The sequence below is a fragment of the Lates calcarifer genome, linkage group LG10 (genome assembly GCF_001640805.2).
Source record: "Lates calcarifer isolate ASB-BC8 linkage group LG10, TLL_Latcal_v3, whole genome shotgun sequence".
NCBI classification, from domain to species: domain Eukaryota; kingdom Metazoa; phylum Chordata; class Actinopteri; family Centropomidae; genus Lates; species Lates calcarifer.
Window position 1 is genome coordinate 24,565,046 of NC_066842.1, and position 288,358 is coordinate 24,853,403.

Consider the following 288,358-nt stretch of genomic DNA (forward strand, 5'->3'; position numbering starts at 1 on the left):
TCCTCGGATTTTCTTCCTGTCCTAACGGCTCAATCAGAATATTATCAGGATGTACATTAGTAGGAAAAGTATCTTTCAACACTCTCCACACTCGACCTCTACTTGCCGCAAACAGCTCCAGATCATTCACAGCAGTACCTATATATCGGTCAAGTCCAGCTTTCTGTAGAATCTCTTCCATAGCTGGAACCCCTAGGAGACTAGCCAAAAGTCTCTTAATATCTCCCATGGCAGCTTGTGTTCCCACCATAATCTCTTCCAGCTTTGAAATCCAGGGATGTGCTCCATCTTGAAGAGTAGGTAACTTCTCAAGTATATCTGACATATCTGTATTCTGCCAAGGCTTCTGTCCTCGAACAACCACTGGACACATTTTCCCTTTTCTTGGGCGCAGTGGATATCTCTTACCTAATTTTTGGGAAATCTTTTTCTGCAAACTTTTCTTCTGTGTCTTTAACCACTTTAATTGATTCTCCCATACTTTCTGATCCTCCGGTCTAGACGACTCATAGAGATGCGAAAGGCATTGATTTATACTTTTCTCAACCTCTTGTAAGGCCTCTTCCATTCCAGTGCTAGTTGCTGCAGGGAAAAAACCTCTTGAAGGCAAAGGAACTTGCTCCTCCCAATCACTGCCTCCATTCTCACTTTCACTAGAGCTATCATCTTCTGAGTCCTCTGTCGTCCATGTTTCTCCTCTTCTTTCCGCTCCAGCCAACATCCTCCTGACTTCAGAATCATATCTACCCACAATGTCTTCCAAATCACTCTGATCATCCTTAGCTCCCACACTTACTGTCTTCCTCTTACTGTCAGAACTTGGATACATCATTATAGTCGTTTCCGCTTGTCCCACTTCTATTACTCTATCATTCTCATCTTTAATCTGATAATCACCCCCCTCAGTGATCACTGGGAGCTGGGGATAAACTTCCTCAAACTTCACCTTCTTCTCATAAGGTGGGGGTTTCTTCGTTGAATCCACATGTGAGAAGGGTGTATCAATCTCTGCCATTAATTTTTCTGTTTCCTTTGCATTCTTTCTTATTTCCTCTACACCTCTATCTCTCTTTTCTTTTGCAGCTTTTATCAATTTCTGTCCCTCATTTTCAAACAACTGAAGAACACCAAGCTCCACTTGTCTCTTTTCTTTACGTTTTCCTCCTTTCTTGCCTTTCCTTTGTTCCGCCTTATATGTGGACACAAGCACATGCATTATTTTAATTACATCTGGGTTAAGAGTCCCTACCACTGGCCATGGTTGGTTAATTTCAGGCCAACGCTTATGCCATTTCTCCGATATCTTCGCAATATCTTTGACTAAAGGATTATTCTTCTGTACTACATCAACAGGGGTAATTACTCTCTGAATTTTAATATCCTTCTCTGACATTGTAGTAGCTCCCTTCATTGTAAATTTAAACTGATTACTAAAACTACTTTAAGTACTTAACCTACTTCTCCCTATTTTATTTATCTATTTTATTTTATTTTAAATCACTATTTTACCACAATCAATAAATTTACCAACTCCAAAGGAACCAAAAACTTATCAATATAACAGTGAATGTACAACACTAAGTCGACATATGATATCAACTAAACACACAATTAATCTTCCAAATTATGTGTAAAGTTCCCTCAAATATTTCTTCAACAAAAGTCCAATCCTATATGAGGCTCAAAAGATCACACGCTCCTACAAAAACCAACTATTACCAAGTGTGTTCAATCCTCAACACCACTCAAATCACCACAGACAATAAAACTCACATTTGCCACTCTGCACTTAACAGCATTTGACCCAAATAATTCTATTCTATTGATTAAATGCATTAACAGATCAGTCCATTGCCAAACTTCTCCTTTAAACAACTACAACATATGATATGTTATACCTTTATAACACATATGTTTAAAATGCAGGTATTTGTAGAAAAGAGTTTGTGGATAAAACTACACTGGCCTTGAGCAGACTGGATTCAGGAGCTGCACACAATATTGTCAGCAAACCTCAATCCACATGACACCTTGGCCAGCTACCATCCTTCTGCATCCTGGAGCACTCCACCTCCTTTTTTCCTTCTCCCCAACTCTCACACATTAGACACATTACCTACCAACACACAGGTCACTCTAACATCTTAATTCCTTCATTAATACATTATCATCCATGAACTGTATCTCCTACTATTCTTTTATTTCTCTTTAAGTTTTTTATACCCACACAAAACATTCTCACACTAATCTTTCTATGTCCTTTTTGGGGGCTCATAAGTTCTCCTCTCTCTCTTTTCTTTTTTCCCAAAAACGTCCTTAAAAAAGGCTCATAGTTTTTATTCAAACTGTCCCCCCAAAAAGGCTCATACACTTTTAACAATATCAAAAGTCCCTCGAAAGAGGCTCATATATTTTAACAATAGCAAAAACGTCTTTTTGAAAGAGGCTCATACACTTTTAACAATATCAAAAGTCCCTCGAAAGAGGCTCATATATTTTAACAATAGCAAAAACGTCTTTTTGAAAGAGGCTCATACACTTTATCAATAAAAGAACATCTTCTTAAAAAGAAGCTCATAGGTTTTAAACATAAAAACGTCCTCTCTCAAAAAACTCATAAATCTTATCCATATCAGACAAAATATCTTTCCTTATACATTACTATATCTCCTATTTTCAACCACAACCTATATGTGTCTGTTCAATATAAAGTCTGTCACCTTAACATAAACCCCATAAACCATCCCATGCTGCAGCCTTTCACACACAGCTGAGACACAGCTCCACACACACGCACACACACACACAGACACTACTCACTCAACAGGGGCACAAAAAGGATTCTCAAAACAAATAGCAGAGTCAACTTCATCCCAAAACACAAACAACATCCAATCCTAAATTCTCAAAAATCTACTCATTCGTACTTTATCCTATAGCATGCTTTTCTGTCGCTCCTTTTTCTCTTATTTTCCTTCTAAATTTATGCTACCTTATGAAGTGTAGATATTCAATGAGAGGCTGCTTCAGACACTGTTCGTCAACTAGTGTTCGAGTGGGAACTTACAATTGAATTTTACTCTCTACACCCCCAGTTCCTTGAACTGACCTGAAATTCACCTAGTGATGTTCCAGGATTTTTGGCCCGTCTAAAACTGCCTCCCAGAGGGCTTGGACCAAATCTGCTGCTTTTTCTCTTTACCTTTTATTCCTCTATCTCTTCCTTATTCCTATTTCTCTTTATTCCTTTTTCCTATATCTCTTTTTCTTCCCAACCGTCCAATTTGCCCTGGGCCCAGGATTGTTCCTTCTCTTTTTTTTCTTTTTCTAATCCGACTATCTCTCAAAGCCAACTTTCACGCAGTGACTGATGTACACATGTCTTACCGTTAAGAAGATAAGGGCCCAGTCTTCATTAATCTTGCATGGTGTTATTTAGCTCACCTTATCGTTACTAATTAGGCTATTCTACACTTTTTTCTTTACTTCTCTGTCACTCTCTATAGTATTATTATTATCTCCCCACTTGAACAACAGGGTAAACTTAGTGCTGCTAATGTCATCAAAATGGTTCCAGGTCCCACCAGATACGCTGTCAGCCATGTCCAAGAAATAAAGTCAGCATTTGAGCTCTTCATAATGCCATCAATTGAAAAGAATATACTTGACATGACAAATTTAGAGGGGAGGCACGTGTATCAGGACAGTTGGAAAGACTTGGATGTAATCCACTTGCAAGCCTATATTGGGTTGTCCAAAGAAAGGTTTAATCGAAAGCAACTGGACTTAGTTATAGTCTAGAAGACGTTTCACCTCTCATCCAAGAGGCTTCATCAGTTCGTGTTCGCAGCTGACCAGGCTGGGACTGGTCCAACTGATTTTTGGTGTGGAGACCCAAGTATTTAACCTCTGTGGGGGGCTTTCACCAGACCGATGATGTCATGGCTCTTTTGTGTTCCATGTGTCAACGACAGTTGTTAGGTTGACAGTCGTTGGTAGAAACCTTTAGTTTCAACTTCGTTAGTGTCCCATTGTGTTATAACGACAGTCGTTGGAGTCACATGAGGCGAGTCACATGTGAAAGGTTGTTTTTCCTAGAGGCCAAATTGTTAAGTCTCCTGGGAAGGGATGAAAGGGCGGCATTGTATATTGGAGATAGGTGGTGTCTTAGACCTCCTCCTCGGTTTAGAGATGGTTTCTCTACTTTAACATAGATGGCTTCTTTTACTCCTCTTTCAAACCATCTGTCCTCTCTGTCCAGGATGTGGACCTTGTTGTCCTTAAATGTAGATAGACAGCAGAGTCCAAACCTGAAGAGTTCGCTCTCCTGTGTTGGGCCATGCGTTTGTGTAATGGTTGCTTTGTTTCGCCAATGTAGAGATCATTGCATTCTTCATTACATTGGACTGCATACACCAGATTGCTCTTGTGAGTGTGTGGTGTTCTGTCCTTTGGATGTACCAGTCTCTGTTTGAGTGTGTTGCCGGGTTTGAAATACACAGGGATACTGTGTTTGTTGAAAATCCTCCTGGGTTTTTCCGATAACCCGGACACATATGGAATAACTATGTTGTTTCTTTTGTTTTGTTTTTCTTTCCCTACCACATCAATGGTTTTCTTTTTGGAACCAGCTGCCGTTTTCAAAAAGGTCCAGGTGGGGTAACCACAAGTTTTGAGGGCATCTCTCAGATGGCTGTGTTCCTCCCCTTGGGCCTGTGAGCTTGTGGGTACGTTATCAGCTCTGTGTTGCAGGGTTCTGATAACCCCGATCTTGTGTTCCAAAGGGTGGTGTGAGTCGAAAAGAAGATATTGGTCTGTGTGTGTGGGTTTTCTGTATACCCCAATGTGGAGGCTTCTGTCCTTTTCTATATGGACTTGACAATCCAAGAAAGGCAAACTATTATTCTTGGCATCTTCCCTGGTGAACTTGATGTTACTGTCCACAGAGTTGATGTGTTTGGAAAAGGCTTGCACCTCTTTGGTTTTGATTTTAACCCAAGTGTCATCCACATACCTGAACCAATGGCTTGGTGTTTTTCCCTCAAAGAAGTTTAAAGCCTTTCCTTCTACCTCCTCCATATATAGGTTTGCAACAATGGGGGATACTGGTGAACCCATAGCTCAGCCGTGTTTCTGTCTGTAGAATTTGCCGTTGAACTGGAAGTATGTGGTGTTCAGGCACATTTCCAGAAGTTGGCAAATGTGTTCTGGTTCAAGGTTTGTTCGTGTTTGGAGGGAGTTGTCCTGTGTAAGTCTCTCTCTTACTGTGGACAACGCCTCACTGGTTGGGATGCACGTGAAAAGGGAAGTCACGTCATAGGATACCATGGTTTCATCTGTATCCATTTTTAAATCCCTGACTTTGTTCACAAAGTCTCTCGAGTTGTGGATGTGATGTGATCTCACACCTCTCACCTGATAGCCACAAAAAGGTTCAGCAGTTCTTGGGATTTGCTAACTTTTACAGACGGTTTATCAGAAACTTCAGCGCCATAGCTGCACCTCTGATCTCACGTCTCCACAGACCCCGTTCCAGTGGTCCATTCAAGCTGAAGAGGCCTTCCAGCAGCCCAAAGCCAGATTCACCACCGCCCCCATCCTCACTGTTCCCGATCCCAGCCGCCAATTTGTGGTGGAGGTGGACGCCTCCAATAATGGGGTGGGTGCGGTCCTCTCCCAGCGCCGGAAGGACAACAAGCTCCACCCCTGCTCCTTCCTGTCACGGAAGCTTTCACCAGCTGAAAGGAACTACGACGTTGGGAACCGTGAGTTGTTGGCGGTCAAAATTGCCCTAGAAGAATGGAGACATTGGTTGGAGGGAGCACCCTTTCATCGTGTGGACTGACCACAAGAACCTTGAGTACATTTTCACTGCTAAAAAACTGAACTCACGTCAAGCCCGGTGGACTTTGTTTTTTAATTGTTTTGACTTTGTGTTGTCTTACAGGCTGGGGTCCCAGAACACTAAGCCTGATGCCTTGTCCCGTCTGTTTGACCCCAAGCCTGCTGCCAAGGAGCCTGAGCCCATCCTACCACTTCACCGTGTGGTAGGAGCGGTGACTTGGCAGATAGAGAGGGAGGTGAAACAGGCTAATGGTGAGACCCCAGCACGTAGTGGTTGCCCAGAGAATCACTTGTTTGTCCCTGTTACCATGTGTCCATAGGTGATCCACTGGGCCCATACCTCGTTGCTCACCTGCCATCCGGGCGTCAAAAGAACCATCCACGCCATTTCCCAGAGGTTCTGGTGGCCCTCCATGGAGCAGGAGGTTCGGGAGTACGTGGAGGCATGTTCCGTCTGCGCCCGCAACAAGACCTCCTCCAGAGCTCAGATGGGGCTGCTCCAACCACTTCCGGTACCCACACGTCCATGGGCCAAGATTTCTGTGGACTTCGTCACGGGGCTCCCGGTCTCTGAAGGTAACACCACCATTCTCACGGTGGTGGACCGTTTTTGTAAGATGGCTCATTTCATTGCTTTGCCCAAGTTGCCTTCAGCCAAAGAGACTGCAGAAGTTATGATGACGCAGGTATTTCGCATCCATGGTTTTCCCAAAGACATTGTTTCAGACCGGGGGCGCCAGTTCGTCTCCAGATTCTGGAAGGAGTTCTGCAAGCTGATCGGCGCCTCCGTCAGCCTTACCTCTGGGTATGATCCGGAGTCGAACGGCCAGACAGAACGCCTCAACCAGGAGCTGGAGACCTGTCTTCATTGTCTGGTGTCGCAGAACCCGGCTTCCTGGAGCAAGCACCTGGTGTGGGCGGAATACGCCCACAATTCACTTCCCACCTCAGCCATGGGCATGTCCCCATTTCAATGTGTCTTTGGCTACCAGCCCCCTGTCTTTTCAGAGACGGAGAGAGAGATCATGGTCCCATCAGCTCACGCCATGGTTCGGCGTTGCCGCCGCATCTGGGCAGCCGCCTAGAAGGTCCTCCTGTGCAGCGTGGATCGCATGAAGATGGCTGCGGACCGAAGGCGCCGACCTGCTCCAGTGTACGTGCCTGGCCAGAAGGTCTGGCTCTCTACTAAAGACTTACCCCTCCATGTCTCCTCCAGAAAGCTGGCTTCCCGGTTCGTGGGTCCCTATCCGGTGTCCAAAGTCATCGGTCCCTCCTCTGTGCGTCTGCGCCTGCAGAGTCCACCCCTGAGAGTCCACCCCACCTTCCATGTCAGCTGAGTGAAACCAGTCAAAGACAGTCCCATGGTCCCTGTGCTCCCCCCCGGACGGTCGAAGGTGGTCCGGTCTACGCCGTTAAGGCCCTTCTAGCTGTGCGCAACAGGGGCCAGGGCAGACAGTTCCTGGTAGACTGGGAGGGTTACGGCCCAGAGGAGCGTTCTTGGGTTCCCGCCAGCTTTATTATGGACCCTGCCCTCATCTCTGACTTTTATGCTCGTCAGTCGGGGGGGGGGGGTACTGTCATGTCCAGGAAATGTTAAGTCACTGTTGTGTTGTCCCATCTTCATGTTGTCTTGTGACTTCCTGTTTTATTATGAAATCTTACTCTCCTCTCGTTTCAAGCCACTTGCCTCTTCCCCTCATGTGTTTCCCGCCTGTCTGATTGCTTGCCCCGCCCTGATTGTCTCCACCTGTTTCCCCTTACCTTGTGTCTATTTAGAGTCTGTGTCTCCCTTTGTCCTGTGCTAGTTCGTCTTGTTCAGTTAGAAAGCCAAGCTAGTCTACACCTTGAGTCCTAGTCACGTCAGGTTTTTGATCCTTTGTGTTTGCCTTATTCTGCCTTGTTTGTTGAGTAGGTTTTGCCTCCATTTGAGTGATTTTTTTTGTTGATACTTTGCCTAGTGGTTTTGCCTCCTCATGAGCGATTTTAGTTTGATACTTTGTTACCTTTTGGATTCCTCACCTTGAGTGATTTTGTGTTGTTACTTTGTTTATAAAGATTGTTTATTTTTGGTACTTTGAATCTGAGTTGTGCATTTGGGTAATGACAAGCAATGACTGTCACATCATGGTTGTGTGAGAGAAAACAATTAAATGGATCTGCACAGTTGGTTTTAAAAGAAAAGAAAGATGGGAGTTTGTGTGAATGTTTAATCACCTTTGACACCTTGACACCAGATAAAGCTGAGGAAGGAGTCCAGTGAAGACGTACAGAAGTGAGGTAAGAATAACATGAAAAATGAGACACCTTACTCACCTTACTCCACTCAATTTTGTCACAGCACCAAGAACAAGTTTAATATGCAGGAATATATTCACTTATACAGATGACAGCAATATTAGGTGAAGTGGACTGCTGTCATATTGTGAATGCAGTATGTTGATGGATAGCAGCACATCATAGCTAAAATGCTCATAAATGCAAGCTGCAGATTGAGGTAAAACTCAGGAGATGGAGGAAAAAAGCAACAGAGAAAAGAGAGGGAGCTACGAAGGAGACAAAACATTATCACCTTTTATACCGTCTGACACTGAATCAAGGCTGATTTTTATCACATCACAGTCAGTTAGTTCCTCTTAATGTGATCTGTAATCTGACTGTTTTAATGGTGACAGAAAGGGGGGGGGGGGGGACAGCTCTGGGTAAATGTACAGGAATTCTGGCTACATAGTCACATTGCACAGAATTTCAGCAGCTGCTACATTTTGTGTTTGTAGTCCGAATCACCAACAGCAGCAGAACCTTCCTGCTCTGGCTGTGGAGCTCTGTCAGGACGGGCCCTTGCACATAAGAGCTGGGATGGATTCTTTGGCTTAGAGGAACCATTGGAGCAGGAGATGGTATTAGCTGTACATAATGGCATGCAAGCCTAATATTAAATTGAAGTAACACTGGCCACATGAAACACACTGTGGCACTAGCGCGCGCGCACACACACACACACACACACACACAAAGCAGTCCATGTGTCCATATGTTGCATTTGCACATTGTGCTGGTACTCTGGAATGGTGTGGCTTTTTAATGTGTTTTAATAGGTTTTGGATGACAATGGAGTGTAATTAACCCTCCCGTTGCCCTTTGTATTCCGTCGGCCACCGGGGCACTTTGACTCAGAGGACAACCCTGCATTTCCTTTCATATGGGTTGGTCTTGGCAGCTTGTTGACAGCACCTACCTTGTCAGAGTCGATTCTCAGCTGTCAGCTGTGCTGTCAGCAGGCGTCCAATGCTCGGCACTTCTGACACAGTGTGAACCCGTCAGCTCTCAGCTTGATGTTCTTTCCCTGCATGTGTTCAGGAAGTGTTTCTCATCATCCCTGCTAGACTACCTCAATGTTTCATCATAATCTGGAATCAACACGTCACCTGCAATTACACATGTATGCGTCAGGTAAGCCCTCTGGCACCTGAGTCAACTTTCTTTGATAAATTTCAGGTGCAAAGCTGAGTCCCAGAAGGAAGGTTAGGAGAACATGATTAGATTACTTATCTCTTTGCTAATTTAACATACCGGAAAACAATATTTAACATCACAGACTCTCTGTATCTCTGCGGTGAGTGAAGATGATGCAGATCATTAGGGGTGACTGTGGCTCAGGAGGTAGAGTGGCCGCCCATCAGTCGGAAGGTCGGTGGTTCGAGTTTTACTAGCTGTTAACCAAACTGTCAACTAACTGCATTTTAGCACAGAACTGCCATGGGTTTGGATGTTTTCAGTCACAGTAAACAGATGGGCTATATGCACGACAAGGGATATCACAACAGTAAAATGAAAAGTAAAGATTTTCCCCTCTCTTGAGGACATGCTTCCTTTCTTATGTCAAAGTCTGTTCTCCTTCTAATTGTGTTTCCCTCCCAGTAGAGTAGTGCAGTACCTGTTATCACTCATATATTAACAGAATTAAATTTTCCAGCCTCCTCTAATAACCATGTGTTGCAGCAGAAGTTGCTGCTGCTCATCAAGTTATTTAATGTTGTAAGAGATCCCTTCCAAACATGCTTCCAATGGGAGTGATGGAGGACAGAGCAGTCCTTACAGCTTCAGTAAACCAAATCTAGAACCAAATTCCTCCCTTGTGTTTCTCAGGACAGTGTCTCTATGCAGTGGTGGAGTGTTTGTAACACAGAGATGAATCTACTCTAAAAGACTGTAATTTTGAAGACATTCTTTTGATGTGCATGCCTGAGTCTTGTGTTCGGGGTGTTAGTCAATGAAATCAGCTGTTGTAGTTCAGCTGGAGAAGACTGGTCTTGCTGCTCAAAGGTGAGAAATATTGTTCAACAGTGTTGAGCCTCTGCCTCCTAGTGGCTACTGTAGAGGAAAGCAGTCAGGCAGTGGATACAAAGCAATTTAGAATGAGCAAATAAGGGCAAAAATAATTACAGTGTCCTTGTTGTTACGTGGCTCACATAAAACTTAAAAAAAAGAACATGACACCATTTAGATGCAGGGGCAGATGATGCTGCTCAGACCAGATGAAGCAACTGAGTTTACATGTAATACTGAGCAAGTGATGAGATAAAAGGAAAATTCTCCACCCTTCAGGTCACTTCATGTAAACTGCTCAAGTTCAGAAGATGGGAAAGCTCTTTGTAATGCATGCTACTGGCGATAGATCCACAAAGACACCACTGCTGCAATGCTGCATCTTTCTGTTCTACTAAGGTTGTTATAGATGTGAAAGCTGATATATCTCTGTATTTTGATGGATTTTTCACTGTACAACAGTTAAATGATAAATAGTGTATTCAGAAGAAAGCATTTGTTCTATGGTTCTCTGTGATTCTCACATTAATGCAGAAGGATGTATACAAGTACAGCAGCCAAAGGTTTGTAAAGACCCCATTAATAATACACCCATCCAAGTAACAATAATAATAAAACATGAGAAATACAGACATGCAAAACATAACAGAAATGATTCTATGCACCAGTGATTGTAATAGTTTTTAAATGCCACTTAATCACCCAATAAATGTCACATTTGGGAATCCATGAGCTTTTCAACCTAAATCTAAATAGAGTAATGGTGTTGGTGTGTATAATGGAGGGTGTGACACACATACACAGGGTCGTCAGGTTGCTTACAAGATGCTTTAGAGCTTGAATTACCTCTTGTCATTATCCTGATTGAGCCATAAGATCAAAATTTTGTTAGTGGGATGAGGTATGCAGACATACTTTAAAGGCTCTATACATCCACACAGGGGTTTTAAGCAGATAAGTGCAATGCTGGGAAGTGTGTGATCAACCTCAGTTTGTATATGCCCCTGCTGTCCTGAGAGGGTCTATTCAAATAGCTTAGAAGTGAATCAGTGGAGGAACAGGCAAAACATATAAACCCTATAATGTATTGACAACAGTTAGCAACAGTGCTAACCACCATGCTATTGTGCTGCTCCTACAACCCCACTCAACACCTGCTGCTATAATTAGAGATGACTTGTACTGCTACTGGTTTTAGTGCTACTTTTGCAATTACTATTTTAATTATCACAACTATCATTACTACTACTGTATTACTGGTATCACTTTACATTTTTTATACAGAATCCGTGTAATGCTATGTTCTTCTGTCACTGTTCTCTACCCCCTCTCCCCCCTCTCCCCCTCTCTCTGTCTTTCTCAACCCAACCGGTCGAGGCAGATGGCCGTCCACCCTGAGTCCGGTTCTGCTCAAGGTTTCTGCCTCTTAAAGGAAGTTTTTCCTTGCTACTGTCGCCTAGTGCTGCTCATGGTGGGAACTGTTGGGTTTCTCTCTGTAAATACCTGCTTTAAAGAGTACAGTCTAGACCTGCTCTATATGAAAAGTGCCTTGAGATGACTGTTGTTGTGATTTAGCGCTATATAAATAAAATTGAATTGAATAGAATTGATTTGCTTAATCAGGACTGTATGGGTGTAAAATATGATTGACAGTGACCAAACAACCTGCCAGCTGTGATCAAATTCTGATTCAAATACTGTCAAAATGACATAATCTTTGTCCAGCAATAACAGCTCTGTGATGCTCTTAAAATGGGGATTGCAATTATTTCTCATGAAAAGGAATTCCCAGCATGGCGCAGGTCATACAGTTGGGTTAATTAAGTCACTGCCCTTTTTACACACCACTACTGATTAGATGGTTTAGTGAGGTTGTCGGATCAGCTCCATTGGGATTGGTCATGGCCCTGGAGCACCGAGAAGGCCTTGGTGTGCAACTACTGCTTTGCCTCTGGAAGCTTGGGATGATGTGGGGGGCTAATTGGCTCTCACACTTCTCCCTCTCATCTCACACTCATAAAGTATGCAAATAAAACAAAATGTTTAAATCAAATTTCAATATCAATTTTATTTATATAGTGCCAAATCACAACAAAAGTTATCTCAAGGCACTTTTTTATATAGAGCAGGTCTAGACCATACTCATATAATAGTTGTTTACAGAGAGAGACCCAACAGTTCCCACCATGAGCAGCACTAGGCGACAGTTGCAAGGAAAAACTTCCTTAAATGTTGGCAACATTAAGGCATTTCACTTTCCAGTCAATCTAGGTGGCTGATTGCCGTTTGGTCTGGGTTGTCCACTTTACAGATTCTCAGTTACTCCACCTTATAATTCTAGAACACACACCTTTTTGTGCTGCATAAAATCTAATCATTTTTAAGTCCCCCTTCCTCAGACAGATGTCCCATACCATATTACTATCCCCATGTTTGGGGGCGGGGGGGAGTTGCCTTCCCAGCCCAGAGGATACTTGACATGAAAAAGTTTGAGAAGCCAGTAATTCTGCAGCTTTCCAATTCACACCACACTGACCTGATTACCCATTCAGTGTGAAATGACATTCTGAAAAAACCTGAGCTCTGACAGGTGGCTCTTTGTCATCATTATTCCGGCGTAACACCTACTCAGTCCCACTTGCTGTTCTGTGCTACTCATTCATGACAGCTCTGCACATAAAGGCATAAGTACTCAAGCACACAGAAGCGCATACGAGAACACACACATGCACACAAATACACTGAGCAGGATGGTCCAAGTGTGAAGATGAGGTGGAGCAATTAACAAGAGAGTCAAAAAGCGCCCTCCCTAAAAAGTACATAAACAAATATAAACAGAGATCACACAAAAATACTCATTCACACACATAGCACGAGGCACCTGAAAATGAACCAAAATGAGTTATTGACTGGTTGTTGGAGAGGCATCATTCATCCAAAGCAGGATCACACAAAGCACAAAGGAATCAATCACAAGGAGAGGAAGGGAAGGGAAGGAAGGAAGGGAAATATATACAGGTAGAGCAAAGGCCAAAGAAATGACTGTGAGATAAAGTTAACAACATAAAGAGCATTAGATTCAGCTGCATTACATTCTCTCACACATGCTTCAGCTTTAAGGGGACCACACCAATTTAACACATAGAAGCCTATTTAGATATCTCATGGAGTATTACTGCATAAGTGAAAAAAAAATGTATAGAGCCCTCTGTGGCTCCAGAGGAAGCTGCACACAATCAGATAATTTCCCCCAAATGATTAAACTTGAGTCTGTGTCACTGAAGACTAGAGGTTTGACAGTGAAAGAGATTTTGGGGTGTAGCGTTAGAAAGTAATGAGAGTGAGCTTCTCTAGCCTGCTCCTCATCTCTCCTAGAAGCTGACGACACACACTTGAATCTCATACCAAACTGTTGGTGGTCAAGTTGCATTGGGGATATTACAGGTTTTGGTATTCTCTTCATCCCATCACAACCACCACCACCAGTGACTAGAACCCAAGGGGCTTCCTATATCACACACAGCCTCGTCCCTTTTCAAACATGATGATATCATGATGGGGCTCTAATTCCAAGAGATTCTCTGAAAGAATGAAAGTCTCTCAAGTCAAGTCAATTTTATTTATATAGCGCCACTTCAGGACAGAAGTTATCTTGAGGCTCTGTACATATAGAGCAGGTCTAGACCGTACTCTTTATCTTATAACATTTACAGAGAGAGACCCAACAGATCCACCATGAGCAGCACTAGGTGACTGTAGCAAGGAAAAACTTACTTTTAAGAGGCAGAAACCTCGAGCAGAACCGGACTCAGGGTGGGCGGCCATCTGCCTCGACCGGTTGGGTTAAGAAGGAGAGAGAGAGAGGGGGGTGGGGGGTGGGAGAGAGAGAGAGAGAGAGAGAGAGAGAAGCACAGCCTGGGAACTAATGTGTTTGAGGGAGGAAACGTGTGATGCAGAGTAATGCAGCAATATTAAGACGGTTTATTGTAATCTCGTTGGCAGGACATCATAGACAATATTTACTAACTACTAAGCTTAATTGATGCATTAGCCTGACCCAACCGCAAAAAAATGGTAACCTGAAACAAGAATCAGAATAAAATGCTAACCAAAAGTTAAGGCATAAAGAGTTTTTAGTTGACTGAACTAGCAAATCTTGAAACCCCTGTTTATTGTTTGATACGAGGACTGTTTAAAGCTCCTATAATCGTTCACTCTACAAACTTAGCAGCATTTAGCAACTAAAGGTGATTAGCTAGTTTGATGCTCCCTATCTGTTGTACATGTGAATAAGTCATAGTTTGCTAAGAAGTTCATATACAGCTCAAATACTGGCTGCTCACAGGTAATGAAAAAATTCAGCTAGTCATGTCTAACAATATACATTGTCTAAGTCTGAAATCTTTCATTTGCATAAATTTGGGAGGAGTGGTACTGTGGTATGCTAGCAGCAGTGGCACCAGGTACCATAGTTACCATGTTGTATACATTGGCTACTTCACTTTCATTTTCTGCGGTGCTCCCCACCTATCAGCATTTCAACTTGGTGTTTACCATCAAATCCAGAGCACGAATCACACCAACCTACCCCAGCCTCCACCACAGAGAAACAATCCACTGCCCAAACCCAGAAGCTCAGCATAAAGGTTCCATTTGCCAGCTTCTAGACCAGAGCAAAGAAACCAGTCCACCTATCTCCCCATAATATCACTCACAGTATTTCAAACTTCAGTCAGGTTTTAGTGAAATCCTTTCCACATTTTTTAAATTTTTATCAGCAACGATGAATCAAAAAAGAATATATTCATTTGGATTGAGGTAAATAAGTTGTCACACCTGTGAAAACTTGCTTGTAATGTACATGAGATTACAATCATGTCACAGCGTACAGCATAACTTGGCAGGAACTTGCAGTGAGGCGCCTGTTCAAAAGAACCGGTGATCAAAGGAGCTCCAGCTGTAATAGGCGGTCTCATGAGAGAGGTGCGATCACTTCAAAGAATTCAACTATATGCCGGTTGGATTGCTGCCATTACTTGTTTGTTGAAGGTACCTTCTGCAATGTCACTGCTGCGCTCATAAACAACAGTCTGGCAGCTAGTTTTCTTTTTGATAGATATTTACATGAAACATGAAGTCAACCCTTGGTGCAACATTATTTAACACCTGCTCAGGCCCTCCTCAGCCTCAGTGCCAAATTGGTAACTGAACAGAGTTTCTTGAAGACTAGCTTATAATATTTAAGATTTTTTGCAATATAAAGGCACAAACAACTGTACTGGTTTTGGTAGTAGTTAATTAGTATCTCAGAGATGCTCCATGGAGGGCTGTAAATATGTTAAAGGCTAAAAAGTCCTATTCTATGGCCAAAAGGCATACAAAGAAGTATTATCATAAGTCGTTGACTATAGTGACCCTTTCCCTGGGCCTCTTATTTGTCAAATCAATTACATTCCATAAACATTTAACTTGTGTGGCTGACAGTAACCAGTATGTCAAAGGAGTCTTACCATTTCAAGATTTGAAAAACTCAAAATGCATGATATTCATATTTTAGGAGTGAAAACATAACCTGTAAATTCACCTGTAATGTGAAAATGTAAATAGTGGTGCAAGAAGGAGCGCTACCGCAGGTCATTCATTCCAACAGCCATCAGACTATACAACACCAGACTGACCTAACAATAAACCAGAAAATTTTGGACTTTGGACTTTTCTGGTCACTTTATTTTTGCACAAATTTTCATCTACCTCAATAATTATCACCTTTTCTTCTATATTTATGACTGTACATTTCACAACTGCTCATTTTCTATTTATTACAGAGACTTTTTCTAATGCTGATTGCTGCACTTTAACCTGTCTGTGGCTTTTGCATAAGGAGGACAGTGAAGGAAGCAAAGTGGCTTATTTGACAAGTGGGGTTTTTCAGTGGTGTGAGCTTTAATTATACTTTGGTGGTGGCAAATAGCATTCGTATAACCTCAGCAACAATCTAGAATATGCAATGTAGTTCAGCGGAATTCAGGGGGTGGGGGGCTGGAGCCAATCCCAGCTGACACTGGGCAAGAGGTGAGAGACAACCATTCACACTCCCCTCCACATCTGTAGGCACTGTGGATTCACCAAGTGTCGATGTTTGAATTATATTAAAGTCTATGTGGTAATGGTTTATGGAATGCATTGATATAGCGCTTTTCTTGTCATATCAACCATTCCAAGTGCTTTACAGCACAGGACACATTTGCCCATTCCCACACACATTCATACAGTGCTTATTCTATATAACACTTACACACACAATGCATGCATTCACATACTGATGGTATCATTGGGACAAGCTGGGTAATGATAAGGTATTCATTTTACTTACTTTGTTAATTATTTCTGTTTTCTGTGTATTTTCTATTTTACTGGTGCTCTTACTATTGTACCAACCCCCTTGCTGCTGTAACACTGAAGATTTCCCCATTGTGGAACTAATTAAGGATCATCTCATCTCATCTCATCTCATCTCATCTCATCTCATCTCATCTCACCTTGTCTCATTTCTGATGAATAGGTGGTTCTGGCATTTCAGATAGCTTTTTAAATGTAATCAAATTAAAATTACATTGGTGGGATTCAACTTCCTGTCCAACTTTCATAATATCTGCTTAAAAGCATGCATTTGTGAATTGTATCATGGAGCTAGACTCCTCTGGTTCACCTCAGGGTCGGCAGTGTTGAGTTTAGTTTGCAGTGAGGCTGCAGCACTATCAACATGATCATCAACTTGTGTGGGAGAAAAGTTGTGATAGCTGACCTCCAGTTCTTTCCATTCCTATTCTTATGACCTTCACAGTTCCAAGATCTCAACCCTTCTGAAACCTATGGAGATTTTGGAGCAATATTATTCAGTTCTCTCCACCTCCATTATCATAACAATAAATGAGGGAATAACCTTTAGAAGAATGTTGTCCATTCCTTGCCCTCTAAGTGTTTTCTGATCTGAAGCTCCTATCAGCTGGACAAAATCAGTTGTCCAAGCTTCCCAAAGCTGTTTATGGAAAAAAAAAAGTACAATGCATCTGCAGGGGAGAATATGATATTTTCCAACACACAGTAACTAAAGAGATGAACAGTGACCTTGGGCTTTCCCTGTACATTCTCTGAAACTTGGTGTTTGTCTGTGTTTGTGTGGGTGTGCGGTTATGTGCACGCCCTTGCCTGGAAGCTGTGGCTTTGTATCCTGTGCTCTGGTGAAATACACAATACTATGTGTTTGTGTGTTGATTAAGCATTGTTGTAAGTGACAATGTAAACTAAACTCTTGCACAGTTAAGCAGCTTGCATTGCTTCAAGCAAAGTGTGAGCCATCATTACATTTTAGCTAAACATGAAAGAACAGCAGTGATCTTAGATTTGCATAAAAGGTAACAGTAAAAAAACAACCACAGAAAGAGTTATGGAAAATAAAGATTATACGTGAGCAGCTGTTGAAACAACCATGTTTGTGGACCTGGTTTTGTTTTCAGGCTACTTGAGATTCAGTTGTTTAATCTTAAACCTAACGGCTTACACAGCTGCAGAAGCAATTGACCAGTTTAATCATTTAACCAATATTGGAAAACTGAGGTGGAAGTTCAAAGTAATGAGCCTACACCTCTGTTTTGTCTCATACTGTTAAGTGTAGTTCAACAGTAGCCAGGGCAGTGAGCTTGGTCAAAGTTTGTGAACATCAAATAAACTGATTGTTTAAAGCGGCACTCCTGTGATTTTACACGTAAAGGTCAGTTTTCTCTTCACAAGGAGTACTATGAAAACAGTCATAAAATGTCTTCTGACGAAACTATATCAAGGAGAAAATAAACCTGGTAATGTCACAGTGATGTCATTAGGTTTATCTTCACTTTGAAACTTAACATTTTTAACAGGAAGATTGTATAACAAACTGTGGGTGTTGGATTTGAAAGCTGGCACTCCAAAAATAGTTGGGGTCTAATAAAATATGCTACTTAGATGCATAATGGGACATGGGACGAGATTGTCCTTCTTAAAAAAAAATAACTGTAAAAACATGTTTATGAGGAAGTAACAAAGCCCAGTAAGGGCTATAGCAATTGTATTTGGAGGAAAGGAGGAATGTAAAGTCTCGGGGAGTAGGTCAGGGTGAATGAATGAGTCGTCAAAACCACAATTATCACACAAACAACAACAACAACCAAACAGCCCTAGCCTTAACAACGTAGTAAATTTAGAAAAAAAACAAAGTTTCCCAAATCTTAACCAAGTATTTTTGCTCTCATTTATAACATATCTTAAAATGTATTTATTTTTAGCCATTCTATTGGCATGGCTTTAGGGCAATGTCAGAATTCCACCCGGTGTGCGCCTTTACTTGACAGCAAAATATTTCAACAACTATGTGATGGATTGCCATGGAAGAGACAATATCCACTGTGTCCAGAGAATGAATCTTTATGACTTTACCAGCAGATCATATTTTTACATTTTTACAATTTTCAAGATTCCTGGTTCCCAAATGATAAATGTTTCTGACTTTAATGACCCTCTGACCAATACGAAGACATTAACATTTGTGTTTTTGAGTGAAATATATCAACAGTTATTGAATGCATTACCATGAAATTTGCTACAAACATTCAAGGCCCACCAGGATAAACTGACTTTTCATCCATCATCAGGTCAAAATTTCACTTTTTGTCCAATACTTTGGTTTATAAGCAAATGCCTGCCAAACTAATGACATTCCCTCTCAGCTGTACTATGACTATAGTGCAAAATAGCAAATGTTAGCATGCTACTTGCTAAAGATGGTGAACATTTTAAATATACTGTATATAATAATAACATAATGAGATTTAAATTCAGCTGGAATCCTCAAGAAGCATACACTGCTGCCCTTGTGTTGTCCCAGTCAAGGTTATCTTACAGGTCAATCTGTGTGTGTAATGATGCTGTAAAAAATTACATTATAACCAAAACCTCCTACAGAGATCAATTATTAATAATTGTGATAATATAACCAGAAACAAAATGTACCCTTCATGCAAATTAAACCAAGACACACACCAGGCATAACATAAAGTGAAAATAACAAAACAATATTTGTGGCTATGCTACCTTTTTTCTGGTAAATCTGCATGATTTGAGTTATTGGGAAATGAAAGTGTTGAAACTTTATGAGGACATTTTATAAATGATTCCTCAGTAAATGACACAGTGCAATTCTTTGAACTGCACAGTCCAAAATGATTTGACCTTACAATGTGAAATTGCCCATGACAGGTTTAATAGTTCTTGTAATAAGTCTTGTTTGGCTGCTCACTGAACCAGCCTTCTTACATGGCCTTGGGCTCTTCCTGTTTGGCTAAGGTCAAATATAAAACCAACCCTCACAGTAAAGCTGGGTTCATTCACCTTAAACTACAGAATGGCTCCATCACCCTGAGACTCCAACTGACTGACTTGTGTGAGATAAATCAGCTGCTGAAGGAAAAGATTTTTTATAAAAACTGTATCGTTCAGCTTACTTTCTTGACCATCTTTGAGGTCACATTCTTAAAACACTGTAAAGGCCATTCTGCCATTCTGAATGGAGTTGCCAGTTGCCAGCGATGGTGTTGATCTGGCTGCATACAGACCCAGAGTTCCTCTGTCAGTACCAAATGGGAAGGAGACACCTGTACGGTTTAATGAGTCTGGTTACTATCATTGTTATGGTGACAGAAACAGTGTAGCATCCCATGGATCTGTTGCTCAAACTGGCTACGAAACTCTGGACACCCCACCACACTATGACTTCTACGCCAACTCAGAGGCATGGGGCCGTCGGAGACGCTTCAGACCATCTCTGTACCAGCTATATGCCAACCCTGGGGTGAGGATTCTCTGCTTTTTATCAGCTTGTATGCTTCTTAACTCATTCAGATTAATGAATTGCTGGATGAGGAGTTGTTTAACAAATTAAGTGCATCTGTCCGTAATTTCCACTGAATATGCATCTAAATGTCTGAAATAAATCTTGACCTCATGATACAACAGTATCAAAGTATCACTCTTGTTACTGTTGCAAAAGTCTGTTGATGTTGATTATGCTAATATCTCAGCATATTCTAAAGGCACAATAGAGTTCATTTCACAATAATTTTTTTGTATGTGGATCACAAAAAGAATCATACGCAGTTTGATTTATTGTTTAACAAATATAATTGTTTCTATCTCTGGAAAAGGTATTACTCTTACTTTTTTTTCTCCTTGAACTAATAGTCTAGGGATAAAGGGTGTCATAGTCTGTAGAAACTGTAAAACCTATTTAGGCAAATTTGTGCTTTAGAATTTTGGGCAATATAAATAAAGCTGACCAAACTCAACTTGACTAGGATGACTCCAGACCTCCCATGTATGAAGAGACAACAGGTGAACAGATGGAAGGAGGGGACAGCTCTGAGGAAGATGAGGATAGGCAAAAGGATCCACCACCTGAGCCTACTCGCTTTGGCTGGGTACAGGGAGTCATGGTAAGTAGGATTAGACCACTGTGAGTTTTGGCAGGTACAAAGCTTTAAAAGCAGCAGCTTAAATGTTGATATTCTATAAATAAGTATTTTTGAGAGGCCCAGTTAAATGGTAAGTCCGATAGACCATGTTCTGCTGCTGATTAAAACTTTTTTCATGGCTGACAAAAACCTTTTAGGAGCCAAAATAATTTGAAATATTGAAAATTTCTGTCAGGGTTTAATCAGGTCTGATATATTTGGTAAATTCAGCTAATAACTGTCTGTCTTGTAGATCCGCTGCATGTTAAATATCTGGGGGGTAATCTTATACTTAAGGCTGCCTTGGATTACAGCTCAAGCTGGTATAGGTACGTCCAACAAAAAGATGATTAAGTTAGTTTATTGCACACAAGCCACTATCTGGCTCACACTCATTTTCTCTCCATGTCAGGTCTGACCTGGGTGATTATCCTGCTATCTTCTCTCATAACTGGGATCACTGGTCTCTCTACTTCAGCTATTGCCACCAACGGCAAAGTCAAAGGAGGTCTGTTCACCCAGTAAACATGCAACAAGTTGCTTGCATGCAAATAAACACTTCTACAGACAACTAAAGATCAGAAAAAGCATAAATAAAGGAAATATTAATTCATACGTACAGTATTTTGAATGTGCATACATACATACACCATATAGTAAACAATACTGCCATTCTAAAGTGTTGTTATACACATATAATATGTGACATCATTAATTAAAAAAAATAAATAAAGGCACCGTGTAAAGAATTTTCATGTATTAACCATTGTCAAACAATTTCTGATGCCTTTGAATGATTACAAGAAAAGGATTAGCTACTACCAAGTAAACCCCTAGATTTTTATTGCCATTGATTCTCACTACTTCCTCACCCTTTTGTCTTCAGGTGGGACCTACTTTCTGATCAGTCGTAGCCTGGGTCCAGAGCTGGGTGGATCCATTGGTCTGATCTTTGCCTTTGCCAATGCTGTGGCTGTGGCCATGCACACCGTAGGCTTTGCTGAGACTGTTACAGATCTTATGCGTGTGAGTAGTATGTAATCAGTGGTACCAGCGTTCATAGTGATACCATACAATAAACGGTGCCTCTTTAGTCTCTTTCTTCTTAATCTTTCTTCCTCAGGAAAATGGAGCTGTAATGGTGGATCGCACCAATGACATTCGTATCATTGGCATCATCACTGTCACATGTCTGCTAGGCATCTCAATGGCTGGCATGGCATGGGAATCCAAGGTTAGCTCAACCAAACATATGAGACAATGGTGGTCAGTGGAGAGAAGTTATCTGAAACCAGGACAATCCCAAACAAACCAGAATGTCTGGCCACAGCATTTACCATGATTTATTGCCATATGATGTATACCATCAGACCGCTCATTGTTAGTTCAAGGTCCATGTAACTGTAAACACGAAGTCATAGTCTCAGGGGATATGTTGTCCTGCATTGTTTTTTAGCTTGTCTTTGAGTTACCAAAGTGACTGGCATGACAGTATATGTCAGTCATAAAACTGTATTAGTTTGTGTCAGTAATTCTCAAGGCCAACAGAGGTAATAGATTGGGTTCTTTTTTAAGCAATACAGTCCTTAGCCAGAACCCTAACACAACACGCAAATGTTTACTCATTTAGCTCTATCATTGGTTGCCTGTTTTAGTTAACTATTTGGAAGCTACCCTAAAATTCTTCTTATACCACCTGCCATGCTAAAGAATTACAGAGAGACATGTGCTTGAGAATGTTAAAGTATGTTTGTTTTAAACATGCTAGTTGCTAGCACACCCACCTCAGCTAGCAAGATAAAACATCCACTTATAACTGTGGTCTAGCTCATTCTTGCATATAAATGTCTGCATGCATATGTTTACTGTGTATTCTGCATTCCACAGGCCCAGATTCTGTTCTTCCTAGTCATCATGGTGTCATTTGCCAGCTACATTGTCGGAACAATCATCCCTGCTTCACCACAGAAACAAGCCAAAGGTTTTTTTAGCTACAAAGGTGACTATTCAGTCCCCACCCAGAATATCAATACCCATGCAAGTTACCCCTGTTTATTTGGAAGGTGAAGCTATATTGTGTGCTGTAGTTTTTACACAAATCTGAGATCACCAATCTTTGGAACAAATTATAAAAATAAACAATTTCCATATCATTGCAGTGGAATATCAACTGTTTATTCAAATAATACCTTTTCAAGGCTAGTGTGTCTCTTCCTGTAAGAGCTCTTGAGTAAACTGATTATTTTACCTTCAACAGCAGATATCTTTGCTGCAAATTTTGTGCCCTGTTGGCGGGGGCCAGAGGGGAGCTTTTTTGGCATGTTCTCCATTTTTTTCCCATCAGCCACGGGAATCTTGGCAGGAGCTAACATCTCTGGAGATCTGAAGGTATGTCAGTTTCTTTCTCTCTGCCTAATGCACTCCATTATGTTGAAAAGCCGCTATGTTGATGTCTTATGCCCTCTTCTTCCCAGAATCCAACAGTGGCCATCCCCCGAGGAACACTGATGGCTATATTCTGGACCACCATTTCCTACCTCATCATCTCTGCTACTATTGGTACTGTATAAGCATGCCACATGGCAAATCTGTATTGAGACTGCCCTTTGCCCTTGCAGCTGCAAATGCTAGACTCTACAAGTCTCTCAGAAATACAGTGACACACACAAAATGTTTGCCTACCTAGCCCTCTGTGTTCCTCACTGACAACCAGTCCAACTCCAAGACAATGAATTATTAAGTTAACTTTAAACAACAATGAATACAAGTTAATGTCCCATTGTATATGCCCATCCTCCTGGCAAACCTGCCAATGACCTGCCAAACAGCAATATTTGCGAGAAAAGCTTCTCTGCCTTAACACCAGACCTTTATTTCCTTCCATTTTTGCTGTAATTTATCCCTTGCAGACTATAATAGAGTGGAACCACCAATTTAAAGAAAAAAAAAAAAAAAAAAAAAGATTCTGCCAGCTCTAACTTAAAACAGGACACAGATCTACACCTAATGTGTTTTGCAACTTGACTCACTTATATCAGACTAAAATGATTGTAAAATCTTTTCTCTCAGAGTTTAAAAGATTATTTTTAAAGACTGAACCACCAAAACAACAAAACAAAAAGATGATCAGGAGTTCCTTCAAGGGGTACCAGACAGACAACACTGTCAGAACAACACAATGCCACCAGGATGGAGAGATGCAGGATAACAGCAGTTGCATAGTCCACTGCATGATATTAAATCATTTTTATATGTATTTTCTGCTTTACAGAATGCAGTAAAGCAATAAAAATAGTAACATTAAATTTATGATTGAAAAAAAGGAAAGTAGCACATGACATGGACACTTTTATGGGGGCCTTTCATGAGTGTGGGCCCTACACTCATCATCTGACATGACATATCATATGACATAAAATGACCAATTATTAATTACAGGACTGGATATGCAAAAAAATCTTGATTTAGTGTGTGTGCTGGGTTGTATCCACATGAAGTAAAAATCCAATAAATCCAGGAGTAATGGTACTCAAGATCCATCAAAGATGCAATGTTCCAAACCAGAGCAGATGAAAGAAAATTGCTTCACCTTAAACTTCAGCGCTGCATCTATGTCAATATTTACAGTGTATGAAACAATGCATACTTAAAGTAACCTTGCAGAGCTTTGCACATTACTTAATTACTTTTTATATACTTTAATACAAATGTATTTAGCAAACAAGACTGTCTTTCATTATACACAAGTATAATAACAATGACAGAATTTGGATATGGATATTAACAAGGGCCAAAAACAATTATCTATTTATTTTATTTATATAATCCTGTGTGCATGCAAATTTATTTGTATGTATTTGTTTATGCTTGTATCCATGTGTGTTTGTTTCCTCCCAGGATCCTGTGTGGTACGGGATGCGTCTGGAATACTAAATGATACCCTGTCTTCCTCCTCATCCAGCGAGACTTGTGTTGGTACAGCTTGTCAATATGGATGGGACTTCAGCGAGTGTATCAAGAACAGCACATGCACCTATGGCATCAGTAACTTTTATCAGGTCAACACAAGCACACACACACACACACATACACACACACACACACTTCAAGACACAAGAATGCTACACATTGTCTTTCTGTCTAATACACAATACAGGCTACAAAGGAGAAGGTTGTTACATGAATTCTGGGTAATGCAGTCCTGTAGTATTTGAAAAATCCAAACAGATTCTTCCTATTTCCTCTGGAAAGCACCAAAGCATGACCCTGCTTCAATTTGCTGTCAGTTCAGTGACATGCTGTTTTATCATTGCCAGAGGCAGAAAATACAAATAAAAAACTGTGACAGCTACAAGCCAACTGTAATGTAATTCTGCATAAATGCTTCAGTCTTACTGTACAATTTTATTACATTAACAATAGGTCACCTTGTACACAAACAAACAGTTTCTCTCCTGGTGAAAGAGATTAGCTTAATAAGTAAACAGAACATTTCGGTCTGTAGTCGATGGGCATGGTGTCAGCCTTTGCCCCCCTCATCACTGCTGGTATATTTGGAGCAACTCTATCCTCTGCTTTGGCCTGCCTGGTGTCTGCTCCCAAAGTCTTTCAGGTATGTGCACACATATGCTATATCACTACATCTCTACAGGTTTCAATGCAACCTTGTCCATCTCACTGTACCTGTGTAAACACAAGCTTTTCTTCTTATTCTCTTATCTTTCTCCTTTTGTTGGTAGTGTCTGTGTAAGGACAAACTCTACCCTCTCATTGGCTTCTTTGGTAAAGGTTACGGCAAGAATGATGAACCACTCAGAGCCTACCTCCTGACGTACATCATTGCTGCCTGCTTCATTCTCATTGGTGAGGCTTTAAAGAGAAACTCTGACCCCTGTAAATGCCCAGTCGGAATTTAACTTAAGTCCAGTCTTAAGCAAGATATGTCATACATGGAATGGCATGGTGTTACTATTACTGTTTTCCAAAAACTGTAGCAAAACAAGACACATACATATAATTGTTTTTGTTTTAAACTGCATTGAAGTTACCTATAATCCTGAAGATTTCAGTACTGGTTGGACAATGGTAACACTAATTGTGGTTTAAGACAACAAATACTTGGAACAATTACTTTGTCAGTAGAGTGCAGCTAAACAAAACCATTAAAAAAATCAGTCAGAAATAATTATATGTAATCTGATTTAATGCTGCACATGCAACAAAGAGTTTTCCACAGCAGGACATAGTGACATGCTCATTGGCTTTCTTGGGAGTTGGCAACTCACCGTGGCTGCTGCTTCTTGTAGTTCCATTCTCCCTTGCAAAAAATAAAAATGATCTGCTGAAAAAAGTAGCGCCTAAAAGCACCACGTCTTGTTTAATTGTCCATTTTTGATGGACAGTTGCTCAGTGCTAACCTCAGTGACAAACACATTGCGTTTTCTGTGTCTGCTTCACGGTGCAATCCACCCTATATTTTGCAGCTCGACACCTCTATTGTGAAGCAGCAGTAAAAGGAAGTGTTCGGTTTGCATTATCAGCAACTCACCAAAATCTGTCCCATGACAGGAGAGAGAACAGTAAAGAGTAAGGCCAATATCAATCAGATAAAATTACAGAAATGCTGAACTAGATGCTGCATCATCTCTTATCAGTCCCTTGTTTGTAGCCTGGGGATAGGCTCCACCACTAAAGATAGAGATGGAATTACAGACTTTCGATAAACCATTATTTGTGTCCAAAACTAGGTTCTAGACTTCAAGAAAATCTTGGCATTGTAACTTAAAAGACAAATGGGAACCACGATTCTCTTATACTCTCTGTCTTCTGCCCTCTGTCTTTCCATCAGCTGAGTTGAACACCATCGCTCCCATCATCTCCAACTTCTTTCTGTGCTCCTACTCTCTCATCAACTTCAGTTGCTTCCATGCGTCAATCACCAACTCACCAGGTAGAAAGCTCAGAGATTATACATGGATAGATAGATGGATAAATGTATGAACAGATGAGTATCCTAACAAGACGGATGAATACCTTTTGATTAAATGAGAATAATCAATGAAACACAGAAGAATTTTATTACAAGAAAACATAATTAATTAATGACAGAGACTGTGTGTGTGTGTGTGTGTGTGTGTGTGTGTGTGTGTGTATGTGTGAGTAGGTTGGCGTCCATCCTTCCGGTTCTACAGTAAGTGGCTGTCGTTGCTGGGTGCTGTGTGTTGTGTGGTGATCATGTTCCTGCTGACTTGGTGGGCAGCCCTCATTGCCTTTGGAGTTGTCTTCTTCCTTTTGGGGTACACATTGTACAAGAAAGCCTGGTAAACTCACACGCACTCACACAGTCTCACAGTGTCGCACAACAAAGAGCTGTTCCCCCTTACTGCATCCTTTTAACTTTGCTGATCTGCTCTGTGTTAAGCTGTGAACTGGGGCTCATCAGTGCAAGCAGGCGCTTACTCCATCGCTCTGAACCAGTTGGTAGGCCTCAACAATGTAGAGGACCATGTCAAGAACTACAGGTCAGTGAAGGTGGAATCACGCTTGTAGTTTGTCTGCTTTGGTCTTTACCAGTTTTTGTATTTGGAAGTTTGATTAGATGCAAAAAACAAATATGGCTGTTATCATGAGCATGTTTTAATGAGCATAAATCTAGGCTGTGGTTTCTCAGGTATCAACTTTCATATCTTTATATTGATACTTTTTAACTTGGAATGTGTATTATTGTAGTTGTAATAATGACACTACCTCCTAGTATGTCATATAAAACAGAGAATCAAATATCAAGGACTAAAAGTTAACTACTGAAGGGCAGGATCCAAACATATGACAAATATGGTTATATACATATTATATCGAGGACATAAAGGACTCACAGACCCAGAGCTAACTTATCATTAGAATTGTAAAATTTTAAGAATTTTTTAAACTGTCTACAGAGGCTGTTAACTGCTTAACATCCCCCTGATTATGCTCCTCTTTCAGACCACAGTGTTTGGTACTGACAGGTCCTCCCAGCAGTCGTCCAGCTCTGGTGGATCTAGTCAGCTGTTTCACCAAGAGTCTTAGTCTCATGATGTGTGGCAATGTGATCATTGTGAGTACAACTCAACTTTTTGATATAGTAAAAACACAAAACCAAATATATTAGATTTTTTTTTTAATTGTCATGTTCCAGCTGTCAGAGCCTTCTCTGTAGAGCAATGAACACATTTTTTATTTGACCCTGTATTTTTCAGGCTAGTCCCTCCCCAACAGCAGTGGAGAAAGTGAGCAGTGACAGTCATGTCACCTGGTTGAACCAGCGGAAGGTCAAGTCATTCTACAGAGGAGTGGTGGCTACAGAGCTCCGATCAGGAGTTAGCATGCTGCTACAGGTGACAATACCTCATCTATTATACTTTAATGTCACGACTGTCTGAACCTTCTCTGTCACACAGTCACTCTGTCACATTAAAGTGATCAGAACAACACAGTAGAAAACCAGTAGAAAGACTTGCATGTCAATCTGCTACGCTGTAAGTGAATGTTCACAGTCCTCAGTTTCCTACTATAGTTATGACACATAACCTCTATAGCAGGTAGATGGTTTGAAGTAGCATCAGTGTTAAATAAATCTACAATTGTATGTTCTGGGGCAACTTTTTGAAGACAAATTCAAGTACAGTACCAGGTTCCCTGATAGCAGGCAGAGGTCAGCCTTTTACTTTAAAAAGGAAGAACATCTGCTCCCTACAAATAACCTCCCAATGATTTCTCCAAACATTTTGTTCACATAATACTTAATCAAACCTTTTATCAAAGATTTTTTTCTTTCGCTTTTGCCTTTATTTGACAGTGTAGATAGTGAGGAAATATGTGGAGAAAGCAGGGCTTAAGCAGAATGCAGCAAGGGTCCCATGGCCAGGAATCAAACTGTGGACATTGCAGTTATCTGGTATGCACCTTAACCATGAGGCCAGTGGGACTACATACTCAAATTTAACACATTTTCACAGTCTGCTGTACTCTGCCCTACATCGACAACACAGTATGACTGTTAATAGTTCAGTGTTGTGATTACTTGTTACATTACATGGAAAAAAACATTTCAACATCTCTATTCTAGCTACATAAAAATGCCCTGTGGAGTTTTCTTGCAAACAAACAAAAGTTGTTTTTATATTCAGTGTTACTCACACTGTGTATTTCTGTGAGGTCTAAGTGAATGAATTAAAGTATTTTATAGGCAACACAGGAGCAACAGTGTGTGTCACATTAAAATGACGACACTATAAAAACTGTGATGGAATTAGAGACGTGTTGGAAACTGAGGACACAGAGACACCGGAAAGTGTGAGTCAGAGCAGCGCAACTCATTTCTGTTGGTCGTTCTGATGCTCTCAGCTCTGGTGTTGAAATTACACAACTCTGCAGAGGGATTTTCATTTGAATGGACAGTGGACACAAAATACTGAATACATTAAATACTATAACAAATTCTTACAAATATATAAAATACTGCTACAAGTATTTGGTGACTGTATTATTTCTGCCAGCTTCTATTACTTTCTTTTTATTGTCTATTGCTGTGCTTTGGTTTTGTAACTTTTATCGTCATTAATCATTATCTTTTGCAAAGCTGTAATAATTCCTGCAGGAACCCTTTATTTTGTCTTGTCTTATTAAATATACTGCTCTTGATTTGTTGATATTGTTACATTTCCATGGGTATCATCATTTCATCTCATATGAAATACAGTGCTCCTGATCTGAGGGTATTGCATCAGAGGCTATGTGGATTGCTCATGTTATATTTGGTGAATATGACCCCTTCTTGTGCTTCATCCAACAGGGGGCAGGTTTGGGTCGTATCAAGCCAAATGTTCTGCTGATGGGTTTCAAGACAGACTGGTGCAGTGACACACCACAGGCTGCACATAACTACATAGGAATACTGAAGTGAGTACAGAGGGAGTTAAGACTTTATATCATGTATATACTTATATCACTTACGATCATATTCTAGCAATAAAGTTATCAATGTCCAAAATTCAGTGTTAAAAACAATGACAAAACAAATGCCACCCCACCCAGCAAAAAGAAGTGTGTCTGTGTGTTTCAGTGATGCATTTGACCTGCAGTATGGTGTGTGCATGCTGAGAATAAGGGAGGGACTGGATATCTCTCAGCCATCTCAAGCACACGGTGAGAGCCTTAATTTAAACAAGAGCCCTGAGAGTAAATTCATTTTACTCCAACTGTAACTGCTGCTACAATATCTACATCACTTTGGGAAATGCAATCCACATTCATCCAGCATTGTTAAAATTGACAAGTAAATTCCTCTGTTTTTACTCAGTCAATCAAGGCTTTGATGGAGCACCAGACAGTATAAACACGACCTCTGCCCCTGCCTGCATTCAAACAAGTATCACATGTATGTATATGCAAAATCTTGAGTAAACGTGGCCCAGTGTGTGTAAAGTGTAAAACAAATGTTTTCTGTGTGTACAAAATTGTTTTGCAGCTTCTGTCTCTATTGATCCAGCGCCTCAGCCAAGTACAGTGTTTCAGAAAAAACAAGGAAAGAAGACCATTGACATATACTGGCTGTCTGATGATGGAGGTATGATTATCTCTCAATTCATTTATCTGTCAAGAATATCACTATAGGTTTCCTCATCACTGTGTGTGTGTACTAGGTCTGACCCTGCTGCTGCCCTACCTACTGACTCGCAGGAAGCGCTGGGCCAGGTGTAAGGTCCGAGTGTTTGTGGGAGGAGATACAGACAAGAAGGAGGAGCAGAAAGAGGAGTAAGCATTTGAATAACATCCCAATATTTCATTTTACTACAGTTTTTTAACACCTTGATTTCTTCTGTGCCGCTACTAAAAAAGAGTCAGAATTAAATTAAGAGAACTGCCGATAGAGATCAATAATATATCCAGTCATCACAGACCTTTTACACAGTAGGAGCATAGCAGCACACAATTGGTGCAACTAAAAACATTATCGATGAATTCAGTTCAAGTAAACCTGAAATTACTACATTCAGCCACTTGGGGGGAGCAGAGATAATCTGTTAACACAACACTGATATACTGTATCACTTGAAAAAGTTTTTATGCCTAAAACTCAGACTACAGGAGTTCAAATCCCAACCTATATTGAAATTGGATTGCATGACGCATACAAGGAGACACTTCTCATATGTTCTTCTCTCTAATCTCAAACATGCACATACTACAAGATTTGAAAATAATGGTGCATCACAAACTACAGGATATTGTAAAGATCTTGCCAGAGGGAGCAGTCAGGGAGCAATGCACAGGTTGTCTGTTCTTTAGAGAGAACTGTGGGTGAGATTTTAACTGGCAGTTTTAATATCTGTCAACAGTCGTATGTTAGCTAACACTATACTGAAGTAATCACAATCATCCCAATTTTAATTCCTAAATATCAAACATGTTTGATATTATCTGGGTGGACCTGATGAGTCTGCTACCAGTTTGGGAGGACTGGGTCGGTAAACCCCTAACCTTACCAAATAATCTGGGCTGTGACTAGATTTGGAGTGGTGTTTTGAGCATATACTGTACCATAGCTTTTTTTCTGAATTTTCTTTAGGTTTGTCATTATAAGAGATACATTTCACATCATCATTCTTACACTGGATTTTTACTCTTTTTGCAGGGTATTGGCACTGATCAAGAAGTTCCGTCTTGGTTTCCATGATGTTGAAGTGCTTCCTGACATCTACCAGAATCCCCAGCCTGGGAAGTAAGGATGCCAAAGCTTGTATAATAGAATGAAGCTGGGCAAAACCCCATCATGTCATAGGCCCTCCGAGCCCTACTGTCTGTCAGCTGGCACTGCACTGTTTTAATTGAACATTTATTTGGGAATATGCACCACTAAAGCACAATTATCCACTGACATCATAAAGTCCTTCAGGTGTTCTGTTTTATTACCTGATCTTTGAGGCATGTCATTAAAAGTGGCCTGCCTCAGATCTAGATTTAAAACCTCCTGTGATGGTAACTAAATCCTATAAGTCACTGTCACACCCAAAGAATTCTACCATGACTAAAACTGATTTTCCAAAAATCCTAAAAATATTGCCTCAGCATTTTAAATTAACCCTCCATGTCTGTCTCACCAGTGTTCATCAGTTTGAGAACATGGTGGGTCGCTTCAGGCTGGATACAAACCCCAAGCTGGACTCTGATTCTGGGCCACCAAGACAGCAGGAGGAGCCCTGGATGATTACTGACCAAGATTTAGAGAGGAACAAGGCCAAGGTCTGACACACCCACACCCACAGAGAAATTCACAGAAACACACATTACACAAATACAGCATATAAAATCACCTGTTCAAAACTTGTCTTTGTCTCTATCGTCCTCTCTTAAAATGGTAAACCTCTCTGTGGAATTCAGACTCACCGTCAGATCCGTCTAAATGAGGTTCTGCAAGACTACTCCAGAGAAGCTGCCCTGATTGTTATGTGAGTAGAGTAATTGTTCTTTTCAGGCCATGGGAGTGCTACTTTCTTAAAGGGTAGACAATGCAGAGTAAAAGGAGTGGCCATGTAATTAAATGGCATGCCAACTGCACCACTCCACTCTAAGTGAATAGCTCTTGACTATTGCCTTGTCTGTCATTTTTTAGGTAAAATCAAGTACAAGTTACGGAAAGTACAGTCTCTTTGCCTTTGCAAGTTATCACCTGTGGATGTTTTGGACGCATTCTTAATTAAGCACAAACTGTTCATTAAATCTCCTTTGCTGTCTCCTGATAGCACCATGCCAGTGGGGAGGCGAGGAGTGTGTCCCAGTACTCTCTTCCTGGCATGGCTGGACTTCTTGTCACGTGATCTGAGACCCCCAGTCCTATTGGTCAGAGGAAACCAGGAAAATGTTCTCACCTTCTACTGCCAGTGAAATGTGTCCATGAGTCTGCACATATCATGGAGCAAATTATTTCCATTAGTGATTGCAAAGACAATTATTTATCTAAATGATTTGTAATTTTATCCAATTATGTGCACAAAAAAATTTTTTTTTTCCTTTCCTGAAATTTATTACACAAATTAAGACAATATGATTGTTGTTACTAACAGGTTTGAAATAATGTAAGAGCAAAGGAAGTTGTGAAGGATACCATTTGTGTACATATTTACCAGTTTTAAACAGCAGGGGGAGTCCACCTGTCTCAGCTTTACCTTTAATCAATAACTGCATGCAAATTCTGAGCAGTGCCACATATTCATCTGGTTCGTTTTATAAACACATTCTTTGTCTATATATAAGTCTATCTAGTTGTTAATTTACATTTTCAGAAAACACAGAATCAAAATGTAGCTGATTCTATTTGTTGTATTTTTGACACATAGTGTAGGACAGCAGGCCATAGTGTGGGATAGCACCTGGCCTGCAACCTTGAGACCCTGAATTCTTATCTTATCAGCACCACAGGTGTTCTCTTCTAACAGACTTTTAACCTCTCTTAAAGGGAGCTTAAAGGGAACTCCAGCAGACACTGGCAGTTCATGTTGACCATCAGCCAAAGCTGATCTCAAACACAGCTAATAAAAGGACTGTAGTCAAGTCAGACACATTGAGCTCATGACAAAGGCTGATCTCACAGCATTTGCCTTTTACCAGTTGTCCACACAATTCATCAATGACTCACTGTGGAAAAACTACACAACTGCACAAATATGATCCCCCTCAGTATGTCAGACTGTTTTGTAAACCTATACACACTGTTAACTCACCCAAAGATATGTTGTTCCTAAACATTTTAGGCCAGACAGAAATTTAAATTAGTCTTTTGACAGACATAAAATTACATCTAAATTATTTACAAAAGTATGAAAACATCTAGGGCGATGTGTGAAAGCAACACTTTCAGAGAGAAAACTTTTTTTTTTATTTCTGTTTTATTGAGAGTCATAGAATGGAGAATAAAAAGAGCCACCTAATGACAATATGAAAAATAACAAATCTGACCTGTAATGGCATTACTTCTTCTGCAATAAGAAGGTCCTGAATAAAACTGATTAACATCCTTCAGGCTGGAAATTATGATGGTGCACATATGTTAAAAATGAGCTACAAGAAGGAGGGGGTCAATTACATTTCATCAGCCAGACGCACCTACTAATTATTAATTGCGCATGCTCACAGGGCGAGCGAGCGTCCCAGAGCCTCCACGTCTGAGCACGAGCGGACTTAACCAATCAGGAGCGGCCACAGTGTGTTTGGAAACAACATTCCTCCTCGCTTAAGTCCCGCATGACGGCTTAGGTACATCTAGAGTAAACTGGGCTCCACATAGATAGAGTGTATTCTCCTACAAGGTTCTCTTTAGTCGAGATTATTTGCGTCGCTTTTCTTCGTCTTCGTCTCCATCGCAAGGACTCTTCTTATTTTGACGAGTGTAGTTTTTGAGAGTAAATAAATAGAATCATACTAGCGCGAGACTACGGCGAGTGAAAGTAAAAAATGGATGTAGGAGATTCTCAACAAAAGACGATTACTCTTCTCATAAAAACGCCTAACCGGGATCAGGAGGACCAAATTATCGAAGGCATCCATCTGAACTGGAGTGTAAAGGACCTAAAAACGCATTTGTGGAATGTGTACCCCACAAAACCGGTGAGTCATTATGAAAACGGACAAGTTAGCTGGCTACTATTAGCGGAACTAGTGAGCTAGTGTGACAAGCAGTTGCAGTGTTCTAGCCTGTCATGACATGAGCCAGCTAACTGGAGTGGAGGAGGCTGCTGAGAGTTAACAGCTGTCAGCCATTTCCGTGTTTTTGTCTGGCTTTCTCTGTGAGAGCTTACACAAAACCTGAACACGTATGAGGGGTTTTCGGGAGGCTTCAGTGGGTAGGGAAAAGTCAGTGCACAGCCATGTCCGTAACTATCGTGTGTCTTTGGCATCAAAATAGTTTGGATAGTCTGTTTAAGTATTGGATTACATTATAAACTAGAGACGAAGTGGGGCCGCGCAGTAGACCGTGAATTATCCTGGTCCAAGCGACAAGACACGTTTTAAAGTACTAATGAAATTAGTAATGATTGATGATAAGAATAATGATAATCATGATCATGATGAAGTGTGTACCACTCACAATAACAAACAATGGCTTCAAGAGGAAAAGAGAAGAGAGGATACACATACAAAGGTACACTTCTTAGATGAGTAAACAGAAGTTTTATTTCTTAAAAACACATGCTACATCTGTATTATATGAAATAATCCTTGATTAGTCCCACAGCGGGCAGCTTGTATGCACTTACGTATATCAACCTGCATACACATAAATACACACAATTGCCCAAAACAGGTTTTAAATTTCAACATTATATATAAAGTTAATCTTTTTCTGACTTTATCTTCATGTACAAGAAGGACCCTGTCAGGTTGTTTTTTGTCAATGAGACTGACACTTAGTGGATGAAGGCCAGTGATGACAAAGTTTGAGAGCAAATGTTATCAATTCATTTAAATCTCAAATCAGTTTGTTATAAATGTAAATAATTTATTACAGAATGTACATTTACTTAAATATTTTAGTAATCCCAACCTCCACAAAAACCTCCCTCAGTCAGAATTTTCTACTCAGAAGCTAGGGTGGTGCAGCTGTCACTGGCACTGTGAAAAAATCCTCAAGGTTGTTTCCCATCCAGAAACGCCACCCAAATCAAACAGCTGTAAAGATAATAGATAACAATTTTTGTTACTTTATCCCAAAAAGTCTACTCTACAGAACCTAATTGTTTACTTTTTCTTCAGGCTGTGAGTGACCAGAGACTGATCCATGCTGGTAAACTGCTGCCTGACCATCTCCACATCAAAGATATCTTCAGACAGGTATGTGCACTAATGTTAACTGATAGCCTGTATGTGATGCATTCAGGGAACATTGGTAAATTGTAGGGTCTGCTGATAGTTTGCATGTGAGGTATTTAGGGGACATCTCTAAATTGTTAATTGTTGTTAACTCTTAAGAGAGACTGTATGCATATCAGCCACCCACCACCATAAGTTAATTCTCATCATGTGGGAAACACTGAAGAACTGGTTTGTAAAGAGAAACACAATGGTTCAGTTATTTGGAGATGGTTCAGATTTAAAAGATCAGACGTTTTTACAGTTATTTTCACAGCTGTGTGTTTTGTCAAGCAGGATAGGAAATCCTGTAATTGTACTTTGTTTTATTCAGTTTATCATTGTTGAAAACAAATGATTCTTCAAGATAGACCTATTAGTCTTTAATATAAGGTATTTATTTTATATAATTTTTCACGTTCATGTTTTGCTGCCATGTATTTTCACACAGTAAAAGAAACCCTGTCTTTGCATTTTATTTTGATCACAATCAAAGTTTTAAGAAATGTGCTTGTGACATCTCACATGTGGCAACTGAGAATTTAGTCTACCTCGTAGAAAATACAAAGATATATTTTTTTATTATCTCTCAGCTTAGAAATACTCAGGTATGATTTTTGTTCCATATTGCCTAGCCCTAGGGAGAATGTGTTTGTCAGATGGAAAGATTTTACAGATTTTCTTACAATCTCATGTCAGTTAAGTTTCAACGTAATTGCCAAACCTGAAATCATTGAGCATAACAAGATGATTTCAGTTATTAGGTACACCTAAAGAAAGCTTAATAAATCAGTGTAGACTAAATATTGGAAACACCCCTTAGAATAATGAAATGCAATGCAGTTCAGTAACACAGTAAAATGCAGCCTCTGAAATGATAATAAATTAAATGAAAACCTCCTTAAATCAGTACAAATAAAAATTGAGCCATACTAGACTATGTGAGAGTGAGATGTGTTACAGACTGTTGTATTAGACTGCATTAGTTTTAGGTATAGGTGTACCTAATAAACTGACCGTTGAGTGTATATGCCTTAAAGCTGCTGTAATATTGGTCATAAAATTGTTGACCTTTGTCTCATAAAATGGTCACAAGGATTCTGTGCTGTAAGTTGTTGTACTTTATGAAACCAGTACAGCATAATGTTTCATGTGTGAATCCCAGTAGAGATTCATATTGCTGGAGATGACTTCAGCACTGAAAAATATTCAACGTCCATGAAATGGATCAGCCATACCAATATGATACTGATACTTTGCACAAAAGCTTAATGTGTTCAGAAAAAAAGTAGGTTATACACATTCCAAATTACAGTCACTGTATCTGGATAATGCCTGCCACTACCAAAGTCTCAGTGACCAAAATCTGTTTCGCCTAAGCAGAACTCTTCTTCTCTTCCACACATATTACATAAAGCATCATTGCTCAATCATTCTGAACACTGAAAAAGTTTCATACATGACTGTCAAGTCAAGTCAAGTCAAATTTTATTTATATAGCGCCAATTCACAACAGAAGTTATCTCGAGACGCTGCAGAGACTGCATTTGTGTTCAACCAGTGTCAACACATGGTTCAGTGGCTTTTGCATTTATACAGCCATAGTTCACTATAGAACCATGACAGGCAGAAGGAGAAGCAGTTCCTGTCAACCAGGTTAGACATGAGTGGGGTGATAGCATGGTTACTTTTTTACTGTGTCCCTGCTGATGATAAAATATACTTTAACCCCAAGTTTCAGTGTCAGTCTTTTAACATGAAATCAATCATAGAACAGAAGCAACTGAGGCCATAATTATTGATATTTCAGTATCAATCTGCACACCACTGGTATGGACCAGAATGAGTACCCAGAACCAAACCATTTGATCTGATTCTGTTCTGTTTTCCACTATTTTGTGGATGGAAACAAAGATAAAGAGGAGTTTATGGAACTGTGCTGTAATCAGATTGAGATAAATTACCAAAAACATTCTGGTGTCAGCCTGACCTGTAATTTGTTGACACACTACCCCTCTTTTCCTGTGAGCTGTTATCCATATCAGGCTCATGTTCACTTTCACTGGACTAGTTCCACAAAGTCTTTGTGTTGTTGTTTTTAGTGCTGGTAGAGACTGTTTCATGAGTGTGTTTTACCATATAGGTTTTCTAATCAGATATTTATCTCTCTCTCTTTTTTTTTTTTTTTTTTTTAGAGAGACTGCATTCCAACACTGCATTTAGTGTGTGCTTTTAGGAATCCACCCCAAGGACAACTGGGAGCTAGACCTAAGGTGAGAAATCACATGATTTAAAGTTGTTCATGTTTGTCCTGTTCTTTCCCCCTCTGAAGAGTTAGGAGGTCTTATTCTTTTCCCTCAGATACCAGTTTACAGTGAAATCATGCTGCTTATTTCCTTCTCACCCAGTTTAATGGAAAAATAAGTTTTGGTTTGATTAGACATTTTTTAATAATAATTTAGAGCCGCTTTCCTCTGAAAATTGCCCCAGACCAGTTTTAATGTCAAAATAATTGTTAACTATTTTATTCATGTCTGTGCATTTTATTAGTAGGTCCTTAGAAAGCAGAAGTTCATTTAGAATTAATTAAAATATTTTAGAGTCATAAGACCTTGTTTGTTCAGTATATAATGATGGAATGATACTTGTTGCTCCATTTCACTTATAGATTAGTAAGCACACTATCTACTGTAAACTGTAAACTGTAAACATTTAATGTCACTTGAGCTTTTGTTTTAGAAATTCTACAGATTATTTCCAGTCAGAAATAAACAGGTTTTGGCTCTTCATCAAATGACAATGAACAAATTGATCTTGTAGGACAATGTGATTTTTAAAAATTTAAATCTAAAGAAATTTTTTGTGTGTGTGAGAGAGACAGAGACAGAGACAGAGACAGAGAGAGCAGGGAAAAGTAGAGAACTTCCTGGCAGCAGGTTTAGTTTGAAGACTCACAGGTGCATTACCACTCTACCGTGGAATGGAAATGTTTCACTACAGCTGTCATCCTTCAGAACTCAGCTACAGTTTCGAGATCAAAAGTACAGCTAAAGATAACTCCCTTTAGTTTCACAACACTTTCAAACAGTGAATTTGTTGTAGTATTGCGCAAATTTTAAACCATTTCTTACCTTTTCAGACGATGGAGACAGAACAGCCACATCCTTCCAGCCCAAGGCCTATGGCAGCCTCTGCTTCACCCAGTCCCAGCAGGTCCTCTACAGTCCAAACTCCTAGCACACCAGATCTGAGGCAGAGGAGATGGACCTCTTCGACTTCAGCTGCTCCATCTCACTCACAGACCCCAGCATCTCCACCATGGACTCCTGCATGGTCTGTTGTTGCAATGTAAGGCATAAAGGAAGAACGTGTAGCTTCAGTAACACAACCAGAAATCTATCCAAGCGGTGTTACTGTGTTGAGGACATTTTTTTCGACACTTGAAAGAAATTACAAACTTTAGACAGCAACATGGAATCACCAGATCTGAGGATCTGATTACTTCTGTTTTGAACAGATACTTTTATACTTCTACTTGTGATAGGATATCAAATGATACACAGTATGCTTCCGATGAAAGCATTTTTTTATAATTATCAATTATTGGTGATCTCTCACTGTGCATGTAGCACATTACCAAGTGCATAGGGGAAGAGAAAGCAGACATGTTAAACAGTCAGTATTGAAACACATCCTTGATTGTCACTTAAAGTAATGTCTCAGCTCAAACAGTTTTGTAGTTTGTCTGCACTTCATATTGTAATTCAACAAGGTTGAAGATAAGTGTTGAACATACATTAATGGTCTCTCTGTAATCTTTCCACTGCAGGCCTGGAGCACCACAGATGACCCAACCAACCTTTCCCACCTACTCTCTGTACAGCCCTCAACAGCTACTGTGGCTCCAGCATATCTATGCTAGACAATATTACATGCAATAGTGAGTTTTTACATGTATACACTTTTAATGCCTTTTAATTCATACTACTTTTCATGACTGTGAGTCCCTCACTGTGCAGTCTCATTATGTTCTGACATGGACATGGGTAACTGTCTTACTTTCTAATGGCATTTATCTCATTTCCTACCAACAGCCACACAGCTTTGGCAGCAGCAGGCACCGTGCCCTCTGCACCAACTTCAGCCATTGGGCAGTATCCTCCTGTTCCTGCCCATCAAGTACCTGTAACAGCCCCCTTAGCCAATCAGAACCACATGGACAACCTGCCAGTGAATCAGAACCCAGCACAGGATGGCCCTTTCATCAATCCGGGAGAGGCCAACCAGAACATGCGGATGAATGCGCAGGGTGGGCCCGTAATGGAGGATGAGGAAGCTATAGAACGTGACTGGCTGGACTGGTTATACTCTGCTGCAAGATTCTGCGTTCTGCTCATGATCGTGTACTTTAATTCCAACCTGAGTCGCTTTCTGCTGGTGATGAGCACCCTCCTCCTAATGTACCTGTAAGTATAGCTCGTTTGCATTAGATTTGATAACTGGCTCTGATCAGCTGCTTGTGTTGATATCCAGTGCTTCTCTTGAAAGCAAGGGAAACCCTCAGTGAACGTCATTAATAATTTAAAGCAATGCTAGCGTCTAGAAGGAGGGATAGTTGAAGTCCACTACAGCCTGTCCGAGTGTTATTGTAAACAGCAGTTCACCATTTATGTGTTTTATTTTGAAATTTAACCAGGAAATCACTGGGAAAAGGAGCATGGTAGCACACCTAGTAAATGCAATTAACTTTAGTCTTTTGGTCAATAAAATAGCTTATGACTGTGTGTGTGTACAGCCAAGCCATCAGGATTTGTACCCTTGAAACCTGTTATACCCGAGCTTCATATTAGAACTAATAGCTGGTACCTAATAGCTTAGGTATTTGCTTCTAAATGGCAGACACATGCCTGACATCAAGTTAGTGTCATGCAGCATCATGTTAAGTCAAATGCACCTCATGTTAATGTTAAGTCTGTCAATAACTTGATGACAGGCCTAAATTAAACTTGGCTGTTGTGGGTGTGTGTGCTTTCTTCATGCCATTGTTCATGCCTATTGAATTGTGTCCTGTCACTGTCAAGGGTTGCATTCTCTCAACTGAACTTTGATGTTTTGAGTGCCACCGTGGCACACAGTCCACTCAGGAAAGAAAATCATTTAATTGAGGTAGTGTAAGCATAGGCATTAGGGCGGGAAAGTTAGGAAAGACTGGGTGAGTAAGTGAGGATAGGTTGTGAATGAGCTCGATCGGACAAAATAACAAAGGTCCCCCAGCTGGGAGTCTAACTGTGGATATAGAATAGAATAGAATGCCCTTTATTGTCATTATACTAAAGTACAACGATATTACAGTTATGTAGTATGTGTTTAACCATTAGGCTACCAAAGCACACAATAAACTATTTCTTCTTTTTTTCCTGTCCACAGGCACACTGCTGGTTGGTTTCCCTTTAGAAGGGTGCAGGTTCAAAGACCCAACCACTTGCAGCCCCCTGAGGTCCAGCACAACCAGCAGAATGAGAATAGGATCCCGAACCCTAATCCAGTAAGAAACCGTTTCCCAGATTATTACCTCTTATCCACTTTAATTTCTCCTTTGGGTATCCTCATCTTCATATCTCAGGGGTTTAAGGCCTCTGCCTTCTTTGTCTCTGGCCTATAACCTGCATTTAGTCATGAATGTTCCCTATAAATGTACCAGAATATCACTGTGAAATCTAATGTATTCAAAATATTATTCTAGGTTTAGGCTGCTCCCTAAAAAATTGACAAAAAGTTAGGTGCATCTGTTGTGTAGATCCTGATTCGACTCACAAAATGTCATCCGACGACTTGTTAGAATAAGGGGAAAAGAGAGAGAAAAGAGAGAAAGGTAGATTTACCTAGCTAACATAAAATTAGATTTTTTACTATTGATATTCACTCTACCAATCTGGACAAATTCCAATGAGCAGCTGTGGACCATCAAAAATCCATCCAGTTTTTATAGGCCGTGTCTCTCTCTTTGTGCCTGTCATTAAGCCCACACCCCTTACCCCCCAGATCTTCAGCACTCAAATCTGAGTTGAATGACAAAATTTGTTCACTACTACAGTAGACCTACTGTAGATTGATCTGTGTTTTCATGCTGAAAAACCATTTCAAAATCTTTATGACAATATTGTGTCCTGTCTCTTCAGGCTGTTGAACTTGCTGACAGACAACGGGAGGAATCTGCTGAAGCAGATGGATCTGACGGACAAGGACCAATGACCGCAGTTTTAGTTCCTCCTCACAGGGTGTCAGTCATGTGGACGGCCTGGGTCTTCTTTAAAACTTTCTTCTCCTCCCTCATACCTGAGGTTCCTCAGGGTATAGACAACTGACCACCAGAAACAGATGACTATATAAAAAAGGGACCGTTTATTCTTCAGTGGGGAACAATAATCTCTGGAGATGACGTTTGAAACATGAGTGGAAGGACAAGGACAATACTGTCAACTCAAGAGGAGAGAAGAACAAGGGCATTGTATCTAAATCAACAATGACAGGGACCTCCCAACAGAATCCTGGACAGTAGTGCTAAGTAGTGCTCTTGTGTGACATTGGTGCAAATTAAACACCAGCAATACAAAGTAGTGCCAAACCCTTGAATTTGCCAAAAATGTGGACTGGAAGCAAAGGACACAATACATTAGAGACATCAGACATCATGTAAATATTAACAAAAACAATAATAGTTTTCCACCTGACCCAACATCTACTGTCTACTGGTTTTTAGCTTAAGAGGTTTTTTTTCCTTTGTTACGAGGCCTTATAAGAGAGCTTTAGATACCTGGATAGAACAGTAGGTGGCACCTGAGAGTAAAAAGTAAACCTCTTATCTGACTCTGTTGTATTATTTCTCCTAAATTATTCTTCCTGTGAGGAGGTTGTACAGACAAAATCCAACTCATGAGCAAAAAATGTTAATTTAAAACATTTGTATCATAATTCACTAAATTAAAACAGATTGTGCCTGTCATATAACTTTTTCTTAAGTTCTGTTTGGGGGTGATTTTTACATTATTGAGCGTTAGATTGTTTAAGATTTCAAATCATTGGGTACATATTCTATAAATACTGATGTTGGCACAGTAAAAAAATCACTTATTCACTCTTGTAAATATGTGTACACAAAGCACTTTACAATATGTATCTTATGCAAGCTTATTTACTTATAGAGGGGTTATGGTTTATCATTCCTCACATGAAGATTATAAATATAATGCCCTAAAAGGGTCAGAGTTTTTTTCCAAGATGGGACTAAGTTCAAATTTCAGGTCAAGCCTAAAATCTCACTAAAACAAATATGGTTAAAGGTAAGATGAGTGCTGCTGTAATCTGTAGAATATCTGTGGAATCAAGGGAAATTTAGTTCTCAGATGGCTTGTGGGGCTTCTCCATGGTTTCCTCTTTGTACTCACTTTGCCACCTTTAATTATTTTGTCGTCATGGGTTTTCATTCAGTTAACATTCCAAATTACTTTGAACTAAATTAACAATATCACCATGAAGGGGATATAGTACATCTTTAAGTAAGCAGGTGAAGTCCCTTCCCTTTTTTCCTGTAATTATTTCATTTTATGTGCTGCATTAGCCTCTGCTGTAAAGTTAGCACTCTGATTCCCTTTGGGAAATGATAGTAGTTTGTGACATTAGTCACCATGTATGAGTGGAAATTTTAATGTTAAGACTTGAAGATTTTCTTTTGTGAGAATTTCAGTGCAAACTTCATTGACGGATCCTGCAGAATGAATTGTGTGCAATGTCTTGCAATAACGGATGCAATAAATGTTCTTAACTTCAATGGCTCCTTTTTGTGTTGATTTGTTCCAGATGTGGTTTATTACAACAGCATCTTTACAGATTACAGTACAAAGAGTACAACTAGAGTTTGTTGACCTCCATGTTTAAATGCAGGAACTTTCGAGGGGTCATATTACTATAGGTCACGTGCTAATATAATGACCTCGAGTACACTCAATAGGTGCACAGGCCTCAATACAAATACAAAGTTTGCTACTTAGAGTACATCCACATGGTCATGCAGGACTCCTCAGTCTGTGTTTTCTCTACCCACACTATATAATCACCTTATATTAATAATAATAATACTACTACCTTATAATAATAATCTATATAATCACCTAAAGATATGGCCAAAATGAGCAACATTTTCATTCATTTGGAGTTGTGTTGGTGTCCACATGATCAAAGGATCACTTTTCACTTTCCTTACACATTTGTTTATGTCTCCATCTCCAAAGAGGAATAGCTGTGTTTTTAGCTGCTTAATTTTCAACCATGTTTACCAGCTAGTCACTAACTTTGTCTGTGTTGTAAGTAGTGGGTTTATGATTGACTTCTGGGCTGAAAACAGCTGCCTGCTACTGGATGACAAGACAGGTTTACGATTATGGAAACCAAAACTGTGAGCAGCAAAAGAAATCTGTAGAGCTGATGGGAGCTGAAGACTGTCTCTACCAGCAACTCTTTTCACATTAAACTGACCTGAAACATTGTTAATATAACAATATCTGAGTAGCTTTAAATGATGTCATGTGATGATACAGTTTGAGTAGCCTAAGCACTTCAGGCAGGTTTATGTGCAGTCTGTTAAAAGAACCGTGACTATTCTAACCAAAAGTTGGCTGAATTTCCTTTCCACACATACTGTTACATTTCCCCAGGGCATGTGGGTGTAACTGACAAAATGTGTCAATTTGTGTTGCTCGCTAGGCTCTAGTTCTTCCTCCTGCTCTGTTGCCTAAATCTTGCAGCCAACCACAATGTGTATGAGGGTATTAAAAGGCTGAGGAGTCCTCTTCTGAATCTCTTGGCCACTTTTGTTGCATACTTATACCCAGAGTATTTGTATTTCGTGGTGAGGTTAGGGGGAAAAGAAGTTGTGACTTTTGTTGTTTTTGGCCAGCCTTAGATAAAAACGCAAATGATACATTAATGAAATGTTAGCTGATGAAGAAGTTACACCGTTGGTCAGCTGGATGAGTGTTGCAATTTCTCCACTAACTGTTGCTCTTTCAAAATGAACTGGTGCAGTCTACACATCAGGGAGGCGTTTACAGTGTTCCCAACTTAGCCGGCTGTTTAAAATAGTGTATATGTGAGCACAAGGGGTATGGGAGAAACAAGTGTATTACCAAACATATCATCATTTCAAGCAGGCTTTAGCTACTTTCCATTGAAAGAACTATCTTTACTTACAGTTATTCCACAGTGGTTCCACAACAGTTGTTAACGGCGTCCTCAATCTCACACATTGACTATACGGGACCCTCAGGGGGCTGCAGCACCCCGTAGTGGCAGGAGGCTGTAATTGCAGGGCAAAAAAGTTAGTAAACATATCAATAAAAATCTTTTTGAATGTGAGCAGTCAATAAAACATGGTTGTTCATTAAATGGTTGCAATCCACCCTTTGTTATTTTTTATGTTATTTGGTTTCATTTTCTAATATTCTATGTATTTTCTGTTTACCTGATGTGTAAATGCAAGCAAGGATCATGGATATTGGTGACCAGTAGTGGTGGGTAGTATTACTACCACACTTTTCCATGACAGTGCAAACTGTAAAATGTATTTATTATGCCAAGTGTAACTAAAAAGTATTACAAAATTTAGCTTAAGTAGGCCCTTTTTTCCCAACAAAAATAATGATGTGATCACTCTGCTGAACCAGTGTTGTGTATTGAAAAAAATCATGTGATCATGATGCTGGGCTCAATGTTCTGAGGACTGTCAACCATTGATTATGGATAGCACTGTCCATTCTATAAATAATTACACAGCTATCAAATAAACTCAGTTTGAAGGAGCAATAATTGAAAACTTAGTGCATTTTTTGCATTCAAATAAATTAGTCAGTTTGCATGCAGCTGGCTCCTCATATCCCTTATTAAGGAAAAACACATTCTTTAATAAACTCTCAATGCGACCTTGAAATTCTTTATTTTTCTACTTAAGAGAAAGTTGCAGCTAACGGCTAAATTCCCAGTGGTGCTGAGTCCATTGGTGAAGAGCCTCTCCAGCCAAAGGAATTTGTAACGCACGAAAACTTTACCCAGTCCTTCAAGTCAGGTTGGTTCTTACAGTGGACATGGCATCACTATAGGGGAAAATGATACAGCTGTATGCTTCTTTTGTTGTTCTGCTGTTCAAATGAAACTTGTCAATATAACTATAATAATATAAATGTTATATTGTTATAATGTGATAAGTTTGTATCTCATGATAATGTGAAAATATCTTGTTATAAAAAATAAGATAATGTGTTAGCGAACCATTTTCCTTTTTTGGGTGTGGCAGCAATACGCTTCCATTAATGTGATACCCTTTGTCCTTGGTGTTATATAATATAATGTTAGCTTACTGCTGTGGGCAATACATTCATTACCAAGGTATGGTAATATTAGGTGCTCCAGGTTTCTGTAAACACACAACTTTATTTGGTGTTTGTTCTGTGTACTTATTTGGTCAAAAGTGTACAAAGCAGGAAACTGAGTGTGCAGATGCTGCTGATAATTCAGCTGGTGTTGCACTAAAAGTAGCATATGGTCAGTTCTAACTTCTACTTTCCCAGTGAAATACAAACTTAATAGTACAGTGGGTTTTCCCAAATGTTTAATGTTATAAAGTTTTAGATGTCTTCATTCAGTAATGGTACACAACCAGCTTCATGTAGGCATGTTGAAAAAGGTTTGACAAAAAGTGACAGCGCATCTCCTATACAATGACAAAGACATGACATCATGTTGAGGCTATTGTGGGAATTTGTGTCATTGTAACTTTGTTTCATTCATGTCCTTTTCAATAACTTTTTTTAAATTAGTGATGACTAAATAATTTCTCAGAAGACACCTGGCTTGGACAACAGAAGTCTTGGATGTCCGTGATCTCAACTGGCTTGACTTGACAAGGACTGTAGTGCACATGCTCTATGAGGATGAGGAAGCCTGCAGAAACTTGGCAAACAAGCACCCAGTGAGCAACTTTCACAGGAATGAATGAATCCAGTTCCTCCTCATACATCTATGATGGACTCACTCTTTTTCAATAAAGGCCTCTCAAAACATACACACTGAATGTTCAAATCCCTCTGTCCTTATATATGAAGTAAGTATGCAACATACTGTTAAAGGCTCTGTTCCAAGGCTGGATTTTTACTTACTAGCCTAGTTACAAATGTCAGTTGAGGTTTTCTTATTTCTGGAAAAGAGCGCTCAAGTTAAGATTTCACTCTGCATTTCTAAAGCCTTCTTTGAAAAAGGGTCTGTACTCAGTATCTGAAAAGTTAAAGGTTTGTGTACTTGCCAGAGATTTTTTAGTGCTCACGTGATAGAAAAGCTTGTACTTTGACCAGTTTACTTAATGGGGACCTTGTGGGAGAGACAAATGTTTGTCATTTCATCAAGTGTCGCACAAGTTGTCTGTTTTTGATTGGATGGAGGACAGAGTATCTCACTAAATAGTTGTTATACATAGAGCACTCCCCAACAGAGAAAAAAAACAAGGTTTGTAGACTATAGGGTTCTCTCATCAAGAACAGACAAAGCTCACAAGAATTTGAGTCCTAAAGAGACCACAAAAAAGTAATTTTAAAGCCTGGAACTGGAGGAAGATCAGATAAGATACTGCTCCAGAAAAGTCAGAAGTCAACTGATCAAACTTGTGTAACAGCACTCTACTGTGTAGTGAGTCATTTGCATCAGAGGGAAATTTACATTTACAGATTGACTCAGTGAACTGCAAACAGTCCACAGGGTTGAAAACCTCAACCTCAGTCCTAGAGAGATGAAATATCCAGGTGTACAATGACTCGTGATGGTTTCCCTCTGCTGCTGCTCTTGCTGGTGTTCCTATCCGTGTTTGAGGCATCCCATGGCTGCCTGCAGGATTCCGTTTCAGCCTACAGATTCACCGGAGCTGTCTGCCGGCTCACCTACCCTGCTGCAGTTGTGTGTGAGTGAGATTTTGACTCAGTTTTGGTATTTATATCTGAGGACTACATTCATTCATCTACTTAATCAGTTTGACAATTCATCCTTAATAATCTGCCAAAATTGATGTGAAAAGGATTTCATACACATATGGATTTCACAGCAGTGGTAACGGTTGTGCCACTGACTCTCAAAATCAAAACCACATTTCCCACATTTGCTAATGCTTGTCCCTAAAACAGTGTCTTCTTCCTCTGTCAAAACCTGTAGTCATGCATTTTTTTGTTCTTCGGGCTCCATGGACACTACATTAAAGTGCCAAGTTGCAGCCTCAGTTTAAGCTTTACATCATTGTTGAAATAACTGTGTGTAATATATATATAGTGTTAAAAGTGTTAAAAAGTAATTGAACACCTGGATATGAAATGTCTCTTGGGCAGCTTTGTGTCAAATTAATGTTAGTTAATGCATAAGAGTTGACTGAGAGTTGCAGAGTTGCCAGTGGATCTGGCACACAAGTATTTGTTGTTGATTTCTCAGCTGACTGAGGCAACATGATAAATGCAGGTACACAGGAGTATTCTGTGTGCTCACATTCAGCAAAATGTATCAAAACTACTTGGGCAACAGCATCATCCAGCAGGTCAACAATCCCAAAAGGAACCAAATCTGGCCAAAGCAACCAAAGAACTCTTCAGGATGAAGATCACCTGATCTCAATCCAATTGAGCACACTTGCTGAAGACCAGACTTAAGACAGAGGGATCTCACAACCAGCAAGAGCTGAAGGTGACTGCAGAGAAAGCCTGGAGGAGCATTACCAGTGAAGAAGATGATCTGGGATTTGTATGGGTCAAAGACTTCAGGCAGCTATTGACTCTTGGATTTTTTGTTTGACTTCATGTGTATCTGTCCAGTCACTTTTCAACCCCTACACTTTGGTATGTGTATATGTGGAAGGATTATATCTTCCACATATTTTTTTCTGTATATTCACATAAACCTACTCAAATTAAAGCTGAGGCTCTTCACTTTTTATTATTTCAAATACAAAGTGCTTTTTTTTTAAAAAAAAAAAAAGAGTTTTAAATTCCAGTGGATTACCTTGTTTTCTTAACAAACTTTTTTACTTGGATAATGGAAGTGTCAGTGAATACCCAGTTGCTTGAGGTTGTTTTTCCCAACTTGAATGTCAAGTACCTGTGTTTAAGTGTCTGTTGACATGTATTTGTTTCTGCATTTTTTGCAGTGAATGAGAAAACCACCAAAGTGATTGAGGCAGCATTCCAGCATGCAAGATACCCAAGTGTGAAAAGAGAGAAATCCCTGCTCTTTATAGGCAGAGTCGTATATGGCCTGGACAAGTGAGTGGACACATACACATGTATACACGCATGCACAGATGGACACAAAACATTGAATCATGAACTGTTTCTCCATTGACCCATGCAGTTTGGAAATTCACAATCTGTCGATTGGTCGAAGTGTGTTTGAGCTGCGTGCTGGTGAAGGCATCGCCATGGAAATAAGCAATGTGTCTGCAGTCTTCAAAGGGACCATCCAGTATGGATATGGCAGCTGGCTGTGAGTCTGAGTGTGTGTGACCACAAAATAATCACAGAAATAGGACTTTTTACGTAGAACCAAATAAAGTGTGGGAGAATGTGGGGTAGTGGCTTGTAATATATAGCAGTTATATTAATTAATTTTGACAGATGGTCCCTCATGAAAGTTTCATACCATACAACAGTGATCCATGAAAAAGTGTTTATCAAGGCTATGGTGTTTCCTCAGTAGGAACCATTCAAAACACAAGGTGAGACTATGTAATATTTGAAACAACTAACACAGTAACAAAGTCTCTGTCCCCCAAATGAAAAGTTGAATTCATACCTAATGAACAAAACATGTACTCAGTTCACTTCATTTAGGTGTTTTGCTGTTACACTCAGCCTATGTTGGTTGATATGACCTAATGTTAAATAAATAATAAATAACTGACATTATTCAGCAGCTTGCTAACTTTATGACTCCTCTATGATTGGACTACTGTTACATTATGTTTTAGAAGTTAACTTGATTTTGCAAAACTCAGTTGCTCTTCAGAAAAACGTATATAGTCTCACTTTTCAATTTTCAGTTGTATTTTACAAATGTCTCAGTTGGAGCTAAAAATGCTTGGAGCTTATTGCTGTTGTGTTCATTGTGTTTGTTACAGATTACATGTCAGTCTAACAGTGAAAGCAACACCAAACCACTTGCTATAGATTTCCTGTTGACTAAGTTTCTGTGGGTGACAATGGTAAATTGCTTTGTATATATTTGCAATTAGTTTTTTGTTTTTTTCTTTTTCCTCAAGTGTCAACGTTGCACATTCAATTGACTTTGAGATAGAGTCTGAGATTGATCTTGGAATCAACCCCAAACTTTGTAAGTATCTTATTTTGTATGTGTACATAGAAACTGAGCATTGATAGAAACTGCAGTAAAAAGCAATGCTTGAACTGGGTGGCTAGTCACTAATCTAATTTTTGCTGACATGTTCCTGTAGTTTATATTACATAACATCATTTCCTGATAAACACTGGCAAAGACATACATAGAGCTCACTGAAGTTCAAAAGGATGAGAAATAAGAGCTGACTCCATATTTGTTGCTTTTGTACTTGTAAAGCAGTTGCAAAAGTCTCTGAAAAGCCATATATACAAATGCTTTTTATATGATTTTGTGTCCAGCATGGACAACCATGCATTGCAACTGCTGGAGTTCTTAAATCTTTCATCTCACCTTCTATTTTCTCCCATTTGTTCTTTGTCAGACTGCGGTGAGGAGAAGGTAGCAGCAGACACATCAGACTGTTACCTGAACTTTCACAAGCTCCATCTGCATCTTCAGGGAGACAGAGAGTAAGTTGTGGAACTGAACCCTGATGGAGCAGCAGAAAAGACGCACCTGCATTACATAAAACCACAGTGTCTGACCTTCTTAATGTGTGTTTGCTGTTGTTGGTCAGACCAAACTGGCTGAAGAAGCTCTTCACTGACTTCATTACCTTCACTGTCAAACTGGTCATCAAGGGGCAGGTGAGGGAAAGAGAGGCAGATCTAACCTTTGACTCATCACTTTTGGTTTGGTGGGAAGAGTAAATGTTACACTATATCACAACAGACACACAGCGTGGTCATGGAGTTTTAGTCGAGACTAACGGCTGTCTGTTCTCACCTGCAGATTTGCAAGGAGATCAACAAAGTGGCAAATATATTGGCTGACTTCATACAAGACACAGCAGGTGAGTGCATGTGTGTGTGTGTGTGTGTGTGTGTGTGTGTGAGTGTGTGTGTGTTGAGAGAGCCTGGTCACATCTTTTAACGTATTCAAAATTTATCTGGAATGTCTCTGAAAAGTTTGAATTTGGTTTAAAATTATCGTTGTGAAGATATTTGTATGTATGTGTGTGTGTGTGTTTCCAGAGGAGTTCCTCAGTGATGGAGACATCACTGTGGATATTGGTGTAACTGCAGCCCCTGTCATTACTGCTAACTACATAGAATCATACCACAAGGTAAATACAGTCATATTGTCTTCTGTTTCTAAGTGAGTAACTTGCACCATTCCAGGAGATAGTGTGCTTGTGAGATCTTCAGTTGTGGCAACTCTATGATCCTCATCAGTCCTAACATCTCTTGGGACTGCTTTTGGATCAATCCTTACCATTGTCTCATTAAGAGAGCATGTCGTCTGAGCTGGCTTCGTCATTTTCAAGTTCTGCTTTTAATTTAACACCATTCAGTAGCCTTACCTTAATATCCAGGCTGCTGTCATCAATATCAGAGGAAATACTGCTCTGTGCTATAGACACCCAGGTGTTGCACCATCATATCACTATGACTATGATAAGCTATTATGATAAGCTATTGTGTCTTTATTTATTCATAGTAACAGTGAGACAACAGTGTCATCATTAGGTCAAACTGGAATCACTTGCATCCAACATAGAGAGAAAAAGAGAAGTTACACTCTCACATACACTTTTTATATATGTAGACACCTTTAAGAGAAAACAAAACAAAACAAAAGAATGTTTTTTATTAGTTTTGATACTTTGACACTAAAATATTATTAAAGTGTGAATGATTAATTGAATAAAATGAAGCATTTAAGGGTTGAATACAGAAATTGACATCACACTTTGTTCATGTGAGACTAGGCTGTAATACTGTACATCATATCCAATAAAAAATAAAATAAAAATAGAATTTTAACATTGAAAGTTATGACCTCATCTTTGGTGTGTGTATGTAAAAAACAAACAAAAACGTCTTTTAATTCATCCCTTGACTTTTTTTCTTATAAATCTTCCAGGGGGTGACCAAATACAACAATACCTCTGCTGTCATCAGTGACTCTGTTTTCCACCCCCGTCAGCTGACTGAAAACAAAATGCTCTATTTTTGGGTGTCAGGTCAGCAATTGTATTTTCTTTTGAAATTTGGAGGTGCAAGTACTTTGGAAATGAATGAAAAGTCAATTAAAGGAAGAATGTTATGATGTGGCAGGTTACAACAGTCTTGTTGGTTTTAGGACTTAAATTCTGAGTGAGATATTTATAACAATGAAAAAAAGATTCATGTTAGTCATTAAACTTCTCTAGACTAGAATCATCTTTAATTAAAATAAATAAACTCCAGTTTGGTATCCTAGAAATTACATCCATAGTGGACAATTCTGCACTTCATGATTTATGCCCTGTGCCAGTGCAGGAAGTAGTGTATTATTTCTGTAATGAGGTGGAAAGGCCAAGATGGTGGATGGATGTGTAGTGCACTGAGGTTATGTGTCATGTAACAGATTTACCTAATGTTTGTGCTGATATTAACTATTAGTATAATCTTTCAATAACTCTAATTTGTGTCTTTGTTGCATTATCCATGGTGTATAACCACAGTCTTTACCCATACTGTAGTTGACATGCAGATACATTTAGAAAGTAAGAACTTTGATTGATGTAGTTAATAATATTGTTTAGACAGCAACATTGGGGTTAGCATTCCATGAGAATTAGTGTAGTAAAAATATGTAAAAACTTGATTTTTCACTATCCACCATGATGTTTCAGAAGATTATACAAATGCAGATATTTTTGTCTGTCTTTGAATTTCTGCACATTATAACACCCATTAAACCTAGAATATAAAATCACTAAGAAAAAAGTAACTTCACTCTACTCCAGCATGTTAACCAAAAAACAGCAGCTACGTTAGCATTCCCTGAGAATTAGTGTAGTAAGGGGTATTTGTACATGAAATATTGGTTTGGCAATACCTTATGTTTTAACCCCAGACCAGGTCTTTAACCCCATGATTGCTGCTGCTCACCAAGATGGCCACTTCCAACTGAACATCTCTGGAGCAGAGCTGACTGTAAGTACATCACCTTCGTTCCAGAAAAGTGGGAGATGGTCTCATATGTTTAAAGTTAAATTGTTGCTGTTTAACCTCTTGTAGGGCCTTACATTATTTGATGAATGTGATTTCAGGAACTTTTCAAGACGAGTCTCTCCAGTGCCACGCCTGAATTTATTAGAGAGGTAATAATGAAAATTTCCTTTTCTTTGGACATGCACACAAATACAAACATATACACCTTTGTCAGGTGAGACATATTATCCTGTGTGTGTGTGTGTGTGTGTGTGTGTGTGTGTGTGTTCAGTGTCTGTTGGAATCAGGTTCTCCAGAGCTGAGAGTTTGGAGTTCATCTGTTCCCTTCCTGAACACTTCCACCTGGGGTACCACTGTGTGGGCGCAGGCCTCCGGGCAGCTCAACTGTGGAAGTCAAGGCACACCAACACTCTTGTTTCAAATGGTAATTTTGTCACTCAGTGATAAGTGTGATAAGTTTTGTCACTCAGTGACTCAGTGATAAGTGTGCTGTATCTAGTAATGGGGGAGACAATTTTCCTGTTCAAAAGCATTTCATTCTGTTGAAATTGGAACATCTGCAGGACAATCCTTGGTATTATATTTCTGAACTGAGACTGAGACAGAATATACGAGGTCCCAGTTACACATACACACATTCCTCAGCTCTGTTTTTAAATCCTACAGCAGAGAAGCAGACCCTGTACTGAAAACCAGTGTAAAAACTTTCTGCTTTGAAAGGTAGATGTTAAGTAGTCTGCTTCAAACTTACCATCACCAGCTTTACCCCATGATCCAGCTGGTGAGGTGATTGATTGTTGGTGAGTTGGTTAAAAAAAAAGAAAATACATGTGACTACAGTGTCTATATCATACTGTACAGTGTTTGTTGGTTTTTTATTTGTAGGATGTGGTCATGGATGTTACAGCTTCCTATGCTGACAAGAAACTCTCCCTGAAGGGTAACCCATCAGAGTAAGACCTTTCCTGTTGATTTTTACAAGACTTTCTGAGCTTTGATCTCTCTGCAGAGATCCAGCTGCTACTTGTGTATGATTTTTTTTTTTTTTTTTTTTTTTTTTGAGTCCATACTTGATGGTGGGGTGACCCCGCAGTAACATGGAGGGGCAAAATGTTCAAATGGACATATGAAAAAAAAAAAAAAAAAACTGTTTGCATTTGTGGATAATACTATTTCCACAAAAGACATTTAGTGTTGATTTGGATGTACACTTATATCTAAACTTCATGTAATCAGGTTGTTTTATTGAGATCAAGATTTCTTTTGCAAGACAGACTTGAGTAAAGAAACACACATTTCCAGACACAGCAAAGGACACATACATGACCAGCTGCTACTCTCTGCACTCCGGGGTCAGTCTCTTTGTGAAGTGCTTTGAAAAATTACAAATATTGTCAGACGCAGCCCTCCCAGTTCCAACATAGGAAAGGTAGGTGGAGAGAGGATTTTAGATGCTGTTCGACTGTTCAATGAGCAGTTCACCTGAAGCATAATGACACTTGAACAGTTGGACAGCAGCCTGCTGCATAGCACAAAATGAATGAATGACCCTGTCTCTGTCTCTACTGTTCTTTTCAGTGGTTGAGCAGTTTAAAAACTCTGCACTGTAGAGCATCACTGAATGTGAGGTTTCCTATATTTGGTGCAATTCTTAGTCCATGTGTTTGGTGTGATGTGATGGTGATCCTTTTTCCTCTCTAGGATCTTCGTATTGCAAGCTAAGCTGCTCTTACAAAATCAACCGGTAAGACAGTTTTTTTTTTTTCATTTGATCTTACTGATAATGTTCTTGTTGTGGAAAATCCTGTAGTTACTGTGAGTAACAGTATTCAGACCCCCTCACTTTTTCATATTTTGTTATGTTGCAGCCTTGCTAAAATTGTTTAAATTCATTTTTCCCCTCATCGGTCTACAATCAATACCCCATAATGACAAAATGAAAACAGAATTTTGAAAAAATTTCCAAATTCATTAAAAAGTAAATATTTAAATATTATATTGACATAATTAATCATTCAGACTCTTGCAGTCATCTGCCTAACATGGATTTGAACTCTTCCAATGTCCACCCTATTCACCTGATTTGGCGCCCTCAGACAATTCCTCTTCCCCAAGATGAAGACAGATGCTCAGTGGTCGCCACTGATGATGACAACATCATCACTGCTTTCCACATAATCACTTACAGAGTTGCACATAACAGGAGCTGTAACTCATCCCCTTAGGCCAGAAACTTAGGAACACCTGTGCACCCACTTATTCATACAATTATCCAGTCAGCAGCAGTGCAGTGCGTACAGTCATGGAGATACAGGTCAGGAGCTTCAGTTAATGTCCACATCAAACATCAGAACGGGGGAAAATGTCATCTTAGACTCTGACTGTGGCGTGATTGCAGAAATGTCGGCGTCATGGTAACCCAGATAACCACACTTTACAATTGTGGTGAACAGAAGACATCTCAGAATACACAACTTATCAAGCCTTGACAGCAGCAAATGCACAAGATCACGTGGGGTTTCCACTCCTGTCAGCCAAGAACAGAAACCTGAGGCTGCAGTGCACACAGGCAGCTGAAGACAGGAAAAACCTAGTGTGGTTTAATGAATCTGGGTTTCTGCTGAGGCACGCAGGTGCTAGGGTCAGAATTTAGCATTAACATGCATGATGATGATGATAGTGAAAACACACATGAACAGTGTTTGATTAGACTTGCTCATTCACCCCTCTCTCTATTTCTAGCTGGTAGATGAGGAGCAACTGGGGTTCATAAGAGAGGCTGTGGAGAAGATAGGTATTCCCAAGGTGTTGTCTGGTAAGAGACAGGGAAATGTCTTATTTATTACTTATTTCAGTGGTAAAATTGTGTTGTTTTTGCAGATGTTCAGTTCAGATGTTGTGTAACTAGCATGACACTGCTATAAGTGGAACTTTAAATGGCTGCGTGTTGCATTTGTTGCATTCTGTTTCATTCAATTCTTGCTGTGAAAAAAAGAAGTAAAACTAATGTGTATTTAATGTGGTTCATTTATGATGTGTTTTCTAGTTCTTGAGATTGAGCTAACCAGACTGTTGGACAAACAAGGAACCAACTTATTTGACATCTTTAACCCTGAAGTGCTTCCTCAGGACGTGAGTGTTCTCTTTGACTTATCTCTTTTTGTAATGTTCCCCCTGTTGTATTCCTATAGTCACAATGAATCTGTCTTTCCTCCCTCCATGCTGCAGGGCTTTGTGGTGATTCAGATGGATTTTGGTTTCCCTCATCACCTCCTGGTTGAGTTCCTAAAGAAGACACTACAGTAATTGTGCAATCCTTTATGCATCTTGGGCCAGGAATGATGACTTCCCTAGAAACTTCACTTCACTTCACAGTGATTATCATCATGTATACAGTGTAGAAAAGAGGCCCCTTAATGGCACATTTACATGTTTGTTTTGACAAATATTTTATTTGGATAAAACAATTTCCCACAAAAAACTATTTTTGTAAAAATCTAGATGTCTAGATAACAGAGGTGACAACAGACAAACTTGTCAATGATCTCCTCATTTCCACTGGTGACTGACTGTGATAAGTGTATTACACAACATTTGGAAAGCATGATTCTGTATATTTGAATGTGCTCACTTTAAAATGTGTAAAATCTGTTATTCCCACACTTCAGTTAGCTTCTTTTTGGTATGTTACAGTTGGTGCAGTGGCACAGTAGTTATCACTCTCAGCTCACAGCAAGAAGGTTTGCCGGGTGGAGGTTTCTCTCTGGGGACTCTGGCTTCTTCTTGCCATCTAAAGACATGCCACTTAGGTTAATTGGTGACTCTAAATTACCTGTAGGTGTAAATGTAAGTTTGAATGGTTGTTTGTTTATATATGTTGGCCCTGTGATGGACTGGCAATTTGTCCAGGTTGTACCCTGCCTCTCGCCCAATGTCGGCTGGGATAGGCTCCAGCCCCCCCATGACCCTCCAAAAATAAGTGGTATAGATCATGGGTGGATGGTATATGTTAAGACAGAATGAGCTAAGCAGTTTTACTCACCTTGTTCAATACACAGTAGTCACTAGATCAGATCACCAGAGCATGATGGGTTTTTTTTTCTTTTGAAGGCCAGGGAGTGGGTGTTAAATAGTGAGTAAAAGTCCCAGTCTCATTCTCCCATATGATGAAAGCTATGTATGCAGTATGTGGAAATTCCTCATTTGTGGAGAATATGCTCCAGAATGCTCCAAAATGAAATCCTGCAATAAGTAGTTCAAAGATGATCTGGAACATTGCTACATAAAGCTTTCTCTAATCATGATTAAAATTGTGCAGATTGTCTGTATGGACTTTTTATGGGCTCAAGAATTTGCTAACTGCAGCTAGACTGTGAAACCAGTTTAATTTATTTACACATGTACCAAGATAATGCATGGAAGAGTGAAACGCTCTCCTTTTTAAATAATAAAATAATTTCAACAGCTTCCATTCAAGTGCTTGTGGTAAATTTGAAAGGATTAAGACATAGTGGCTGCAGAAAGTGTTCAGGATCCTTCACTTTCTGAACACTGGTTGTCTTCTTTTAAAGAACAGTTCTCCTGTTGATTTTGTCTCAGTGCTTTTTGTTCTTTCACTTGCCACATGTTTTTGAGTGAGTTTTTGTGAATATGCATCACCTGTAACTCTTTTATTGTGCAAGCCAAGTTCACAACAAGTTAAGACTTTTTGTATACCTTTTTCCTTTTAGTCATTACTACAACCGGCAAGAGCCTTTGGCATTGACACGCCTGCTAAACTGCTGTCAGAGAAACCAACAGCAGGGCCAACTTTCCAAATGGATCAAAAAAGTGTACAAAGGTCATATAGTTTTTACCATGCTAAGAAGAGGTGTATTGTGTGTAAAATCATAACAAACCAACATTGTGTCATGTTACCAAGTCCTTGGTATTCTGCATAGGATTGAAAATTTGTGGTGGGATGTCAAGACATGTATGACATCAAAATATTACAACACGAACACAGCCTGGAGATGGGTCACCTTCTCGATATGTCTTCCAGAGGTAACAGTTAGTCTCATGACTTGGGGAAACAAGGAAAACACTGGCCTTCTGATGACTGGTCAGTTTCGATGTGACTAGACAGGTTAACAAATGTCTTGGGTGCTTTGATAAACATTAATGACTGGTTGTATATCACTATAAAGAATTTATAAAATGGTTAAAAAATACTGAAAAAAATGAATTAATGAAATGTTTTCAATCAAAGAGAATTCAGTATTTAATGTTTAATTGTAGAGTATGGAGCTAATTCCTTTTTTGTGTATTTGATTGTTTGCAATCACAGAACACCATCAACAAACTAATGGTACCTATCAAACAAATACACAACATGTTTCTAATACATAATGATTCAAATACAGCATTTCTTAAAAGCACAAAAATATGTCCTATAAAGACAAAGAAATTGTGTGACTTTTGTCACAATCTTTCCATTATAGTTGTGCTTAGGATTTTCTGAACGGCCTGAGTAATTCTCCCTCCACAACAGAAGGTGGCGCTAAGAGTCAGTTTAATTGTGCCAGGGGACTGAGCAGAGCAGTCCGGGTACATTTTGCATTTGTAAACTGCATTAGTTTGTTAAAGGTGTTTTGTATTTGCAAACCTCAGTGTGTTCGTTACTGAATCATATAACATTTGTAAGACACATATAGTTTGTTTGTTAAGTTTTGTCAGGAAATTAGATCCATTGTATTAAGGTTAACTGTGAACACAGAAATTTACTCCTACCCTGTCCTGTACATGAGATGGAGGGTTGGAATAAACATCCTCTCAGAGCAGGAGGGAATCAGCCTCCTGAGCAGATGTGGCACTCAGGAATGATGCTTTGAGATAGCGACCAGCTGGGGAATCTTGGTTGTTAATGTGGCCTTGAAATAGCTCAGTGAACTCTAGACAGTGTAACACAAATCTTCAACCACGGAAACAATTGGAATTGGTGATGTACTCAGTAACCACTTTATTAGGTACACCTGTACTAAAGGATACCAAATATATGCAATACAATGCAAATGGTCACAAACTACAAGAAGAAGACCCCCCACCCTGTAAACAGTTCTAGCCAAAGAGATGAACAGCAACAGTCAGACAGGGGTGCATGCCCTGCCAGTGGAAGAGAGGACACCACTGACATTTAGCCCACATGAGGTGAGACGTTCCCTGCGTACTAGCAGCTCAGGCAATGCAGCTGGACAGATGGTGTACTGGGACATGTCTTGAGTGACAGTGCTGATCAGCTGACTCAGGCTCTCACTGACATCTGTAACCTCTCCTTGTCCTCTACCGTTGTCCATGCTGCATGCTTTAAATCATTAACTGTTCTACCTATCCCCAAACAGTCTGTTGTTAATTGTGCTAATGATTACAGGCTAGTGGCACTCCAATCCATAGCAGCCAAATGCCTGGAGAGGCTGATTTTGTCTCACATTAAAAGCTCCATTCCTGTGACGATGGTATTTCCACTGCTCTCCATTCAGCTCTGGATTACCTGAAACAACCTGACAGCTGTGCTAGGATGCTCTTCATCAACTGTAGCTCAGCCTTTAATACTATACTTCCTGATAAGCTGATCATACTATACACAATACTACACTTCCTACACCTCATGCACTCTGACCCTGAATACAGGAGGACAGCAGGATTGTGTTCTGAGGCCATTCCTCTACACCTTCTTCGCGCAGGACTGTGTCCCTGCTTACCTCTCCAATTCCATTATAAAGTTGGCAGATGTCACTGCAGTGATTGGGCTGATACAAAGAATGATGAACACTATACAAAGAAGACTGTATACATGGTGCAGTAATCACAACCTGTCACTCTGTATAAAAAACAACAAAGTGATCACTGACTAAAGAAAAGTAAAACAGACAGAACATGCCCTGCTCCTCATAAATGGAGACGAGATTTTCAGTTTTCATGGATGTGCATTACAGAGGAGTCCAGTTGGACCATAAACACCTTTGTCATGATAAAGAAAGTCCAGCATCCAATCAAAATACTAAAAAGAATTGGTCTACCCAAAAACTACTTGGGATTTGTACCGTAGCATATGATTGGGACCCATCTACTGGACCTGGGCTCTATCTACAAATCATGATGGCTGTGGTGGGCTCACAGTATCATAACCTGAGCCACCACATGTTTAACCTCTCTCCATCTGGAAGAGAATACAGAAACATTGCAACTTGGATTTACAGGATAAAAACTGTTTCTGTATTTATTTTGTTATATGAACTATGTACTGTTATATGAGATATGTATCCAGGAGTATGTTGGACAACTCCCAGGTGGCACCAGACAGATAGGACCTGAACTCCACTATGGAGACCTGGATAGATAGCAGACTACATTATGCACACAAGAGGCAGAAGGGAGAAGAAACAAGGAAACCACACACACAGACAGAGACAGAGACATCAGTAGAGCATATCATCAGGGGGAGAAAAACAATAGGTGAGGCTGAATCTCCAGGAGAATGAGACACCAACAGCCATAGGAAAGAGGGAGGGCCCAGGACTGCACATAGCGTCATGTGCTTGAGGGACAACAGGTCAATGTGGACTACTTTACTTGTAAAAGCAGGAAGAAGTTATCAGGAAGTGACCTCTGTTCCCACATGTTGCTATAGAAACAGCATGTACTCTCTTGAAAAGTATCTGCATATTGACAACAGTGTAGTGACAACAAAACAAGGTTTAATAACAAGGGATACAAGAGTGCACAATACATTTTGTCCATTATTAACAATAAGCAAAATAAACACTGAAAAACAAAATAACAAAATAATAAGGAAGGCTAACACACACAAATGCTCTTTTCAGAAATCATGGTTACTGTAGTAAACACACAGCAAATATTGTATATTACGTATTGCAAATAACATATGTAATATCTCCGTAAGAGGTTATTGAAATAGGTTTCTTTTAGTCCTATCTGTTTTGTATCTTAGGTCTGATGAACTTAGGAGCCAATACAACAAAGGACAACACTATCATGTGTGATGCAGACCTTGCATGAAAGCATCAGGCACACTCAGAGTTATAACTCTGAATGCTGGCCATCTCTTGTTTTTGAAATGTGAAAACCTTTCAGATGGCAGTCTCATTCAGAGGTTTGTTGTTGAGCAGGACCAAACAGAAAAAGATTTTTTGATGCCTTGATCCCTTGTGATGCATCTTCCCTCAGCAATCCAATGCCCCTGGGCTTTCCAAGATTCAAGGGCTAACAAGGTATGACAGAAGATGTATTTTCTTTCACACAATTCTTTGATAAATAAAAACAAACGACTCATTCTAAAATAAGCATTTCATTTCACTAATCCAGGTTCTGAACTGTTCAGGGTGTACCCCACCTCTCACCCAGTGACAGCTGGGATAAGCAATATAGATAATGGATGGATGGATGGATAAGCCAAGGTCTCGTGAACCACAGTGACCCACAAACTGGTGAAAACCTGTGTTACTGTGATAGCAAAATGACAAAAATATGCACATGAGCTTGGTTAAAGCAAGTTCATTTGAAGTGCAAAACTGCACAGTAGACCATAACCTCTGCTGCTTTTGGCATGGCTATTTACAGTGTAAAATTTATATTGCACCATTCTTTTTTCAGAAGAATGATGCACCAGATACTGGGCAGAAACAATATGTGAAGATATAAAAATGCAAAATTGTATTTAATTGCCTGAGTGCATCAGTATGTTGCCATGAAATTGTAAGAATTGAAAGTTGTCACAGTTTTAAGTCTTTACATACACAAATAACTGGAGTCCATCAGCATAATTGACACAACCCCAACATGTTTTAACAAGATATCCATTTTCAAAGAGCTGTTTTCCTACAGCCTACCTGAGTGCACTGTGCACACTCTAGTTGACCTTTCTCTCTTCTCCTGTTCTGATAAACCTGTCTGAATGCTGTGCCTGTGTGTATATTTGTGGATCCATGTGGTGGAATTCTGCTTGCTGTGAAAAACACAAAAACACACAAAGTAAGTTTTTCCCTCACAGTCTGTATATTATTTACCAAAAACACAACTGCAGGCAAGTCACATAGATGTAAACAAGCAACTTGCCTGGGCAACAGCCCCAGCTGACCATACCAACCCTTTAGCCTCCCACTACTCTTTGTCTCTCTGTTAACATTCCTCTACACTGCATTCTTGCCACCCAGTCTGTCTCTGTGTCAGCACTGGACACCAAGGCCTCAGTATAACTGTGTGTGAAACTCTTCCTTTTTGGTTTACAAGATGTTTAACTTTTTCAAACAATGATCTGTATCATCAGTCAAGGATTTCATGGTTATTCTTCAGGAGGTCAAATCCAATGCAAATTCAACCAGTATCATACAACTGTCCTTGTGTGGTTCACAACACAACCATTGCCCACTTATGTCTCTCATATGGGTTTGCTAACAAAGGTGTTCATACTATACACAGAAAGAAAGAAAGAAAGAAAGAAAGAAAGAAAGAAAGAAAGGAACAATTCCAGCCTCCAGGGCAGTCAGCAGTGACCTCTGTCCCTTCCCCCAGTCTCTGCTTGCTGTGAGTCTGCATTCCTTTCCATATCAAACACAACCATAAACACACACAAGCAGTTACAACACTCCTTCGCCTTTTACCTATCACCTTTACTTCTTCTTTGCCCTTCATTTCTCTCTACTTCTATCTCTCAGTGTCAAGAATCTTTAGAAAGGGAGTTTACTACCGCAACTTCATCTCTCCACACATTTTACAAAAAAAGTTTTTCATTTCACAGCCATTGGTCCAGTGAAAACCAAGGAGTGCTTTACACTGGAATGTGTCTATGTAGACCGGGAATGTGGTAGCAGTTTTAATGTTGTAGCATCATTAGTGATCGATTTTGTTGTGTCACAAACATAAAAAAAAAAAAAAAAACACATTGAACCAAGCTGACAGACAAATAGTCACCACTATATAACTAGCTTATTAAGTTGTCATAGGTAGTGTTTTAGCAGTAGCTTACTTAAATTCACTTTCTTGTCAAGTTAGATGAGAAGATTGATACCATTCCCATATCTGCCAGTAAATATAAAGCTACAGCTAGCAGCTGCTTAGCTTAGCTTAGAAACATGGAAACATGGGGAAAAGCTGGCTCTGTCAAAGGGTAAAAAATCCTTTTTCTGTTTAATCCATACCAGGGCCAAAGTTGTTGTTTTTTTGTTTGTTTGTTTGTTTTGTTTTTTGTTTTTTTTTGTGAGCATTCCACGTATATTTGTGTAAATCTGCATTGACTGCCCTGCTGTGTATGTCACTGCTGTCCTTAATGCAAACTCTCAGCTACAATTAAACAGGAAGATTATCCTCGTCTGGGGACCTCAGTCCTTGAAAAGTAGATTATAGCTTTTTTAGGGTTAAAACACACTGGTCTAGGCATCACCAAAGTTATTACAAATCCATCCTCTGGGAAGAATGAGTGTTGCGTCCAAAATGTGGCACTACTCCATCTGGTAAGATTATTTTGATGGACAAGTAAAAATATTGTTGATGGCTCTATGTGAAAACTCAGGGGGCTGACAACGCCTGAATGCTTCATCCTCTGAGGAAAATGTCTACGAAAATCTCATGACAATCCATCCAGCTGTTGAGATATTTATATTGGACCAAAACGCTGGCTCAACAGATTAATGCCATGTCCAGAGCCAGACTGCTGGCATAACTAAAAACTCTCTGCCACTTATGGTTACCAGAGTTGTCAAGTGAAGCCTAAACAATAGGTAATTAACGTCTGCGCTGTGTAAGAGCTTGACGAAATGGAGTTTTTATGTATCGATCCATGAAGTATGGAAATGTCCAAACAAAAGAAACCACTGGTAAATTTCTTCCTCTTTAATTTTTATTTGTGCAGAAAAATAAATATACAGCCAAGGTCATTTCTATGCAATTAATCTGAAACATTTTTAATTAAAAAGTAGGTTTTTATGAGTACCTACTGTATGCATTCAGTAAAGCTGCATAAATAGCAAAGGTTATCACTGTGAGTCACATGATAGTGTACTTAAGGTTGCCATCACAGAGCAGAATCTGCAAAAAATAAGCATATCACATGTGTATTACAACATGTACATTCTCAAGTTTATATTTGGATTATTTTTAATATTACATTATATTAGTGAATATTACATTACATTAATATTACATACTTTGCATTAAAAGTTTAAAGAGAAGTGAGTGTGTTTGTTCCCTGGGGACAAATTCAAATTTTATTGTAATTTAAAAATTTAGTCTGGAGTTTGGTTTGAAGTGTATGCAATACAGAAAATTAAGTAGCAAGTATGGAATGTACTGTAACTACAGATAAAGGTGTTCAATTTTATATAACAAATATTTTCAAAAATGTGAAGAAAAAGGACAACAATATTGAGACAGAAATAGCACACAATTAAAGGTCAGGGCAAATAATTTTCAAAATAAAAGACAACTTCTGAATAAGAAAACTACTAATTCAGGTTATGTAGAAGAAAGGATCACTGAATCGTACTTAAAAAAACTACTAAAACTAAAGTAGAGATTATTGCCTCATGAAGGCTGTACCAGTAACACTTTCAACAAGAATTTTAACAGCTGTATCATACAGTATAAGTATCTCAAAATAAAGATAAGACTATACATTTGCCATATTCCAAAAGAAATTTGTAAGAAAATACATTTGGATGTAGAATAAAACTAACATTTCAGCAACGTAAAAGCCATAGTTCTGCAACCCTCTAAATGTTTAAACATTGAAATACTCAAGATACATAGAGCATTTTTTGTTGTTGTTGTTGTTTGTTTTTTTTAATACTTTTTGCAGTCCTCCGATTCAAAAGTGCCACAGTAGACATTCAAACACTTCTGGGTGGTTCAGTTTAGTGTCATGATCCAGCTCAGTTCCCTTGGTTCTGTGTCCACTGGAAACTGTATAGCCATTCTCAATATGAGGTAAAGCCTACTGTACACTTCACAAGAGTCACATATTTATTTTGTTAGCTTTCATGCTAAAACAGAGTGACTCCCAAGTCAACAGGGAGCATACCCTGATATCCCTATAAATCTGCTACAATTAAACTGAAATGAATACAGATATGTATGCCAGCCTTTGCAGTGGTTATACAGCTTTCATTTGTAGCAGTGCAGTCACATGGCGTATTGCAGTGTTTTTCAGGTGCAGCTTTTCATGTATCTTTTCACAACAGTTTGACTATGGTGAACAACAGTAAAATAAGGTGTTTCAATATGGTTTTGTGAAATATTACACAGAGCAAGTGTTCAGCAATATCCTTGGTCATGGAGACACTGACTTTTTGAATTGGCTTTTGCTGTGACCCTACCCCAAACAGCTATTATCCAATCATGGTTTGGCAACTGCAACTAGGCTTAGCAGGCCTGTTAAGCTTTGGATTTTTCACATGTTGTGCATGAAGTTGTAGCAGGAGAAATACTCAACATTTTAAGACTTTGGAGAATGTTATTTGTTTTTAGTCTTTTTCAAAACCACAAGCACAACACAAGAACAAGTGTTTGAAAGGCACTGAAAAGTGTATGCCATTTTTTCACATATTGGGAGCTTTTAGCCTCAGTCTTTTAGCATATCATGTATGTAGCCATCAAGTGCACATTTAAAACTCTTTTTACAGGGTTCTCACATTAAACAGAGTTAGCTAAAAACATTAACAAGTCAGGTGGAGACAACATGTTTAACAAACTTATGGTGCGAACATTACCTAGCTAATTAGCTAGCTAACCACTGCTGATAAAAACTGCCAGTGACAGCAGTCATTACCATCTGCAAAATCAATGATCTCTGGTAAGAAATAACAAGCCTGCTTGTCCATCATTTTCTGATATCTAGGACCCATGTTTTTTATTGTTTTTTTTTTCCAGCACTTTCCACCTTTACTTAGACAGCAATAGCAGAGATAGTGGAGATAATGGAGAGACAGGAAAGGCAGGTGAGAGAGCTGTTTTAAGGATTCAACTATAATAGTACGCATCTAACCAGGTGAGCCACCAGCGTTCCCCAAGTTTAAAAAAAAAGACATAATTTTGAGTGATGACTTTGCTCTGTTTCCATTGTAAAGTGCGTATATTGAGAGGCGGAAGGCACGGGAGTGAAATGTCAATTTTAGGCTATGTTTGAAATCACCCCCTTGCTCACTTGTTCACAACTTCCTATATGTTGGACACTCAATCGTTTACTCGTGAAATCATTTTGTGTCATCACTGACAGCTGAAGAGATGCACAGTAGTTTTCACATCTAGAAAATATGGAGCAATGCATAAGGATTGCTTTGCAGAAAGTAGTATGCATGTCATGAACAGTAAATATCAATCAGTATACAGGGAGCAATTTCGGAGCTTTAGTCTTTTTGTTCATCAACATCGTCAATACGACCCTCCAACATGGGAAATGTGTGACAGTTGATTTCTATTATGGAAAAGCATTTGCTGTAATGTTTGACAGACTGCTATTATGGTGGCAAGCTGAGAAGCTGCTGTAGCTCATGGTCCCTGGTGTCAATTACAGTGTAAAGTGGAATCCTAAAAGGAAAACCTGTTTTTCACCACATGTGAGAAGTGCCAAACAAAGAAAATAAACTGAAAGTCCATATATCAAGGTCTCATTTGAAGGCAAAGTGAAGCTTGTGTTAGCAGCAGATGAAGAATACGTGTATCTTTGTATAATAGTGTTCTGTAGTTCTTGAATGTTTGGTGCACTTATAATGACTTGATGGGGTGAGGTAGAAATAGTCACAGTTTTTACTCATATCTCTTAACAGTTTGGGTTTGACAATGTAATTGACACCACTTACTTACAGTAAAAGCTGCACTTTACTAAATTCCCCTTTATCTTAGTATCCATACAGCTGTTAAGCTATAACTTATATTAATAAATGATCTGCAGCTGTGCTATATGTCACTGCTTTCTGGATTATGGGTCTGATGATGAGGCAAGCTGGCAGGAGACATTTGCGTTAAAAAACAGTGATGTCACCAAATAATCTATTACCACAAAAAGGAACTATTATCATGAGGTTTTCCTCAATGTAGTGATAAAATATAATTTTGAGCTTCCTAGTTTCCTAGAGAGCTTAGCAACAATTTCCTCTTTAAGCCATACAGAGGTGTGGATATACTTGTCCCATTCCATTATAAAAGCATACATCCAACAAACGTCTGTTAGCAAAAAAATAACAGGTTGAGTCACAGTTGATCATTTTAATGGCATTACTACTAAGGAAGCCACACAGAACCAGACCTAATTGTGATGGAAATACCTGAAGTTTGATGTCTTTGATTTTGATTTAGTGGAGTTTAACCAGCTGGAAATACAACAAAACTCAAACATAAATCAAACAAACAAGTGTGTACTATCTGGAAACGTAGACATCAGCCTGGCCTGCTGAACTAGTAATGATTCCTCCAGCCAGAAAATCAGTAACAGGTAGGGCCAGGTTACTGGCACACTGAAGTGTCAATTAAATCCACATCCTGCTCAAACCCCTGCGTTAATGATATCTTTCAAACGAGACAGAAGCTGAGAGTAGTTCTGACCAGTGATCTAGGTTAGTACAAGTCAATGTTTTTTTCTTTTTTTGGCTCTCAGGGAGTGTAAACTTTGAGCCACAATGGATTGTGGGGCACACTTTAAGCATCCTAGCCGCATGATCAAGTTTTGGCTTTGGTAAACAAAACACCAACAGTAGCCAGCAAATCCTCTCAAGGCAGCGAGTGGGAGTAAAGTGTGAATCTTCATCAACCTGTATGTCCTCCTTCTGCTGTTTGGCTGAACATGTTGTCAATCCATCCAATCATCTCTCTCCATTAGACAGCCCAGATCTTCTTCTGTTGGAAGTAGGCATCAAATCTGGCCAGGGCATACTCCTACAACAAAGTCCAGTATACATTAATATATATGCACAAGTGCAATTCTGACTAACATAAAATTCTTAAATAAAACATTTAGGGGAATGAAATTCCCTGTAGTAATTCACATGGTAAATTTAGTAATGTACATTTCCATACTACTAATTTCCATGTCAAATGGTAAAGTCAGAGGAGACCCTGGTACGACTCACAAAGTGTACGTTGACAGCTTAGAGCAATACAGGAGCAACAGTGTGGATGTGATGGAAATAGAGACAGGATGGAAATGAAGGGCTGAATAACACCAGACAGTGTGAGGCAGAACAGTGCCACTTGTGTCTGTTGGCCACTCCCATACTCTAGTGTCAGATAAACTCTGCCTACCTGCCTACAGCTGCATGCCTGTTGCAGTAATGTGTACAGCTAAAGGGGAATGACTGGTGTTATGGTGAGTTAATACAGGCTTGACAACACTGTCAGCAGCCCGGCAGGAGAGACACTCTGTGGTGCAGTCTGATTTCATAAGAAGCAATGACATATGCCAACTTTGTATATATGATTGAAAGACTGAAGTTTATTGTATTGAACAGCCAAATCTGATTCATCTGACAAAATTTAAATGCTATGAAAATATAGATTATCCTAGACTGAGTTTTAAACATTGAGGAATTGTTGCGTATGTGTTAATGGCAAACACACAACAACAAATTTCAATGGCAGAAGTTCAAGGAGGATTCGTACATAAATCTACACACATATTTTTTTAAATTGTGGAAATTATAAAAATCTCTGACTCTAATATATGCCTTTTTTAAAGCAAAGGCCTCAGGGAAATAAAAGTCCCAGCCAATAGATAATTTATAGTAGGTATAACACAGACAGTGAACTGGTGTTTTGTCATGGTTTTTATCCCTTTTTTTAATGTGCTTGTTTTGTGATTTTTAAACTTGGCAAAGTGGTAATTTTATGTATTTAACATTAAATCTATAACACAATGTGTGCAAAAAGTGAAGGGGTCTGAACTGTGTCACACAGAATGCTCTGACAGCTGAGACGACCATCCTGTCTGTGATGTCTGTCTGCTATTCTGTCAGACTCACATGGCAGTCTGACCTGACCTGCTCTGACATGTTCTTAACACAGTAAATATTGACACTGCATCACTCTCCTGGACAATATTGCATATGTTTTCACACAAACACATACTCACAAAAAGTAACAAAAATTTTACTCACCAGGTATCCGAACTTGATGGTGGAGAGCCGGGCCTGGATGATAGACCACAAACCCCAAAAGAAGTGGGATGCCAGGGCAAATCTACATTCAAAAATATACAAACACTTTGTTTTGTACTTGTTTTACCTTTCTATTGTCTTAACTCGTATTGAGAATGTCATGTCAACATATACCGTGTCCTATATCTGAGCTCACCTGTTAACTTCTATATACAGTTCCTGCTTCTGTTTCGTTTGGTCCTCTTCACTCAGATTGTCAAACCCTCTGTCAGACTCACGCAGGTAGCGTTCAATGAAGTGGAGCTGCATAGAGACATAAGTTCAAACCAGTCAGCTGGTCCATAAGTAAAACCAAATAAATCTTACGTATGTATTAAGATATCATACACACCTGCTGGGCCTTTGAAGGGTAGGTCTGAGGATTGACTTTGAAGAAAGGAAACTCATCACAGTTGTAGTCATACATCCATTCACAGAAATGGTTGCCAATATCAAATCCCCTGTAACGTTAACAGAGGGAGAGAGACAGAAAAACAATTAGAGACAATGACCTATGATGCCTTTACATGAATCAGTACTGACTGCTTGACATCTCATGATGTCTATCACGGTTTTGTGTTACATAACTCAATGTGTGTGTTGTGTAATTTTGAATTGTATTGTTTTCATGACAATGCAGGGATGTTATTAAGCAGTCACTGTAGTTACGTGCGTAAAAGAGAGAAAAATTGTCTTACACAAGCGCAATTCTATAGCCTGTGTACACCTGGACTGATTGAAATAGGAGCGTATGTGTTCCATCATATGCAAGTGAGAAATGATCTGAAAAACACGGCTGAAATGCTTTCTGTGTAGACCTACCGTTCACAACCATGCCTGCAAGTTTGAGACTGTACATAGACACAGTGGTGCTTTGAGCTAAATGTGCTAATGTCAGCATTGCTTATCATGCTCACAATGAAAATATTAACACACTGATGTTCACCAGATGTAATTTTTGGTCATAGTCACCATTTTAGTTAAGCATGGATGCCACTGATGGAAATGTCATTAGTTCACCTATCAATGTAGACAGTAGGCTGATTTTCTGATCTGTTCCAAGTCTGATGGCAATCACTCTGACAGGTGTTGAAACATTTCAGTCTAGACCACAGTGATTGGTTGGACCAAAGTGGTGGACTGTCCAACCTGGTAATATTGCTATTATATTGCTATCCCGCTAGTGTGGCTAAAAATATCCATCCATTATCTATACCGCTTATCCTTTAAGGGTCATGGGAGAGCTGGGACCAATCCCAGCTGACACTGGGTGAGAGGCAGTCTATTTGGACAGATCGCCAGTCTATCGCAGCGCTGACATATAGAGACAACAGCCATTCATACTCACATTGACACCTCTGGGTAAGTTACAAGTTAAACAGGGTTCAAACCCAGAATCTTCTTGCTGTGAGACAACAGTGTTAACCACTGCACTACCATGCTGCCCTATTGACTAAAGATATGATGAAATATATTCATTACAATGAGTGGCACACACATCTGTCTTTAACACAAGCTTTGTTTCTATTCTGGTAAATAAAGGCCTTTATTTGAGACTTTCCAGAACACACGGACACTGCCTTAAATTTACACTTGCATGTTTATTTCCACACTGCAGGTAGGATAAAGTCTATGACCTGGACTCATTCCCTTCAGTTTCCACTTCTAACTAATGTCATGTTAATGACAAAAAAAAGAAAGAAATCCATACTATGTGTGTCTGTTTGTGGGCGTGTTGTTCCTGTCCATATATGTTGGCACATGTGCTCACGTGTTTGGTCTGTGTGTGCAGTCACTCATTTGTGTTTAGAAGGTCACATGGTCGCTCTGCAGCATATGAGAAGTCTTAAAGGGGCCATGCTGAGGGGAGTTGCAAGGGAGTGGGAATGTGTGGGAGACAGAAAGAGAAAGAGAGAGACTTTTGTCCGAGATCCACTGTGAGCTGAGGCCAGTGTGATCTAAGCAGTTCCCCATAAATGCGCCATTCAAGAATTCACACATCCTAACACATTTGATGTCATTCAAAGGTGCAGAAAATACATTTTTCTTCAGATGTGCAATCACAGTATTCCACTCCATTCTGTTAATGAGTCTATTCCCAGTCCTTTATGCATGTCATTACAGGAAATCCACCGCACCATATCCATTAGTGACAATGACAGGCCTACTTAAGGCCTTTCCTTTTCCTCCATCCTGTGCCTCCCCATTGGCCTGCCAAATTCTGGTTACATAACAGCTGCAGTGAATATTTCAACAGAGGGAGGTGGCCATGAATTATAACTGCTAATGGAACACAGTTACAAGGCAGGCTGCATTCTTTTTCCTCTTGCTATATATATATAATATTATTTCGTAATGTATTCTTGTTATTTCATGCTGACACTTTTACTTTATGCCACTTCACTGCTATAATCCAAGATACAACCCAACCTCGCCATTTAGCAGGCTAGGTTGAATAAATTAGGTTGTAGGTTTCATGGGATTTGTTAACAATGGAAATATATCACACTACTTATCCTTTGTGAAAAATTTGCTCCTCTTGAAATTTACCACAGCTGCCAACTTACCTGTAGTTGTAGCTGCTGTACTCAAAGTCAATGAGCATCAGCTTCTGTTTATCTGAGGTCTGGCGGTCCTTCAGCAGCAGGATGTTCCCTGAAAGCAGTACACACATTTTTTAATGAAAGAGAAAAGCAAAGGTATAGCATAAAGGGGCCACTGATGTCTACATGTTTTACCTTCTTGACAGTCATTGTGGCAAAACACTACAGGAGAGTGGGTGGACTCCAGCAGAGACCTGAACATACACAGAAAGGTCAAAAATCAAAGGATCAGTAATCAGCAGAGTTTAAGGAGATCTTTGTGCATCTTCCTACTGTAAACTGACCACTGTGGTCAATATTAATATTAATCTCTGCTTCAATTTATGATAAAGCTATTTAAAACCTTAATCTCAAATAATCTCAGAGCAGGTATTTCCAGGTAGAAACTCTGCAAAAGTTCTACAGAGACAACAAATGCTGGTCTCTTAAAAGGTCATACGCAGTGGGTAATCTGAGATTTTTCTGAGGTATACACCCTCAAGGGACCTACACATTTTGTACATTCTGTTGCAGAACAGGGGATTGTGTGAGTGAGTGAGAATGTGTGTGTGTGTGTCTGTGCAGGTCCATACTTGAGCAGATCCATTTCCTGTGGCAGGTTGTAGCTGAGCAGACGGTTAAAGCGATGCAGCTGGGATTCTCTGGTAAAATTCAGCCTCATCACTTGGCTCAGGTACCTGGTGAGAGCATTACACACACATACAGTGACTCTGCCTTTCTCTCAAAGACATTGTATCTCATATATGATGAGGAACAGTGTGAGTGTTCTCAAATTACATTTAATGTCAACCTGACTCATCTTTACAATCAGTGAATGAGAGTCAGAAGTGATGATGACCTCACTGGGACTAAAGACAAGATATTTGTGTGTGGATGTTCATTCATTCTTCTACAAATACAATAACAATAAATTATTTAGAACAATTATGTATTCATTTGTGATTGTAAAAATAACAATGTTTATTTGAACCAAATATTAGTTTTACAAATAATAACAGTTTATATAATAATAATAGTAGTAGCAGTAGTGACAATAACGTAGTAACTGTAGTATTAGCACCAGAAATAGCCTTAATATTAAAAATACAAGTAGATGGCAAACAAAAAGTGGGAATAGTAGTAGTCGCGCTTGAGCTAGCTGTTGCAGTAGACACTCTTTCAACAGTGTGCGTGTGCAAACAATGTGTGTGTGTGTGTGTGTGTGTGTGTGTGTGTGTGTGTGTGTGTAGGAAACAGAAAGCACACAAAAGATGTATGGTTTATCCAGTGAATTGGAGGGACAGAAAGGTTATTCTGATCTGCTCTCTTTTTCTCAAGAGCTCCTATTTTTGAAGAACTATTTTGTCAGTTACTTTCCTTCTCAAATAAAAACTAATCTTTTCAGTCATAAAATGATAATCCCTCTGGGTCTGGGTCCACTTGCTGTTGACCTACCAAATTTCAAGGCCAAAACAGTATATGGAGATAGAGGACTCTAGCTGATCAGCTGAGGAATTTAACCCACCCACATACCAATTCCTGAGCAGATTTTGCTGTGGCTACAAGGATTGGGCTTCTCTAAAAAAATCAATTCCACCTTTATTAAACAGTTAAAACAGTTTTACTAGACATAATATTACACAGCCCAGATTATGTCGAGTCCTACTTTCATCTTATGATCTTCAGCTGAAAAAAAAAATCAACAATAAATTTGAGTAAAATTCCAGATAAACCAATGCTACATATCATGTTTTGGAATCCTCATTCTTTTCTGACATGGAAATTTACCAAATTAGTCATGTGGCAATACAAATGAGCAGTGTTTGTATTACGTAATCTGGGAAGTGATAAACCAGTTCTTAAGTATGTTCAAAGAAAAGTGGACCAGGACAATGAACTTTTACCACCACTCACTGACAAACATTGCACAATGTAAACCATGTTAACTAACAAATAAACTTGAAAGTAATTCAGACGGAGGTGCATTATGATAAGCCAATTATCACCTCATTCTCGTCGATAACTAATCAGTGGTGTAACATGATATCTTGGGATAAAAAAACTTGACTGAAGACCTTTTTCGAAGCTGCTCAGTTAATTATATAGTGAATAGGTAGAATCCATGACACAGACAGAATGGGCTTCCCAATGTACTTGAAGGTGAGACAGTATAGAACATAAGGCAGGGCAGTGCAGGACAAGCCTTAGTTGACTTACTTGTCCATGGTTCCAAACAGCCACTTCGGTTCCTTATTGAAGGGCATTCTCATTCCATGAAACTTAGCCATTTTCTCTGCAACCTCTGATGAGATGCTGGGGTCACTTAACTCACAGGTGTCCAGTTTACGGCTCTGTCAACAGAATATTGTAAGTGTTTATTTTATTTGTAATCATGATTTTTAGTAATCAGTATTTTAGTATTTAGTATTTTGTGTGCATAGGGTGTTCTTGTTATTTTGGCCACAGTGTTGAAAATTATCATTCAGTTATACAAGTCAACAACATACAAAAACCTGTGCATATGAACAAATAGTTGACTTACAGGGACGTACTGCTCCAGTCGACCCTGAGGAAAAATACCATAGAGTTTAGGGCCCAACTCCCTCTCGGCCAGGATCGCAAACATCACACTCTCCAGCACCATGGCCTCGGCACCCTGAAAAAATACAACAGAAAGAAACTAAACGGCTCAGAATTTAGTTTGTAAGCAGTCTACACCACCAGTACCCACCCATCAGTGCTGTAAAATGCAATAAGAGCAGAATGAGAAATGAGAAAGTGCTTCCTCTGGTCACCGAGTCTGGAAACATCAAAGTTAGAGTGATGTTTGGATCGAGAGTTAGGAATGACACAATTCTCCTGTTAGCCCCTTTCAGACACTAAATCTGTAACAGTGCCTGGTTTCTGTTAAAGTAACGAATTTTAGATTTTTGAGCATGGGTCTCCAAAAGACTGAAGCAGAATTTGAAAAAGGGCAACTGTCAAGAGATATGGAAGATCTACAGACCCGTGTGTGTCTGAAAGGAGCTTAAGTGGAAATCCTGGGGTGATGAGAAGGAGAAGGATGGAAGACTTCGAAAGAGGAGAAAATGCTGTGGTTAGGGTTATTTGAGTTCAACTGTCAGTGGTGAAGAGAACATAAGAGGTAGATTAAAGCTTCCAGGAAGAGTTGGCACACTGTATGTACCGGTCATTGTTGAAATTGCTGAAGCAGAGAGGACAGCCTTGTCTTTCTCCCTTTATCTTAAAGACACACAAAATTCACACACCAAGACATGTAGTCTGGAGCCCAACAGGGGCTCAAGGTTAACTGGGGAATCTCTCTAGCCAACACAAACATGTGTCCTGGAGCCTGAAAGACTAAAACTGTGAGCTGACTTCTTGCCGACTTGATTCTGCCTCACTCTTTTGTGTGTGCGGAGAAGACAGAAAACCGGGCTTCTCATCAGATAGACAGGAGGTCATTAGCAGAAGAGAAGGATGACTGACTAATTAACAGAAACCAGACAAAGTGAGCAGGCTTTTTTATTCTCTGGGACACTGAAACTCAGATTAGGAAAGCTATATTTCTACTAGTATATCTCAGACTGTGACTTGACATGAAGACACAAATAGGTTCACTGTTTTTTTTTTTTGTTTTTTTTAGCTAAGCACTGGTAAAGAGAGCAGAAAGTTAAGAATAAACTACATCTAGAGTTCTTGATCAGCTCCACCTACCCTAAATGTAACTATTCTGTAAACAATCATTTTAATTGCTTGATGTGGTAGTGATGAACCTTTCGGGCCCAAAGAAAACGTCTCTGCTGAGCTAACTTTAATGTATTGTGGGAATGTGGCACAAAATGAGTCCAGTGTGGACGTGGTTAGAGTGCCTCTGTAATATGAATAATCTGAGTTAATTCAGATGATGTCATGTAATGTTAATCCATGAACAAGAAGTCTTCACCATGTCATCATCACAAATGCTTTATGCGGTGTTTGACCCATTTTTAATCATTTCTTAATTGACTGCACTCTGTCATGGTAAGAGATTCTGTCTGCTGAAAATAAATGAATGCTGTTAAAACAAATATTTAGACCAAAGCTACATACACTTGCTTCCAGGATGTCATTTCCCCACTGTCATTAGGATGTTAGGTTTTCTTAATCATACTACAGTGTGCTGCACATAAATGTATCCCTAAATGGTTGCTGTAAAAAGCAGTATAACATTTTAACCCTGAGTGAAGAGCCTTCAAATAAATTGCTGCAGAGACACAGATTTGGATCTGAGTGCCGGTCTTTGGCTACAAGCCAGGGAATGTGTTTCATACTGACCATCCAGCAGGAAGCTAGCTCAACGAAAACAATACTGGCCACTTTGTGACCTCCTAGTTGTTACACAGTTTTGAACCATGCTGTATACATATTTCTCAAAACAAAACAGTACTGAGGCATCGACAGAGAAGCTCAAAACTTAACTCTGGGCACTGATGTCTGTTGCTGGAGAGTGGTCAACAAGAAATTTTAGGCAGCATCTCATGAATCTCTTTTCGAAGGGGACAACTTGCTAGAAATGGATGGTAAGATCCATGACATCATAAACTGTTGTCAACCAGTTGACCTGTATCCCTGTTGGTAAGTCATCTGTAAAAATCATTAAATCATTAATCTGCAAATTATTTTCTTATTTAATAGGAAATTAATTACTCAATTAAAAAATGAGTATGCAATGAATGGTAAGAAAGAAAAAAAATGATGTTATTTTCTATTATTTTCAAGAACTGAGCTCTGTCATCTGCAAAAATCTGCACTTTCATATTTGATTATATATGGCTAATTAAGGACAGAATCTTTAAAATTTTCCCACTAGGTCAGTATAAGAATATTGGGAATTATAACATTGGCATACAAGTAGTTTTTTCAGCAGATCTTAACCTGATCAATTCCATACTCCACAAGCCTATCGCCCCATCTGCAAAATGTTACCATTTGCATTATGTCACTGATTCAAGGACACAGTGAACAATCTAGAAATGCATCCTGAACGAGTGAAACATCTATCTCCTGAACAGTGTGCAGCACATTCTGCTTCTTTCCCAGGGTGTTTGCTCACTGAATACTCCCAATGGTTATGTAATGCCTTATCTGCAGACTGCTGATCACAACCAGTTTAAAATCTCCAACGTGAATTATCCACATTACCATAATCATCTTGACACACATACAGCCAGACAATGGGCCAGCTGGCAGCCTAGAGCACAGCAAAGATTCAAACTGCTGCGGCGTTGGTTTATGAGATGTATCACTTCTCTCAAGTATTTCAGTACATCATCTCAGCTATCATTGTCATACTGACTCAAATCCACAGCATCCAGCCTGCATATGGATTTCTGTATGTTCAGAGCTTCAGTTGGGTTGCTCTAACCTACATTTGCCAGCCCAGCAGCCCTCGATCAACCCCTCTGTCATTTCCTCTGACCTATTTTAAATGTTCATGTTTGTATTATCGGCCTGTTTGATTTGGCTCACTCTCCCAGACGAGACTTCCACTTGTTCAAAAGTTAATTTTCAACAAGCATTTGAAAGCACCTATTGGAGAGCATCTGAAGTTTTGTTGTTTTATACAATCACAATAAAGAGTCTATTCTATTCTATTTATTCAAGTGACTGGGCTCCATCTTTGTGTCCAGTATGCAGTTCACATAATACATCCATGGTTCAGACAGAGGAATTTCCACTATTTTCTTCTTTTTGGGCAGGATCCAGAAACTTCCTGCAGTAAACTGAAAATCCTTTTTGAATGAATAGGAGGTCCCACTCTCTCTGTCATTTCAACCCCTATTACATTCACTCTGACAGCTGATGTAGTCTCTGGGATCAGGTTCTGTTCTGTTTTGATTACATTTAAACCTTAATGTTCAGATATGCTCCCATATCAGTGCTTATCCTCTGCTCTGAGATATTTAGTGACTGGCCTTGGAGTGTTGCAGCAGGAGTACCGTGAGCTGCCGACAGCTGACTCTTTAACCGCAATACTTCTGTTATGTATGTCAGTAATCCCATAAGGGGACAGAGTATTAAAACAGACCGGTCAAATCCATCTGAAATAAACAGAGCCAGTGTTACACCTTTGTTCCAGGTATCTGTGTACAACAGTGTTAAAGGACAGTGATAAGGACACTTACTGCACATAGGTAGATAATATACTTGGTAAAATAGGTAATATAACAGACATAGGTAATATATCATCACATGCATGTAATCTCAAAACTATTATCAGTCAAGCTGGTACTGAATTCTTGAGGCTGATCTCATCATTGGGTTACTATATCTGAGTTCAAAATACCTGATAACGATATATTGACCAATATATTTTTAAACAGAAATACAACATAAAGAAACATTCATTCATTATCTATACTGCAGGTACCAATCCCAGCTGACTTGACAACAGGTGCAAAGAAACAAAGAATGGGGCTAATAATGAGAGTGGGTGGAATTAAAAGTACACTTCAGTTTATACCATGACCACTATCAGATGGTTTAACTAGACACCTACGACTTATGACATATGTGTTGTGTGTCTATATGTTAAGTGTTTTTTTTACCCCCCACATCATCCATTGCAATCATGGAAAGTACAACTTGTTGTACTATCCTTTATATAATGTACTCTTCCACAGCACTAATTTAATATAGCTATGTTATACTCACCACTCTACTGCCATGTATTTACAGATACACTGTTTTAATACTGCCTTTTAGCACTAAGTTACTGGCACTAAAACTCAGCATGTCCTGCAGATGTTTCAACCTAAAAGTCTACAAAACAGCAGGGATAACAACCTTTGAGCACCTGGAAGGCTTTTAATGTGAAACATCTGCATGAAGTGTTGAGTTTTATCTATGCTTTTTCTACAGAAATAAAAGAGTACTAGTAAAGAGATAAACTGGATAAAATCATTGTCATGTAAGTTTATTTGTCCACTGCACAATGTCCTGCTCAGTGCATATATGGGACACTTCAGTAACTAAATGTGAGGGATATTTATCAAAAAATCTTATGTTATTTTTTTCTGTTAAATCAGCTGATATATGCATCAGTTGGGCTCTAGTCAGTATGACATAGTTCTGTTGTACTGATGGATCTTACCTCAATGACATCAGCCTCATAATGTGAGGTTCAAGGGTCGTAATCACATGACATGATGCAGAGTGAGGGAACTTCTAGGTCATGTGGGTGGGTATAAGGCTTGGCAATGCCTCAGGCTGCCAGCAGTAGCTCTCTGAACGTACTGCAGTAATGTTGTTCAAGGTCCTTTTAAAAGCTGTATCTAATAATGTCTGACTTGGTGCATGCAGTCTTGTGTTCCAGATAGAATATCCTCAGTTGAACTTTGCTGTTGAATTCAAACCAGATGAGCTCATTTTACCACAATAATAGTCTTTTAATCAGGTTTGTTTGATGTATAAGCTGCCTCTGCTGACTGAAATCTGTGACTGTAGAATCGTCCAACACAGTCATGCGGTCAGGGTTGGGGGGGGCACAGGTGTTACATCAAAAATCAGAAACCCAAGGGGTTACAGAGGTTCAGCCCACTCTGCGATTCCCCTGAAACAACTGTTGCCTGTGGAGATCAGAAAACTCTGGCTGGTTAGAATGAAACCCCGTCTCAACAAGAGAGTTCAGTAAGAGGAGACTTTAGGGAAGCAAAAGAATGTTTTCAGACATCAGGAGGCTGAACAGTGAGATGGTGAATGACATGGTGACTGAATGGACACTGGGTGACACTCTGCAAAGATACTGGTCTCACCATCATTGGTTACTTACTTGGAAGTGATTTTCTTTGTTTGATTGTTGGGAATCCCCTTTATTACAGGACATCTATCAACAAAAGAAAAAGGAGAGAACTATCCATGAATACACATGAAGCTGCCCATGAGTGCCAGACATCAAAATCTAGCCATGCCCGCAGTGCATACAGTACAGTATGAGCTCAAGACACACCAAGTTTTTTGGACATGACAGTGCAGAGGATTTTTCAAACTAATCACAGTGTTCCCCTGACTACCTGCTTAACACAACAGCCAGAAAGAGAAAGCAGAAACAGAAGCCAAAAACAGTAAAAAAGAAGAGGTTACCTCTGAGTAGAAGAGATAAAACTATTCTCTATTACCAAAAGCCTGCTGTTGGATTTGTTCATTTGGTGTATCTTCTCATTTTCCGACATGCTATTCACATATCTTCATTACTGAGAAACACTGGCTCCAGTGCAGTTAGGGTTTGTTTAATCATTAGTACCTGTGCACTCTGACAATGACATCTGAGTTCCGTAATCATATTAGCTTTCTGATGGGACATCACTAATTCCTGAGAGACGGCTCTGTCATGACGGAGATGGCGGCAGTTGCCTTGGTGAAGGACACAGCGCTTTTGCTCTGTCAGACATCCCAAGCAATAAAAGCTAACAGCTTATATGCCTATTAGCAATTACCCTGACTTTAGTTAATACTTAATGCAGGTCTCATCAGGCCAGTATTAAATGCACATATGAAATGAATAATTTGCAAAATGACAAATTTAAAGGCTCAGAAAGCAAGAAAGTGACCAGCCCAGACTGCTGCATCTGTGTTTTGACTTTGTCTTTTATTTATCAGAGCAAGCTGGAACAAACAGCATGTGTTAGAAACAACGCCTCAAATGCTGAAATCATTTAAAAGAGAGTTTTTCTTCTCCACTGTCGTCAAATGCTTATCTCAAGGTACTTTACACAATGAAGTACCTTGAGATAATATATGTTGTGATTTGGTGCTATATAAACTGAGTGAAATGCCAGCAGGAGAAACGGTGTGAAACTGTGGAATGATTGCTCTGAAAATGTTAAAACATGTTGTATTCAAAAAACTTTATAAGAATAAATTAATTGTGAAATATATTATGGAAAGTTAAAACTAATGTGACAATACTAGAAACAGCAGAAATGTTATATTAATAATCATATTAATAATCTGTGCCAGTTGTTGTCATTAACCTGATTTAGTGATATTTATGTCCATATAAAGTGAGAAAGGTAGGTGTTAAAAAGCTTTAGCTTCAGCCTACACCCCTTCGGTTTGTTACTGGAAATGTAAAATTTTAGTTTTTGTCTTTTCACTTTGTTTTTTGTTTAGTGAAAAAGAACCAAATAAAGACTTCAATCAATTATTATGTGGCGTTTTCAGGAATCTTGTCCAAATGTTGTTAAGTCCTCGACCTCTTGTCACTCAACACCTGCAGGTTAAATCAATCTGCAGCGGGTGTGATGGTGACTGAATTGTTATCTTTAGAGTAGTTCTGTTGCACTTAGCAATACTGCAGAATGTGTCTGCCCTAGAGGAAGCTGAGATCATGAACTCTGGACAGACCAGCCACGTCACTGTAGGAGATACAGCTATCTCTCTGTGTTAACTGCAACCACCATGGAGCTGCAAGATTGCACATAGGCTTATAACTTTCCTTGTTTCTGTTGTATCTTTTCAGCTGAGCGAGCTGTAAATATGCAGATTCATCCTCCAGCTCCTCTGTTTGTCTGCTAGTTCAAAAATTCAGCTGACTTCTTAATGACAAGGAAACAAAAAGCAGGGATTCAGAAAAGAAAAGAGACAGACAGGAGAGGTCTTTCAGCACTTTGTTTTCCCTCCATTCTGTATCTTCCCAGTGTTGGCAGCCGGGTTTGAGCTATGTAAGTGTGTGTTACATCTTTGTATTAGGCTGAGATTTCAGAGATCTCATACTGTACCGTGTTTTTTGGTGGGGTTCACCTGGGAACAAGAGTGCCCAAGGCACGCTCCATTGGGAAGCCTACGGCAAAGAACACATGCATGTACAGCCATGGGGGTACATCACCGTACAACAATGGCTAACACGCACACTCACACACATACATACACACACACACGCGTGCGCATGAAGGCATAACTGCACATGCATACACTAACATAAGCATATGCAAAGATGCTACAGATGCACACACACACACACACACACACACACACACACACAAGAACAACCTGTGGTGGTGGCACTGTCATACCACACAGCTGTATATATAATCTTGTTTGTTTGTCTGCTTTCTGTTGTTATCATCTCAAGCAGTAAAGTAACCTGTGACCCCAATTACACATCATCACTGTGCTAAAGGCTGACAAGACATTCTTATAGTTTTAGTCTAAAGACAAACAGGGTATGATTTTTACATTTCTGTTGTTATTTGTCTGTTCCACTCAGCAGCACCTACAGTATCTACATCAAAAGCAGCTTAACTTCATTAATTACAGTGTAGTAACGACATAGTACTGAGAGAAACTCATTTTTCAGATACAAGACATTCTTGTGAAGAGTTTGACTAATTCTGTTTGTACAGTAGAACAGAGTTTAGCTGTTTGTCAGAGACAAGTGATCAGATGTGGCTCCCACCTGCAGGATGGCTCCATAGAGGCGCAGGAGGACGCTCCTTGGCTCGTCCCCAACAGTGTCCAGACTGTCAGAGAGGCTGCACAGAAACAGCTTGTTGCTCAGACCACCCCTGGAGGACAAACAGTCAGTCAACATGATTCATTATAACACAAAGGGACTTCTATTTTGTTATTATTCTCATTAACAATTTACTGTAAGTTCAGACTCCCTTATCTTTCTCAATTTTACATATGGTTTCAAAGAAGTTACTGAGGATAATACTGTAAATCTGGTATGGCTTCAATGTAACAGCTACATATTAGAACTTACTCAATCAAATCTTAACTAGCTCAGCTAATGCCTGCAAGCCATTGTTCCTTAACATCATTTGCTGTTATGACATCGTTTTTACAATAAAATCATCATCTTTAACAGTCCCTAAATGTCAGAAAATACCGAATTTTAAGGAAAAATCCAGTTTTTGTTGATAGATGTTGGTCTGTGGAATATGAATTAATAGCTACCCTGGAAACGCTGGAAATGAATTTAGAAATATTAAGTAAGAACTACTTTATTTAACAACTGATACCCCAGTAAAATAGCCATGTCGTCTCATCAGTGCCCTTGTTCCACTGTTCGCTGTTTAGGTCTATGCAGTTCCATGATTTGTGTGAGGATGACATCATTACTTAAGTCTGTCCAGTTTAAAGGGAGAGCGGGTCTGGTTCACATTTTGAAACTGAAGTGTTCAAAACGATACAAATACTCAATATTTAAGGCTTTTTGAAACAAGAGGGTACATGAAATATAACATCCTTAATACATTAGCTTCAATCAACCAATGTCCATCAAACAAGAAAATGAACACATTGTACCTTATGATGGTGATATGGAAATCGTCTTCATCAAGGCTTTTCCAGGCTCCATGAAGGAACTCTCTGCACCACAGATAAGCTTTGCGTTGGGTGTCCAGGTCGGGCTGATCGGGGCAGACCAGCTCCTTACAATCCTCCTGGGCGTCGGGCTGAACCTGCAAGGCGTTCTCGGTCACCAGCAGACCCAGCGACATAGAGGGAGAAGAAACCCCGTTGATAAATTTGGTTTTCATTTTGGTTTTTCAAAAGAAAAAGAAAGAAAGAAAACACAAATACTAAACGCCCCTCTCTGATTGGTGTCGTAGGGGAATTTATTTGGATAATTCGGTTACAAATGTCTTCTCTCTCAGTAGATACACTGGGGCGCTGTATGTTTTGTCTTTATTTTCAGTTGACAAAATGCGTGTCGCTCTTCGCTGAGAAGTCAGGGACCGAGAACAAAAACAGCACGCACACTGGCAATGACTGAATTAAATATGAGGTACCCGCCTATTTACAGGGAGAGTGGGCAGGGCGGGGAGGAAGCGTGGTCACATGACAAATACTAAACTTCCCCTCTCTCATTGGTTGGCTCGGACATAGCCCCGCAGGACCACAACAAACCTGACGGTGCCTTCAGGAACCATCCGACGTGATGATTAATTCTTCAGGAGGGAGAGTCATCACGGCACTGCTCCACCGACCTGGGCTTTATGGCACAGTGAACAGACGGAAGCCTCCCCTCGGTGAAAGATGGGAAAGAAAAAAACAACGAAAGGATTCTCAGGCCGTGAGAAACAACGTTTTCTGATGAAAAAAGATTGGGCTGTGTGGCCCAAACCCTAAGCATCATGTCTGGCGGAAACTGGACATGATGCTTAGAAATGTCTGTCCTTCTGGAGGTTTCTCCCATCTCCCCACAGGATGTCTGGAATTCAGCTAGAATCACCGAAATGACCAAGGCCATCTCCCCTGATTGCTCAGTTTGGTTGGGTGGCCAGCTCAACAAAGAGTCGTGGTTGTTCCAAACTCCTTCCACTCAAGAATAATGAAGGCCGCTACGGTCTTGGAAACCCTGAAAGCAGCTGAAATTTTTTGTTGCCTTCCCCAGATGTGTGCCTCCACATAATCCTCTGCTGGCAGTCCCTTCGACCTCATGGCACCTGAGCTAAGAGTCTTTAAAGCATTTAAGACATCGGTTTTAGAGCTGATGTGTATTGACACATTATTGACATTTTTTTTATCACCATTTGAAGTTGATAGAGAAGTGGCACGTGTTGTGATGTGAGTACACCTGTTATGCACTTGTCAAAATATTGCTCGGCTTCGATGTTGGACAGGACGTGTTTATGGAATACAAGTATTAAATTTGACTTTCAAAGGAGCCTGTGAATCATTCTCTTCTAACCTGTTTGATTGTAACAGCTACTTTATATCTAATGTATTTTAAAAGTATGGGGTGTAACTGTACACACACACACACACACAGTATGTGAAATTGAACATCACTCTAGGGAGCTGTAGGACAATGTAACGTTCACAGTGAGATCATATTCCTGTGACTCAGCACCTGTTCACACTGACCAAAAACTAGTGGTCAGTGTGAATGTGGAAACAGTACTGCTTTACTTGTTCCTGGAAATGTGGTCTGTTTGGACCAGACGTTTTATTGGTTCCTTCAGGCCAGGCCTGCAGGCAGGCATGAGAAGGAGGTGGTTAGTGTCCGCAGTTTAAGAGCGATGTCAGATGAGGTTGCCCTTCAAGGTGTTTTTGTATATCAGAGTGCCATCTACTGGTGAAAAAATATAACCAATCAGGAATAGAGTAATAGAATAGAATAGAATAGCATTACAAGCAACGCAATTAACAAATTCACAATTCAAACACGTTTCTAACTACGGGTCTAATCGCTTGAAACAAACAAGAGGCAGAAAAGCTATGCACTTTCCCTCTTCCTCTCTACTAGTTTTGCATGAAAACAACAGAGGGCGCGTGCTAAATCAGCTTAAGATTCTGCAGTACTACATACAGATATTGTTGATCAGCTTCGTCTCTTTTGCGTTGGGTGTTAAATCATTTGCGAAGGCTTTTTGATTGGCTCGATGTCAGAGCACTTACTCCTCTAAAACGTTTCTTTTCAAACATTAACTACCGCCCGATGCTGCAACGCCGGGGTACAAAACATGCAGCCCAACGCACTTTGATGACGACATCACCAACGAGCCATAACAAAAACAACAACAGAACTCAGCTGTTCGGCAGATAATTGAGTACTGTTCTTTACCGTTTTTTAGTTTTGCATTTGTGTAAGTTGTTTTATAGTTACCGATGCGTTCGGATATAAGGTCGATTCAGTAAAACTTTCAGCAATGCGCGACAATTAGCCTTGAATTGAAACTCCTTTGTCTCCTCTTTGCTAGCTCCGAGCAGATTAGCTTTTTAACTGAGGACGAGGGGGGAGCCGTTCGACCAAAAGGTAAACACACAACTTTAGTCTTGATAATAGTGCAAAACAATCACACAGTCTCCACTAGAGAATATATGGGTGTACATCTTTGAATGTTCACCTGTTAATTTGACAGAAGATGCATGGTCAGCAAAGGAGAGCAAACAACGGAGCTGCCAATGCTACAAACCGACGTGTCACTAAATTCTCGATAGCAAAGAGCACGTGTATATCACATTACACGTACGGCTTTTTCAAAGGGATATCGTTACACCAGCCTCTATGGAAATTGGCTGGTTTGTCAGCTCCACCATAACGGTACAACTACCAAAATCTGCTTTCTGGACTTAAAAGGGAAAGCCATCTAATGAAAAATTCATATATGGTACGTTCGACTTCGACTTAGACTCCAAATAAAAACACCTGAACGAAAGCTTTAAGTCCTGAGTATGTAAGAGTTTAAAATATAAGCAAATGTGTCGGACAGGGAGTGTATTTACGTCCCAACGAAGCTCTACCTTTATAGTTAGTTGTTTAGTTTTTTAGCTTTTGGAAGCAATAGTCCAAATGTACAAGCATTAACTGAGCTATCCTGTTAGGTGTAAAAATGAGGGTGAATTTGGATGATAATCTCCTTTCAGTGCGTGTTGCATTACCTGCTTTAAGACAGACCACCTAGTGAACCAGAGAAGGTGTTTTTCTGCCTGTTACTAAAAAGGAAGAAAAAAGTCAGCATTGTAAATTATTTTATCTCTGTTTCTTTCCTTTAATTTAAAGACTTCATCAATCCGGGGATATTTATGGCAAAACCAGACCACAAGACCACACGGTGGAGAATCTGACCTTCTCCAATGACCACCAGCATCATTTCCTTATCTGTCATCATGTCACCGCGGAAAAGACCCCTGGTTCCTGTGAGCAGTCGACGGAAGGCAGCAGACGACTACTTCCCTTTCAACCTCCTGCCAGTGGAGTGTCAGCTGCACGTCTTGTCTTTTCTGAATGAGGTGGATAAGTGTAGCTGCGCTCTGGTTTGCCTGAGCTGGAGCTGTCTCATCCGCTCATGGAAGCTGTGGCGAGTGGCTGACTATTCCCGTCGTGGTGTCTTCCATTTGGGTCAGGAGGGGCTGCTTGTTTCCAACCGTGAGTTTGAGAGGTGGAAATCCTGGGTCCACCATTACACCCACCACCTCATTTCCCGCCGGGCAAGCCTGCTAACACTGAAGGCCAGCTTCGACCTGGGGGATCGTTGCAACAAGTGGGGCGAGCTGCTGAGCCACCTGCTAAATAATGTTCACTGCAGAGACCTCAGCCACCTGGACCTCAACTGGACCTTTACTCTTCTTGAGCCGCTGGACCTTAGGGTCCACTCCAGCTCCAGTTCACACCAGGACAGCATTACCAAAATGGACCAGGTAAATTCTTTAGTGCCCACCGTGAATCCAGATTAGAATTAAAACTGTTAGCTTGGTGGCCCCTAACTTGCAGCAAGAGGTGACTTATGTACCCAAAAGTCTTGTAGGTATTTTGACCTCTGTAAACTGCACACAGTAAACTCAGACTGTGGTTGGTCTGTAATACTAAAAGTTACTAGTTTGGGTTTCCTTTCCTGTGAGGAAATGATCAGGTCAGAAATCTTCAGATTCTTGGACACTGTTCTCTTCTTTGTACAGTTGATAAAACAGCTTCAAGTCTTACAGTTTGTTTTATTGAAACTTTCTAATGTCAATATACTGCATACATACTGTGTTAGACAGATGTTGCTTTTACTCTACAGTATGTTCTGGGGCCTTAGTTTATGGTGTTGTTTATATAGACCTTTTTCACAAGTCACAGAATGAATGAATGATGGCTGAATTCCATTTAGCTGCTCTTGTTTCAGAGTCGTACAATAAACTGTTTAACAGCAGAGATTTTGATTTGTTATAGCAGAAAAAGCAAAAGTCCAAGTAATACAACAACAGTGGCTCTGTTAAGTGTCTAAGCCATGTCAGGCAGCCTGCATGTACAATACCAGGGCCCTAGAATTGCTTTTCTTGTAATCACATCCTGCTCACTGTCGCACTGTCATGAGTTACTGGGGCTCATTAATAGAATGTAGCTACCACTGATGTAACATCTCTCCTTTTCCTACTATGACAAATCAAAATGACCCTTTGGACGTCACCATATTGTAATGCAGTGGTTACCAAAGGGCCTCATGAGGGTGACTGGGCAAAGACAGGTATAAGTAATAGACTAATTAAGTTGTGTTGTGTTATTGCATTAGTCCCACCTGTGCTTTTCAGCTATGGTTCATCACAATGTCTGCTGTAAATAAAATGCTGTGATGCTGGGAAGGACATCCAAATTCACATTACCAAGATTCATTCAGCAAAATGACATGTAGAGTACAACATGGACAGCTTGTTTTATTATATGGAGAAAAAAAAAGAAAAGCTGCTGATATTCATCAAGCAGACACCTGATTCGCTCCAAAATATGAAGAAGCCTACCTTGCTGTGCACTTTCAGGACTGAGAGCCTCATGTAGTTTGTGCATAAAAATCAGGTTGGGCATAAGTTAACTTTTTTTAATTTGTACAAACTGGTATAGGCTGATTAGAAACAAATGCTGTTTACATGTTGGGAGGGCATAACCTTTTTTTAGCTACCAAAGGGGAGCATGGCAGGAAAAGTTTGGGAACTACTGACATTTTTTTGCATACTAACATGTAAATACTAACCATCTTCTTGTTATACAGGTAAATGTCCATGTTATCTTTTTGATTTGATTTGACAGGTGACGAGTTTCCAGGAGCTGCTGACCAAACTCACCCACAGCTGCCCACGCATCTCTAAGATGCGGCTACACTTCGACTGGTCCGATTTGTCTGTGTCGCTGCTCACCCAGTTCCAGCAGCTCCGAGTCCTTGAGCTCAAATACTTCTGGGTCTTTAAAGGAGTGACTCCCTCAACACTGCAGACCCTAACCAAATCTCTGCCTAACCTGAAGTCTCTGACTTTACATATCCTGGTGCCACTGAGGAATCTGGGCATCTCATACACCCTGGAGTCTCAGTCTCTGGAATTCCTGGACGTGTCGCCCAGTCGAGGTCTAGTCTTCTCTTGTCTGAAGCTACCTGCCCTGCGGGAGCTTCGAGCCAAAAAGATTGTCCGCGGTATCACACTGGACCGGAGAACCAGGCTGAGGATTCAGCACCGGTGGCCCTGCCTGTACCACGTCCTCCGGGAGGGGACACCAAAGCTTCAGGCTCTAAACAATGAGAGGCTCCTTCCCACATGGAGAGAGGAGAGCTATGGGGAGCTGTCTGCTATCCTGGAACAGTCCTGTTACTGTGTACAGCATCTAGACAGCTGGCTTTGGTAATCAACTGAACAACAGTAAATGAAGTACATCTACAGCTGGTCATCAATTGGTAGAATCCAGAAAGTAATATATTGACTTAGAATACACCAGTTTTATATTGATTTGAACAAACCGAACATACATTCATTGCACATAGCTGCAGATAAAACTGAGACTTGAAATGAAATCACTGTAAGTTGTTTCCAAAGCAGTAAGCCACTGTTAGTCTGGAAACACTTGTTGACAAGACAGTGATAAACAGTATGTCCATAATTGTTTGTCCAGTATCTCCAGAAAGCAAAGGTGCTTCTGCCTCATGCTGATCGCATTGTGCTAGTCTGGATTCATTTCCACTAGAGCTCTGTGGTAGTGTGCATAACCCGTGGATTATGAAAAGAGGACTACATGACAGAGTGTAATGGCTTTGCCAAGATGAGGAGAATTTAGCCTGCTACAGCATGCTGGAGCCCACTGTTGAGGGAAAGAAACAAAACTATCCAGAATAAAGCCAAAATTTTTGGAGATATAAACTTGAAAAAGTCATTTTATATTAGTGTTAATGTTCTGACATGTCAAAGTCTAGAATCATTTGCTGTGTAATAAGACAAAAGTGGTAATTTCAACAAAATTTCATAATATGATATAAACACCACCCTGGTCAAAGTACTAAAATCTTGAAATATCACAACTTTATACTTGCAATTTTACAACATTATCCTCAACATTCAGACTTTTTTTCTTCTTCTAATATTACGAGTGTATATTACAATATAATATTAGGACTGAAATTTCTAAATATTTATAATATACTTTTTCCTTTATTCCCAGTATGAGATGACAAAGGATAAAATGCTCTCAATTGTCAATAACTGACATGTACTGTACTGTACTGTACAGTAATTGTACTGTTGTTATTAGTTCAGAAATTGATTGAGTTCAGGTGTATTGACAGTTACTGTTTCTAATTGATCAGCAAAGCTGTAAAGAAAGTGAGTCCTCTACTAGAAAATTATACAAATGGCAGACATGATCAGTTGTGTTCATTCAGTAAATATTTAAAGTTAAACATGAACTCACCGTGTGCTAATAGAACACATTCATTGTATCCTAAATTTGTGGCAAATAAAGGCACAGTGCAGGACCAAAAAGCTTCTCAAAATTGATGGGTACTGACCCTGGGTCATTAAGACCAAATCCTCATTCTGAATTTAAATTACCTATAAACCCAAGCTAGTTCTGTATCACCACTGTTGACATGACTGCTAAATTCTTGGCACATTCAGACAGACAGTATTAATCTGGTGTAATTCTAATCATAGCCTGTCAAGAATGCAGCAAAACTAACCCAGGGTTCATTCAATGCTGGAGCAGTTTGCACCAGACATGTTTATTCTTTAGTGCCCCTTTTTGGTTGTTTTATTATTGATGTGTGATGTTAGTGGAATTTTATTGTGTGTGTTCCTTTTAAAGCACAGTGGGCTATGGTATCGGTTTTATGAGATTTTAAAACTAACCTGCCTATCTTGAAATGATAGTTGGAAACTTTTTGCACATTTCCATTGCTGTAATGAAGGTTGGTGTTCAAATCACTGTAGCAAGCAAGTGACCAAATTCCAGTTTTCATGAGTGGATGAAGTTTTTGTTTGTGATCATGGATTCCATATATTTTATGTGTATGTAAACTTGTGAAATTATATTTTCATTAATTTGTACAATGAGCCTCAACTGTTTGCTTCTGACAGCAGAGAAATGGAATCAGTGCCTTTGCAGTTATCCTCCTTATCAGTAGAGGACCTTACTCTCAAAGATTTGGCAAACAGGATTTCTCTCCCAAAGGTCTCGCAACAGAAACATGGTTGTGTTTATAACTGCACTAGTGTAATGCTGTGTCTTTAGACCAGTGGATTCTGATCATTTCACTCCAGTACTTGTGCTGCAGATGTGTGCTTTAGGGTATTTATTTTCTTAAGGATATATCAATGTATGTGTGAGATTTTGTTGATATGATGGAACCTTTGAGTGTACATCTCACAAGATTCCTATACAAATAATTGTACTCTGTCGTTATTATTTGTGTGTGTGTGTGTGTGTGTGTGTGTGTGTGTGTGTGTTCTTCTAATTCTTGTATCCTGGTGGGGGGCTAAGACATGGTTTTAGGGTTCAGGTTCCAATTTGGTTAATGTTAAGGTTAGGGGAATGGTAAAGGTTTGCATAAGGGCAAATCTTTGTCCCCACAGATATTGTGTGTATGCGTGTGTGTGTGTGGCGAGAGAGAGAGTATCACAAGAAACATGAATAATTTAATTGATGATCTCCTATTTTCTAAGGAATAGATCCATCTTGAAAACAACACCTGCACAATGTGACAGAATGACAGATGTTGGAACATCTGGTCCATAAGACTTTTTTTCACATAATAAAATGATGGTTTTGAGTATTCTGTAATACAATAGAGCATTCTTTTAAGTACACACCAGAGAATTATTTCTCTTTTTTATTTGCATTGCTACACATGTTAACGCCATGACTAGATGGATAGAATTTACTATAATATTTTTGTCAAGTGTATGACACCACAAAGTGCTCTCGCAAGTGTCAGAAACATCATTGCATCCGCAACAGGCCATTGATCAGAGATAATGCATAATGCAAGACAGGAATGTGGTCTCCACTTGGGTCTGGCCTCACTGTGATGATGATTTGTCAGCATTGTTGTACCATCTTAGTGTTTCAATATGCCGGGTTTGATTTATTGTCCTTTATCCTCCAACAGGAACATCTGTTTTCAGTACAAATAACTGCCACCACACCCAGCTCAGGCCCTGTTTTCCTATATGGTTGCCATTTTGCCTATTTGTCTATCTGTGTTTTCTTTCCTAAGGTGAGGAATGTGTGTGTGTGAGAGAGAAGTTGGGGCTTTCCAGGCAATTCACTGATTTTCCAAATCACTCCATTTTCTGTTCTCCTCCTCTTTTTGCTCCCCTGTTCTCCAGGCCACTCAACACTCCTCCCTCATATGCTTCTTATTTGGAGCTTGTCAGTTTCACAGGATCTCTTTTCCAATTTATGTTTGTAAGCCATCATCTTACCCGCTGCACTGATTTTGCCTTGCTGTGGATGACAGTATTTGAAGGAAAGGACGCTGCAACTTGGAACTCTCTCTCCAGCAGCTCTTCTGTCCAGGGCATATGTGATTATGATGTTTCAGGCAGTGTGTCCTGTGTTCAAAGAAGGGGAATGTGAGAAAATCTGTGTGTGATAGGTTGGAGAGTGCAGTGTGAGGATGAAGTGTTCCTTGAGGTTTACCTAACCTTGTATTAGTGGAAAGACCACAGTAACCACCTCCAGATGTTTGAAAGCACAATCTGACTGATCATTTACTACAAGACCAATGAACATCGCTCTATTCACACTATAAGGCTTACTCTTTGCTCCTTCGGCAAAGCCCGAGTTAATGCTTAATCTAAGTACAGACCCTTAATTGCTAAGGCCAAGCCCTATTCATGGGAGGGAGGTTACTTGGATGTGCACAGATCTGTCATTGCAGACCAGACGCATACAAGCTCTGGGACTCAACAGACTCATCTCTACGAGTCAAGCAACAGGACCTTCAAGACAGAGCAAAGGAAGCAGCCACCATGGCAAAAAACTTATACATATCCAAGGTCGCCGCCGCTGCTTTTATCGTCCTTACTGTCTCTTCTATAGCTGGCATTGTCACCATGATCATTTTGTACAAAACTCAGATCTCTACAATGAACCCAACACCCCGTCCAACCTTCCCGTCCACCACCATGGGACCACCACCTGTCATGCGACTGCCAAGGAATCTCATACCTGAGAGTTACGAGATCTTCCTCCAGCCTCACCTCTACAGCAAAATCATCGAGGTGGTAAATGTGACCAGTCCCAACCAGACACTGCTTTTCACGGGAAATTCTACTGTCAACTTTCATTGTGTTGAGAGGACTCGCACCATCTACCTCCACAGCAAGGACCTGACAGTTTCTAACCCTGTGGTGATGAACAAAAACACAAATAAGAAGATGGGTGTTTCTGCAGTAAAGCATCATGAAGACCCGAGTAACTTTCTTGAGATCCAGTTGAATGATATTCTGGAGCAAGGAAACTACAGTTTGTCTCTGGCTTTTAAGGGAGAATTATCAGAATATAATGAAGCGCTGTATGTAAGCTCATATTTTGATGGTTTCCCAGCTTATGAAGGTGATACAAATGCAGAGAGGTAAGAAATATAAATATACATTGTATACAAAACTTTTAATATTTCTGCAGAGAGTGATTATGGCATCTTTTAAAGTATTTTGATAGCATACATTTTTGTTTCTAGAGAAATTAAACAACTATGTCAGTCTAGTTTTAAGATTAATCCACTTTTTGTGTTCTCTAGCAATGCCATGACTGCCACAGAGTCAATTGAGACAGAAAGTTAAAGTAAATATGGTGGTATTGCTTGCTGCTGAGACTATAGTATTAGGTATTCTTGTTTGACATCTAAAAGTCTGTGTTGTAAGGTAACCATATCCAGCTTTTGTTTTCTGATAATCAATCAATTTGTGATTCTTTGCTTTGTAATCAGAGATGGGATTAATAGCACACATTACTCATTGATAAAGTAATTAAATTTATTTTCTAATTATTGAATTAGAAGAAATTATAGAATTATTTCAAGAATCCTTAAAGATCCCTTTAACCAGTAACCACCCTTAATTTCCAATTTAAAACAAAGATGGCAGCCTGCCAGCTACATGGATAGGTAACAGAGTCACAACTTGAGAAGCAGGTTAAAAATATTTTATCATGCAGAGGATCTATCTAATAAACCACCTCCTCACACCTCTGGCTCCTGCTAAAAATGTTCTCCACTGAATGAGGAGAGGCTGAACTAATATTAACCCTCCATCAAACTCCTGTTCAAACAGTGAACAAGAGATAACAAAAGATGCAGTTTTCCCAAAACCAACAACAGTCTATGTGAAGCTGTTGGCTGCAGTTTTGAAGTATGGTATAAAATAAAAACTAAAACTAAACTTTGACCCTAACCTTGATATTTTATAATCCAAATTGAAAATGTACCTCCCTGCTCCATAAAAATCAGTCTAATCATTTACATAGAACTGACTATTAGAGTCAGTACATATTTTTCACGTTGTAACATGAAACAAACTTCTCACGTTATATAACGTGAAACTTCTAACAAAGTTATCACGATATAATGTGACATTTTTTAACGTTATAACGTGATAACGTTCCCATTATAGCGTGACAGTTATCCCTTTTTGTTTTTCTGGTGTGGCAGCAATACGTTTCCGTAGCAAACAAATACTTTCAATGAAAAGCCTGCTCAAAAAGTTGCTAATTGTCGCAAGCTGACAATATGCCAATTAACATATTCATTACGCCATTGCGTCATATTTGCATTCTATACATAGTGTTGGCAAGTTTCAGCACTAGCCGTCTGCCTGTCTCCTACTCTCTGTCCGCACATCAAATCCCCGCTGTGATTTCAGCCACGTTTACTTACGGAGAGAAAATTAGAAGCTCGTTCACAGCAATGAGTCAGCTGCCGTGTGCTCAATTGAATGAGACGCATAGAGAGATGGGGGGGGAGACTTCAAATACAACATATTTGCGCTTCAAGGGCAATATTGTCGACTCTCTTCAGCGGAAAGACGCTAAGGTTTGTCCAGTAAGTGGCAAGATAATTTGCTGACTGCTGTTTCAAAAAAAAAAAAGTGTCTGAAAAGTCGATAAATCTAGTGACAAAAATGCTATATTAGCAACACTGCCTGCGCTTGTGGAGTTCAGATTAAATAGGAAAGAACGACAACAAATTCTATTCAAACCAATCAATCGGTTTAATGTATTAGGCTACAAATTACTAGAACTGATCCTTTAATCGCAAGTCTAGGTCAACATACGCTGTTACATTATTCATACCTCATTCTGTCCCAGGACAACCCACAGGAAACAGGATATTCTTCCAGTTACTCCCTCCTGTCTTTTCCTTGCTGTCTTTACACATCTGTTTACACTTACTCAAATCCACAGATCAAAACACTGCTCACAGTGGTCTTTGCCTGCTGTCATTGGTCCTAAAAGTTCAAGTCCCCATGGCTTCCTGTGTGTGTTACTTTGTGCATATAAAAACCACTGTCTCCCCCAGTATTTGAAAGACATAAGGAAAATTGTTAGTGCTTTGAAACTTATCAATTTAAAGTCATTTATCAGAGGTTCTTTATGAAATCCAAAACACTCATGAGTTTTTATCTTGTGCTCCTTCAATATAACACCTGATAATGAAATGCTGACTCTCTGTCTGTATTTATAGATTCCTTGCCGCCACCAACGTGGCACCAACAGATGCCAGGAGAGTGTTTCCTTGTTTCGATGAGCCAGAAATGAAGGCCGTGTTTCATGTGACTATCATCCACAGGCGAGACACAACAGCTCTCGGAAATGCAAAAATGCATGGTGAAAAAACAAACTTTTTTAATGCCAGTATTCAATACACAGTAACTTGTCTTCTGGTAACATGGCAATTAAAGACAGACAGTGATAACAGAATAAAAGATGTCCTTCCTTATTTTGGCTTCCTTGTTCCCACTCTCAGGCTCTAATATCATAGATGATTGGAAATACACTCGTTTTCATCCAACACAGAGGATGTCAACATACTTGTTTGCCTTCATGGTCTCAGAGTTTACGTCAACCTCCTCCCCACATGATCGCGTGGAAATTAAAGTATGTGTATTACCTCAGATTCAAGGTGAATTTAAAGTAGTTGTTTTGGTATGGTGGTTATCTTGAATTGGTTTATTTGTACTTTTTGCTGATAAACTTTCCTCTACAAACATTTAAAAATTTGCTGAAAGGTTTACTGACAAAAACAAAAAAATGTTCTCCTGCCCGTGGTTTTGGTTTGGTTTCAGTACCATAGCAAAATACCATTCAGCACCCTGAATCAACATTTTATCCAATAATTAAACCTTCTTGGCTCGCTCTTTTTTTAGGTATTTAACCACGCTGTTTTTACTGAGCTAGGGTTAAGAAAATGTACAAGTACAAAACTAAAATATTTAGAGGCGATATTTCCTGTGCTATATCTTTCTACTGTGTTTTTCTTATATAGACATATGCACGTCCTGAGGCCACAGCAGCAGGACATGCTCAATACGCAGCCAACATCACCGGGAAGATTCTCAAGTTCTATGAGAATCATTTTGACATTGAATACTCACAGCAAAAACTAGGTAAGACTTTTCTAGATATAGTTGAATGAATGTGGTGATAGATGGAAGTCAATAATCACTATCACTATCACAAATGTCTTTGTTTTCTTTTGGAACGTAGTTACACACTAATAAAGAATGGGCTTTAACTTTGACTGTGTCCCATTTTATATCATTCTTATATGATTTGATATTAGCATGTTAGTATTATTATATTAAGTATGAAAGTATACTAGTTTACAATCTAGTGTAGAAAGGCATTTTAACATTTTGGATATGGTAAGACCAAGGTTTGATTATTGTATTTTTACACTCATTATGTTTAAATGTGACTCCTTTTAAGCTAACGAAAAATTAGACATATGGGTTTCGTAAAGAATGCCATATATACATTAACGTTGGGAATTATTATTATTATTATTATATTAAAACAGAATAAAACAATAATGTAAAAATTCCTTTGGGGTGGCTTATAACCTCAGCTTTTCTTAACTATGAAGAAAAACTTTTTATCAAGAGTCTGTTTGTCTATCTTCCAAAAGGAGTTAAAAACACTACAGACAACAGAGCCAGTGGTAAATTACCAAAGGGCTTACCAAGATAAGACTGCTCTTTCCTGGACACCGTGACTGCCCAATAATCTTGGGCGCCCCCACATCTCTGAAAACACTGAAGTAAATTTTCAAACAGACGTCATTTGGTTAACGTGACTGATTATTTGAAATCTAAATGGTTGCTTTCTCGTCTGAAAAAATATCAAAGCTTACTGAAGTGGTGGGTTGGTAGGTTATGGACCAAATCCAAATCAAGTCCATTCCCTTAGCTTCCCTGAGCACTTCGGGTGTACCAGTTCTTCTTCCATGTGTTTTTATATTTGTTGTATTTCTGGATTTGGAGCATGTTTCCCTTAATGTGTGTGTGTATATATATGTGTGTGTATATATTTGTGATTCTTTTAGATCAAATTGCACTGCCAGACTTAAATCCTTCAGCAATGGAAAACTGGGGACTGGTCACATACCAGGAGGGAGACCTGCTCTATGAGGAGGGAATGTCCTCATTGCTGCACAAGGAACTAATTGCTAATCTAATTGCACATGAGCTGGCACATCAGGTTTGAACTCTTACTGTTTCCCCTGTAATAAAAACAAAAATGATAAGAGATCAAATTTTACAGATCACACACCTGACTTCAGTCTTCATCCACCTGTGCATGGATTCATGAGGCTTTATGAGATTTTAATACAGAATGTAAAATGTATGTATTTATATGTGGTGGAAATACCACCTCTGTGTTTATGACTACTTCTCCTTTTATTTACAGTGGTTTGGAAATCTGGTAACAATGAAATGGTGGAATGATATTTGGCTGAATGAGGGCTTTGCCACCTATATGTCCTACTATTGCAGTGGATCATGTTGAGCCTTCATTCAAAGTAGTAAGTTTAGATCTTTTCACTCTGTATAGAACCCTTCTTTCTAGTGACGATCCTGCTTTGAAGAATTCCACTTTTAGTTACATAATTTCACTAATTTTCACTAAATTTTCTATTTAAAAATATTCTTTCTATTCTATTTAAATGTCATGCAGCACAAGAGTCATGTAACATGTGCTCTTGTGCCCGTTTGCTTCAGAGAGAAACATTTGTTGCCAACGACCTCCATACAGCATTTAAGGAGGATGCCCTGGCCTCATCCCATCCCCTCAGTCCTCCACAGGAAGATGTCCAGACAACTTCTGAGATCATGGAGATGTTTGATGCAATAACCTACTGTAAGGTAGAGAATCAACAGAGTTTAGCAGTGTATACACATCATCCCTTGTGTCCTCAGCAACGGTGTGTAACACAGAGGCACACAGCCGTGGAATCAGTACCATAAAAGTTTATCGTTGCACTAGATATTCAAGGTATGGCTATTAAATAACAAGACTAATTCTGTAACATCCTCCCCTTCTGCATCAACACACCGCTGCATCATCTTCCACTGATCAAAGCAGTGAAGTAGGTCTTCTTTGGACAGTTGTCTCAGAACCTCTGTCGTTCTTTTCTTAACTTCTGACACAGACTCAAAGCACAGATTTGATTTTAAGTCACATGGTGCTAGAGCAGGTGAACAGGGAGGGTGATCAAGCACTGATTTGTTTTTGGGCCAGAAACTGCTTTTGGGACAAAAATTTGCTGAACTGTCTCTTTATCAATGGAGACCACTTCTGCTCTCATTGATGCGCATGGGCACCCAGAACGTTCATCGTCTTGGACATCCTCTCTGCCTTCACTAAATCTTTTGTGCCATTCAAACACACGTGCACATGACGCCACCCATACAATGTTTGAAAAGATTCAGCTGCTGTTTTGTTCAATTTCACCAAAAAGTTTAAAGTTAATGTTTTGCTCAACTTTTAAGCTAATCATTTTCTGACGCCTCAGAAAAAACACTTCACTTCAATCAGTAGCTAGCAGGGAACTAAAGACGTCACTTATTGGAAACTTACAGCAGTTGTGTACCCAACCTTTAATATATAACACTCTGTGTGACTGTGAAGCACATGGTTTTATGCTTATAAGGGCAGTCTCATTATTTAATAGCCATACCTTGTATAATTTTTTTGTTAGTTACAGGGTCACCAGTATCTGTGTACTATGAATACTGATATACATGTGTATTTGGTGTTTATTCTGTAGGGAGCAATTGTGCTGAGAATGCTGGCAGACATTGTGGAAGAAAGAGTTTTCAACAAAGGGATCAAAGTAAGCAATAACTTTTAACCTCATTCAGATTGGCTGAAGTTGTGCTGTAATTATAAATGCCTCTTGCAGGACCTGTGGATGAAATCATTCAAAAACCTTCCAAAGGGTTTCTTCAAACATTGCTGATACTGTTAAGACGTGCACATGGAGAGAGCAGAGAAGATGTGCCTTTATTCTGCTTTGCCATACTGTGTAAAAGGTACAACCAATGTTGTTCCAGCTTTAAGCTAGCAGTGGAGGTAGTAGCAGAGCCAAATTGACATCTGTGTAAAATAGGGAGTCAGCATTGCAAGACAGATATCGTGTTATATGTCACATCTCTGATTCAAGACACCAGCATGCTACCTGAGAGCGCACACAGGGGCTGATAACCAATGTAATCAGGGGTCTTATTAATGGCAATATAGGATCACTGTTTAAAACTGACTAGTATGACAAAGTTACAACGTAGAATAAAAAGTTAAAAAATCTGCACAATTCACCACGATGCAGTAGCAGACCATTGAAAAAGCAAACCATATTTTAACTCTCGCAAAACACTTGATAATTGATTTGACTGGGGTCTCCAGGCCTGGAAAGGATAGCCTGTGGGCCCAGAACTAGATTGCAGTCCACCTATTAGTGGGTCTAGACTAACTAGTCAAATCTTGTCTTGTCAAATCAATCAATAAAATCCATTTTGATGGAGTGTTTCTATTTTAACAGGCACAGCTTTTCTAGCCTCTGTGGCACTGGTACTAGTTTAGCAGCTCAAGAAATTCATAGACCAATTGCATGTGTGCAAATCATCTCACGTGATGCTACGCGGCCAAAATCTGTGCATTCCAATAAACATCGATGACTTGAGTCAGTGAATGAGATGCACAAAGACAAGAGAGACAAATCAGTCAGAGGAAAAAGTAGGGGAGTGAAATATAAGATGGAGAGAGAAGACAAAAGAATGTTGTTTAGTTAGTTAGTTGTGTTGAAATTTACTCTACATTTGGTTGAGACTGTTAGATGAGCAGTGTGTAGGGTTTTGTGGTATCTAGCCGTAATGCAGATTGCAACCAACTGAATAGAGAGGTACAAGGATGATGTCATTTTGTAGGCCAGCCTGGAAGTTCCCTTGACAGAACACCAATGGGATTTTTTCATTTGCTTTTGGGTCATTGCAGAAAATAAGTTCTGTGAGCAACAAAAGTTCATGATACTTAAACGCTTTGTTCATTAAGATAATCTTCAGAAACCAATACAATTTTTAAAATGAAGACTAGATACAGTCTACAGAGGTAAAAAGCTGTTGTTAGGCTATAAATGAACTACACCAATGTCACCACCACAAAGCTTCCTTGTACAAAACTTGTAATGCGCTTTCCTTTTCTACAAAAGCCTTTCTTCTTAGAAAGTTAGTAATAATTTGCAAAAGTATAAACACACTGAGGCCGTAAAGGTGGACTGGTGAGTAGATCAGTTTTCATGTGCTGCATTATGACGTCCACAACCTCTGTCATCTCATTAAGCACCTCAGCAACGCTTTTAAGACACATAAAAGCTTCAAAATCACAAGTTTGGTATTTACTGATGTTTTTTATGTCGTAAAATTAAATGTGAGCTCGTATTAACCACAGATTATCATTTCAGGTATTTAGTCAGAAACCACTTTCAAAAAAACACATTGACTTTGGGACATGGGAAGCAGAACTGCTAAAATGCATACTTATTTCACCACTCTATACCCATCCCCTCAGCCCTCCTCTTCAAAGTGTTGGAGAGTCTGTGGTGGCTGTCAGGTGACAAAATGGCATCAACTGCTGCATCTAGATATTGTGTTTAGTTGTTAGTCTGTAAAACTGTAGGTAATAGCTGACATGTTTCTTCCTCTTTGTCTTTTCCGTCTTCTGTATACAAGCTGCGGCGTCAATGTAAAAACCTTAAATAGAGCCACTGTTTGGCTCAGGACCTGCTCCCTATGTGATAAAAATAGGTTATTCTAAGCAAATGAAAACACAATGATAAAAACATACTTATGTACATTATATTCCATTTCTGCCAAAAGATTCCTGTAAATGTTACGATATATGTTAAGATATGATGCTGATATGATGATGACTGATGATTTGATAATTTTCATAAAGTCACACAAGTGACATCTAAACTGTTCTGAGGAAGTTGTTGTGAATGAGTGGATGACTGGACTAAATTCATTGGTAATCCAACAAAAGCTCTGTTTTGGGAGTTAGTTACATAACTTTATTTGAACATCAATAAACACATTTCCGTCATGTATCCAAATCTGATCTGTTGGCAATAACATTGTATTACTGTTTCTCTGAGGTCAAACATTCCAACATCTGGTTTTTATCTGTTGCAATGGGAAAAGACAAAGACACAAGTTTACAATCTACAATGTTTTTGTCCACCTGTTGATCCCTCTGCCTCAAGCAAAATCAGTAAGGGTTTTGTTTGTCCCCTGTGAGATGGAGCAGACAGTTAAGGACAACCTGAATCTCTCTCTATTTTTTCAACATTATATCCTCTTGTGCTTCACTGCTGGAAGCTGTGTTTGGATATCTTCATCCACTTCTCAACATTGGTTCTGAATACAAAATTTCCTCTCAGAAATAGTTCTTTTGAATGTAGAATGAACTGTGTTAATTATAACATCTCTCTCTTGTTCCCTTTTGTGTTTTAGACGTACCTCAGGGATTTTAGCTATAAAACCACTGACCAGAACAACCTCTGGGATTATATACAAAAGGTTAAGTCTAATGTCACTGTCTGAATAATTATTCATTAAATTACAGCATTTACATGGTAAAATACTAATTGACATGTGGACATGTTTGCAGGCTGTAGGTGAGGATGGTGGTCACACTGAGGTTGCCAAGGTGATGGACACCTGGACCAAGCAAATTGGCTATCCTGTCATCACCATCAACACTACGAGTGGAGAAATCTATCAGAAGCACTTCCTGTTCAATGACTCCTCTGAATCTAGGTTTGTGCTGAAGGCCCAACTGATGTTCTACTGCAGGTTTAGAGATTCTGAAAAAATCATCCAGAGCTCTGTCTCCAAAATGGAGATCACTTCATAGCTTTCAGTTTGATTCGACTGATGATGGTAAAGATCGTGATCATACAGTAACAATCCAGTTAAAATTATATAAAGTATTTAATATGCTATAGACGTTGTAACTATACTGAATAAAATAATAATAAATAATAATAAAATAATAATTATTTGGCAGATAAGAAAATCATAGACCATAGAACATTAAGCATTAATAAAAACAATGAAAGACATCACTACAGCAAGTTGATACACCATGACATGTCAAATTACATGGTGCAGTGATGAGCACTGTCGCCTCACAGCAACAAGGTTCCGGGTTTGCATCTGGGGCTTTTCTGTGTGGACTTTACATGTTCTCCCTGTGCCTGCGTGGGTTCTCTCCAGGTACTCCAGCTTCCTCCCACAGTCCAGGTTAGGTCAACTGGTGACTCTAAATTGCCTGTAGGTGTGAATGTTAGAGTGAATGGTTGTTTGTCTCTCTTTGTCAGCCCTGTGATAGATGATCTGTGCAGGGTGTACAACACCTCTCACCCAATGTCAGCTGGGATTGGCTCCAGCCCCCATCACCCTCAAAGGATAAGTGGTATAGCTAATAGATGGATGGACAAATGGATGATGAAATGTTTGCTACTATGTTTGCCACAACTTCATAAAGTCATAATATTACAATAATATGACAAGTGGACAACAAAATCAGTTACTGCAGGCCTAACAATACTTCACAGTGTTACAGTAATAAAATAAATTAATGTAATATTGTTCCATTTTTGACAGTATTACCAGTATTATCAACAATAGTCTGTGGTCAACAGACAAAGACATCAGTGTGAGGATTGTGCTCATCCTCCATTTGTGGGCAGTTTAGATGATATTGTCACTCAGTGGCATGTGTAATTGTTGATGCCATTGGTCAAAAAATGATGACTTCCTCCTTCAGAATTCATTGAAATTGTACATCTTCAGCATGAATACGACCCACTCAGGCTGGAATTAGAGAAGATAAATGTCTGTTTCGTTGGCCAACATACAGTATGTTATTACATAAGTGCCATCTTGTTAACCAGGCCTGCATGAAATAATTACAGTTGTGTATAACAGATTATGCCTTTGGCCACAGAGTGTTCTGAAGCAATGCTTTGTAACTATGAGCTCTGTAACACCGTCATGGTGAGTTAAATCACTACACAACTCACCATGACCTGGTTCAAAGTGGCTTTGGCCATATACATACTGTAACAGCTCTGAACTTGCTGGATACTGCAGTTATCTGATATTGTGAAGGAGATACTGCATTTACAGATCACTGTACCCGCTGACTGAAATGCTTTTCCTAAGATTGTTATTGTCACTCTTCATTGCTCACTGTGTAAAAGGTTAATATTAACTTTCTAGATCATTAGCACCCTGGGCCTATCATAACATGTACTTGTCACACCCTGTTGTTTACCTGTTTTTTTCTGTCTGTTTCAGTCTTTGGTGGTACATCCCGATCAGAGTCATGTCCAATACAATGGGACCTTCTCTTGTCTGGTTAGAAACCACTGACACAGGTAACAGAATATGAAAAACAGATACTTGGACTAAACACCTTGGGCCACATGTCCCAGACACAAACTGTATCAAACTCATAGCAGGCTGGAGTCACAGTTTTGTGTCATTTGTTCTCTCTGTTGCATTTGCATCCAAGAACGGCTTGTGCAAATAACAGGAAAAAATGTTAAAAGAGAGTGATCATACGTTCCGCCAGATTTACTAGTCATGCTATTTGTGACTCTTTTCGACTGTTTTCATAGAAAATTCTCCACCTCTGAAAAGGAAGACTAACACATTTGCAATAACTAAAACCTGACTATTAGAAACAAAAATGATGTCCCAGTTCAGAATACATAAATTTATCCTGATTGTGACACAATGATGTCTTGAACGTCTGGAATGACTCAGAAGGGTGAATGGTCTGGTGTTACATCTCCTACAACATTTTCCTTCACATTGACTAATAGGATGAAAGAGTGCTGAATACATGGAGAATGAAGTTCCAAACTCAATGAAAACTGCATCAGTTTCTTAGTACATCTGGTCCCTTGTTTCTTCACATTTTAACATTTCTGTTTTCATGTTTAACAAAAAAAGTGTGATGAAACAGAGGAGAAGGGTAGATATCTACACCAGATAACCTTATCACTATACTAGTTTTAAAAATACTATGCCACTAATTTCTAATTAGTAGTGATTTAAGTATAATTTAGCTTAAACAAGTTGTGTCTTTTGAACAGTAACGAAAGACGAATTCATTTCTAAGAATGGAGAGTGGATCCTGGCAAATGTAAACTGTACTGGATACTACAGAGTCAATTACAATCAAGAGAACTGGGACAGCCTCTTGACTCAGCTGGTAACCAACCCACATGTGAGTACTGAGCCAAATGATGAAAGACCTGAAGCAGAAACCCATTTCCATTTAGATACTATTCATTTTACTGAGTAAGAAAGACATTTTACAAGATGCTTTTTCAGTAGGAGGTAAAATTACAACATGTTGTAAGGCTTTGCCCTGAGGTTCTTAGAGAGTGGAAGATTAAATGAATCTTGGCTCATTAATTCAATGTAATGATATAATGTGTTGTAGATGGTGGAATTTTTGATTTGTAATGTGTTTTTTTTTAAGTGGTGCCTTACATTCTGCTCAAAACTTGTAAATTTAATAACTAATTCTGTGGTTTTAATTCTGTGCTTTTTCCAGCGGATACCACTAATGAACAGAGGGCAGCTTATTGATGATGCATTTAACTTGGCAAGGTACTGACTTTGACCACTTTGACCTGCACTTTCAGCGTAGTACTTAGATCGTGTTTATCTAGGCCTCTGTCATTCCATTTTCTGTAGACTTATTCTGATTCTGTAATCACAGTATCTTGCACAGTGGCATCAGGTAGTAATGACCTCAGTGCAAGATTTTTTTTATTGGCTCCACTCACTGTAAGATGCACGCACACACTAACTACACATAAACACAAGCAACACTGTTAAATAGGAAAAAGAAAAATCATCTTTCACGTTTTCAAAGAATTCATGCTATGCTGGCTGCAGCCTAAATCACACAACACAACTTATAACAGACTAGCATGGTAACCAATCAGAGCACACACACCCTACAAAATCCTTTACAGTTCCTTTAACTCAAACTCCCTGGCTTTATTCTTCTAAATTGACATGATAGACAGTCATTAAGTCTCCTTTGCCAAGGTTCAAGTAGTACAATTTATGTTATTGAATACCTTACACGGTTTCTTTGTTAAAAATATAGATATTTTTAATATAACATATCAACAACATGCTTTTATATGCAGTGGGGAAGGCCCCACAGCAGCTGTACACAGGTCCTTTTGGGGCACAGGCCCAGTGCTGTTGCCTATATTTATTTATGAAACTGGTGTCACAATAAATTTACCTGAATTTTAAAAGCATGACTGAAACAAGATCACGTTGGCAGTTCATTTGTCACCCTGATCTTACCAAAATCTAATCTCTCTTTTCCTCAGGGCCAAACTTCTCAGCGTGACTCTGGCTCTGAATTCAACCCGCTTCCTTCGCACTGAGCACGAGTACCTTCCCTGGGAGTCAGCTGTTAGGAACCTTGAGTACTTTATCCTCATGTTTGACCGCTCTGAGGTGTATGGACCCATGCAGGCATGTGCAGTTAAAACCTTTTTAACTTGATATACAGCTCTGGAAAAAATTAAGAGACCACTTCAAATTTTTCTGAAATCATCTCTACATGTTTGACAGCCATTCCATTCTAGTGTCTGTTGAATTCCAACACAAGCACACCTCATTCTACTTAATGAGGTATTGATTAGGTGATCACCTGAACCAAATCTTGTTTAACAAGGAAAAGTATAAAAACCACTGCTGTGGTTATCACTATCCTCTTGCAATAAGACCAGCTGGATGGCAAAAACAGTGATAGTAGTACCTCAAAAGTAATTGAAATAAAAAAATAACTACTGACCATGGCAAAGAGTTGAAAAGAAAGATTTTGAGTGAGGAAAAGGAGGGTTCAATTCTGGCTTTACTGGCAGAGGGATACAGTGAGCGTCAGGTTGCTTCCATCCTTAAAATTTGTAAGACGGCAGTTCATAAGAACAAGGTCAAGCATCATAGAGGACTGGAGTAAGGTCATCTGAGTGAGTCCAATTTTCAGCTTTGCCCAACACCTGGTCGTCTAATGGTTAGACAGAGACCTGGAGAGGCCTACAAGCCACAGTGTCTCACCCCCACTGTGAAATTTGGTGGATGATCGGTGATGATCTGGGGGTGCTTCAGCAAGGCTGGAATCGGGCAGATTTGTCTTTGCGAAGGACACATGAATCAAGCCACGTACAAGGTTATCCATTGAAGAAAACTTGCTTCCTTCTGCTCTGACAATGTTCCCCAATTCTGAGGACTGTTTTTTCCGGCAGGACAATGCTCCATGCCACACAGTCAGTCAAGGTGTGGATGAAGGACTACCAGATCAAGACCCTGTCATGACCAGCCCAATCTCCAGACCTGAAACCCGTTGAAAACCTCTGGAATGTGATCAAGAGGAAGATGGATGGTCACAAGCCATCAAACATAGCTGAGCTGCTTGAATTTTTTCGCCAGGAGAGGCATAAGGTCACCCAACAGCAATGTGAAAGACTGGTGGAGAGCATGCCAAGATGCATGAAAGCTGTGATTAAAAATCAGGGTTATTCCACCAAATATTGATTTCTTCCTAAGTTAACTCTTCCTAAGTTAAAACATTAGTATATTGATGTTTCAAAATAAATATGGACTTGTTTTCTTTGTGTTATTTGAGGTCTGAAAACACTGCATCTTTTTTGTTATTTTGACCATTTGTCATTTTCTGCAAATAAATGCTATAAATGACAATATTTTTATTTGGAATTTAGGAGAAATGTTGTCATTAGTTTAAAGAATGAAACAAAAATGTTTATTTTACTAAAACACACACCTATAAATAGTAAAATCAGAAAAACTGATAATTTTGCAGTGGTCTCTTAATTTTTTCCAGAGCTGTATATAAATGAAAAATATATCCATATAAATATAAATATAACCAGCTATATTACATTACTAACTGAACTGACCTGTACTGGATGGAGAGGGTAGATGCAGCAGACTAAATGTGATTGCCTCCTGCAAACTCTGTTTTGAAAGTCTGTCCATTCAAAGACAGGCTGGCAAGCTTACTTGAATGGATGAGTTAACCTTTCAAGCATCCAGCACTGAGCTGACTGAGTGCAATCATAGTTGATGACAGCACTGACTAGCCAACTGTGTTTTGCCTAACAATTCTAAAGACATTGACTGGTCAGGAGCTGGAGATCCCACCCTCTCTCCCCTGTGGCTAGCCTCTTTCCTTTGTGACATAATGTATGTAAAAGATTACTGTGAGTAATTTTTTTTGCTGCACAGCTTGCGGAAGTGAGCTAACTAGTGCAAGCTTATCTACAAAACCAAGCTCACAGATATAAACTTCATTGCACAGGTTTATAAAACTATGATTACACGTACAAAACCTTGTTTTCAAGTACACCTTTTTGAATGATATAATATTCCATAGATGTATTGCTGAAACTCTGTAAAACTGTCTCTTCCTGCAGGCGTACCTCAGGGAACAAGTTAGGGGCCTGTACAACTTCTTCAGGAACTATACAGACCATTCACAAGTACCAAAGGACCACGCTTTACAGTAAGGACATTTTTTATTGCACTGTTCCGTCAAGGGTAATATTATTGTATTGTTTAGACACAATTCTTAGTTAATCATCAACAGATTTACACGTGCAGTTCACAGTTTTACAAATTCCATTTTTGTCCAAGAGTGCTAATGTAGAGCATGCATGTGGGTTTGCATTGTTAGCTTACACATCATCAGTTATGCAGTTAGTGACAGATGTGTAGTGTGCATTTGCACTGCCACTACTTTTGTATATGCATATATGAAACCTGCTCTTAAGGAGTCAGGGATTGTTTCACATAGAAACACAATGGCTGTAAACTTGAATGATTCTTAAGTAATTTTAAAAAAAATAATTTTTCTTTTCTATATGTGTTAAAACAGATAACTACTAACCAAGCTCTCAAGCCATCAAACTAACAAGATATTTTTACCTGAAGATTAATTCACCACAAATAACTCATCGTCTCCCCACAGTCAGTTTAAATTACGGACTATTGAGCGCCCCTGAATATAAGCCGCACCCACTAAATTTAAAAAGGAAAAAAAAAAAAAGAACATATAGGCCGCACTTGTCTCTAAGCCGCAGGTGTCTACATTGTAACGTGAGATATTTACACATTCACGCCGCCGTCTCCAACGTCTCACCATCGATTCATTGATGCCAAGCTTACACGCAGCAGCTCTTTTTCCTTTTTCGACAGCCAGATTGATTGCCTTTAACTTAAAAGCTGCATCATATGCATTTCTTCGTGTGTTTTCCATGATGAGGGTGTGTGCATTAAGCGCAAAATGACTGTTCTGAAGAATTTAGTGTGAGTGCGTTTGATCTAATTCGAACAGTTTCATTGGTCCACTGTGACCTGTTCGGTAATTTCATTGGTCTGATGTGACGAGGCTAAATGTTTTGCCGGCATGAAGCTCGGCAGCCCGTAAAAATCTATAAATTAGCCGCATCACTGTGTAAGCCGCAAGGTTCAAAGTAGCGGCTTATAGTCCGGAAATTACGGTACTTTGCCACCACAAGTTAAAAATCACATATATCTAATTCATTATGAATGGCAATGTTCTTTTACAGTTGCAAGAAAAAGTATGTGAACCCTTTGGAATTTCAGGGTTTTCTGCATTAATTTCTCCTAAAATGTGATCTGATCTTCATCTAAGGCGAGGGTATTGACAAATATAATGTGCCTAAAATAATAACACAAAAAAATTCTGACCTTTCATGTTTTTATTGAGAGCAACCATAAAAACCTCATAGTGCAAGTGGAAAAAGTATGTGAATCCTTGAATTAATGACCTCAAAAAAGCTAATTGGAGTCAGGTGTTAGCATACCTGGAGTCTACCTGGAGTTAAGAAAATGAGTTTGGAGGTGTGGACTAGAGCTACTTTGAGGACGATCTACGATCAAGAAGTGTTGATTTACATAAAGCTGGAAAGGGTTATAAAGTCATTTCAAAGACTTTAGAAATTCACCAGTTAGGCAAACAATCTACAAATGGAGACACTTTGGGACTGTGGCTACTCTACTGAGAAGTGGGCACACAGTCAAAAGCACAAGAAGACTGATCAATGAGGTAAAGAAACAACCCAGAGTGACAGCCAAAGATTTGAAGGCATCATTGGAGCTGGCTAACATCTGTGTTCATGAGTCTACAGTACGTAAAACATTGAGCAAGCAGGGTGTCTATGGCAGGACACCACTAAGGAAGCCGCTGCTTACTAAAAAGAACATTGCTGCACACCTGAAGTTTGTGAAAGAGCACATTGACACTCCACAGCAGTACTGGCAAAATGTTTTGTGGACTGATGAAACTAAGATTGAACTATTTGGAAAGAACACACAGCACTACATCTGGCATAAAAAGGGCACTGCATATCATCATGAAAACATCATCAGACCAAAGCAGAGCTAGAGAGGGAGTGAATATTTAGACTTAAATTGATCAGGTGGACAGGAACATGACAAATGACAAATGAAAGCTGTGTTTGCTGAATGTGTAAATAGGCAACTGGTTGTTAACACATCGTCAGTGCTCTGTTCATCTGCCCCAATGGGCCCCATGATTGTCACCCCAAATTATGCTACATTTCATTAATGCAGTTACAAGCTTTAATCAGAACTTCATGAATGTCATGTAATCAGAGACTGATTTATGAAATTATTGTGCTTCCTCCAAGGCATAACCAGATCATCGCCATACAGATGGCATGCTCCAATGGACTCCCAGAATGTATGATGATGGCTAAAGAGATGTTTGCCAAATGGATGAACAACGATACCAACAAGTATAAACATTACTGGATAAGTATATATACTTTGCTTTTCTACTCAGCACCTTCATTAAATTACCCTTAACTTACATGATTCTGTTGTAAGTTATTGGTTTCTTTAAAATGGTCGAATTGTAATAGTTTTCATTATGTTCTGTAGCTTTGCCTTTCCAGCAATGATTTAGTAAAGGTAGGTGTTGATGAATCATTTTCTTGTATGATGTGCTCATGGCTGTTATTACCACTTTACATTGTGGTTATCTTTAAAGCTGCACTTGACATGATTTTTATCCTACAATGTACTCTAATCATAAATGGCAAAGTGAGAGAGACCATGAAGGACATGATTCTGTTCTTACTAACTGAGAGTAATGAAACAAACAAACACCTCTGATGCTTTTGGAATCACTTATGTACACAGTTTCTATGTGCAGTTTTAAATGATAGAGACACTGAGCCTGCATGACAAGTGTCTATTTTATTTACTCATTACTTAACACACATGCTTGAATATTAAGGTATGTAAATGTGTTAATGCATTTGCACCTGCCTACATTTGTATGTGAATGTGTATAGACATTTTGTGTATATGTACAATGTTACAGTGTAATGTTATACTGTATGTACAGTACAACATATCCAAATCAAGGAATACTTCTGCTCCAGTTGAGTTGTTTCAATTTTGACCTAAAAATGGTCACGACTGAAACAAGGCAAGGAGACATTTTGGCATAAAAGTGTCAACATCTCTTACAGTATATAGACAACATCCACACATGTGATCACTTTTAATGTTTGCCATGCTGGGAGAAAATACATCAGACTAGAGCAGATGGAGAAAATGTTCAAGGAAAGATCAAAAGTTCAGGAAAACTAAGGAAATGTGAAAATCACACAGTTCTGATGTAGGGAAAATAATGTGCGTAAAAGTGTGTTTGTGTGTGTATGTGATTCAGCATCCACCCCAACCTGCGGTCTGTAATCTACTGCCAAGCTGTGGCTTTTGGTGGGAGGACAGAATGGGAGTTTGCCTGGAACAAGTTTCAGAGTTCCAGTGACACCTCAGAGAAAGAGCAGCTCCGCGGAGCTCTGTCCTGCACCAAGAAGATATGGCTACTCAGCAGGTGAAGCCAAAAACAGACCCAAGATTACAAGTCAAATCCTGATTCTTGATTCAAATCCATGTCAAAAATGGAATGTTATATCTTCTTCCATCACAGACATACCTGTGGTATGATAAATCTCAAACACACTATTTTCATTAAGTGAAGAGCTAGTCAGCATATTCTCTATCTTGCAGATACCTGGAGTACACTTTGAACCCTGAGAGGATTCGACTGATGGATGTTGCTTCCACTATAAACTACATAGCCAGGAACGTGGCGGGGCAGGCGCTGGCCTGGAACTTTATCAGAGCACACTGGGAATATGTTAGTCAGGGGTAGGTTGCTATTTGGACTGTAGTTGCCGCCTCTCATATTGGCTTTAACAGATTATATCTTGTTGAGTCTTTAACAAGTATCTGAGATTGAGTAGTTGGGTTTAACCAATACAGACTTGAAATGGAAGACATGATGCTGGTATTATAAGTATAGAGAATATATAAGTATAGAGAAGCAGTATAGTAGTATTTGAGAGGTATGCTTGTTTGCCAGCTGCACTATCAATGTTTTTTTACATTAACAATATATCATGTGACTATATGTTTTGTGAAAGGTGTCCTCCTTGGTGACAAACCCATTAAGAAACATCCTGATTGCAAAGCCCTTCAGTTACAGTGTTTTAACCTGCAATTGTGCTGTTTAGTTCAGTCTCAGCTCAACAGTCAAACCTATTTCCAGCTGCAGCAGGCAGCACAAAAGTTCTAAAAAATGTATTTGCACCACCTGCCCTGCACCAAATGGCAGACAGACAAAGTTAGATGCTAGCTAATGAAGAAACTCAGATATCTAGGTAGACAATGGAGCCCAAAACAGAGAGAATGAACATTGGACTTGGATTTGTCAGATTGACAGAAACACTCTTCACAATATGTGCTAAATGTGTAAATTAGCAATTGTTTGCCTTAACAACTTCAGAAGGCTTTAATATGCTTGCTCCATACCTGCAAGGTGTGCAAAAAAGCATGTATTATGTATTATGCAACTTAACATCTCTATCTGATAGTGCAGATATAAGTAAAGAACCATTTTAGCCTGGCTTCGCTAGTCTCAGCTCTGTGTTGCTCTGTGCTGAGGCAGTGGAGTTTTGCAGCACTGATTACACAACTACATGATAAAAGAGCTATTGCTTGTCCATATTTGTCTTGATTTACAGCTCTTTCTCACAACCTGCTTTCAGGCCATGTTCTGCTAATAGAGAAGACAACACTCTTGTTGTTAGTGCTTTCCTTATGGACATACAGTACTGGTGCTCGCTGCTTCATTACAGAGACCACAGAGCCTCATCTTGCCTGGGGGGCTGTTGTTTACAGAGGCCTCTTGACAGTGATCTGTGGTCAAGTAACTTCAACAAACAAGCAGAGCCATAAAATGACAACAATAACGTATGTGTCATCAAGCACAAAGGTCGTCTTGTTTAATCAGTGCTTATCATCAGCTCTCCTTCTCACTCCCTACTGTTTGTGGCGTTACCAGGAAGCTAAATTGATTGGTAGCAAAGTTTAAATATACATAACAGACAAGGTTTCATTTCATGAGCAAACAGTGACACCTAAAATTGATCGAAATCAAGTAATCAGTACGGATTTAAAAATTGTCCTTTTATAATTGGACATTTTGACCACTTAGGCTTGTTCAATAAAAATCATTTCCTGAAGTTTCTCTCACAATATATTCCAATTTATACTTGTCTACTTTTATGAAGGTTATAATGTTCAGGGTTTGTTGATACTCTTTTAGAGAGGTGTTAATTTAACCCTAGTCAATTTGGAGACTGCAGTCTGTTTTGCTGATTTTGTCATACTGAAAGCTGTTTCTAATATTTTTTTTCCACCGTGCCTGCTGCCAGGGATCCAGCCATGCTGATTGAGGGAGTGACCAGCAGGTTCTCGACACAGTATGAACTGGAGGAGGTAATGTTTTACTATGTTAAAATGATAATACCAACGTGCAGTGACGTCAGTTGGATGATGATTAATGATGTCTTCGTAGTCACGCACCAATAATTGATTTACAAAAAATGAGTAATAAGATACACCCTGATATCTTATCAGAGGTCATTCTGTCATCATGACCTACACTAACGTTGAGATGGTGCGTTACTTTTGACCTCTAAAGTTAGTAAAGTGTATTCAGAGCCTGATATATCTTATTTTTCTGTGTCATAAAGCTTTGCTGTTGTCCAGAATATATTCGAGTCACTCTTGTACTGGGTGACGTGTGTTTTGCTCAATCCCACAGTTTTTGGCAAATGTTCCACAGACAGGAATAAAAAGTCAATTTTTGTCAATATTTAGTCATGTCGCTAATTTGGTGTGAGTGTTACAGCAGGATGATGTATGTGAGTCAGTCAAAATGAACTACAGTAGGTGTGGTATTTCATGGAAATGAAGGATCATGTCCCAGTGCAAGGGTGTGGCTCACTGATGTGTGTTTTTTTAAAGAGTAATCAAGCTTTGGCAACACAAGGAATGCACAGCAGTGGGACTGATGAATTTGGTTTTGGTCTTCCATGTGCATCTGCCTTGAAAAGCAATTTGGTTTTACTACCCTATCATTGAAGTATAAACTGGCAGGATTTCCTTTGCTGTGTGACTGAAAATTGCACTTAAAATCTGTAGATGTTCTGTAATATACACCGATCAGCCATATCATTATGACCACTGGTGGATGAAGCGAATAACATCGATCATCTCCACACAATGTTCTGCTGAGGAACCTTTGGTCCTGACATTCATTTAGACCTTGTCATGTACCACCCACCTAAATACACAAACCAAGCACCCCTCCAATGGCAACACTCCCCAGTGTCAGGAGCCTCCCCCAGCAGGATAAAGCTCCCACCACACCACAAAAACTGCTCAGAAATGTCTCCAGGAACATGACAAAGAGCCAAAGCTGTTGACCTGGGCTCCAAACTCCCCAGATCCCAATCTGATTCAGTACTTGTGGGACCTGCCTAATATTGCATAGGTTCAATTCAATTCAATTCAATTCAATTCAATTTTATTTATATAGCGCCATATCACAACAACAGTCATCTCAAGGCACTTTTCATATAGAGCAGGTCTAGACCATACTCTTTAAAATAGGTATTTACAGAGAGAGACCCAACAAATCCACCATGAGCAAGCACTAGGCGACAGTGGCAAGGAAAAACTTCCTTTTAAGAGGCAGAAACCTCGAGCAGAACCGGACTCAGGGTGGGCGGCCATCTGCCTCGACCGGTTGGGTTAAGAAGGAGAGAGAGGGGGGAGAGGGGGTAGAGAATAGCGAAAGAAGAACATAGCATAACACAGGTTCCATATCAGATGTAAGATGAGGCCAGTAATACAGCAGTAGTAATGATAGTAATGATAATTAAAGTATTAACTGCTAACATAGCAATACAACTAATAGCAGTGTAAGTAATTTCTAATTCTAGCAGCAGGTGTTGAGTGGAGTTGTAGGAGCAGCAGGAGACTTGTCATCACAGATCAGACTCTACAGCTCCAGAGGCAGAAATACCTGCAGAAAGAGACAGAAGACGAGAGAGAGACGAAAGAGCACAATACTACAGGAAAGGGGAGATACTGAGTTAGTAACATTTAACATGGGATATGAATCCATATTGAGTGGAGAGAGGGAGGGAGAGAGGGAGAGAGAGAGAGAGAGAGAGAGAGAGAGAAAGGAGCTCAGTGCATCATGGGAGATCTCCCGGCAGTCTAGGCCTATAGCAGCATAACTAAGGGATGGTTCAAGCCTGAGCCAACCCTAACTATAGGCTTTATCAAAGAGGAAAGTTTTAAGCCTACTCTTAAAGGTACAGAGGGTGTTCTGCCTCCCGGACCGAAACTGAGAGAAGGTTCCACAGTAGAGGAGCCTGATAACTGAAGGCTCTGCCTCCCATTCTACTCTTGGAAACTCTGGGAACCACCAATAAACCAGCATTCTGGGAGCGCAGAGTCCTGGTGGGATTGTAGGGGACTATGAGATCTTTAAGGTAAGATGGAGCCTGACCATTAAGGGCTTTGTATGTGAGGAGGAGGATTTTGAATTCTACTCTAGATTTGACTGGGAGCCAATGTAGAGAGGCTAACACAGGAGAAATGTGATCTCTTTTCCTAGTTCCTGTCAGTAGTCGTGCTGCAGCATTTTGAATCAGCTGCAGAGTCTTTAGAGACTTGTTGGGGCAGCCTGATAATAATGAATTACAGTAGTCCAGCCTAGAAGTAACAAATGCATGGACTAGTTTTTCTGCATCTTTTTGGGACAGAAAATGTCTAATTTTGGAGATGTTACGCAGATGAAAAAAAGCAGTCCTAGAAGTTTGTTTTATGTGTGAGTTAAAGGACAAATCCTGATCAAAGATGACTCCCAGATTCTTTACAGTGGAGCTGGGAGCCAGGGCAATGCCGTCTAGTGGAGCTACATCATTAGAAAGTTTGTTTCTGATGTGTTCAGGACCAATTATAATGATTTCAGTTTTATCTGAGTTTAGTAGTAAGAAGTTGCTTGTCATCCAGATTTTAATGTCCCTAAGACAAGCTTGGAGTTTGGCTAGATGATTGGTTTCATCAGGTTCCATTGACAGATAAAGCTGTGTATCATCTGCATAACAATGGAAATTTATGGAGTGTTTCCTGATAATATTGCCCAAGGGAAGCATATACAGAGTGAAGAGGATTGGTCCAAGCACTGACCCTTGTGGAACACCATGTCTAACTTTTGTGTACATGGAGGAGTAGTTGTTAACATGTACAAACTGAAGCCTATCAGATAGATAGGACTTAAACCAGTTTAGTGCCGTTCCTTTGATACCAATAAAGTGCTCCAGTCTCTGTAAAAGGATGTGATGGTCAATTGTATCAAAAGCAGCACTGAGATCTAACAAGACAAGTACAGAAACAAGTCCGTTGTCTGATGCTATCAGAAGGTCGTTCGTAACTTTTACAAGTGCCGTCTCTGTGCTGTGATACAACCTAAATCCTGACTGAAAAACCTCAAATAAACTATTGTCCTGTAGAAAGTCGCACAACTGTTTTGCAACTGCTTTCTCCAGGATCTTAGAAAGAAAGGGGAGGTTAGATATAGGTCTGTAGTTGGTTAATACATCTGGATCTAGAGTGGGCTTTTTTAGAAGAGGTTTGATTACAGCTGTTTTATATGACTGCGGAACATAACCTGTTAACAAGGACAGATTTAACATATCTAATACAGGACTGCAAATTAAGGGCAGAGCTTCCTTAAGCAGCCTAGTTGGGATGGGGTCTAAGAGACAGGTTGAAGGTTTAGATGCTGAGATAATTGATGTGATGTGATGTGTTAAATAGGTCCCCTTTCATACTGGGGGGACCTATTTAAAACAGCTCTGACCTGTTGGGGCTAGGACATGGGATCTCTGAAGATCTCCTGTGGTGTCTGGCACTGGGACATTGGCAGCAGATCCTTTGGGTCCTGTGGGTTGTGGGATGGTGCCTCCATGGATCTGACTTGTTCTGGATCATCCCACAGATGCTGGGTCAGATTGGGATCTGGGGAGTTTGGAGCCCAGGTCAATACCTTGGGCTCTTTGTCGTGTTCCTGGAGACATTTCTGAGCAGTTTTTGTGGTGTGGTGGGAACATTATCCTGCTGGGTGAGGCCCCTGACATTGGGGAGTGTTGTTGCCATTGGGGTGGGGGTGGGGGGTGGGGGGTTGTGGTTGGTCTAAAACAATGTTTAGTAACATCCAGATGAATGAAGGACCCATGGTTCCTCAGCAGAACATTGTGTTATAACAAGATGATGACTGTTATTCACTTCAGCTGTCAGTGGTTTTAATGTTAATGGCTGATACATGACACAACTGTCTCATTAGTACAAGATCAGGCTCCCTTTTTTTCTTTGCTGAATGCCCTAACATCATTATATCATCTGTTTGTGTTTGTACAGCTGGTGCGGTTTGCGAATGATTATGATCTGGGTTTTGCTACCAGGGCGGTGCAGCAGGCTATAGAGCAAACCCAAGTCAACATCCAGTGGGTCAGCGAGAACAAAGACATTATACTAGAGTGGTTTGAAAGAGAAACAGCTTTGTAAAGTGAAAAAACAACTTTTGTGTTTGGAGCCTCATCTATCAGTGGTGCTAGTATAGCATCTCTCCAGCTGAATACATCGAAGACATCCCTACTCATCTTAATCCACTTCAAAAACAAGAACTGATCATGATTTTTTTTCTGGTCTATTTTTGCAGTGTTTATGGACAGCATTATTTATGCAGTATATTCAGTGGAAACAGGCAAATCAACAAGATTTTTACTCCAATGTTTGTGATTTAGCTGATACAGTATCAGTCAACAAACAACAACAAAAAAAACATCACTTTTTTCCTGTTGCTGTTGCCAATTATCAAAATTATTTTACAGTGGAAAATGGATCAAAATGTCCATTAAATTAATTCCATGGCAAATGGGAATTTGGTGGTAAAAACAGACTGATTCAACACAAGTTCGATGCAACAGCTAAAATTTGATTTGACTCCAGATGAGTCTGAGCCAAAGGACAGGAACCTTGTCTGTTTGTTAATGTGCATTACATATGTTATAATCAAGGATCCACATTATTCTTATATGCTGCTGAATTTGTTATTTTTAATAATACATCAACACAGTGTTAAACATGAGACCTTTAATCTATTATATCAAATTGTACATGTTGTATTTACTGACTTTGTGATTTATAATAAAAACATGACTATGATAATGATAACGGTAATACAGTATTGTTCATGTCACCACTATAATACCTTTGAGGTGTGTTTGGATACAATGAAGGACAAATGAATACCTTGCTTTTTGTGTGTATACATAACTGTTCACTGGATTGTTCTTCAGCTTGTTATTCTCCAAAAACATCCAATGACCGTGTCCCTCGACTGAGAAGATTGGGAAGGTGTATGGATATAAATGTGCCAAATGATCATAGCTATGGCTGAGCATCATCACCATGTGCAAAGGAACTTAGGTTATTCCTGGACTGTTCTTACTTGAAATTCAAGTTGTGTCACTAACGTTTGGATTGAAAGTTAAAAATCCCACTGCTTTATATAGTCATATGACATGTCTTCATAATAACTCACTCCACCAAGAATTAATCTGTGTCTGTTTGCCTACATATCAGTCTTTCTATAGACTTTGTATGCATTCCTTAAATTGCCTCAAAATTTTGCTTTATATTGCATCTGAATGCATCTGTTGACACGAGTATTATTTGTTGAGTGAACATGAAATGCACATCCAATAGCCAGAGGTGCTTTTAAAGTAACAGCTGCTTTTAATGCTGTTTTCATGATGTGGTGTGTGAAGTCTTCTGTAGATTATAACTCTTAAAAGACTGAAAGCAATTAGGCTGATAGCAATATAAAATGGAAAACTCCACCACAGTCCGGAGTTTTTAAAAACTTTTACTTTCATAGAGTCATGAAAACAGACGTTATGGAGGAATACAAATGGACTAAATATTTGAAGCCAAGTTTTCAGATGTTTTGAGCAGCAATAAGCCCTGCATTGTTATTTTTAGATAGACATATCATCCTTTATTTGTGTCTGTCAGGGAGTTGTCCAGGATATTAGATTATGACACAGAATCAGTGATTACTCCATTAAACAGTCTGAAGTCCCATTCACACTGAATCAGTATTACAGGGAAATGCAGGGCTGATAAAATATTCGCTCTAATCTCAGTACATGAAGACATTATTTCAGATGCTATTTTTGCTACTGGAAAATTACAGGAGCTCTTCACTTTGTTTGCTTTTTTTTAAAAAGACATTATTGTGTGGGACAATCACATGACCCACTTTGCCACTACCTGGCTTATGAAATGATCTAGTTTTAGAATATATTATCAACATTAAATTGCATATTTCATTGTAGTCTTAAACTAATTTTAACTAATTTTTGCACAGCTCTCACAGTGTACTGAGCTGATACAAGGAAATACAGCTGTCTGAGTGAAAAGAACTCAGACACACACCTAAAATACAGCCTGTCTCTCTAGGACAAAACTTTGCAGCATGGAGGGACTGAGTATGCTGAAAAACAATTAGTATTTGAGACAATATTTAATACCAGGGTATGGAGGGGAAGTGCATATATGACCACAGATCAGTAGATGCAATATTAAAGACACCCAAATCTGCATTAGAAAACTGAATCCTGTCTACATGAAGCTTAGAGTATACAGTATACAAAGACAGGGTGCATCACAGCTGAAAGCCAGATACACACTGTGGAGCTGGAGGAGTCTTGTCCCATACTGTAAAGGTTATGCAAGGTTCAAGCCCCAAGGCCACATATGTAAGAGGTTCAATACTCAAGTGAAAAATGGGAGTCCAATCCAAAGACAGAGAAACAGGAATGGAGCTAAGTTGAAGCAGTTCAACGTAGAGGCTGGAGCAGGGCCGTGAGTTCAGGCTGACGGGAGAGATGGTTTCCTCACTCATCCTGAGAGAAAGAAACAAAGTGGAGAAGTGAGCTTCTTTGGTTTTTGGTTGTCTAAGTTATCATCTGCATATGACACACACTGAACAACTGATGCAGCTTCAGTTAATGTTCTCATCAGAAACAGAACAAAAATCTCAATGACATTGACTGTGTCGCAATTGTTAGTGCCAGATGGGCTGGTTTGAGTATTTCTGAAAATGCTCATCATCTGGGATTTTCACGTACAACAGTCTGCGAAAAGCAAAAAACATTGAGGGAGACAGACAGAAAACACCCTGTGTCATTAACAATGCATTTCCACTTCCAGCCAGTCAGGTTAGAGCTGACAGAAAGGCCAGGCTAACTAAAAAAAACACTCTTTATAACTGTGGTGAGTAGAGAAGCATTTCAGAATAAACAACACATCAAAACTTTAAATGGATGGATCAAAACTTGACCACTGAGGACATGAAAACATAGCCTTGTTTGATGAATCATGATTTCTGCTGAGGCACAGGGATGGTAGGCTCAGAATTTGGCATCAACAGGAATCCACAGACCCAACCTGCCTTGTCAACAGGCCAGGCTTGTAGTGTCAGTGTAGTGGTGTGGGGAATGTTTTCTTGGCACACTTTTGGCCCTTTACCAGTTAGTATGAATCTGAGTGTTGTTACTGACCATGTTCAACTCTTTATGACCACAATTTGCCATTGTCTAATGGTTACTTCCAGTGTGATAATGCACTATGTCACAAAGCAAAAGTCATCTCAAACTGTTTCATGAACATGATGATGAGTTTAGTGTACTTAAGTGGCCAACCCAATCACCAGATCTGAATCCAGTAGAACACCTTTGGGTTGCGGTGGAACTGGAGATTGGCAGCATGAATGCTGCTGACAAATCTGCTGAAATGATGTGATGTGTTCATGTCAACACGAACGTCAAAGGGAGGTTACCCAGTGTCGATACAGTATTCCTGCTAAAGTGTTCAGTGAGTGTATATACATGCATACACACACATACACACATACTACACTGGGGGGTGAGAGGGTCATTGGTCATCTGGAACATGTGTATATATACTCATGTGATTATTTATGTATTTACAGATGTGTTGCAACAACAGATTAATGCTTAAAATATGAATACTTCATTGTGATTAAACACCCCAACCAAAATCAGCACTTCCTTTTTAGCAAAAGTAGTATGTGACTTTCAAAGATAAAAAATAAGATGCTACTTTTGCTAAAAATAAATGAAAAAGAGCCCATGATGAGCCCTGGTAAGCAGATGTCTCCTTCATAAAACAGCAGAGCATCAAGCTGTGTGGTCATATCGCAGCCTGGTTTAATTTTGAGGTGATTTAATGAAGGTTTACACAGTGGAAGGCCGTACTTGATGTGGCAATGCACTCTGGAGTGGTTGACTGTGGTATATTTGTGTGTGTGTTTACTTGATCCCCCGTATATAAGCTTGTTCAGATATTGTATGTGTTCTCACCCATTCATCCTCCTCTGCTCCCTCTCCCTCTCCTCCAGGTTTTTGAGCACTGCCTGTGTCTGTTTTGTTGGCCATGATCTTGTCTGTCCACGATGCTCCAGCCTTTTCATCTCCAGCAAAGTTACACTTGGTCACAGTGCCGCTGTCCACTTTGGCTAAGGAGACTGGAAGGCCAAAAGTAATGAAGTAAGTTTTATATAGAAGCAACCAGCACAAAGTACTTCAGGAAAAAGCAACAGACAAAACAAAGACATACGAGTGAAAAATTAAACAAAATAAAATATAGCTGCAAACAGGAATGATCGGGGTCCAAGCAGAATGTGAGTAGTACTAGAGCTACTAGTACTGTGGCCCAGGCTAGCTTCCCTGACATCAGCAGCTGCCAGCATCCTTGCCTCTGTCATCACATTGCATGCATACGTCTGTCCATCTTTGATTTTAGAGAAATATTCACTTGTTGGAGTTTACTGCACTTACCATGAGGCATGACCTGCATCATGACCCTAGACCATGCTAACCTTCACATTTCATACAAACCCATGCCGCCAATTGTGAGATATGAACTCTTCACATTTATGTGCTTAAATGGTGGGTGGAATCTGCAACCAATCTGTCGCTTTTGCAGAGAAAAATAAGACAGAAAGAGAGAAAGAGAATAATGAGAAGCTTTGCAGCTTGGACACCTAAATATAGCCTCAAGCAGCTATCATCACAGTCCAAGCAGAGTGCAAAAGACAGCCAGATGCAGAAGACTTGATCAGTTAAATTAATAAAGTTATTCTGTCTCTAGGCCATGCCATCTGAAATAATTGCAAAAATGTTAACTTTAAGAAAGAAGCCAGCCAAATAGAGCTGCAGGGATCACATGTTTTTGTTATTCCATTTTATTTTGTCTTATATTAATTGTCTGATTTTATTCAGTCCTGAAATGTTTTAATCCTGGTTTATGATGAAAATGAAGGGCATCGCTCCAAACTGACTTTTTAATTGCCACACGACCATTTCGTGCAAGCTATCCTTCTCCAGGGTGTGTAGTGGTTTCACCTGGTTAATCCTGGTTCTACCATGTAGAGCACTTTGTAACTTTGTTTATCATTATCATTTTTATTACAGCAGTCTGTTTTCTAAAGCATAACACAAAAAACAAAAGTACCCAAAAAACAGATTAGAATTATTGTGTTGTTTTGCATGTATTTGTCAGATCTCTATATAAGACAAAGATATGTGATGACATGGTTATAATATAATATATCTGTTTTTCAAACATTTAACACTTGTCATACAAAGATATGACAAGTTTCTAAAACTAACTAACTTGTCTGCATTTGAACTGCTTTATCTTACTTTCCTCATGGCTGTAACATTTCAAAATGCTCATCATGTCATAATGAATCCAAAAATGTGTGGAGGGCTGGAGAGGTCAAACTCTGTTCATTCTCCTTGAGGTTACCTCTGAAATTGTTACCAGAAAAACAAAATTCACATTCAGTTTCATTCACTCCCCGCTGCCACATAGGTCAGCACCAGGACAAGCTGGACCATGAAAACCAAAACTAGGGACATATAGCTCTGAGCTTGTTCTGCCTGACAATGATCCCTTTTTAGGCTTAATGTGACATACTGGATGCTGTACATGTACTATTTAATGTTTTTCAATTCTAAATGTGTGGAAGTAATTAAGTAGTAAAAACAACATGGCATGTTTTTTTGTTGTTGAAATGACATGAAAATACTGTTGGGGAAAAAAACAGCATGGTAATCCAGACTCACATATGAAAGGACTGTTTCCTGTGGTCTTAAGTCGTACGTCCTGTCCTGTTTCCAGCTCTATTTTGTCCATCTCTGACTCTGGGTACCAGAAGGCCCAGGTACCGCTGGGTTGGTGCTTGTCAGTTATTTTCACCAGCTCGGGTTTGTTCACTATCACTGACAACTGCTCCTCAGACAGACGGTCTGACTCCCCTTTAGCTTCAACCCCTGTATGGACAGAAGATGCACATCTAAGCCAATGAAGACAGAGTGAATCAAGAGTTCCTCAGCTACACACACACACACACACACACACACACACACACACACACACACACACACACAGGTAGGTAATGAAATTTCTTTCTTTTTGTGAATTTTTGGATGGTTTTGGTCTTGAATAAATCAGTCTTAATTAATTGTCTTTCCTTTTTTTAATTACCACTTTTGGGCTTCTGCAAAACGTAAAATGTAACTCATGTGTTCCTCAATCTTCTTCAGCAGCCCTTTACAGATTTGACTTTTTGCCTTAAAGTCCCTTTACTTTCATGATTTACAGCAAGCAGGGCAATCTCAGCTCCATTTCAGTGGAGCTGAGATTGCCCTGCTTCGCTGGCAGACAGTGACAAAAACACTCCAAACGGAGTTAAGTTTGCGGAGAAAAGGAAATATGCAAAATATACCCCGGTGTTTGATGTTATCTACTCACTGTAGGATGACATGAGGAAGCCAGTGTTGACCTTTTTGGTGTTACTGAAGTTTGGTTCAATTTCGTTGCCCCTGGCATCAAACATCCTCTGATGGATGCGGCTGGGTTTTATGTACAGCACATAGAAACGGACCTGCAAAGACGAGGAAAAGCAACAAAAACAAAGTGTAGGTATCTGTCCTGTCTATTTGCATTTCTGCTTAGTCTGTCAAATACAACCTTAACCCTAACACTGATGAGGATTTGTGTAATGCGGTGAAGATCCTTCTGACACAACAGGGGAGGAGGGTTCTCCTTTAAAAGCATAAAAGGAGCTAAAGCTTACAGAGTTCTGTTAATGGCAGGTGGTGACAGACATGTTAAAGACAAGAGGAATAAAATTTAGGGAAATAATTATTCTGCAAAATGTCTTGATTAAACTGATTATTAATTATTAGATATTGCTTTGTATTTTCTTTGTCAAGCTGTAAAAGTAAATGAATGATATAGTCTCCTGATGAGAAAGAAGTGTCTCACAAGAATCAGGTAAGACCCTGGCTGCATTTTACCCTCTGTACCTTTTGATTTTTGACATCACTGATTGCATGTCTGGAAACATCCAGCAGCTTTCCTTCTAGTAGAACCCCCTGGCCGCTGTGTGAAAGAAAAATACCCAGTATTAAAACCATTCTTCTTACATTTGTTACTGTGCATTCTCTTCCGCAAAACAAACTCTGTGTAACTGGCTTCTTTGTGGAGGCCTGTACAATGGGGACTTACAAACCAAACCTCAACATCGAGATCAGCTCTTTATTTCGACAGGTGTGAGACACCAACACTGAACTCATTCAAATACATTTTCAACTTTTAAATCTGAAGCGGTCGTTCTACTGCTGCTGTAACCCAGACACACGACGGAGCGCAGGAACTACTATATTTTCAGTTTTATTGAGATTACGTGTTGATTAGTGGTTCATGTGAATGCCGAATACACACACAATGACTGTTTCTTACAAACTAACATCGTCTTCCGTTGCGTAAAATCGACCTGACTGCGATGCATTCCTGGAAACGGGAACTGTTTTCCTGATTTCCTGGAGTTTGGTGTTGTGTGCTGAGTTACTGTAACTTATCAGCTACCAGCGTCGAATCTGTTTCCTCGTCGATATGTTTCCCTTTAAGTTACCCTGAACCTAACCTTATCTTTACACTTACCACCGAGGGGAATGCTACGGGGAAACAGCTGTACGGGGAGGGAAGAGATAACGACACAAGACCAGTCACTTCCAGACTACAATGACAAATATTCGGGCCCCTACCTTTCATATGTGGAGGGAGACCACTCGCGGTCAAATTTCTCATTGTGTACTGGCTTGTTCTGTAAAGACGTGTTGTGATAAATTCGGCTCATTTTTCATTAACTCTATTGTAACGTTTTCCTCTCTCCGATATTTCTCCTGTTTTCCTGACTTCCTGTCCGTGCAGTCGCCTGGGGAAGGTGCGCTCGATTTTCAAACAGAATGTGCCGCCGTGTGACAGCTGTGCAAGAGATGCGAAAATGAAGTCTGAAACATGAACAGCAAACTGACAAAATGAGTGTAATATGAAAATACTGCGCTCCTTATGCATATGTATACTGGCTTTCTCGCCAAGAGTTAAATAAGAGGATGACTTCCTCTCTTATTCCAGGGGGGAAACAGACTGACATCTCTAAAGCGACAAAATATAAGTTTTGCTGAGCAACGGTGGTCTCTGCAGCCTCGACTGCCAATGAATTTTGCTGGGCTCCTGGTCAGAGCGCTCAGTCAGGTGGTTTTCATATGGCCCATTTACACTGCTTTTTTTCTAAGCATTTTTAACTGATCTACAGTGTGGCCGCAATCTTGAACTCGGGTCTGACTCTGGCAGTTTAGATCTGACAATCACTCAGTTACACACTACAGCAGGTGATTGTACCTGCGTGTGCAATAAGGGGCACAGAGTGGGAATAACAGAGAAACCATTCTATTGCTAGTCAGTGTAGCATCAAAATGATTCAGCATCTCTAATATTAAGGTAACTTAGTTGCATCAATCAGTACACAAGCTGAAGTGTAAAAAGACATATGCCTTTATGTTGGGTTATGTGCTGGAGCAGTGAGTTGTTGGTAGGTGCTGTTGTCTTTGGACAGAGCCATGCTAGCTGTTACCTCTTGGTTACCACCATTATTTTCACTGATTTCATTATCATTACAGTTCATGCTTGGGTACTGTAGGTGATGAAGATGTCAATACAGCCATACAGCCATAGTTGATGTACAGTCCCAACTGGCCAGAATACTCAAAATCCTTCTATGTGTTTACTACTAGTTTGTAGTGTTTTTAAATCAAAAGGAGACAGTGTCTTCCATATGGATGTTGTGATGGCCCTATGGCCGTTGTGTGAGTCTACTGTATTTCTTCTGTTTCTAGGTTCCTCGTTCTGTTTGTTTTCCTTTGAATAGCAGGTGCCAGGAGGGTGGAGTCCACCTGATTGCAGTAGTTGGAAGCATCTGGGCCCGATGCTTTCAGTCTATAAGAAGTGGACTCTTCCAGGCCGGACTCTCTCTCTCTTCCTCCCCAGCTCATTTTGTAATTTTTGTTCACTCAGCCAACATCTCTCTCACACTGCACTCGTGCACACACGCACCTTCACCACTGACTTACTGATACTCACACCTCATACGCATTCTTAGTTTATTTTGGAGTTCATTTGCTATATCATTTCAAATAAATTCTTATAATTTGTCCTCGCCCTACATTTCCCTCTCTTCTTTTGTCATGGCTTTTGAGCTGGGTCGTGACAATGTCCAAACAAGGGAAAGGAAGCAATATGAACAAAACATTTTACATTATAAAACAGTTCACTGTATGATTTGTGCTACTTAAGTCTCAAAAGGTGTGTAAACTTCATTCCATAAACACATTATGAAGGTCACCCACATTTATCACATCGACTGAATGCATATCACCAGTTCCTGGTGTTGGAGACAATGATTGTATTTTTATCTGTAGCTTAACTGATGTTTAGTGTTTCCTCTGCACCTGGCTTCTCGTTGCGAGGCAGTGCAGATAGACAGTGCTTGGATTTCTTAAACTGTTTTGTGCTTAGGGACTGGTGGAAGGTCCAGAGTCCAGATCATTGGCGTGGGCTCGTAGGGCTACATCCTGATCCGGACATTTTGCTGCTTGGGGAGCTTCCTCCTTGGCTTGGATTACAAGATTTAACTTGTTCAGAAGAGCCTATTTCCAGTGGGACGTTCACATTACAGGTGCTCAAGGTGGTCAGGTGCACTCTGTCTGCATCTACAAATCAGAGGAGATTCTGAGTCTGACAATATAATAACTGGTAATAATCAGCTTTCATTTCTACATATGTATTCCCAGTGCAATGCTCTGATAATGACTCTTCATTATTACTGTTATGACTCACATCCCCTACGTACTTGACTTGTCTGATTTGTGAGTTCACCTGGGACATTGAACTGTGATTCACAGAAACTCCTCGTGTTTAGAAAGTTTATTTTTTTACCTCAGTTATTTCCTACTCTTCCCATATTGCCTTGTTCAGTTCAGTTCAGTCCTTCATTTATCCCAGATGGGAAACTTGGTTTGCAGTGACAACAATAAAAGGCAACAACACAGTACAGAAAGAACAACACCATACGAAAGTATTCTAAGTAAATACATAAATATTGCCCAACTTGAGTGCAAGGTGCAGAAACAACAAAGCAGTCTCTAAAATACTACCAGCTGGAAATGATTAAAGAATTGTTAAAGGTTGCAATTTATATAAAAATAAAATTACATGTGCAAATTTAGCAAGTTTATTGCACAAGGAACAAAGATGTTTTTACTCATATTGCACCTGAACCGGGGTACCCCAAATCTTCTGCGTGAGGGAAGACTTTCAAACCCACAGTGAAGGGGGTGATCTGAGCAGTCTAGAATAGACCTGGCTTTGCAGAGGACCTGCTGGTTAAAGATGGCTGCCGGGGGGTCTGTGGGGCACCTAGCACCTTGCCGGCCACCTTCACAATACAGTTCAGGTGATTTTTATCCTTGATATTTAAGTTAGCGTACCAAGTAATGATGGAGAATGTGAGAACGGAATGTCTTCTAACAACTTCCATACATTCAATTGTTTAGTGCAATTATATACACACACACACACGGACTGACAAAAACAGTAATAAAGCAGTCACTTTACCAGTGGCTGTGCAATAAAGTGTTTGGAGGGATTTTTTCAGCATGAGCTGAGAAAAACTGAGATTATCACCTTTGGAGATGAGCTGTCAGCTTCATTCTCTGCAGTTTCTCCTAATGTTGGGCTGCTCTCCACATTAATACCTAGAGAGATGAACGTCAGGCCAAGTCAAACATCACTTCACTTCACTTTTACTTAAAGTTACAATATGCAAGTTGTGGAAATCAAGCTAGCACTAGCATGAGAGTTGAAAACAAACCACCCTACTCCGTTATGCTCTGCCCAGCCCTTCATCTACATCCTTGTTGTCTTAGCTAATGCAGGGATCAGGAACTTGCTAACATGTGAGTCAGCCATAGTGATGTCTTCTAGCAGCTAATACTAGCTATTTGAAGTCTTGGTGCAAGAGCAGTAGTAACCACAAGCACATTCACGTACTGACTGACAGCCATGAGTGCCACCCCTAACTCTGGCCTTTTTGACAATTATCACTCAAAGATTTCAGAAGGGAATAGAGTGCTGCAGGAATGAGTCTTAAGTGAGCATTTTAGCACCTCCCTTGTCCTAAAGTCTATGGGGTTTTTGAATGGGTTTTTGGGTTGATGCCTGAAATAAGGTCTGTGGCTAACACCATGTTTTATTCTACAACATAAAATATGTCAGAAAATACTCCACATGTGATTTATGTGTCGATAAAAGGGGTGGTCAAAAACAAGTGGCTAAATGAGACTACAGAAGTTGTTGGGGACATTAAATGCCTGTCACTTCTGATGATTGTATGTAGGCTTCAAAAAAGTTTCTAAAGATCATCATACTGAACAAAACATGTAATTATCATAATTGTCTGTTTGTCACAGAGCTTATTTTCTGAAATTTCCCACTGGCTTTTTGTCAAGGGAACCAGGGTGATGCTAACTTCTGGGCTGGCCTAAAATATGTCATCCCTACACTGCTGGGCCTGAGCCGCAGAATATACAGTAATATAAATAATATTATGTGTACTGAGGGAGTAGCGGCCTAGCTGGATGTTGAGCCAGATGTTTCGTCGTTGATTCCAGCCCCCTGGAGCCTCCACCTCATACAGTCTCTCCCGATGTTCCTTGTGCTGCTGCAGAAACCTCCTGCACACTGAACACACAAATGACAGACAGACAGACAGACACACACACACACACACACACACACACACACACACTGTGTTAACAATTGCTGTTAGCTCATTTGAAAAATAAAGAAGAGATTGAACACACATTTGTTCTGCATTCGATTCACAAAATGGTCCTCTAGATAAGAGAGCAAATAAAGAAATAAATGGGCTTCATGGTTACATTTATTTTAGTTAGGAAGGGACAAAGCACATTAATTACCACAAGCATTTGGGTCCATCATGTAGATGTGACAGATGTAACCATACAGGCTCACAGCAAGAAGGTTCAGGGCTTGGACCCCCTGTTCAGCATATTCCCCTTGTACCTGCGTGTATTTCCCCTGGGTACCCCAGCTTCCTCCCACAGTCCAAAGACACGCAGGTTAGGTTAACTGGCGACTCTAAACTGGATGTGAGTGTGGTAGACTGGCGATCTGTTCAGGGTGTACCCCGCCTCTCGCCAAATATCAGATGGGATTGGTTCCAGCCCCCCGTGACCCTCAAAGGATCACGGAAAGGAAAGCGGCATAACTAATAGATGGGTAGAGTCTCTGGCACATGAAAACACTATAGAAAATATACAAAATGCACATAAGCACCTAAACACAGATAAAAGCACCTAAGCACTACAAACAATAAAACAATGACATAACCATTCATTATCTGTACCGCTTATTCGGTTAAGGGTCGCAGGGGGGCTGAAGCCTATCCCAGCTGTCATTGGGCTAGAGGCGGGGTAAATGGTAAATGGACTTTTCTAGTCTTTTTGACCACTCAAAGCACTTCACACTACAGATCACATTCACCCCATTCACACTCACATTCATACAGCACTTGTTCTATACAATAGTGCTTTCTAGCACAGGCACACACATTCACACACCGATGACAAACATCGGAGGCAACTTGGGGTTCAGTATCTTGCCCAAGGATACTTTGGCATGCGGACTGGAGGAGCCAGGAATCGAACCACCGGCCTTCTGATTGGTGGGCGACTGCCCTCCTGAGCCAGAGGCGCCCCGTACAGGGTCCACCCTGTGTGGATTGCCAGTCCATCACAGGGCCAACACATATACGCAAACAACCAGTCACACTCACATTCACACCTACAGGCAATTTAGAGTCACCAACTAACCTAAGCTGCATGTCTTTGGACTGTGGGAGGAAGCTAGAGTACCTGGAGAGCAGGCACAGGGAGAACATGCAAACTCCACACAGAAAACAACCATATAAATAAAAAAAAACATCAAACAAAACATCCAAAAATCACATACACACATAAGAATAGACAAAAGCGCATCAATACAAAAGCACAGACAATTGGTCAAACAATGATATAGTCACTAATCCAGATTATGACAGCATGTTTAATTGGCCAGTAACCACTATTTTATAGATTGGGAGAAAGAGCTGAGGGGTGTTTTGCTCCTTAGTTCGGTGGGTATGTGCTGCTCGATAGAAACAGGCTGACTGAATTTAACAATCCTCTCTGGTAGTAGCTCTGGTAGATGAGTTCTGACTTTGTCTAATGAAATCATTGAGCAGAGTGGGGGCCAGCCCACGGAAAATTTTATACACAAGTAAAAAATCTGTAAACATTGTCCCAGTTTAAGAAATCATATTGGCAATGATGCTATGCTTTTGACTTTTTATCCAGTGTTTTCAAAGTCTGAATATTAAGTCTTTCTTCTGGCTTAAATGTGGTCCTACCTGTCTGTGTACAGCTGGTAAGACAGTAGCTTGTGTGAGAGAAGTGTGGCAGTGATGTACAACTCTGAGGCCTCTGTATTTAAATTGTTCTTAATGTGTCTAGGATTTGTGAAATTGAATTTGATTCTGTTCACAACTTTTGAAATTTGTGTTTTGAACATAAGTTGTGACTATATTATCATTCCTGAAAATTTATACTCTGGATCTCTATTTACAGACTAGGGATGGGTATTTTGATTACTTTTTAAAGTTGATACAGTAGGTGATCAAGCTTTAGGTAGGTCATTAAAATACAAATTAAATAACAAGAGCCAAAGTTGAACCTTGAGGTATGCCAATGTAATTACCAATCATTTGTGAGGTGTCTCTGTAAATACCTATTTTAAAGAGTACGGTCTAGACCTGCTCTATATGAAAAGTGCCTTGAGATGACTGTTGTTGTGATATGGCGCTATATAAATAAAATTGAATTGAAAAATTGAATTGAATGGTCTATGGGAACACATTGATTTCTGTCTGTTTATATCCATTTTGTGGGGGGGTAAAGGAGAATATAGCAGGACCTTAACTGACCTTCTACCATGCTGGATGATAATGGAGAGCTGACTCCCAGAAACTCTTCTGTGGAGAATGAGGAGCAGAAATCCTCCAGCATCCGAAGGCCAAAGCCTCTCCTCCTCCAGCTCCTCCTCACCAGCACTGTGTCCAGAACAGGAAGCAGGTAACAGTAACTGCTCCAGCTGTCACACAGACTGCCTGAAACACATGCAGTGGCAGAGATACTGTAGCATGGAAAACATGCAGTTCATCATAATAAGTAGCTCACCCCACTGTATACTACTGTAAGGTACTGAAAGCAGTTTTTCAGTTGACTCTTCACTCCACCAAATCTATTAATTTTTGCATTAACACAAAACAAACCAAAAAAACATATTTGCACCCAGTTAGCAGTCTATCAGTTAGGTAACTAATGTAATCTAATCTATCTTCTGGGTCTTCACCTGATAAATGCTTTGCTATGCTCACCAGCTAGCTGCTAACTTCTGTCTGCCAGTTGGTGTTGGACAGGCAGTGTGAAATGGGTTTAGAGATAGACATAGAGCTAAAAGTGAACCAAATAGGAAATGTGCTGTGAAACTACATCAATGAGCTAAAATAGACCAAGAAGATGCAGAGTTGTGTGGTAAATCCAAGCCAACAAACCCCTCTCTTAATCCATAGTCACTGTCAATATCAAACATCAATTAGTGAAGTTTTAAGTAGACTGTAATATAACCATTATATGGTACTGATTTACCAATATATAATGTTTAAATCAAACAGCATAATGCAGGACCCCAAAACTAAGATTTACTGACTGCAACTTGGATAAACTTATATTACTTTGGTTTTGCTTTCTTACAGATTCATGTGGAAAGGAGAATCTCATGTTGATCATAGTGAAAAGGCAAAAGATTTCTCCTGGTGATCACAGTCCTTTGACTCTAATATTGGATTATACAACCTTCTCTTCTTTCAGCATTCTGCCTCCACATTTTGTAAATCTGTAAATTTCCCCCATGTAAACCACCTAGAGATGTGTTTATGGACATTTATTTACTGTGTGGATGTGACATTTTGTGCTTAAAAAAAGTTAATGTGTTCAATTAATTGAGTTTAGGGAGGAACAACCACTGTGAAAACTGAATTAGGCAAAATGTATAATAATAATAATAATAATAATAAATCCATCCTCTCTCTCCAGCCACTCTCCCTCTCTCCTCCTCCATCATACCTTTGTGTTTGACAGTGTAGAAGCCAACTGCCTGGTTCTCCGTCCACAGCAGTTTGCAACTTTCTGTGCTGGGATGGAGGGAGAACATCATCTCCTCCTGTGAAGACCTCTCTATCACCTGACTTAGCATGAACACAATCATCCTCTCCATAATCGACTGCACCTGGGGACAACACACTGACTTAAGAAACTCACCAGCGAGAAAGAAAACAAACAAAAGATCCATCAGATTAATGTCGCTAATCACATGTTAGCTGGTACATTGGGATTCATTAATGTACTTCTTGTATTCCTAAACTAAACTAATATCTTCAAATCAATCTGTTCTTGTTTTTATTAGAAAACAAAACGTCATGTATCTGAAGTGACATGTGATCCCACACATTTCATACAGACTGAGCAATATCAGCATGATCACTGAAATACTATACATTCCACTGTGAAGTTGCAGATAGAGTTTTATCATTGAATGACATGAAATCCAATTCAGTCTCAGGATAACAGCATTCATTTTCTCAAAATACTGGGACAGTTACATTGTTATCTTAAGAAGACTGCCTTTTGTTATTAACTCATTGTGATGAGAAAGCAACTCTGTTATCCCCAGATAACAAGATAATTGACTTGTGATTTTGAGATACAGGAACAGGAAAAAATGATTGCGATCATGTGCGTTATAAACTGCTATACAAGGTCTATCAAAAGTGAAGTGCAACTTAGCACAAGGCTAGCAGGCACTGAGCTTTTCCAAGGGCACATACTTCTTTGTTATGTCAAATAAATTTGTTGATTTGTTTCAGCAAGCAGATCATGTACAAATCGCCACATTCATTATGTTTGTTCTATCCTTTCCACTTCTTTTCTTCCTCAGTAGAGATCTGTGAGTTCCACTCATCATCATCTCCTGTCTAAACTCTGACTTAATTTAACTCACATCCTTCCACTATCTCACAGCTCTACTTCCACCCATGACAGAATTAATACATATGTTTCCCAGACATGTTCCAGAAGGAAGATGTGCCTACAGTCATGGGAGCTGAAACTCTAAGATAGTAATTTAGGTTGATAAACTGCTTTAAAAATACATAATTTGAGGATGTGCAGTGATTCATGTCAAACTAAAATACAGTATATGAGTCCAACAAGACGCCAAGTCGCCATCGCCAGAATCATACCAACAAGCCCAACAAAAGAATGTTGATTAGACTGCTACACCGAAATGCTTGTGTGTGTGGTGACAAACGTGTATGTTCCATAACTGGGTATCTGTTTTAGATGAGCATGGATTTACTGTTGGAAGTATCAGAGGGGTGAAAACCCTTCCCCTTGTTTAGGGCACAGTGTGGCTTGTAGAAGGTGCTGGGTGAATGTGAATGAAATCTGCTGTCTCTGCAGCAAAACAAGACTTCATTACATCAAAGCAAACTTCACACTGTATGCTTAGCCTCTAATGCTATTCCTTTCCACACTGTTCAGACCTGTGTGAGAACCTGTTTTATCACTTTTAGTGCAAACAGATGTACAAAGTTACCAACACCAAGCCACTTCTGGATTTGTTGGATGTTCGCAGAAGGTCATCCACACACCACCACTGCTCACGCAGGTTTAAAGCCACCACTGGAAAGCAGAGGAGAAAGCATTAGTCTAAGGACTCACTAAGCACTTTATTAGGAACACCATACTAATACTTGGAGAAACTTTTGGATTGGTTAATTGTGGCCATGAAGGGATGCACATGGTCAGCTAGATAGATGTTAAAACAATAAAGCCAGCCCACAGTGTGTTGAGAAAACATTCCCAACACCATAACACCAGCAGCCTGGACTGGTTAACATATGGCATATGCTGTTGATGCCAAAATCTGACCTTGCCATCTTCAGCATCAGCAGAAATCCAGATTCATAAGCTCAGGTTACGTTTTCCCAGTTTACAGCTGTCCGGTTTTTGGTGAGCCTGTGCCCTCTGCAGCCTCAGATTTCTTAACTGTAGCCCATCCACCACAAGTTTTGATGTGTTGTGCATTCTGAGATGCTTTTCTGCTCACCACAGTTGCAAAGGGTGGTTAACTGAGTCACCATATCTGTCAACTCGAACCAGTTTGGCCATTCTCCCCTGAGCGCCCTCATCAACAAAGCATTTCCGTCTGTGTGATTCTGAGTAAACTCTGGAGAATGTTGTGTGAAAATCCGTTGAGATTATTAGTTTCAGAAATACCAGCCCATCTTGCAACAACAATTATACCACGGTCAAAGTCAATGAGAGCCTATTTTTCCCCATTCTGATTTTTTATGTGAACATCATCTGATATGTATCAGAATAATTTAATGCATTGCACTGCTGGATAACTGTGCTAATAATCAGGTGCTAAGGTATTCCTAATAAAATTCCTAAAGAGGGTATGTCTTTGTGTGTGTATACAGTATACAGTTCTAAACCTTGTGTTGGATCATCAGGAGGGTGAAGTGCCACCACTGCACAGTTAGATTGCTCATCTTCAAACAGCTGCAACAACCTTACATTGTTTGCTGTTACCTCCACCTGACCAGACAGGAAAACAACTTCATTCATTTTATTCACACTGCCTTGAGGAAACCAGTGTAGCCACAAACACACTTTTACTTGTCAAACAAAGTGTTTCTAACATTTCAGGAGACAAAATATTTTCCTCCACAAAAACATTGTCAAGAATTTGCAGATGAGTCTACTCCACTATACTCCCATTTGTTAATAACAGTTAAATTAAGAACTGATTAAAAGGTGAATTTTGTGGATATTCTTGTCTATACTCATTTGGAGACAGTAAAAACCAGCACCATCAGGAGAAAGCAGAGTTACAAAAAAATACTTACTTACCTTTGATGTCTGTGATAATGTGAACCACTCATTACCACCAAGCCTTGACCCCAAAGAAGAGACATACTGTTCAGATGCTAATGTCAGGTCAGTCTCATCCACATCTGGAAAGTCCACAGGGTACATGGCCTCTCATAGGGAACACATAGGGAATACAGCTGTTTCAGGAGTTGTTACATGTTTACAAAGGCTAACATCTAAACGAACAGACGTATTTGTTCCCTGACTTCATCTAATGTGTGGTGAGTGGGAGCAAACCAGACTACGTTCCCGTTTTGGTAGTTAAAGGTTTCCTTGCTTTTGTTAACACATACTATCTTTGGCATATGGTAAGTTCATTACGGTAAGATCGACACATTCTTTACGGTAATTAACGCAGGTGAACCTGGTTCACAAGTCGATTCGCGGTGCATGTCGGTAGATTAGATGGTTAGGTGTCATTGCTAATGTTTCAGTTAAAATAATTGTAAACTTGAATGTAATGGCGAGCTTTAAGAGCTGATTTTGGTGCTTCATAAAGGTTTGGAATGGTACTGTGTGACGTCCATTAGAGCTGAGGAGCACAGTGACAGACTCTGACTCTGACGCTCTGCCCATGTTGACTGTGACTAACCTGTGACAGCTACAGCTTTATACACCTTGAACTGCTAACCTAGCAATGCTAACAGGAACATGTAAGGACAATAGGCATAAAGCCTCGCAGAACGATTCCGTAAGAAATACAGTTATACAGTCAGTTAAGCTAAATTTGGAAGGCGTAACAGTGAATTAACTTACTTTACGACTTAATTAATAATGCAAGAACAGAGTCTCAGATGATGAAAAGAAGCCGTCAGCTACACCTGTTACTTCTTTAAACTCACATTGAACCCACTTTGACTTCTTCTTTCTTTGACCTGCAGCGCCACCCTCCATGCTCTCCAAGATCCGTCAAGGTCGCCAGCGTTAGCATGAAGACCGGGAAAATGTATGGTGGACTTCAAGATAAAAGCATGAGCTCTGTCATTGGAAACACACATGCACCCAAATCTACTTTGATTTCACGTTCAGACTGTCTAGTAAAATAATAGAGGTAGTTACATTAACAGCACTAATAACAGAAGATGAAATTCTTCCCATTACCAAACACCTATCAATATTAGTGTGTCCTCTGGCAGAGAACCTGCCCTGTACCTGAAAGCATATTCAGCTGGGGACCAGTTTTCTTCTCACTTGTGAAGCATCACCACCACTAACCCATTAACCCATCCATCTATCCCATTTATCCTTAAGTTGGCTGGAACCAATACCAGCTGACACTGGGCAATAGGTGGGGTACACCTGGACAGATGGCTAGTCTATCATAGGGCTGACATATAGAGACATACAACCCTTCACACTCACATTCACAACTTGCATGTCATTGGACTGTGGGAGGAAGCCAGAGTACCTGGAGAGAACCTGCACAGGCACAGGGAGAACATGCAAACTCCACACACACACCTGGAATCTTCTTGCTGTGAGGCGACAGTGCTAACCACTGTGCTGCCTTCAGCTGATACCTTCAGTGGCTTGTTAGCTGAACAACTGGTGTGGTGAATCATCACTGCCACTCGTGCTAGTTTCTTTGTGGTATGTCCTTTTTAGTTTGGTTTGTTTCCCTACATGATAGAGTAGCATAGCATCTCATAGTACCTTCAGAGCACATATACACTCTGAAAGTTTCACGTCAGCACATCACACCTATGTACATTGCATATGTCACAGTGTGAGTTCACTGTAAACCTCTGACAGTAAGCTGAGTCATCTAATGACTCTTAATGCAGTAACCCAAAAAACAACATTAACAGGTGCAATAAAATTTAAGATGAAGAAGAAGAAATATATAAAGATAAATATAAAGATAAACACTTAATTCTAAACAATAATTTAAAAATATAAACGTGTTTCTGAGTAACTGTGGTTAATATGCTTTAAAAATTTCAGTGGTTTTGTTTTTACTCTGAAAAGAATTTACCGGAAGTCATATATTTGCCCTGGCGAGATTTTGCAATCGGTGATCAAAATAAAAGATGGTGCTTGGCTTGATACTGAGTCGACGACTGTGGTCTCGTCGGCACGGCTTACTGCAGTGTTGCAACATAAAATCACACCACTCTGCCAGAGTAAGTGCGTTTCATTTCAGTAATAAGATGTCACGTTTTTCGACTATGTTAGCGATATTATGAATGATTTTAAAAAGTTGAGATCAATGGTTGAAAGGCGGACGATAGCTGAATGCCACATGCCGTATGTTGGCTGTACGGTATGGCCATAAATGTGTGTGTGTGTGTGTGTGTGTGTGTGTGTATGTATGTACACACACACATTCATGGCCATACCGTATATATATATATATATATATATATATATATTATATATATATATATATATATATATATATATATATACATATATATATACACATTGTATTTTGGAGAGTAACACTGAATGCAAACATGTATGTATATGTTGTCAAAATAAAACACAGAGTACCTTTTTATTTATGGACCTAACTATATCATTAATTGTTGAGTCAATAACTTGATCATCTCTGCAGCCATAATGGTATACTAAAGTACAACACCAACAACAGCAGTCCTTTTAAATAAACATTATTAAAAAGACTTGGATGTTATTGCTCATTTTCTCACTTATTTTCATCACTTGCTCACAAGTTGTTGGTAGAGTAGTTCCACCCTGTCCCGTGCCTCAGTATGGCCTTCTTAGTTGTAGTGAGAGTAACCTTTAGCCACTGAACCTTCTTCCTCCTATTCTCTCATTTTCTGTTTGGCTATTTAGGAGGCATAGAGCAGGGTTAAAACCAACACCAGTACCCAAGCTGTTGCTGATCTTTTCCATGACCTTGTGCCAATAGGTAACTAGGCTAGGACAGTTACGGAAAATTTAGACAATATCAATTTAGAGCATATAGAAGAATGGGTAGTAGACCTGGTTAATCCTGCCATAGAGAGAGGTAAGATTAACAGTCTCACGTTCTAGCTGAATGTTTGAGTGTTTCCAAGAGTGAAATGTTTTGCAGTATAAAATACAGTAACTGAAAATAGGGAGATGACAATGGGGCACACACATGGATAGCATGTTCAACACAGAACAAAGGCTGCTTCAGCAGCTATATATTTTTGTATTAAAGTATGTGGGGTCCAATGCAGTAAGCATTGTGCTTATAATGCCCATGTCTCATGTTTAGTGTCATAAACTACAGGGTGTGATGTGGAGCTGTCTGTGTTAATTCACATATATTCAGCTTCCTCAACCCGCCTCTTGGCTGCTGCTGCATCCTCAAAGTGATGCCTTCACTGACTGTAACCTAAAACACTTTGCACTGAGTATTGCATACCAAGTAAAAATATTTTTGTTCACACATACTATTAATGTACTTCACTGGTATAGTAAAGGCCCAGTATCACTGCATTCTTGTGTTTAACTGTATGGTTGAGATTAATGTAATTAATGTAATTAAATTTTATTTAAGTTACAATTTGATGTGATTGGAAAATGATATTTTTTATATTAACCAAATTATTTCTATTTCTCCTGTCATCACACTAATGTATGTCATATTAGATACATGTTAAATTGACTGTTTTGAGTGGAGTTCAACATGTTCACTCTAAAAGAACAGCATTTCACTGGCAGTTTGCAATTTAAATGTATAATTTTACATTTTATCTTCTACTCCCCACTCTCCAGTGATGACTCAATGTTCTTCACTGTGTGTGTGTGTGTGTTTGTGTGTGTGCGTGTGTGTGTCTCTGCATGTCTGTACAGAGTGCTACTCTGGACAGTGTGCTCTCTGCATTCAGGTCTATATGTGGTGAGGACAGTGTCTCATTGGGTGAAGCTGTCAGAGAGCAGCATGGCAAAGATGAGTCTGTACACAGGTTAGTCTGTTTCACTCACTTGAGACATTGCATGATAATTGTGTTTACCATAAATAACAATTTGTGTGACATTATACAAAAAGGAAATGGTACTAATGGTTGAAGAACAAACATGACAAGACCTAAGTTCAAAACACAGCACATACATATATAGATGCATTTAAACAAGACTGGTGTGCCACTGTAGCACCTGAGCTTCAGGATGTACACAGTGCACACTGTGGTGGTTATATTAGATGTCCTTAGAACCTGGTCAACAGCAGAACAACCTGAAAACTCAAAATGATGTATTATCATCTTAAAAAGTTGTCATAGCAAACAAGTCAGCAGTCACGGTTGTTCATTTACACATCCAGTAGATACAGGGCAACATTAGCATTCATGTGGAGTTTTGACAAATATAAGTATGACATAAACTCTCCTTTTGACTCTCATGTGGTTTTCACTAGCTCCTCAGAAAGATAGCAGGGTCTTTAGCTGGTAAATGTTCTACTATATTCTAATGCTGTGCATCTTTACTGATCTCATGATTCAATTCGATTATGATTATCCTGTCAACGATTCAATATCAAAATGCATCACAATGCGTTGCATCCCCAATTTTTCTATATTACTGCACTTCTTTTCATTACAAACCAAAATAAATAAAGTTTATAGGTCTAGCCTTCCTATATTTGTGTGTGAAATTGTTCCATCTTAAAAATGAATGCTTCTGGGATCTCCCTCATGGTTAGGGCGTGTACCATGTGGTCCCTAGTGTTCTGAGCAGGCGGACCCCGGTTCGACTCCTGATCCGGCCGGACCTTTACTGCATGTCATTCCCCCACTCTCTCTCTCCCTGTTTCCTGTCTCTCTCTCACTGTCCTATAAATAAAGGCAAAAAAGCCCAAAATAATACTTAAAAAAAAGAATACTTCTAAAGTCTAGCTTCAGCTTCTAGCTTCCAGCCGAGGCTGGAAAATCGTAAGAAACATCAGGAGGCTGTAATTGATTATGATGTGTCTCTGCATTGATGCAGAATCATCCTCATCTGCACCATGACGCATTGTAGAAACAATTATTTTCAACGCCCTTATTATATTCACCAGCTAGCTGATATCTTTCTCTGTTTGTTGCTTGTAATGCACCTAGAGTTTGTCAGAGCGTTTTTTGTGAGGCTAATAAAGCTCTGTGGTGCTAAGTGAAACTTGAGTGAGAAGATAGATTTTAGTGGGTCTGTCTTTGCGAGTGACTTCTTTAACATTACACATTGTTGTTTCATTCATTGTTTATTTCAACCCATTGGTTCAAAAGAACTAAAAGGATTCATCTATGAATCTGTGCACTTGTGGACCTGATCATTTTATCACGTCTGCTTTTGGTCTGCTGGCAGAGGTGATTTGTACACAGACATTTTCTCACCTGGGTCTTCATGGCACCAGTAGTGTTGGTTGTTTGAGACTAATGATTTTGTTGTAAATGCATGACTTTAAAAGAGCACTGTTTAATATATGGAAAATGGTGAGTGGGAGCATTGTATTTCTTCTGTCCAGATGTTGTCCCCCAGATGTGGTGGTGTTTCCTCATTGTGTGGAGGAGGTCAGTGCCCTGACCAAGGTCTGCCACCAGCACCGCCTTCCCATCATCCCTTTTGGCACCGGGACTGGCCTGGAAGGAGGGGTCAGTGCTGTCGAGGTGAGAGAAATCGGGCCCATGCGTGTGTGTGTATGTGTGTATCAGTGACTGGATATTTGTGCAATTATACTTTGGAAGTAAAGGCAGTAATAACAATATAGTATTATGTGTATTTTTATTCTTGGCTTTGAGGTGAAATGAGCTAATATCAGTCAGAGGCTTGGATTTCACTGAGAAAGCAAACTGAGAATAATATATAGACTACTTTTGCTGAACTGAAAATTTCAGCCTTTAAAACGTTCCTAATGACAGTGAGTGTGATTATTTCAAATAAACAGAAGAAGAACACAGAACTTTGATGTGGACAATTGAAAAACACATTATAAGTATGCACGTACTGTATGTGTACACGTTTCTCTCCTCTGCCCTTAGGGAGGTGTGTGCTTCAGTCTGAGGAACATGGATCAGATTCTGGATCTCCACCAGGAAGACTTTGACGTGACAGTGGAGCCTGGTGTGACTCGGAAGGCCCTTAATGCCTACCTGCGGGACACCGGCCTGTGGTTTCCCGTTGGTCAGTCACACTGTTCCTCACCTTTCACTGTACATTTCAGTAGCTCAGCCATAAAACAATTTTCTCACAAAATTATTCGATCCGAATAGCCACAAATAAACTAAATGGCCATAGAGTTAGGTACTGTTAAAACTATTTTAAGACATGATTCAGTCTGAATAAGGCCCTTCACAAAGGCAATAGAACGAGATTCTTTCAGATCTCACTCTGAACAGTCATATTGCCACTACAAGTCCTCCTCCCAGTCCTCCTGCGATTCACTGCGATTCATCACATCCACATAACAACAAACCATGTAAACAAAATCAAAAACACCGTTAAATACCAAACTCACTGTTGCTCTCCACTGCTATCTGCTGCTGTGTGCACTGCAGGGAAACAAACAGCACAGACTTGTATAATACTGGTTAGTTGACAGTATTTGGAGCTACGGGGTCATGTGAATGTGAAAGTGTATCCACAGGCTGGAATACAACAGGTCTTTTGATACATTTTTGATGAAAAGGTATGACTGAAATGTAGAATTTTGCAGGCTGTAAAACATGAAATTTAATTTCAGATTTTCTTTTAACAGTTGTGTTGCTCATCTTCTGATTTGTTTGGCATGGTTAGAGAGGTGAGACATTATTATATGTGATATTTTTGGATGTTCAATTTTTTTGGTGAAATATGACACAGGTGTGGTGTAGACAATAACTTTAACAGACAGAGATCAGAGTTAAACAGTGTAACAGGTAAACTGATAGATATGACAAATTGATATGAAGATGATAGTAGTAGGGTAGGTGAGTGCAGACGTGTTGATGGAATATGTAGACAATGTAAAGACAGAGGGGAGAGAGGATGGTTGGGTTTAAAGGGGGCTGAAAGGTAAAAGGAAGAGGTGCATGGAATGATTGCCTGATGCCATTAGGCTGCCAGTAGCAGGTAGATGATGGGGAAACTGAGGCTGCAGTGAGAAGAGCCAAATTCTCAGTTCCTTTATCGTGTACACTGGAAGTCTAGTACACAGTAACCCCGGAGCCTCCATGGGATAGTGCTGGAGAGAGGCTGTGGACTCCACTTTTATGGATGTGGGCAGTGGCAGAAACATACCGTATGTCATGATCTGGTCACTATGTGTATTATTATTATTATTATTATTATTATTGTTCTTTTGTGGTTTATTTTGAAATGTTATTTTTATTTTTAAATTATTTACCGTGTGTATAGGTTGTCTTGCTTCCTGCCTTTGTATGTTTCCCACCTTTCTGATTGCCTGCCCTGCCACAGTTAGTTTTACCTGCTCCCAGTTACCTTTGCTTTCCTTGTGTATTTAGTCTCTCTTAATTCCCTTCATTCTTTGTCAGTTTGTGTGTTCAGTTCACTCGTGTTTCTGCATGCTTTCGTTCCTGTCTCCCAGTGTTTTTTGACCATAGGTTCCCATCACTTTTTAACTTTTTACCTGAGGTCTGAGTCTCTAAGAGATTCTTCAAGATAGAGATGGATGGAGATGAGGCTTGGAGGAGGTTGGTGGGAATGGGATCCAGCGCACATTAATGAACTGTAATAGGACAGTTATGAGTCAGTCAGAAGTTCAGACATTATGTTCTCAGTGAGAGGGATGAATGAGAGAAGTGATGTGCCATTTTCCCCTTGGGAAACAGAGGACATGTAGTAGGATTGCTCCATGTTATGCTGGAGTCTTGCACTCAGGGTTGAGTGAGGGACATGAGGTAAACAAGGACATGAGAGCAGAGAGGGATTGCTGTATGTTTGGCTTGTCGGTGTACTGCTCGGAGAGAGGGCTGATCAAGGAGAGTGATGTGCCTTTAACTGGGAGAGAATGGATGAGTGGTTCAGAGAATTGGCCACTGATGGCCACCACCTTTTGGTCATAAGATGAGAGGTTTATGTCTGGTGGAGTAATGGTGGAAAATAATATGCATCTGTGGTACTGCTGATCTTATCTGTGTGATTGGTGCAGCTTTCAGAAGGTGTCGAGTCAGCTGTGGGTGAGGCAGGTTAGAACAACTAATATTAAGAAACAGCAATGTTGATACTGTGTTCTTGTAAATAAAATAATCCAACAAGGAATCAGTTACCATGAACATGTCAGGCTGAATGAATGAAACGAAAAGAAATGACTTTCATCTTTTGTTCGGCATAGAATTTTATCAACCTTGTGTACTCCCTAATGTCCAGGCTGTGCCATGCAATAGTTTCAGTCTAACCTGGTCAGTCATGTATGCCAGCAGCATCAATCCAGCATGTGGGTATCTTTCACTTTTCCATTTCCCTGTTGGTCAGTCACTTAAAAAGCATTTTACAAGATAAATCTTTTCCATTCAGGCATACACCAGGGATGTATGTGAAATAGTCCTTCTTCCTCAAGATTTTTTCATCTTGCAGAGCTGTCAAAGTCAGTAATTTCAGATTTGTTTTCCACTGGTTGGTATGAGTGATATCAGTAAGCTGACACTGACACAGATAATTTTATACAGGTGGTGACATAGAAAAATGTTTTTAGAAATGTTATCTAAAACAACCTTTTGAACCAGTTTTTGGCTGACAGTAAAGTAGTTTAAATTCACATTTCCAGCAGGTGGTGATATTGGCTAAGAGATCCTAACAACTTCTAGTGTGTGTGTGTGTGTGTGTGTTATTAGTTCTATCACTGTTTAGATAAGGTTACACCAATGTCAGTGTTACAGGATTGCATTAGATACAGTACTGTGCAAAAGATGTTCTTACTCTTATCCTTCATCAGTACCATCAGGGTGTCTGATCAGTCCCAGATTAAATCTGCAGCAGGACTATGAGTCCAATCACACAGTCAGCATCTTAAAGAACAAGGAGTCCTGCAGCAGATGGTCTGACCCCCACAGAGCCTGATCTCAACATCACAGAGTCAGTCTGAGATTACATGAAGACACAGAGACACTGAGGCAACTTCTCTAACATGCTGGAACAAACTACCTGAGTACAGGTGTACTGAGGAGAACTGGAGCTGTTTTAAAGGCAAATGGAAGAGGGGGGAAGGGTATGGATTGTTGGATTGGATGGATTATTTTTGACAGCATCCTCACTTTACCTTTAGTGCCTAAAACTTTTGCACAGTACTGTTTATTTTCTTTATTTTACTAAAGTTATTTTAGGAAACATTACTAACATGTTGTTTCCATTTCAGATCCTGGAGCTGATGCATCTCTGTGTGGAATGGCTGCCACTAGTGCATCTGGTACTAATGCAGTGCGTTATGGAACTATGAGGGAAAATGTTGTAAACCTGGAGGTGGTACTGTCTGATGGGACCATCATACACACAGCTGGGAAGGGCCGACGTCCCAGGTAACTCAGCTACCTTTACTGTTTACGGATATGTTTCAGAATTTTTTGGACACACACGTGTAAAACAGAGGTGCACATACTGAGTTTCAAGCTACATATATGTAACATTGTCTAATGCAGCTGTAAGTGTCTTATTCATGTCTTCCCTGCCTATCATTCTTATAATCAATCGTTAGGAAGACTTCAGCAGGCTACAACCTGACAAACCTGTTTGTGGGTTCAGAGGGGACCCTGGGGATCATCACTAAGACGACATTGCGCCTGTACGGCATCCCAGAGGCCATGGTGTCAGCCGTCTGCTCTTTTCCCTCTGTCCAGGATGCTGTAGACAGCACAGTGCAGATCCTACAGGCTGGAGTACCCATCGCTCGCATTGGTTAGGAGACAGGTCTAAACTCCATACAGCTGATAACTGCACTGTTTCTACATGACAGTCAATATATTGCAGTATATTTTACTGATCAATGTGAACAATGTGAACAAAGGAGAAAGGAACACTAGATATTTTGTTGGTCATATTTTATTTTCTGCCACAACATCAAATAGGATCAACCATACAGTATTACAGTTAAAAACAGAGGTATAAGAATACACATTCAGGGGCTTGGAGAAGTAATGCCATTAACAGCAAGCATATAGCATGTAGGCCTACTGTACATAACAGAGATATATTATGATATGCTCAATGGTTTGGTCTGATAAAAACTGTCAGAAAAGGAAGATATTTTTCAAAGTCATGATGTTGATAATACAGCATTTACATCCACCTATTTTTATAAACATTTTTGCATTTTTGCACTGAAAAAAATCTGAAATACCTGAATATCGAAAAATGCTTTTCTGCCTGGCTTAAATGGAAAATTTGCAGTTTTGATTAAAAGAAAATATGACAAATCGCAATAATGGAAACAGACTTATCAAATGAATTATGGCATACACTGATCAGCCACAACATTAAAACCACTGACAGCTGAAGTGAATAACATTCATCATCTTGTTATAACACAATGTTCTGTTGAGGAACCATGGGTCCTTCATTCATCTAGATGTTGCTTTGACACGTATCACCCACCTAAACATTGCTATAGACCAAGCAGGCCCCACCCCACAACCCACAGGATCCAAACAATCCTCTGCAAATGTCCTGGTGCCAGACACCCACCCCCCAGACACCCCTAGACATCTTGTGTCCATGCCCCAACAGGTCAGAGCTGTTTTGGTGGCCTATACAATATTAAGCAGGTCCCACAGATGCTGGATCAGATTGGGATCTGGAGAGTTTGGAAGCCCAGTCAACACCTTGGGCTCTTTGTCATGTTCCCCCAGACATTTCTGAGCAGTTTTTGTGGTGTGCTGCAAGCATTGTCCTGCTGGGAGAGTGTTGTTGCCATGGGGGTTGTGCTTGGTCTGCAACAACGTTTAGGTGGGTGGTACGTGTCAAAGTAATATCCAGATGAATGTCAGGACCAAGGGAACATTGTATTGTGACGAAATGATCAGTGTTATTCACTTCACCTGTCAGTGGTTTTAATGTTATGGCTGATCATTGTATATGAAGCTTGTGACTTATTAGTCATTCTAACTCCCGCTGAAGAGACAAATTGTGGCAGAAGAAAATCAGATATGCATGAGCCAGTGAGAAGAATGTTTCTCACACAGGCTGCTTGAAGCAAAGCAACAGCAGCTGAAAAACTGATTGTAGAGAAAGTATCTCAGAATGCCCAGACTGTGTCGGGTTCTCCTGTCAGCCAAGAAAATAAATCTGAAGCTGCAGTAGGTACAGGATTGCCAAAACTAGATAGCTGAAGACTGGACTGGTCTGATGAATCTCAGTTTCTGCTGAGGTCGTATCCATGGATTGGATTAATTGTGTGGGGAATGTTTTCTTGGCACACTTTTGGCACCTCAGTACCAAGCAGTGATAATTTGAATGCCACAGCCATCTGAATGTTGCTGACCATGTGTATTGCTTGATGGTCCCAATTTTCTCATTTACTAATGACTATTTCCAACATGATGATGCAAAGCAAAAGCTCTCTCTACATTGGTTTCATGAACATGATAATGAGTTCAGTGTACTTCAGTAGCCTCCCCAGTCACCAAATCTGAATCCAACAGAAAATCTTCAGGATGTGGTAGAATGGGAGATTTGCAGCATGAATGGGCAGCTGACAAATCTGCAGAAATTATGTGATGCAACAATGTCAGAATGGACCAGAATGGAAGGAATGTTTCCATGCCACAAAGAATACACACTGTGTGAAAAATGTTAGCCACGTTAATGGAAACAGTCCAGCAAGAAGCTGTTGTCATAGCCTTAATGAAAGGTAAAACAGCCACAGAAAGAGAGAGAGGGAGGAAAGATGATGTTTAACGACCATTAAGCAAAAGTTGACAAAAGACAGAAGAATGACCTGTTTAGATACATCAAACTAATATTTGTCTTCGCTCCATATGCTCTGACTGTGTGAATGTGTGTGTATTATCCAGAGTTTCTGGATGATGTGATGATTGATGCATGCAACAGGTTCAGTTGTCTCTCCTACCCTGTGACCCCGACTCTGTTCCTGGAGTTCCATGGCTCTGAGCAAAGCCTCAAGGAACAAGTCAACACAACTGGTGAGTGAGTGTACAAAAATGTACAGTTTGCATGTTCTAACCTTTTTGTGCTCAATGGAAGGAAGCAGCTCAGTCACCCAAATTAAAACGGGCGACCAAAGTCACCTCAGCTATTTTACTTCTGTTCAAAGAAGTAGTAAGACCAATCACACACTTACATCATCACAAAGTATGCAGCGTTTTAATAACTGCGCCCTCAAAGTTCTGCCATATCCATCGCTCATGAGTGCCACAAAGAGGTCAAAAATACCCCTTTCGTACCGAGCATTTGACTTGTGGAAGAGAAAGTAGTGGTGGGACCAATAATAACTTCCACTGAAGTGCACCATCATGCATGGTATATATGTTGCACCATGGCCCAAAAAGCACATCAAAAACACTCTCAAATTATCAGAATTCATTCATCATTTGATCCAATGGGTCAGATAACATTTAGAAAGTTTAAGACCCATATGTGTCATTTCATCACATGCATGTGTGTGGGTAGCCAATATGAAGTTGGCCAGAGAAAGTCTCTGTCTCTGCTTGCTCTAAACTGGCTTGAGGGGCGTGCCAGTGCACATGTTCCATGTACCCAAAAATGCAAAAGTGTGAGAAAGCCTGCAGAAATGTGGTGGACATTTTTCAACATATCTGCAGAGCGAGCGAATAGGGTGCCATCTTTGAATGTGGCATCTAACTCTCCTTAAGACATAAGGTAAGTGGTATGTAATCACCATAACAGTCTCATGAGGTTGTTGGCCTGTCCTCAGACTTTGTCTGTTTCTCATTAATAAAATCCACTTACTCTCTAATACAACTACAAAATAAACATCCCTGCTAACATTCCCTACCTTATTATCTCACTAGCTTACCAAGAAAAGTACTTTATAGCCTACTTGAAATAGATGCAGTGCAAGGTAAAATGAGCTGGTCTATAAACATAGCACTAGCAATGGCAATGTAGACATGGGAGTTTAACAATGACTTAGTGAAAATTATACAGGCACAATTATAAAAACATGTTGGTCTGTGTTTGTATAGAGGACATCACTCAGAGTAACAGAGGTTCAGATTTTCAGTGGGCTCAAGATGCAGAAACAAGGAACCGATTGTGGAAAGCTCGTCATGATGCCTGGTATGCTGCTCTCGCTCTCAGACCTGGCTGCAAGGTAAAGAAAGTTGATTGTTTATAATAAATGCAGTAAGAGTTTTATATCCAAGCACCAATGCTAGTACTTGTCTTACAAAGATGAGCTATTGTGCGGTGTTAGGTTGAGTGGTAGGAATGATATCTTGAAACCTTCTTTGTGACAGAGGAGCTGAGTAAGTATTAGTATTAGCTCTGCTGTCTCTGCAGTGTGTTGTGGAGGGGATGAGATTCATTGTCCATGATGGAGAACAGTTTGCTCAGTGACCTTAAACATCTCCAGATTCTGACCAATGATGGTCCTGGCCTTGTCAATCAGTTTATTGATCCCACTGGCATCTCTTGCGCAGATGCTGTTCCCACAACAGAAAGTAGAGTCTGCTCATCCCTGTCTTGTACACAGTGTCAGTGCTCCACAACTCCAACCTTTTAATCCATCATGTGAATGGGTTCAGTTGTAGTACTCTTCCTCCTAAGGTCAACCACCATCTCCTTGGTCTTGTCCACATTTAGGAGCAAGTGATTCCTGCTGCTCCACTCCACAAAGTAAGCCACCAGTTCCCTGTACTCCCAACTCCTGCCCATCTTTAATGCACCCCCACCCCGTTACAGAATCATCAGAGAACTCCTGCAGGTGGCAAGATTAAGACTTATACTGGGTCTGAAGTCTGAGGTGTGTGGAGTGAACTGAAATGGGGACAGAATAGTCCTCTGTGGCACTCCTGTCTTATTGACCACCACAACAGACAGGGAGCCCTCCATCTGTTCATATAGTCAATAATTCAGTAGACCTGCGAACAACCTCATTTTATTATTCATTTAAATCCTAGTTATTGCAAAACATAACCACTTGATGCTGTTCCAACTCTGTGACCTGTTTGTGTGTGTGTGTGTGTGTGTGTGTGTGTGTGTGTGTGTGTGTGTGTGTGTGTGTAGGCCTACGCTACAGATGTGTGTGTCCCTTTGTCTCAACTGCCTCAAATCATTGTGGAGACAAAAGAGGACCTGATTGAAAACAGACTTACAGGTGAGCACCCGGCTGTTCAGTGAATTGGACTCAGTGTTGAAGATGTTAAAGATGTTTAAAAATGCTTGATGTGAATCATTGTAAGTAGAATGCATATACCTGCATTGCTAACCTATGGTACCTATTTATCATAATTATTACAATCAGAGGTATAAAACTAAGTGCAGAGAACAAAACGTGAACTGATTATGTGTCTTACAAAGCTACATTACAATCTTGTGACTGTTGAGTAAACCATGAGAGCGCTTCTAACTTTTTTTTTAACTAAATAGATTCTTAAGTGATCTGATCAAATGCTCCATTTAATAGACTGATTGCAGGCATTCACAATTACCCTGAGATCAAGTTTTAATCAAAGAGCACAGTGCAAGGTGACTGAATGACATGCTTTTTATTATATGAATATTTAACTGTATTATATTCACTTTCTTAGACTGGGGCTGGCCTTTGTGTTTTTCCACATTAATTCTCCAAAAAAGCAGCAGTTTCACCACACTCAGCACATCTGGCTACTGTACCCCCACGTCTGTCAGTGTGGTGTGTTGGATGTGTGCTGCCTGCAGTCATTAAGTGTAATAGAGAGAAGGAGAGACATTGCTGAGGCAAAGAGTGTCAAAAAAGATAAAGAGATACGGTGGCAAGAAAAAGCATGTGAACCTGTTAGAATCACCTGCTCTTTTGCATTTATAGGTCATAAAGTGTGAGATAGTAATACTGTGCTTAACTTATAACACTCAACCAATTATAATCTTCTGTGTCTTTATGGACACCCATTAAATATTTGCAGTGCTCATGGAAAAAATGGACCCTAGTTGGTCGAACCTCCTTTGGCAGAAATAACTTTTGACAGCATCTCAGTGGGTTAAAGCATTCTGTGGTAGATTTACCTGATGTTCATGGTCATCATCCTACTGCATCACCCAACTTTTACTAAGTTTCAGCTGGTGCACAGCCAACCTGACATTAATCGTGTAAGATATCTTGATAAACTTAATTTTCCCCTCAGTGATTGCAGATTTTGATGGTCTAAGGTCAAGGTCACCAAGGACCTCACATTCTTCTTAATGCAATATTCCAGGAACTCCTGGAGAGAATTTCATTACATGTAACACAAACATTCACATGGACTCAAGGATGAACTGATTAGAATTTGGTGGTCAGAGGTCACTGTGAGTGGACATGTTTTTAGCTATTACCTAAATTCACACACTAATTAAATGCAGCTGGACTGGTTGGCAGAGGCATACAAGCACAAGGCAGCAATTCAATTTATTTCTTTATTTTTCTTCCCCTCTGACAGCAGTAGCTTATTCAGTGGAGTCCTGCCATGGACACCATGCTCCATGACGTGTGTACAGTAGACTCATCAAAATCAACTCCAGTGATTCCTTCAAGACTTAAGGTGTAACTCTGGGGTTTTTTTTTCCTCATAGAGCATTCTGCATTGTATCTCTTTGGAGTTATTTTTGCTGGACACCCACTTCCAGGGGAAATAGCCATAGAACTAAATCATCACCATTTCTAGATAGTTTTAGTGAATGTGTGAATGATGCATTTAATATGGAGAAGAATAATGCAATGATCTGTGTGTTATTACTTACTATAGATTGTGTTTGTTTGCAGTTTTAACTTAGATGGTGATCTGACCATATTTTAAAACACATTTATACAAGAATGCAGATGATTCCAAAGGGCCCATTTCCTTTTTCTTGCCACTATACTTCGCCAGTCTGGAGATTCAGAGCACCTCCCCATTTTTCCACTTTTTACTGAAATTAAATCTTTCCTGTAGCAATCGAAGTTAATGAAGCCGTGGAAGTCAAAGGAACAACTATGCAACTTTTGGGGAGTAACAGTGATCTCTGCAGGCACAAGTGGTAATTAGGTACAGGATGCTAATGCATTGAATTGTGTTGGCCTCTGAGTCTGACAGGTTAAGAGTACCGGAAGCAGCATATGTAAGAAGCTAACAGCTCAGAAAACAAAGCTTATCAGTTGCTTGACCAGAGCTGCAGCTGTGCAGTCTCACTCACCGAACTGAGGCACTGATGAATGGTGTATATTCCCACTGATCCCTGTCTTCTGGAACCAGAAATGTAGTTGCTGTAACAGATACACCAAACAGTTTCTATAATTCTTGATTTTAAAAGTTTCCTCTCTGAATATTGAAGATGAACACTTCTACAGTTCAGAATTATTCTTGAACTTGCTGCGCCTGATTCTGGCAGTTAAAGCCGCTGATTATCACTCAGTTAGGCAATCATAACAGATCAAGCCAAATTACATGGTAAAAGAACAGGCGTTTGTGGTGCTGAGTGGGAACAACAGGGGCACCATTCCCTGTATTGGAAATCAGTGTGCCATCAAGATGATTTTGAAGCTTATTTTAATGTAAAATAGTTGCTTGATGTTTCTTTAATGTAAACAAATTCTACAGGTACCCCAACAGTTACTAACCCTCTGTCTGTACAAACTTAATTACTACACCCTCAGATGCATTATTAGGACAATACTGTACTGCAGGACGTAGTACTGTATTGCTATTAGAATGGTGAGAAAAAGCAAGTAACAAAGACTCACTGGTTGTTCAGGTGTACATCCTATAGCAAGATAATGACCCAAAACATTAGAGAAAAAGAACTAGACGTTACTAGACAAAAAAACTCAGCAACAGCTGGAATAATGCAGGTGTTCTAAAACTAACTGGGTGTGTACATGGCTAAGCAGAAACGACAATCACATGATGGGCTGCAGCATATTTATGTAGGTAATTTTTTCCATCAGTTGTTTAGTCTGTAACATGTCAGACAACAGTGAAAAATACTCTGTATAATTTCCATGATGTCTTCAAATTGCTAAAAATATACTGATCATATTGTGTGTCGTTACCAAAAATGATACATAGAGTTTGGGTAATATCACCTTTTCCTACCCACTTAAGTTTGCACCTATGACTGTATGTAATTAGATTAGTAGTTGACTATCTTATGACATCTGATCGAGATGAGGAAAAAAGTAAGTAACAGAAGTATTTGAATGAGAACTTGACCATGGAATAAAAGGAATATGACAGACCTAAAAGAAATATGCACATATCTGCTTTGGGTAAAGTTAAAGCTAAACCTAATATATACAACATTTAGATTTTTTAGAGTTAAGTCAACGAAGTAACCCAAGTAATGTCAGTTACGCAGTCACAACATTAGCAACTATGCTATGGTCTTACCAGTAAAAACTAAGGCTATGGCAGCAACATCCATGAGTGTACTAATCGAGACTGTGTTTTATTGATTTTAAGAGGAAGACCACTTACATAAGAGAGCAAAAACAAGGAACACAGCAGCAATGGAAACAGCATTGATGCATGGTTTTGTGTGTTTTTCAGTAAACTGAATGGGGGTGCCTTCTATCTTTAGGTCCCATAGCGGGTCATGTTGGTGATGGTAACTTCCACTGCTTGATGGTGGTGGACCCCACTGACCCAGAGGAGCTGCACCAGGTCCACCTGTTCACTGAGAGACTGGCCAGGTAACACCCTCTCCTCTCTCTTCTCCTCTGACATGTCTCATATTTCTCATAAATTCTCCACCAGACAGAACTTTTGTCCATGGGGTCACCTTATGAATGAATGCTTAAGTTTTGTGAACTACTGGAGTCAAACTGGGATTTGAGAATATTGTCATTCTTATTTGATAGCCCACTGCCTGCTGTGGGCTGACTTGGTAGGGGTGACCACAGAATATAGTGATCATTTTTCAATAATGCCCACCTTCTCCCTAACATGCTACAGTATTGATAACTATGATCTCAAAATCATAGAGCCAGTCTGGGATTACATGAAGAGACAGAACCAATTGAGACAGTGCTGTATCTGTAAGCAAAATATGTCTCAATAGACAATATTGACAGTATTTTATGTGAAATCTCCCTGCGCTCATCTCTGTGTTTTTGTGCCGACTTCAGATTTACTCCAAAAAAAGGACAGACATTAACTAACTTCAGTAACTGGATCTTTAGTTCAGGTTGAATTGATACTGATATGTACCTTTTAACTATCAGAAGCTACTCTTGTGGTGGATAAAAGGGTCCTCAGGAGGGCTCATTATGGGCCTTTTAGTACAAAGGTATACTCTTCCTGTACATCTATTTTTAGAGACTCAAACTGTCTGACTAAACAGGCTTCATTTTATGTATGAGCCTAAAAGTACTTGAGATATTAGGTGGAGGTACAATGTAGAGATTAATTTAAAAACTGTTAAATGTAGTATATATCTCTGATGGTTTGCAGTTAAGCTGAGATTACAAATTGTTGTAGCTGTAGTAGATATTAGGAGCCTCAGTTTTACCTGTTTTGTTAGTTTTATGACAAATATTGTGACATCATTAACATCTTAAAGTTACAGGCAGGGACTACTATGTTACTCAATATACAGTTTTTGAGTAAAACAATGTGGTTTGTTTTCCCTCTAGGCGAGCCCTGGCCATGGGTGGCACATGTACAGGCGAGCATGGAGTAGGTTTGGGGAAGAGAGCACTACTGTGTGAGGAGTTGGGATCCATGGCTATCCAGGTCATGCAGGGTCTCAAAGACACCCTTGACCCACATAATATGATGAATCCTGGGAAAATTCTACAGCCAAGAGAACTATAAACAGTATTATTGTTTTATCTGTATACTGTTCATGGCACAATGATTTCATTTTTAGAGCATATTGCACATAGAAGTATTTCTTGTTAAAACAGAATTTAACTGACTCAAGTAAACAGCTGAATATCACTTGGAAGATATTGTTAATTAATGTGAGGTGAGATTAAATCTGTGATGATTTCATTGGTGTTGGTGTTTCTGTCATCAGGTGCATCATGTGAGCATGCATTCTTTTGCAAGGAGATCTAAGAATATGTCAACTAAGAAAATCCAGAAATGATTTATTTTGATTGGACTGTGGCAGAAACCTGTGGAATGAGCAAGCAATTTGAAGAGTTCATATAATGTTTGGCTCTGTATAATAATTAAACAGTGGGCATCATACTGAAAAAAACTGCATGACAACTTGTAACATGAATCCGCCAAAGGCTCCACCACTTACTCCATCTCCATCAGTATGGTTGCTCCCTTTTTTATCTCTGCAGCAGCAGCACTTAACTAAACATTAAGAATGAAATAAAAAGAGTTTACACAGCCTCTGATGTACAATAATGTATCTTGTGTGACTTTATAATATCTCAGAGACACATGCATGTGCATATACCATCATTAAAGAGTTGTTTTTTTTACCTATCTAATCTGATTGAATTGAATAACACTGCATGATTTAGAATCATCTCTATGTATTGGTTTCAGGTAATGAAGGTAATGAAGTTAATAAAGGGTAGTTGTGTTCTTCCGGTTGAATTAGCTTGTCATTTCTGGAATACTACTCAGCCCTGATTGCTGCTGTGTATTAAATGTAAACACAGCCTGACAAGCAACAGATGTATAACTGTCCAAATACTTATGGCCTGGACTGTTAAATTTCAATATTATCTATTTTCAATGTGTGATAAACCTTCAGAGTCACTATGCATTTTGGGATGGTGACAGAAAGCAGTCAAACCACCAGACAATAAAGTTGCTTGATAACACATTTTCTCCCTGTGGTCATCTATCTATACACAGACTGCCTCTGAACCATTTGCATTTACTTGTGTGTGCATGCATGCCTGAGGAGCAGAGAGGGGACCATTTATAGCCCTGCTGTCATTATAGTAGGATAGATTAATACCTATTGAAGTGAGCACTTAACCATAGTTTTCCTTATTGGGTGATGAGGCCAAGAAGACTGTACAAGATTGACTGTGTGTTATTTAGAAGAAACAAAACCAAACAATAAAACCAGCCTAATTACACACACACAGGATTAGACCAAGTAATCCTAATCAAAACATGAGAGTCAGTAATCTCAATAATTTAGCATATGGCAGAAAAGTCTGTGCATAACGTGATAATGGTGACAATATGCTGGACTGGCTGAAGGCCTGAAAGTTATGCATCCCCATTTCTGTGCACAAGCCAGAAAATTATGTACCCAAAATAAAAAGGCCACTGTTCTTCAACCCCATTTGAATAAAATTACATTTTACAATCAGAAAGTCACAGAGGCCCTATTTATTTATTTATTTGGCATTAAAAGGTAATATAAGGCCTGTGGTAGAACCATTTGTATTGACAGCACTTCGAAGTCATGGCCGCACATCGGAACCAATGCTGTGTCAACAGCTGGTCCAGTGATATGTGGATTCTATAATACTTTGAACAGGTAGAATGCATTGTGTATTTTAAGAGCTTAACTAAGGATATGTCAATTTCCCATGCCTGCTTTTAGTATGTGAATAAAACAGACTTCGGTGTAAGACGTCAAGATATTACTACATAAAAGCACGTTTTTACAAGTAATACAAAAGCATATTATACTATTATAGATACTGGTCAATAAAACTACGCAGATAAAGAATTCATAACATTCCAATCCATAAAAATATTATGTACAGTAAAGTGAAATGACAAAGGAAAAAAGTTTTGAACATAGTTTAAAAAAGCACAAAAACAGCCGATTATACGGACTAGTTCTCCTATCTGTGCTAATTAGAATCAGTTAGGCTAGTGCATGCTGATAGGCTAATACTAGAAGGATCATCCACTGCCTGTATGCAAATAAAAAAAATTAAAAATATTACAAAACTGTCATGCAAGAAACATCTCATGATGGGTAGAGGCAAAGAGCTTTCCCAAGACCTTTGTTACAAGATTGTTGAGCAGCATGGCAATGGCACTGGTTACCGATGGATTTCTAAACTCCAAAATATTCCAATGAGCACCATTTGTGACATTATCGAGCAGTCAAAAATTGAGTCAGAAGTGCAGCCCAAGAGCCAAGGACCACAGGAAAAGAGCAGGTTTAGTAATCACAATAGGCACTGCACTCCACTGCCATGGCCTCAATGCACAATCACCCTGATAGACTGAAGAAAAGGCTCATTAAAACTCATTTGAAGTCTGGTACACAACATTTGGAGAAGCCTGTAGATTACTAGGAGAATATAGTGTGGTCAGACGAAACAACACGCCATGTTAGGAGGAGAAATGACTCTGCATATGACCCTATAGATGCTGTGCCTACAGTGAAGTTTTGATGTGAAAGCATCACGTTATGAGGGTTCTTCTTCTCATAGTATTGGCAATATCCAAAGTATTGAGTGGAAGATGAATGGAACCATGTAGAGGGAAATCCTTGAGAAGAATTTGTTGCCCTCCACCAGGACAATGAGACTCAGATGCGGGTTGATCTTCCAGTAGGAAAAAGATTCAAAACATACTGCAAAGGAGACTGTCAGCTGGTTCCAGAGGAAGAAAATACAGGCATTGGAATGGCCCAGCTAATCATCAGACTCAAACCCAACAGAACATTTGTGGAAGAAACTGAAGAGCAGGATTCACTAGAAATCTTCGTCTGTGCAGAGGAATGGGCTAAAATCCCACCTGAACACTGTGAGAGATTGTTTCTTCGTACGTGTCTTGAAGCTGTCATTGCAAACAAAGGCTTCTCCATCAAGTATTAAATAATTTTCAGTTAGTGTCCTTTGTCTTTTCACTTTATTGCACATAACTTTTTATTGATTGGAATGTTATCATTTCTTTAACTGGGTAGTTTTATTGAGTTAATACCAATATCTGGTCTAAATTTGAATAGCTGCATTGGAAATATGTTTAATGAAAAGAAAAGTCATGTTTGCTCATAATGCTGCTCATATATTAAGATGTCTTCCATCTGCTCCTTAGTGCAAATGGTGGTAAAAACTAAAAAAGCTGATTATGGATCAGTTTGGGCTATAAGGCTACCTTAGGCAACCTGACTGCCACAGGCTTCAAGGTAACACTACAGACCATTTAAAAACCTTTCAACGAAACAAACCTACAATAAAATACAATAAAACAAAGTGTGCTGTATATAACAAAACTGAATACACCCCTGGTCAATGTTACTTACATGTAATTACAAATCCTGTCCATTTTGATGGAATTGTAAAGAATGTGCTGCCAATATTTGTAAGATTTTCGTGTTCTGTGGCAAATCTTGTAGTTTTGTGCCATTTTGTGAGCAAAGGTTTTCCTCCATCAATAGAGGCTGACACCATGCAATATCTGATTAGTCACTGTTTGTTTTTGAATGCAAGGCTGTGTAATTGGTGAATTGTACCTGGCATCATTTTTTAGGACGTCACTGCGCCTTCTGTGATTGGTGGTAAGGCTCTTCATTTACCTCCTAACCAGGAGGCCCTACTGCAGGTGACTGGTTTATGTTCAACAGTCTGCTCTTGTACCTTCAACGATCTTTCTGACGTCTTGCAATCTGGTTTCTTTCTTGTATGGGCAATTCCTTACCATGTAGAGCCATGTTACTCAGACCAAAACAATGATGTCATAACTTTGTTTATTTGGCCTTTGAACTTTTGTTGCATTGAGGTTGTGCTTCAGGCCTTTATTTTCAATGTAGTCTCAATGTTTCAATGTACAGTATTACTTGTTTTTAATTAGGATAAATTAAATCGACTCTACACTACAACTAAAAATAATACAATATTATTATTATTGTTGTTGTTGCTGTTGTTGTATACGATTATATTATTATTATTATTATTATTATATTGTTATAAATAATGCTATTGCACTGTTTTACTGTATACTGTGTTCCCCTCAGCACTGTTTCCTGTCCTGTCTGTATTTACAATCCGAGCTTGCGCACTGAGCGTCTCCATTGTCTGGCCAGTAGCAGCAGCACCAGCAGCGGCGACGGCGGAGCGGAGGGGAGCGGAGCGCAGCGCCGTTGTGAGCGCAGGGGAGCTGCATCACCGTGACCCCAATCTCTGGGTAAAAGGGACCGCTGATCGTAGACCACCGGACCCAACAGACAGAGCGGACGGCGACGTCATATATATATATTTTTTTCCATCGACAGACCGTCAGTGTTTGGCGGTCAGACAGGTAGCAACAGTTGTCACGATGTCTGAGATCAGATGAGGCCAGAGCGGCGGAGAGTACATAGTGGCGCTGTTGTGATTCGGGCCGGGTGGGTTAAACGCTTTGCTGCCGCGTCCCGCCTGCAATGATACAGCCGTCTTAATCACCTCGGACGGCGAAGGGAGTGTTGTGTACATCTGTTTGTCATTCTGGGCTTTCGCCGTCGGTCTGCTCGTCAGCCATCCCCGGTTGTGTCGAGATTTTGTCTGCTGGTGAGGTGAATCCAGACGTCAGGGGTGGCTCATGTTCGGCTCAGCAGGGAAACGGGCTGTTGCGTCTGCAGAGAGTCAGAGCTGACGAGCCTGCTGAGACACACGGGCAGACAGACAGGAAGGCCGAGAGACAGACAGGAGCGAGGGGAGGGGGCGACAGCCTGTTTCGGCTCTCTCGACCCTTTGCGGATCGAGCCGAGCCCCCTCCTGTTTCCACCCAGAACCCCCACCCATTTGTCTCCCGCTTTGGATGGGGGGAAAGCAGAGCACGGCGGGGCGGCCCCGGGGTGCTTTTCCCGGTGTCTCTACGGATGACAGCGCTGTGCCACCCTCGGCCCACTTCGGCCACTACCGGCCGAGCGGCACCATGGGCCTGCGAAGCCGTTCAGTGAGCTCTGTTGCCGGGATGGGCATCGATCACAGTCCCGCCGTGCCCTTCGGCTTCTACACCCCTAGAGGGACGGACTCGGATCGAGCTGGAGGGGGGTCAGGGGGTACTACAGCCGCCCCCCACGGTACCGGTTACCAGGACACTGGGGGCGGAGGGCATCACACGGACGGGGTGCTCTATCTGGGGTCCCGGGGGTCGCTGGCTGACGCCTTGCCCTTGCACATCGCACCCCGCTGGTTCAGCGCGCACAGCGGTAAGGGCGGTCTACTTTGCGCGCGCGCGCACACACACACACACACACACACACACACACACACACACGCATTTGGGTGACGCTGAAGGATTAATCATCAGAGAAAACCACATAAAAATGTATTCCCACGGACGTCAGCTCCTACCAAGAGATACCTACAATCACGCACACCTTGTTTACCTGTAGGTCGGAATGACACCAATGCGGTGCCATTAAATTTCACTGCTATGAAGGGACGTTTAGAAAGAAACAGACAGCTAGAAAACAGGAAAAGGCAGTTGACCTGTATGTAAAACAATATGTTACCCTCAGGTTCTTACCCTGTGTTGGCTGAGGTGGGTAAAATGCACAGTAACGGCAGAAAAAGAGGGGCCGTGGGCAGATGTCAGCTTCTCCACATTTAATACTTGCCATTTTTCTGTAAGAAAATGTCTGACTCTATTCTACATCATCAGTTAGTGAATGCAACGTTACAGGGTGTGCTTCGTCTTGACTGTCCCCGCTGCACCGTCTGCATAGGTCATTCCTTGTTGTGTGAAATGACAGTAATAAGCCTGTTGCCAAATCTGGCTGAGTCAATTAGGCTTGCGATTAGAGAGGAGTGAGGGAGGAGGGAGAAGGAAGGAAGAGGAGAGATGATAGAATGTGAGGCAGGGAACAAAAGAGGAAAGGAGGGACAGGATGGAGAGAAGAGCTGTCCGTGGGACGATGATGATTTGATGATTCTGTGGGTGACTGATAAGATATACTTTATTGTCCCCATAGGGAACTTGTGGACTTGTCATTCCGTCAAGTACATGTACACACCTACATCTGCATACACACACATATATGTAGACAAGCACATAAACAAATCCTTAGCCACATGGCCACAGCTGGTTCCCTCAAATTGCATATACAGAAACACACACAAACACTCAGCAACAAAGTCCTAGAGGAAGATTAGACACTTCTATGTCTCTCTCTCTCTCTCTCTCTCTCTCTCTCTCTCACACACACACACACACACACACACACACACACACACACAGCAGGCTCCGCCAGGTCCCCAGGCTCTCATTACCAAAGCCCTGACCGGCTCACAGCAGGAGAGTAGCAAGTTGGACATCAACATCTCAGCTGTTTTTCCTTGCCTACATTGCCTAGCGACTCTGATGTGCTTTCATATCAGTGGGAGGAGATAACATAAGGAGGGGGAGCATGTCAGAAATAGAGGCAGAAGAATTTTTAGGCAAAATGCAGGAACACCAGTATGTTCAGACTAAACTCCCATGTTTGATTCAGAGTATCATTAAATTCTGGACATTTTGAGGTGATGTACCATTGACTGTCATATGGGTGTGGTCAGTAGCTAGCTGCTTGTGGCTACAAAGGTGAGACTCTCAGGATAAAAGACACAGAGCAGTGAATACCATGCTTTATAGGTGCTGGTGTTAGATGCTACACAACACAGGCTCAAGCAAGATCACATTAAAAGACTGATAGCCATCAAGATGAGGTGCATGAGCAGGGGTGAGACCTGGACTGTGTGGAGGGAAAGGGCAGGGCAGATGCAGCTTCAATCAGTTATTCTTTCCCTCAGTGTTGGGATATGTGTGCAGACATGGGTGGATGCAGATGGATTTAGAAGATACAGCCTTGAGTATCTGATGAAGGTTGCTGTCACCAACATGTGTTGATGCTGTAATAAAAGATTGATTGTAATTGTAGTGATTTTCAACCCTTTTCATCCATCTAGACCTCTGCTTTAGTCGCTCAGCATGGTGGTGAATGAGATTTTTCTGGAAACTTTGCTGCCTTAGGCTGTACTCAGCATGACAATAGTGCAGTGTCAAAAAAATCTGGTGTCATTTATTTCAGTGAGACCACTGCTTTAACCCAGTGGGGGTGCAAAGGGCCTCGGCAAGAAAACGCATGTAGTCCATGAAAAAAAACTTCACCATGGTTTAACTTTGGCTGCAGCACAGAGCATTGTCATATGGGAATGCAGTGTGTCAGCCAATCCAGGAAGTTAAAATAAGTTGATATTAGGTCTCACAAGCTCCTCAGCACAAATCTTACAGGGCTAATACAAACTTTTTTCTACCTGTGTCTTTTTCAAGGTATTTTCGTGATCGTACAGGTGTGTACCATCTGCCTTTGATGAGAGTATTTTAGCCAATGGCGAAACCAACATTTAAATTCAGTATCTGCTCTTCAGAAACAGCGCTGCCATCTTTGGTTGAAGGATGCGCAACAACCTGCGTTTGTTAAAAGTTGAGTCTTTTGACAAAAAGTAGAACGCCTCTTTGTAGAGCATAACAGTGAAGAAGATAACAAGGAAGATAACAACAGGCCATGTTTGCAGTCTGAAAAGCTGGGTTCAGTTTGTGGAAATAGTGATTTAAACATTGGGTTCGTCCCAGCCACAGATGTTCTCATCCAGGCAGACTGTAAACATGTACAATCATGAAAATACCTGCTACTGGCTAATAGGGGAGAAAATATTGTTTGTGTCTCCCCATAATATTTGCACTGCAAAGCCTAATTTGGCAGGTGTCAGCATGGTTAATGAAAATAAGAAACCAGAGCTGGACAAGCTTGATGTTATTTAGACCTCTTGGAGCTTTATGGTTCCTTTTGACAGTTAGAACGCAGGACAAACGGGTGGCTCAGATGAAAACCGTGTTTCAACATTGTTTCAGCAAAACAGGCTCTGGAAATTCAAATAATCAAATGTGAAATTCTTTACGACGGCAGCGGTCCAGCTCACTGTAGCACTTAAACAGACTACAGTTTTAATCGTACTCATGTACAATTGCAAGGTACATGAGTGTGAATGGGAAACACATTGTATTTCTGGATAGATAAGCCTTGTCTCTTTGGTTATTGAGAACACCATGTGGTAGCTATACTTCAGATACAGGAGAACAGAGAATACGTGAAAAACCTTAAATGTGCTATATTCAAGGGGGGGGGGTTAGTGTTAGGGGATTGAAGTAAAAGTAAAAGTCCGAGGTGGTGCCTGTAAGGCCGTGGGCTGCTCTCTCCAGCCTAGTTTGGTCTATTCCCAGGGCATGATGGTGTTAGAGTAGTTGTTTCAAATCCTGAAGCATTTCAGTTTGTGTGTCCAATTGAGAGCCAGGGAGGTGTGGTTCTTAGCTCCCCCAAAGAGAGACCTGTGCTCCCCCAGAAACAACTACATTTTGAGTTTAGGATGTATAATGAATAACCACTAGCATTTTTATAGCTACAATGGCTGAGAAAAAGATATAAAGTCTAATTAAAATCCCCTAAAATGCCCTGCACAGATTTGGAAGTTCCTTGAAATAGTTCTTGATTACACCCAAACCACTGCGTAATGCAGTGACTTTTGTCAGTATTTTATTGTATTATATTACTATCATGGTTCAGATGAATAGGGACATTTGGAGAATTGATAGACAGCACCAAGCTGAACCTACTGTACTGATTTTAGTAACAGTTCAGACTAAGTTTGAATTTACAACGGTTGAAAGGGACCTATGGAGAAAAAGGAAACATTGCTATCAGAAAACATTCATTTGCTAACATGTAAAAAGAAAAGACCAAAGTGTACAAATGCAATAACAGGTTCAATTATTCTGGTTAGTGTTCCTTCTGGCCACAATGTAGTGTATTCAAGTTATTGTATCACATGCTTTGCAGAGAGTGTAGAACAATATAAAGAAAAAGGCACCAGCAGGCTGACTCACTGTTCTCAAATTAGAGAATTACCCAGTATTAACAACAACATTAGTGTTGGGCATAATGGTAAAAACCACAAATTACTTTCAAAATCCCTGCTTTCTACTACATGGCATGGGGCCTATGGCAAGTTTAAGGTTAACAAATGATTATGGTTATGTGAAATCAAGTATGTTTACATTTAGGCAACTAAAATGCACGGTTAAGATTGTTTGAGGCAACTAACATGCTTGTTTAAGGCTGGGGCCAAATTGTGGTTACAGTCAATAAAAAGGTGAACATCAATAGCAGATCTGCAATGTGTCTCAAATTTCAGTCTTCTGCATGAAACGAAGATGTACTTCACAGCCATCCACCAACCAGAGCGCCACACTCTTACCTTTCACATCACTCCGTAGAGGACACACTACTTCCTGCATTGACACTGAACATTGCACTCAACATAAATCATGAGGTGTTTAATTATGAGATATAGATAGATAGTGGATAGTGGAAAAATAAGCCTCAGAAAGCCTACCTTAATTTTGCAAGCTTCCAGATATAAACCTATATTAATTTGATTTGATCTGGCCGCTTTAAGAGCAGCACAAGCTAAAAACATTGCTAAACACAACATTGACATCTCATATATTGCTGTGGCTAATTGTTAGCAAACAGTTCCTATTTACACATTAGCAGAAACTGAGCAACATTAGCATCCATTTGTTATGTTTCTGTCCATCTGATGGATGAAATTGGTGTTTCCTGGGGAGAGAAAACAAGAAGTGGTGTTAGCACAAAATGTAATCAAATGTATTAAGTTTTCCTGATCATGTTAACATCTTGGTGAAGTAAAGAGCACCTATCAATCATCAGTTTTACATCTTACTTGAAGTGACATTTGTCTCAAATAGCTACAATACTGAACCCTGCCAGTACAGGCAAAGCAACATGTGTCAGCTGAAGGTTCTGTATTTTGGGAATTAGCAAGATGGATGGATTGTTCCTTTGACAAATCAGTGCTTGGTTGAAAATATTAGATAACTATGAAATACGTATATAGATAAATTATACAGTGATACAGAACAGAGTTTTGGGTTTTGTAATTCTTAATTGCTTTGATTAGTCCCAGTGTTCCACATCCACTGTCTGTGAGTGATATTAAAGGCTGGACAATTTGAATAGGGTTTGAACCTGGACACCTGCCAATAAAAGCTGGAGAACCTGTAATTAATATGTCAAGAAGCAGACAGACGTGACAGACTGAATAGGCTGGAAGAAAGAGAGAGACAGACAGAAAGGAATGACTCAGTAAAGAAAACAGAAAAGTAGGGATTTACTCATTGTGGCAGGGCATCACTGTGATGTAACTGAAGGACGAGGCAGAGAGAGGAAGCAGGGATGTAGTGAGGAATAACTAAGCCAACTGACTCAATTCAGTCACCTTTTTACTTCGATGCAAAGCTATAGACTAAATGGATAGTGTAGATCAGTGGTTCTCAGCTAGGCATGTATGTACTTCAGGGGTTACCTCTGTGTGTATCAGGGGATACTGTATGTGAAAAGACTGTGAGTAGCTCCAGTAATTTGGAAAAATACAAATTAAATTTGATTTATATTCACATAATAGTGTTTCAAAGAAAATACAGCAACAGCCAAATAGATTTAAAATATGGTCGGTAAGCTTCCACAGGGCATATATCAATAGTTGGTACCAACAGTTGTAACACCTTACACCACCAGATGAGATTGTAGTGTGTGAAAACTAGTTACTAGTTACCTTGTGGATAAACACCTGGAATAATCAGAGAAAAGATTACCCGAAATATTAAATTGTTCCAGCTAATAGTAATTGATAATGGTTAACATACCAATACATCCATTTTTCTTCCACTTATCCGAGGTCGCATCGTGGTAGCAACATACGAAGCTGGGTACTCGTGACGTCCATCTCCCCAGCAAAGTTTTCCAGCTCCTCCTGGGGTATCCCTAGGAGTTCCATGTCTATGAGATCCCTTGAGTAAGTTCTGTGCAGTGTGTTAGTTCAGTTAATGAATTTCAGACCCTCTGCACGTGCACACACACACACCAGAAAACACAATTATAGTTTGGTCTATCTAACACAGACATGCACTGTCCTAAACCAGGTTAGAGGGTGAACCAATGACACTTCTCACAACACTGCATGTAATCTCCTGCCCAAGAGTTCACTCATCCATCTGAGGGGCAAAGCAATTACTCAGCAACCCCATTACTTCCTCTGTCCCTCTTTCTCTCTCGCTCGGCCTTACTGATTGGATTTTTGCACGCTATTCCCAGATTACATATGGGCAAATCTGCCACGTCTATACACAGATGCTTTTTAATTTAAAATTTAATAATGATAAAATAAATCATGCACATGGATACTCACACACATTTGTGATATGCTGTAGTAGCTCCCTCTGATTATGTTAATTGTAGCACTAACTAAACTTAAATTGATGTGAATTGATGTAGAGATTTGTTAATATTTGTATGCTTAGCATTAAGCAAGATAAGTTTACAGCTAAGTGTAATCAAAGATATCTTGTTTCTACATGAAAAGAACATGATAAAACAACCCACATGTTGGAACAAAGTCAATCTCTGAGTAAACCTAGCACCAGTTTAGTTCACATTTAGTTAAATGCTATGAAAAGATTGTCTTAATGTTAATATGTTAATGCCTTAATGTGTTGTGGTCTTTTTTTAACATTAAGACAATGTTTTCAGACGTCCAGATAATACAGAGTGCTGTTTCTTTCTCGTGGAAACTAGCTTTGACCAAGTGTATTCATTAGCATGGAATCAAATCACAATTTGTCTTATGTAAAAAACATTAGGTCAGTGGTAATAAATCATACAAGTTGTAGGGGTGAGCAAAATAAGGTGAATTAGGTCAAGTTTGTTCACCTGTAAGAGTTAACTGGTAGCATAGTAGCACAGTATTGTTGCTATGGTCATTTGTAGTGAAAAGGATCTCTGTACCTGAATTTAAAAAAAAAAGAAAACTGACCTCTAGTGTAAACCATGCAGTGTTTTATTTAGGTTTGGAGAAATCTGAGTATTACCTATTCCTCCATCCACCCCAATAAAATGTCTGGAAAGAAGTACTGAAAATGTTGAAAAAAGTAACAATTTCAGCAACATCATCTCTTTCCCATAATGCTGTAAACAGTTTTATACTTCGTAGTGCATTGATTTGCATTGATTTTTCTACTAGTCTAGAAAGATGTCAGTGACACACATCTCAGTATGGCAACATTGTCTGCGTAGATAGATAACACTAAAGGTGGATTTGAAATAGGGCTGTCAAAAAGCTTGAACAAACATGAACTAATGCATAATTAGTGGTCAAAGAGGGTCTTACATGTCAAGTCATAAAACTGCATTAAATGGCATGAAATTCTAGTCTGACTTGTAATTCCATTTCTGTCATTATTCTGAAGACCCTCCAAAACAATGTCAGCGGTCACATATCCTTGCATGTAATCTTGCAGTCATAGAGTGATGCCTCACTTAGCTTGCAGGCTAGCAGGTAAGACCTATGACTTGTTGTCATAGTAGAGTAAGGCAACTGCTTTTTCACAAAGACAACAAGTATTGAAAGTTTACATACTTATTTATATTTTCTGTGACTTACGTACACTATAAATGGAAAAGATATGTAACAGCTGCAACAGTAATTATAATGATAGACCTGATGGATAAGAACCCAGTGTCAGATTTTTTCTTTCTTTGCAGCTGGAGATAGAGAAAATAGTAAGCAAAGCGGTGTCCTTCAGGCATGTCCTTCCTAAATAAAAAGAAACATAAAAAATATGACATTAATGTAGATTTGTTGTGTTTTTTGTGTGTGTGTTTAAGTTCTGTAGATATTTAACGTGGTTTTCATCATGGCAAAGTACTACCAAGACAATAATTTCCCTTAGCAGTGACAGTACAGAGCAAGCTGGGCCCTAATCAGTTTAATAACTGCTAGTTAATGAGCTAAAATTACAAACTAGGTATCATTAAGGCTGACACTGATACCTGCTAATAACTGCTAACATTTATATAAAACAATACCAGAATTTCACTCACCGAAAAATCTGGAGCACAAGCTCTTTGACAGTCTGTTAACCACACTTGGATGAAAAATCCCCAAAAGGCATCCACACACCAGGCACACAGCCAAGAAGTATCCGTCAATGACTTGGATTATCTGAGGTGCCGTCTAGCACACAGTTAGCGGTTAGCTAGCTCAGAGCAGCTAGCTAACTGTGGCAGTGCCCAGCTGTCACTCAATAAATAAATAAATTAATTCTTCATAACTTTAAGCATTAATACAATTTAAACAGGTGAGTTATAAAAAAAAAATCACCCTCGTACAGTTGTCACGACAGGCGAAAATAGCTATAGAGACCAAAACCATTTTTTGTACCAGGCTGTAAACATGTTTATTTATGCTGTAAAGTTGGCCATTTTAACATGGGAGTCTATGGGATTGACTCGAGCCAGCCAAGCGGCCATCCAAGGAATTGCACTTTTTGGCACTTTCATGTTGGCTTTATTTTTCAGGAGGTTGTCACTTGGTAATTTCTCTATCTATGGTGTAGAACCCGCATCACTTCAACACGCTACTTCTCAGGTGCTTTGGTGTCATGATTATCCAGTCAATATGGGTTTGCTTGCTAGTGTCCTCCATTTCAATTTAAAACCTAGTTTACAGATAGATCAACAGGGCATGCAATAGGTCAAGCTGATAGTATATTTTAATAGCACCTTTGCTGCATTAAAAAGCAAGCTACTTCAAAAAGTAAACTGTATCCAGATTGGTGATCTTGCCATCGCCCTTCTGTCAGCTAGAAACCATCTGGCCATTCTCCTCTGAACTCTCTCATCAACAGAGGTGTTTCTGCAGTCAGTGGATGTTTGTTTTTCCACACCACATACCATAAATAAATAAACATACACTTCTAGGCTCTTCTGTATCATGTAATATGATATGATCAGTATTTTTCTTGTGCATGTAATGAAATACAGTATAAAAGTGTATCACAAACTGCAGTTTCAAAAGTTCATCATGGACTGCTAAGACAGAAGCTATTTTGAATTTTTTTGTCAACTCAAGAATTATCTGCATTTTATAGGATCCCCTGCTTGCTGTATTCTCTAAAATATTTTCAGCCTCTGATAATGTAGACATGAAATGAGCATGAGTAAAGAAAAAGAGTCTCCCATACAGCCTGACGACAGAGCATGATTAGAGGTCTGGGGCCTGAAATAAGTCTCCCTTGTTGCGGCTCTGTCTGTGCTTGCATTATCAGATTTAGGATTTGGAGGGATAAAAAGAGCTTCCCAACCAGATACAGATTATTGACAAGTGCATAATGGCGTCCATAGGTGTACTGTTAACATATACACAGAGATGAGGCCTGAAATTCGTGAAGTGCTTCTTTAAGCACAGAAATAAATCAGCACAGGTCCTCCACACGTACTGCAACAGCACACGCAAACAAATAAATACTGATGCAAAGCGTACGTGGGACATACAGGGATACACAGCCATTATTAGAATGACTCCCATCCATACAGCCCATGTTGTGGCTTGATTTCACGGCCAAGGGTTTCAGGAACACAGGGATTGGAGAGAACATCTGTGCTGCTGAACTGTCTGGTTGTGGGATTCATGAATATAGGTCAGCACTGCAATTTATTTCTGTGTCCTCTGACTGCCTCTCTCTCTCTCTCTCTCTCTCTCTCCCTCTCTCTTAACGCATGTCTATGTGTCTGTATATGTATGTATGTGTATATTTATACATACATATATGCAGACATGGTTTTTGGGGCCAAAAAGGCTGGTTTCTGGCTCTGACTCTCCCAATCTTTCCTCGTTTCTCTCCTTTCTGCTAACTCAGAGGAGTTAAGCAGACATATCAGGACACACACACACACACACACACACACATCTTCATTCTACATTCATGCAAGGGTAGAATGAGATGATGGAGAATGAAGGAGAGACTGGGAAGCAAGGTTTGAAGATGGGATTTTGTTGCTGTGACATCCACATGGCTGCCTATCACTGCTGTTTTTCTAGACAACAGACACAAGCCCCAGTGAGCATGCTCTTGCACAAACACATGTTCACACTTCCCTCACCTTTGCAACTGTTGCCTCAACTGCTCTATCCCCTTCCTGACTGAATATTGCTGCATGCACACACACACACACACACACACACACACACACACATGCAAACACATTAGTACTATTTGGACATGCATTTGCAGAAGAAGAAGCAGAAGTTGAGGTCAGGAAAGAATGAGACAGGGAATGAGAAAGTCTGGAACAGACCTTAATTTCAGCATTCATAAATGTCATTTGAAACACATAAAGGCTATCAAATGTTGTGTCATGTCAACACTATATGTACTGAAATTGGAATGGACTGGCCAATTACGAGCAGCCGTGGAAGTTAGTGGACCTGGTGACTGTTGCTATCGTCAGTGGCTAAATGTCATCAAGGTAAAGCAAAGAGACTTTCTAAAGTGAAACCTGTGACTTTACTGACTTAGCCAGACCATTGTACTATATCTGACATGTGGTAAATATATATCTTTTAAGGTGATAGCAAGATGGTCTTTTTTGCAGCAACTCATCATTCTCATCATATTGTCTTTCTCTTACCCCCTTCCACCAACCTCTGTCTGTCTAAACCCAACCGGTCGAGGCAGATGGCCGCCCACCCTGAGTCCGGTTCTGCTCAAGGTTTCTGCCTCTTAAAAGGAAGTTTTTCCTTGCTACAGTCACCTAGTGCTGCTCATGGTGGATCTGTTGGGTCTCTCTCTGTAAATTTTATAAGATAAATAGTACGGTCTAGACCTGCTCTATATGTACAGAGCCTCAAGATAACTTCTGATGTGAATTGGCGCTATATAAATAAAATTGACTTGACTTGATTCCTTGCTGATATTGTATGACGCTTTGGGCGGCTTTGTTTTCCCCACACATTTTACATTTGTGCATAAAAAAAAACCTGAGTGGAATATCAGAAAAAAGTTGTTACGCTTGGCTGAGCTGTAAAGTTTTGTGTATTGATGAAAGCACCATGTGGCAATATTAAAATGGAAGCAAACTTAGTGAGTAAATCATGATATTAATGAAGCATGTCACCTAAATGTCCACTGAAGCTTCCGCTGAGGAGAGCTAGCAGCAAAAATAGCACCAGACAAAACATCAGATCTGTGAATAGAGCGATGAGTGGACTATAACCTTCCTCAAATTAATACATTGAAAATACATCACTGGCATATGTCTATCACATTTTCTACATTTTTTTCACCATTTGAGATTTAACTGGTGCTCTCTTAATTATGTCTAAATCTTGTTGCACCCTCTTCCTCTCCTACAGTTTAATGGGACCTGAATTCTAAATATAAAAGAAGTGGATCCGGATTCATTTGCATTTTCTTTTGAAATGGATGCTGGATTCTGTTAATATTTGTGCTGCATTATAATGAATACCTAGCTAGTGTAGCGGTCAAAGAGGTGTGAAGCTGCCTGGACAGAGCAACAGCAGCTATGACTACACGCATAATGAGTGAATGCAGATGTTTGTCAAGATGTTACACTGGGCGATGCAGTTCAACAAGCATCATAAATTTATTCATAACTCCTCTAACACTTAAACTGTTCAGTCTTTCAGAACAGAAGGACAATACAAATAACTGTGAAAATTATTGAAGCTCTAGTTGGATTTTCGCTCATGTAGCAGTAACATTATTACCTGATGTGTGCTGAGGGACCAGCATGGCTTTTGTGCGAAGCTGTACACTGTTGTTCAGACTGAGATATATTCACTGTGTTGTTTACTGATCTCTGTCAGGCTCACAGTGTTCTCTGGAGAGAAGGGCTCTTAGGGGTTCACTGAGCATTCAGAGATTCTCTTCATAGCAACCGTACTAATTTAACCCCTGGTGATGCTGGATCGTACAGGTGCTAAGCACAGGCCACACCGTCTTCAAGCTGTGGCCCCGTCCCCTCTTTTTCTCTGTATAACTATGCATCCCTCCCACTCCTAGTTCACCTCTGTTCTCCTCCTTGCCTTGAAGGTCACATTACCTCCCCTTGTGACCAAAAAAAAACATGACATGTTTCTCACTTTCCTGATTTTGTAAACTTTCTTCTCTCTACAACTCCAGTGTCCATTCTTTCATCTGTCTCTCATCTCTCTTTTGTCTATTTTTCTCATTCTCTTGTTCTGTCCTGTTGCCATGGAAACTGGTCTCTCCAGTAAGTTAAAGAGAGTTTGTTGGCGAGAGTTGCCTTAGTTGTAAGTTGTGATGTAATCAAGCCAACAGTTCCCAGGGCGTTTATGGTCATGACAGTGGTAGGCTGCTGACGATCAGGCCTCCTCCCGTCTGACTGTGGCACAGAAAGCCTCTCTGAGGTGGAACAGTGGCTGTATGAGGTATGGCTATAAAATAATGAGACTGCCCTTATAAGCATAAAACCATGTGCTTCACAGTCACACAGAGCGTTATATATTAAAGGTTGGGTACACAACTGCTGTAAGTTTCCAATAAGTGACGTCTTTAGTTCCCTGCTAGCTACTGATTGAAGTGAAGTGTTTTTGCTGAGGTGTCAAAAAATGATTAGCTTAAAAGTAGAGCAACGCTGGGGGCGACCTCATAGCCGAATGGTTAGGGCGCGTACCATGTGGGCCCGACTCCTGATCCGGCCGGACCTTTACTGCATGTCATTCCCCTGCTCTCTCCCTGTTTCCTGTCTCTCTCTCACTGTCCTATGAATAAAGGCAAGAAAAAAAAAGTTGAGCAATGCATTAACTTTAAACTTTTTGGTGAAATTGAACAAAACAGCAGCTGAATCTTTTCAAACATTATATGGGTGATGTCACGTGCTCGTGTGTTTGAAAGGCACAAAAGATTTAGTGAAGGCAGAGAGGATGTCCAAGACGATGAACGTTCTGGGTGCCCATGCGCATCAATGAGAGCAGAAGTGGTCTCCATTGATAAAGAGACAGTTCAGCAAATTTTACATGAAAATTTGAATAAGACAAAAGTGTGTGGCAAAGTTGTCCCAAAAGCAGTTTCTGGTGTGGTATATTAGATGGTGATGTTGACGTGAAGATGATGAAGAGAAGATCTCCGCTGACACTGACTTACTTGTATATAGAAGTTTATTACAAAGTAGTTCAGCATCGGACAAGCACTGCAGTAGCCTGTGAGAGGATCCGAGCCAATATGGATCTCTCTACCTAACAGCTCTAAACACCAGTATATATACATTGGTTGTTTACATGGTTCATAAGAAGCATCTGGACCTTATTCAACGCCTTCACTTTCAAAAGGAAGAAGATGGGTGAGAGAAAACCCTCACCTTTAACCCCTACTAGTCTAGGTGTCACATTCTTAACTCTTGTCCTAAACATGAACCCCAAAGGTTAACTTAAACATAGGAAACTCGTAAAAAGTGAAAACATCTGGAAACCCTCAAACATTCCAAAAAGGCAAAAACATACATAAAGCATCCTGTATACCACATATTTCCCCCCTTTCGAGGCTACCTAGCCTCGAAAAATAAAGAATAAAACATACATGTTTGCAATATTAGTATACATTCCTCCTACATATGCTTCCCAAAGCATAAACATAACTTTATGGAGTGTGAGAGCGAAAAACCTGTCAAGCAGCTATCTTTCCTGAAATTTCCATCAAACAATCTAGACAGGAAAATTCTCTCACGGCCCCTCTGCCCCAGGCGACCACTTTATAGTACTCCAGACCAATTAGAAGGAGAAATTTCATCATTAATACAAGGATATAACTTCAGGCAAGTACATATGGAACCCTCAGAAAATAAAATCCAAACAATGTCCACTTTCAGGCTGGTCGACCCATCGCACCTTCCAATGGACCTTTCCCTGCCTAGCCCCAATTTCCCTAGGCATCAGAAAAAGAAAGAAAACATCTGAGGTCCCAATGCATTTACCCCACAACAGAAGACATCTTCCTTCAACAATTTCAACCTAAGAAAATGTCACACAGTTTAAGTATTACTCATACAATATAGAAAATCAAAAACTAAATCAAACATCCCACAACGGCTCCTCAGCAGCGTCGACTGTCACTGTTGTGTCGATGAAGTGTTGACTCCGAATATTGCATCACAGTATCCTTGTTCAGAGTCCTCAAGTCCATTCTTATTGTCCCATAGTGATCCTTTCCCCCAATACTGTTCTGGAAGAAAGAAAACACCAACCAGTATCTTGTACCAAACAACAGATGTAAATTGAAACATCAAATGCAGATCATGATCCTATAAGTAAATGTAAAATTCACAATATCATATCATTTCAGATTATAAATCACATTTTCCATTCCCCCCCTTTTATCATCTCACTCTATAGAGTGAAAGGATAAAACAATAAGAAATATCAAAACCATAATGAGAGATATGAATATTCAAAACGGATATGTCTCCAACAGTTCACCTTCTATCAATACTCTTTCATCTCCATCTATATCACTTCCCTTCTCTTTCATAAAACTTGCTTCAACTCTCTTTCAAACAACTCACATACCACAATCCTTCAAAATTCAATATACACACAACCTTCACATCAAAATCTTCTTTACATATCTCACTCCTCTCTCTCTATCCTTTGGCTTTGTGGATGATAAATTGCTCCAAACCATCTAATTCCCAATTTTACTAAATCAATTTCACCATTTTATCCATAAACTCTTTCCCTTTATCTGAGGGTATCCAACCTGGAAGTCCCCACCTGCTTATGATCTCTCTACACAAAAACCTGAACATGGATCTCTGACCTTCAACTGATTTATCATCACATGCAACAGTTTCATTATTTGAGCATAATACTGCATTGGAGAACCATCTATTTTCTTAAACTCTCAGCTCTTCCACACTGATCCAAACAAATGACATTCAGTGTATGCATATGCGGAATCGGTGTATATCTCATCACTCGCTTACCTTCCGCTAACCTGTATTTGAGTTTTCTCTCTTGATCCTGCTCTTTCTGATCATGTTTCTTTTTCCTATATAGCTCCACTTGATGGGCTATATGATCTGCATAGACATTCTTTGTCATACTTCCAAGACCAACCACCTCTGCCAATTTGCTCCTCACTGGTAAGGGCAGCCCCTTCTGTATTTTACCTCGCAAAATTGACTGCTCCATTCGATTCAAGTCCGGATCATTTCCTGTGACATTTCTCCACACTTGATGGGCTCTTGACACATAGGCCCTCGGATTTTCTTCCTGTCCTAATGGCTCAATCAGAATATTATCAGGATGTACATTAGTAGGAAAAGTATCTTTCAACACTCTCCACACTCGACCTCTACTTGCCGCAAACAGCTCTGGATCATTCACAGCAGTACCTATATATCGGTCAAGTCCAGCTTTCTGTAGAATCTCTTCCATAGCTGGAACCCCTAGGAGACTAGCCAAAAGTCTCTTAATATCTCCCATGGCAGCTTGTGTTCCCACCATAATCTCTTCCAACTTTGAAATCCAAGGATGTGCTCCATCTTGAAGAGTAGGTAACTTCTCAAGTATATCTGACATATCTGTATTCTGCCAAGGCTTGTACTCCAAATTCTGTCCTCGAACAACCACTGGACACATTTTCCCTTTTCTTGGGCGCAGTGAATATCTCTTACCTAATTTTTGGGAAATCTTTTTCCGCAAAGTTTTCTTCTGTGTCTTTAACCACTTTAATTGACTCTCCCATACTTTCTGATCCTCTGGTCTAGACAACTCATAGAGATGCGAAAGGCATTGATTTATACTTTTCTCAACCTCTTGTAAGGCCTCTTCCATTCCAGTGCTAGTTGCTGCAGGGAAAAAACCTCTTGAAGGCAAAGGAACTTGCTCCTCCCAATCACTGCCTCTATTCTCACTTTCACTAGAGCTATCATCTTCTAAGTCCTCTGTCGTCCATGTTTCTCCTCTTCTTTCCGCTCCAGCCAACATCCTCTTGACTTCAGGATCATATCTACCCACAATGTCTTCCAAATCACTCTGATCATCCTTAGCTCCCACACTTATTGTCCTCCTCTTACTGTCAGAACTTGGATACATCGTTATAGTCGTTTCCGCTTGTCCCACTTCTATTACTCTATCATTCTCTTCTTTAATCTGATAATCACCCCCCTGAGTGATCACTGGGAGCTGGGGATAAACTTCCTCAAACTTCACCTTCTTCTCATAAGGTGGGGGTTTCTTCGTTGGATCCACATGTGAGAAGGGTGTATTAATCTCTGCCATTAATTTTTCTGTTTCCTTTGCATTCTTTCTTATTTCCTCTACACCTCTATCTCTCTTTTCTTTTGCAGCTTTTATCAGTTTCTGTCCCTCATTTTCAAACAACTGAAGAACACCAAGCTCCACTTGTCTCTTTTCTTTACGTTTTCCTCCTTTCTTACCCTTCTTTTGTTCCGCCTTATATGTAGACACAAGCACATGCATTATTTGAATTACATCTGGGTTAAGAGTCCCTACCACTGGCCATGGTTGGTTAATTTCAGGCCAACGCTTATGCCATTTCTCCGATATCTTCGCAATATCTTTGACTAAAGGATTATTCTTCTGTACTACATCAACAGGGGTAATTACTCTCTGAATTTTAATATCCTTCTCTGACATTGTAGTAGCTCCCTTCATTGTAAATTTAAACTGATTACTAAAACTACTTTAAGTACTTAACCTACTTCTCCCTATTTTATTTATCTATTTTATTTTATTTTAAATCACTATTTTACCACAATCAATAAATTTACCAACTCCAAAGGAACCAAAAACTTATCAATATAACAGTGAATGTACAACACTAAGTCGACATATGATATCAACTAAACACACAATTAATCTTCCAAATTATGTGTAAAGTTCCCTCAAATATTTCTTCAACAAAAGTCCAATCCTATATGAGGCTCAAAAGATCACACGCTCCTACAAAAACCAACTATTACCAAGTGTGTTCAATCCTCAACACCACTCAAATCACCACAGACAATAAAACTCACATTTGCCACTCTGCACTTAACAGCATTTGACCCAAATAATTCTATTGATTAAATGCATTAACAGATCAGTCCATTGCCAAGCTTCTCCTTTAAACAACTACAACATATGATATGTTATACCTATATAACACATATGTTTAAAATGCAGGTATTTGTAGAAAAGAGTTTGTGGATAAAACTACACTGGCCTTGAGCAGACTGGATTCAGGAGCTGCACACAATATTGTCAGCAAACCTCAATCCACATGACACCTTGGCCAGCTACCATCCTTCTGCATCCTGGAGCACTCCACCTCCTTTTTTCCTTCTCCCCAACTCTCACACATTAGACACATTACCTACCAACACACAAGTCACTCTAACATCTTAATTCCTTCATTAATACATTATCATCCATGAACTGTATCTCCTACTATTCTTTTATTTCTCTTTAAGTTTTTTATACCCACACAAAACATTCTCACACTAATCTTTCTATGTCCTTTTTGGGGGCTCATAAGTTCTCCTCTCTCTCTCTTTTCTTTTTTCCCTAAAACGTCCGTAAAAAAGGCTCATAGTTTTTATTCAAACTGTCCCCCAAAAAAGGCTCATACACTTTTAACAATATCAAAAGTCCCCCCAAAAGAGGCTCATATATTTTAACAATAGCAAAAACGTCTTTTTGAAAGAGGCTCATACACTTTATCAATAAAAGAACGTCTTCTTAAAAAGAAGCTCATAAATTTTAACCATAAAAACGTCCTCTCTCAAAAAACTCATAAATCTTATCCATATCAGACAAAATATCTTTCCTTATACATTACTATATCTCCTATTTTCAACCACAACCTATATGTGTCTGTTCAATATAAAGTCTGTCACCTTAACATAAACCCCATAAACCATCCCATGCTGCAGCCTTTCACACACAGCTGAGACACAGCTCCACACACACACACACACACACAGACACTACTCACTCAACAGGGGCACAAAAAGGATTCACAAAACACACAGCAGAGTCAACTTCATGCCAAATCACAAACAACATCCAATCCTACATTCTCAAAAATCTACTCATTCATACTTTATCCTATAGCATGCTTTTCTGACGCTCCTTTTTCTCTTATTTTCCTTCTAAATTTATGCTACCTTATGAGGTGTAGATATTCAATGAGAGGCTGCTTCAGACACTGTTCGTCAACTAGTGTTCGAGTGGGAACTTACAATTGAATTTTACTCTCTACACCCCCAGTTCCTTGAACTGACCTGAAATTCACCTAGTGATGTTCCAGGATTTTTGGCCCGTCTAAAACCGCCTCCCAGAGGGCTTTGACCAAATCTGCTGCTTTTTCTCTTTACCTTTTATTCCTCTATCTCTTCCTTATTCCTATTTCTCTTTATTCCTTTTTCCTATATCTCTTTTTCTTCCCAACCGTCCAATTTGCCCTGGGCCCAGGATTGTTCCTTCTCTTTTTTTTCTTTTTCTAATCCGACTATCTCTCAAAGCCAACTTTCACGCAGTGACTAATGTACACATGTCTTACCGTTAAGAAGATAAGGGCCCAGTCTTCATTAATCTTGCATGGTGTTATTTAGCTCACCTTATCGTTACTAATTAGGCTATTCTACACTTTTTACTTCAAACTCTTATTTTCTTTACTTCTCTGTCACTCTCCCCCCCTTTTTATGCGCTGTCCACAGCGCAATAAAATCAAATTTAGAACGGAGCATCACCCCAAACATCAACACAGCACAATTCTTTCCGGTGCGACCAAACAGCAAACACTCACAACATCAACGAACGAACCAGCACCCCAGAAGCGAGAAATGCTCACCATATCCTGCAGGCTCGGTGCGGGAGTAGGTGCGCTGGAGTTGCCAGGAACGCCGCAGGTCACAACACGTCCGAAGTTCGTGACGCCAAATTCTTGTGGTATATTAGATGGTGATGTTGACGTGAAGATGATGAAGAGAAGATCTCCGCTGACACTGACTTACTTGTATATAGAAGTTTATTACAAAGTAGTTCAGCATCGGACAAGCACTGCAGTAGCCTGTGAGAGGATCCGAGCCAATATGGATCTCTCTCTAACAGCTCTAAACACCAGTATATATACATTGGTTGTTTACATGGTTCATAAGAAGCATCTGGACCTTATTCAACGCCTTCACTTTCAAAAGGAAGAAGATGGGTGAGAGAAAACCCTCACCTTTAACCCCTACTAGTCTAGGTGTCACATTCTTAACTCTTGTCCTAAACATGAACCCCAAAGGTTAACTTAAACATAGGAAACTCGTAAAAAGTGAAAACATCTGGAAACCCTCAAACATTCCAAAAAGGCAAAAACATACATAAAACATCCTGTATACCACACTGGCCCAAAAACAAATCAGTGCTTGATCACCCTCCCTGTTCACCTGCTCTAGCACCGTGTGACTTTTTCCTTTTTCCTAAGATCAAATCTGTGCTTTGAGTCTGTGTCAGAAGTCAAGAAAAGAACGACAGAGGTTCTGAGACAACTGTCCAAAGAAGACCTACTGCACTGCTTTGATCAGTGGAAGATGATGCAGAGGTGTGTTGATGCAGAAGGGGAGGATGTTGAAGGAGCAAGACACTGAAAAATGTTTATGTTCAATAAAAGTGTATAACAGCATTAGCCTGGTTATTTAATAGCCATACCTCGTATAGTAAAAGGTGATTGAAGGAGTAAAAATACTAGAATAACCAACATAGTGTGATTCATCACCAATTCTGAACTGTACTTTACAATGACAGAAAATAGAAACAAGGATTATGTTATTATATATTTATTATATATTGCTCCTAAACTTTGAGCTAAATGCTGATATGAGATGATGAGATGATAACAATTTTTGTCCTGTAAATTGGCTGTAAAATCTGCTGCCTCCCCTGGTTGGATGGATTTCACTTGGTCAGGGGAGCCCATGTGAAGTCCCAGTTTAACAGCACCAAATTCATACACTTTCATCTCTGTGGATTTTAGTTTGTCATTTTTAGATTTAAGCTGTCTAGACATGTTTTGATGATAGTCGTGGCACAGTCTAACACATTGTTCCAAAACCTCCCATAGTTGCTTAAATGGGTTGAGATCTGGTGACTGTGAAGGCCATAGCATCTTATTCACATCATTTTCATGCTCATCAAGCCATTCAGTGACTCCTCTTGCCCTCTGGATGGGGGCATTGTCATCCTGGAGGAGACAACTCAATTCAATTCAATTTTATTTATATAGCACCATATCACAACAAAAGTCATCTCAAGGCACTTTTCATATAGAGCAGGTCTAGACCATACTCTTTAAAACAGGTATTTACAGAGAGAGACCCAACAGTTCCCACCATGAGCAGCACTAGGCGACAGTGGCAAGGAAAAAATTCCTTTAAGAGGCAGAAACCTTGAGCAGAACCGGACTCAGGGTGGACGGCCATCTGCCTCGACCGGTTGGGTTAAGAAGGAGAGGGCGGGGTGGGGTAGAGAATAGCAAGAGAAGAACATAGCATAACATGGGTTCCATATAAAATGTAAGGTGAGGCCAGTAATACAGCAGAAGTAATGATAGTAGTGATAATTAAAGTATTAATTGCTAAAACAGCAATACAACTAATAGCAGTGTAAGTAGATTACTACTCCCATCAGGATAGAAATGATTCATCATAGAATAAAGGTGATCACTCAGAACATCTTTGTATTGTTTTGTAGTGGACCCAAACCATCAACATTATTACTGAATCTCATGCTAGTGGATGTTCTGGTTGTCAGATAGTCTATATGGAAAAAAGATATCTTGGATTTCAGTGCCTGCTAAGTGCAGTGGCTCTTTTCTGTGTGGTATCCCAAACTCCCGATGCAGTTAAACAGAGTTTAAAACTATTCATCCACTTCTGCCAGTGAACACTGATATTGGCTGAGTAGGACAACACATCAAAAGGCAAACTTAGTGCCATTCTAACGAGTATACAGTGCTTTCCTCTTTTCCTTTTTTCCCCTTGTCAGATTAAACTTAATGCAGTGACCGATTTCCATGCATGATATGGTGTCGTCCCATTTTAAAGTCTTGTCAACAAATGTAGTGTTCTCACTCAACACATTACACATTACACTAACACTATTTATTCCTGGTAAAGGAATGCATGCACTCACCATCCATCCATTATCTATACCACTTATCCTTTGAGGGAAACAGGGGGCTTGAGCCAATTCCAGCTGACACTGGACGAGAGGTGGGGCACGGGATGGTATGAGGACAGGTCTCCGGTCTATTGCAGGGCGATACCACTCACACTTACAGCTAAGGGAAATTTAGAGTCGCCAATTCACCAAGCCATAGATACTGTATAGTATATACTCACCTGTATGTTTGATCTAAGTTACTCAGTCTGCATTTTTTAATCTCAAAATTTGGAATTTGGTCATTTGTAAAATGTATATTTCATTATTAAACATCAAGAATCCATCTCTTGCTCTTTTCACCTCATATCCATCCTTGTGTCTGGCTGGCTTTGCAGTGTGGCAAGTAGTGTGACTAGAATTGCTCTCAGACTTTCCATCTGTGGTACTAATGGTGTCTCTCCCCTCCTTTCCAATCTGTCTGCCTGACACTGGCCGGCTGGGGTGCCTCTCTGTGTTAAATCTCTGCCTTCAGTCTGCCATGCCACAGAGCTAAACCCCCAGAGTGGCTTTGTTGTGCTTCTCTGCCTTCAGCCTGTCTGTCATAGAGCTAAATTTCATGGCTGTGAGTGTGTGTGTATCAGTGCATCTGTAGCTGAATCAGTTTCCAACTTCTCTACAACAAAGCTAAAAACTTCACTTCTGGCTTTCCAATATAGCAAAAATTTACAAAGCCATCCTGAGCATGTGGACCTGATTGTGACCCTCACTTATATTGACTTAAGTGACTTGGCACTGTGCATTAGTTGCTCTGTTATCCTTGTTCTTGCATTGAAAAAGTTGCACCTTTAGAAAGAGGTATTTATATTTTTTTAGGTTTTAATTTAGTTGGGAAATGTGCAAGATTCCATCTATTTCGCTTCCTTACTGGTCCACCAAAAGGTCTATGGATGCTGGGGCACATTTTCTCAAAAATTTTCTCCAAATTTCTTTTGACATTTTTCCAATATTATGCAGTAGAAATATTATTTAAATGTTGTTGGAATCTTTCAATTCTCCACTTTCCGGTCCATATTCCCTTGAGATTGTAAATGGCTCACAGTCAGGGATAAGAGGCAGAGAGGAGAGCTTTACACGTGTCATCTGCCTCTCACCGCATGTAATTGGTGGATTCATTTGTCCACTACTTTTGTGTGACAGGCACTCAGGAAATCCCTAAGGACCTACCTATTACCTTAGAAACACTGCTGTTTTTATGGCAAATTGAAGTACTTTTCTTTCTCTCTTATCTTATGTCTCATAAAATGAAAAAAAAAGGTATCATGGGGGGACCTTATAAAAAGGCTCTAAAATTTGGGAAAATTGGGGAATTGTTAATGAAAAAGTCCTACAAAAAAAATAATGGCGATGGGTCAAACTACTCTTGGGACATGTGAGCCTTGTACTGTGAAGTTACAGCAACACATAGACACACATAGAGATGTAGAACCACTCACACTCACATTCACACCTACAGGCACCAATTAATCTAACTTGTATGTCTTTAGACTGTGGGAGGAAGCTGGAGTATCTGGGGAGAACCCACACAGGCACAGGGGAGAACATGCAAACTCTACAGCCCTGGGAGAACCGAGGCTCGAACCTGGAACCTTCTTGCTATGAGGTGACAGTGCTAACCACTGTGCCACTGTGCCGAGCCAAGTTTATTTTATTTTGACGGAAGAAGTCACAAACTGAAGTAGTGCTTTAAGAGCAACAATAGTTAAATTAAACAGTGCTTGAACAGTGCAGACATCATATAATAAATGTATAAATGTAAACATAAGGTATGTGGTCTGTACATTACTGTCATTACAGCACATTTAAGCCTCCTCTGCACACCCACTGGTAGATTCTTCTCTTCAAAATGCAGCTGGAAGAGGCATTGCAAATCCATCAATGCATCTGTGCCTCATGCTATTGTTGTGCTTTAAAAGTTTTTCAAGTTCGAAATTCGTAATTGGGCCACTACTTGCAAGTCGCCCTGGTTCTCCTGCTAGTGTCTGACTGAAAATTTGTCTAGTATGTCTGTGTCTGTGTGAAGCATTATTTTTTCAACACACATATTGTGCTAACAGCTGCCCCATCACTGCCTCTGATTGGCTCAAATTCCCTTGCCATAGGCAGTATAGGCACCGTCCAGAGGCAAAATTTATAAGGCAAAAGCCTGTTGTATTTCAGTTCAAGATCAGTTTTTCCTTAATTATTGTCTGATGCTGTGTTCTTGTTAGTATTTAAAATAAAGAAAAGCATAAAGACAATGCAATGCAGTTTCTCTAAGAGTATAAATGTGGATGGGGAAATTGGCAGTAATGCAAAGGGGCGTCATCTAAAATCTTGCCTAGGGTGCCAAAATGGCTAGGGCCAGCTCTGTTTCAGGGGTTTCTAATGTTTTTTCTTAATGTCTTTTTTGACTTTTACTATGCCAGTATCTCTTCACCACCCAGCTCTTTTTCTTTGGATGGTGAGGACAACATTAAACCAACCTTGCATTGACAACACTCAATAATAACACAATAAATTGAACTAACAGCAAAGCATTTCTGACGGAACATGCTTGAAATTTTAATATTCCATTGTTAAGTTACTCTTTAAGTACACATTCCCTATGGGATTAAAATTCTGTGTAGGAGCTGCTGTTGGAAAATGTAGAAATGGCACAGAAAACACCCTGTTAGAGCTGCATGGGCTGATGGTCACTTTGCAGCCCCATAACAACCCCATATCAAGAGGAATTTTAACTGTCTTCACTTTTTGCTTCTTTTCTAGTTTGGATCTGCCCTTCTCTGTCTTCTCAACTCCCCTCCTCATCCCACCACTTAGTATTTCTCCACCTCTCACACCCTCCTCCACCGTTCCACCCGCTCATCCCATGATTCAGCTTCACTCCCTCTCTTTAGTCTTAGTATTCTCACTTTTTCTTCTCTGTCACTCCCTCGTGCACTCTCTTTTTCACCAATTCCCCCTTCAACTTTCTGTCTCGCTGCCCTCTTTTCTCTGCTTTACTGCCCCCTCTATTTCCTCCCTCTGCCCTCTCCTCCTCCTCACTTCTGCACCATAAAGTAGACAGCTGGATGATTCATCTCTCCCTCTGCCCCCGGACTGTTGTGATCCTTATTTTACTGCACAGTTAAACCAGACTCCCCCTTCCTCCTCCAATGTCTGTCTGTCCTCTGCAGCTATTGACACTCATCAACCAGTGTCTGTTGTTGATACAGACAACAGTCAGGACTAGAACCAATAACCAAGCCTTCATCCTCTCATTAATTAACATTCTGCAGATATTTTATGTGAGGTATGAATACAGTCAGGATTTTACAATGCTGTTGATTGGATCTTGGGGAGTTGTTTGTGCAGCTATTATGCTCCCAGGCACTGGTTTGATTTAAGCTGGCTCCTCTTGATGACTGTGGCTATCTACAGTCCAGCCATCCCCTTCTGGACATTATTCATCATTATGAGACAGGCCAATCCATGTTTTAATTATATTGTCTGCTGCAGTATTGCTATGTTTCACAGTCATTCATTGCAAGTGCACTTACTAAAGACTGGCTAAGGTGTTGTTCCATACGACTGATGATAAAGAATCAGTCAATGAGAGACTTCATGAATGAGTCAATATTCGCTGACTGATATCTTTCCCTCTGATTTAAAACTTCATCTATTCCAGAAGACGTTGCTGCAGGGTTCAGATTCCACTTGAACCATAACAGCATAATTCCAGTTGATTCAACTACTGTGGCAACTAGTGCTATCAAGTGCACCCTGCCCAGTGCGCTGGGGGCGTGCCAAGCACGCTTTTGTGTTTTTGTGGCCAGCTGAATCTGGCACACCTACAACGCCCTTGGGAATGTGGTGGGATCAGGGGATCAGAATGAATTTATTATTATTCCCAAACTGTCCCAAAGATGTTGAAGACCTTATGATCATCATGTTTCCTGTATGTAATAGTGCGCCATTTTATTTGTCATACAATGATCTATATATGCCATATGCACATTCAAAATCATGATTGCTGTTTATCTGATAATGAAACACATTTTGGATATGACCCAGAGCAGGGTACCAGGGGCAGGTGTAGAGGCAGGTGTAGAGGCATCATCGTCATGGTAACAGTAATTAGCAGGGAATTATTTTTGTTGAATAGTCACAGTCTGTTTGGGTTTGGGCACAAAAACTGCTTGATTAACTTCAGGAAAAGATTGTGATTTAGGTTAAAAGAAGTACTATGCTAAGGTTAATTTAGGCTAAGTTATTCAAAGCAATTTTTTAAACTAATGATTGAGCTTGTGATCAAAACACAAGAAAATCATTGTATGCATCACCATTCAATTCACTCTGACCTTTAAGTGATTAAAGTGAGTAAGGGAAGAAGCAACAAGGTGATTTAAGACCCCTTGACACGCCATAGTAACTTATACACTTTCACCAAAATTCCTACCATATCCAGAGTTGGATATGGTAGGAATTTATCAGCTCAGTATAAACATATTAAATTTAGTAGATGTACCGCCAAAGTATTTAAACACAATCATTTTTTAACTATGTGAACACCCTTATAAAACAGAACATGTGAAAACATTATGTATTGTCTGTCATGTTTCTGTGAATTTCTTACACACATCTACCAGGCATGCCTCTTAACTCCTTAACTCATCTTTAATAGAAAAACTGGCAATTCAGTGGTTCATTGTTTTATAGAAAGTTATACAGTGTTTCTTTTATGTAATGCTAACATATAGCTACATACATACAGAATGGCAGTAACACTCCACGTGACTAAGAGAGGTATGGGTTGATGCTGACAAAAAGGATTAATGTTCCAAAATAGCTAGCACAGTCAAGTGACACCATGTGTTTAATAGACAGCCTGTTTTATTTTATAGTAGAATTTTAAAATTTAAAATGTAAAAATGTTGTTTAAACGCAACTTTCACAGTTTCTCTCCCCCAGGAAAATGATTACTTTCCTAGAGTGCTCTCCATTTGCAGTGTTAGCATATGGGGCTACTGTGACAGATCAAGCAAAGTCATATCAACATCTAAAGGTCTGAAGTGGATCACCATTAAAATATTTACCAGTGTCTAACCCATTTATTTTAATGCTACCACAGTGTTATTGGCTATTAAGTAGATATTAGCAGCTGAGTATACTTGTTATGTTGCCCTCAGTGGTAAGAGTGGAATAAGATACCATTAACTCTAAGTGTAGTCATGCTGCTCCCCCAACAGCTATGGCCCAGGGCAAAGACAAAGCCATATCCTGCTGAATTTAAAATACCTCAAGTTCAAAAAAACAAAAACAAAACAAAACAAAAAAAACCTAATACTATTGTTGTTTGGTCTGCTCTGGCCGTGAAAATATAGTACTGCAATCACAGACTCAGCCTGTTCCTATTTACACCTTACTACTTCAACATCTTGACATGTCAACCTCACAGGCACTGGCAATGGTCTAATTCTAAAAAGTTTGAATTTAACAGTAACTTTTTTATTTCTTTTTAATTGGAAAAAAAAGTCTACCTGGATTATTACATCCAATGGTAAATGGACTGCATTTATAGCAGTTTTCTCTCTAGTCAAAGCATGTTACACTACACACATTGACACACTGATGATATGCTATCAGGGGCAATTTGGGGTTCAGTACCTTGCCTGAGGATACTTTGGCATGTGGACTGGAGGAGCTGAAGATCAAACCATTGACCTTATGTCTAGTGGCCCAATCTACCTCCTGAGCCAAGTTCTTCTGTCTGTTTTGCATGTGGTCAAGTCAATGTAATCAAGTCATATTTTTTAAAGGGAAAGAACTGGTAATACATCTGTTGAAACTGATGTTGAACGCCAGTGTTTAGATGCATTTTTGAAGTTACAACTAATGTGCAAATGTTTTATATGAATTGTGCTTGGCCTCAAGTTGCATGAGGCCAAGCACAATTCCTCTGTCTACAGTTTAGACAGAGGTACAAACAAAACCATCACCCACAGATAATGTATCATAAGCAAAATCAATCAATGCCATGGTTGATTTCTACAAAATCCTGTAATAAAAGGCTTAGAGCAGTAAAAGGGACCACTTTTGAGATGCTTTCACTGGACCTCAGGTTCAATATGACACTTGTTTTTCTAATTTCCATATATATAGCTCAAAGTAAACAACCTCTCCTTATAAATTAAATGGTGTAGCATTAACTTCACCTCTAAAGCAGCTACACTTTCAGGTACACTTTCAGGAGGAAGGGGGAGTCTGGTTTAACTGTGCAGTAAAGATTGTTTAAACCTTAAAGTCCTCTTTCATACCTGTTTTGTTTCAGTCACGTAGGCTGACATGGTACTGATAACTGTCTGCATGCAACTCAACTTTATCTTTGTAAATGAATTGTACCTCATGTTTTTTGTCAATGTTATGCAAAACTGACATTACATGTCTGCAGAAGAATGTTCAAAAATATTCACAAAGCGGGATGGTTGTCAAATCTGCATGCCCCTCTTTTAGTTGAGTTGAGCATGTGTAAATATATTCATTTAACCTAATGAGATTTTTACTTAATGGTGTATCCACATCTTTAAATGTTTAGGCCTTTCAGACTCCTTCATTAATGCCTGAACGACCTCATTGCCATGTGGTGCATTCAAACTACTGAGCAAAGAAGAAGTTGACTGTTGCAAAAATGCTTAAACTTCTCTCAAGGAACTCCTTTATATAACACTTCTATTCACAAGTTATATTTTATTATATAGTCAACAAGATCACACATTTTCTTGAATCTGATGGTACAGCTGCAGTTTTACTGGGTGTTTAATATTTTATGATAGGATAGTCACTTTCAACAAAATTGTTAAACTGGACTCTATGAAGATGCAAAAGATTCTTGATTGTAGTATGTTCATAAGCAACCATCTTGGCTGCACAGAATTTTCATATTTGGTCCAGCTGATAAACAATGCATTTCACAAATGAGGTTTTTCACTTATATGACTATATTTTGTAATGGTGAGCATTTTTTTTTACTTGAATGCTTTACGCCACTTGATCATTCTTTGTGACAATGACTTACTGCCTGGTTGTACTCTTGATATCATTGATACATATCAGCCTGTTCACCTGATGAATGCATATCTAATATTCACTCGCTTTTCAGCTACTAAATATCCCAGTATATTCCTCAGCTAACCTCTAACTGTGTCTGTCTGCTGCTTGGTGCTGGTAGTGTACAGTGGATTTATCAAAGCTTGTTTAATGAAAACTGCTGCCTGCTGTTGTTGGAGACAGGGCTCCTGGAAGCCATCTTTCATACAGGCTTGGGTTTTTTTTTTGTTTTTTTTTTAAGTTTTGTCACTATGACCAGCACCTCTTACACTGTCACTTGCATATACATTTTTTTTTAATTGAAAGAAAAATCTACCTGGATTATTACATCCAGGAAGGAAAGTCAGTACAACATTATGTCCACACACAGGCTGTTCACACTTAGCAAGAAAATACATCTTTACAAATCTGATCGTGGAATGATATTTAAGTATGCGCTCTTACATTTAACACGTACTGTATGCCATCATTAGAAATAGAATATTAAAGTAATAAACATTTCATACTCAGTATAGCTGTACTCTTTATCTGTTGTTCCGCTTCCCAATGACAGACACTTTGTTGCGTTGCCCAGGCACCGAGCTCTTTGTTAGTCTTAAAGTCTTCATCATTGGGCAGTGGTTATGTGGAAGCTGAGTCAGGATCTCAGGCTTGGCCAGGCTGCCCCTGGTTGATGAAATATGCTTTGGCCAGAGATTGAGTTGAGTGACCTCACCTGTGAAGTGTGTGTGGGAGTATGTGTGTGTGTGTTTGTGTGTTGTCTTTGCAGGAGGTGACAAGAATAAATCTCCACAGAACCATTTATTAGCACTTCAGCTCAGAGTGTGTGACAGCTCCATCTATTAAGCCTCTGTCATGGTTGTTATTGCATAGACATGCAATGTGTGTGTGAGTGGGTAGAATAGTCTAGTTTCAGCAACCAAGATGTTGTGTTTTGGTGTATTTTTACACTAATGTTACTAGCAGATTTCTACAAACTACTCCTTGCAACCATCTTGAAGCACAAAGCAGACGTACTTCATGACCTGAGCTGACATGTCATTTATAACTACATTTAAAGCTGAGCAGTAGTAAACATACTGCTGTAAGTTTAAAAGTTAACATATTTTTATGTTAGCATAAAACATGTTAGCATCAAATACTAACTATAGTCACCAAGAATAGTGGCACCACACAGTACAGTACATTAAGGGAAGAATGACTCAGGGTTGTTACATAAAAGTTTCAGTAGTTAGTACTGGGAAACATTGAGGAACGAGCTAATGGATATATTTTTTAAAGTTAGAGTCAACTATTTACCTCCAAAAGTACAGTGACATCATGTTTAATAAATATTCTTGTCTACTATTACGGTTGACTATTCTTTCAGATGCATGTGCCTTATTGAATCCGTGGTCCGTGGAAATTTGGAACCAGTTCTTGATACTGAACTATTTGCGGGCTCAGATTCTATTTTCTACTCATATCTGTAATGAGGTGTGGGACAGGTGAGGTAACAGACCATTAGGTCTTTCTCTGGCCCATTCATCTATGTTTGTATTGTATAATAATCAGTTTATTATCGGTGTCTCTGTTCAGTGGGGAGCAAAATGCTTGTGTTATAAACAGCAACAGTGCTTGTTTTTCTCTCTTTCACTTAAATCCCTCTCTTCTGAAATGAATAGAAATTTATTTAAGGAGCTATAGGGGTGCATATTATTGTCTTCCTCGATCAGCATAGTAATATTTGGCCATTTCTCAAAAAGATGTTATCAAGATGGTGACTGATAAAATTCTTATGATTAAGAATGAATTTTTTAAAATTACAAATGCATCACTTTTTCCACATTTGGCTATTTCTGTTGTTATGATTTATAACCAGTTTTGAATAAATATACTGTAATTAACATCTAGTATTTAGTATCTAGAGTATTTCTCAACTCTTGTGACATTGATATTCACCAAAGCATGTTTCCACTTGAGCGTGATAGTCCCCATCTGACAGTTTTTAGTTTTTAAAAGTCAGATCTGCTGTTGGAAAAATCCAAGAACATATATATTGCAGTGTTCTGCCAAGATAAATGTTATATTTTTTATTCTCTGAGTATTGAGGTTTGTACTTGAGGTTTCTTCTACAGTTACTACAGAACATAATGAAAATATGTTTATATATGTTTGTATTGGCCAAAAACATCATGAAAGTTGTCATTTGTTGGAAGAGACCTGAATATCATACATCCTCAGGGTGGTATTCCAGTCTGGTCCTCGCACTTCATATTACATTTGCTCTTCTGCAGAATAAGAAAAGTCATCTGTAGTTGAATGTGACCAATCAGGCATGGCTGGTGACCATGTGATGCTCTACCTCACAGAAAATGTGATTTTATACGCTATCATCCCAGTGATGAGCCAGCTGCAGGAAAATCCAAACTGGAAGCCTGACAACTGATTTTGCATTTGAGTCATTATCCAGCTTTGATCCCCACCACTCACTGAATGTTAATTACTGTGTCACAGCATAGTGATGCTTTTCATGTCTAAAACATAACACAGAGGGTTGACTGAAAACAGGATAACACGACATTCAGTTTAGTTCAAGCGTGTAATCTCATTACAGAAAAAGAAATAAATGCAGCACCTACAGTTCCAACAAAAGACAAGTAGAATTAAATGACCTGTGGTTTTTCAGTTTTCCATATCAAAATTCAAAGGATTACTGTTTATAAATAATTTCCTCAAGTTTTATTTTAAAATTAATATATGATTAAAATATACAGTACACAAAACAAATCAACCCCGTTCAACCCCGGTCAATATCACTGAAATTCCAAAAGATACAGTTTTATTTGTTGTAAGCCAAAGCCAAAAAACAAGGAACCCAACTGATTTGAAAAACACAAATATTTAATTAAAAAAATAATTATTTAAAACATAATTAAGAGATAATGAAAGGTCTGCAGCTGCAACAGAAAAAGTCAGTACACCCTTCATTAATGAGATTCCTTTTTATTTTTTATTTTTTTGACTTCTAATGCCTCTACACTGGCAAACGCAGGGAGATAAACACGTTATCTCAGTAACGTCTTGAGAAAACTTCAACTTCACTTTCAAATTTGGTAGTAACGATCACTTGGACTCAAAGATTAACTTAAGGTCAAAGGTCAAGGTGTTTTTGTGAATGCTTAGAGGGTATTTCATTACATCCAACACAGGCTTTCAGTTGGATGGATGAACTGATTAGATGAACTGGATTAGAATTTGGTGGCCCAAAGTCAGATCAAGATCAAGGCCACTGTGACCTCACAAAACCCGTTTTGGCCATAGCTCAAAAATTCATACACTAATTATAACAAAATTTCACACTACCGTCTGGTAATGGTGTAACGATACACTGATGAACACTGATACATTGATTAGATGATCAACGATCCCATACCATCAATCCAAAATGAAAACATCGATAAGCGCAATGACACATGCTCCTATGGGCCGTAGCCAACGCTGAAAAAAAATATTTTTCTCTGTGTTGCCACTGCCAATACTGGCTCACTTTCAGCTCCTTTTTCTGTTGAAAGGTTGTCTCTATACCCGGCTCCTAGCCAATCACAGGCAGCTGACATGACAGACTTCACTGCGTCTAAGCTAGCAACATGTTCATTAACCCTGGAATAACAGGACTTCATCACAGTCCGTTACAATATAAGAATTTGTAAGACACGTCTTTATTTTAAAAATCCCCTTTCTCCACCTGAGCAAGCACTCAAAAAAAAAATGTGAGTGGTGATCTGATGAGGAAAAATGTGGCCTATATCTGAAGGTGTAGTGTGTAGCTATGATACAAGAAGACTGTACTACTTTGACTATTATTACTAAGTTCGAAAATATTTAGTTTGAGACTAAATAGGAGTCAGGGTTCCACAATACCCTGCTTTAATGTATGCAAATAGGAATTTAATGTTCTTTCAGGAATAAAAATGTCAAATAATATTTTACTTGCTTTCTGTGATTTGATATGAATGGAAGTGATGGTGTTAAATCAGCATATGATATTGTCTCATATTGATCACTAGCTCCTGAATCGAATCGAATTGAAATCGTATCATAGCAGACAGACAGATCAATGGACATCGAATCGTTGTCCATTGAGTCAATATAATATTGTATTGTATTTATTGTATATTGTATTGTATGTGATACGATGAAATGATGAAACTGATAACATTTTATATCCAAGGTCAAAGGTCATCAGTCCTCTGTAAAAAACAGTCTCTTGTAAAGATAGCATGTTTCTCACAGGAAATTTTTTTTAATCAAAATCTTCATCACAGACTTGACTGGTTGGCAGAGGCAAACAACTGCAAGGTAATTCTAGTCTTTTGATGACAGATTTGTTCCTCCTAGGCATGACTGATATCAGCCCTGTACAAATCTGTGAAGAGATTTTTCACAGATGATTTAGCCAGTCTTTGCTTAAGGGTTTTGTTGCTCTGCCTTGAAATATTCCTTGTACTCTATTGGATTCAAGTCAGGAGAGGTACTTGGCATGGCCTTAGTTTTCACTTTTTTCTTCTTTAAAAACTCTTGTTGGACAATCCCTCTCCTTCCAAGCTTGTTGAGACTGGGAACCATCCTTTAATTCAGTATTTGAGTACACAAACTTCCATTCATTGTGCCTTCCAAATGTCATTTCCCCTACAACGTTTGCACTCATTCAGCCCCATATCAACACACTCCCACCTTCATGTTTCACAGTTAGCAATGGTTTTCCTCTTGGATGCTGTCTGTAGGGGTTGACTTCAGTGCAACACAATGCATTGAAACTTTGTGTCAAGACAGAAGCACATACAGATCTCTTTTTCAATGCAAGTCAGCATACGTTGTGAATTGTGCATGGTATCATTTTTTGTTTGTCATGTTCACAGGTCATTTTATAACCTATTTGCAATTACCCTTAACTGGAAGTTATGCTTTTGTTGCATTGAGGTTGTTCTTTTATTTTCAATGTTTAATTATACACAAGCTCAAATACTCTACACTTCAACTTCAAAAATATTTCTTCTTCAAAATAATACAATTATTATAAGATGACTCAGTTTTGAATCATGTAGAATTTATGATATTGCATGTGAATGTACGCAGTTTTGTTGTTCATCTGGGCTGACCCAGCTATTCATAAATCCATCACTAAGATCCTACACGAAATTCTCACTACGTTCTTAGTAACTACTATCTAGTAGTTTTAGTTTGTAGCATCAGAAGCTGTAACATAATTTACATATTTAATAGTTAACTTCCAATTCTTTGTAACTGTAGGCATTACTTTCTTTTATTCATGTGCACACATGGATAAATATGTGTGTTTCAGATTTATTAGTATTCAAACATTTTAGAATAAGAGGGATGCTAATGTAGACAATTCTGAGTTACAGCAATACTTATTAGCTTAATAGTTTGTAATTTGAGATATGTTGTCCTATTTTGTGAAGTGTAATTTAACATTTTTGCAGTTGACATTATTATAAAACTGAATTTTATCAAATGTCAGGTATAATGACATAACTAATATCAGATATCTTAGTTTTGTCAGTTGCTTCAGTTAGCTATGCAACAGTCACTTGATGTAAATCTTTGGTAGCAACTAATCTGTTAGTAAGAGCTAGTTTGTGTGATGCAACCCATGCGACCTGATCCATACATCTGCACCCAGTGAACACTTTTGTTTTAACAAGGCTAAGGTCATGTCTACTTAGGCTTTCCTGACACGTTTTGAGTTGTCCGTCTCACATGCATGTAACAGAACTGATGTACTTCTGTTTCAGTCTGTCAAGCTGTCTACACAAGCCATATAATGGCTCATGCTTTTGTGTTGCGTTTGTATTATCTGGCTTATTTTGATGTTAGTTGGGCCCACATATGCCTGGTTGTGACTGAGTGTTTGTTGGGATACGTGAAGCAGTTATACAGGGTGTTACTGTACCTGAACATGCTTAAATTGCCCAGTGTCTAGTACAATAATGGCATATATCACACTATGGGGAAAAGTAATGGTTTCAAATGTTTTGATTTTATTACATTTCTTTCACAAGGAGTTTATGAAATTTTAATGTTTTCTCTTTTATTTTCCACTGTATGCCTTTTCAGATCTTCTTAATACAGGTTACAGTGCCTCCACTCTTTTCTACACAGCTGTAATGCTACTTTGGACATAGTTTCATAGTTTAATTTGTCAACTTTGGCTGTAGGGTAAACACATACCATTGTGTAGACAATGAGCTTAATCAGTTTAAGGCATTTAAAAAATAATAATCCTGGATTCTGCAGAACCCAGAAATATCTGTGGGATTAGTTCATTGTCCCGTAAACCTGTAATCTGTTTTTATCTCTCTGCTGTCATCACAGCATATACAGCCTCTCCCCCTCACCACCCCACAATCAACAGTTGCAGGGTCTCATCTATGGTTCCTTAGGACAAGTTTCTGTATGACTGCAATTTATAGAATTTACCCCTGTAAAGTAAATCCACTCGGGGGCAATGCCAAGGTTCTTGATTTATTAAAATAAAACATCTTTACTTTGTTCACCTGTCTTTCCTAACTGAAGTATGTTGTAGATTAAGAATTACGACAATGAAAAAACAAAATAGGGTGGCACAGGGGTTAGCAGTATTGCCTTGCAACAAGGTCCTCAGTTTCGACCTCAGTCATAATTGCAAACCATTTCATTGCTGGTTGATGTAAAATGCATCACTGCATCTTATGGCATTCCCACACTGCCAGATTTAAACTAATGTACTACAATATACAAAGAGATTTACCTGGTGCTGATTGGCTTAATCATCATTGAACTCATTTGGCAAGGGCTTAAATGTAATGGACGTTCAAAAAAATACTGCACTCCAGCTTTAATATATCATCTAGTCTTATGATTTATTTTTGTCCCTATCTAACCTTATGTGCTCCTCGAATAGGAAATGTCCTTAAGGATTTGTGGTGCTTGGCTGAGCTGAAGGCAAACGTACACACACACATACACTCATACAGTGCATACACACACACCTCCCTGACTGCACAGTGAGAGTCCTGCTGGACCATGTATCATAAACCTTCATTTCCCCTCAATTGCATGAACTGTCTGACCTTCCTTCTGCACGTCTTTTTCACTCGTTTCCTTCATCACTCTCTCTCTCTGCTCGTCCCTATGGAGCATCTGAAAATAGCAACCAAGGGAAAAGTGGGTCAGCTGCCATGTGGAGGGGAGGGGGTTCACTTTAGAGTGCTTGAATTGTGAAGTCTGTATAACATGTAAGTTTGTAGCATTTCACAAATAACAGACATGGCATTATAGTTTATTGTTTAGTCTACAAAATGTCAAAAAAATTTTTTAAAAAACCCCAAGGAAATGTCAGATTACTTAGCATTTTAAAACTCAAGATATTCCATTTATATTTATATAACAGCAACCCCTGATGACATCATCATCTCCTGGTGATAAAACCAGGTGATTCATTTACCTGAACTGCACAGAGGATGGATTATCCTGGATGGCAAAAATCTTTCCATAGCCAAACCAGAATAAAATCAGGTGGTCCTAAATTTTGGCCCTGCAGACTTCTTCAGCACCACAGACAACACTCCAGAGCTTGAAATTCCCATGCAAGAAATTTCAGTGTTATCTTTAATGCTGGTTTAAAATTTTATAATACAAATTAACTCACACTAGCACTAGCTTCTTCCTTCCACCTCAGATCACCTGCAAAATTTAAGTCATTCCTGTATGTTGAGGACTTGGAGACCATAGTTCATGCTTTTATTTCCTCTCACCTCAACTATTGTAATTGCCTTTATGTAGACAGTGACAGAACACACTGATACTAAGAAGAGGGACCATATCTCCGCTGACCTGGCCTATCTAAGGAACTGATTTGAATTTAATTTTCTTTTTAAAACTCTGCGTTGACTAGCTCCACTACTGGATATACTCAGATCTGAACTCAGATTTATTTTTTCTCTGGGCAGTGCTGCTGTGATTTTGCAGTTTTACCCAGGTATTTGATTATCTTATGAATTAACTTGTATCTTCTTGTGTCTGTGTTTTTTGATTGCGATCATCCATCAATCAGATAATCTCATGATAAGCACTGTGGTCAGCATTTGCTGTTTTTAAATGTGCTCTATGAATAATTAACTTGGCAAGTCAATTTATTTAGAGGCAGGGATCCCCACAGAGTTCCAAGATAAATTAGTCACAAAAGGATTAAAAATACAGGAGAAAAAAATCAATAGAACAAACAAACAAAAGAAACATTCATGTTACACAAACTAATGCTGACTTGTGTCTAATTTCTGCTTTAGCATTGTGAAATACTGGATACTTTTCTGTCTCTAGGAATCTGAAATTTCTTCAGATTGAACAATTTGAGATTAATTCCAGTCAAATAAATGTTGTGTTGCATTATGGGAACTGCAGGATCCATCCACACAGTCTGCCACAACCTTATTGAAGTGTGATACTAAATCACTGCAGTATCACAGTAGTAAGTTCAATCACATTTATTTATATAAGCTTTTAAAGGAAAAAGATCAGAAGCTGCTTTCACACATGAACTGCAAACGTGAAATGTTAAGGAAAGGAGCTTCAGTGCTTCCTATTTTAACTCCTTCAGCATAGGATACACTGGACAGATCACCAGTCCATCACAGGGCTGACATATAGAGACAACAAGCATTCATGCACACATTCACACCTACGGCCAATTTAGAGTCACCACTGAGTTTAACTAACCTGCATGTCTTTGGCACAGAAGGAACATGCAAACTAACTGGGGTTGAACATGGAACCTTCTTGCTAGCTACAGTGGTTAGCGACAGTGCTAACTGCACCACTGTGCTGCTACCAATTGTGAGATGCACAAATAAATATAATTTATGTTTCATCATTTCAACATATCAGTCCTGTTTGATTTGTTTTTGTTCTTATTTTCAACTATATCTATTATTTTTGTTACTTCCTGTGAGTAATTGATGGTTAAATGTTCCCTGTGTATAAACTGAAAACATCCTTTCTTTAGGAGTTGTGATAGGAAACCTTACTTGAATTGTAGCCTACAGCAGTGAGTTTGTCACTGTACTTATCTTCTATCTAAAAGATGGTTTTTAAAAAGTGAAAGTGCAGTCAGATTCTCTAATTACCACAGTTCTATTTTCTAAAGTCCTGATCAATTCTCCTCCACATCTTTTCTTGACCTCGTGATGTTATCCAATGAGATCAAGGAAAGGTACACCACCAGACTGAAAGAACTACAAAGAGTCCAACGAAAAGTCCCAGAAACATCCCTATAGAAAAAAAGTGAAAGATCAAATGCTCCTAAAAGAGAAAGGAAAACCTGGGTCATATACTGTCCATGATCTTCTGTCCATTCACAGCGCTGCTGAAATCAATACGAGACTGTGGCTTTGTTACCTCCCATATACTCTCAATTAAAACCAAAAAGGTATAATAAAAGACTCTTTTGTTTGTAATGTCATCAGTGGATCAAGGTTTAAAACCAGAACTAAATCTGGTAAACTCAACGCAACGCAACTGGACACAAAACCCACCACTCTAAATCCTACTAAAGCACATCACAATCAGAGTGATCCTATACATCTGTTAAAAGTGAAGTACTGCTGCTCTTTTGGTTGGAGCTCTCCGTAATCACTGAACAGTCGTGTCTGTTTTCAGAATCAGAATCAGACGTTATTGCCAAGTAAGTTTGCACATACAAGGAATTTGTCTTGGTATATTGGTGCAGTCTAAAGGACAGTTATAGTAAAAGAAAAGAGCGAAGAGCAAGAACTATATTTACAAGGAACATAAATATACATAATTAAAAAGATGTACGTTAATGTAACATGTAGGGAAAAGGGAGTGTCCTGAAGAGTTTGTGACCAGGATTGGAGGGATCGGCCATGATCTTTCCTGCCCGCCTCAGGGTCCTGGAGGTGTACAAGTCCTGGAGAGAAGGTAACAGCCGATCACCTTCTCAGTAGACTGGATGACATGCTGCAGTCTGCTTCTGTCCCTGGCAGAAGCAGCAGTGTACCAGATGGTGATGGAGGAGGTGAGGATGGACTCAATGATGGAGGTGTAGAAGTGCACCATCATTGTCCTTGGCAGGTTGAACTTCTTCAGCTGCCGCAGGAAGTACATCCTCTGCTGGGCCTTCTTGATCAGGGAGCTGATGTTTAGCTCCCACTTGAGGTCCTGGGTGATGATGGTCCCCAGGAAACGGAAGGACTCCGTAGTTCTGACTGGGGAGTCACACAGGATGGTGGGGGAGGGTGAAGCTGTGTTCTTCCTGAAGTCTACAACTACCTCCACTGTCTTCACAGCGTTGAGCTCCAGGTTGTTTTCACTGCACCACGTAACCAGCAGGTCAATCTCCCTCCTGTAGGCAGACTCATCCCCCCCAGAGATGAGCCCAACGAGGGTGGTGTCAGGAGGTGCAGCTGTTGGTGTACAGGGAGAAGGGTAGAGGGGAGAGAACACAGCCTTGAGGGGAGCCGGTGCTGATGGTCCAAGAGTTGGAGATGTGTTTTCCCAGCCTCACATGCTGCCTCCTGTCTGACAGGAAGTCTGTGATCCACCTGCAGATGGAGTCAGGCACACTGGGAGAGCTTGTCCTGGGGCAGAGCTGGAATCATGGTGTTAAAGGCGGAGCTTCAGTCCACAAACAGGATCCTGGCGTAGGTTCCTGGGGAGTCCAGGTGCTGCAGGATGAAGTGGAAGGCCATGTTGACTGCATCGTCTACAGACCTGTTGGCTCTGTAGGCAAACTGCAGGGGATCCAAGACTGGGTCTGTGATGGATTTGAGGTGGGACAGCACAAGGCGCTCAAATGACTTCCTTACCACAGAGGTCAGGGCGACGGGTCTGTAGTCATTAAGTCCTGTGATCCTTGATTTTTTGGGGACAGGGATGATGGTGGAGGCCTTGAAGCAGACTGGTACATGGCATGTCTCCAGTGAGGTGTTAAAGAGGTCTGTGAATACTGGAGACAGCTAATTCAAGATTCAAGATTCAAGAAACTTTATTTATCCCGAGGGAAACTGCTGTGCACCAGTTGCAATACAGAGGTGGAAAGCAAAACAGTGTGAAGACAGAGTAGGAATAAGCTATTATAAGGAATATATGTAGAAATAAAGCTAATAAAATAAAGGCTAACATAAAATAAATAAACAAGTAGCTAAATGCAACAAATGCCACAAAGATTACAGTAACGTAGGTATATACAATATACAACAATACGAACTGTAATTTAGTAGCATAGTTGGAATGAAATAAGTACAAGAACAAGAAGTAAAGTGATAAAGTGAAATGGCATATAAAGTGGTAAGTGGCATTATGGCCTCAGGACACAGTGTCTCCACTGTCCCTCTTGCGACCAGAGGTAGATGAATTAAACAGTCTGATGGCCACAGGATGGGGGCAGATTTCCTCCTACGGAAATCCACCACCAGCTCCTTTGTCTTGGTGGTGTTGAGATGCAGATGGTTAGTTCCACACCACTCAATCAAGGAGTCCACAACGCCCCTGTACTCCTCCTCATTCCCCTCACTGATGCAGCCAACAATTGCAGAGTCGTCCGTAAACTTCTGCAGGTGGCAGGAATCAGAGTGGAACTGAAAGTCTGAGGTGTACAGGTGAACAGAAAGGGGGAAAGAACAGTTCCCTGTGGAGCACCAGTGCTGCTGACCACAGTGTCGGACACACCGTCCTGCAGTCTGATGTACTGTGGTCGACTCGTCAAATAGTCCATAATCCAGGAAACCAGGGGAGGGTCCACCTGCATTGCCTTCAGCTTGCTCCCCAGCAGGGCAGGCCAGATGGTGTTGAAAGCACTGGAGAAGTCAAAGAACATGATCCTCACGGTGCTACCCGGTCTGTCCAGGTGGGTGCCTGCATGGTGGAGCAGGAAGATGATGGCATCCTCCACTCCTAGTTTCGGCTGGTAAGCAAACTGAAGAGGGTCCAGTGATGAGCTGACCAGGGGCCGAAGAAGTGACAAGACCAGCCTCTCCAGGGACTTCATCAGGTGGCACAGTGCTTCAGGGTGGATGGAGAGACAGAGTCTGGCCCAGCTGCCTTGTGTGGGTTCTGTCTCTTAAAGAGTCTTAAAGAGTCTGTTGACGTCTCTCTCCAGGATGGAGAGAGTCGTCCTTGTGGTGGGGGAGGAGGGGACCTCTAAGGTGTGCAGCTTTGGAGAGGTCCTGATCCCTGCTGTGCTGGGGGAGGATGAGAGACTGGTGTGGTGGGGCTGGGAGATGGTGTCACAGGGGATGGTGTCAGGACTGTCGCACTGTCTTTCAAAGCAGCAGCAGAACTCATTCAGGCTGTTGGCCAGGCATGAGTCGTTTGTGGAGTGGGGGACTTTGGGCTTGCAGTTAGTGATCTGCCTGAGCCCTCTCCAGACAGAAGCAGAGTCACCTGCTGAGAACTGGTGTTGTGGTGTGAAAGAAGCCAAATGCCTGTACTCTGAGAAACTTCTCAGAGTACAGGCATTACATCCCAGTCTGTGCAGTCCAAGCACGTCTGGAGATCTTCCACAGCCCCACTGGTCCACTTCTTTGATGTCCTCACAACAGGTTTAGAGAGTTTTAATTTCTGCCTGTATGCAGGAATCAGGTGGACCATGACGTGGTCAGAGTAGCCCAGTGCAGCACAGGAGACGGCGTGATAAGCGTTGCTTACAGTGATCCAGAATGTTCTCCTCTCTGGTCGGGCATTTAATAAACTGTCTGTATTTGGGGAGTTTCGTGGGTGAGGCTGCCTTTGTTAAAGTCGCTAAGGACAATAACTAGCGCAGTGCACAGTCTGGTATCACTCCACACAGCCAAGTTTCAGTGAAGCACAAAATGGAAGATGAAGAAAAGTCTCTGTTTTCATCCAGTTCATCCACTTTGCTGCTGAGTGACCGCATGTTGGAGAGAAATATTCCAGGTAACGGTGTGCGATGTCCGCATTGGTGGAGCTGCACAAGCGTACCGGAGCGTTTCCCTCTCCTCCGGCGGTTCACTGTGTGTGCAAAGGTGAAGGCACCTTTGACCAAAATGTCCAGTAATTCCACAGATGTAGTGATGAAAGTGGGTATTAAATCCACAGGGGTAGTGGCCCTGATGTCCATGAGCTCCTCTCTAGTGAAAGAGCAACTGGTACTTCCAGTGCTGCTCAAAATTTTCAAAACTTGGCTGTGTGCACACTCGGCTCATGTGGCCTAGTGGTTCATTTAATTATCTGTTATGTGTTAAACTAATAAAGTTAGGCCTAGTGGGTTCCATCCAAACAGTAAAGGAGGGACCTGTGTGCTTGTGTCAAGCTAACCCTCACTGATATCAGAACGCAAACTTGTTTCTTCTGTTTGTCTTTTTTAAAGCTTGTCTCTGTGTCTTAAAAAAGCTTTGGGATAAATGCTAAATTTTAATTTTAGACAGTTTAAACTTTTGCAGATGTGTCAACACAGATATGACAACTTTGTGTCTATTAGCATTCACTTGCATCTTTGCTCAAACTTACAAACATGCCCTTTCTAAAATTTGCCTCTGCTTTAAAATCTAGCTAAAGATAATATCAATCAATATAATATCCCTCTGCTGTGGCTCAACAAGGAAACACTGTCCATAGAAACCCACTGAGGGAATTTGCATTTGAAAGTCAAATGATTAACCACTTGAAAATTCAAACCTAACATTTTAACCATGGATGTGCTTAGAATAAATTCAGCCATCAGTTTGATAGGATAGTTACACTATAACTAAAACTGTATATACAGTAAACAAACATGTAAAATGCACTGTAATGCAAACACACAAACCCACAAGCACCACACTGAGGGGCAGTTATTTCCATTCAGGAGTAGTTCCTTGTCACTACTGTGTTGTGAATGTTTCTTTTACTGATGAACAATATTCTTAACTTACAGTTTTTAATTGCTACTTTTTGATTTGACCCACTATTTATTATTTATTTATTTTTAAACTATTTAATTTATTTATTTATATATTAGTGTATGAAATATGTATGGATGAATGTGGGAAAATGTGTTTTTAACTTGTGGTACCTTACAAGAGCAGCCCTCTAAATTTTGTTGTATGGTTTTTAATAATACAATCACAATAAAGGCATTCTAGAAGTTCTTCTAGAAGTTAACATTATATTAACTGTATACATCTCAAATCCTTTTGCAGACCTTTAGCAAAATGGAACTCTTTACTGCTGCTTCACTTAAAGTTAGCTTGTATGACATACAGCAACTACAGTTCTTACCGGTTCAATAGCTTTCTCAGAATACTGTGGAAATGAGAAGGGATGTAAAATCTGTTAAGGCCAGGGTGGATCTGTTTTTAAAGTCAATGAAGGATGCAATAATTCAGCATTTGAAATGAATATATCACTGTGTTAGAGACTGTGCTTTAAAGGTATGACACCGCATCCACACCCAGTTTGTCATGGTTTGTCATTAGAAGAAAAACAGCAACATTTTAGAAGAGTGCAGATGGGTATTATACCATCAAAGCTCTTAGACATCGCCAAAGAAGATAAATGTGTACCAACATTTTATTCCACCTTCTCTTTTATGGAAAGACATCTAAAACTTCTTAGGAATATCCTTCCTAATGATGTTATAACCGGTCAGTAGGGTTAAAGCTGCAAATAAAATACACAAACAAAGATCATGATGATGTTTCTACTTGTTTATTTCAGAGGTATGTGTATATTTTAAGAATGTTTTACTAATGTGTTCTCTGCTGTTCTTCCTAGGATTCAAGTGTCCTGTCTGCTCCAAGTCTGTGGCATCCAATGAAATGGAAGTCCACTTCATAATGTGTCTAAGTAAGCCTCGCCTCTCCTATAATGGTAAGGAACCATCATCTCCTTCTGCAGTTACCTTTTCTTTGTGTGACAGGAGGCTAGATCTGGTATTTGGAGGGAAAATCCGGGCTCACTGGTGTGCTATAAATAATGAATTGATTTTGGCTTTGGCCCTGGTCGTATTTATTGGCCTTCCCAATATTGTGCCAGGACTCCTGTTTCTGCTGCTGTGCTGGTAAATATTCATGACAAGATGGGAGGCTCCACAGACTGACGTGTGTTGTAGAGCCAGTCCTTCCAAGACATGATAAATATGAATGAGGGAAATCATAAAAATTCATAGAATGAGTTCACACAACCTGACATATTCAGTCATCCATTCTGAAAATAGAAACATAGCTGAGCCCGCTAAGATCCCTAATGGCAATCAACACTTGTTATAACATGTAACATCTTTTGTTTCATAAGATGTTACTGGTTCCATCTGAGGCCATTATGTCTGTGTTTTGTTTTTTTAGCATTTGGTGTCATTCCACTGGAGGAGCAAACTACAGGTCTAACACTATCCAACAGTGCAGTTTAAAGTACAGTATTTGACTCAAATAGTGACAGAAGTAGCATTAACTACCATATTCCTCAGGTGTTTCTACCCTTAATCTGTTTAATAAGATTAAAATGAACTCAGGCGCATTTCCCTTTTGGTTTGGCTCATTTAAGATGATATGATAATTGTCAGTTTAATTTTGGTGCAGTAGTACCAAGAATGTCTGAAAAGGTGGTCTTAATGCAAACATGACTAATAATATTCATAATCAGTTGTTACTACTACATGACCTCCTGTCAATCACCACTGTTTCATTTTCCTCAGTTGGTCCATGCAATGATACTCAAGTTCAATTAAATTCAACCATGTATGATTTTTTCCTTTGTCCCTTGTCTAAAAACTACAATATTGAAAGGAGTATAAACATCTTTTGCTTCAGTAAAAGTAGGAATACAACAGTATATAAAACCTCACTTATTAGCAATGCATTCTTATGTACTTTTGCTTAAGAAAAGTACAGTCTGGTTCTGCTCAAAGGTCTGCCTCTTGGAGGAAGTTTTTCTTTGCCACTGTCATCTAGTGCTGCTCATGGTGGGAATTATTGGGTCTCTCTTTGTCAATACCATAATTTAAGGAGTACGGTCTAGACCTGCTCTATAGGAAAAGTGCCTCTAGATAAGTTCTGTTGTGATTTGGTGCTATAAAGATAAAAACTGACTCGACTTGATGTGTTCCATTCCTCCAGTAGAGTTCCAGAGACTTGAGGAATCAATGTCAACGTGCAATGAAGCTGTTCCACGTTGTTGCCCAACATGTTACTGACACTTAGGTCAGTTTTTCCTTTAAATTTGTCACTCTGCATAATAATATTAAATAAATAAATACATTCAAAAGTTACTTTACTTAGATTCTTTCATTTAGTGTGTTGTCATACATGTAAACCATCAGTAACCTTAAAGATCAGTGCTCAGCTTGGCCTCACTGGGTCTCCGTGTGATGTAAAAAAGTGTAATACAGTATGGGGTTTGTGGATGCCAGGCAAGCTAGCTAGTTAGAGCTGCTAGATATGCTAATAAAAAAAAAATCACAGTAATAATCATATTGCGATTATTTTGACAATATTGTGACTGCAATATGAGTCATGAATTTCAGACGTGAAAGTGATGATGATGTGATTTATAGGCTGGGGTATCTCTGTAACATCACAGTGCTTCATTTATAATAGCATGTTGTGACACATTTTATCTTTATTAAATAATTTCTTCTCCTGTGATTTGGATATTGCACTTGGCCTCACTGCAGTTTCAATGATACAGCTACTGTCTTTATCCTTTACATCCTTAAGGAAGTTTTACCCTCTGTGGGAGTTTGGAAAAATCACCATGATTTTTGTTTATGTTCCAGGGCCAAATAATAAGGAATCTGCTGAAAACACAAGTGACAGCTTTAATGATATGCTTTCCTGATCAGCAGGCAAACCAGTGTTTGTTTTGGGGGATTTTAACACATGTAACCACCTTCCCACTCTGCAGCGATATGTAATCGCGCCCACTCTCTCCACTTGCATTCTGGACCGTCTCAACAACATTATGGACACGTACAAGGCAGTTACCTGGCCCCCCATTGGGCAATCAGGTCATTTTGTTATCCATCTCCTCCCAACATACAGAAAAACAGACAGAAAAGCATGGTAAACTGCTTTTGAAAACAGTATACCAGTGATCTGACAATGGAAAGGACAAGCTTAAGCGCTGTTTGATATCATGGATTAACATATGTTTTTTGATGCATTCTCTGATCCACATGAACTGACAGATACCATCACATGCTATATTAAGTTTTGTGAGGACATGGTTATCACAGGTGTTAAGCAATAACAATGGCCATGGTTCTCAAAAGATCTTAAAGTGTGTTTGAATGAGAAAAGGGTTGCATTTCTGAAAGGTGACACTGACTTAGTAAAGGAGAAAGAGAAGGAGTATAGATGTAGTGTATTTTCTGTAGAAACAATGCACAGCAAGCATGGGAGGGGCTCCATACAATGATGGGCAGAGAAAGGAAAAAGCAAAGTGTGAATATGGCAGATTAGTGAATTTGTTGACAACCTAGCCACGTGAGTCAGACCCAACAAAGCCCCTGGGCCTGATGGCTTAAGAGGAAGGGTACTTAGCTCTCACCGTCTTACAGGGGTTGTCACTGTGTTGTTTCAGACTCTGTTTGATGGCTGTATCCTTCCAAACTCATGGGAAAATTCCACAGGATGACCTGTGCCTAAAGTCTCAGAAGCAATATTTTTTTGACCTGGAGCACTTACCTCACTTACCTCACATACACTTGCTGTGTATGGAGAGTGTAGACAGTATCCATCACAAGTCCTCTGTCAAAGATCAACTTGACCCCCTCTAATTTGCCTCTAAACATGAACATGAATGGTGGTCCCATCCACTGGATTAGAAAGTCTTGATGGATGGGGTCTACTCAGATTCATTTGTTAGATTAACACAAGGGTACCACAAGGGTGCATCCTGTCTGTTCACAGCAGTAGTGTCGAGCTGTTCAAATATGCTGATGATATGGCTCTTGTTAATCTTCTGAAAGATAATGCCATTCATGAGGAGGCTTATTTCAGCCAGGTCACTGCACTGCAGAACTGGTGTCTGGCAAGTAAACTGGAAATGAATGTCTGGCCAAAAAAAAAAAAAAAAAAGAACTTATGATACAAACCAAACCAAGGGGAACCACTAACATATTCCTTGTCTACTCAACAACCAGAAAATTTTAGGTGCTTGGGTGCAATCACTGATCAGACTCTAACTCTAATGAGAATTCAGAGAGCATTTTTAAGCGAGCTAAGCAGGGTGTACTTTTGATTAGGAAGCTGTGGAGCTTGGTGTTAGTCAGTACATAATTGAAATGGCAAACAGGAGCCTGGTTTAAAGTAACTTATAATTTAACATAACAGATTGGTATGGCAATTTGACTATAAAGAGCTCCAAAATTCATATATGCCATTGAGCTGATGTATGAAATCTTTATAGTATTTTAAGATTTATGCCTGAATCCAACTAGAGTCTAATCCATTGACCCACATTTATTACCTTGTCCAAACTGAGAAATTGAAGGAGAGAGTTTCAAGCCCTTTTGGGCAAATTTGTGATTTTTGGCAACAAATATAAGTATGTAAATAGGTTATTTACGTAATTATCTGTACTTAACAAACTCATCCTCTCAGTAGCCAAAAAAGCTAAGCTCTGCTATTTTTTTTTATAGCTTTTTACACATTTTTATGGCTGTGTAGTCCTATATATCTGCAAACAAACAACAAGATAATAACACTTCTGTCCAGTAGGACTTGACTGTGGGCAGTGCCACAGCATATGAATCAAAGTACCTATTTGTCCACTGCCATTCTAGCAGAGATCAGAGGAGCTTGGGTCCATTGTTTTAAACCTGGGGGAGTGATACAGGCTCAGATTTTCACTCGTATAATGTTGCAATTTGGAAATTACTGAAGTCACTCCATATTCTTTCACTCTCTGCAGAGGTGAATGAAACCTCTAAGTCTTGATTCCCACTTGGGACTGACTCTGAATGTTGAGGTTAGAGAAGGAGTGAATCAATGATCTATACAGACCTTACACAGTACCTCTATCTGAGGCTACCTGAAATGTTTATCTGTGTCATAAGTATATTCAAAGTATTCATCAGAAAATTTGGAGAAAATTGATCTTCTTTGGGCACACTGCAAGAAAGAATTAGTGTTCAATTTGTATTTTACTCTAAGCTCATGGAATTTGTGAAATGCCTGCGATGTTGCACTGCTGCCAAACATATTGTGACAGGGGATTTCCCACAGCTTTGAAGGACAGGATGCTAAAGTCGTTCTTGTGATGCCAAAGTTTTCTGAACATTTTTTGTAATATCACATTAGAACTTAATACTGTTATTACCATTCTCTAGCACTGTGGGTGGGGCAGGATGATATCACAGTGAGGATAATTAAATTAATAAGGTGAAATAAATAAACTGATATCTTTCAAAGGTACAGTCACACCAGAATGACGATTGTAGTAGTCCCTGTAACATATGTCTGAAATAGAACATTCTTGTTTATATTCACTAATTTTTCCTATTGGAACAATTTTAAACTTAGTGTCATGCTCAGGCTGAAGCTAGGCTTCGAACACGGACACAGATGGAGTAAGGGAGTCTTGTGATCCCAAGGTTTATTTAAAGAGTTGGATGGGGGGTCAGAACCAGACGAAGGGGGGGAAGTCTGGGTTGGCCGGGTGCCGGGCTGAGGGACCGTGGAGAGTGCAGAGGCCAGCCGGGAGACCGGGGAGACCGGCAACCAGGAAGAGTCCAGAGGCAGGGGCGGATGGCAGCGCTGGTACAGGCACAGGCACAGGATAACAGTAAATAACTCTCGCCAGCAAACAAAAGCTATAAATGCTAGGAATTAACTCTGAGATCAACCCAGTAGTGACGGCCCCAAACGTTACCACGTGGGGAACTGTGACAAAAAAAAAAAAACACACACACATACACACCATCCCAGGGGAAGCTGCCATAACACTTAGGGCAATGGGGTAATCACAACCAAGTTAAATTTAACAAAATCACTCAATTGCACACATAGGTTTCCCACCTCATCTGCACAGGTAAACAGACAAAATCATATTAGTGTTGTTCAGAGTTACAATATTACACATTCTTTTAAACAAAAATCATAAGTTTAATCCTTCATTTAACACATCAATCATGCCAGAATCATGTTTAAAGTGTGAAATCTGTGGACATCTTGAGAGATTTTCAAATAACATTAGACTTGTTCATAATCACTGGATCTGCCTAGTGCTGAAACAGGCAAAGAAAGTAGAGTTAGTCATTATTAAGTAAAAATTTCTAGGACTGCAACTAAGAATTATGTATTTTGCATGCACTTTGATCTACAGTGAAATAGCTCTACAAGTATTGGATGGTCTGCCATGAAATTAGGACATATATTCATGTTGCCCTCAGAATAAATTAGAATAACTGTGTTGAATCTTGATCTTTCATCTAGCACCATGATAACATCAAACAAATAGTACTCAACAGTTCTCTGTGTTTGGTGGTAGAATGCTAGCATTCGAATCTAAGATAATAAACAGTGTAAACATTATGCCTGCTAAACATCAGCATGTTAGCATTGTCATTGTGAACATGTTAAGGAAACAACTGTGTCTAAGTTTAACCTCACAGAGCTTGATTAATCATATATATATGTATATAATCAAAATTCTTGTTCAAATTTTTTTTTCCTCTGGGCTCTTTCCCTCTTCTCTCTAGGTACAAAAACACACATCTCACCTATACACGACACACACTTGTCTACAATCTGCATTATTTACATCCTTGTTTACTTTGGTGCATTGCTGCCACTATAGATCAGTGGAATACCATGACATCATTTGCTGGAATGTTAATGCATCACCCATATGCAACATGTGTGGTCTTCTTGTGTATGTGAACAATATTAAACAAAACATGCAACCACACATAGGCACACTGCTAGTATATATGTGTGTGTGTGTAATTTTTTCACAAATAGGAACATATCATGTTTACTGACATAATAATAATATTGCCGCAGACACCTTCCAGTCTACTACTTGTTTCCTTGAGCAGGCTGCTGTCTTAATTATGACCCAGGCTGCGACTCCTGGTTGGTTGGAGACACAGAATTGACAGCAGCCATGTCTGTTTATTGTCCCTAGCGATGCACTGATTGACAGTTACATGTTTAACTCAGGACTGTGTACATGTATATCTGATCTGGAGCCTGAAGGTCACCTTGTAGGAATCTGTGTTTGTGTGTGTATGCACAGTGGGGACAGTAGTTTTGTGTTTCTGATGATAATTATAATGTGACCACACAGACTAAATGATGTTAAAAGTGATGGGAATTATGACTCTTTGAATGGAGCTGGATCCAAGAGCTGTTCAAGTGCAGCTCATTCCACATAAAAGGGAGTGGATTTAGGGCAGGCAATGAAATTTGGACACAACAGTACCAAAAAAAAAAAAAAAAAAGGAAGTAAAAAACGCCTTTCACTGAGAACGACTTGGTTTCCTTTCGTACCAAAGGGCTGTTGAAAAGAATATGATCATTCGCAAGCACAACATCACCAGATGTGAAGTTGGAGGGAGAGCGGGGAAGTAATTTTACAGCTCCCACAAATGGCAGTCAACTAGACCCACAAGGTCAAAACAAAAAAAAATGTAAATTTCAAGCCTGCAGCTTGTAAGAATGGAAAAGAGTTTGAATGACAGAGGCAGAGAGAGGAGAGTGAAACTGTCTTAAAGAAGATGGGATCCAGTGTGATGCAGTACCCTGATGGCTGATAACAGATGAGAGGAGAAAGGGTAAAAGAGGAAAGACTCCCTTAATTCCTCTGTTTTTTCTCCAGCTCTGTCTGTCTTGTCACTCTTTATTTCCAGCAAATTACTCTCTCTTTCTCCCTCTGTCCCTCTTTCCTCTGTGAGTCCATCCGTCTAACAGCCTCTGTTCCCGCTGTGTAATCTCTCTGTAATTTCTCTTTATCTCTTTTCTCTCCCTGTCTATCTCTCATTCTCTCTGTTCTCTTGGATTTTTGAGATGCACAAAACAGGCCAAACAGCGGCTTATCTCACATCAACACATCTCTAAGCAAGGCCATCACACATATGCACATTTCCTGCACAACTGATGCTCAAATATTATCAGACACTTAGGGGACTGCACTGACTTTGTGGGATTTTGGTCCAGCATGCTTTTTTAATACAACATATTACAGCAATGCATTGTTTTTTTCTCCAAATTTTAACCCACTAATTTAACATTTGGTATACTTAATATTATGCAAAAAGCTTTTATATAAATTTTCTGTCTTCCCATAAGCCCTACCTCCATTGATTTAACCATGGCATATGGTCAAATTATTACAACAGGTATAACAAAGGTTATTTTTTAGTTAAAAAAAAAAAAAAAAAGAAGAATAGTTACACTGTATGCTGACTTGTTGTAGTTAATGGGACTGTCTGGACTCCAGGAGGGCTAACCAGCTGCACTAATCCCATAGAGAATTTAATGATCATCTACAGAAGGGACAGACTGAAAAAAATCAGCACGCTGATCTGAGCTCTTGGTTTGTATTTATAGGCCAGGCCTTGTCTGGTTACGAGAGGTGAGACATACTTTGATATAACACTTTCTGCTCTATTTGTACTGAATTAGATTATTAATTTGCTTTATTGAAGCATTTAGCACTGTGGGATAACCTCTTAATAATGACTGTCTTGTAGGTGGCAGAGATTTCTTATTATTGTTCAATAATATTTTATTTTTCAGCCATGTTTTTGTTTTATTGCATTTGCAGATAAAAACAGAATAGACCCCAAGCTAGAAAAAAATTTATGCATTATTTTTCTGGTCATATTGCCTAGGCCTAGTTCAACTATGAATGGAACCTCCACCATCTGAGATGTAAGAATCAGTGACAAAAGGTCAGGCATTTAGAGGTTATGCCTCCAGGACCCACAGCTGACAAACAAAAAGTAAGCATGAACTAGAGGTGTTCACAGATGTACTCTAAGTATCCAAGATCTGACTCAGAACATGAGTCAGACTGGGGCCAAATTATTTTCTAATCTATTGTAAATCAGTCTAATATGGTTCAGGGCTCCACTGTATTGCCAAGAGTCCCAGGTTTATCAGGACCTCAGGTCCCTTTCTGATATCTGTGCATGTCAGGTTCAAGCAGGTTTTCCAGAGATATTTTTTTGATCGGGGGCAGCGCAGGGCTTTTCTTTGTGGAGTTTTCTGTTCTCTCTGTGCCTGCTTCTTCACACAGTCTAGAGAAATCTGTCCAGGGTGTACCCTGCCTCTTGCTTAATGTCAACCTCTGACAACCTCAAGGGGCAAGGGACACTCAATTTCACAAGTCAAAGTTAGTTTACAAGTCATGAGAAGTACTACTCAGCCTCTGAAAACAGTTATGTGATGTCTTCTCTGGCTCAGGAGAGAGATTTGTCAAGAAGGAGCTGATGCTGTGGTGATGTCATCAGGGTGATTTTCTAGGCATGAAATTTGAAAATCATGAGCATGCATAGTAGACCCATAGTAGAGAATAAATGTCAGGATATCTCAGCCTCTGCTGCATCAATTTTAATTTTTCTTTTTTAAAGTTGTTCCATCATTGTGGGAATGTTGCTAAATCACTGCTGCACTCTGCTGTTTAGCTGGCATACTCCTTTAAGAAATTTGAAATCACTGTTCTACAGCAGCTACAACACAGTAAAATACTCAAAAAGTGGCATAAAAAGAAGAGAAAAAGTATAGTATGACATGGTGAAGTTGAAACCCATAATGTTTTTGCTTATTATTGTCCCATTATATATATATCCGTAAAGCTACAATGTGCAGGTTCTGGAAATCACGCTAACGCTAATATGACATGCAGAAGAAAACCATTCTGCTGCTCCCACCCCTCTGTTACACTCTGGCCAGCCCTTCATATACATCCTGGAAACCTGTGAGTCAGCCATAGCAACATCTTCCAGCAGCTAATACTAGCTTGAAGCCTGGATAGGAGAGGAGTAGAGGTCCAGAAGTGTGTTCACATATTAAGTGACAGCTGTGTCCCTATTTGTCTCCACTGAATGTGTGCATGCACTGTGCAAGAGTTAGTGTGAAGCAGGTGAGGGTTAAAGGTAGCACATGAGCTGAACCCTGGATCTTTTCTGGGCCTTGACTGCATGATGATATTTTAATGCCTCCCACTAAATATAGCCCCTCACACAGAGAGGAAGAGGGGGCCAAATAAAGACACAGAATTCAGGAGGGTGGTATGGAGACACAGAGAGCAAAAGAGAACGTTAAAGAGCAAGGCAGTTTGTGCAGTTTACCTCTTGCAGCTAAGGTCACTGGAGGACACAAAAAGAGACAAGGAAGATGGATACTAAGTGCTAGTGCTGTGAATTTAGAGAAGCACAGAGCAACTCTTCAGCTCATAACTGATGTGAAGGTTTTGGATCCCAAATGTATGTTGGCAACAGAAAGAGAGAGACAGCTCAAAGTCAAGAGAGAAATGGGCAGATGTGAATGATTCAGCTAATGATTCAGAGATTTGAGAGGCTGCACAACCTGAGAGCAAAGCTCCAAAACTGCAAGCAAAACCTGTACCTGATATTAGTTATTTTTTTTTTTTTTTTAAGTAGTCACCTTGTGCAGCGATACACCACTCCCAGTACTCCTGCTGCACTTGGAAAGTGCTGTGGAACTCTAGTTTTCTAAGTGTGTCAACTATCATCTGTGACACATGTTGGATCTCCTCCACTGTGTCAAAGTGGCGACCCTTTTGCTAGAATTTCATTTTGGGCAAAGGTCATTTGCACTGAATGTCCTCCCTCAGACACCTCAACACAGTGCAGTAAAACTCAGTGTTGACAGTTTGATTCAGGGCAATGGAGTCACGGTGTACGATGTTGAAGAAAAGGACAGGTATAGTGGGTTTTCTTCAGGCTTAGAGACTGGCAGACCACTCTGAAGACTGCTGTTTGGTCTCTGGTTCATAGCCTCCTCTTGTCACCTGTGATGATTTTTGACATGAAGGTTGGGTCATCCTGGGCCTGTTGACAGAGGTCCTTGCAGACTGTGTGTTACCATGCCATGCTCCACTCATCCGCAACAGGAATAATCCCTGGCTTTCTGATCACACCCCCTGTACACCCCTCGCATCTCAATTCCTCATATTCTGATCACAGTGTAATTTGTTGTCTGTCAGAGGTCCAGATCTGACTCCAGCAAGATGCCAGACTCACCACAGACCAGTGGTGTTGTCAGCATGAATGCTGGACACAGATTCACTGGAATTGTGTAACAAGTGTAGATTTTTTTGGACAGAGCTGATGATCGTGAGCGTGTCTGGAGATGATGTGGGGAACGTTATGCTGCCTGGTAAGTGAATTGCTGGGGAGGACCTTGTGTGATGGTGTGGGGTGGCATCTCTGGCAATCACAAAACACCTATCATCATCATAGAGGGCAATCTTACTGCTCAGCATTATGTGGATAACATTCTTAGGCCACACGTTATTCCATCCTTGCGAGCTCATTGACACACCACCATGCTACAGCAGGACAATGCTCATCCACATGCCACACATGTCACCACAACTTTTATGGAAGCAGAAGTCATGCCTTGGCCACCATATTCCCCTTAACCCAACTGAGTGTGTGTGGGATTTCATGAAGCACTGGATTGGAGCAAGGAATCCAGGACCAGACAGAAGAAGTGGCAAGCTTTCCCATAACATTGTCTATGACAACTTGTGGCCAGTATAAGATGTGGATGCATTGCCTGCATCAGTGCCACTGGTGAACACACTGTATTGAGTATTGAGATCTGGATTGTGTGCAAGAACAGTGTTATGAAAACTGCCCTGGTGATAACTGTTTTGTTGTTCATTACTGAGTAAAAAAGTTGAGTTGACTCCCTAATAGTTAGTTTCCAAAGCAAGATCATGTTTTTTCTGAAGGTGATGTGTTTTCATTGATTGTCAGTGTGTTTGTGTTGGAACAGTTTATTTTAATGTAATAATTTTCATGTTTACTCCTTGGTGTTATGTTCTACTACTGTACTCACTGCACTTTTTTTCTCAATGATTTTTTTTTTCTTTCTTTCTCAAAAGCTAAAACATCTTAAGTTTCTGGTGTTTTCTTACTTTCTATTTTAAATCAGTATCTGCAACTGTGCAGGACAGTAAAAATTCAATGGCTAACCCTAATCCTAATGGCTCTTTCTTATAAAATTACAATTATTTTAGTAACAATAAGCAATATTTAATATGTAGCCCTCCCACTCAACTCTCATTTGCTGCAGAATTGTAATGGCAAACGCCTTTACACCTGTTAACACCTTAAGCATGGGAGGCAAATTGGAGGGAGTCTACTAAAATATGAACTTTGGGATATACTGTATGTTAACTAGAGCATACAACCCTACCTAGGGTGCAGAGAGGCCCGGTTAGCTGATTTTATAGCTATACTGTCTATGTGAGCTTACAACCTCCCATGCATACCTTTAACACACCATAGCCCTACCAATGCCACATTTATACACAAATAACCATTGCGACTGCAAATATACATCAGAACTGTAGAGTGCAAAAACGTCAGAAGGTGGCAGTGATTGTCTGGATGTGTGTTAATGTAAGCACAGATGTGCGTTAATGTAACCTGTAGTGGGGGGTGGGGGGATTATAGTCTGTGACAGTCTGTGTGTGTGTTTGGGGGGGGGGCTGGATCTTATTGAGAAGCCCAGTTGCAGAGGGGAAGAAACTGTTCTTGTGGCGTGAGGTATTGGTTTTGGGGAACTGCAACCTCCTGCCGGAAGGGAGTGTCCTGAAGAGTTTGTGACCAGGATTGGAGGGATCGGCCATAATCTTTCCTGCCCGCCTCAGGGTCCTGGAGGGGTACAGGTCCTGGAGAGAAGGCAGGTAACAGCCGATCACCTTCTCAGCAGACCGGACGACACGCTGCAGTCTGCCTCTGTCCCTGGCAGAAGCAGCAGTGTACCAGATGGTGATGGAGGAGGTGAGGATGGACTCAATGATGAAGGTGTAGAAGTGCACCATCACTGTCTTTGGCAAGTTGAACTTCTTCAGCTGCTGCAGGAAGTATATCCTCTGCTGGGCCTTCTTGATCAGGGAGTTGATGTTTAGCTCCCACTTGAGGTCCTGGGTGATGATGGTCCCTAAGAAATGGAAGAACTCCATAGTTCTGACTGGGGAGTCACACAGGATGATGGGGGAGGGTGAAGCTGTGTTCTTCCTGAAGTCTACAACTATCACCTGTCACCAGTTCACATAATGTCCATACTCACTATTCTCCCTTATTATTCTCCCTCACACACACTGTCTCCTTCTCCCAGCTAGCGGGGACGAGGCTAACTAGTATAAATACACAACAGAGAATGGCGTCGCCGACATTGTAGTATAGTTTGAAACAGCTCTGAACATGGCTCACTCTACATTTTACATTTTTGTAACGGGTAACACACAATAAAGCCACCGGTTTTAAGTTTCCATAACAACAGTAACGTTAAACACTTTTAAATACCTTACTTCTAGCTCTTTCGTTTAGTCCCACCCCCTTCTCAGAATCCGGTAGGTAGTTGACACTCATCTTTGACAGGCACTGATTGGCTAATAACAGATTGACACCTGGTTACTCAATTAAACAGAGGAAACATTATGAGACATTCACAGACCGTTAAGAACATGGGACATTTTAGTACCTTCCCAAATAAAGTACCATTATAAATTTCTCCATATTAATGCAAACTTATTTCACAACAGCAGTAACTTGACAAACAATATTTCAGAATATACTACATGTTAACCAAACACGTTTAAAGAAACAAAGTATTATCATTTATAGCAGAGCACTACAAATAATAATAATTTGGTACAACGGTGACAGGAAGTGAAGACATTAGTAACATCTAGTTGAGGTGAGAGGGAACGAGACAAGGGTAGATGGCTTCCTAAACTCAACTGTTGCTTCCAAACAAATATGTCTCTTTTAAGTATCAGGCTGTTATGGTCACCCTGGTAAAAGTCTGTGGTTTGCATTTACCATCCACCAGGACAAAGTTCTGCCGCTCTGCAGACTTCCTGTCCGTGATATACTCATTTGACTGAAATGGATTTGCAGCCATCCAACTCACAAAGCTGGCCAAGAACTTGACCTCATTCTCATTCACAGACAGCCTCGTGCCTCTGCACCTTTCTGGCCATTATTTCATTTGCTTCACTGTATGTATCCTGGAACAGCCCTCTGTTCCACCACCCCTGGTCTTATTCTGCTACAACCTGTCTGCCACCCACTTTTCCTCAGTGGTTGCCCCTGCTCTACCTCCTCTCAGCACATTTTCCTCATTAGAGGTCAATGATGCCACAGAGCCTCTCTCTGCTCTACACTCACAGCACACATGCTCATGCTGGATAGCTTCTGTCCTTGATCCACCAAACCCACTCTAACCTGCCTCATCCGTGGCATACCAGTACCATCCGAAAGCCACATACCAATTTCAGAGCTGCTGAGAGAAAATTCAGCAACCCAGCTGATCTTTAGGGTTATCAGTTGCCTCTATCTTCCTTCTCATCCAACATCAGTGCTGCCACAACTGGGTTTTACATTAACATCAGCAGTACCACAGACACAGTTATTTTTCACCTTCAAAACATCACTCAATCCTCCACCACGTCCACAAGACATAAACTTTTAACTGATTGTCTTTACTGAAAACGTGGCAGCTACCAGTAGGCAATTTTCTGAACCACTCAGAGACAACCAGTCTCCCCCAGTTAAGGGCTAGTCACTCTCCATCATTAGCCCTCTCATTGAGGGCAGGGCACCTACATCCAGCAGTCTGACTACATGGCTCTGTCTTTCGCAGTCCATGGCACATCACTTCATTCACTTCTCTTTTTCAATCAAACCTAAAAGGGCACATCACTCCACTGCTCACTAACCTCAATGGTTCTCTGAATCAAATTTAAGTCACCCATCTACGTGAACTCAATCATACAGGCTCAACATTTAGTAATCCCCAGAAATCAGTTTCTGTTTTCATTAACAACAAATCATGGATGTTGATATGTAGTCCAAGAGGTGTCCCATTTCCCTTGCTGGCAAGACTAACTCTGAACTTGCTAAATGACCTTGGCCAATGGAATTTTATAATTGTGTTAATACTCATGATTTTAGCAAGGAACTGTCTGTGTGTAGAAGATACATGTTGATAGGAACAAGGTTTTTAAACTCTTCAGAGGGGTGAATGAGAAGAAAAGTCATGGTCCAGTTAATATTGGTGGTCAAGTTCTTTGCTTACAGGGCAGGCAGAGGTGTTTAAGATGCCACAGGCCCCATACTCGACATGGTTCTGGACCACCTGGATGGCAAAGAATTCTTTATGAGTGCTTCTTTTAACTGTATCATTTTTCTTTGAATTTTAGCAGATGGACCTATCAATATCCACAACATTGACCCTGGATTAATATGTTGGCTTCTTTACTTTCTAACTGACAGGTCGCAAAAGGTGAAAGTCAATGGTGGTTTACCTGTTGCTCTTTTATCTTCTATCAGTTTCCCCCAGGGGTGTGTCATCTCACCAGTCTTATTATTTTTTTTTTTACATGCAAATGTATTATGGCTAGGTTTTTGGTGACACAAATAAGGGACAGTGTCATTATGAGGACTGACATATCATTAAGTAGTTTCATTAATATTATACACATCTGTTGTGTGTGTATTCCTCAAACTCAGGTTCTCAACCAGAGGCCTGGGAGTTTAAGGGTTGTATGCAGTAATTTAGCTGTTCCTAGGACTGTGCTCTTCTAGACAGAGACCTCACATGTTGTACTTGGACTATACTGGAGCCACTCTCCCAGTTTGGGGGTCAAAACCCCCAGTACTCCAATTATCATCTTCACCACTGTTGCCTTTAGTCTCTACATCTTTTCTAGCTCCTTTTTCAGTTCTTGGTGTTTTTTGAGCTCCTTGTGTTCCTTCTTCTTGATTAGACTAGGGATTGCTACATCTATCACTACTGCCTCTGTTGTTTGTCAACCAACACAATATCTAGTCAGTTAGCCATTACCAGTTTGTCAGTCTGGATCTTGAAGTTCTATAGGATCTTAACTCGGCCACTCTCAACCACCTTGCGGGGTGTCTTCCATTCTGACCTTGGGAAGACCCATACTTAGCGCAGATGCTGATGTGCCAGCCACTTGGATATGGCAGTCTATGTGTGCTGTTGCTGCCTGCGTCGTATACCCTGCTGTTATGTGCTGGACTGTCTCAGGGGCGTCTTTGCACAGCCTGCATCTTGAGTCCTGTCTGGTGTGGTAGGTACATCTTCCTGATGTACTCCTGGATCTTTGTTGTTTCATCCTGGACAGTGGCTCTGATGCTCACTAGTCCTCGGTCTCTCTTGTTCCGCTTACTTTTTAAATGTCTTGTTCCAGTAGGCCATTTCTCATCAGGTTACCCAGATTCCCCAACACCTAACATGGAACTTATTGACCCGGCTGACATCCAAGCAGGTATGATTCTTGCTGCATTGAACAAGCACAGTGGGCTCCATAATTCTTACATAGGAAACAGCCAGGACTCTTCCTAGAGCTGGCTGCCTGGCCAACTTAGCAATTGAGGGAGACGGCCTTGGTAATAGAGACCAAGAACCTGATGGTCACTGTGACTGAGCTCAAATGATCCTGTGTGGCGATGGGAGAAACTTCTATAAATTATTGACTTTAGGAAGAAGCCTGTCCCTATATTTCCAGCTGTTATTTATGGCCAGGCTGTTGAAGTACAAATATTTTGGGACTATAACTGATGTTAGTTAAGTTTTGAACCAAATGCTGATGTGAGGGCCCCTCAGTGCATGTACTTCTATCAGGAGCTCAGGAGTTTTAATGTTCTCACCACTTCAATGATTAATTGGCTTGTCGTCACTTTCAATTTGTTATGAAAACATATTTGTCACTTCTTCATCTCCATGCTAGCTAGATGATGTTTGGCACGTATTATATTTACCATGTTCACCATTATAGTTTGTAAGCGTGATAACATAACAGCCAGACTTAATCAAACTTAGGACATACCCTATTTGGAGCACCTTGGAAACACAAGTAAAGATTGTTCACCATTTGTACTGAATTGCACTTTCACAGATAGGGGCAATAGAGTAAAAATAGAAATGGACATTATTATAATTCTGTTTTTATTAAAACATGTTGCAATAGCTGCTAGCTTCAGCAGCAGCTGCAAGCAAGCTGCAAGAGCTTTCGGCAATCACACTTTGTGAACGTCACTATGTTGGCATGGTCAGTGTGAGCATCTCAGCATGTTTAAAATAGTTTTGTGTAGATGAGCGTCTCGAGATAACTTCTGTTGTGAATTGGCACTATATAAATAAAATTTGACTTGACTTGAAATTTGACATGAGGCTTTCTGATCTGTGACAAATAGCCTCTGCTATTCTGTTTGTAGAGTAATGCAGAGTAGTAGAGTAGTAGTTTTTAGTTGTCTCAGACCTTTTTAAAGGTTGAGTTGTATCAGCATTTTTTGAGCTCTTGTAACAGTTAAAAATATTTTCATCGTCTGCTCTGCTTTCTCTGTCTGCTGAACTTGAAAAACCTGCATACTGGAAATGGTGTTGAGTTACTATGACAACTGGCAACTGTGATCTGTTATCACCAGTCTTAGCAGTCGTGCATATTTGACTGCATTTTTAATATGATGATTTCAATGTTTATTGCTTTTTTCTTCTGTTAGGATATCTCTGAGGTCATAACATGAAAAAATAGTTAATGTACATGCCACCATGTTTCTTGATGAGGTGAAATATTATTTAAAATGTTTCCTAAATGTAGTTAAAACAAAAAAAGGCACTTTTTGCCCATCACCCCTGGGTGTTTCAGCACCTACCATCCTCAACTTGACATCAATGCCACTCAGTTTTTCTCAGTGCAGTAAATGTAACTTTTCCTAAAAAACAAAACCTATAACTACATCTCATATATTTACTCTCCAAAGCCTTATAGCGTGCAGGCCATCCACGACTTTTTAAGAACTTGCATTTATTACTGAAAGTATATGGGTGAAGACAAAAATGTTCTGTTTTGAATGATTGACACTATTATTTCCTTACTTACACTTACTTATCTACCGCGTGTTATGCACCAACCTGCTCTCCCAGCTGCTCTCTATATTTTATAGGCTGTCAGATTCTGAAATTGTCACTGTTTTTGGTACATACTGATATATGTTCTGCTCTTTGTGTGTGTGTGCATGTGCCTGCCACCTTAGATGATGTGTTGGCAAGGGATGCTGGTGAGTGTGTGATCTGTCTAGAGGAACTGCAGCAGGGGGACACCATAGCCAGACTGCCGTGCCTCTGCATCTACCACAAAAGGTGACACACCCACACCCACCCATCCACACACACAAGATTTGAATCTCTGCCCATCATATAATTTTGCACTTCCTCTAATTAAATTCACTTACTGGATAAGATAATATAAGATGGACAGTATTTGGTGCCTTTCATTTAGTCATTACAGATATTATATCACTTGATAATAAAGGTGTTGTGTGTAGCATTTCTACACATCGGCATATCAATGTGACATCAACTGTGATAGCTTTGGATAATTAGCATGAAGAAATGATAGCAGGCTGGGTGGCTTGGTGGCTTAGCTTGGTGGGTCTTGGAGTCACAGACTATGTTAGCATGCAAAATGGCAGGGTGAGGTGAAATACAGAATGGGGGTCAGGTGATAAATAAATGTGTTAGCCAATCGCATTGCTGGTCTCATAGCACTGCAGTATGACAGCTCAACAAATGTACAATTTTAAATAATAATGCTGTCTGCTTGTTGCACAGCACCACAATGTGAAAACACACCACCTCAATGAAGAAGTTGAAAAAAAAATTTCGGTGAAGCCCTTTACACTCATCGATTAATTTATTAGCAACACCACCGGGATGGTGTACTGGGTAGGGCTTCCCTATCCAGTACACCATCACCATCACCACTATGAGACTTTGCTCTCAAAGTCAAATTTGCAAATTACTAGTTGTACTGTTTACATGAAATCATGCAGCAATATACAGTTATAAAAAATGAGCTCCTCTTCAATAACAAGTTACAACATTAATGTAAAATACTGCATATATTAAGGTATATTAAGTATATATGTTGTAATTTGATTAGCGTTTATGGATGTAGCCCTCAGGTTGAGATACATTTTGAGTGCAAGACATACACCTGTAATGGAGTATTAATCCATTGTGATGTACTACTTTCACTAAGTTTGCTATTATCCGATGTACTACTTTCACTAAGTTTGCTATTATCCTCTTCTATTACACAAAAATAGTAACAATTCATGAAATACAGTGACAGTGTGAAATGTTTAGAATAATGCACATGTGAGTGTGTTATAACACTGCTGTTATTTTCCCTCTGGATCTCATTTATATGTTGCATATTGTGCATGTTCTGCTGCTGTTGGTATATATGGATTCCTTTTGACTGGCCTTTGTGTTTCTTCAGCAGCAATCCTCTGACTACAATATCATTTGATTAATATCTTAGGATCGATTGCTCAACTGCTCAACTTAATTGACTGTAATTTTTCTCAAGCCCTGGTGACTGATTAGTCACCTGCAAATGTTTGACCCACATAGCTCAAATACTTGCTATGCTATGCTAAGTGTCCTCTGTATTTGTAGCTGTATTGTATAGACTTGTTATATAGATTTAACTGCGTGTCATTGTGTATCTGCAGCTGTATAGACTCATGGTTTGAGATCAATCGGTCCTGCCCTGAACACCCCTCTGACTGACTTACCACCAGGCCCACTATGAATATACTGGTCAAGGTAAGCACATACACACTTTGGATGCTAATTATTGAAAGAAAAGTGTGTACATGTAAACCAGTCTATAGAAGTGCATACTGGATCTGTATATCCAGATTGACTCTTTTTTCATGTATATCGTGGATTTAATGCATTTGACTGGATGCAAATTCTTGTTAACAACACAATACAGAAATAGTTGCAAACAAATATATATTTTGCTAATTAGGAAAATATACATTTAAAATTTTTGATAATGATTACTATAATGATTTATAATCATACCTTTAATTGCATACCACTTTCAAAGGTCAAACAACACAGTGCTTTACAGAGCAGAAACAAAACAAAACCAGCTACAACAAAACACAGAATGGGGCATATTCATACTGTAACAAGTTTAAGAGTCTACAGCCATGCTAGCTCTCCTATAAGGCTGTATATAGATCAGTGATCAGTGATCTTAGCTAAATGCTTATGTTAATGTGTTCAAAGGTTTGTGTTCACTTTCTTGGTTTAGTGTGTTAGCATGCTGTCATTACCTAATTATAACTACACACAAAGTGCAGATGAGGCTCATAGAAATGTCATTAGTTTTGCAGGTGTAAGCTCACACATCAGTGTTGAACACATTTAAATTTAGACCTGATGATGGCACCGGATAAAAAATCAAGATCACCAAAGCCATTGGGATTAATCTTGAGGGGAATTAATGTATATACCAAATTTCATTGCCATCAATCAAACAGTTGTTGAGACAATCCATTTTAAAAAAGGAGGATACATCCTCTGGACACCATGAATGTCTACAAAATTTTGTGGTACTGTAGCCAGTAGATGTTGACATATGTCACTGGATAAGTGCAAATTTTGAATTTCTCACAGTGCTAGGGAAAAAGCCAGAGGATCACCAAAGAGATTCATTCATTTTGGATTCATCTTCTGGTCGGGGGATCAAGTCAGCAAACCTGCTGGGGATCATATCTATCTCTACTAGATATAATAGAAATCCAGTAGTTTTTGAGAGTTCAGTGTTGGCTGACCAACAGACCTTGACAACCGTAGAATTATTGTGCCAGCATGGCTAAATTTTAGATACAATTTCTAGAGTAATAGTATGGTTAAAGATGCTCAAAACTATATACAATGCTCAATAATTTGAATGCCCTTTCTTGAATACTAATATTGGTAAGAAACAAAAAGTTCCATTTCTACAATACACTCTATGAGAATACACAAATTGAGCCACTGAAACCATTTTTATCCATTAATATGTCTGTCTCTCTCTTTCTCTCTCTCTGCCCCACCCTTCTTCATCTATGTCTCCAGAACATCTTGTGGTCCTGCCATGGATATCTGGACACAGATGCAACCAAATCCGATGAAACAATCAAAGTGATCAACACATACTTATCCTGACAGAATCCATCATCCTAACCAAGAATAGTTACTCTGAACTGAACCAAAAAAATTGCGACTGTCAAACCATTGTACATTAAAGGGCTCCTCCCAAGCCCATCATTTTACATCTGCTGAAGAGACTGCTCACAAACCCCCCCTTCCTTCCCCTCCCACATTTCCAGGCTAACAGAGTCCCTCAAAGGGCTTCATTAGACCTCAACTCCCCTTCCAACTCAGCTGTGGCCAGTTGCCTCTCTGAGGTGCTCAGGTCCTTACAGGTCTCCAGCAGCTGGCCTTCCATCTTGTGTCTGGATCCAAGCTTGTCAGTCATCAGTGTCCAAACCTCCCATGGCCTTAACTGTGGAGGAGAGGAAACAGAAGAGGCAGGGGACAAGGATGGAAAGAAAGAAAGAAAGGAAGAAAGAAGATGAGAATGAATAGGAGGAAGACACTGACAAAAGGAGGGTTGTTGAGTCGCAGAAGCTTGCTATGAGAAACAATCTTGTACCATATTCAGTGGGCCTCTCATTTCACAAAGGACTCCAGCTTGGGGACATCCTCTCATAACAGAATCGGCCCCAGTGTGCTTCTTTCTCATAGTTCCTGCCTCAGTTCTATGTCCTTCCTCACCAATTAGACCCATAAAAATTACATCAAAAAGTTAGATCTGGTTTATGTATGCCTGGGCAGGCAGGGAGGGTTAGTGTAAAAAACAGGGATGTCAGCTTGTCTTGTATGTACAAAATAGAAGGGTGATCTAAGGATGGCTTGGGGGTGGACAGTAGTCATCTGAGCATGCTCAGTTCTGACTAGGGGGGGTGAAAGGGACAGCAATGTTGTTTACGCTCCTACTGTGTAACGTGCGGTTGGGATGCTCCAGTGTCAGGCTTCATCCCATATGTGTATGTGCACTATGTGTGTGTGTGTGTGTGTGTGTGTGTGTTTGAGAGAGCTTGGAATAGTGACAAAATAGCTTTTGAAGCCTAGTGACTGTGTGTGTGTGTGTGTGTGTGTGTGTGTGTGTGTGAGACAACATGAAAGGTCAGTGTAGAGGGCTGACTGGGACAGTGTTGTGTGTGTTTATGTATTGAAATGTTTACAGTGTAGATGTCCATGTTCCCTGTGTGTGTGACTGGCAGTCCTCCCTTTACTTTGCTGATGTTTACAGCTACAGAGAAGTGACATGACATATTGTAAATTATACATGTAACCTCTCTCGGTTCTGCCAGATTTTTTCATGTGATCGTTATTAGTTATTTTCTAGTGAGAAGCCTTGGGTATGAGAGTGTGTGTGTGTGTGTGTGTGTGTGTCTCCGTGCATATGACTGTTTGTGCACGTGTGTTTGAATGTGAGATTCATGCTACTGTTGGCTCCCTACATTGTGTTTCTGCTAGAGTAGGTCTGGTTAATTGCGACTGAAGACATGAGCCACTCACACCCGAAAAAGGACTGTTGTTCCACTGTGGATCCAGTGAATGGGGCTTATTTATTCATTTGTTCATATTTAACAATATTTGTTTAATATTCCAGTCATGTGGGGTGTTACTCACTTTTCAGAATGCCAGAGCTGATTTATGAAGACTACTACAAACCAAATCATCCAAACAAACTGCATTTACAAAATGCTACTGTAAACAAATGGTGGAATAAATTGTGCTAGATGACAGACTATTTTGAATTTTCATTCTGTGACCCAAATAGAACTTACATAACAGACCAGCACTGGGCTTCCCATAAAACCCATCTTAATCCGTAGACTATAGTCAGCCTATAGACATACAGTATGTACTACACTTGTATATTAATGGGACATTGAGTTCTTCAGTTCTTCAGTGGAAGAATCCAACCTTGAATCACCTTTTACATACATCATACATCACTCTGAAATGTTCAGTACACCCCATGAGTTATTTTAGGATTGAGTGCGATGTTTCCACTTTCTCTAAATAGGCTGTGTGTAATCCTGTTTCATCTAGTCATTTTACTACATGTCCCAGAATACATTACAATTATGTGAAGGGTATTTAAAAGTAACAAGAAGTTACAACTGTTTCAATACTTTTTGAACATAAGAGTCAATAATTGTCATTTTGGCATGGTGGATGGCTCTAAACACCAAAATACCCATTAGTCTTAGCTGACATTGCTGACATTGCAAGTGAAAATCAGAGTTGCAGCAAAATTGAAATGCTTTGTTTTTGCAACTTAAAACAAAGGGACACAGTTGCTGATTTCGTCTAAAATTGACCACTGGATGTTTTATGGGTCCCCTACAAACTTTAGCTGTTAGCAGTGCACACATCAGAAGTTTAAGCTGTGGGTGATTTGATATTTCATACCAAAACACATATCAGGATGACATTTCTCCTTATTTTATGTGAACAACCTTGAAACTGACTATTTGTCAAACAACCATATTTGCATAAAAGAACTCTTCTTGCCTTGTAACTCTTACTCAGAGTACAATAGGTTTTGTCTTTGCAGTGTATTCGGGTCTATTGAGGTTATTGAAGGTGATAAAAATAACTCTGATTTCGACCTGAATGATTGTACATTGGTAATAAATACCCATGGTTTGCTATCAAATTCCACTGTGGCAACTGGAAAAAATACCAGTTTGATATCATGTTGTCTACGTTTGGCTAGCTATCAGCGGGAAAAGACTGATGATACCAAACATTAAGTTAGAGCCAGAAATGCATCTCTGATACATGCCAAGCAACTCTTTTTTGTTGAAACATTTCCTCATTGTGCATATTGATTAATAACCTTGAACCAGTCACAAAAAAAGGACATGATCATCACAATTCTTATACCCATGACCTTTGTTCCACTGGACAAAGGTGGTGTGTAAGATTTGGACTTACTGCTGAGACACCTTAAAGGAAACCTAGTCTTCAGGAGAATTTTCAGACCCAGTCTTGAATGTTGGCAGTAAATTACTGATCAGAGCTGGGAGCTTCCTAACAGCTTCAGGGCCCCATGAGGTGCTACATTGTCTTATCTGTCATATTTTGTTTGGGGTGAATCTTCCAAGTGAAATTTAGTTAATACCCTCAGAAGTGTGTGTGAAAAAGGGTGTCTGCCTGCTATATTTTTATCTTATTAATTTGTCGATCAAATAACTTTGCACAAAACTAAAATGTTGATGGATGTTGAAGTTATCACCCCTTTCTTTTATCCCTGCAATTTATTGCTCTACTGTCACCTTTATAGGTGTTAATACCAGAGGGATGAGATTTAACTCATTTGAATGCAGTCAACTCCCAGAGGGGGCTCTATAGTGCTGTGAGGCTGGCAAGAAAACTGCTAAAATGTGAGCTGGGAGTTAACCATTTACACAACATGGGCTGCTCTGTACTCACACTGTGCCAGTGATGGCAATTTCTATTTTCTGTAAAAGATGGATATCAGCATAGTCCATTTTGGGGAGTCATGAAACTTTACTTGCAGTGCATTACGAGGCATTATAAGGTATGTAATATGTACCACTGTTGGCTTAAAGCTGCACGAGTCACAATTGATTGATGAACAATTAAATGACAAAGTGTGATGTAAAAGGGGTTTCTCAAAGTGATAAATCCAAGGGGAGTGATTACCCAACTCAGAGTTCCCTCAGTTCCAAGTTTTTTAGCCTCTTTTTTTTAGCCTATTGTTTTTGTTTTCCGGCCAACATTTCTACTCTCATGAATCTGTCCATGAAGAGGACTCTGCACACTACATGCACAGCTCCAAACAGCTGACAGATTAAGTTAGTAAGGAGGTGGTGGAAATGGTCAACTAGCGATATTAAAGCAGCATCAACCGATATTTTTATATTAAGAATGGGTCAAGTGACTATATGTAATGTTGCAGTGTTGAACTTACAAAGAATAATCTACCAAACATGCAGTTTCCCTCAGCTCTATGGAGCTTTTTAGCTGCTTTTGTCTCATTGTTTAACAGGCTGCAAGTTTTGTTTTGCACACTGTGCACACTGCTTGCCCAGCACTAAAAGACAGACAAAGTTAGCAACTGGCTGATGAATATGGTCTCTCTATTAACTGAAGAGACAGATTAGTTCCACCAGGAGTCAGTGCAGATAACTGATCTAATGGCCTTAAATTCATCAGACTGCCAGAAACAAACACATTACTTGACATTAATCATAATATTGCCCAGTGTCTGATTGATGTGTGAATAGGCAACTGCTTGCTAAAATGTTAGCCATAAAAACTTAAATAAAGGTAATATTATGTTGAGGTTTTGGCTTTTAGCTTGTTTCTTTGCCCTCAAGTGGCCAAAAAATGATCAATATACCTTTAATAATTACACACAGAAAAGAGTTAGAATCACAAGTTGTATTTAGCATGTAAGATACTCCAGTTTTTTCAACAGTAATTGAGTTACTGTGTACTGTTAACCAATTAAATTCTCGTGTCCCGAGATGGTCACATGTCTGCAAAAAGAGCAAAGAATTTGGAGCACCACTTCAAATATAAAGCGTTTACCAGGTTCGTTTTTAGTGCTGAGATCATCCATGTTCCTTATTATGGCCACGACAAATGGAGGGTTTGAGACAGAGGGCAGTGTTAACGCCAGCAGGGATGGGGCCCAACCAATCCTAACCCATGGTGCATAACTGCTAACCTCATTGCCTATTTGTGCAACACATCATGTTCCAAGTGTATCATGGTCCACAACTAATAGAGGGGGGTGATCTCTTTAGGAAATGACGTGTGCTTCAGTCTGGTTTGCTTAGTGAAAATATCCAGAGTTTCTCAAACTGCTACTACAGTTGACAGTAATCCCACTGTGCTGCCTGCTTGCCCACTCACCTCAGACACACAGCTACAACAGTACAATACCTTCATTTAATATAGCTTTATTTCATTTGATTCCTTTTAGTTCACAACTTATTTAACTTTCCCAGGATGTTAATGGCTGCCTACTTTTTGGGGGCATCGACTAGTATGTCTGATGACTTTTATGTGCAATCTGTGTGATGAGAACTAATAATGACATCTATAATCATCTATAATATTAAAAAAAAATCAAATTAAGAAAGACGACTGACCTCTTCTTCCTGTTGTCTACATTTGTAAACAAAAACAAACTGGAAAATACAAGATTACAGAATGGACTAGCCATCATTTCATGTAACAGCTGATAAATGTAATCAGGACAGGCAGAGAGAGGGACAGAGCAAAAGAGCACTAACTAATTTGCATTTGTACTTCAAGCAAGCCCTAGTAAGTGTTTGTCATTATTATCTTTTTTCTTTCTAACAACAACATTATTATTATTATTATTATTATTTATTATTTTATTATTATTATTATTATTATTATTATTGTTATTTTATTATTATTATTATTATTAATGTGCTAAACAATCTTCTGAACAGGATCTAAGGGGACTTAAAATTTGTAATGGTAATATGCTGACCTCTATCGGCTAAATTTGTATTTGCAAATTACTTTCGGGTGGGGTGGGGGGGGTTCTGCAAATGAATGAATTTCACTTTACTCAGTGAACGATTGGTTACAATATGGTTATTACAGCTTATTGCATTTCAGAATTATATTAAAGTAATAATTAGCTTTTATATAACTAAATACAACCACAGATTTTAAAAAGGTTTTTAAAAAACATAACTAAACAGTGCTAATGAAAATAACAAGCAGAAAAAATCATAAAGCTGTGGACAACAGATATAACTACTTTTTTTTTTTTTTACTCAGTTCGATCGGATTGATTCGATTGCTCTGGTCTAGACCTACACTTCACAGCAGCTCTCTGATTGGTCCACATGTTTTGGCGTCAAAATTGCAAAGAGGAAGGGAAAAAACATAACAGGAAAAATTTCTGCTCAACATTTTAGCGAATATATTTGGTATATTGTCGCTGTTGGTCTTATTTAAGCACATATGGATACACACTCGTATCTTCCCGTACAACCTGGAGTCGGGATGGAGGAAAATTTCCTGTCTCTCGACGATATTTTGCTCTCTCATGAGAGACTTCCAATCCGGGCAGATATCGCTTTCCCGCGGCTTGGATTCCTGGAGAAGTCGAGTGATACGCAAGACATAGCGGAGGTCGGTAAAGTTACTGGGGGAGAATGTGTTAAATGCAGTGTGAATTAAAATGTGAACGTATTTATCTCAAAACAACAGTCTGCCAGATGTCTACCGGGATTCAGAAGAATAAACTTAAGCCACACTCTACTCAGTGATTGCCGGTTATTCTTTCCTCCTTGTACTGGTAAAGGTACATTTGTTGGAGAAATTTTATGAATGCTATGTAAGAATAAACGCGGCATATTTATAACCCATCAAACAGCGCTGGTATCAATAAAATAAACGTTAAACAACGTTAAGTCTCAGGTCATCAAAATGTAGAAAATGTAAATCTACCTGTGAAAGTCAGTTATTAAGAGTTAAAAAATTCTGCGGGGGTCTTGACAGTTACTCCAACTCAAAGGTCTGTTTCTTTTGTCTCAGGGTACAAAGATGGAGCTACCTCTGTGGTTATCCAAGGGTCTGTATGAGAGGAAGAGGAGGGTGCTGTCTGTGGAGCTTCCTAAGGTGTACAGAGAGGGCTGGAGGACCGTGTTCAATGCTGACCCCAACGTGGTAGACCTACATAAGATGGGGCCCTACTACTATAGCCTGGGATCCCAGATGCTACATTTTGACAGCCCAGAGAACCCAGATATTGCACAGACACTGCTGCAGGTGAAAAGCATGTTCAACAGTATATAAAACCTCATCACTGATGTTGGTGTGAAACAACTCATAGTAGTGCCCAGATCTATGCAAGACAACGATTTACAAATAACAAATATTTAAATTGGAAAGGGTTCTTTTTATGCACAACACAGGTTCATCAAGGACAAAGTATATTTCTGCAAACCCTGTATTAGATTTAACAGTGCGTTCTTAAGATCTCTGGGAAATGAGGTAAACCTCCTGGAGAAGAAAAAGGCATTCGCTTGTGATATTAGGTGGTGCCTTAAAGGTAATAGATTTTAAAATGAACACAAATGTATAATTCTAAAGTGTAACATTAACTATGATTTTCCCATTTTAACTTTTGTGTGCAGGAAGTCTGTATTTGAGCAGAACGCAGTCTTCCTTGCTAAACAAGTTTTAGTGCTACTTATGTCAAAAATAGACTCAAACTGAGTCAGGTTTGGTTTGAGTGTCCTTTATCCAGACAAAGGCATCATCTTGTAATGGTCAGACATCAAAACTGCATTGGTAGAGTTTTGTAGACAAGATTCCATAAGGAAATTAAAGATGTCGACCCACCTCACAAAAAACAAAAGTTACAGTGGCAAGAAAAAAAAGGAATTGAACTGTATGGAATAATCTGAATTTATGTATAAATTTGTTTTCAAATGAGGTCAGATCTTCATCTAAGTTACAATTATAAACAAACACAATCTGTTTTACTACTAACACAAAACCATTGTATTTTTCATGCCTATATTGGATGGCACCATTGAAACATTAACAGTGTAGTTGGGGAAAAGTATGTGAACTCCTTGGCTAATGACGTCAACAAAAGCTAACTGGAGTCAGGAGTTGACAGACCTGGAGTCCAGTCAGTGAAACAAGACTGGATGTATGGCTTGGAATTACTTTGACTTGTGAAAAGCATTCAAAAGTTTGGAGTTTTCTATTCACAAGAAACATCTGCTGATGTGACTTATGTCTTGCAAAAAATAGATCCTATAAGACTTTTTACATGAAGCTGGAAATGTTTACAAAATATTCTTAAAGCGTTTATATATTCATCAGTCAGAAAAAGAAGCCCAGGGTAACATGTCAAGGCTTAAAGGATTTACCATAACTGGAGTTGGTTAATGTCTGTTTATGAGTCTGTCATATGCAAGTCATGGTGCCTGGTTGCTTGGAGCTCGGTGTCCATGGCAGGACATGATGGAGGAGGAAGAAAAACAAAATCTCTGCGAGCCTGACGTTTGCCAAAGAGCACTGTAACACTCCACAAGGCTGCTGGGAAAATGTTTTGTGGACTGATGAATCTAAATATGAATTGTTTGGCAAGAGCATGCAGCACACAAAAGCATCATCCACATGGGAAGTACAGTGGAAGGAGCATCATTATTTGTGGCTGCCTTGCTACCTCTGGGCCTGGACAGCTCACCATCATTGAGAGACAATTAATTCCCAAGTTTATCAAGGTATCTTAAAGGAGAATGCCAGGGTGGCTGCCCGCCAGCTGAAGCTCAGTAGAAGTTGAGTGATACAGCAGGACAACGACCTTAAACACTGAAGTTAATCTACCACAGAATGACTTAAGACTAGGAAAATCTGAGTGGCCCAGTCAGAACCCAGACCTTAAATGCTGTGGAATGACTTCAAGGTAGTCATTTATACCAGACATCCTATGAATATGGCTGAGCTGAAGCAATTCTGTGAGGAAGAACGGTCCAAAATTCCTCCTGAACATTGTGCAGGTCTGATCTGCAGCTACAGAAGGTGCTTATTTGAGGTTATTGCTGCCAGAGGAGATTCAACCAGTTATTAAACCCAGGGGTGTATTGACTTAGATGAACATCTGATCACATTTTATCACCAGTTAATGTAGAAAACTGTAATTCAAATGGGTTCACATACTTGCCACTGTATATAAATGAATGAATAAATAATCAAGTCATAAAAGTACAGCTATTTTTGTGGTGTAGTGTGGAGGATGAACTCAGAAGCCACAAAGCCTGAGGAAAGAATCTGCTCCAGAGTCAGCAGCAGATACTTCTGGATCACTTGCCAGACAGCAGCAGTGAACAGGATGTGGCTGGGCTGGATATTGATGGCTTTATCCCACAAAAAGTTCAAAATAGTCTGGCACATAATTCACCATTAAATGGCAAAATGTGATATTTTTCATATCTACACTTTTTACAGATTAAACAAACACATAAACATAAAATAGATAAAATGTTAAACATAGCTGCAAACAGTGATATGCAAGGTGCCAAGCACATTATTTGAAATATATGCCTAATGGCAACAAGTGTGTGAACACGGTTCACAACAGACAAGAGAAGGAAACGGGAAGACGCACTCACCAAAATCAAGTCCAGTGTCCTTGTTGTCACATGTGTCTGCATGTGACTAGACCATCAGGACCCTAAACATTAACTGAGTTCTACATACAGTCAGTAAAGTACAGGAGTCCCAAGTTTCTTAGACACAGGGTCTTGCAGTGTATTGTTATTTCATACATTACAACTAGGGGGTGCAATTATATCAGAAAACATTCAGAATAAAGGTTGTGTGGTGCAGCTGTTACCATGCAGATTGATTTTAATCTGACAGAGTGTTGTTGCTCACTTTAAGACTTCTTGGTTTTGGGCTTCATAAAAAAATCTGTAATTTTGAATATAATTTCCTCAACTAGTGTCTTTATGTCTTCTACCAAGAATAATAGTGAGTGAAATCTGAAAAAAAACTTGCACTGTGCTAAGACTAAGAATCTCATCTCATTGCAGGTTTCAAGACAATACACTAGCTGTATTTAATCGTAAAATATTAGAACTCAGTGTAACATAGCAGTTTTTTTAAGATCAATTTTTCTTTAAAGATATTCTGATCTAAAGGCAAATATAATGTGAAATTACACAAAATTTGATATCATTGGTGACAGCTGGTTCACTCTGATTGAAGACATTGCCAGAATCCCATAATGTAAAATACCTTGACTGCAGTACGTTTTTTTCTAATGGGTCTCAAGCTCTTCATATTGTCTTTTTTCCAGACATTCATTGGTCGGTTCAGACGGACAATGGACTCTTCCCAGAATGCCTACAACGAGGACATGTCTGCGCTGGTGGAGCGTCTGGACAGTCTGGAGAAAGGCCTGTTTAGGTCTGGGCAAAGTGGGCTGAACAGTTTCCAGAGCTGGGAGAAGGGTCAGGCCACGCAGCTCACTGCCTCCAGTCTTGTTCTCAACTACCGCAAGAGGAAGATCACTGATATACAGTCCTGATTCCAACCTGCAGTTAAAAGATACCGAGTGCTGGTCAGTACTTTGGAGCACAGTGGCAACAGACTGACTAACTTGTGTTTTCTTTGTCTTGGACAACGACCCTGTATACATTATAAATGTGTTTCCTCCTTAATTTGTCACATTGCTCCCACTGCAGAGTGTGTTGATTAATGAATATATTGATTTATGATGAGCATGTGGTTCATCTAGGAATATTCAGCTCTTGTAATTTTGATTGTTAATTGTTTAAAACTAAAAGATGCCTACCATTGGCTAGTTACAGCTTTACAATTGCAAAGATTTGTTTGTTTTTTCCATCTTATATAATCACAGATGGGTAACCTGAGGATATTTAGGCAGTTAGTAGGGGTGGGTGATATGCACATTTCTTTGGTATATTTAATTTAATGTTAATTCTACCATGAAGCAGGCCAAACTCAGTAATCTTTAAATTGTTTACTAAGCCTACTAATAGATCAAAACATATAAAAGAATAGCTACTTCTATAGAAACAGTAAAGCAAAATCACCTGTTGACAAATCCCAAAGTCCAGATTTTACAAATATGTGTATGGGATCTTGTTGCAGTCTGCTTCAGCATCTTGGGATACATCTTCAGTTATGGTCATGCAAATCACACTTTGTTGTATAGTCTTTGGTAAGATGAGCTTTGAAAAAAACATCCCATTTAAAATGTTTACAAAAGCTGTTCTCTCTTAATTGCTGCTATGAATACTATGCAACATCTAGCCACGGCATGCAGTTCACGTTTAAATGCCAACTGTTGTGTGCAGTGAGCTGAATGTGCAATGATGACCTACAAGGCACCAAATGCTGGTAACATATCTTTGGTACAATCATTAGTGAGGGTCACCCACCACACTAACTGAGTCACTAAGATAATAATGTGGAATGCATTTAGAAATAGTTAGTCAGCTCCTCACTGAGGGAAAAACCCTCAGGCACAACGCCTTACCATGAGCTAACTGTTGATTAGCTGTCATTTCCACAGCAACTCTAAATATAGTGGCAGGGTCTAAACTACAAACTGTCCTGTGCTTTCTGTTCAAGTGTTGACTTGCCTAACATTAGATAAGGTGGATACCAAAATGTTCCATGACGCTGTATGTGGGAGTGAATGCGCACAGAACCATTAGAGGTCATGTAAACCATTACTGACCCCTGCTGGAAGGAGGAGTTATTTGAGACTGCAATGGTATCCATCTGCAGCCCGAAAGACTACAAGACACACGCGCTTGATAGATAACATTGTGCGGTTTTAATGCCAATTTACAAAATTTTACCCAATTGTTATTTAGTAGGTTTTATCTGATATGTCTATAGAAGGGTTAGAATTTTGGTGTGACTGAGAAAATTACCAAATACACATCCTGCAGTCCACAAACAGACGGGAGACTAGTGAGCAACTTTATGTAAAAATTTCTGTTCATACATGGAAATCTGATTTTGAGTCTAGCCTATTGTGCCATACCTTAATATGTGAAAAAGCAGGACAATTAATAGGTTTTTTTATACATATACTCACACACATACACACACCAACTGATCAGCCACAATAGTAAAACCACTGAATAACAATTGTTAAAATGGCAACTGTGAAGGCTCAGGTGAACTGTCAATTCTTGAAGTTGATGTGTTGGAAACAGGAAAAAGGCAAGTTTAAGGATCTAAGAAACTTTAACAAGGGCCAAATTCTGACAACTAGACAAGTGGGTCATCTTGTGGGGTGTTCCCAGTATGCCATGGTAAGTACATCAAAAGTGCTCCAAGGAAAATCAACCAGTGAACCAGTGACAGGGTTGTGGATACCCAAGCCTCAATGATGAGTGTAAGGAGCAAATGCTGGCCTGTGTGGTCAGATTCCACAGAAGAGCTGTTGCTGGCTGTGATAGAAAGCTGTCAGAACACGGTGCATTGCAGTTTGCTGCAGACCGGTCAGTGTCCATGCTGGCCTTGATTTTTGCAGCGGTTACTCCCCTAAAGATGGGGCAGATCTCATTTTGTTGGGCAAATCTGGAAATTATGGATCACAACCTGTAAGTACCAGTATGCTTTATTAGTTACTGTTATGTTCAAAACAAACAAACAAGATAGCTACCATCAGGTGTTCAAGTGCTAAACTAACTTGCTAGCCAACATGATTTTGTCTAAACTGTTTTGCTAATCCACTCTTGACCTCAAGATCTTGAACTGCTTAATTGTGGAGGTGGATTAAGGATTACAAGATGTAATACTGTGTGATGTGCTTTAGGCCTCTGCTAACTTGCTAGCTATACCCCTGGTATTTTTCCACCTGCTCTGAGTCACTGTTCTTGATTTGAATAATGTTTATTTAACATACATATTGTCGAATACCAACTAAAGTAGAGAAGCTGAAATATTAAAACGTGTCCCATTTTCTACTTATAAATACTGTACAAAACTATACATGCTGCAAAGTGGCATTTCAGGTCTTCACATGATATAACCCATTGACTTTGGCAACGCATAGTTTTAGCACAAAAAGCAGGCCACAGACTCGCCATTTTCTTGTCTTTCCACTCTTATGCTGTGTCTGTATTTTATAGGTTATTGTGTAACTCACTGTGATGTTTGATCCACAAAGCTGCTATGTAAGTAAACCTACTGTCAATAACTGATTATTATGGTAATGTCGATAATGATAACTGTCAAACCCCCATTACAGCTCACTCACTCAGCTGACTCATTTGTGTTGCTGCCTTTTTAGTTGTGATTTTCAGCATTCAGCGCCTGAATCATTGCTGCAGCAAAAACACTGAAACATTATGTAATGTGACAAAATGTGACATTATGTAATGTGACAAAATAAAAGATAGTTTGGCAAAAGATATGCAGTATGTCAAACAGGCGCTGTTACTAAGGGGGACAGTTATCACTTGTTAATCCTCCACAGCGCTGACTGAAAGACAGTTAGCAGTACATCTGTTTAACACTGCAAACTCTGTTCTCAGAAAATGTCCACTGATTGAAATCAATACCTCTGACAGTCTAACAAACAAAAAAAACATTAATCTTCATCATGTCACTGCCAGTCTAAGGTAAATTATTGCAAGGGCTGATGATGTCATTAGCTGGCTATCATTCTACTGGTACTCCTTGGTATCCAAGCCATCTACACCATTATGCCATTATGCAAAATGTGAGCTAGATCTGCCAACCTAAGCCTTTAGGATGATGAGTGCCATACACGCTGGAGGCTTAAGGTATACCAGAGTCACTTCATCTTCCACACACTGTGAATAGTCTCACTTGCTCAAACTGACAGGTGCTAAATGCAGACAACACAGGGAGCAACCCAGGAAAGCCCTACTTGTTGTTGGTGTAAATATTTACAGATAACCAGCAGGCTGCTGTGACTGGTCATACATGGATTTATGTGGAAAAGGCATTAGGGTTACAAGGCATGCAAGAATGGTCCAGTCCTATCTGTTTGGTGAAGTGTGAAATGTGGGTCTGAGTTAGGAGATAGGTCATTGGTGATGAAAATATTGATGTTGCCTCTGGCATGTAACTATTGATCCTGATATGGGATTAACCTGACAGAGGGCGCACTGTACAGAAAGTATTTACATTAGTTTTACTGTGCTATAAAGATATTGTGATTTGTGTTCTGTGTCCTCTGATTTTTTGTGTTTTCTAGGTGTTTACAGTGGTAACATGTTGTCTGAGGTCTTGATTTTTGAGACAAACATTTGAGACATTGAGACAAATCCAACAACCCACTAAACATAAATGAATTGTAGGAACAAAGAGAATGTTATGTTTGTTGCGTATCATACTTCCAGCACCAATCTAGACCTCCCTCAGACATTCGGTCAGTTGCCCTCTCCCATTAGGGTTGTGATCATCAAGACCCCAGTACACATGACACACTCCAAGTCATCTGTTACAAGGACTGTGTTTACAATACATAATGCTGAAACTTTGAAGGCAAGACGGTGTGACTAAATGTCACCACCACCAGTGTTAGTATGGTGTCCCATTTTCCAGAAATCACAGGGCACACACAAATTATCCCTGCACTCTGGAAAAAACTCTAATCACACCAGTCCCAAAGAAACGGGGTCCTGTGAATACCAATAACTGTAGGCCTGCAGCTGTGACCTCCATAAGAATGAAATGTGTCAAAAAATATATTGTTTCCCCACTCAGGGCCCAGATTAATCCAGTGTTGGATCCCTGGCAGTTTGTATTCAAGCAGATGAGGAGCACTAATGATGCCGTTAATACCATCACCCTTTTTCTCAGCAAAAAAATAAAAACAAAATATACATTCATCTTTTCTAACTGATTGGATACAATGCAACAGAGTAAACAATGCAATCTCTGAGCACAAACTGAGCAGCACAGGTGCCCCACAGGGATTCATGAGCTCTCCAGTCCTTTTCATATTATACGCAAATGACTGTGTCAGCAGGAACTCCCCACATACAGTATATATGCCATACAGTTCTCTGATGATACAGCTATTTTAAGCTTGCTACACAGAGAAAGATGCATCATCCTACTTCACTGCAATTGAACAATTTGTTAAATGGTGTGACACTCATCAGCTTATTGTAAATGTGAAGAAAACTGAAATTATATTTGATCCCAAGTTAATTGGTGACCATACTCCAGCAATTGTCCATGACTCTCCCATACTATAATTATGTTGGTGTGCACAAGGACAACTCCCAAAGTCTTAGCTTCACGAATGTGGTATATGAATAGAATATAAATAATAAATGAAGTAAGACAACAAAAATAAAAGTAGAAAGGTGTGTAAAACATGTTTAAAATAAAATTTTGAGGTGTTGTTGATTTCCTCAGGCAGTGCCATGCCAGGAGGCCAGTCAGCTTGCCTTCAGGTGCTGACCAAAATACAACTTGAGCTCAATGCATTTATCCAAATAGGTAATTATTAGAGCAGAAACGATGAAGGATTTTCTGATATCCCTCAATGTGTTTAACATTGATAAGGATAAACATATGGATTCAAAAGCCCCTTGTACACAGACATCACACAACATTGGCATTAAGAAGACACTTGAGTATGCCACACACCTTTGTTTGTGTATACATAACCACACAAAGGCAGCGTAATGCTGGCATAGTGTGTGATTTTACACAGCATGCCAGCATTGTGGAATCAGAGACGTGATGTTTAACAGAGCTGTCTCTGTGTCGGTCAGTGTCTGTTCCCCCATGCCTCCTACATACCATTTATACAGAGTGGTGAGGCAGAATAGCAGTGTAATATTCCTGCCTTGAAAAGGCTGTGTAAAAGAAGATAAAGAAGCATGAAACTCTATTTTTCTTAAACAGCTGTCTGTTAAACTGGGTCATAATCCCAGAAATCTTTTTACAACCATGAACCCTGCTTAGCCAGCCAGTTGAATCCTCCTCAGAGAGATATGAAGAATTTCTTCATTGCCTCTACAAGAAGAGAGTAGCAATTCAGCAGCAACACATTGCTATAATTAAGGATTGGATATCCAAAAAATGTTTGCAGTTGAAGCACTGCAAATCAGAAGAAATTATTATTACACACTCAGCACTAGAAGCATTAACAATCTCTTGTCCAGTCTGGGTGCCTTATCTAATTATATTAAAAGAAGAGGCCCAAAACCCTAGGTGTTCTTTTCAAGGCATTCTCTTTTGACAGCTAAGTGACTTAAGTTCTGCAGCCCTGCTTTGTCCAGCCAAGATCAGGTCTTTCCTTTAATCTCCAGAGTAGAGTAGTATTGCAGTACTAATATTCTATATAATAATAATAATAATAATATATATAGTACTAGTATTCTGGTATCAGCACGAAGACTGACAGACTTTAAACATGTTCTAAGAGAGGCGAAGACATCACACCAATGCTGCCCTTAAGTAGTTACCTGTGAGGATTAAAATTGATTTTAAGATTTTATTGCTTGGTTTTAAAATTTTAAATGCCTGTCTGGGCCCCTCAGCTGTGGACCACCCTGAGGATCAGGCAGGCAAACTCAGTATCCTCTTTGAAGTCTCTTCTTAAAACACACTTTTATTATATGACTTTTATTTATGGCCTCTATAAATATGTTATAGAAACAAAGCAAACAAATAAACATAAAAAACAAACAAACAATGTTTAAAAATGTACTACATGAATAACGTTTAAATTAAATTTGTGGCTGGATCTAACCATTACTATCTGATTACCTGTCACTGTAGGTAGATCTATTACAGGCCTTTCATTACATCTCTCTGTGGGTCCTGAAGCAAAGGGCAGACTGAGTGGAAGTGTCCAAGGAGCTGACATACAAGACACTAATGCTGCCTCTGGCTTGTGTCTAATTTAAGGGCCTCTGACATTTAGTATTTGTTGGGAAACTATTTGAGTACACAATAAAATGCTGAGAGGAGCCTAAGGCTGATTCTGTCACCCTCTCTCACTTTGCGTCTCATTTTCTACATTTAACTACATAAATTGTAACAGCATAGAAATTCTATTCTTCCTTGTACTCACATTTTAGCCCTCAATCTTTGAGTCAGCTCTACAGATAATTTTATCACTTTCTCTCACTGTGGAGACATTGTGCAATGCTCAGGATCAAAGAAAAGGTGGGCAAGGCTGGTCTAAGGGGGTTGAATTACATTGGTAAAATAAAAATAAAATTATTCCCCCAATTATTACAAAATTGTAGTATCAGTAATCAGCTGGACAAAAATGCCCCCCCCCCCCCCAAAAAAAAAAAAAAATATTATGCTGAAAAAGCTCTGATAAACTCACTCTATGCTACATAACCAGAACAAAATAGCAGACAGACAACATTAGCGACACGAAGTGAGAGTGGAGCATTAAGGGGCTAAAGAGCCAGACATTTCCCTCAGGAGTTAATGTGTTTATGGGAAATGTGGTCTTTGTTTTCTAGAAGTAGAAAAAGCTATACACGTGAGTTGACAATCAATTAATCTTCATTATTTTTTGATAAATTGTGTACGGGTGAATTGTCCAAAATGCTTGTTTCTTCCTAGCTGTTCAAAACCCAAAGATCTCCAGTTTACACAGATATACAGAGAAACGTTAATATTGGTCAGGACATCATCGTTTTCTTCCCACTGTGATGTATCTTCTGCTCGTCTTTTTTAAATCAGCCTTATCTCATCTCTTAAATCCTCTATTATCCTCTCCGGTCTAAAACCTGCCCCGCCCTTTCACCTCTTGTGATCATGCCCCATAAGACAGGGGAAACTGCAGGAGAAAAAGAAAGAGACAAAAAAAGGCTTAGAAATGAGAACAGAGACAGCAGTTAAGGGATTGAGTGTCAAGAAAGAGGGGAAAATAAAGAGGAGAAAGAAAGAAGTGAAGAGGGAGCTGCTAGCACTACAGCTGTCAGCCACGTCTTAACCATGAGGTGTGAGGATTAGCAGTATCTGAAGCACCACCCCCGCTATTTTCTCCTAATGAGTATTTTCTCCCTCTCATCCCCTATGCATTGGCACAACACTCATGAGCTGCTCTGGGACTGGGCTGCATTCCCCACCAAAAATAAAAAAATCTGTATAGATTTTGTGCTCTGTAATTTTTTTTAAACATCAAGATGATCAAGCATCACAACAAAATACTGCCTCATCAACTGCTTCAATTGTAAATATGTGATCTTTAAAATTCTTAAATCCTCATCTTATCTTATTCCAAATCAAAGCAGCATGTCTAAGGACCCAGTGACATCAGCAGTTGCTGTGTTACACAGTTGACTGGTGTCTATCAGGTGGTTTCTTGCTTGAAGGGTGATTATAATGTAAAGACATATGTTATTTCAGAGGGGGAATTTTCTAGGACTTGTCAGCTGTAGTTTCCCAACTTCTGTCACCATTATTTCTGATTCTTTCCCCACAGTGTTTTATAAAAACATTAATCAACACAATCTAATTCGACATGATTTAACATGCTGTGGTTTTTTCAATCACATAATTATGCAGATTATATAAAATGCATAAAGATCTTAATTATTCTTCATTATTAACTTATGTTGACATTAGTCAAAGTTATTATTCTTAATGCTTAAAGTTATTACAACATATCATTGGGCAAGATACTGAACCTCAAATAAACTGTAAAAGTAGTTTTCACTGGGTGTCTTGTTTGTTTTAAATATCTTCGTGTTTCCCTTATGTGCTGCATTTCAGTTGTGCCTCATGTGCATCTGACAGATATGCTCCTATTTTAATTAATACAGCTGTCTACACAGGCAACGTAACAGCTTTTGTAAATGTGACACAAAGTGTATTTTTAGGACTGAAATGTTTCTGGGTCACCTGACGAGTAAGGAAACAAGACGCTCCCACTCCACTACATAAAGGAACTTTAAACAAAATGGAGGAAAACCTGATCGCATTAGTCAAAAGCTTCCCAGTTATTTATGATATAACTTTCATGAGCAACTAAAACATAAATAAGAAAAATTTATCAAAACAGATCACTCAGTAACTGAGCTTCATATACTGTTATGCACCAGTGGCAAAACCATAACAAATGCCTAATTGGAGCTGTAAAATTATGAAGTCGACACTCAACACATCCAAAAGCCACAGACTGATTAGAACCAAGACACTGCCTGCCTCTTTGCATCTGTATGTGTGAATACCTGTAATAGCACATTATCCTACAATTATCCTACAGATGAAGCTGTAGTTTTTGATAGCTAACATTTAGCATTAAGTATTATTTAATTATTTTTGTGCCTAGGGCACCAAAATGTCCAGAGACGGCCCTGGTATGTTGGCAGTAGATATGCTTTGCACCTCCAATGGCATTACTGGTGGGATTGATGGGCATGGATGTGTGGAACTGACATGCTAAGGGAATGCTTTCATAACTGGGCCACGCAGTTTTCAGTCCCCAACTGTATGTGTTTACTTCTTTAAAGCGCACATATAGATAGATTTATAGTCAGTTTCAGTGGGAGGAATTTCAGTGATTTTGTTGGTGGTGTGAGGGTGTGAGACTAGGGAGGGCTAGCTGAGCCATGTGGTGGACCTTTGGATAGTATAAAAGAGAACAAGATACACTATTACACACAGGTCAACAGATGATGTCAACAGTAGTAGCAGTCTACACCCATGCTGGCAGCTCTGTGGGGTTGTAATTAGGCACAGTGGTGCTTTGAGTTAAATGTTAACATCAGCAGATATAACAAGTTAATGTGTACCACATTAACAATCATGGTAACATGTTAATTAGCTAATTAGCACTAAACACAAAGTACAGAATGATGACTGTTTTGCAGGTATTAGTCATAAACATAAGTATTGGTGAATGTGACTTGATGATAGCATTAGAGGAAATGTCAGGGGACCCCAAAGGCAATAGGACACATCCTCTGGGCTAAATCAATATCTGTACCAAATTTCATAGCAGTCTATCCAATGGTTGCTAAGCACTCCTTTCTCACCACCCTAAAACAAGGGTAGGAAGAAATCTTATCAACTGCTCTTTATTCTGCAACATAAGGCCTTCTTGGAACAGACTGCTGTATGAACCTTGGCAGAGATGCAAGAGCCTGCTCTAGGTTTAAAACAGTGAAGTTTAACTCAGCACCAGCAGGTACAGAACAGTCTGACCAACCGGGCTGGACTGACACAAAGTCTGCCCACTGATTTCAGTGGGAAACAGTGAGAGCTACAAAGCAAAGTTAGCATCAATTGAGTAACTCTGTAAGTAGAGCAAGAACCAATGATCTCCTCAGCCACACAGACTTGTCCCTCCATGGACATGGAATTGTGTGTTTTCATTTTTGGTATTTGTTAAATAAATGCTTTTGAATATTAAATATTTTGCTGGTCTGTTTATTGTTGCACAAAATCGAATGTTGCCAACCTCTACTCTGCAGAAGTTATAGATAACAAGTTTATTATATGTCAGAATCCAAATTGATGGTTTGTATATTGACAGTGAATTGGCTCTCCCCTTCCCTTTTTAGGATGGTGCCCCAAGGAGCTTTGAACTCACTTAAAGTTATTATTTAATATTAACAATACTGTTATGTTTACATTATACTAAGTTTATTTTAAAAGGGAAAAAAAGGCTATGAATGCAGTTGCAAGAACAACACCCTACTTTTTATTCATGTCATGGTATGTTTGATTTTTTATTCATTTTGTTTTTAATTATTAACAGTAACACTTGTTAACAAAATGACCAAAATGCATGTCCTTTGTTAAACTGCATTCCTCGTGTCACTTAGGGCTGGACCTTGTTGCTTCTTCTGAGGTCTATATAAACATGAATTAACTAATCTAAAATGACTCTGCTTTGGTGCTGCAAAGATATTGTATAATGTCAAGACTTTCTCATCAGTTTACTTGCGTCATTATTTGTGTGTGTGAACTATCTGTCTCACAAAATCTTTATTCAACACAATGGTTTTTTGATTATGTCAACAAACTGTGAACAGACATTTCACCAAGAGCTACAGTCGCACTATGTTAAACAGCTGCCATCCATAATGATGCTGGCTAGTTAATTTCACTTCAGTGAAATAATTAACCAGTTGGCTAACATCAGTTTTGTCCACCCAATAACAAACTGATAAGCTTTAAACAAAAGTTGAAATGCTTTTCATTCAATTCAGTTTGTGTAAAGGTTTACGTTCTACACTGACACAAATGAAAATGAAAAGAAGGGGAGGGAAGGGAAGAGATATACACAAGACAAGGAGGTAGAGAGAGAAGGTGATGAAGATAAGAGAGGAAGACCAGATAGGATAGGATTAGGATGATGTCAACACAAACCAGGGATAATTAGCGTCATAGTATATTATTGCATAAATACATTATTGAATAAAAAACACTCATGCTCATGTACTGTTTGAGACACATTTCCATAGTTAAAATCCAAAATGAAAGATGAAATAAAGAAGATGTAACAAGTTTGCTAAATTACTTTTAATACACTTTGACAGCAGAGACAAGTGTGAGAGAGAAATGAAAGAATGGTGTTGAAGACAGAGAGACAAGAGGACAAAAGAAGATGAGAGGGTAGGGAGGTGAGTAGAGGGACACAGAGAAGAAGTTGAGAGAGAGATGCCCGGAGACAAAGAGAAAAGACAGAGAGGCTAATTGACAGATAATTTATGCTACTTGCAACTGCACTGACATGGCGTTAAAGCTAATGTTTTCCCATTTTGCCCTTTCCACATGCTTTATAAGTACACCAGGGATCAAAGACATGGAGTTCTGTAAGGTTCTGGGCTAGGAGCAGTTCTATTCACCTTATACTGTATATGCTTCCTTTGGGCAGTGTTATCAGGAAACACTCCATAAATTACCTACTGTGCAGATGATACTCAACTATAAATGTCAATGAAGGCTGATGAAACTATTGCAATTCATTATTGTTTGACTGCCCCAAAAAGTCTCTAAAGACTCCAACTGATCCAAAACACTGCAGTTTTTTTTGACAGGAGCTAGGAAGAGAGATCATATTTCTTCTGTGTTAGCTTCTCTACATAGGCTCCCTGTAAAATCCAGAATAGAATTTAAAATCCTACTTGTCACCTACAAATCCCTTAATAGTCAGGCCCTATCATATCCTAAAGAGCTCATAGTACCCTATAATCCCACTGGAACACTGCTCCTAAAATGCAGGTTAGGCTAGGCTTCCTAGAGTTTTCAAGTGTTGAATGGGAGGTAGAGCATTCAGCTATCAGGCTCCTCAGCTGTTGAGCCTTCTTCCAGTTTGGGTCTGGAAGGCAGACAACCTCTGCACTTTTAAGTGTTAGCTTAAAACTTTCCCCTTTAATAAAGGTTATAGTTAGTTGTGGCTCAGGCTTGACTGAAGGTCTGTACACATTCATATCCCATAAATGGGATGGGTTACTAAGTAAACATCTTCCCTCTCCTGTACTTTGTAGTTTGTGCTCTCTCTCTCTGTCACATACTGCACAGCCACAAAGACATGCCCCCTACAGTTTTTGCTCTCTACTGCATTTTAAAAAATATGCTGTGATGCAGAGTTGTGGATAAATTCAACACTGCAGTTTCCACTTAAAATTCTCCTGCACAAATTAAAACGGGTGTAAAATGAGATCAACTCACTTTTTTTTGGAACAAGGAAAGTAATCCCCCATGAGTTTAAAAAAAAAAAAGTAAATATATTTTATGTGTATGTCACTATTACTTTACACAGAACTGTCAGTTGTAGTCTTCTAAGTACTCTCAGTGTGAGAATATGCTACAAGCTGCTGCTGTTATTTTGTGCATGGAATATCTTGTTTCTGATGGATTGCAAGTTAAAAATTGCATCAGGACAACTCTTACAAAGTTCATGTCAAATATTTTCAATGACTGTTTAGAGTCAATGCCCAAAATAGACTTAGGGACCAGCAGGTGCATAGAACTTTCACACTAACTTGCTAGATTAAAAAAAAAAAAAAAGATGATGATTTGAACACAGCTTCCATTTTTTATCTTTAGTGTCAGTCCCTTTACTGTGTAGTTTGTTTTGATTTCCTGTTTTATTCTTTTGGTTTTCCTTACTTCCTGTGTGTGTTCATTTTAGGTGTCTTGTCTTCCCCTATGTGTGACTGCCCCATTGATTTCACCTGTGTCTCATTATCTCCTCCCCTCCTGTGTATATAAGCCAGTTTCCCCAGTGTGTCTTTGTCAGATTGTCTGCATCCTAGTGTGTAGCTTTCTGGCATTTTCCCTGTGATTAGTTCTTCGTGATTTTGACCTAGTTTGTTTCTTGAGACCCAGTTTTTGCCTTGTGATTTTGTACTTCTGCCTGCCTTTACTTATTCTTGTGAATAAACTGCCTCACCTCATCCTACTGTCTCTGGTCTGCTCTGTGGGTCCAGTTTTGTCTGTCTGACTCTGACATTTAGTAAGTGACCATGATATAGATGTGATAATACTCTGTAGAGAAGTGTCCTGATACAAGGAGCTTAACATTATTTGACTTGCATCAGCAGATTCTTTCATGCTTCATATCACTGGCTCATTCATCAGTCTACCAGCTGACAAGTGATGTCGAATTCAAGTGTAAAGCAAAGCCATTATAACTTGACACTTCTTGTTACTCCTGTGCTAATGCAGCTACATCCATGCTGGTCATTGTTGCAGTTCCCTCCAACCCAACCCCCTCTTTGTGTGCCATGCTTATGGTCTTGTTGATTTTACTATTTCTTAATGTTCATGTATGAGTGCATTAAGGAAGGATTGGTTCTCCCAGCAGAATCTTTGTTGCTGTGAAAAGTTGAGAGCTCTCTCAAAGAGTGACAAGTAGTGTAGATTTCTGATTACAAAAGTTTAACTTACCTTGGAAATAATCACAGTTGGACTCATATTGCTTTAAGTAGATTGGACTGTTAGTGTATATTTGGTAGGAACGGTGGATGACTGCAGTAGAAACCTGGTCCCAGATGGGTGGTTCAGAGAGCCTATGACACACAATAATATAATTGGCCAGGCAGCAAACAAGACAATTTTAAGACTAAAAGCTTGTGACATGTCATCAGATATCAAATGATTCCACACAGCACAAAAACATTAGAAAAAGCTGCTGCTGGCTGTAAGAAGTTTTATGAAGGTATCTAATTTCTCATCCTTCAGACTTGTGATGTAACATCACGTGTCGTTTGTGGGTAGTCCCCTTCTCTGAAAACACTTTACATTTTATTTTATAATTCGATGCATTCAGTTAACATTTTAGTTGAGAGCAGTTCACTGGTTGGATCAGTTCTTTCCTCCAGGCCATTTTTAGGATACATGACTGTTGATGGACACATTGGGAAATTGCAGAGATTGAGCTTGTGGTTCTCTAGGTACAGAACAGTATCACTCTCCAGCCTAATTGAAGGGTGGCCTACTGGTTTAGCGGTTGCTACAGTCTTACTGAGATTAGCCTGTTAGCATGTACCACAATGAGCAAGTAATTAACCTTTATGTAAAAATACAAATTAAAAATGATTAATAGGATTAAATACAGACGGTACAAATACACACACACAAACAGAACAAAACAGAGGGCTAGAGGTTATAGACACTGTCCTTCTTGACGGGATTTATACTTGTTTGTTCTACATACAGGATACAAGAATCATTGTACTGACTTTACATCTTGGGTGGTGCTAATCACTTATTAAACTATGTCTGATGAGGTTCAAATAATTATTCCATTTTAACAATTTCTTGGTAAAGTACACTAAAACAGTGATTTTATACACTCACAGCAGCTACAGATAGCATAGTCCAAAACAGTAAAGAGAGTGCCCCCAAAATATTTCATTATTATGATTATATAAATGAAACTCTGGAGTGTTTGTGTGTAAACCTGAATCTGTATTTTTGATATTAACATTCAGTTAAAATGACTGAATTATCATGCATGATAAATGTAAGAATATTGAATATAAGAGCCTGCTCATAGTATAGTATGGAAATCACAGATAATCATTCGTGAATTTACCAAATGTTTTTTTTTTTTTTTTTTTAGCCTATTTCAACTATATTTAAAATTTTCACAGAACACTGAGTGGTCAAGTGTGTCTGTTGCAACCTCAGATTTGTACTCTTGGCTGACAGCAGTGGAACCTAACATGGTCTTCTGCTGTTGTATCCCATCCACCACAAGGTTTGATGTGTTGTGCATTCTGAGATGTTTTTCTGCTCACCACACGGTGGTTATCTGAGTTACCATAACCTTTCTGTCAGCTCCAACCAGGCTGGCCATTCTCCATTCATTAAGGAACATTATGAAGAAAAACTATTTGTTGACACCCTATTTTTCCTAATGAAAGTGAAACTATAACCCTTAAAGGCTGACACTGGGTAAGAGGCGGGGTACAGTCTGTACAGATCACCAGTCTATTGCATGGCTGACAAATAGAGACAAACGACCATTCACACTCTCAGCATCACCGTGCCGCCCTAGCTCCTGATCAGCAAAACCATTTTCCCTGCTACCCAAAATATCTCTTGTTCAGCAGATAATTTAGCCACTTAACCTGTGCCACTGTCATCAGTAAGAAACACCTTCCACCTCCTTGGAAGAAACAGATTTATGGACTAAATTCATCTACGACGCACAGCAACACACTTGACTGCTGATGGAGGATTGCAACCCCTTGTGATGAACTCTGATACATGGGTAGGCAGTCACTACAGGCAGACAAAAAAACAGGCAGAGGCTTCACTGAATCGTGGCTGAATGAACTCGCTCTGGACTCGCACGTTTCACTGGACGGGTTTTAGCTTGTGAGAGTGGACAGGAAAGCCAAGGAGAGTGGTAAGAAGAGAGGAGGAGGCATTGTGATGTTTGTGAACGACAGATGGTGCAACCCAGGTTGCATCAGGGTAAAGCAGTTCTGCAACAGGGACATTGAGCTCCTAGCAGTTAGCATGCGGCCATACTACATCCCGAGGGAGTTTTCGCATGTTATAGCTATAACTGCGTACCTCCCCCCCTCAGCCGATCCCACTGTGGCCTGCGAGCTCTTGCACAGTGTTGTATCACAACTCCAGACATCATACCCCCAGGCCCTGCTACTGATCTCTGGTGACTTCAACCATGCTTCCCTGTCCTCCACTCTCCCTACTTTCACTCAGTATGTGAAATGCAACACCAGGGACAACAGGACATTGGACTTGCTGTATGCAAACATCAAGGATGCATACAGCTCTTCACCCCTCCCCCCACTGGGCCGATCTGACCACAACCTGGTGCATCTGGTCCCTGCCTACATACCCTTGGTAAATAACCAACCACCTATCAAAAGGTATGTAAGGAGATGGACTGAAGAGGCCTATATGGCTCTGAGGGACTGCTTTGACACCACAGATTGGGAGGTGCTGAGGACATTGACAGCTTGACAACCTGCATCACGGACTATATAAACGTCTGTGTGGAGAACACTGTGCCTACAAAGAAGGTGCAGTGTTTCTCCAATAACCAACCCTGAGTGACCCCAGACTTAAAAACCCTGTTGAACAAGAAGAAGCGGATTTTTAAAACTGGGAATAAGGAGGAGATGAAGAGGATGCAGAAGGAGCTGAGGTGGGAGATAAGAAGGGGCAAGGACAGCTACAGGAGGAAGCTGGAGGAGCGCCTTCAGGGGAACAACACCAGAGAGGTCTGGAGAGGCCTAAAAACCATCTCTGGACATAGCAAGGACAGTGGACAAGGCCCAGAATCTGGCAACAGAGAATGGGCAAGCGAACTGAACCTGTTTTTCAACAGATTCGACTATGTCCCTGTCACTGTCCCCTCCCTCACCCACACAATGGCACCTCAAATTCATATCCCCTCTCCTTTGTCACCTTCAACACCCCACTCCACCCGCCCTACACACTCCACCAGGGTGATCCTCACGCCACTCACAGCAGGGGTCACTCCCCCTTCCTCCCTTCCTGCCTCTCCATCACATCTGACCAGGTGAGGAGGGAGTTGAGGATGATCAAGGCGAGGAAGGCTACGGGCCCTGATATGGTATCAGTGCCAGACTGCTCAAGGACTGTTCAGATCAGCTCTGTGGGGTTTTTCTGCACATTTGCAACTTGAGCCTCCATCTGGAGAGAGTTCCGCTCCTGTGGAAAACATCCTGTGTGATCCCATTTCCTAAGACTGTGCATCCCAGTGAGCCGAAACACTTCAGGCCAGTAGTCCTAACCTCTCACCTGATGAAGACAATGGAGAGGATCGTCCTGAGCCTCCTCCGGCACCTAGTGAGTGATGTGATGGATCCCCTGCAGTTTGCCTACAGACCTGGCATTGGTGTGGAAGACGCTGTCATCTACCTGCTGCACAAATGGCTTTCACACCTGGAGAACACTGGGAGCACTGTGAGGGTCACCTTCTTCGACTTCTCCAGTGCATTCAACACCATCCAACCATTTCTGCTCAGGGGGAAGCTGGAAGGAGCCGGAGTGGACTGTAACCTGTAACCAGGGTTTGGACATTGAGATCATGGAGGAGTACAAATACCTGGGTGTTTACCTCAACAATAAACTGGACTGGTCTCACAACACCAACGCCCTGTACAAGAAGGTCCAGTCTCCACCTGCTGAGAAGACTGAGGTCCTTCAGAGTGTGCAGGTCACTGTTAAGGACCTTTTATGACTCTGTGGTGGCCTCTGCCATCTTTTATGCAGTGGTCTGCTAGAGCTGTGGATCCTAAGAGAGAGACAGGAAGAGACTGAATAGGCTGGTCAGACGTGCTGGCTCTGTCCTGGACTGCTCTCTGGACTCCATTGAGGAGGTGGGTGAGAGGAGGATGTTGGTCAAGCTGACATCTATCATGGACAAGCCCTCCCACCCCCTGCATGAGACTTTGGGAGACCTGAGCAGCTCCTTCAGCAACAGACTGCTGCGGTGCAAGGAAGAGGGCTACCACAGGTCATTTATTCCAACAGCCATTAGGCTGTACAACACCAGACTGACCCAACAATAAACCTGAAACTTTGGACTCCACTTTTCTGGTCACTATATTTTGCACAAATTTAATCTACCTCAATGATTATCACCATTTCCCCTATATAACGACTGCACATTTCACAACTGCACATTTTCTATTTATTACAGAGACTTTTTTTAAATGCTGATTGCTGCACCTTAACTTTGTTACTTCTGTGCCTTTCTTATATTTTTTGTTTTTATTTTTCTATTTTGGTCACCCTTGCTTCTTGGTGCTGTAACATGTGAATTTCCCACAAGTGGGATACATAAAGTCTATCTTACCTTAAGACAAAGAGACACGGGTGCAACACATCAGGGTGGGGTCGATAGTCACAGACGCGGGAACACATGAGGGCAGGAAGTAGATGCCGAAATGAGGAGAAGGTAAGTGACCAAAATGCAACATGAAAACAAAAAAAGAAGAGACATGACCTTTGTGGGCAGAGCCAGACATGACAATGAGGAGGTAAGCTAATGTAGCTATCAAGTGCTATGGATGTGGATGTAACCACATTACTTTAAGTCAACTATACTTCCTGTTGCTATCAAAATTGTTAAATTCTGAGATTAATGCCAGCAGTAACCATCTAAATCTCCCTCCAGATGTTCACTAAACAAAAATCAGTGTTACTCATCTCAAACCAAACCCAGGCCATGAACAGTTTTTCAGTCATGAACAACACAGGTAGTGGTAGTGCTAGATTAGATTAAAGAGAATGGCTCTGTTCAAAACGTACAGGAAAATGCTATGAAGTGTATTTTCTGAGGTTAGTCAATGTGTGTATTACTGCAGAGCACAGTGACATGGACACCTTGCAATAGAGACCTGTAACCATGGTAACTATGAAAAAGATGGTGATAGCTGTAGCCAAAATGTTTAGAGGACATACAAAATGGAAGTGTATGATGCAAATGAGACAAACATCTCAGAGATGAAAACTGGACTAAAATTAACAAAAATCTAATGACTAAAATTCGACTAAAACTAATATGCATTTTTGTCAAAAGACTCAAAATGTAGACTAGTTTGACCTCTCTCATCAACGAAGTGTTTCTACCACCCACTGGATGCTTCTGTTTTTCACACCATTGTGAGTAAACTATATGGACACTGTTTTGCATGAAGGAGATCAGCACTTCAGAAATATTCAAACCAGCCTGTTCAGCACCAACAATCATGTCACAGTCAAAGTCACTCCCCATTATGATGTTTGATGTGAATATTAACTGAAGTTCCTGACCTGTGCCTGGATGGCCTTATTCACTGTGCTGCTGCCACATGGCTGGTTCTTTGGATAATGTCATGAATAAGCAGGTTTGCAGGTGTTCTAGATACAGTGTTTGGTGGGTGTATAGTGTGACACAGATATGCCTTAAATAACTTCTTAATCATATTGAGTGTTCCATAACATGGTACTGCCTATTATTATTGGGTGAATGCTTCAGGGATACATCCATAGAAATAAAATAAGTTTAAAGTAAATTAGACTGTTGTGTGATTGTTAAATGTTGTTTGTTCAAGAAAAGTCAGATAGCAGAGTGTTTCGGCAAGCTCTCCATTAGTTTGAAGCCGCTGTCTTGCCAAGGAGACTGTGGTGTGTTAAGTAGGTCATACTGTCCGTGAGAAAAAAGAAAAGCAGGGAAAAGGAAGGAAAGGATGCTGGGGTGGTTGGATGAATAAACAGACAGATGGATGGTTCCTTTTGAAATTCTGAATGATCCTCTTGATCATTTGCTACAATGGCAAACATAGACTTAACAGTCAACATCATGATTGCTTTAATATGAAGTCACAAGTAAATGCAATGTCACTCCATTGCTTAGCTAAGGGGGGAGGAAATTGTTACTTAGTAGCCTACATCATAAGCCAGCTGGTTCACTACTTAATTGGCTGAACCTCATGACTCTTGGGAGAAATACAAACAAAACAAGACATGAAGTAATCCAAGAAAGAAGGCTCACACACCAACAGAGAGGAAAAATAAAACAAATTATGGAAATTAGTGAGCACTCTAAAGATAGGAGGACAAAGTTAATGTTAACGTTCACATCAAACATCAGAATGGGAAAAAATATGATCTCAGTGACTTTGACCATGATGCGATTGTTGGTGCCAGACAGCCTGGTTTGCATATTTCTGAAACTGCTAATCTCCTGGGATTTTCACACACAACAGTATCTAAAGTATACTCAGAATGGTGCAAAAAATACAAAAAACAGTAAAAAATAGTAATTCCACTGCATGGCCGTTCTGCAGGCAAAATCACCTTGTTTTTGAGGAAGGTCAGGGTAAAATGGCCAGACTAGTTCAAAGTGACAGAAAGGCTACAGTTCAGTAGTGCAGTACATAAAATCATGCAGATACAGGTCATACAGGCAGCACAAAATGTGTTGTGAAGTGGGTAGAGAATTAATTTCACTTCCCATTGTCAGAAAAATAAGATGGGGTTAAGGCATTCCCCACAGTGGTGCCACAAAATACTGTGTACTATCTAACTATCTAAACACTTGAAAAGTTTATGGTAAGAATCATTTCTGACAATTTTTGTACTGATCTGGGGGCAAGATTCCATTGTGATGTTTGGGACAGTAATAACATACAGCATCAAGACCAATTACATGAGGTATGCAGGTGTAAAAACCCTACACATCCAAAGTCACTAGGATATCATATTTTCACACTTAAAATCTTTGAAAGTCTTTAATATACCAACAGTTCCCCCCCAGGTAAGACAGGAGACCTGGAAAAAATCAACTATAGGGAAGTCTTTTATTTTCACTGTTCTGAGAGGCACCTGATTCAGCTTCATATCTTAAGAAGATGTGCTGAGAGCATCTTCCTCCTTATAAAGTTTCAACTTTTTGCATCTTCCTTCTCTTGTGTTACTGCTCAGTCTTGCACCCACAGGTGCTTTGACTGGCTTGGTTGTTTCTCCAACTAGGGAACTTGCCTTTCACTGGAGAAGAGCCAGACGTAGGATTGAGATGCTCAGATGCAGTGATTCAGAGATCTAGTCCCAGAGTTTCCTCTGTTTCCAAAAAGCAAAATGGATGAACGGCTAGGTGCCATGCATCATCTGACGAACATGGCACATCAGGGTGTAAACCAGAGACTGTTGTCCAGACATCTGCTGAAGCAGGGAACTGATCTGTAAAACAATATTTGTTCTTCTGGAGAAAATAAAAAGGGACATTGCACAAAATACAGAGTTTAAGAGGCAACAAAAATATATGTCCTTATAAATAATGCTAAATGCTGTATAATGCTTAAGTTTGACAAGGATTGCTGTAGGTTGGTGATCTACCAGGGACACGTGGATGATTTTGGAATTGGTGGTCCCATCAGTTTATGCCTTAGTTTCCCAAAACCCAATCAGTTCCTTTGACGGTATCACAAATTAGAAATACAAGATGTTCTAGTTGCCTGTGGTCTGTCATGTTGGTCTGCCTGTGTGTGTGGGTGTAAGGATGTCTGTGTGCCAGTATGATGTCATTTTGTATCAGAATTGGTTCCTCAGAAAAGAATATTTTCCTTCAGATTTTGATTAATTCGTTCCCATTTTGCCAGTGTGTTCTAAAAAGCGTGAGCAATTTCAAAGCTTGAGTGCACCAACTCAGACCTGCAGTGTCCTGCTTTCAAAACAAGATGAACACATATGCACACAGGACAGTCATACACATAATATCTCTCTCTCCACCAAACTCCAATGCTTTCTTCTTTCTTCACCCTTATTTCCTTCTTTCCTCTCTTTGCCCTACAATTCTTTTCTGTCTCCTACTCCTCCATTTGTCACTTCTTTTCTCCCCTCACTTTGTGGTGCTGTGATCTTGAGTGTGCTGCATCATTGGTGAAGCCACGTGCCCTCTGTTTATCGTCAGGAAGGGGAGGGAGAGAGAGAGACGAGAGAGAAAGAGAGATGAAGTCTCTACCTCGCCCTCTCTTTCTCTCTCTCTCTCTCTCTCTCTCTCTCTCTCCCTCTCGCTTTGTCTCTCTCATTTTGTCTGGTGCACCCACAGGCACACAAACTCAGCTTTGTACACTCATCCAGTGCTTAGTAGCCTGAGGGACGCACACACGAACACAGACACCAAAAACACAACCAGGAAGACAGAGAAACACTGAAGTACTCCACAGGTACAGTGAAGCTTTATCTGTCTGGAGCATGATATTTTTAAATTGTCTCTGTCCGAGAATGTGTATTAAACAGTCCTCTTGAAGTGTTTTTGTACCAAAATCAAGGCTAAAACTCTTTAAAAACCTGACATGAGCATATTATTATTAACTTTATCCTATATCTGTGTGACAGTAAGAGAGCTTAATCCAACGCGCTGTAGCTGTTTTGTGTTAGAGGTTTGCAGGAGAAAGAGGAGACTGTTAAAATGAGGACAGGATTTTTGGCATGGTGTCTGTGAATACTGGTGCTGAGGCTTTGTACTAGACTTTGAACCACCACCACACATATCATTGCCTCTGCATTTGTGTGAACAGGGTGTCGACAGGTTGAATTTATTGACCTCTTAGGAAACAAATGTGCCATTTATTCCACATCATTGCCTATTAATAGAACTAAAAAGATTAGTCTGTGTTTCACCTGAAGGCAATTGATTTATGTTGTATTACATTTGTATTGGAATAATAAAGTTGGGTTGATACATTGAAATTGCTGCTTATATGAAAAGGTAAACATTATAACACCACAGATCTGATTATAAAGTGGCATATAACTGCAGCAGAGGAGAGAGCAGTGTGTCCTGAGGAAAATAATGTTTGGTTTGCAGCAGACTGAGGTGAGTGAATGATGACTGTACAGTAGGTGGAGGTCATAAAAGTTGATTGAATTTGGTGCAGGCTTATGTTAGTGGTGCCTCAAATCTGCCTGCGTCTGGCTGTTGCTACAGCACCTGAAAGACTGAGGTTATGATCCATTAGGGAATAACAGTAAAAAATAATGTGGTGCATTTACTCTATCTGGATGGTCACATTTGTTGGTTGGAATTTTTTGTAATTTTAATCGTAGTAAGATTTATTTATTAACAATAATAAACCTCATACAATTCACAAAAGCTGTATTTTTGGTTGGCTGGGTCAAACCATGACTAGACACAATTGATTTTTTTGTTGAATGACTGTCAATGTCCTACATGTGTTTGGTCTTCATGCATAGTTTCTCAGTAGGATCCAGAACTCTGCTCTTCTTACCATTTCCTTGCTGGATGTGTTTTTCACACATTTGTTTGAAAGCTGCAAAACTTATTGGCTTTTTTCACTACTGATGCTCTTTCATCACATGATACAGCCGCTGACGCTGAGCCTGTCTTCCCTTTGGGAGCAGGTCAGTTTCTCAGCTCGGGGTTTATAAATAGATTTACAAAGAGTATACATTCTTGCTTTTGGTTCTACATGAGATACACGGAGCCAGTATGACAAGTATGAGAGGATAAGAAAAAAAAAGATATATTGTATGACCTTGGTGGTTGTTTCAACTTTTGTACTATGCGGAGGATATAGGACTAACTGTTGCAGTGAGTGATCTGAGTTGTGTAAATGTTGAAAGTCGATAAGGAACAGACAGCTATGTACTAATACTATGTGAGTTTGCTAAAAAGAATGGAAAAGTTCAATTTTTCATAAGATATAGTTATGACATGTTCCAGTCAGTAACAGTGCCCTCTACCAATACCATCTCTCAGGATAAGTCAAATAATCATAAATATGCACAATTGTATGATTGTAACTTACATTTCTTCACACTAAGGGAGATATTTCAAATTTTATTAGGGTAGAGGCAATAAGAAAGGCTTCAACTGTCCTTTAGAAGACAATTATCCATATATGTTTTTATGATTTGGACGATTATTGGTCAATACTGGTGTCTCTTTGATTTTGAAGATGTTGAGCTTTCTGGCTTGCAAAACTTGCTCTGTGTTACCAGCTCTTTCTGCTTGGAATTACTTTTTGCTCCTTGGACTCTCCACCCAACCTCCATTCCTCCACCAGCCTCTCACCCCCTTGGCGTTTTCAACAGCTAAACAATGAAGGTTGGCACTGCAACTGAGACACTGGAAAAGCAGTGTTGTTCTTACGTTTTGCATGCTGATATATTTTCTCTTTGTTGGACATTTCTGTTGGATCGCTGCTCTAATTAGTTAGCCTCCTAGTGTCTACTGGGAAACAAATCTACAGTTATTTGTGTAAATTACAGTCTGTATTGCTACTCTTCTTTCTGGTCTGATGAAGATCAGTTAATGCAGCAAGTTCTGCAAGGATAAGATACTTCACTTTTTCATCTTTATAAGATATATATACATACATATAACAACATAACTAGAATATCAGTAACTCAATCACAAAACTTTTGGTTTTAATTGTTAAGCTTTGCATTTTCTGTCTTTTATGGCATTTCCACAGGATCCTAGTAATCTCTGTCTCCATCCTAATATTACCTTTTTTCTGTTCTGTGTAGTTTTATTGCATGAAGTCTTATACTTCTCTGAGTGTTATTATTGCCTTTGCACCTGCAATGCACCATCACCAGTACAGTAGATCTTGTCTCTTGTATTTTTATACCCGCTGCTAGATGGGGCCTGGATTGTTTTGGAACTTCCCTCCCAAGGCTGGCTGCACGGTTCCACAGAGCCTCCTGCAGACCATGTACGTAGGATTGTGAAGCCACCGTACCTCCCCACATAACGTACCATACCGTGCCACACAGATCTCTCCTTTATCCAGCCTGTGTGGATTTATTTATGGCATTTTCCGTCCATCCGTTCCATTCTGTCAATCAGTCAGTCCAGTGTTTCACATATTCATTCTGCAGCAGTGGGCAAATGCCCACAAATCCAATGAAGGTTCATCATGTAGTTATTAAACATGCTTAAGATAGGAGTAGTCCATCTGTCATCTGACGAATATCTATTTAGAAATCATTTTTAAACCACAACAGATACTGGAACAGATATTTGGAATTTGGCTGGGAGTGAAGCCAGACCCTGAAACTAATAATTCCCTCAACAACAGTTGGCGGCAACCAGTTCCAGGTGACACACTGCGTCGACTGTTCCAGCATGAGTGGATTTTTAAAGAAATGAAAATATGAACCAGTAGCTAATGTGCTTTGTAGTCATATGAAGAAGGGATTCTGGTTAGTCACAAGAAAAGAAGTAAAGAAAGATTACTATGTGGCATGATGACAATTGAGCCATCTCCATCTTATCATACACTGATCAGCCACAAAATTTAAAACCACTGACAGGTATGTGAATAACACTGATCATCTTGATACAATGATCTGCTGGGAAACCTTGGGTCCTGACATTCATCAGGATGTTACTTTAATATGTACCACCCACCTAGACATTGCTGCAGACCAACCACACACCCCAATGACGAAAACACTCTCCAGTGGCAGAAGCCAGCAGGACACACCACAAATGCTGCTCAACAATGGCTCAAGGAACAAAACGAAGAGCTCAAGGTGTTACCAAGGTGATACCAATCTGATCCAGCAGATCCCTCATGAATGTCAGGACCCAAGGATTCCCAGCAGAACAGGTGAACAATGCTATTGACTTTATCTGTCAGTGGTTTTAATGTTGTGGCTGATGTGTGTACTGTATGAACTGAGTTTATACCTGGAATGGCAGTGTCAATAAAGACAAATATTCAGGAACCTATGACACATCAAATTCAGAAGAAAAAAGCCAGTTACTTTTTAGGCCACATTTTTACATGGAATAATGTCAACCTTGAAGTTTGACCTAAATGGATCTCTGGGTTTTATATTTCTATGCTTAAAAGCATCCATAAAATTCTACAGTCACATTAAACTCTATGCTGAAATGCTTGGAAAAATGGCTTGGATAGTCCCTCTCTACAGCCTTGAGAGCCAAGGACCACAGTTGAAAATTAGCTAGCAACAGTTTATGTGTAGATACTATGGAACCTCAGCGTGGTCATATAGAGAAAAAATATATAAATATGGAGGCTTATGTTATACTACTTTGAGAACTTGAAATGCTACAGTGTGCGCACAAGTGACAATTTGTTGCCACATTGTTGTTAATTCACGTCTACTCTTAATTAATTAGTTACCACATTCTGATTGTTTCGTGTGCAGGATATGAGTGTACTGCACCTCATGTGTTGGTCTTAAGTTGATAATTAGCTAGTAAGGCAATATTAGCCATTCATTTACTGGTGTAATTAACCCCTACAATACATAATACATCAATTTGCTATTAATCCTAAAATGTACATCCTGAGAAAGACATAACTGTGTTTGCAAACTGGGCCACACCACTTCACCTGTGAGCCTCCCTCACTGAACAGCTGTAGCTCACACAGTTGTGTGGTGAAATTTCAAATGACTGGGTGACTTTTAGGTAACTATCAGCCTCTTTGGTAAATCTGAGAGAGTAGTGAGAGAGAATAGAGCATACCACCATGGCCTGTCATCACACATACACATACATTCATTTTTTCTCAATGTGTGTGTGTTATCTATTACTGTCTTTGAAATGCCAGACTCGGTGCTTGTTATCTTGTGTGTCTGAATCAGTATGGAAAGAACTGAGTGTTCCACAAGTCTGCAAACATACTCTTACTTTATTATGGTGTGTATGCAATATAATTCATTTTAAACTCAGCAACTGCAGTAACAAGTGGCAGATCTGTGATAATAGTAATTGCCTTGGTCAATGTTACTGAACAAGTGCTGATGTTAATCACATCATATCATAAAAGGCAGAAATACTGAATGCACCTCAGTAAATGGCAGAAAGAAATTTGAAATGTTGGATAGAGATTGGCAGTGAAACGCAGATAATTGTGCTTTAATTACAGACTTATTTGTACAGAACAAAAATAGAAGCCTGCCTTGTCAGGATCATAATCCATCAAGCTAAAAATAAAACGTGTGGTGTATTTCCATATCACCTCCTCAAATTCCCGTCATCTCCACAGGCTGAGTGTCTGTGGGGTAACAACAAGCAAAAGAAAACTCAATTTGATGTTGGCAACATACGACAAAAATGTTTTAGGAATACACAAAATGGAATGAATGGAAATAATATGGGCAGAACAGTGGAGCTATCCAGCCATGAAGATAGTTTTACTTTTAAGTCCATGTATTTTCATAATTCTTCCTCCAAGATTTCTGCCTCTTCCCCAACACAATAAAGGTAAAAGGCATTACATTTGTGGTATCAATGAAAAACATTCAACAGCCATGAGTTTTTCCAGAACAGTGTCCCTATTTCTCTCGATGATGTGCAGGATTCACTGTTAACCTGTTTCTTTTGAGAGCTGTTTACAGTGAGGTCTGTGGATAATTCAGGAGGCAGAAATTTTAGAGCACCCCTGCAGCCATAAACATTCCACTTGCACTACACCATCTAGGTCTTTTTATTAATATTCTCATGGCATCATTATAAGCTATTTTACAGTATCCTCTGAACAGAAACATCCTCACTTAACTTCTGCAAAAGAATGTTTGCTTGTGCATACATCATACAGCATTGCCTGTAAATATCATATATATCTGCCATTTACTCCGTAATAAGATGTCATCGATATAATATTTTACCTTATTACAGACACTAGCAGTATTAGACAAGGTACCATATATAGTCACTTGCCCGATAAAGGGTTAATTACATCTCTCTCTACAGGTTTTCACAGATCTACAGATTTTTTTTAATCCAAAACTACTTCACAGTTCTCTTTGTAGGTACAGGTAACCCCTTTATCCCTCTACATATTATGGCTTTAAACCTCCAATTCTACTTAGAAATAAACACAGGGCTGTTGTAGGTTATGGCCTTTTTTCAGTGGACATAGTAATAAAACCATGTGTCTCTCTGTAAACTAGCAGTAGTGTGCTCCACTGAGCTTTGCTCCTTGACATTTGGTTCACTGCTCGGGCTAGGAAGGAGTCCAGCAAACACTCCCCTCTCCCCTCAATGTACTGCTGGTAACCACACACTGTCTGTCCGTCTGCTTTCACTGGCATCTTTCCTACAGTGCTGTGGGCAGCCTATAGAACACAACCACTAGAATGAACAAATTGTTTTCATTTTTCAGTTCCGCTGCTGGATGGTCCAACTGCGCCATTCAGCTTGAGCCAAATAAAAAGTCCTAAGAGCTAGTGTTTGGATGTAGCTGATGGCCTTGACGGTAGACAAATGGTTGATGTCTCATTAAGAAGTAGGTATGACCTTAGCTTGACCATTAGACAAGTTAATAACAAGGCAAAGATACAGCTCAGTGTCTCTCATGAATCATATCTGAGATAGTGAAAGAAGCTGTCCAATTCCACTGTATTGTACAACTAATGTTCACTAGCTCTCAAAGTATGTGGCCACAACATTACACCCAAACTGAATGTTTAAAATGTCATTCTAAAACCATGGCCATTGTTACTGTACCAGCCTTCACTTCTGGAGAAGGCTTTCAACCCAGTTTTGGAGCCTAGCTGCAGGGACTTGCAGCATTAGTGAGGGCTAATTAATTGCTGTGCCTTACATGACTCCAGCTGATGTTAAGGTTTCTATGCCATTTCTTGGCCATGTCATGAAGCTCCTACCACACAGTTCTTATGTTGACATTTCTCTCCCTAATAAGTAGGAATGAAAAGAATTCTATGCACTACGTTCTTCGGTGCTACGTCCATTCCATGAATTTGTGTGAAAATTGTGTGCACCAAACACTCAGCTTTGCAGCTGTCACAGTTACCTGCACCTACAGTTGACTAGGACAGCCTTATAATCATCTGGTAGTGCCATGTTCAACAATATTCAAGTTTCAGTTTTTTTCTGTTGTCATGTTAGTTTCAAAATAGGTCTGTGTGTTGGAATAAGCATATTCCCATCTATTAGATTAGCAATAAGAGTTTTGACTGCCTTCATTTTCACACAAAAGGCAAATTTCACACTGAGCAGAATTTCAAAAAAGTAGGACGAGCTGCTTCTCCCACAGAAAAACTTAGAAATCCATTTTAAAATAAAATGACATCCTTCTGGATAGGATTTGAAGTAGAGTGAGTTAACAGAAAGACAGTGGATAACTATGGCTGTAATTATTACTGGGGTGGGTGAAAAATTACCCACATAGATGCTTTGGGCATGTTTAAAATTACCAACAAAGGTAAAATTAAAACCTCCCTTGAGAAGTAAATCCAGCCTGAAACATTTACCCACCTTGTACAAATTCTAAATATAAAATGTAACAAACCAAAAGTGACAAAAAAGTAGTGTCCATAGTCTATGTCCTTTTGCTAAAAATTACACCACTCGGTGCTTCACATTTACATTTTGAAATTACAGTTATGCAACACTACTCCCTTCAGTGATGTATGAGTGTGAACTGCATAGGGAAAAGTTAATTATTTAATAAGGGTGACATTTCAGACAGGGTCACAGTGTATAAACTAATAATGTCTGCACATGCACACAGTTTATGGTTTTGGATATATGACTGGGCTTACTGCAAACACGGCAAAACCACTAAGAGGTCATGTATGTTGCAAAATAATGCAACATTTGTTATAAGTTGGGACATTGTTGCTACCCCCAAGAAGTACAAAGTTCCACAAGTAATTACAAGAGAAATTGAGATTGTTGGTCATAAAAACATATTACATATTACACATTTTAATTACTGCATTTCATTTGCATGAAAAACAAGGATACAGTCTGCTCTGAAGGTGATCTTAGGCACTGCCTTTACAAAGGAAGGACACAGTTCAGAAAGTATTTTTTAGATTGTTTTAGATTAAATTTTAAATAAATAAAGCTCCCCATTAGTCTACACTTAATAACCCATTATGACAAAGTGAAATTAAAAAAATGTGAAAATGATCTGAATATTTTCTAAAGCCACTATGTCTTTTTGTTCTTGGACTTTTGAGCCTATTTAAATCTACATTTACAGCTGTATTAATCAGGGGTGGACCTTATGTGATGAAGTACTCCATTAAATTGACGTTAGGTACACAATGGTGGATTTAATAGCTATGGGTAACTGTAAGTGTTGCCTCAGCTTTTATTTTGCCTGTACACAGGATTGTGCAACTTTTCAGTTTTAACTCAATGCCTACAAATTTGCTGAGCAATGTCCCAGCTGTGAAAATATACCTGTGAAACAAGGTGATGATTAAAAAGAACAAGTATGCTCAGCCTTTCTTGATTAAAAAGAGATGAACATGACCACCTGAATACCACCTCTTATCCAGAATCTCATTAGTGTGGAACTGAGTGAAGTGGAATTATTGAAGCATGTACCTAAATGCACACTCAGACACGATGGCCTTAACTTTAATCACTGCTCACATCTCAGATGGTGCCAGCTCCTCATCCACTCCAACACATTCCTTTAAAGCTGGGGCCATATTTTACGATATACTGTGCATTAAGAAGCAGAGTGCAATCATCTTTGCTAGTTAGTTTTGTACTGCATATACCATAGTATGAAATGTCTATAACAAAAACCTTAAAATGACACATCGCAACTTTTGAAAGATCAAATAATACACACATTAAAAGTCAAACTGATAAGCTATAAAACACAACTTTGCTCAACTCAACTTTTTCTGTTTTAGGTTTACTTTGTCTGGTTTGACCAATGGCTTATGGTAGCTAATGCTAGCTAACATTAACAAGCTTAAGTTAGATATTGTTGGATCACAGATGTTACGTCATTTTATGGCCTCAATTTTATGGCCTCATTAGCAGACATAACCGGATTTATATTAAAGACGGGCTTTTATTCCATTTCTCCTGTTCCCCTGTTAATGCGAACATAATACTCACTCTATATTGTCTTGATAATCCCTTTATCATAGGCTTTTAATCTGAAAAAAAAAAAACCAAAACACACAACTTGGTTTGTTGCTCATTTGGACCAAAGAGCAGACAAGAGAAAAAGCATGAAGTGTAATGATATCATATAATGGAACTTCCATGAGCTAGCCCTGTAACAACTGCACTCCCAGAGTAAACTCAACTGGTTTGGTGTGTGTGAAAATCTAACAACACTCTTTCACAACTCCATGGCAGAATCAGCCATTACTTTTTCATTTAAAACTATCCTTTACATTCTCCATTGGAAGTGAATTGACAGAGATTTAAGGTACCCAAGTCTAACAAGTTAAAAAAAAAAAAGTATTCTTCATGTCTTCATGTCACGCTGTAAAACTGTTTAAATTGTTAAATGTCCTTTCATATAATACTGATGAATAATAATTCCCTTTTTGTTTTAACCACTAATGATTAGGTTTGATAGTGATGCTGGATGCATCACTATCAGTTATGAGATATACTGTTATTTTATATAAATTGTATTTTATGTGAGTCTTCGTACTAAATTGAAGCAGGCTGAATGTTGCAGAGTTGCCAGTAGGGTACTTATACTGACACAGAGATACTGACTGTTGATAATGACTCAGAGTATGCAGACCAGGAAAACATCCACCACAGGGGCCCTGGGGCAAAAATTAGCTTTGGGCATGTGTGCACTGTGTACACAATAATAACAAACTGATTTGCAATCAAATTACCACAAAGTAACTGCCACATTATGAAGGTGGGCCCCACATGGGTCAGTCTGTGTTAAGGTTTAAGCTTCAGTGCCTCTATTAAGGTGGTTTCTACTCTTTTTCTTATCTGTCCCTCCACTGTCCTGCTGTCTCTCTGACTCCATCTCTTTGATCTGTCCCAGTTTCCAAGTATTGATTCAGTGAATGTACATTAGATCAGCTCTGTCCCCTCCACACTGCAACACAATTGATTTCCGAACTGACAGGAAACTTCTCTCTGAGCCTTTTTACTGTCCCTACATAAATACAACACTGTATATTATGACTTTCCCCAGATAAATACGATGGTGTGTTTTGCATTGTGTTTTGTAATTGACATAATTAATGTTTTTCTTGTTAAATGTATTGAATTGGTTGGTCAGGTGATTATATTATGTTTATACTGTATATATGATGTTTTTGTAGCTGGTTGAGCAAACTTGAAGGTCCTCTGTTATCTAATGCAGAAACAAAATAAAATGTAGAGATTGGAGGCCTGTTCTACAAAACAAGTTCAACACACCCAAGATAACATTTTGTTATTTAGCTTCACTGAACAGCAGTTTTGCTAAGTGGTCACACGACAGTGGTTCCAAACTCAGCAAGTCAACCCAGGATTGTAATAATATGATAATATGATATGAGAGGAAACACTGATACCTACAGGTTAATTCAGTTACTGCGAATTCCAGAAATGATATTTAGCAAGGTGAAATGTAAGCAATATAATCATGTGACTAGAATAGAAAAGATACTAGAAATAATTTCCAGTTAATAAAGTCAGGCTAAGGATATATTGTTAATAAATACAATAATTATTGTTTCTAAGTGACTTTTGTCTGATGGTATTTTTTTTCTGAATTATTCTGAGTATGTGAAAAAGTTACAGCAATGTCAGACTGTTTCTGCTGCCAAGGCAGAAAGGAAAGTTGATGTCTGATGAGATCAATCTGACTGAAATGTTTTTATAATGATTTAGAATCATGGGAAATATTCAACAATGAATGGATAAAAGCATCTTTGTTCAGTAAAAATGAAGGTGTAATAGTGAGTAAGTAATCATTTAGTGACTCCGTCCTTTTGTTATAAACTCTGCAAAATTATTCCATTGATCTATTATCAACCTAGATAGATAGGACAGGTTGAAAGTAACTATTCTGGAGCAGGTTAGTTGTTCAGCATAAGTTACCATGATGATTTACCCCACTAAGAAGTAAACCACCATCAAAACCTGAGTTAAACCTGAAGTTACCTGGCTAACCTCTTATCCTGTTTCGTAGTCCAGGCCTCTATAGTGTTCAGTGAGAACTGAATTTCTCCTTCTGTATTCACAGTCTGCAGTTTATTTTGGTTGATTCAACAATAATGAAATGTGGAAAATAGAACAAAGATTAAACTCACATACTTTGGAATGTTAGTCATCACATACTCAGTGTGTCCTCATGACCAGGAGAAAAACATTACTGCTTTATTAAATGACCATGAGGAGATGAAAATGGAGAAGTTAATGATAATTTGCTTCAGCAGAGCTGCCTTTTGCTTTCATGACTGTATTATAGAGAGTGCTGAGATGTTCTCCACTCAAGCACGAGGCTGAATGAGGTGATACGTTATTTTGGATTTGGGGATCATTGTAGACCTCCACGTGCCTATCTTTATTTTGTTCTGCACAGATGGTTATAGTAACAAAGACAATACAAGTGGAGTCTTATAACCCTATGTGAACTAGAGGAGGAGGAAAAGAACACAAAGACAATAGGGAAGAGAAAAGGTTACTATGGTGCAACTGTGAGATGTGTAATTTGGCAAGATGTACTCGTGAATGGAGCACAAAAGAGGACAATATGTGTCATTTAAAGCAGGAGAGAAGAGGGGGAGAGCAGCAATGCTTCTTCTGTGAGTTAATATAATGACAATGCAAGGACAGTATTCTTACCATAGTGTCAGCTCTGCTTTTAATACTCACGAATAACCCAGTGTGAAATGAAAAGTGAAGTATACAGAGTAAAAATATGCTTGTTGTAAACCTGACAGTAAGAGGTAGATGAAAGCAACGCAACAACGTGGAAGGTGTATAATTTTGACAAGATGGTCTTATGAGATGGTGGGAAAATAAAATTGCTAGATGCAATGGGACTAAGCTAGGTTGTCATAGCAACCCTGTCTAGGCAAATCTAAAATTAAAAAAACAAAGAGGAAGGAGGGAGAGAAACAAAAAGAGGACAGGTCCATTTTGTTCTCTTTAACAAACTGCTATAAAAGCAGACTGTTTTCTAGACAGTTATTTTAGGGGGCAGTGGGGGGTGTTCCTCAGTGAAAGAGGAGACACAGAAAATAGACCTGTAAATAACTTCTCACCCACTGACAATTTGGCTGCCTGACCACAGTTGGTGGAGGGAGACAGAGAAGTTTTGAAGTTAGGTCCTCCACTGTGAAGAGTGGACTGTTCTCTGATACACAACACAGCTAAAGGAGGAGATGCAATAGAACATAAAGGCTACATGATGTGGGGATATTATGATGTGAGGAAAAACAAGATTATATACTAGAAATGAAATGTACCAACATGCAGGATTTTAATGTGTAGAAAATATAACAACACATGCAAACACATTAACCCTAACCCTAACCCTAAGATAATGTGAAGAAAACTGTGTGGAAACCAGTCCACAAGTTTGATTGTACTTGTGTTTTCTTGGACTAAAATGTCATAAGCTATGGACCAAGGACTGTCCCAAAGTCCACTTTAATTGAGGGGTATGCAAACGTGTTGTTGCTTTGTCCATTTAATGGGGAATACTTCTAAAGCTCACATATGGACTTGGGGTAGAGCCCAAGTTTATAAAAGTATGATGACTCTGTTGTTTTAAAGATGGAATTAGAACAGTGGAAATTGACATTGTATAAAATTTACTATGTGAACTATTGTTGTAGGCTACAGGTAATGTCACCCACTGGTGTGGTTTCAGATATTACATTTATTTTTTATTTTTTTGCTATATGTTTTTATATATGTTACAATGAGGACAACAGGTGTACAGTTATGTTGGAATGTGATCATCAGAGCCCAGCTGACCTGGTGATGTAAACAAGAACACTGCTGCACCCAGCTGAGTGTAGTGCTTCTCCTTGATTTTGAGAAATGGCATACCAAGTTCAGTTTGCCAAGTTGGAAATACCATGAAATTTGAACTTTTTAAAAAGTTTTAAAATGGTTCATTTAATTGTCATTTAATAATCTATTGAAATCTGGCCAGAGGTTTGTGTCAGTTTGACTTGATGGTGCCCGAAAAGACATAAAACAGTCACCAGACAGACTCATCCTCAGGGGACCATGAATGCTTTCACCAAATTTAACCACTGAACGGTAATTGTTGAGAGATTTTGCTGCAGACCAAAGTATAGAACAGACCAGAAATAATTAACTAAAGGCCCACAAGGCACGCACAGACTGTACATACACCTATAAAAGACACACATTTGTATCAACCACATCTATCAGTATCTTTTATTAAAGAAACAAGAACTTCACCATAGCTAGGTGCAGAGAAGAACACTCATATCTTTCCACCAGCAGTAGTGGCATCATGAGGCCAAATATAGCAGGGTAATGCTACAACTGATTTCACAACCAGGTGTCTTACATAAGCATGTCAGAGTGAATAGAGGTGGTGAGAAAGAGAGGGATGAGATGAGATGAAATGAAGTCAGAGAAGAGACAGAGATGGAGGATGAGGTGGGAAAATAAAACAAAAAACAGTTGAGTGCAAAAGACCTAAAGTGACAAAGCAGGTTAGAAGATGGAGGAGTGGCAAGAATACAAAGAAAATTGTCTCAGCGAGAAGAAGAGGAGAGATGCTGCAAGACAAAAAAGGAGAGGGTAGGGAAGAGGTTTTGGGAAAAAAAATGACTGTCAGACAGTGGTGATTTATTTGAAAAGCAGAGAAACAGACATGCAGAGATTTAACAGCAGAAAAGGCCGAAGGGAGACTGGCAGATACAATACCTGGTGTGAAATTCTACATTTATTCTCTTACCTGTTGAGCAGCTGGTTTGCACGTGCTTCTAAAAGTCATTTGTATATTAATGTCATATCGCGTGAAAGGGATCATTTTTAACAATGGACCCACAGAGAATTATCATCTTTAGGTTTTTTAAGCCTTTTTCAGTTCATCAGTTTGGTTTTGTATCAAGTAAAGTCTGCTCCCATTAACTCCATTTCCAGCAGCAGGCAGCTCTTTTCATTAGAAAAATGCTCTGCTAAACTGAATATACAATCCAACAAACAACAGACAATATAAAAGGTTAGCAAAACAGCATGTTAGGAAAACTGTATCTTTAGCTGATGTGTGACCTATGTGGTTTTCAGTTAGTTGTGAGAATAAATGAATATTAATAAAGTTAAAAATCAGTGAATGCTGCTTTAAATCACATCCACTACAATCTTACAATCTACAATACTTCCATCTCCACCTGGTGAATCACGAACTATAATACAAAATGGTCAAATTCACAAGTATTGTCAGAACACAAACCTCTAGGGTTGTTGTATTATTATTAAGATTACTACAGCATATGTCAATCTGATGTACAGAATAGAAAATATAAGAGTCGCTGATTTATTGTTATTATTTAAAAAAAAACATTTTTTGAGGATAAAGGATTAGTGAAGTGGTGATAAAGAAGAGAGAGATGACAGAGTAAAACAGCGAACAAGCAGCTATAAAGCGAGGGAGCAGGAGAAGGAGAGGTGCCATTGTTTGGTCTCTGTTCTCATGTTAATACTCCTCATGGCTCCATTCCAGCTGCCTCAGAAAGGTCAGAGTCACCCATTTAATACAATGGTCACGATGGGAGGGAGAGAGCAAGGGAGGAGTTAGAGAGAAGGGAGAGAGAGAAAAAGAAGAAAAATGAAATCATTAGGTATATTCTATTTGACTGGTATGTAAGTGTTAAAGACTGATGATAACAGATATTTCAGATATATATCTTTGATAGTTTTAAATGTGACAATTTTGATTTAGATTTTTAAAAATTGGGGCAACACCTTCAAATGAACCAAATTAATCAGCCTTGTAATCAGAAGTATGAAACTCTAAATTCAGGGATTTCTGTCTCTTCTTTGAATGAATATACATGACCATGACTTGGCAATGAAGGGGAGATTTATTAGGGATAAATGCCTCTAAGTTATGGAATAAGTGAGGCATTAATAATGAGCACATAAAGAGATCACAATCAAACTTGTATACAATTTAAATCACCAAATCACCTGATCACTTAGTTTGACAACAGTGAAGTTAAGAATGTAGTTCAGAGTTGCTTGAGAAAGGTGGAACACTACACTACACTCACGTTCTTTAACTAGACAGTGTTTAATGTGATTTTGCTGGCCGGATGACAAAACTTCCAAAATACTATCAAAGCAAGACTTACTGAAATACAAAAATTCAAAAACCAAGGCTTATTGAGACTATAGTACTGAGCTACAAACTTGGGCTTGTTTCAGCTAAAGATTAAAATGTGCTCAGCTTGATAAAGAGGAATAGAGGGAATTGATCTGGAACCTTTCATACTCTAGGGAGTTTAACTGAGGTTTTATCTGCAAAAATCACACACTTAAACTTAACACTATGGTAAATCAATAGTGGTTCTAAACATAAATTGTATGTATTACGTAGGTCATTAGGGAAATAATATGATAATAGTACAGCCCATCAAGCATGGTATACAGGACTAGTTCATTATCAAGATGATGTTCAGTAGTAACTGTACACTGAAAATCACAGAAGTGACCTAAATAGACCTGACTGCCCATGGTTACTAGGTGACAGTGTGGTCACATGGTAAACAGTGTATTCAATTTAGCATTTCATAAACTGGCCATTGCATATCACACAGACATGGGAGCTGAAGGGGTTTTGTTGAGTAATAACTGGATTACTGAAGGGTTGGACAGCTGATTCCGATGTATTTAGACATGTGCTTAACCAAAAAGGAATATCAGAGTCAGGACCATCCTACCATTCATGACAGGAACCTGGCAAGTTTCTTATCTCAGAGGCCACTCAGGATGAGTGTGTGTGTGTTTGTGTACGTGTGAAACAGAGACACACACACACAGAGAGAGAGAGAGAGAGAGAGAGAGAGAGAGAGAGAGAGAGAGATTAACATGTGGAGAGAGAGAAAAATCATTTAACGTGGTTAATTCTGGTGACTTATTTGTGAAATATATTTTCATCTTGTGTATCGCTGTTGTGAGATTCACAGCCAGGATGACCCCAAAATGTTATAAGGAGTGTTTACATCCTGCTGTTTATTTTATGGTCACATGAGAACATCGGCCTCTACGGATCTGAGAATGGTGGTTGGCTGTCTGGCCAATGTTAATCCTGACACTTTTATTGTGAGAGATGAGAAGGCCATTTTGCAATCCTGAGAGTTCCTGAAGAGGTTTATTCAAATCCTCTGTGTTACTTCTCAGTGGAATTCAAGAGCAGGGGGGGTGTCTTTCAGAGTTGTTTACTCTGGGAGGGATAATATCTGAGGTCATTTAGTTCTGTTTATTTGGCTCAATTAACAAGTAAAAGATGTACTCTGACCAAATGAGTGTACCTAGAAATACTTTTTCAAACACACATATAGAAAGTCTGTAAGCTAGTCCATTGTTACACTCACCTGATGTACAGTATTCCTCACATAATAATGGCAGTGTACTGGAGCTGTCATTTCTCAGCTCATCCTTTTCCTGCAGGCCTGTGCAGACTCACCTGAAAGCTATGCTGCTGCTTGCCACCACTGCTGCTGCCTCTACTTTCTCTGTTCTTTGTAATGTAGTGCTTTTTTGTGTTTTTTTTAAGTGTCTGATCTTAAAACTAAACAACTGCTGTTACTGCTGTTGTGCTATCTGTTCCCATGCACTTCCTGAGTTTAGTCTCTCAGTGGTTGACCTTTCTTGGTTGTCTGGCATGTGCATTATGATGCTTAAATTGTGGTTCATCACTATCACACTGCTGACATATCCAGTTCACCCTTTTAATCATGGCAGTGTCCTTAAGCTGTCGGTGAAACAGTGCTGCTGCTTCTGTCAGCATTTCCACTGCTCCATTTTTACTCCAACTTTTTAACAGTGTCACAGGGTTCCAAGACCTCAGCAATGACTTTGTTTGGTAGAAATTATGGGAAAGGCTATGATTAGAAGTACCAAGTTGTAATAAACTGCGATAATCTTTAACATGAGGGAGTAAAATGCTATGCCAAAATCCATTTAAATCTGCTCTAGTTAATATTTCTCTATGAAACCTTTTAGCATCTTTTAGCTCACTGTTCTGGTTTGCGACACACAACTTTACTGTTTTGGGTCACTCATGTAGGTGTCATTTCCAGACACAGCAGATGCACACCCCTTTGAATCAATCTAACAACAATTTACCACGTTGGTCTCATTTCTGCATATGCACCCTGGTCGTTTTTATGCAAAGTTAACGACATCGATTGGACCTAGAAACATCTCTGTGTTAGTTCCAACACACCACAGTTCTGAACTGAATGCTGTCAGACTAACATAAAGGCTGCAGCAACACAATGTAGAACATACATAGAGACTGAGAAGATCACCGAAATACATTTATTTGTAATTACATATTTATTTAATTTAAATGTATTATTTTTACATCTCAGTCAGCCTCTTCTATGCACAAAATCTGTAAAACACTATAAACTATGAAACAGCTTACTGTAAAGCACTGAGGGAGTTCAAGCTTCTCTGATCAGATCAGTCTATAAAGGCCACTTTGCTCATGCAGTGTGACCAGGGCAAGAGATTAAAAACTCTCTTATAATAATAAACTGATCAGCAGTTGGTCTGTGTATTTCCATTGTTCATTTGTGTCAAAATGCTTTACAGTAGTACGTCATGTGAGAAAATAGGAATTAAATTAAACATAAGTTCCACCTTAATGGTCTGTCTTTCAGTGCTTGTGTACTGTCAGATATTATAAAAACAAACAGACAGCTATGAAATTACATTTAATGATGGAAATGTGAAACTGTATCGGTAATTTCATTGTCAGAGGCAGTGCAGGCATCCTTCATGCTCACAATCTCTCAGGCACCAGGTGTATATGTTACACAGTGAAGTTTCATTTGATGTATTTCCTGTAGGAAAAGAGATATTGGACACACACTGTTGGGTAGCCATGCCTGTTAAATGTATGAGTAGGCAACTGCTTGTTAACACATTCTCCATGTAACAACTTCATAAAATGATGATTTGTCAGTGTTGTGTTTGCAGCTTAATGCAATGCTCTCATATGGCTAAATAATAATAATAAAAAATAAAAGGAAGGAAAATAAAAAAACAATATGCATTTTGCCTTGTAAGTGACACTCACAAATAAGATCTCCATCAGCTGCTGAAAATGACTGTCTCTCTTTAATGGTACTGGATAAAAACACAGATTATGCTTAATCATTTCTGGAGAGAGGAGAACAGTAGAGGACAAATGAGGCTGCAGAAAAAGAAAAAATGGCACAAGATAAAGAGGAAGATTTGTTGGAAAAGCCTACTTTTGTCTACTTCTATCTGAAATCAAAATCCCATTCAATGAGAAATTACTGTTAATTTTCCAGTGGCAAACATTTCACTATCATCATTGTAGACTTCATGTCATGACTGCAAAAATGAAGAGCTTTACAGGTGTGGCAATAGTAATGAAGGGTGATGGGGCTTATTGGACTTTTAAAAAACAAATAGCAATAATTTGCAGTAATCAGTCTCATATTTATTCTTATTTGAACACACACGTCTGTTTGCCATCTCTTTAACTTCACATTAAATGAGGAAAAGTAGTCCCTGAGTGTTATTCACTGTTTAAAAATCACTGTAAATCTTACCGTTCTGTAGCACTGAGGCCAACAGTACCTCAGTCAGGTGATGTAGTCTCAACAGAAGCTCACTCAGCCCGAGACTTTGTGTGTGGTCATGTTTGCGTTTTGTTTATCTAAGTGTGTTGGTGGACTGATATCATCGTCTAGCAGAGTTGCTGGACTGACACTGTCTGACCTCACTCTTTGTGTGTGTTGATGTGTCTGTGTATATTAGTGTAGTTGTGTATAACAGGCCAGTTCAACTAGATCTCAGCACAGCCTCAGACCTTTTGTTATTTTTGGGGGTAGTGAACTTCCCAGCTCCATAACAATCTTGGTCAGTAAGCATCTATGTCTACTCTAGTTTTGACCCTGTCTTTGTTGCCTTACAAACTAGAGCATCACTGAACTGTGTTTTGGTGGATACTGTTCTTTAAACTTTTGGGGGAAAAAGATCACTCAGTTCAAACTTTTTGTTGCTTCTCTTCATTTTGGGTTTCACCTCCCAGAGATTTCATGCACATGTTTTGATTAATTCTGTAGAACATTTTGCTGTTTTGGTCACACAATTTAAAAAAAAAAATGTGACCACTGCAGGTCTCTGTAACAGAGCAATTATGATATGAGTTTGTCCACATTTTGTTTGTGTTACACCAAGAAACACAGCAATGCAACTAGAGATAGACGGATAGGGTTTTTCCAGGGCCGATACTGATAACAATTATTAGTAGTCAAGGAGGCCGAAAACCGATATTTGGAGCTGATATTCATTTGCAGTAAAAGTGAAAATATTGGGGTCAAAATTTTGAACAACACAAACACCAACACTTAACTTTGTTTAAATGCCTTTAAGCATATGTTTATTAAACAGCTTTGTTAAAGGTTTTTTTTTAATTTTTTTTATCTTCTATTGTCTAAGAATTCTAACAAAAAATGCAGGGAGCTCCCAGGCTCAGCAGCATTAATTAAATTGTTAAATGAAAAATTAAAAAAATAAATAGCTTCCTAAAGTTTTCTACAGTAAATAAAGTTTTCCAAAATTTCAGTATAACTGAAATGTTATTTTATCTTTCACTTATCTTTGTTTTAAGTTCAAACTTTTTCTCCTCTCCCCGTGTGTGTGAGCACTGTGCATGCACAGCTTTCACTGCTGATTGGCTGTTATCCATGCCGTGGCTCTGCGTGTAACCAATCAGATGGTGCTGTGGGTGGAGAGCCAAAATAATATAATAAATAGAGCCAAAATAACCCAGTATTAAATTGATCTCTTATCGGCTGTCGGATTTTGAAAAATACCGATGCCGATATGCGTCAAAATGCCGAATTGCAAATGTTTAATGAGGACGGACATGCATTCACCACAGGTTTTGTGTGCCGGTGATGGAGGGTGGAAACTAAATACTGAGGTGCTGAGAAAACACAACTTGAATTTGAAATTAAATTAGTTTTAAATTCTACATCAGTTGCGGGTGATTTCAACAACTATGGCACTCAGATTCCACATCTGACTAGCCTCTTCTCTATGGTGACAGCAGCCACAGCTCTTGCGTTGTTTAGGCTTGTCCACTTGGCCAAATTTATAACAAACAAAGCCATGATCTAATGGGGTTGTTACATTATCCTGCAGAATCCCTTGTGTATATGTACAGTAACACTGAGGATATCTTTTAAGGGAAAATTCAATACAGAAAGGGAAAAAACACATAACAAACTGCTCCTCCCACTTAGCAACTCTGTTAGTCATCAGGGACACCCATAATGCATTTTGTGATTAACAAAGACTGTAAACACAACTTTGTGAACAAGAAAACTCCACAGAGCATCTTTCATTAGGAGGAGGATTTACTTCTACTGTAGTCTGAATTTGAAGCATTGTTGGTTGTGTAACTTTTGTTTTTATTCTGATGTGTTTTGTACCATAAATGTTTTTTAACTGATAAATCTTTCAGTAAAGCAGTGAAACTGATCCCCATCTTGATTCCATCTCCTCCATTTCCAATCAGTTCCTCATTTGTCAGCTGCTCAGTTCACTTCAGTAGAACACAATATTCTATTAGCCATCTGATTGTGGATGTCACTGAAACAGTACTGCCATCATCATGAATCTCTCTGGGAGCAAATACAAATGCAGATGATTCTGTTTTTTGTAAGGTCATACATGAAGCGTAATCTTCTGTGTTTGTGATTGTGTTGCAGGTTGCTATCCAGGATGGCAGGGATTAAGGAGCAGCAGTTCACGGAAGAGAAGCCCCTGCTGCCAGAGCAGAGAGGAGTGGACTCAGACATGGTCAGTCCATCTGCTTTATTTACCACGTGGATCCTCTGTACCATTAACCGTCCTGTCTGGGTGCTTATATGCTGATTAGTGTGTGCAGAATGAACTACTCTGAAACTCTTGACAGACACAGACATGTTTGGGATGGCTTATAAATAGATAATGTGCTTGTTTACCAGCTGAGGATCCAACCATGACTGCGATAACAAAACTATGAAAAGATGAAAGCTCGCTTAAGCTGAGAGAGAGAGGTGGGTAGGCAGTGGGTGGTTATATAAAGGCCACTTATTCCAGTCCACTTACCCACTACTTAAGCAACAGGTTGTGGCTGAATCCGGAGCTCTTGAATGTTTGAGAGCCTCCTACTGCAGGAATTATGGAAATGGTGGAGACTCGCCAGATTAACTTGAAAAGTGACTTGAAGAGTGACTGGAAAACACTCATTTCTCTTTAAATATTTCAAACAGCCATTTCTCAGTGAATAGGGTTAGTTGTTAGTCTTTCGAGTTGTGTGTGAATGGAGCAGAGAAAAAGTAGATAGAGGGTGGTTGATCCAACATATCAGAACAGATGTGCATATTGTTGCATATTCTTATGCTTATGACAAGCCTATTATCTCTGCTGGAGGAATCAATGTGAAAGCAGCGAATGGAGCCACTGACTAAACCTGTTAATCATGACTCACATGGCCACTGTGTCAGAAATTAAGCAATGCTCCCAGGACATGCAGTAGTTCAGGGTTTTGTTTTGTTTTTTTGACCAAGTAGCTTATTAGGAGTAGCATATGTTGTAGATCAATGTGATTGACTAATTCTGCTACTGATCAGCTCATCAACAGATCATTAGGCCTTCTCATTATGACCCTCTGCTTGTGAATAATCAAGGCCATCAATTGCTACCTCCATTGATCCAGTTACATGTTTGCGTGACTCAGTGGGTCACTCATTTCATTGTTCTGTTGATGACGACTTCAGCTCAGACACATTTGCAGTTTTATCTCCTACCTCTCTCATCTCCCAGCTCATTTTAAGCTTGTAGCTCTGGTGCAACAGTATGTTAGTGACCTTTAAGAGCAGTTACTGAGTGATTACCTCCTGGCACAAAACACTGGGAAAACTCTGGTCTGACTCACAGGAAGAGACTGAGACTAATGCTGCATTCAGTTCATGTAGACGTAATAGACGTTTAATCCTGATGGTTAAAAGCAGTCAAGTTTTAGTTTTTATTTGCTGAAATTGATTTGAATTACTTAAAATATCAGACATTATGCTCAGCATTTAAAAGAACAAATAAACTGATAGTGGTGCATTTGGATTGTCCAAATATGTCCAAAAAGGACAAAATTGTTCATTTTGGTCATTTTATTAAAAATATACAACATATATCACTCTTTATAATGTTTTGGGTATTTCTTTAAAATAAGTAAATACTAAGACAATTTAATGGTCCTTTGGTCCAACTTTGGAGCAGTGTTTTTAAAAATGTACCCCTGTTTTATTTGTAATGAATATGCATGAATACTCCATTTCACTGAATGACAGTTGGTGATGGTAAAAGTACAACAAAGGTAATGTTGTTATGCTATCAAGTAAACTGTTAACAGTGCACAATTTAAATATTCCAAAACTTGTACAACTTGCTCCTCTTTTTCAGCCTGAGTGCATTTCTAAGATCTCCATGAAATTGCATCAGAAAATGAAACATGAATGATTTATATCACATTCTTATGTTCAGTATGTGTTGCTGCTATGTCTGCTCTGGTTGTTACCCAATAACCACCTTGTGCTTGTTGTTTCACAACACAGCAGGATAAAGGAGATGAGGCATCAGGGGGGCTCCCTTGCCCTGCCAGCCCTGCACCCCTTAACAACCCCTCCCCCCCCAGCCGCCCCAGTCACCGCTGGCATGTCATCGCACGGCACTGGCTCCGCCAGACTCGCCGTCGTACCAGCGGGGTCCTCCCGGTAACTACCAGAACCACCCAAACAAGCAGAAAAATCTGACTGCCAGCACACTGACTCACACACACAGAGCCAACACAACACAACTCAAAAAGAGTTCAGCTGAGCAGACAACTTGAACATTAGACACTTGAGATATACAGAACAGAACTAACCCATTACACAAAAACCACGAAAATCTGAATGGCTGATTAACTGCTAGTATCCACCACTAGAAAACACCCAACATGACAATGTAGCCAACGTAATGTTTGTACGTATGTATTATTTACAAATAGTACTACACAGTAAAAATACAAATTCCTATACAAAATCTCATGTAAGTAAATGTACCGAAGTGCTATCAGTAAAGAGCACTGTAGCTATCTCTAAGGTTACAGCTAGGCAGAGCTGGTTGCAGCCAATATTAAATGTAGAAACTTGTGTATAGCTCACAAATTATAAAAGTGGTGTTCCTGCACACTGAGGGATTCAATACAAAAAGTCATCATATATGCTTCACTAACCACCTGCGCTGAGGTATATGGGCACCAGTTGGTGGTCACCTGTCCCCTTGGATTTAGACATAGGACCTTGGATGCAAAGCAGCCCGTGTTTTAATATTTTTTTATTCTGCTACATGTGTTCATACAGCAAAGAGCAAAACTTGACAGGTGGGTTGCAAATTCCATTCACTACTCTGGCATTAATCACCCAGTGACCTCAAGGAAGTGCATAACAATCAGTTTGAGGTTTTTGCAAATATCTCAAAAATGGCTTAGCTTAGACTCAAATTTCATCTCTCAATTCTCTCTCAATTCATGTGCATCTTTGCTCCAGAGGTTTTCTGCTCTGAAATGCCAAATTTTCCAGACATTTTCAAAAACATTGAATGTCAAAGTAAAACAAATTAATTGAAGGCTGTTCATCCCATCTTCACAAAATTTGGTATACTTCATATACAGACAATGCAGACAAAAAGTTATCAAAGGAATGATTGATGCATCAATCCATTTTACATCCATTTTAATGTGCAATAGTTCCTGAGTGCATTGAGATATCAACCTGAAATTTGAAACGGAATCTTAAGTACTAAAGCATGTTGCACTTCATCTCTAGGGGGCACCAAAATGCAAAAAAGTTATGTATCAGTCACTCCAAAGTGGAGTGAAGTTTTGATGCTCCAAAAGCAGCAAAAGTTATAAAAGAAAAACTTGAAAAATTAATACTGCTCTCAACCTAAGACTTGCACACATGTACCATCCTTAGCCAGCACCTTCAACATGCATGATAGGTGTGAGGGCCTATCAGCACTAGCTGCAGCTTTGAATGATTATTGTTATTGTGTTGTATCCCTCAATATGAGGCACACATGCTACTAGAAGTTTCCTAGAAATTATGTATGTTACTGGTACTTGTTACTTTCCCTGTCTAGACATCTCCATTCATAGGATCTCTTGGATCAGACTTAATCAACTCAGTCCCTGATCCTCCTGGACCTGATGAACTCAATTTAGTGTTGCAGTAATTCTGCCTTTTTAGCAGAGAGATCCTTTTAAAAAGCCTAAAAAGTGGGCCAAAATCTACATTAGTGAAACCAGCCTCCAGACACAGAGACTCCAGGATCAGAGACAACACAAACACACCATAAGAGCAGACAACACCAGCAGAGAGCAACTAGATCCAGAACATCTTCTCAGCACCCTGTCACTCTGCAGCCATACATAATACATAATACAAAGCTTGTAGAGATCACAAGTCAAAATTTATATATAGCGCCAATTCACAACAGAAGAAGAATCTCGAGGCACTGTACATATAGAGCAGGTCTAGACCGTACTCTTTATCTTATAAGATTTACAGAGAAAAACCCAACAGATCCCACCATGAGCAAGCACTAGGCGCCTACCTATTGTATTGATTTATTACTGTTTCAACTGAGAATCTCAGTTTTAGAAATCTTTATTCTGAGATAGAACAAGACAAAATGGGACACATTCTTCCAAAAGGTTTTTGGTGGAAAATGTCCAAAAATGGTTTTTAGAAAAAAAAACTGTATAGATCAAACATTTCTTCTAGATGCCACAGTACTCACTCCAGCTCCTAAGTCCTCTTCCTTCTTACCGTGGTGAGCAGCAGTATATCCAATACATGCAGTATGATGGGGGTGGGAGTCATATGAAAGAGTGCCACCTGCTGGTCCGACCATCATACTGGCATCACTAACATTTTCCCTCCCAAGACAAAGAGCCTTGTGCATGAAACTCCAGAGTCTGAAGCTGCCCTTTCAGTTGTACATTTAAGTTGAGGTGAGAAATCAGTTTATTGTATTTCCTACTCCTCACATCTCCCGGCTGTGTGCTGGTGAGGATACAGTGGCATACTGGAAAAGTTAATGTCTCTATTATTATTAATATAAAATCGTCATATTCTTCTATAGGGCAACTTCAGGTCCTGTTGTTTTTAGGTATGTCTTTCCCACTTTTTAGATGTGTCCCTGATCTGATTTTGTTCATTCACTGGAGTACCACACCCATCCTTATCTCCAGTCTTCATTGCTAATAACTAAAATATGACTTTCTTTAAACTTTTTCCTGTACCTCAATCCACAACTGTTTCTTTTGACTTTGTGTATGTGTAATATCCATCTCTAACCCTGCCTTATTTTCTTTCAGAAACCTCTTCCAAAATTTCTATGTGAACTCACAAACTAAGACCTGACATGTGCATGTTTAACAAGGAAACACTGTGAAAACCACTGTCTGGTGGTTCTGACTGGTGTCCAACCTCATGTTCATGTCTTTATTTTATGTCCAAATGTTCCTTCTCTGTTCAGCTTCATCAAGGGAACAACAAAACAGAGCAGGAATAAGTTCATGAATCAGATGTTGAAATAACACAGGTTACTATCAGTGAACTTGTAAAAATTTGTTAAAATTTCATTTTGCTAATAAGCATGTGGTAATATTCCAGCCCCGGTATGCATTTAGTTACAGATAAAACACCTGTTTTATTTCAATACATTGCTTCAGAGAAGACCATATTCCTCAAAAAGAAAGCACCTCACCTGCAAGATAGAACATACACTGATTAGCCCCAACATTAAAACCCCCTGTCTGATATTATTTATGTCCATTCACGCTACAGCTGGGACATGGGCAGTGGATCCTCTGGGTCCTGTGGATTCTGGGGATTGGGTTACTTATTCATCCAGATGAATGCTGTGGCTGATCAGTGTGTTTTCTTTAAGACATCCAAAATAATGTCATCTGATTATATTCAAAGCATTCAAATACTGGAAAGCTTTGACTGGCACTGGCACTGGCACAGCTGTCACATCTACTGAGGGCAGCTTGTCATCAGCAATGTCTCTGAATGTTTTAATCTGCCTTGGCAGTCAAGGAGTCAAACTGGCTCCCAGGGATTCTGACTCCCCCCATTACTTTGGCCAGATGATAAAAAATTTGTTTTTATGCCTTGATCATATGTCCAAGCTAATTTTTCTTTACAGATGTCAATGACTGTTGAGGTGATTTGCTTTGGGGTGAATCTGGATGTTGCACTCTCTATCATTCTGTGTTCAAACACCATCATTACTCACTTTGTACTATTAATTTGCTCCCAGTTTCCCACATGCACTTTAGTAAATCATCTTTACTGTCTTACTAGAGTGAGATACACTGTAATAAGAGTGTAATTTTCATTCTGGTGTGTTAAAACACAAAACTCTACCAATTTTATACCACTATCAATATTGGTTTATTCATCATGGGGAGTACAGCAAAAACAGTTGTATCATATCATCTATGACTCTGGATGGAGCTTTCCAATGTCTGACAGAATAACCCAGATGATGCCATCAGGGTTTTCTCAGCTTGAGATGACAGTCTGCATAACAGTGGTGGTGTGAAATTTTACAGACAATGGCAATTACCAGTGTCATGATGAAAGTCACTATATAGTTGCATTATGGGAAATGTAATGCTAGTATTTTGGAGGTTGATTACAGACTAAAAGTCATGCTAGCTTGACCTCTGTGGCAACAATTTTGACCTTTTCTCTTTATATTTTTCCTCTCTTGTGAGCTGCCCAATTTAATACAGTACAACACTGAATTGCTGGAGTCCCCTTTAAATAATCTGAAATGCATACAGTACAATTTTACTCCTTTTTGATCTATAAATGGAGCAATTAATGCAAAATTTAATATATACCATACATTTCTGTGTACGTTTAGAGACAGTTAAGCATGATATATTGTACTACTAAAGTGCCTCTGGACATACACTGTACAGCTTGGGCTGCTCTGAGTCTTGTGTCCTTCAGCTCCAACAGTGGACACAGCCTTGTAAAAGGAAAATGTCTGTGTGTGTGAGTTTAGACGACCCCCCCCCCCCCAAGTCTATTTAAAGTCTGTTTTCTCTCTCTGCTTCTCTCTTTGTGCAGGAAAGCTGTGAACAGCTGATGCCAGTAGGGGACTGGAAGGTATGAGCTGTGTGTGTGTTGAGTCTGCCTCCCTCTCTCCTGTCAGTTACCATTTCTTATCAGTACATCTCAATCCTTCATCTTTCATTTGTCGTTGTCGTCAGTCATCTTTTTGTACTTGCTCACTTGGTCGAACAGTGACGCCCGCCTGAGTCAGCAGAGAAAAGAAAAAGAGGAAGGTGGGAGATATCTGTAATTTCACAAGGGTTAATATTATAAAGGTGATAATAAAGATTTGTGATATTTAAGGATGCAGTAAAAAAAATCTAGAATAAGACATGCAAGCTAGCGTAACTGACCACTTTAATATATCTGCAGATGAGATTGTGAGTTTTAATGTCTGTCTTTCTATGCCAACCCTGACATCAATGGGTAAACTTGTCTCTAGTGTTAGTGAACTGTATGTGTTAAGGCATGCAGCTCACCTGTTGGCCCAAGGGAATTCTCAGGTTGTTAGTTAAACAACTTATGAACAACTTCAGCAGCATGCATCATCAGTAAAAACTGTGAGGAATTACAAGTCGACATCTTTTGTATTAAGATCAAGGAGAGATGCCAGTGTACCAGATCGCAAAACTGTCTGCCAGAGTATTCTTTTTATTCAGCCAAATTTGTGTGTATTTGAGATTCATTAAAGAGAACTTCAAATGCTGTTAATTGAATTATTTGTAATTGATTATTTAAGTATAATCATCTTATAGCAAATTATCCAAAGATCATGTTTAAGTATAAATCCAAATAGACCCCTGTTCCCTGATCCCCTGGGATCCATAAAAATGAAACTGTGTTGTAGCCTATCCCTTGAACCTGCATTTTTCATGGGAGCAGCTGAGGTGGATGATCTTTTTGTAGCCTCTTAGATTTCTTGGTTTCCATGGTCAAGCAGTCACATTTGTGTGTATCTAGGTATTGAGTAGTGTGGTATTTACTGTGTGTGTTGACATCAGCATTGTCCATTTACCAAGTAAAACCATGTTCACACCACAAAAACCTAGTGCAGCATTTTGATAGGGGCCAAATCCCTTCATCTCCATTTGTTCTCCATTGGGAGAGACAATCCTCCTCTTGGTCACACATGTCTTTCAAGCCATGGGATTGTATCCCCTCTCCTGCATGACACACAACATCCTCCACTTCCTCCAGGAAATGCTGGAGGCGTCCCCCAATTTGTGGCATTTGTGTGGGGCCTCAGAAACTGCCAGAGGTTTGTTGCAAACTTATTGCATAGTTTCTCAATGGTGTTTGTGGTGTTGCTCTAAGCTATGGTGGTTGGAATACCATACCAGCCAGTATGTCCAGCTGCACCATTTCCATCCTCCTCAGGACAGTGAAGGAGGGTTAAGTGGGCAGTCACTGTTGTACCCTGTCAGGCCCTGAATGGTGTACCTTTTTGGAACATGCCACAGCACAACAGACCAGTTGTTAGTGTGTTAAAAAACTGAATTGCCTTGGACAACCAGTCATTTATGCTTCTTCCAAAGCAACTGGTTCTGTTTGGTTTCCACATGGTGTGTCTTACAGAGTCTCCATACATATGGAATATGTAGGGTTTAGAGATAGTCTCAACACGATAGAGAATGGAAGGGTACATATGTAACCCAGCTTCTCTGAGTAGAGAAACAATGTCTAGCTCCAGGTTTTTCTGAAACACATTCCAATCAAGGTTAACCAAGGAGGCCACCACATGCTTACATAAACACGTGCTGCCAATTAGTGCTTGATCACCAAAAGTAATGGATCTTAAAGAATATCCAAGGTTGGGTATTTCATGAACTTACATTTAAATATTGCAGTTTAAGGTCTGAGTGTATTTTGGTGTAAATTTATTTTAATTTTAAAACTCCTTGATATCAGTTCGAATCATCTCAAATTTCCCCTCTGTCCATCACTCTTTGTCAAATGCTTGCTGGCAGAGATTGTATGTTTAAAGCAGGTGGAACAATGCAGGGGCCTCTGTGAAGTACAAGGGGGCAAAGTCAGAAAGAGAGGGGAAGGGCAAGCAAAGAGCATCGCTTCAAGTTGAGTCAGCATGCTGAGTGTTCTGTCAAGAGGAAAGGGGGAATAGATAGACAAAGAAAAGAGGGGAGAGAGGGAGAGAGAAGGGGGGCATATGGGTTGAAATGAAAGGAATAAAGGCTTGGACTGCTGACTGACAAAGAGATCAAGGTGAGGGAGACAGCATGTGTGTGTTAGTAAAAGTAACACACTGTAGTCAGCAGGATAGTCATTCAGACACCATTACAACCATGTGAATATATACGTACACTTCTCATCCTTCCAAAAACCTTAATATGATATTCTATTTAAAGTGGAGATACATTTATGAATTAAAGGCCCAGAGCAAAATGAACAGTAGTTTAGTAGGTTTGGCAGGATTTGCCTCCTCAGCTGAGGCATTTCTGACAACCCCAATTCTTTCAGATGCGGCAATTCAGGTAACAGTATTATAACCCCAGCTGGCACATGATTGAGATACAACATAATCTACCTGTCAAAAAGATTAAACAGAAAAGTGTTGTTGTAGATTCACAATACAGAGCTCAGGTAATATTGTCATATAGTAATAACAAAAAAAGGTCACCTGTGCAATGTGCATGGGGATTAAAATCATTTATCAAATGGCAAATTAACAATAGAATTATGCTGCATTCAGACGATATCATGAGTATGGGTGATGTAGTTGGAGGAAAAAAACTTGGCTACCTTGCTACTGTAGCTGGCAAGTTAACTGCTAACACACTAGCCAGTTGGGAACAATGTGGTGCTACTCCTTGAGTTTCTTTTCTTTTTCTCTTTACTTGGCTATTTACTCCATTCTGTTGTTTTGTTCTAAGGGTTGTACATCATCTTATTAAATGAAGAATTACTAAAGAGTGAAAAAGTCCTCCAAGCTTACTGCTGTTTACTTTTAACTTGTTAGTCCAGTTGCCAATGGCTACTATGTCATAGGCTTAATTCAAAATATTTGTTTATATAATCAACTCCAAAAAAAAACCTTATGTGGACCACGGTACACTAACAGATGAAGAATGGTAGCACACAGCTAATAAGATATCATAGCTTCCTCCATTTTGGACTTGGAGCTGGAGCCGTATCCAAAATCGCTTGTTTGTTCACTCATTCAATATCCCTTCACAATACATAGTTTACTCTGCAGTAAGTAATGAAATGTGATTGAGGACTCTTTTAAATTATTTTTGCATTATCCCTGATGACTGGTGTGGTGTCACACCACTGTAATATTTGCATCTATAAAATACAATACACTGCTTTGTGAAACTATTAGCAGAAAGAAGATGTGAGACTGAAGGAACTACAGTATATTGAAAGCCTAAATATCACACATTTTCAATTTGACGCTCCAGTAGAATGGCAGACGATAAATATAGTACACTATAATTTATTTTAGACACACACTCTTTGTTCCTTAAGGTCAGTATTGCTAAGACAAGTCACCTATGAAAAAATGCATGTCTAAGTTCATCAAAATTTAAGATTTTGAACTTCTAAATGCCAGTGTGTTCTGGTTCATTCTGGTCTTGGTACAGTCTGTAGCAACACAGTTGGCTTTTGGTGAGGCAAAGTGAAGAGGATGTCATGATAATCATGCCATGGTCGCCTAATATTTTTCATCCAAGGATTCAGCTTCATTAGGGCTAATTTATGAATAGCAGCAGTTGCTGAGAAAAACAGAGAGCCAATTAATCAGAGACAGATCACAACTAAAAGACTGATGCTGATGAGAGAGAGAAAGGGCACCTTCAGAGTAAAGACTGACAAGACAGTAGACCAATCCTATGGGCGAGGCAACCCTGTTAGTCAGTCATTTCCAACCTGCTCCACCCCCTGTTACTGGTGCCTATAAAGAGAAAGGGAAGGGGAGGGGGAAGGGAGGAGGAAGAGCAGCAGCTCTGAGCCTAACAGACTGGGTGGGAGTAGTGCTGAGCATAAAGACACTGCAGCAGCCTGCAGCATCTACTATCAGCTCTGCATCCGACAGTGAGAGCTCACCAGGACCTAGTCCCTTAAAACAGGAGAGGACTGGCTGTGTGTCTTCCTGTCTGCACCTCTTCCTCCTCTTCTTCTTGCTGAGAGTACAGTTACTGTGGAGCCATGCCTGAATGCTGGGATGGGGTGAGTGGCAGAAAGGATGTGTGATGTATACTGTGTCTGAGTGTTTTTTTTTTTTTTTTTGTGTGTGTGTGTGTGTGTGTGTTTTATTCATAGAGTGTGTTTCAGTCAGTCTTTGGATCTGGTGTTAGCTCTGTCAGAATAAATGTATCTATCTTTACAAACTGTCTAATGAGTGTTGCTCATATTCTCTATTGATATGGAGAAACTTGCAGCATCAGTGTCAAATGTTGAGTCCTTTGAGTGTGACCCACTGACACACTTGAGCATGCTATCATCAGACGCTGTGCAACATACCTCTGCAAAAAACACACTTGCATATTTATGTGTATGTGCATGGGTATGTAGAGGAAGTGTTAATCCCTCTGCAGTATCATCTATTTTGGCAACCTTGAGACAGATGCATAGAGGTGTTTGTTTTTTGTTTGTTGTTGTGTGATGCAGCCAAGATGTTTGCTCTTCCCTGGACCTCAGCTCACAATGAAATAAGATGAACCACACTGATCAAGCTACTGTCAAAAATGAAAAAATGCAGTGTCTTACTTTGAAAGATGGAATTTCTTTCAATGAGAGATCATATATACCAGAATCCAGTCACTGACAGCAGACTCTCAATATAGCTCCAGGTGCAATAACTGCCTTGAATTAGAATGCTGATTGCAGATAACACTGATGTTGATGCTGAAATAATAGTGTGATAATCTGCCTGGATTAACTCATAACTGCTGTCTGCGTGACGATGTACTGCTGGGGAGGATTATGCAGAATTTTAGCAGTTGGGTGCATCCACTATTTGTGTCTGTACTGTGAGGATAATAATGATGGCATGTCAGTGTCTATTGGACGTCTGTGTGTTTGGTTTACAGTAGACACAGACATAGTATATAGACAGGAGTGTCAGAATCATCAGTAATCACTGCACTTAACCTCTAAACCTGGCATAGTAAACCCATAACACCTCTCTAGTGTATGTGTGCATTTGTGTGTGTGTGTGTGTGTGTGCACACGCGTGTGTTTGTGTGTGTGTACCTGAGAGGGGGAGAGAGAGAGAGAGAGAGAGAGAGAGAGAGAGAGTCTCACATTACGCAGTTCATGGCAACACATATTTCCTTCCTCCATTTTGAGTTTGGCTGGCTCCAACCAGCGAAAGCTGACAAAATGTGGGTCATAACAAGAGAGGTTTGGATACAGTCCAGGCTAACTGTTTGATGCCAGCATGAGCCATTAGAGAACTTTACTTTCATTTCAAGCCAAACAATTAAAACATTATCATAATGACAAATCGCGCGGACATTTACAATAGATTCTACATACAGGAGATTTTGTTCTGTTTGTTCGTTTTTTTTAGCTAATAAAAGCAAAATCCTCAAAATAGATCATTCAAATTAATCTAATTAATGTTCAGTACTGGTAACTGGTTGGCATTGTTTCTGGAAAATTATTTTAGAGTTTACATATTCAACACCTGTTATATATCGGTTAAACACCAGCCCCTGTTTTTAATTTATTCATTTATTTTTGCCATCTTTGCCTTTATTTGATAGTTGTAGAAGAGATACCGACAGGAAACAAAGGTACCCTGGCCTATCCTTAACTATTAGGCTACCGAGGCACACATGGCTTAGCCCCTTGTTCTGAAACCCATTCTGAAACTCATTACTGTCAGTTCTGCTGACCAAAAATAGCTTATTACATCATTATAGAAATTCAACCCCCCCTTCTCTTTTAGACATTAAAGTTTTTCTATACATTATTCTTGCTTTCTTATTTTACCATGCCAGTGTGTGACTCTACATTCTGCACCATTTACTATTGAATTGTTTACATGTTAAGACCTTCCTTTTTTCAACTGAGATCCTGCATCTCTGCCACGCACACTGAAGTTGACTGAAGTTCAATAAATAGCAGTTTAAATGATGGGTTTTTGCATACATAGTGTTTAATACATTTGTTGTGTCTCACAGTGTGAAACAATGGAGGTTATAGATCAGTACGTTGTATGTCTCCTCAGGTGATAGTGAGTGTGCGTTTTTGTGTTTCACAGGAACATGATGTTGAGACCCCTTATGGGATGCTGCATGTGGTGATCCGTGGGGCACCCAAAGGAAACAAGCCTGCTATCCTCACCTACCATGATGTGGGACTGAACCGTGAGTGTCCATGTAAAATATGTGTGGATCTGCCTCTCTTTTCTGTAAGGTGTTTCTGCACTAATCAGAGGTGATAATTGGCGTCTATGCCACACCGTTCCTTCCTGCCTTTATTCTGCTAACACACACAGGCACATAATGCTTGTTATCATCTCCACAGGAGGTCTGTGCCACCAATGTCACAACTACACAGATCATTAAAAGAAACATGGAAAAAAAGTGTCATGAAGTTATTTTTAAAAGTTTATATAATTTTAGCACAGTCTGTGTTTTATAAAGTTATTCTTTTTGGGCATTTCCATTTTCATTTGGACAGTGATAGCATTGAGTAGCAGGAAAGGTGAGGAGAAAGGGGATAACATGCATGATTTCTTATAACAATGGGTAATAGTACAGTAAAACCATCTCAAGCTCTGTGGTGCACTGTAAAAACTGACCACTGACTACCATTATGTTCACAACTGTATGCAAAGTCACAACATGTGATAGATGCCAACACTTAACACATTTGGAGTAGACAATAATTTAATAAAAATATGACTCATGTGTGGAGAAGAGGAGGGATAAATGTAGACAAAAGCCGAGGAGATTAAACCAGAATAAAAACAACGAGACAAAGAAAAGAGACCAAGAGGAGAGTGTGATGAGCGGTGACAAAAATAGAAAAGAGGAGGAGATGAGGAGGCGAATGAAATAGTGGGTGTTAGAGGCATCGATGAAATGTAGGTCAGAAAAACATCCCCAGCCTGCGGAAGGAGGCAGGGCGGAGCCAGCAGCAATGCAGCACTGCCTTGGTGGGTGGGATAGGTACAGTGGGGGGTTGGAAAATAGCATGTCATGGGCCAGAACTGATCTATGGCTCTGTTGCCTGCTGATAAGACTGATATAAGGCTGTTACTGTCTATCCTGCTGTTCCTTTTTTAAATTATCATTAAGATGATTATCCATTTGATTTGGAACAAAATACAATATAAAAACAGAAAGAAAA

The 288,358-nt window shown here is 39.6% G+C and overlaps 12 protein-coding genes across 28 annotated transcripts in view; 9 read left to right on the top strand and 3 right to left on the bottom strand.

Moving 5' to 3' along the window:
* Positions 1–19,568: 19,568 nt before the first annotated feature.
* On the top strand, positions 19,569–33,766 carry slc12a3 (solute carrier family 12 member 3). Its single transcript, XM_018704163.2, is given in 26 exon segments — positions 19,569–20,053; positions 20,556–20,693; positions 20,965–21,040; positions 21,124–21,219; positions 21,598–21,737; positions 21,835–21,945; positions 22,599–22,710; positions 22,969–23,099; positions 23,186–23,270; positions 24,609–24,769; positions 25,216–25,323; positions 25,451–25,574; positions 26,560–26,661; positions 26,875–27,054; positions 27,133–27,232; positions 27,696–27,807; positions 27,950–28,087; positions 29,545–29,651; positions 29,815–29,897; positions 30,052–30,129; positions 30,220–30,318; positions 30,395–30,506; positions 31,387–31,473; positions 31,856–31,994; positions 32,133–32,200; positions 32,495–33,766. Coding segments are annotated over 26 exon segments (3,114 nt in total). The 5' UTR covers positions 19,569–19,768; the 3' UTR covers positions 32,637–33,766.
* Positions 33,767–33,940: 174 nt separating this feature from the next.
* On the top strand, positions 33,941–43,425 carry herpud1 (homocysteine-inducible, endoplasmic reticulum stress-inducible, ubiquitin-like domain member 1). 2 transcript variants are annotated; one of them, XM_051073609.1, is made up of 8 exons: positions 33,941–34,355; positions 35,502–35,579; positions 37,793–37,870; positions 38,737–38,930; positions 39,427–39,537; positions 39,692–40,063; positions 41,025–41,142; positions 41,777–43,425. In XM_051073609.1, the coding sequence occupies exons 1-8, from the start codon at positions 34,203–34,205 to the stop codon at positions 41,960–41,962; spliced, it is 1,290 nt and encodes a 429-aa protein (XP_050929566.1). In that variant the 5' UTR covers positions 33,941–34,202; the 3' UTR covers positions 41,963–43,425. The 2 variants fall into 2 exon arrangements, with proteins under 2 accessions (XP_050929566.1, XP_018559677.1); XM_018704161.2 differs by having other exon boundaries at positions 33,944–34,355; positions 38,737–38,945.
* Positions 43,426–47,139: 3,714 nt separating this feature from the next.
* On the top strand, positions 47,140–57,482 carry cetp (cholesteryl ester transfer protein, plasma). Its single transcript, XM_018704172.2, has 17 exons — positions 47,140–47,595; positions 48,823–48,937; positions 49,026–49,157; positions 49,933–50,003; positions 50,392–50,479; positions 50,587–50,656; positions 50,802–50,862; positions 51,044–51,135; positions 51,936–52,035; positions 52,914–52,993; positions 53,110–53,160; positions 53,283–53,435; positions 53,897–53,964; positions 54,713–54,755; positions 55,754–55,826; positions 56,058–56,143; positions 56,240–57,482. The coding sequence occupies exons 1-17, from the start codon at positions 47,448–47,450 to the stop codon at positions 56,315–56,317; spliced, it is 1,509 nt and encodes a 502-aa protein (XP_018559688.1). The 5' UTR covers positions 47,140–47,447; the 3' UTR covers positions 56,318–57,482.
* Positions 57,483–63,880: 6,398 nt separating this feature from the next.
* On the bottom strand, positions 63,881–83,529 carry chka (choline kinase alpha). Of its 2 annotated transcripts, none has more exons than XM_018704124.2 (12): positions 83,061–83,529; positions 82,207–82,315; positions 79,582–79,635; positions 74,311–74,424; positions 73,986–74,119; positions 72,362–72,466; positions 71,925–71,983; positions 71,754–71,841; positions 69,539–69,647; positions 69,344–69,450; positions 69,148–69,229; positions 63,881–67,930 (listed from the first exon to the last, which is right to left on the bottom strand). In XM_018704124.2, exons 1-12 carry the CDS (start codon positions 83,291–83,293, stop codon positions 67,871–67,873), a joined length of 1,254 nt encoding a protein of 417 aa, XP_018559640.1. In that variant the 5' UTR covers positions 83,294–83,529; the 3' UTR covers positions 63,881–67,870. The 2 variants fall into 2 exon arrangements, with proteins under 2 accessions (XP_018559640.1, XP_018559641.1); XM_018704125.2 differs by lacking the exon at positions 83,061–83,529 and adding an exon at positions 82,775–83,009.
* A 103-nt stretch (positions 83,530–83,632) lies between these two features.
* On the top strand, positions 83,633–90,884 carry si:dkey-12e7.1 (uncharacterized protein LOC557553 homolog). Of its 4 annotated transcripts, none has more exons than XM_018704126.2 (4): positions 85,240–85,515; positions 85,622–85,870; positions 86,263–86,900; positions 88,267–90,884. In XM_018704126.2, exons 3-4 carry the CDS (start codon positions 86,337–86,339, stop codon positions 88,852–88,854), a joined length of 1,152 nt encoding a protein of 383 aa, XP_018559642.1. In that variant the 5' UTR covers positions 85,240–85,515; positions 85,622–85,870; positions 86,263–86,336; the 3' UTR covers positions 88,855–90,884. The 4 variants fall into 4 exon arrangements, with proteins under 4 accessions (XP_018559647.1, XP_018559642.1, XP_050929567.1 ...); XM_018704128.2 differs by lacking the exon at positions 85,622–85,870 and having other exon boundaries at positions 85,248–85,345; positions 85,460–85,515; XM_018704131.2 differs by lacking the exons at positions 85,240–85,515; positions 85,622–85,870 and adding an exon at positions 83,633–84,323.
* A 1,476-nt stretch (positions 90,885–92,360) lies between these two features.
* anpeplb (alanyl (membrane) aminopeptidase-like b) lies at positions 92,361–117,776 on the top strand. Its single transcript, XM_051073612.1, is given in 21 exon segments — positions 92,361–93,076; positions 95,183–95,325; positions 95,465–95,595; positions 95,984–96,104; positions 97,043–97,197; positions 97,408–97,485; positions 97,487–97,522; positions 97,719–97,862; positions 98,768–98,833; positions 101,508–101,573; positions 101,665–101,813; positions 103,359–103,438; positions 104,162–104,295; positions 104,629–104,684; positions 105,428–105,575; positions 107,537–107,625; positions 109,796–109,903; positions 110,845–111,012; positions 111,189–111,329; positions 112,898–112,961; positions 116,961–117,776. Coding segments are annotated over 21 exon segments (2,829 nt in total). The 5' UTR covers positions 92,361–92,471; the 3' UTR covers positions 117,108–117,776.
* arpin (actin related protein 2/3 complex inhibitor) lies at positions 117,681–124,932 on the bottom strand. Of its 2 annotated transcripts, none has more exons than XM_018704118.2 (6): positions 124,748–124,932; positions 124,007–124,082; positions 123,450–123,582; positions 122,762–122,968; positions 120,992–121,155; positions 117,681–119,512 (listed from the first exon to the last, which is right to left on the bottom strand). In XM_018704118.2, the coding sequence occupies exons 1-6, from the start codon at positions 124,837–124,839 to the stop codon at positions 119,504–119,506; spliced, it is 681 nt and encodes a 226-aa protein (XP_018559634.1). In that variant the 5' UTR covers positions 124,840–124,932; the 3' UTR covers positions 117,681–119,503. The 2 variants fall into 2 exon arrangements, with proteins under 2 accessions (XP_018559634.1, XP_018559637.1); XM_018704121.2 differs by lacking the exon at positions 124,748–124,932 and adding an exon at positions 124,644–124,716.
* Positions 124,933–126,128: 1,196 nt separating this feature from the next.
* fam169b (family with sequence similarity 169 member B) lies at positions 126,129–136,103 on the bottom strand. Its single transcript, XM_018704115.2, has 9 exons — positions 136,011–136,103; positions 135,137–135,265; positions 134,719–134,821; positions 133,815–133,900; positions 132,284–132,446; positions 131,083–131,265; positions 128,655–128,780; positions 127,725–127,795; positions 126,129–126,751 (listed from the first exon to the last, which is right to left on the bottom strand). The coding sequence occupies exons 1-9, from the start codon at positions 136,086–136,088 to the stop codon at positions 126,731–126,733; spliced, it is 960 nt and encodes a 319-aa protein (XP_018559631.1). The 5' UTR covers positions 136,089–136,103; the 3' UTR covers positions 126,129–126,730.
* Positions 136,104–137,156: 1,053 nt separating this feature from the next.
* On the top strand, positions 137,157–154,976 carry ldhd (lactate dehydrogenase D). Of its 2 annotated transcripts, none has more exons than XM_018704170.2 (11): positions 137,157–137,280; positions 138,947–139,059; positions 140,592–140,733; positions 141,106–141,247; positions 144,417–144,576; positions 144,753–144,952; positions 147,067–147,195; positions 148,219–148,346; positions 149,261–149,351; positions 152,768–152,879; positions 153,822–154,976. In XM_018704170.2, exons 1-11 carry the CDS (start codon positions 137,188–137,190, stop codon positions 154,000–154,002), a joined length of 1,491 nt encoding a protein of 496 aa, XP_018559686.1. In that variant the 5' UTR covers positions 137,157–137,187; the 3' UTR covers positions 154,003–154,976. The 2 variants fall into 2 exon arrangements, with proteins under 2 accessions (XP_018559686.1, XP_050929570.1); XM_051073613.1 differs by having other exon boundaries at positions 137,181–137,280; positions 138,869–139,059.
* Positions 154,977–158,134: 3,158 nt separating this feature from the next.
* znrf1 (zinc and ring finger 1) lies at positions 158,135–224,166 on the top strand. 2 transcript variants are annotated; one of them, XM_051073616.1, is made up of 5 exons: positions 158,139–159,265; positions 202,047–202,142; positions 219,541–219,646; positions 221,026–221,119; positions 222,428–224,166. In XM_051073616.1, exons 1-4 carry the CDS (start codon positions 158,872–158,874, stop codon positions 221,081–221,083), a joined length of 654 nt encoding a protein of 217 aa, XP_050929573.1. In that variant the 5' UTR covers positions 158,139–158,871; the 3' UTR covers positions 221,084–221,119; positions 222,428–224,166. The 2 variants fall into 2 exon arrangements, with proteins under 2 accessions (XP_050929574.1, XP_050929573.1); XM_051073617.1 differs by lacking the exons at positions 219,541–219,646; positions 221,026–221,119; positions 222,428–224,166 and adding an exon at positions 203,387–203,517 and having other exon boundaries at positions 158,135–159,265.
* A 4,121-nt stretch (positions 224,167–228,287) lies between these two features.
* Positions 228,288–233,203, top strand: gins3 (GINS complex subunit 3). Its single transcript, XM_018704197.2, has 3 exons — positions 228,288–228,580; positions 228,986–229,219; positions 232,269–233,203. Exons 1-3 carry the CDS (start codon positions 228,410–228,412, stop codon positions 232,497–232,499), a joined length of 636 nt encoding a protein of 211 aa, XP_018559713.1. The 5' UTR covers positions 228,288–228,409; the 3' UTR covers positions 232,500–233,203.
* A 20,735-nt stretch (positions 233,204–253,938) lies between these two features.
* Positions 253,939–288,358, top strand: part of ndrg4 (NDRG family member 4) — a 51,000-nt gene continuing 16,580 nt past the window's right edge. For 2 of the 9 annotated variants that reach the window (XM_018704195.2, XM_018704196.2), the window contains exons 1-2: positions 284,960–285,223; positions 287,265–287,370. In XM_018704195.2, the coding sequence (XP_018559711.1) occupies positions 285,203–285,223; positions 287,265–287,370 (127 nt within the window). In that variant the 5' untranslated portion in view covers positions 284,960–285,202. Of the gene's footprint in view, positions 254,086–255,883; positions 255,990–256,528; positions 256,603–274,585; positions 274,677–276,469; positions 276,629–281,050; positions 281,090–284,959; positions 285,224–287,264; positions 287,371–288,358 lie in introns of those variants that run through there. The other 7 variants (XM_018704187.1, XM_018704189.1, XM_018704188.1 and 4 more) reach the window with 7 other exon arrangements.

Coding starts and splice junctions, on each gene's coding strand:
- herpud1 (XM_018704161.2), top strand. CDS start 34,203: ATGGATGTAGGAGATTCTCAACAAAAGACGATTACTCTTCTCATAAAA. Junction 38,946..39,426: donor GCATGGTCTGTTGTTGCAAT/GTAAGGCATAAA, acceptor TTTCCACTGCAG/GCCTGGAGCACCACAGATGA. Junction 41,143..41,776: donor GGATCCCGAACCCTAATCCA/GTAAGAAACCGT, acceptor CTGTCTCTTCAG/GCTGTTGAACTTGCTGACAG.
- cetp (XM_018704172.2), top strand. CDS start 47,448: ATGACTCGTGATGGTTTCCCTCTGCTGCTGCTCTTGCTGGTGTTCCTA. Junction 50,004..50,391: donor TGGAATCAACCCCAAACTTT/GTAAGTATCTTA, acceptor GTTCTTTGTCAG/ACTGCGGTGAGGAGAAGGTA. Junction 50,657..50,801: donor AACTGGTCATCAAGGGGCAG/GTGAGGGAAAGA, acceptor TCTCACCTGCAG/ATTTGCAAGGAGATCAACAA.
- chka (XM_018704124.2), bottom strand. CDS start 83,293: ATGAAAACCAAATTTATCAACGGGGTTTCTTCTCCCTCTATGTCGCTG. Junction 71,984..72,361: donor CAGGAAATGGATCTGCTCAA/GTATGGACCTGC, acceptor GTGTATGTTCAG/GTCTCTGCTGGAGTCCACCC. Junction 69,648..71,753: donor TACAGCAGCTACAACTACAG/GTAAGTTGGCAG, acceptor TTAACGTTACAG/GGGATTTGATATTGGCAACC.
- si:dkey-12e7.1 (XM_018704131.2), top strand. CDS start 86,337: ATGACCACCAGCATCATTTCCTTATCTGTCATCATGTCACCGCGGAAA. Junction 86,901..88,266: donor GCATTACCAAAATGGACCAG/GTAAATTCTTTA, acceptor TTGATTTGACAG/GTGACGAGTTTCCAGGAGCT.
- arpin (XM_018704118.2), bottom strand. CDS start 124,839: ATGAGCCGAATTTATCACAACACGTCTTTACAGAACAAGCCAGTACAC. Junction 124,083..124,747: donor TCTCCCTCCACATATGAAAG/GTAGGGGCCCGA, acceptor TCTTTCACACAG/CGGCCAGGGGGTTCTACTAG. Junction 121,156..122,761: donor AGGAAACAGTCCTTTCATAT/GTGAGTCTGGAT, acceptor TTGGCCTTCCAG/TCTCCTTAGCCAAAGTGGAC.
- fam169b (XM_018704115.2), bottom strand. CDS start 136,088: ATGCTAACGCTGGCGACCTTGACGGATCTTGGAGAGCATGGAGGGTGG. Junction 132,447..133,814: donor CCAGAAGTGGCTTGGTGTTG/GTAACTTTGTAC, acceptor TGTTGTCCCCAG/GTGCAGTCGATTATGGAGAG. Junction 126,752..127,724: donor CTGACAGCTCATCTCCAAAG/GTGATAATCTCA, acceptor TCTGATTTGTAG/ATGCAGACAGAGTGCACCTG.
- ldhd (XM_018704170.2), top strand. CDS start 137,188: ATGGTGCTTGGCTTGATACTGAGTCGACGACTGTGGTCTCGTCGGCAC. Junction 141,248..144,416: donor CGGCCTGTGGTTTCCCGTTG/GTCAGTCACACT, acceptor TTTCCATTTCAG/ATCCTGGAGCTGATGCATCT. Junction 152,880..153,821: donor TTCACTGAGAGACTGGCCAG/GTAACACCCTCT, acceptor TTTTCCCTCTAG/GCGAGCCCTGGCCATGGGTG.
- znrf1 (XM_051073616.1), top strand. CDS start 158,872: ATGGGGGGAAAGCAGAGCACGGCGGGGCGGCCCCGGGGTGCTTTTCCC. Junction 159,266..202,046: donor CTGGTTCAGCGCGCACAGCG/GTAAGGGCGGTC, acceptor TGTTCTTCCTAG/GATTCAAGTGTCCTGTCTGC. Junction 202,143..219,540: donor GCCTCGCCTCTCCTATAATG/GTAAGGAACCAT, acceptor CTGCCACCTTAG/ATGATGTGTTGGCAAGGGAT.
- gins3 (XM_018704197.2), top strand. CDS start 228,410: ATGGATACACACTCGTATCTTCCCGTACAACCTGGAGTCGGGATGGAG. Junction 228,581..228,985: donor ATACGCAAGACATAGCGGAG/GTCGGTAAAGTT, acceptor CTTTTGTCTCAG/GGTACAAAGATGGAGCTACC. Junction 229,220..232,268: donor TTGCACAGACACTGCTGCAG/GTGAAAAGCATG, acceptor TCTTTTTTCCAG/ACATTCATTGGTCGGTTCAG.